Source organism: Pseudopipra pipra, chromosome 14 (assembly GCF_036250125.1).
Source record: "Pseudopipra pipra isolate bDixPip1 chromosome 14, bDixPip1.hap1, whole genome shotgun sequence".
Taxonomy (NCBI): domain Eukaryota; kingdom Metazoa; phylum Chordata; class Aves; order Passeriformes; family Pipridae; genus Pseudopipra; species Pseudopipra pipra.
Genome location: NC_087562.1, coordinates 11,966,090 through 12,254,447, shown reverse-complemented (window position 1 = coordinate 12,254,447; position 288,358 = coordinate 11,966,090). Strand labels below are relative to the sequence as shown.

The following is a 288,358-nucleotide window of genomic DNA, read 5'->3' as shown; positions in this document are numbered from 1 at the left end:
AGGGTGACTTGAGTTAAAAATCTTTCAGTTTTTAAATTTGGCGAACTTTTCCCTATGTTAAAGGGTGTTAGAACTGAAAAGTTTAATATTTATCAGTGCTACAGGAGAAATAAGTGACAGAGGAAACACCAAAGTTACTGAGAGCAAGCTTTGGAAGCACTAACAGGATAAAAAACAAAGACAGCAGTTGCTATTGTCATTTAAATTTTATTCTAACAATGCAGTTTAAAATTAAAAATAAACTGGATTGGACAAAGAAAAAGCATAATTTGTATACATCGTATGGTAGTTGGTTGATGTTTCTATGAATGCTCATAGAATTTGAATTGTCTCCTGCTACCACTACAAGTTCTAAATAGGAAACAATTCATGATGGCAGTAGCCATAAATGGGTTTTATTTGCATTTGTATTGTAATCAGAAAATATCAACATATTAAAGTGCCAAGGCTGAATATCAGAGTGGCAAAACTTCCTTTAGACTTTAAAGGTTCTAATATCATGAGAGACATTTTAGTTTGTACTTTGCTGATTGTATTGTATTTCATAACCTTGCTGTTGGGAGGATGATATGCTTTAGAGAGCACCTGTACCCAAGCACACTGTCGTGCCTCCAAGCTGAAAGGTGGGTTGAGGATTTCTGCAAGGGGGGAAAAAACCCAATCCCCAAAACTCGACAAACCAAAACTCATCCTAGTTATCATTGAGACTTTTTTCCCCTAAGTTAGAATGTACTGTTTCTCTTAAGTGATTTGTGACTCTTACCCTTTCATCAGAGGTGGTCATTCTGCTGGTGAATGTTATCAGAGCTCCAGTGAAAGAACTCTGAGATTTTCAGACTTGCCCAGTGACTGGAAACCACCACTGCGTGCTGACAATCTCTCTAGCCACAGCGAGATTTATTGCCTGTTCTTAAGTGTTCTTATTCTCTCTCTTGATCCCAGAATACTGACCTAGTTAAGTCTTGATCCTCAAGTCTTGAGTTATTCTGTATGTCTTGTCTAGTTTTTCCTATATTGATGCCAGCTGACAAGGATGCTTACCAGGAACAGCTGGAGTTCCCAATGCCACTGATAGGATACTGGTACTGCTCAGCCAAGCTCTGTCAGTGTTGGGACATACCTCTGAGAAGGTCACCCTCCTGACGTCAGATACGCTGCACAGTGTGGTCAGTGTTGCAGTGTCCATATTTGTGAAAAAGCTGATTCTTGGTAACAATTCAAAAAATTAAGTTGTCTGTTTTGCCCACATCAGGGGAAGGCTTTCTGTCTGTGGAAGCAGGTGAAAGATGTAGAGAAGGAAGGCATGAAACAGAGTGTTTGGGGCGTAGGGAAGGAATACTTTTATAAATGCTGTGATTAACCTCAGTTTAAATGAATGGAGAATACAGTGCTTTTGAAATCTCACTGTTTTGCTGAGTATTTCTATGGTAAGGTGGTATTGAGCTTATATGCTGAATTTGTCTTCCAAAGGCAAAGTATGGTCACAGTATTCTGTATATCTCCTTTTGCCTTGTTTGAAAAACCTCATGTGGAAGAATGACCATTCTTATCTTCCAGACAATCAAATGTTCCAGACAGCCATGCATAAGCTATCTTTGGTTCTTTTTAATTTACAATACTTAAAAACAATCCAAGTTATGGTTAATGACTTGGTCTCATCCTGAGAACAAATCTTGAAGTTCCCAATAGCTGAAATGGGGATTGTGGGCAATCTCCAGTGTTTCTTAGTAGCATTCATGTCTGTGGTAGAGAGAACTTTAGCAGAATCTGTAAAACTCTAGTGCCTTATGCCTCTTCTGTCAGTGTTAAGCTTGTAAAATTAAACACAGGCAAACATCTGTTGTTAATTTATTTGAATATTATGGTTATTCACTTAATAGCATTGCATGTATTTGCGATCTCTATGCAAATAAGTGTGTTTTCTATAAAACAAAAGCCCAACAAAACACCAACTCCCCTTCTCCCCCCAAAAATTGCAACCCCTCAAAAACCCCAAAAACCCCATCCTTAGAGAATTTATTATTGGTCCTATATTCATGGATCCTTTAGATATGACATTACAGGGAATCTGCAAACAGAATCAACGAGCACAATTTGTCTAGGCTGGTTTTCTTCCAGTTGTATTCCTATCATTTCATTATTTAAAAAACAGTTTATCTTCATTAGTTACCTGAAAAACTACTTAAAAATTGCCTTTGAGAATTTGGGAAAATCGTGATATGGTTCATACCTGCTTCCTTAGAGACCTGAAAGTTTAAAGATATGGCCAGCCTCCTGTGTTAAAGCCCCAAAGCTTTGCAACATTTCACTCAAGAGCCAAATTTATTGAGAACTTGCAACAGTACAGGCATACACACTGCACAGGGATTTAGCTGTGATGAGCCCCTGTTGCAGAAACTTCACTTGGCATTTAGATCTTGATAACTAGACATGAATGATAGTTTAGCAGCATAGTTATGTACTTTACAGTGTCAGTAGTAAATGGAGAGAAAGGAGAAATTGCAATTTCTTTGGGAAGTGTGAAGGACAGAAACTACTACACAGAAGAGAACAGGATTTCACTGATGGACCATAGTTATGAGCATATTGATCTATTGAACTTTGGATATCTGTACAACTTGTACTACAACTCGTCAACTACTATTTTCATACTTCTCTAGTTGTGTTTAGAGTTACAATACTGAAATAGCTGTGCTTGTTTCTATTTGCAATGCAAGCACAGTAGAAATTACTGATACAAGGAGCTGTTGGAAAGCACATCCCATCATTTTTGTTGAATATCGAATATGTGGGTTTGAAAACTATTTGAAGATCAAAACAGTTTCTTAAACTAAAACTAACATCATAATTTGCCTTATCACTCTCTAATTTCAACAGAAACATTTGCTACCTTTTTTTGACCTTTGATTAGCATCTCTTATTATGTAAATGAAGAAAGGTCATGTGAAAAGCTGACTCTGCTGTGCATTTACTTACTTGTGTCCTTTCCTAAAATGGACAGTTAAAACTAAATCAGTTTAGAATTTCTTTTGTGTAATGGCTATCCCTTTACTTAGTGCTTAAAGGTAAGAGGAGTTGAGTGATTTGTTCTTGTAAAATTTCTCTTTAAGTGGTACCTTGGTAGTTTTAAGGGAAATAAAACTGGCAGACGTTAGAACATCTTTTCTGATGTTTTAACAAACAGAGCTAGCAGGATCCTCATTATATAAACCAGAAGAGAATGGATGGAAAGCACACAGTATCCACATTAATGTTACTGTGGTACAAGCCAAGATTAATTCTTTTTTCTATTGGTAGAAACAAATTTTTGATGAATGAATGCCTGCAGCAGACACGTCAATAAAGGAAAAAGCTACATGAGCTTCTTTTGAGGAAAAACATGAAATGTAACCTCTCTGGAATTTCTCAGGCAATTCTTTCTAAAAGCTGTTTAGTACGCAGATAGATTATATGCCAGAAATGAAAATGAAGTACAAAATAAGGCCAATAATGGTGAACATCCTAAATGTAGAAAATAATATATAATGCATGATACTTTAAATCTCATTAAAAACAGAAGCATATGTAACTTCCTAGCAACCAAACCTCCAGAGTCTCCCTGGAAAGATGTTCTTTCTCTGAGGGCTCCCTTGTATAAGTGCTTTAATAAATGAAGCACATACGGAAAGTATATCAGTGTTCCCTGTGTGCACAATATTTCAGTGTTCTCAAAAGCCTCATATATGATTGTATAATTTCCTAATCTGATATAATCAACACAAAAACTCTATGTTAAATTAATGTTCAAGACCTAATTTTAGCCAACAAGAGCAGTGACAACTATGCATAAAGCTGGTTCTCCATCCTTAATTTCCCTTTTGCTCTGCACTAAAATCAGTGTCCCAATACGGCCTTAGAGAGCTCAATGCTGATTGAGATGCCATCTCCTGGCTGAGCTATAAACCCAAGCTGCAGACTTATTGTGGTTATTCAAAATGCTGTAGTGACTGTTTCCTGGCCCCAGTCCAACCCTGGTAATTATAGTTAGATTTTGTAATTTCTCGTTCCACTTTCATCTCAATAGGGTATTCTTCCTCGCCGCCTGTCCTACACTGCTGTGCAGTGTTAATGTGGGCTGTTAAACAGCTGCTGTGTTTCTCACTGCAAGTGGCTGCATTTCAGTGGTAGGTAAATGTCTATATCGTGCAGTGCCCGGAGAATTTGCAGGATAAAGGACGCTCACTGTTTTTATTTTACCACTTGGGGCCTAAGTTTTATTGGGGTCTTGCCTGGTAGGTATTTCTGCATGACATACGTTTGTGTTTCGAGGCCTAAGAACAACATGGCAAACCAAAGAAGAAATAAGTGCCTCGATTTTTAATGTCCTAAATGTCGAGAATTTTATTTAAGGCTATATGTACTAGTCTGTCATTTTTTTGAAAGTTGTATATGCCATCCATCAATAGAACATAAAATAAACCCCTGCACATAGATCCAATTTTTACTGTAAAATAATGGGTGTGTGGTCTGCACCCATTTTACACACTAGATTTGTAGATTACCTATCTGAAAAAGAAACCCACTTATTTGGAACAAGAGACAATGATTTTTTAATTATTATTATTTTTTTTAAGGCAAAGGCAAATGCTTTTTTAAATGTTCAAAAATAAAAGCCCCGAAGAAGAAAAATCTGAAGCTGAACAGATAACTTCTATGATATATTTTAAGTTTTATATAATAACCTCTGAGGACAATATCAGCGAAACAATTACAAATGCATTCATAGCATGGGGCATTTCTGCTGAACTGCTAATGGTTGTTTAAGTCATGATACAATATCTGTGGGATGGAGAAAATTCTCACGTTCATAAACATGTGAGATTTTACTGGCATTCTGTTTGCTCCCTTAGACATCACAGAGTGTCAGTGCTGCTGCATTGGATACTTCTGTTGACATCTTACCAGGCTCATGGGTCCTTTAAATATGATATGAGGGCAATGGGACTATTAAGATTTTGTCAGAACATGTTATTGTCTCTGCAGATACAGTAATAGCTCCTTGAAAACTATGTGCTTGGTGTGTGAAGATCTTTCTGAAGATAAATGACTTGGGTTTTTGTTATAATAGCAAAACCAACCTATATAACTAGAAACTGGCATTTAAATTGTCAGATCCAGGTTCTTGTAATTATAAACCTGAAATCTTGTTTTATCTGTTCTTGACAATAGGAACAGTTTAGTTGACAAATGCTTTTTTTTCTTTAAGGCAATTAATCCATACTAACAGCAAATATGTTGCATCATTCTTCACTTTGATATGTGTTAAAATGGCCAAAGTAGAAGCTCAGGAATGGAGCTTGTGTTGGGATGATGACTAATCCATATCATTGCAATCCATTCAGACCAGAGCATGATGTTCACTTTATTTTTAAACCTACTTGCTACAAGTAACTGGGTTTTTACAACGTAGTGTTCAGCTGGTTTTGTCTCATTAGCACAGACAATGAATTTTTGTTTCATCAGTTTCTATCCTTAGCCTATGTTTTGGCAGGTCTTTGTTGTAAGTGTGTGTCTTGCATATTTATCTCACTCTTTCAGCAAAGGCATTTAAAATTTTGGCTTGGCTTATGGATGTTTGCTCTTGGTGTTAGTGTAATGTCCATACATCTAATTGATAAGTTATAATGCATTTTTTTGTAGCTTTAACCAGTCATTTAAAATAAATAAGATCATAATGATCAGTTTCCATTTACCCATTTATTAAATAACAATGTTCACACTGAGCAGTTTGATTTTGTGTTACAATAAGGCAGTCTCTACATGATGACAGATGGTGTTTCATTTTGCCGACACTGTGCTAAAGTGCTGTGAGTTGTGATGTGTTTGATTTTATTAGAGATCAGATTTAACACATGCATTCTATATAACTGCAATAGCATTCCCATTTCTCATCTGTAGGAGAAAATGAAACTGTGATGAAATGTAATATACTCACCCTCAGGCAGAACTAGTGGGATTGGGAATTGCAACATAATAAATCTAATGGATATTGCACTACAGGACACTAGAAATTTACTGTTATTATGTTCAGGGAAGGAACTTGGTTTTGTAAAACTCGCTTTTATTTCACTGGCATCAGTGCAATTTCACATTATTTAACCATTATATCCCAACAGTTTGCTGCATTGAAAAAGTAACCTAAGCTCGGAGGAGCAGAGGAGTAAAAGAACTCAAAAGGGAAAATACCAATTCTGAACAACAAAATGACTGAAATTATTAAATGCAAATTTCTCCCTGACAAAATAGTTATAGTTAATAATGGGTTATTGTGATATGCATTCTAAAGGATATTTATAATTTATAAAAAGAGATTATTAAATATAAGTATTTAATATTTGTATGAATATTGCATATTCATACACATTAAAATGCCCAGTTTGTTTTATCAATACTTTTGTACTTGAACTCTATTCAAGTTTAACAAATATCCAGATAATATTTATTTTTATATGACCCTTGCTTATGTTTACACTTCTCCTGACTGAAATCTTTGATCTAATCTACCATGTCTATCAAAAAGGCTTTTCTAGAGCACAAAATGTTGTGTGTACGTAATCCACTTTAAGAAACCAGGGATCCTAATTAGAACTGCATCATGGTAATTCCATCAAGAAAAAGGAAGAGGTATTATAGTTTAATCATAAGCTAATAGGTTTGGCATGTTGTGAGTGTATTGACTAAGTCAGTTACTCACAGCCTCAAGCACTTTGGGAACATTCCTGGGTGTACCTGTTTGCTGACAGAACACTTTACATACCATTCTGAAACATGAGTATACAGGATATTCACTTTGCCTTTTATATGCTAGTTGGAAAGTATGTTTTCAGAAGCCTTTAAAAGCTTTAAATGTTTTTTTAAATGCTGCATTTACCCAGAGTGCTGCTCCAATGTTTTTTTTGGTTTTTTTTTTTTTTTTTTTTTTTTGTATTACAAGATGACACTGGTCCTGTTAATTAGAATTGGTCTAAGTGAACTGAATGAAAGTCATCACTTTTTTCCTAAGTTTTAACCTTAATTTCTTATGAAATGTAGTACTTGCATTCTACTTCTGGAAAAATAGAAAAGTCCTTTTAAATTTCAGATACCTGGTTGAAATACTAATCTTTGTCTTAAAAGAGTTCACCTGAAGGACTGCATTTAGCTCCCTGTTACTTGAGAATAAGTAGCAGAACACATCTGCTGTGGAAAATAAAGCCAAAGCTTTTGGGAGTAGCTGTTAATTTAGGATATCTCAATTCTTACATTAACTAGTGTTTAGATCTTTTATTAAGCTCACCTTTGGTTTGTTAGTGGTTAGTGGTGTTGCTCTAATCATATGAATTGAAGCTGTTAGTGACAACTGAATTTAGAGGGTCTGATAGCCTAGAGTTAGTAGTGGGGAACGTTGAGCAGCTCTTTTGTGGAAAAGGCAGTAAATCACATCAGGTTTAAAATAAATAAGTATCATACAGCGGAGTAGAAAGAACTAAAACACTGGGAAAGAGAAATGCTCTAGGAGTGCTTGAACTAACCTGAAAGTTGCAGTGCACACCAAGGCAGCTGTTCCCTCTTGGGTCACAAGGTGATACTGCTCCACATTAAGCCTGTGCTCTGTATGCACATATGGATTTACCAGAGGGTATCTAGTGGGAGATAGGTAGATATGCTCTCTGATTTCAGATGTCTTTATACAGCACAGACCAATCAACTTCTATGTTCTAGTAGAACAGCTTCTTTTCAGAAGTGGAGTTAATTTCTTCAAATGAAGAAAAATCACGTTTTAACCTCATCCAGAAGCCAAGCCCCATGCAAGCACTCGTTCACTCTTCCACCAGCAGGGTCAGGGAGAGAATGGAAGGGTAAAAGCTGGAAAACTCATGGATGGAGATAAAGATAGTTTAATACAAGCTGCACAAACAAGCAAAGCAAAACAAGGAATTAATGCACTGTTTCCCATGGATAGGCAGGTGTTCAGCCATCTCCAGGCACACACAGTGAGTACTCAAAAAGCTGAATGCCATCACTCCAAATGTGTCCCTCCTCCCTCCTTCTCTCCCCCACTTTATATACTAAGATGTCATATGGTCTGGAATATCTCTTTGGTCAGTTGGGGTCACCTGTCCCTGCTGTGTCTCCTCCCAACCTCCCATGCAGCCCCAGTGTCCTGTGGCAGAACGAAAAGCAGAAAAGGCCTTGGCTCTGTGTAAACACTGCTCAGTAATAAAAAAAAAAAAATCTCTATATTGCCATCACTGTGTTCAGCACAAATCCAAAACACAGCTCCATACCAGCCACTGTGAAGAAAATCAACTCTACCCCAGCCAAAATCAGAAAAGAAACAAGCAGAATGTGGTTCTTAAAGTACAGCTATGATGTAGCTACCAGCTATTGTCCCCAAGTTATGTGGGAGGCCAGAGAGAAGTCAGAGTGATCAACAATTGAAACTTGGTACCATAGGCTTAAAAATACATATAAAACCTCATATATTCATGTGTTTTATTAGTTTTTCTCATATGAGTCACAATATGAGTAAATATATTTTTTAGAAACCTGATGATGAGGTATATAAAGGGTATTTTATTTTTTCCCATTTTGTTTTTTATTCAACAGTGACATCACCTTGGTGACAGGGTGTTTTGTGTGCAGTGTTATCCCCATACTTGTTTATGGCTATAGTGTTGAAGATGCTTTTATTTCTTTAGGCTAATTGTTATGTCCTTTGCAACATGTTAGGCTTTTATTATTCTGACACTTTCCATTATTCCTTTTAAGGAAAAATACTCTAGCATAAAACAACTTTATAGTTTGACAATTAAAGATGAAAGATGTTTTCAGCTTTTAGTGCAGCTTAGCATTGCTATGAAAGTCTGCAGAAGTATTCTTGAAAAGATACATATATCCCTTATATAGATGTATGTTTATATATTTGTGTGTTTATATACGTAAAATATTATCCCAAGTGTAAACTACACTGGAAAATACCCCAAACATTTCTACTATTTGTAAATTATAAGTGCAGGTAATATACTCCTAAAGGGTGTCTATAGCACTATAGAGTTTTGTTAACATTGTACTTCTGCTACAAAGAAAAATAATGAAGAAATTGTTAAAAAGCTATGTGTGAAAAAGCATTGATATTCTATATGGAGTATTCCCTTCACTGCTGTCCTTTTTTTTAACCTTTTAAACCATAGTATGGCAATCTTTCTGTCAGTAGTGTTGCTTTGGTTATATGAGTGGAAACAGTGACAGTAAATCACAGATATATCTATGAATTAATCATTATTTCTAGAAAATACTCATTTTCTGTCAGGTGTATTGTAAACATAGTCTGTGATGCTCTTTGTTGAGAGGAGCTCAATTATAATGTTACTTTTTTTTTTTTTTGACCAGCAGTACATTAAGTGGTGGTCCCAGATTACTGACAGTTAAAATACTGTATTGTTAACTGCTGCTGAAATGAGGATGATCAAATTTTGGCAATGTGAACTACAGGAAGCAGGACCATGCTCACATCTTAAAATCATCCCCTTTTATAAGTGATAGTCTTGGTGCTTAAATTGATTTCAATATGAGAGTTAAAATATATGGGAAAAAATATTTTGTTCAGTCAGTTTCAAAATCCAATTGTAGCTCAAGTGACTTGTCTTTCAGAGCTTTTAGCTATTGCCAGGCAACTGGCAGTGCAGCTCTCCTGTAAATCCCTGGGGTAGACAGGCAAAGCTGGTACAGGTTCCTGTTTGCTTCTGTGCCTCTTTGTCCTGGTACCGAGTCTGATTTGTACCTATTCCTCTTCTAGACAGTGTTAAGTGGGGAGTCTCAGTCTCAGGAGGGCTGGAGTCTGAGAACTCCTGACGGTTTTATTTTGTTTGGGTTTTTTCCTTTTATGGTGGCAAGTCCACAACACAGAGAGCATCCTACCAGCTCCTGTTCTGTCACTCGTGGGACTCCACTTGCAGTTGGTTTCCGTGTTGGTGTTATCATGGCTAATGCAAGTCATGTTGTCAGCACAAAATCACAAATAGTTCAAGAACTTCTCTTTCACACCATGTGGGGAAAATCACACAACTGAAAAGTGAAACTATGCGGAGCTTGATGAGTTTCCTAGAGATGTGTAGCTCCAGCCTCCCTCCAAACCAGTGCATGATAACAGACTTCAAGGACAAAATCCCGTTGTGGCACTATTACAGCAGTGTGAATATTGGTCTTAAGGTTTAAGGACGTTTGTAAACGTGAAGGAATGTTTTTGGGTAGAGGCTGTGGTGCCCTTGGTCTTTAACTTCATAATAATTTTTTAATGCACTTGAATTTCTAATAGGAAAAGTGACTAATGATTTCTTTCAATTATGCTGAGTATTTACCTCCTTCCTCCCCACCCTCCCTTAGATCTGGAGGAAGTGAAATGTTATCAGATTAATAAGGTCTCTGGCTGTAAAAGAAGGATATGGCTTGAAGTGGCACTTGATTTCAGCAGGGCTTCTCATTTCAAACACCTGTTTCAGTGCCAGTCTTACTCATAACGGTATCTCCTTATTCTTTTTGACATTGGTTGGCTTTCATGACCTGAAATAAGCATATTTCTGAGGATGCTAGTTTAGATCCTCCATGTATTGCACTCTTTTTGGTTTCTTCAACTATGTTATAGAAAGTGAATTGTTTAAAAAAGGAGGAGGTATTCAGTGGAACATCAGCTTTTGAATCAAAGATCAATATATTATATCCAATGGTTATATTTTTATCTTCAATAACCTATGTTAAACTTTTTCTGTCAGTTCTTAGAAAAAAAAATAAAATCCAGCATATACTTCACTGCTGGAGCTTGTTCTTTAATTTAATTAAACTTTATTGTTGCATTTCCTGCCCTCCATCCTCTTTCTCATTCAATATACTTCCCATTATCCCTTTCATTGAAATTACTTCCTTCTTTTGTCAGAAACTCTCCCAACACTTCTTCAAAGGTGGAAAAAGAAAAGGTTTTTATCAGCGGTTTTAAAATGTTTTCTGTGTTGTATTCATTGTATTGAGAGTCACAGCAGTGACTGAAACCCAAAAAGCCCAGTAATGGTTATTATTGCCTATACAGAACTGAGACTTGACAGGGAATCTGGGCAATGCCCTCATAATACTGAGCACTGATACTTTATTCCTTTTGTATTTTGTACAGATCTCATCTCTAGCACTGCATACAAAAGAGAGTCTCTGAAAAGGTGTCCTATTTATGAAGAAATAGATAGCCTTTACTTGAGAGGATTTTTTTTTAGCTTTTAATTGCAGATAAAATAAAAGCACTGTAAATCGAATCTGATTTGCATGAAATTGCACTGGCGATTTCAAGGACATTTACCATGCTGATTCTTTACCAAGATATTCATGGAATAAAATGCAAGAGCCCTCCAGTGGCCAAAATAATGCCATAAAACTTGGTGGTGCTTAACCAAAGCCTGTCTAAGCTCTTGATAAGCTTGTGGTACTTAAGTGGGCTGTGTGCTGTGACCTAAGTTTATCATGCTGCTTCTCTTATCTTTCATTGTTATCCTTTGCTTCCTTATTTTGTTCATCTGCTCTTCTCATCTTTCACTTAGATTGATGTCTTTGGAAGAATAAACCTTATTTTCACTACATGTGTATTGCCCTTGCTTCAGTAGGACTTCAATTCCTGTATAGGGACTATTGATACTCCTGTAATATAAATGCCATAGTTATGTCGTAGCTTGTTTTAGTGATACTGGAGCTATGTTATATGGACCATGTTGTAATGTCAGCCTTTCTGTTCTTGAATTAGAAGAGTACTTCTTTAGGTGATGTTGCCTCTGGACAAACACAGCTGATCTGTTCAAAGTTGTCAGGTCAAGATATCTGAGTTTTGACTAATGAGTTCCTTAAGACCAGGAATGTGCATCTTTTAGAAAATACTGTTATAAATATTACCTATCTATTTCTTATCTTACTAATGGAGAATAAGACCTGATAGAAAAAAATGCCTTTAAAATTTCTTGAAAGGTTTTGATTGCAGAAATCAATTATTTGCAATGGGAATTCACAAAGTGACAAAATACAGCTCTGTTCACTGGTGTTTTAAGCTTCTGTTTTCCTCCTATGTTCACTTTGCTACTGTAGACTTTTGTATCAGTCAATCTTTGCCTGTTTTTTTATAACAACTGTTCACCCAAAACCTTGAATCTTATTCCTGTCAGATATGACCTTGCTTCCCTAATCCTCTGTTCTGTGTATATTATGGCACATATATAGTCACTCTGTATTACAGTGGAGACAGTATGTTAAAGTTCACATCAGTGTTAAAGTAGTATTCCTATAAAACACTTCTGATAGCTTTTATATATCAAGACAATTAAAAATGATGATTTGTGGCATTTCTGCCAACTTTTAACTTCTAATTTGGGCAAAAATGATTTTGTAAAGACTTCAAAAAAATCTAAATTATTTATTATAAATTTTCATCTCTAGCAGATAAATGTATAGAAAGTGAGAAATCCAATGCCAGTTTTTAACAACACTACTATGCTTCTAGAATGTACAAGAACAATGGCTAGTGATCAAGCTGCTTTTCACTTAGGTACCACTGTTTATTTTCTACTAATTCAGAAGTGTCTGTGTGGGTTCCAGAATCATGGATTTACAGCTTTGGAACAGAATGGAAATCCACGTTGTTTAGAATTGTGTCAGAGCCTAATACCAGATGTTCCAGAGTAAGACATAAATCCTAGAATGTATTTCTCAAAAGTCCTAATGGCTGCTTCTGTAACGTTAAGGTAAAATTTGCAGATCTTAAATGTGATAATCTATTGGCACAATACCATGTGACAATACTGCTTCCATTTTGCATTAGAATGCAAATTTGATTAAACTGGAATATCTTTTGGAGTTGGAAATTAAAGTCTTGGAGAATGTTAACAGCAGCATTATAGTTGACATGAATGTGGAAAGGAATGCAAAAGTGTTGCCCTTCATCTCAATTTCAACATGGAAGCTTCTGAAACTTTTTCTGCCATTCCTGTAATTATCTCTTTGGCTGGTTTTTATTTCCTATTCTACAGTAATCAGCTACAGTAATTATTTAAATGGTGAGAATTACTGTAGAATACTGTAGCATTCTATTTCAGCTTTGTAATTGTGAAATCCTGTAAGCTCCAAATGTTCCCTGTGATCAACGTGCCAGTCTTGTGTTCAGCATTTTCCACAACCTATTACATGCAATGGAAATATTGCAATTCTACTAGCAGAAAGTTGTGCCAGTTAATGTTTTGGGTTCCCTGCTCTCCCCCCAACATTATCTGAATGATAAAACCAATTTAAACTTAATTAAATGCAATGTTATACCTTATTATTCCACGGGACCCATGTGCTGACTAGGGATGTCTGGTTTAGGTTTCTTTGTGTTGTTATCTGTAGCCTTGTTTGTAAGTGTTTCATGATTTTGTCATCCCAAATGTGTTTTAAAATATTACTATTGTATTGCATTTAACTTTTGTGTCTGTGCATAAAGTCAGGAGAAAAGCAGGGAATTCCCCTGGCTCTCTAACTGCATTTGAATTTAATTTGCCCCTTTCATCTCCTCTTTGTCTTCTCTGTTTAAATTGCAGGCCTTTTGGAATGGATTCTCCTACATACTTCATTTGTAATGTGCCCAACTCCATTGTCAAATGACCCTTAGTCTTTTCAGTAATAAACAAGATTTATAATAACATGAGTTTAAAGATAATCTGGAGACACAAAAGCCCTAATTATGCAAGGGGGGGGGGGTGGTTGGGGATGGGCAGTTGGAAACCTTTTTTAAAAACATTTGATTTCTGTGCAAACCATTAGTTTCGTGTATTAATCTTCAATTGTATGCAAGTTTCTGGATTTGTTACTACACAGCAAGAAAGAAAAAGATGCACAAATAGTAACTGTGAATGTGTCATTTTTCTGATATCTCTTGGCAATGTCATATCAGTTCAACTGAAAAGACATCTAAAATCCTGAATAAAAGTAAATGCTTTTTATGGGGTAGATAAAAAGTTGAACTTTTTCTTCTTAGGACACAGAGGCTGAAGAAGTTGTTAAATAACCACTGGATCATTGGTAACACGAAAAACTAACCAACTTTTTTGTCTTATGAAAAGCTTACCAACAAAACACAGTGTTCTTGTTGTGTGGGTGACAATGCTCCATGATGTTTTCATCAAATCCACATCTTTTTATTGACTTTCTATTGTATCTTACAGTTTATGTAATTCAAAGACAGCTTTTAGGAACAGGTCTACCCTCTCCGTCTAAACGGATGCCTTTAGTAGTGTTTAAATTAATCACTCAAGCATTTTGGTGGGGGTTGGTTTTGTTTAAGGTCACATTTGAGTTTTACGGGTGTTAATTCAGAATTCATGAAACTAGTAATTTTCTACTGCTATTTCATAATACCCCACATTGTCTCCCTTTGCTTCAAATTTTTAATGTTAAGGTCAATTTTATTGATTCTTTGGATCTATTCTTCTGTTGAATTTTTACTAGGCACATACAGAAAGGGTAACTAATCTTAGTATCTTGTGTTCACAATTCTGTTTAGCATGAAATCGGTAACTGATATATTAATTATAATAATCTGTTAAATATACTTTACCTACATGTTAATTATAGCAGACCATTCTCATTTATTTTTCTGGGTAGGCTATTAATTCAACCCAGATGGTACTGCTTTTTCAGGCTGTAACACTCAGTGTTAACGGAATAAATCATGTTGCCAAGATACAGGAGCAAAAATGTTATCACATCTGAATAGGTTTTAAAATGATATAACCATGAAAGAAACTTGCCTTTTAATCAGGGAAGAAGCTTACTTGGAACAGGGTCAGTAACCCAGGCCTGCTTTGTGAGACAGGAAGAATTACTTGGAAGCACAGGAATTGCTACTGCGTTCCAGAATATCAACCATTTTGAGAAAATACCTGTTTTTCCTGCCTAAGTTAAGCAACGTGAAAGACATGGTGAAAAATAATTGTCTCATTTTACTCGGGAAAATATTAAGTGAGTATTGTTAAAAAACTTCACACTACTTAGTGGAAGGCATTAGAATGCCATGTTTACTGTTGGCAATCCCTGTTTAAATGGAAGGAATCTGCACTGCCTGCGAATAATACATGAAAATTATTTGCTCCTCACCTTCAATTAAAAAAGATATTGATATCAGTTCCTTCCTTTTCCACCTTTCCCCTGTTAGTGTGCTCAGTGTGCAGTTCTCTGCTGGCTACAAAGAGTAGGTGTTTTACTTTGACATGAAACATGTTTTAAGTGACACATTACTTCTCGAATACCTCATTTTTTTAAATTCAGGCTCCCCTCCTACACGTATCCATGCACACCTCCACCGTGTTTACTTGCACAGTATCTTGTGATTTGGATTTTTATTTTACTCTCATTAGACATATTCTTGAGACATAAGCTGGATCATACTTGGGTATTTCAAAGCCCACTATTTCATCTGAGTGAATCAAGGTAATCCTTTAGGAAATAAGATTAATGTCACCTTTAGCTTCTCTTTTACCTTGTAGAATAAACAGTTTTCGAATGATGGGCAGGGAGTTTTTCATTTAAATTAACCTAGGTAACCTAGTTAGGCTGAACACACACTCTAAGTGTAGTGAAACAGACTGTTCTCATTTTTTTACTGTTATAAAAAATATACTGAATAATACTTTTAAGTGTGTTATCTACTCATGTCCAGAAAGAAAGTGATGAACTTGAGAAACCTTCAAGCTTACACATTCAGACCTTCTTGATATCTGGGTGTATTTACCAAAACACTCTGTTAGCATGGTGGAATAAAATAAAATAACCTTTCAATCTTTTCAGAAATACTCCCTGAAAATGTTATTTTTTGTGGGGAGTTTATGTAGGGTGATTAAGTGCTGACAAATATTGTTTGAACCTTTCTAGGCAGTAGCAGTTCCCTCGTTCAGTAGCAGTTCCATGGTTCAGTAACACCTTTGGGACACGTTAGAGATCCTAATTTAACAGTCAAGAATAAGTAAGGCAAAGAAATACCTGAAGTATTGCTAATTTCTTGATCACTTCAAATAATGTGATTTCTGTACTTTGAAAGCGAAAAAGTGAACCTTGGCAGTGACTTGAGACACAGCTCTGTATGAATTATACCTCTTTATTACCAAGAAAGAAGGATCAATAGTTGTTTTATGTTCTCCAGCAGGAACCCTTACTTCAGAATCCATAATCAGCTACTATATTGCTTTACTTACCTATATTTTTTAGTATTAGAAATAGTACATTTTAAACTCAATCATAGATAACAACCATATAAAATGGGGCTGTTTGCTAATTGCTATTAAACATGCTGTTAATTGCTTTGCTTGTAGTAAGTCTAGGCTCTGATAGTTCATCTCTTGGAATTAATCTCTTTCACTAAGGACAGGTGAAAGGAGATACTTGAGTCCCAGTCTTAGGGATTTAAAGGAGGAGATAAAATAGTCCCAGATCCTTTTGTAGACTTGAGAGAACTGTAAGAGTAATTTCAATATCCTTTTTACCTCTCTAGTGAAATTATTAAAATGTGATATTCACTGAGTATGATTTGATCCTCTAACCACTATAAAACCATTGAAAGAAACAGTTGACAAGTTTCCCAGCTCCCAGATTTGTAGAGCTACACAAGGTACAGTCTTAAACCATAGCAGGAATTAGCATAATATACAGTCCTCTTGATACCCCCATTAAGCTTATTGGGCCAAATTTGACTTCTTATACAACAGTGGTAGGAAAGACCTATGGGCTAAAAATGTCCCACTGAGTGCAGTGCTAACCCTCAACTTGTGAGAAATGCACATGAAAACAGAATAAAAAACAACAACAAAGCCAAAGCATAACCTAAAACATGAATTAGAACTAGGAAATGTTGCTAAGCTAACTATCAATAAGAAGTGCAAAACCACTACATGGTTATGAGTAGCTTTTAGCTAGGGAATGTAAAATCTTAAATGGCACAGATAACGTCAGTCTGAATTACCGTTTTCACAATGACACAGATGTTAGGATAAGGAAGCATAAATGGAAATTAAAGAGAAACAAATTCAGAACAGATGTCAGGAAGCATTTTTTTCATGCCGAGAATCACAAACGTGTGGAATGGCCTACCAGGCAAGATTGTTAAGGCAAAAGCACAGGGGACATTCAAGAAGTGATCAGATGGCATCATAGGGGAATTGAGTAGTAAAAAAGGAAATGAGCATGCATAAGGCAAATGGTTTTAGTTTAATCCCAAACGATGTCCGTGTTCTTACGATATTAATGTTTGCATATTTACCTTAGATAAACACAGATTTCTTACATTAAAAAAATGCGCAAAATAGCCTATTTCTGTTCACAAAATCAAGACAAATTTGTCATCTTTTCTGTAATATCTGTAAACATCATGCATATAAAGAAACACATTTTTTTTCTGTACAATTTCTTTCTGTATTCCCTATTGATGATCTGTAGATTTTAGCCATGAGGTCATAGGGGAACTTCTGAATAATTTTAGATATATTTCTCAGGTCTGGCATGTTGTTGATGTTGTCACTTGTCTTTTTAGGGTACATGTTCCCCTGAGCTCCATTTTTGCACAATGGGCAGGTGGAAAAGAAGATGTACTTCATCTTATGGGAAGAAGCAGATGTGTAATGCTTCAAGTCCCAGTCCCACAACATTTATTCCTGTAACTTTGTGTTTTGCCTTCTCTGTTGATTTCAGTGGGGTTCTTCATGTCCATAGGTGCATGTACAGTTGTTTACAGGATAGGGCTCAAATTTTTTGTTTGTTTCTTGTAGGACAGGAAGGTATCAAAATAAGGAGTTGTACTTTCTGCTATGGACTTTATTTCAATGGAGAGAATTTTGAGCCTCAACTGTAGAAAGATACAAAAACTATAGACCCCAAAAGCCAGATGTAGCTTCTGAATGTGGGAATCAATATTTCGCATCATCTCTCTTTGCTGGGTTGAGTCCAATGGCAAATAAAGGAGATATGAAAATAGAATGCTACTCTGACCCATATTTATGGACCCTTTTTATTACCTTACTGAGCAATGAAAGTAGCTCTGGAAGTTCCTGTGATCACATTGTTTGCAGCTTAAAGCATCAGCAAAATAAGGGAAATGCTTACTTTTATTATTACTCTGTTCATTTTTCTATTCCTTCCCTGATGTTCTCACTATTACTCTCATCCAACTGACCTCAGAGCCACTGTGCTGGGAGAATTCTTGAGAAGAGGACTATATCGAACAATAATAGGAGTACTGGGCACCTCTAGGAGCTTGGAACTGAAAACCTATTAGGATTTGTTCCTTTTCTGCTCAATGCAAGCTTGGCTTAGAATTTTGTTTCTTGAATATAGGAGCTTGGCTCACGTGCATAATAATGTCATTGAAATTCAGTGTACGTGTGATGTGGTTTTATTTCCTCTCAACGGTGTTATTGCAATAGTCCTAAAAGACCAAACCTTAACCAAGTAAATGGTGATGAAAAGATAAAGGGAGTTATTTTGTAGATCTCAGAGAACCACATCCTCACTGTGTAAATTATCATGGCACTGTAGAAAACAATGACAACTGCAGGGAATAATATTCTTTTGCTGTCCTACTGACTGGGTGCTGGTTTACTCTCTGTTCTAACATCATTGGTTCTATTATCAGGATTTTAATTTTGTGGACATAGAAATGTAATGGAATTCACCTAGTGGATAATTCAGTGTGATTTCTACTTTATCTTAGCTTCTAGTATCATAAGTCCCTGGTTTTTAAAGAAAATTAATCAATTAAACATCAATTTATATACTGCTTGCCTTTAAGCTTCTCTTAGATAATATTTGATCAGTACATATCTAAACTCCTAATGTTTAAACAAATCATCACCTTGTCACTTGGGTGTAGACACAGAAAACTAAACAATACAGTGTTAACTTATCTGTTGCAGGATGAAAATGCTGGCTGGGCTTATCTTTCTTTAATGTGCTTTTGACATAAAACCGGTTCACGAAGTCACAGACTGAGAAATTCAATATCAGAATGAGTTTAGTGATTTACTAAAATCATGTGTAAATCTCAGAGTCATATCCTGCGTATAGATTAGGAAATCCAGAGGAAAGAGGAAAAGAGATGTAAGAAAATAAAGCAATAGAGCTGTGAGTTACTTGTGAAGATTTTGGAGTTTTAATCATAACCTCATGTTGATATTCCTATTTCCATCATACTTGGCAGCAAGTTGCTGTTTTAACTTTATATTTGTATTTCATTGTCAGCGTCTGAAACTGAATTACAATGATCCATTGCAACATTTCCTTAATTATGTTACTATCAGTTAATTAACACTTGTACAGTGCATACCAGGCACAGATTAGAAAGGGAATGAAGACATGTCCCATGCCAAGGAGAATAGGCTGTGATCTTACAAATGAAGAGACCTGATGGAGTTCAGCATCAGTTCCCTCTGACTTTCTGGGAGAACTCAACCTGCTTTCTCCAGCACGCTTTGAAAATCCAAACTATGGAGTGAAGGGATCACTCCTACAGCACTTCTCAGAATACTGAATATGACATGTACACTCCCTGGGTCAGAATCAAATTCTGTCCTGATTTTATGGAACTGAACCATAAGACTAGAAACAACAGAAAGGAGACAAACTTATTAACAGTACTGAAGGTAGGTATCAACATACACCAAATTCTTAAATGTTTTTGCTGAGTCATTTGGTGCCACAAAATTTTATGCGAGACCTTTATAATGTCTTACCCCATAATTTCTGTTAACTGTAGCACAAAACCCCCCACAGAAACCCTTATCTATTATTGATTCTTTATTTCCTTTCTAAAGGTAAGTCTCAAAAATGGCAATGTTAAAACCTATAAGATAACACCTTGTTTAAGATAAAAGAGGCTGTTATTGTTAGAGAATAGGAATAATGGGCTAAACTTCTCTGAGTGACACCTTGCCACAGCTGCATCCCAGGGTGATTTTGAAGGGCATTTGAGAAATGGTATATGTTACATACACCTGTCAGTAATGTCTAGCTGGTGTGTTAGATGCAACTTAATTTTTATTTGTTTGAAAGCACCTGCAATTCTAAACCATTCCTGTCTATTTACATGATTTTGAACACAAAAGGATGCATTCTTATATGAGTAGCAAGATATTTTAAATAATGAAATATAATTCCATCAACACTGTGTTCTCCTGTTATTTATTACTGTACTAAATTATCTACAACTGAAGACATCTAGTTTATAATGAGATATGTGATGATTTATTTTTGCAAAAAATATTAGCTTTATTATTTATTAATTCTAGCAGTATTCCTCCATGTATACTCCATAAATATTAACATATCTGATGTCTCATAAAGATACGATGAAAATAGCATTATGCCTGATGTATGGGGGAGATTTGACATCTCATTTTTATGTAGTTGGTCTTCTATTGCTTAAAGTACCAAGAAGCTAAATTAATTAAGAACTTGTATCAAAAAAATTAAAAACAGCTCTAGTGCAAGGATACTTGGAGATTTGCATTTGGACTAAAAACACTGTTTAGCCATAACATTATCACAAAAGTAGTAAAGTGGAAGACTATATTTTGTTCATTTGCAGAGGGCTAGGTAAATTGCAGAATCCCTTTTAAAATGCTGTATTGCTTAACAAATACCTATATGCAAATATTGAGAGCTATGTGAGGATATTGTGATATGTTCTCACAGGAGATCAATGGTTCTCTTAAGAAAAAAATATATATGCTAGATACTATTTTAAGTAACAACAAAACAGCACCACTACTGACATTTACTGCTTAAAAATAAGCTAGATACCTCATCATGATGCTGTATGAATACAGCTGTTGTCTGAAACCCACAAAGACCATCTGGAATTTGAGATTTATCAGAAGATTATTGTTCAAGGCTGGTTTATCTCAAAAACCCAAGTCTTTTACATTTGTGCTGACATATCCTTTTGTAGAGTCTGATGCAGAGAGATTTCCTTTAAGCTTGTTATGTATTTGGTCTGATTAAGAACACTGCAATCTCTTTTATTTTGATATATGCGATTAAATGCAGTACTGTCTTTGTAGGTATTTTAAAGCTAAATTTACATGTTGTTTCATTGTCATGTCTCCCAGGTTTTCTTTTCAGATAGAACATGTTTGTCACATGAACATTTGCAAATACACCATGTTAAATCTGAGATTATGAAGACTTAGAACAACTTCATGTTTATCTAAGTTTCCCCAGTTACAGGTAAGCTTGAAACACTCAAAGGGGCATTGTAGTGATTTGACAAATGCAAATTTAACACAGAATGAAACATGACAGAAATTATTGGTATTATAAGACGATCTTTCTTTTGTACCTTTGAACAGAAATCTTGTTTTTCCAAATAGCTTGATACAGGTGAGTAAGCTAAAGGTTCGTGTTCTGTGGGGAGGAGAAGGCAGAGTTCCTGGTTACAGCTGCTTGACTGTGTATGGGCAAAAAGTCCCAGCTGATAATTTAGTAATAAGAGAACAATAGAAAAAAAGAGTAGCCTCATGGCTGTAACTAAAGCACATTATTATAGGTATTCTATAAGGCATTTCATTTATTTAGTTAGTTTTCAAGGAAGTATAAACAGACCAGTAGTACTTTGAACTCTGCTTTTATAAATATGCATTTATAGTAGTTCCTGATGTGTCTGAAGCCAGTGTGAAATTGGTGGATTCAAGAAGGCTTACCTGAATTCCTTAGAAGTAAACGGAATGAACAAGTCTAAGTCACTTGCATTGCATTTATGGCTTCTCTTATCATATCTCTTCTCTTTTCATTAGAGAACAGGCTGTGATTTTGGCTCCTAGCCATATCTTTTGGCAGGACTGATAATGTAGAGATGGTGTGGCCATCACACACATCTTCATGTGTGCAGCATAGGAGGGGTCCCTGATATTTGTATGTTGAATTGGAAAAATTGTGCTGACTTGGCTTGCTACAATTGATATTAACTCAATAAAGCAGAATGTATTTGCATTTCAAAATGTTGTGGTGTCAGGATCCCACTGTTTCTATATCAGTATTGTTACCTATTGTTACCTATTGATACTTATACTAAAAAAATATTATATTATTGGTTTTTGTGACATGATACAAGGGAGACATGTTGCAGCTCTTTAAAACTGAGGAATGAAAAACAGATTACAGTTGCTATGTATTTATTAGTACAAAAGGGAAAAGAACCTAAGTAGGATACATACATACAGCGTACACAAACATATGCATAGTTCATACAAGACACTGAATCAAGTAACTGCTGCACACTTAAATGATGTTTTAAGGCATGAAGCTCAAGCTATGACACTGTAATCACTGAAGGAGTGCCACGGAGCCTTGAGATGCACTGGCTGGAATGGAACAGCTCATTACCAATATGAGGCAGAATCCATGCAAAGAAACCTGTGTGTTTCCTAGGTGCTGTTGAGATGACAATCAGAGTGCAGCATGTGTGTCTGGAATTCTAAATCATTTTCTGGATGCATTTATTCCATATCCTTGGTATAGAACACCCACAAGTAAATTCTAGGGCTCTCCAAAGGCTTGTATGTGTTTGCCACTGCTCACATATTTCTGAAATGTATTGTCAGTCATTCAACAAAGACTCAATGTGAAATAACTGCCAGTCCAGTAGTATTCCAGACTGTCACCTTCATTTTACTTCTTTCCTGGGAGGAAAAGCATTCTTGCATGTTTTTTTCTGGAGGCAGCAGACAACAAAACATGACTTTCTTGAAGGGCTGTGGATAAGGGTAAGGCCACTGCTGCAGAGACTCAAATCTAACCCTAAGCAGGGAGTTGAGACACTTCTTTTCTGAAGTGAAATTAAAAATCGAAAGTTACTTTGACCATGATGCAGCTGCCTACTGGTGTTTTAATTTGCTAGCATAACTTCATTTTGGTGCAACTTACACCAGCCTGAAAAGCTTTATGCAAAGATTCTTGGTTCTGTAATATTATTTGCTTTTGAGTCAAGGCAGAATTTTTTGTGGATACTTTGTCCAGTATACACGTGTTATATCAGTAAAAATAACTGAAGTGACAAAGCTGGTTTGTGTGACAGTCTGGCACAAAAGATAGACGAAAGCAGGGTGAGGATGAACTGCATTCTAGATGTGTTTTTCTCCAGCTCAGAATAAAGAAAGGATTTGTTTAATCCATTTTAAAACTGAGAAAATTAGGGCATAATATGAAACTGGAAGTACACTATATATTATAATAACAAGAGTAGAAGAATTCTAGTATGTGACTTAACTAATATATCTGTATGTATAGGCTTTGTATATTTTGAGAGATTCCTTTCTTTAATAGAAATTTTTTAAAGTCTTTGTTAAATATTGTGACCTTGGTTTATTATTCCTTGATTTCTGCATTGCATGCTGCTAGAACAATATACAAGTTGAATGATAACAGTAGTGGATCAGACTTTCTTGAGATTTTGCACAAGTACCCTTTATCAGTACTGTCTCCAAACTGAAGGTTAAACATGATGTCTTATTTTGAGAGTGATAAACAGAAAATGTACTCCCAGAATGGTATTAATATATGAAATGTATGAGTTACTTCAGAATACATTTTGTTTGCTCTTCAAATGGTGTTACAGCCTTGCAGTGTAAGTGTCTGGTTTAGGCTTTTTTTTTCTTATATAGTATTTTCTGAAGCGAGAAATAAAAGACCAGTGTAATTATTTGGGTCTCAGAGAATTGTGGCAGGAAATATAATTTAAATATCCAGTAGATATTTTTTAGCTGTGATACTGTTGAGCAAAAATAAGCTTGATTAATGTGCATTTATCTAGCCTTTTTATGAATTGTGTATCAAAGGATAAAGCACTTGCATTTTGTACAAAGTATGAGGCTGCAGCCATATCAATATCATTATAATTCCACTTCTGATCTTTCCTCTGAGTATCTCAACTTTCCTTGGTGGCTGGCATCAAACTTTTTAAAAAGAAATTATTAATATCCACATTTAAATTTGTGAGAAATTTTATCTGAAGTTCTATGTGTGTTATCTGACAGGAGAAACAGTCTGAAAAAAGCATGTTAGCTCTTTTTATGTTTGAAGTATAAGAGTAGAATAGGATAAAAAAAATAGAATATTCTGGGTGTATTTTGTGATCACTTACAATACAAATTAGAACAGACTTACTGGGTTCTATTTGGCAGAAAATGGTAACATTACCCAAGAAGGCAGATATCATGTCTAAATATGGGCAGGGATAAATGTAGCCAAAAACCCAGTCATGGATGCAGATGTCCCTGCTGAAGTTTTTGCACCTGGGCCATTTGGTTTCCAAACTGACCTCATGACTGGCCACAATGGCAGCCTTCTCTTCAAGAGCCAAAAATGGAAGAGGCTTAAGTGGGTCCATATGGCACACAACAATTGACAGCAAAGATGCATTGCCAACTTGGTATTGCAACTACAGTTTGTATTTCAATGTGCTGTGGAATTGGTTCACTATTCACAGAAGAGCAAGTACTGCCAGGAGCAGCTTAATCTATGAATTTATCTAATTATGTCCTAAAAGCCCCAGAGAACTGCAGTATGATTTCAGATGTTGTGAGATGAAGCCAAAGTCAATTTAATATGAACTGTGCAAATTCTCATTTGCATCCAAAATCAAGAATTTGAGCTTCCCTTATAGACATGGTGGCAAACAAATAGAAAGTTTTACTGTACTGCATCCTTTGTGTAGGAAACAGAATAAACCATCACTTGACTTCCAAGAGTTAAAGAAAGATGATAAAGTATTACAAATAAGCTATTGAACACTATTATCTATGACCTTGAACAACTTTTTGTTCTTTCTCCTTTCCACCTTGGACTTCATAATAGAATTTTTTTTAAAGGAATGATACACATCTCAAAAGAGTAAAAGACCTTTGATATAATTCCCATGAAGCTAGAAAATCAAATGATATTACTGTAAAATCCTTGTAATAGCCTAGGCAATAACTTGACTGTGTTTGAGTGCTCTAGCTCTGTTTGTTCTATAGTTGTTCATTATGTAGTTTTATTGGTTAGTTTTCCCTTTTATTGTCTGTTGATAGAGGGTACTTAACTATTTATGAGTCTCTCCAAGGGTGAAGCTTGCTGTTTCCTGGCTGGAATTACAAGGAGAGGAACATAATGCTACTGGATACTGTAGCACCTGTGTGTATTTTTTCCATTGTGATATCAATAAGATTTATGTGAGCCATTCTTTCCACCTGTAAACAGCCACATAGTTTGGGTAGGACATTGCCTTGTGACTATGCTTTTCTTGTTGACTCATGGAAGATATGAACCAAACATATATTTGCATTTGATAAGCCAAGTAAACACTTGTACCTAATTTTATACTTAAACCAAATCTCTTTAAGGTTTAAAAAAAAATAAAATCGAGGGATATCTTTAGTTGGTGTAACTCTGAACATACTGATTCTACTTAGTAGTGCTGTGGTAAGACAGTCTTCCATCAGAATTTATTTGGCTCAGAGTTGAGCCTAAAACTTGGCAGTAATTAAAAAATTTCTGATCATTTTAGCTGAGTAAGTAGTATTCATTCAGGGGTTATTTTTTTTTTCTAGTGTACAAAACTATTTTCGACCCATTTTTCCAGACTTTTTCACTACTATTTAGCTTTCACTACTATTTAGCTCTTTTTTCCCACCTGCCAGTGAGTGCCATAAGCTCACATTTAAATTTGTCATGTTTTCCTAATGCTATTTTATTATTCATCTTTATTCAGAAAAGTGTTACTTCTAAAAATCCACACTTCCAAACTTTGAGCACATATAGCCTTACATAGTCAACATTTTACAGAGCTGCTGTAAAGAACAGGTTTTGAAATAATCTTATTGCAAAGCCTGTGCAGTTATGCAGATGACATACTTATCAGGAATGGAAAACTTAGACTCACAGAATTTTTACAAGTTCAATAACATTCATCCTGCCATCAAATTCATTCATCCTGCCATCAAATTCTCTCTGAAATGATTCTATACCTACAATGCTCTCCTAAAGACTCTGTAAAATCTTTAGAAATAATAAAAAAGTAAATCTAATAGCCTACAAGCTATAGTACACAGAAGTAATCTCTGCAAAAATAGCAGTCAATCTACACACCCCAAACTGCTTTTAATATAAAACTGAGTCATCAGATATCAGTGCCTGTGCCACAAGCAAAGTGCTTACACCTATCTTATCAATGTTAAGGCTTTTATTCAGCAGGGCTATTCTCCTAAGAAAACAGAACATATTTTTGAAAGGCCAGCTAAATTCGTGTAAAGAATTGCTTCCATTCAGGAAGAAACTCCACAGATTATATAAGTCTCATTATAACATACCGTTTAGGAATCCAAATGGAAAAATCATTAAACAGTTAATGATTGTTTTATCTCTATAAAATTTATATTGTATAAAAATGTATATTAGTAAGACTTCACCTTGAAAGAAACTTCCCATAATATCCTCATCTAGCCTTTCACCAGGCACTCTTCTTCCAGTCATAATGAGAAATAAATTCCCTGCAGTGTAAGATTTACCAACTGAATGGTTCTAAAATGAGAGCCGAGTAAAATCATAAAGATAGTTGACATATTCCACTATGCCCCCAGTAAGTAGCCTCTGCCAGCACAAAACCATGAAAATCCCTGAAACACTATATACTTTGCCACTCTTTGAAATTCCCCAGTGATATTAAATAGTCACCACACATGAGAATGATCTAACACAGCTGATGAGATGTAGATAGAAGTACAGAATATCCACTTACTTGCTGGAAAAATTCCTGACAAACTAGTTACTTCTCTGATAACTTTATAACCTGTCCTTTCCTGCAGACCTCTGTCCAGTTAATACTCTCTATACCTCAAGTACCTCCCATATTTTTCTGTCAGCAATTTTTTAAACCAATAATTATCAAATTAAACCATAAGTATTTATTATTTACTCTTCTATAAACCTAAAATATTTTCTTCCCTGGGGCCTCTACCACTATGGAAACTTGAAAGATGTCCTTTTCTGTCTGTACTGCCAGGGCTGGAAAGAGATAATGTTGTCATACCTCAACCAGAGTCCTCTTATCTGACATGAGGATGCCATGTTGAAAAGTAGATTTAAATTGTGGAAAAGGAAGTAAAGCCCAAAACGGAATGTTTTGTACTCAGGGATGAATGATGGCGTATTCCTTGAAGACAATCCATTTGGTAGTGCACAGCCAGCACAGAAACCAGAGACAGCAGTTCTGTAGTATTGATTCATCAGGTAAAAGAGACCAAGAGCACAAAGTGTGGGCTACAAGAATTTGACCTTGTGTTATATTCCACTGAGGAGTGTGTCATATGTCTCCTCTGAAGAACAAATGTAAGAAAGTCATTTGACCTACAGCAGGGGCCCCATCATCAACTGAATCTCACAAACATTTATTGATCTTGTGAGAGCTACCCCTGCCTTGAATAAGGGTAGGGAGGTCCTATAGTGTTATCTTCCTTGGTTTGTGAGCTTGCAGAGAAGGGGTTTCTCTCTCTCTCTCTCTCTCTCTCTCTCTGTAGTTTCAGCACAATGTGACATGGACAATGTTTCTTTAGTTTGTGGTGGAGGAGTGTGAGTTTATCCATTTGTAAGCAGTGTAGGGAGGGTCAAAGTGTTTGCTTACGAGCACTGGGTGAGATGGGTACTAGGTGAGGGTGGTTTATACAGCTGGCACTGCTACCACAAGGATAGGATGATCTCAAGCAAGTACAGAATGGCTCTTTTAGAATCAGCACCACAGAGAACACAGTGGCCCTAGAAGCTGTTTTGTTGTAATTCTATATTATAACACTTTGCACAGCTGTTGCAATACTTCCTTAATAGGAAATAGAACTGAAAAGTAATTTGCTGGTTTTATTTATTATTGAAAACTCTTATGTGCAAAATTTGAAAGTCACTTGGATATGAAGCTGGTATAGCTGTGGCTTTTCTTTATAAGATTTTGATTATTGCAGTCTTGCAGATGACTCTTGTATGCTGCTTATGAATTCAACATCTGACTTGGACTTCTTGTGATCTTTTAGGAAAGGACATTAACCTTATTCAAAACAAACCAATTGTTTTATATTGTGTGCTGCTGTTACTGTAAAAGCCCTTGAGCATGGAGGAAAGGAGTATCTAAGTGATACTCACTGTTTTCTGCATTATTTTAAGGCTCATAAATATATGTAACAAAAATAGATATACTGGGTTAAATTACAAGCTATTGGACGGGCAACTTTAATCTTTCCTGTTCTCTAATTGCCATGATTCAGATGTGAGAATTTCATATCTTAGTAGAAAAATGCATATTTTCAATTGTTTCTGCATAGTTTTGTACAGCTTCAGTAGCTAATTTGGTTGTATATATGAAGTTTTTTCTGTTGTGTGTTGTTGAAACAAGATCAAGACTCTTAAAACATCTCAGACTACACTTCTGTGTACATGCAGACTGTGCCACTGAACACAACCAAAAGCATTAAAAAAATAAATCCAGTCTACCAGCCACTTTAATGTATTCATGAAGTAGAATTTGATGTGAAGAAAGGTAGTTGCAGAAGACAGAAAAATTTGTGTTAAGAATATATTTACTTAGTAGAAGAAAAAGATGATGTTTAGAAGCCATGTATTACAATTTTCCTCTCCTCTTAATGTGTCAAATATAAGGTTATTTTATGATGTTTTGTTTAGTAGCTTCAAAATATCAATTTGCCAGAACTTATTAACCTTGATATATGTCTAGTGTAGTAATAGACCATCATAATGCTATGAAAATTCTAATTGTGGTTGAAAAAAGCCAATATTAAGTGATCTCTTAATTCTAAATATGCTCAAATGACAGATCAGTGTCAATAAATGAGCAATATTTGTCAGATACTTGGAGGCATGTGCATGTAAACTTAAAGGAAATGTAGAGGCACTGTAGTAATACTATTTTAGCATGGCTAAACAGAGAACTTGTAGATGGTCACTTAAAAAAGACCACAAATGGCAGGCCTGGGCTGAAGATTTCTGACTGCTTATCACCCATGGCAGTGGCCTGCTGAGTCGTTAAAGCAGGTCCCAGGAGACTTCATATGGGGTTCCTCGTATTTTGTACTGGTTTTCCATTCCCCTGCATTACCCCCCTGTTTGGAGGAGTCTGATGAGGGTCCTGGACATTGCACAGGAAGAGAGAGTAGGTGCTGCCCAAATATGCTGAGCAAATTAAGACACTTGGGAGAGCTATCCCAGAGAATTGTGGCCAGACTCAAGTGTGAGATAATGTTGAAACCAAGGGAGACCCGTGAAAATTCCAGGTGGACCAGGAATGCTCTGTGGCACTGTCAAAGCTGAAATGGCAGTTCTGGAAGTTTTCAGGACAGGCTTGTACTTCAGCCCCTTAGAAGAATTCTTTGTTTTGGAAATATCTTTTGGTTGCCTGTGTTTGGAGAGAGTTTGTCTATTTATAAATTGGGAAAATGGTAGTACCCTTTTTGTTCCACAGCAGTGAGGGGTTATGTAGGTGATAATTAAAAAGTAACATCTATTGGAGATTGTAAAGGCAAGTCTTACCATAAAAGCAAGAAGCTACTGGAGGAAAGAAGTGGAATGCAAACAGTCTCACAGAGTGCTCTTAAAGCTACTGTAGCCTCAGTTCAGCTACTTCTGCCACTGGTTTATGGGCTTTGTCCATTGTGACAGTGGTGGTACCATTCTGACCTTTCCTTGGCCCATCTGGTATGCTTTTCAAATGGATGTTGCTGCTAACAATGCCCCAGTTCAAGCTCATGCTGGAGTGCAATTTAGTCATTGTTCACCAATGATTAATCAAGAAGAGATTTCATAATGAAGTCAGCATTAAAATGTATGGGCATGTGGCAAATCAGATTGAATGGCAATATCTCAGAATATATAGCATCATATTGTTAGGTTTCTTTTGTGGTTTTTGCTCTCCTGGGGACCTGAGTATAGACTGTGATATGCTGACAGCCCTGTTTATTTTACATTTTAAATGATTAGTGGAAGATTAAACTTTCATGCTAACTGAAAAATATAATGAAAATGCTAAATTCTGGGCTTCCTATCTAAATATTATTAGCTTTTACGTGAAGCATTTGGTTCTTTTGTTCTTGCTGACTCACAGTCCATAACCTTTCTTTTGATAATGCATTTTAATTCCCTGTTCAGTATCTCCAGACAAAAAGGCATTGTGATATAGTAGGGGAGGGAAGGAGAAAAAATAACCTAAAAAGATAAAATAATGGAGAAGAACTATTTTTAGGTGCTGTCATTAAATATAAACAGAATTAAAAATAGTCACTAGCTGATGAGGAAGTGGATTATATTAAGTGGCTGTGATTTTTGAATCACAGACGGTAAGTTATAGCTAAAACTGGTTTGTATTAGGTAAAAATGTGCCTGTATGTGTGTATGTTGTAGCTCGTACCTGGTGCTGTCCTGCAGTAAGGGCCCAGGTCAAGCCCACTTACCATGAATTGCCAGATAAACATAAATTCCAGGATGGAGAAAACAAACTAAACTTGTGGATATGTGGATTTTCTATGCATCCTTGCCTGCTTCCATTGCAAATATTTAAAGGCTCTCTCAGGCTGGTCTCACGAAAAATTCTGTAGCAGGACTATTTCTCGTGCAAATGGCGATGCAGAGTTTCCAAAATAATCGAGTCCTTGATAAACAACAGCAGCTGGTATTTCTAAGAGACTACCCATTTTTAACCTCTGAAAAGTAAATAACTCTTGTTCATATATACCTGATAATTCAGGCAAAGGATTCCTACAGATACCAAGGAAGGGGAAAGTGAAAAGAAGGACCGAAAGCAATGAGAAAAGGTGATGACACTATGGTGTGTTAAGGAGGGAAATATAGAACTGAATGCATAGTTAAATATTCTATATACTTCAGAGAATATTTGTGAAGGATTATTTATAATGCTTTATCATTTAACAAAAAGTTCTGAGATCTTTCCTTTCTGTTATCTTGAAGATGCAATTTATTTAATCATTCTCAGAAGTCAATTAAGGATAAAACCAGAAAGCAAGTAACATGGTTCATCTTGAATTTGAAACAATTAGAGTTCTGACTTCAAAAAATTAAAAAAGAATTGAAATCAAAAAGGTTCACCACAAAACCTCTTGTTGCCATCGTCATCTGACCACTGCTGGAAAATTATCCTGCAACAGAATATGTTAAGGAAAACGTGCAAGAGGTTTGCATTTGATGGAATACTTGTCTTTACAGCAAAACATTGTTATCTCTGTTGTTCCTTACAAGTAAAGTTCCTTACAAGAGATTGCAAATGCAAATTTATGAATAAATGGATCTACATTTGGGAAAAAAAGATAAATTATATTTATTCTTTCCTTTCTGTCGTAGACAAGATTGTTATTAATAGGCTGATGGGAGCATCTGATCCTTCTTTTAGTTGTCGAGTGGATGCATATCTCATTTCTAAAATAAACCCCAAACATTAGAAATAGCCTTTCCTTATATCATTTCAAGGAGTAAGTATGGTTCTGCCTTTAAAACAGTATGCATTTTGACATGCTTTTACTCAAGAAAGGCCAAGAGGTTTAAACCTATCAGGGGAGGTCCAAGAGACAATATATACTAAACTTTTGGGTCTCCATTAGGTTTTTTACATTATAGACATCTGCTGACTTTCACTAAAATATCCCTAAATTTACCACTGTAAGAGAACTGAAAACATTTTAATCATTAAAAAAAAAAATCCCTATGGTGTATTGATCCCAAATCCAGTGAAATCTGAATTTCAGTTAACAATATCTTATTCCAAGGAATTTTTTTCATTAGATCCCTCATGAAAGACTTGGCTATAGGGTATGAGATCCCCATCTTCTTTAGTATGCAACAAAACCCAGCATGTTTTATTCAACGAGTCAGATCAGTGAGTGTATTCAGACTATAAATTTGTACATTATGTACAGATAAAAAACATACAATGCCACGAAACTGGCAAAGAAATTTCCAGTTGATTTTTTTTTTTGTTTGGGTTTATAAAAATAACTGTGGTGCATCAATTATTCCCTATTGCCATGGATACAAGTGATACTTTATTATATAACTGTACAGCTGTGCTCAGTTCTAATATGGAAAACAGACTTTTTCATCTTCCTATTTCATAGTTACTGAGCTGAGATAATAACATCTCCTTTTATCTATGAAATCAATTTCTTTACCATTCTCTGAAGTATTATTGATTAGAATTTCATTAAGGCATTTATAACAAAATCTATAGTAAATGCTTCTGTTCTACTACAAGGATGCTATGGATGAAGGTCATTCTATTACATACTGCATATGCAACAAAGGGGTATACCAGAGGAGTGTTACTAAGGTTTAAAAGCCAAGCATTCAAAAACTACAGATTATTCAAATTCAGGCTATATTGTTTATAAATGCGTTATGATGCAATCTTCAGTCAGATAGGTATGTTTCCTATACATTATTATTTCGGATTGTTCTAACAAACAATAATTCTGACCAAAAAAAAAAAAGTTGTAATTCTGATATAACTTGACAAAATATAATTCTGATGGGTTTTCCTGCAGAAATTATCACTGTAGTGTGAAAACCTTTATGCACGTGATTAAATGTTTCCTTACAGCAGCCCTGGATGTAATCCCATTTTACAGCCAGGGATCTAAAACTTTAAAAGATCGTTGTTTCAAGACTGATACTTCTGTGGATTGTGAAATTAGAGCCGTCCATGACCTGATTTTTTTTTTTTTCTAATACTTGACCTTGTGTGGTATTTGAACAGTTCAGAGCCTTGCTCTGGCAGACCTGGCTCAGAGGGAGCTCCTGTTGGGAAGTGAGCCTCTGACACTGAGTAGCATGCAGTCAGCAATATCCTCTGGGAAATTTGGTTTAGAACCACCTTTCTATTCAGAGAGCAACAGATCTCTTTGGGCAGAAGCAGGACAGCATAGTTCTTACTGAGTTACCTCTCTATACCTTCAACACTTGCATCTTAGTCTCCATGGTTTTCAATGTCCCCATTACTTCTAATGTGTGACTGTTTAAAACTTTCAGACCTGATCTCTACCCCTCACATGTGTGACAGATTTCAGCTGAGGTAGGGTATGTACTGGCTATTATCCTTGGCCATCTTAGATATAAAATCCTGGTGGTACTGATAGAATTAGATTACTCAAGTAAACAGTATTTTATATTGTACTGATATTTTTTGCATTAGTTTTAGAAAAGTAGAAATAAATAGAAGTATTTTTAATACTTTTTGTGTTATAAGTTACTTTTTCATTTGTATAGGACATTCAGTAATAGTGCAGAGTAATAACACCAGTGAGAATGCAGAGATTCTTATATATCACTTATGGTTGATGTGGCAGAGGGGAGAAAATGTTTGGGGAGTAAGGCCAAAATGGCAAATAGAACTTGTGGAGCTCTGCCTGGCTGTAATTTTGGGGAAAAATACTGACTCAAAAAGACTTTTACATACTTATTCCCAACATCATTAATCTCAGGTTTAACATGTTTTTCTGTATCTCGTCTTATTACATAATCAGTGAAGAATGTGAAAGGGGGAAAGATTTTTCTAGTCACATAGAAGGATATTTTTCTAACATTAGAAAATGCAAAAAAAAAAAAAATCAGTCTTAATGGTCACATGTTGCTCATATGCCAAAACCATAAATGCTCCCTCATGTTACAGTGAATTTAAGTAATCACACATCTTCTCTATTTTAGAAAAATTGGAGAAACATATCGGTACCAGTTAAGGTGATGCTGTGATGCTCTGTATGTAAGTCTATATTTCCCTATTTTTGTTTGAGTAAGAGCAGATCACAGGAAACCATACGAATATGCAAATATATGCAGCTATTAATACTCATAGATAAATGTACTGTTAAATTGATTATCTCTGTATGGCTATAAGCCAGCTCTTTACATATACAGAGGTATGTAATAAATTTTGTCAGTTTGAATGGTTTATTGCCTTATATAGACACTTCCTCTTCTTGGATGGCACTGCCACAAATGATATAATAAAAGAAATTAAACTTGTGGTGACCTGGTTTAATAACTCCACTTATGCTTTCTCCCAAGCACTAGAGATTCTTTGGAAAGAGTGATGTCTGCTTATGCATGCACAAATATTCCTTCAGACATGAGCACATGAAGGTGTGTATACCTGCTTATGGCTACAGTGGCCCTATGGGACAACCCACTGAGGGCAGTAAAGGTGCTGCTCCGAATTCCACTTAGGTGAGAATCAGCTCCAGTCCAGAAAAGGAGGAATAGATCAGTGACATGAAGTATTTTAGAATAAACCGGGACCTTTCAGTCTTAAGAGTTGTTATTTCTCCTGCGAAATTCTATCAGCTGTTGAAAAGTTGTCCTGTACATGGCCTTGTAAAACTAGAGCTTAGAGCAGACTTTATGCAGAGGACATTGTAGGGAAAACTTTATCCTGAAGGAATATGGACCTTTTATAGGATGTTTTTCAGGATCTCCCTGAATATCAATTTATGACTTCATATATCATAAGAAATAATTAGAAATGCCCTATGGATTTATGTTAATGTGTCTGTGGTGCAACAGAGATCAGTTAGAGACTCTAACTGCAGAACCTTGTTTTCAGTTACTAGTCCTTTTTCCTGAACTTCCAGGCCTTGTAGGGACAAGGTACCTGGAGTGAGTATTATGTTTGTGCTGATGAGTGTTGTTACGGTCCCATCAGTTTTTATGGTGAGTCAGGAGACCTCTTCATTCCACTGTTAGAGGGGTTGAGCTGCATTGGGGAAATTCTCCTTTCCTTTTTTCTTCATGTAAATCTGTCTTGCCTGTTATGTACCTAAATTAGGACGTGGTTTTCGTTTTAAGTGCCTGGCTCCCTGAACTATAGCTTAGTAAAGGTAAACTTTAATGTTCCTGAGATCCTTTAAGATTCACGAATTCCTTACTGTGAAGGTCAGGGCTAATGACACTTAAGAACTGATTAACCTCAAGGCATTTGAAGGGACAAAAGCCGTGAGTAATTGTTCTTTGAATGCCCTGTTATTAGAAAGGACCACAAACAAAAGCAAGGGTTGAGTCGAAATCACGTTTTAAGGCACATGCACTAGACTGGGGAGTTGTTTTAAGCATATAACAATTTGCTGCAATTGGAAACCAGCATTATCACAGCAATTAGCCTTGGGCATAATCTTTTCTCTCCTATCTCCTGTTTAGATCATATATCAGCACCAGTAGTTCATGTTGTACTTGTAAGTAATGTATATCAAGTCTATTCTACTGTTCCGTTTTTCCATCATAATGCCTATTTGACACTCTATTTAAAATGCATTTCATTTTACACAAAACAATTATTCATCTATTAATTGTGCACTCATCTTTTCTGCAGTGCTCTCTTATCTGATTCTGTGGGATATGGTTCTATGTATTACTGACTTCCAATTCTGTTACATACTAAACAGAGCCATTAGGAATCCTGTTTATAATGGTGCCATTAAAAATGATGTGCTGTCAAGAATATCTTATAATGACAGTAGAGAATGTGTGTTTTCAGAGATATTTAATGACTATATGGTTTTAAACTGCAATGGAATATTTTTAATGGATTCCAATATAATAAATCAATCATATTTCTTGACTTAGTTCCAGTATATCCATGCTAACTCTGCTTTATGTAAAACTTCACAGTTAGCTCTGGAATATTTTTACCCTGTCTCAACCTTTGGCTATTGCTCAGGCTTAGATTTAATATAAGTATTTATCTGAAAGATGGTTTTCTGGATGATGTATGTTCTTTTCACTGGATTTGTTACATGATTAAATATGTACAATACAAAATACAAAAGTGTAATAGTAATTCTAAGTCAAAGACAACATCAGAAAACCTTCGAGCTCTTTAAAAGGAGAATTTTGCCAGTGGTCGTTAGGACTTCAGACGATTTCCAGCACAGCAGAAGTGCTGTGATTGCTTGGAACACAGAACAAGAGGGAATCTTACACCTTTGCTGCAACCAGCAAAGAAACTGTGACTCTACAAGATAGTCCGGGGTGGGTCTGTCATTGTGGAACTTAAAAGCAGTTAAGATATCCAAGACTGCTCTTCCATCCCAAAGATACTTCTGGAGGCTTTCTAACCTAAATAATTACTTTTGACATTTGCACAATGAGACAGAGTATTACAGAGGTTTTTTTCTCTCTCCTTCTTCTTGCAAACATTTATAGCTGAAAGACTGTGGCCATCAGGCGACTGGGTATGTGATAAAATACAATAATAATAATTACTGAAATGACTAGTGGAATACTTAGTTTCCTCTCACATTAGATTTATTTCTTTATACTGTCAATAATGTCTGTTCTTTGCCAGTCTGGCTGCAAACTTTCACCGGTGCTGGGATTCTGCTTCAATTTGGTGTAACATCTTGGGTCCTATGGATTTGGATTGTTTATTTTCCTATTTTCGTGGTAGTCTCCTGTATAATTTTCAATGTCCTGATGAGAAGAAAACAGGTTCTACAAGCACAAGACTATAACTTTAGAAATTTCCTTGTACCTTTCTTTTTTTAAAGGAAAACATGCATTTAGAGCTCTCCAGAAGTGAAGCTTTTTTATTTTCTGTACTGTTAGCACTATACATTTTCCAAGTATGTCAGATTAGGCTGTGATTTATATCAGAGAGCCTAACTGAAATAATTATTCTGTATTTTTAGTAGGACAATCCACTGAGAAGAAGAAAATTTGTTAAAATTTGCTGACAAGAGCAAGATTTGGCCATATGGCCAAAGAGGCAAGATAAGAATTAAGCAATGTGTACATATTCCCCATGTACACATGCTTTAATTCATCTTTTTTATTTTCACCTTTTTTTAAGGATACCAAGCCTCCATCTGAATTGAAGAATGATTTTTGGATCATCAACTTGTATTTTTACTTTACAGTAATTTACCATAATGAAAACCAACTTAAATCTTAAGAGAATTTGAGCAAATAATATTTAATTATTCTAGTTCACTTTTTAAAGTTTAATATACTTCCATTGGGAATTTAAAATGAAGTTGATAAAAGGAGATGTATCTCCTTGCTATTATGGCCCTTCTTTTTGTCCATAACTTCTGAAGCATGCTGTGTTCACCTACCTTGTCCTAGATAGACTTGTGGCCTTTTTCCTGGAGGTTACCATATTATAAAATAATTTTTCTCAAACTCTCGTTTGGAGTGAAGTGAGTTTATCAGAGATGTACTAGTCTAATTCATTTTTGTCTGAACCAGAGTTAGGGATGAATATGTAAATTAGTATTCTGAACCAGCTAAGAGGGTTAGGAACCTTTTAAATTGGAACAGTATGTGTGAACAGCTGCAGGTATTTATCACTTCATTGTCATGTGTTTTTTCCTCTTGCAGGATGAGACACAGGTTGTTGACTGGAGTATAAACTACACTGTTTCACTGTGGAAGTTGTGTTATGATTATACATGTCCCAGAAATGCACTGTAGTTAATAACAGTCATGCACTCCGACCCACATGATTTTTTCTTGCCTTGTTTAAAAAAAAAATCTAATTACAAAAACACATTAAATATCATGCAAAATAATAGATTAGAATCCAAATTAACATTAGGCTATTAGCCTAAAGCTACTAAAGCAGTAGCAAAAGGATTTTAATAGAGCTTTGACTGCCTTCATCATGGATCTTTTACATTAAATTTACATTAAACACATTATTAAGCAAAGTAATAATCCTGTGACATAATTCTAATTAATAATATGAAGTATTGTGCAATGAACTTGGAGAGAAAGTTCATTCTTTTTGTTTTGATTATCATTTAAGGAGACACCTCAGATGCTTATATTTGTGGCATTCTCTACTTAGCTACAACTATGACCCAGACTTGGAATGCACAGTTTTCATAGGTGTGTTAAGAAAAAGAACCCAAAGCGTTATAGAATCTTCCTATGTTTAAAATATTTCGTTAAGAATCTTACATTTCTCAGTTCTTTCAACTTTATTGTGTTCAGAATACCACCTTGTATCATGCCTCCTCGATACATTTTCAACAGTAGCAGGAGCCACCCACATGAAAGGTGAGATTTTCAAAGGAGCTCAGCACCTGATAGCTTCCCTAAATGAGCCTTGAGAAGGATTTTAACACAGAAGACAATGTGGGAGACCTTTTTTCCATACAACTTCTTATTCTAGGTACACACAATATCCATTTGTAAGTGGAGCATTCCTCATGATGGGAACAGTGGACTGGTTTTCAGTGTGTTAGGTTAGGACTGGAGATTTATATTCTTTACTAGTAATAAATGAATATTGAAAATTAACCTAGCTTTGTGCAATTGTAAGCAAAAGCCATCATGGTACAAGATTTCTTTTTCAAAAATTGTACATCTTAATGGATTTAAAAAGGTTAGGAAACACTGAGCTGCATAACAATAATATAGTAGCTTGGTGCCTCCTAATGAGATACATAAACAGCCTGCAAATGTTGCAGGAAACCCTCTGCTGAAAGGAGGGTTCATAAATTTCAACCCTGTGGGATTAAGATGACTCCCTGCAACTCAGATACAATCACCTAGAGACAGATTTATGGCTCAAAACACTTGTTTGATAGTAGATACCGAAGTCTTTGAAAGATAAAGCGTGGCTGAGACTGTCAGTGCTGCAGATGGATGTTAGGAAGCTGAGAACCCACTTCTGGGTTAGGGGCTCCTCAGGGGGATGACAGGACAAATCTCTAAGGAAACAGACCCCATCCAAACCCCCAAGATGGCTGGAATTCTGCCTATGCACAAAGCAAGCTTCAGGCTGAAGAACTTAGTGGGCAGAAATGTAGCATCTTTGAGATGTTAGCAGGTGAAGGGGTTAAACAAGGCTTTCTAGAATCCCTGTCTTAAATGCCTAAATTTTTATTTTACCTCTTGTCCAGGTCTGGGCCTGACACACTCAGATGAAATGGGTCACATATATATCCAGGATATGTATCACCAGAGGGCAGTGCTAAACTGGGAACTAAAATTTTATTTTGATGTGTAATTCATGTGTATGGAAAAAAGCTGCTTTTGTTCTGCTTCAAATATTAATTTTAAAAACATTTTATTGAAACTAGCATGTACCTGGTTTTAGGAGCAATGAGAAATATGATGCTTTTAATTGGTGCAAGAGAAAGAATAGTAAAACATTACTTGTTGGAGTTCAGAAAAGAGATTATGCTCTTAATTGCTCAGAACCTGAAACATATTTTGTTAGTACTTCTCCTTAAGGACATGGCGAGATTCAAAAATAAATTATTTGACAAGCTATTTGACATATTCTGTGCTTAATCTCCTAAGAACCCCTGGTTTTCTCTTTTAGGTGGTGGGAAAAGGCATGTTCTGCCCCAATCTGTGCTGCTCATGCTGGGAAATAAGAATCTTTCCTCAGAAGCTGTGGCCTGTGTCACGTACAGAGGCACAGCACACAAAGAGTTACTGCCATTTGCATAAAAATGCCGGTAAAGTGCAAACGCCGCTTCATTAATATGAATGAAGTTCACAGGATATTTACAAATTGCACAAAGCCCCCCATTTAAAAATATATATATTTGATGCAAGTCACACACCGTGTGTGTGTGAAGCAGTTTCTGATACTGGCATAACATGGCGTGACAATAAGTAAATAATAATGGTTGTGTTCATCTTCACCGACGCAGGAACTTGAAGGGGCACTGCCAGTAACAGATGCAGTGGTGGATATTAGTCGAAATGAACCCCAGTATAGTATATCATGGTAATAGGCTTTGTCAATATGAAGCATGCTGTAAAAGCAGAGACTTAAATCTGCATGAGGAAGTGGAAAAAGGGTCAGATTGAGAAGGATGTGTCTTGAGCAGTGATACGAGGCTGCTGCCTTTCCAGGGAGTGTACACAGGAAATAATGAGAATGTGAAACATTAGGGGTATTTTATTAATGAGAGGCTGGTTTCTCGTTAGTGTGTGATAATAATGAGAAACATGATGTGTCTGTGGAAATAGGAATCAAAACTATGGTCTAGTACACAGTAAAATCATATAAAATTGTATCAGGCATTAAGACTTCCTCATAATAGAGCATACACAAGTAAATGTAGAGAGCCTTATGCACAAAAAATGATTCTTATCTTTCTTTTGCACTTGTGAATCACGCACATGAGAGTGTATTTTGTCATGAGCTGAAGGAAATATAAAATCTTTCTCTGGATAGTATGCATTAATCATGAATTTTCATGTTATGAAAACCACAGTATCACAGCTAAGTTGGAAAATGAACTACATCGACTTCACTTAAAGCTTAAAGGCATTTATTTTAAAATACTGCAATCTAATTCAAGAACATAGTGCACTGGTATCATAGCTATTTGGCTTCACAGAAATGAGCTCATCTTTTCATGAAGAATTACATTCTTAACCAATCCCACAGATTAAAACAATATCATGAGGACTGGGCCATTTTTTACATTTAATTACTATCGTAAATGTGAATATCAAAATATAATTTTATAACTATTCAGATTGTTCACTTACACGATGTGAAGGATGAGAATTTGGAGAGTTGGGTGGTCTGTGTTTTATTTTAATAAGAGGCAAAGCTATATTTTTCTATGGATTAAGTCCAACACAGAAAGAACTGTCAGTGTGAAAACAATAGAATTTATCTCCACTGATGTAGCTTGACATATGAACAAGAGCCTGAATTGTTGCCATGGCAATAAATGTGTAGGACTTATGCATGCATTTTCTGCTATAGGATTTTGATTAATGGCATTGACTAAATAGTCTGAAGTAGAAGAAACACTGCAGCAGGCCTGAGAATAGAGATGGCCTGGAATGGGTATGCACACCCTACTGCACACTTTTACTGGTAAAATAAACTGTGGTTGAAATCGGAGTTGTCAAGTCTCCAGTAAAATATGAATCGAGGATTTAGCACTTACGCTTAGTGTGAGAATTCAAAATGAAGACAGTCTCTTGAAAAATGAACTGTTGGAACACTTTTCTATTTCCATATATGATATTTCTTCTTTTAGGATGAATGGTTTGAATTATACAAATAGTCCTTTTTCCAACTTTAGTGGCTGTGGGCTCAATACTGGTCTTGATTCTGAAGGCAATAAAGTATCTAGCTTTGATTCATTCATTAAGGTACTGAAACACTGGGAGAGGAGAGGGTCAGTGTCCTACTGAGCCAAGGTCTTCACTGGGTGTAGGGAGAAGTGATTTTCTGGTACTGGGGAAAGGTACAGAGCACCTCGTGGGAGGTGGTTTTATTAAGGGAATGGTCAGAACTTACCAGAAAGGCCCCTAAATAACACACCCTTTGAATTCAAGTAGATCTGATTGAAAACAATAAACCCACAGGTTTACCTGTGTTTCTGTGGCTATGTATACTTACTTATTGTGAATGAAATGGCAAGTCCTAACTAATGTTTTACAAGCTGCACTTGCACTAATTTTTCAGTGAATTCCAGAGCACATATGACTACTAATTGCACATGTATATGTGATTTAAAAAGGAATTAGGGAACTGTGCAAACAATTTCAAACAATTCTAAAATTAAAAAAGTGCAAACCATCTCATCTAGAATATGAAGATGCTCACCCTTTACATGATTTTAAATATATTTTATTCCCATATTTGTTCATTGTAAGAGCTATTTGTGTTTAATCAAGGATTCATCTTTTCTCCAGCTCATCATCTATTCCTAATCAACCCTGTCAAGGAATCAGACTGCTGAATTTGTGATGTTGCTATCATTTCTATGGTAATAGGATAGTTGATGAGCACAGTGTTATTGCCTCATTGTAGGATCAGGGAAAAGAAAGACTGGACTGTGTGAGAGGCAGTTAACAGGGACACTGCAGCTGGAGAAAACAGAAGCACAGGAAATGATGGCCAATTAAAGGTATTTTTGTGAAAGGATTCCCTTCCAATTTGCCTCAATTTCAAGTTTTCTCTTATTTCATAAGCTCGCTAATACCTTAAGAATGCTTCAGAAATACTAATTAATAAGTATGCTTCAATACTTTTGCCATTCTACATCATGCTAAGGTGTTTTGATTTGTGCTTCAGTAATTGCTCATTGCAAACTTTTAAGGGCAGAAGATGTTAATTACTTTAGAGTTTTGAAAACCTGAGTTTACGTGATCCTCGTGCTCCCAGTGTCTTACTGGCATCGTCTGCCTCACACTGGCATGTTTGTTTCCCCAGTGGGACATGGCAGTGTTAATAGAACATGTTTCTTGTTGTCCAACTTCTGAAAGAGTAGTGAGGGAGCCTCAGGTTTGATTTTCATGCTTGAAAACTTGGAAGCGGAGGGGGAAAAGTTTTAACGTGAGACCACCATATTGGTCCCTGGACCTCTCAGCTGAATAACACTGCTCTTTTTGGCTTCCATGCCATCTGCTACTGAGTAGTGCACATTACAAATATAACTTTATCTTTTCTGCCTTCTTTTCCACAACTCTTCAAAAGCAAGTAAGAAGGAGAGGCATGCAAAAACTACCCAGGATGCTTATTTTAAGAAAAACAATGTTTAATTTCATTGGCTTGTGCTTTCAGGACTGTTGGTACATTGTCTGGTCTGTTACTGTGTAACTCCTGTGTTTCTGACACCTTCCATGACTTTCAAAGCTTAATTTCATTTCATGACTCACAAGGTCCAGGTCTTCCATTCCTGTAACATGACAGATATTTTTGCTTCCTCTGCCCAAGGTGTCTTTCAGGTGTGCTGTTCAGTGTAGGAGGACTATCCCTGGAAAAAAAAGGATTCCAACCAAGCTGGTATGTCAAATAGCTATGGGAATACAAAGCCACACAGCTGGTGCTGATATTCCTACTGAAGACCTACCCAGGAAAGATTCTGAAGACACTGTTTTACTTTCATCTGATCATAAGTTGGGACAGTCTCAGGTGAGGAAACTCATTCAAATCTATTTGAACTCACGTAAAAAGCAAAACTCAAAATAGCTTTTCTGTAGTCATTCATAGCTTATGAATGGATTTCATAAGCTATGAAGGGATTCTTCATGGTGCTTACTAGCACCTGAATGTGAATAATGGATCATGTACAGAAAAACCTTAAAATAATTTTCTCATTCATCTTCCTTGGACTTTCAAAGGGGAACTCTAATACAACTGCCACTGCAGGCCAAAGGGGACCGTCTGTCGAGACTGGGGATATCATCACACAGTCATGTGTTTGACAGGATATCACCTTAATAAGAAGGCTGTCAGAGACCTTCCAGCTCTCAAGCAAGAAGAGAGACGAGGCCAATTATCCCAATTCAGCCTAAAAAAATAATGGACTTGAATGGAATTCCAAAGCCTGCTAATGGACCCTGGAAGTGAAGGAGAAGCTGAGGAGTTAGTGAACCATTGTCATTGTACATTGGCCTTTGCATACGCTGGCCAGCAATAAGTACCATGATAAACTCTCTGGTTCTCAAATGGATATCCTCTCCATATTGCATAGATTATCTCAATTTTTCTGACCTCTGTTGCCAGATGAGAGGCAGGGGTAGGAATTCAAATGACAAAGGCAAAAAGGTAAACGTTATGAGGTTAAGTAAGGAATCTTTTCTCCAGTGGCTACATGAAGTCACATTATAATTTTATCCAGTTTTAAATCTGACTTTGGGTAGTTTTAGAGATAATCTAGTTATCTCAGAGTATGGAGCCACTCTTTTCTTGGTGATGCCAGCCAGTAGGACAAGAAGCAATGGGCACAAACAGGAGGTTCCACTTGAATACAAGGCAGAACTTCTTTATTGTACGGGTGACTGTGCACTGGCACAGATTGCCCAGAGAGGGTGTGGAGTCTCTCTCACTGGAGAGATTCAGGAACTGTCTGGACACAGCCCTGTGCCACGTGCTCTGGGGTGACCCTGCTTGAGCAGGGAGGTTGGACTGGATGACCCACTGTGGTCCCTCCCAACCTCTGACCCATCCTGTGATTCTGTGAAATGTCCCAACCCTGGCATGATGTTTTTTTAGGATGGGCTATGGAACTGAAAGCATACGTGGAGCATCCTGTCATATAGGATGGGAATGTACTTTCTTGAAATCTTTGCAGCTGGTTGCTTCTCCCTTTAAGCTTCTTAACTGTGGGGTCCTCAAAAATCAGTCCTGTATTTGGTCCTTTTCAGTATCTACTCGACTGCGAATTCTCTGTATTAAGGGTGACCCTTACCAAAAAAGAACAGCTGGAAGAGCTCAGTTGTGCATGAGAGCAAACTAGCTCAGTCCATAGTTGGTCTTAGATTCTTCCCTAACACTAAACTCCTGCAAGCAGAGGGTCAAGAGACATTTTCTGTAATCACTGGTTAATCAAATTCCACTTTATCCTGGAATATGAAAATCTTGCCTAGGTTTATAATACCTTTGTCACCTTTCAGCTGAATTGCAGGCATATAGGTGGAATCTCCAGTGCTATGTTTCTTTAACAGATGATCTTTCTGGAGTCAGGATTAAGACAGGCATTGGGAAGAGAATGCATTTTCTCAATAGCTTGTCTGGACTATGCTATGAACTCTCTCAAAGCAAAAAAAAACTAGTCCAAACCTCCTCCTGCCAAGTCAGAGCACAAGGTGGGTTTTTATTGATGTTAGTTTCAATAAATAACAGAGAGCACAAAACAAAGATTCACCAACACATTATTTTTTGCAATAAGTTTGTGTTTTCATGTATCACTACGGAGGGTCCTTTGAGATAAGAACAGAAAAATCTACAGAAACAAATGAGTTTTCTTGAAAAGCACATTTTGGTACTTGCCTATTATACTTCAACTTGGTTCTTTCAAAATATTTTGTGCTGTGATTCAAGGTCTTAGGTGGTATCTTAGATAAAAATCCAGAATAAAGGTCTTGAAAGTCTGACATGTCCATGCTGTTTCAGACAATTTTTATTATACTATTTACAAGATAAATCTTTGTTCACCATCACAACTAATAATTTTTACTGTTATCATATGTAAAGTCCCATATGAAAGACAGATATCCATTGCCTCAGAACCACCTAAAATTCATAGCAGTGAGGTCCATATCTCTCTAAAGCCTAAATACAGAATAAGGAGTTAGGTGTCAGATCAAACAAATCACTCACTGGAAAAATCAATATCCTAAATTTTTGGTCAAATTGGATTTAGATAAACCACATGCATAATAATAGACAAACACTTCTAGGATTCAACTGTTTGGAACTCTTGTATAGGTTTATATGAATACGTAGCTTTGTGGTTAGACAGAGAAACAGAAAAATCATTAAAAAAAATTAAAGAGTAAAATGGAGAATATCTAAAAAAATCTGGCAATTTATCCTTTGGTGCTAATTTTCTGTTTGTACAATCAAGGAAACAGGATGAAAAAATAGAAACATGATATTCACTAGTGCATAGGATTATTCTTCCTTTTTTTTTTATCAGGTTGCTGATAATCTGTGAATTTTCCTGGGAGAGAGCTTCCTGTGAAAGTATTTCTCTTCTGAAGCCAAGAAAATATATCCTGGAAAATTACCCTGTTTATCTTTACTGATGATGTCTGCCTAGTGAAAATGTTTTTAATTGCCCTTGCCTTCCAGGGAAGCAGTTCTTATCATATCACATTATCATGTAATCTTCCAGGGCCTATAATGTGACATATGGATTTATTAGTGGGTAACATCTGAAGTGACACAGTTTTAACTGTACACAGAGCCAGTCAAGATGCTTGCAACCTTTAGGATCAACATAGATGATCGGTTTGAGAACTAATGATTCTTGTTTTGAAAATGTACATAGCTATCCTCAGCAACATTCACACTTTGGTGTGGTCTTTTATCCCTCAAAATCAAGTGAAATGATAAACTACATATAGTAATCACATATAGTGTAAATTTTATACCACAGTGGGTTTTAATGATGGGTTTTACTCTTTAAGGAAGTACCTTTGATCCAGTCTCACCAAACAAAGGATTCTGCCTTAAAAAAAAAAAAAAAAAAAGAAAAAAAGAAAAAAAAGCTGTTTCATTTTATATTGGAAAAATACAATGTGACATCTGGAGAATAAATTGTTCAGTCAGCCAGAAATACGCCTTGTAAAAATTGCTTAGGTTTCTGTAACAAGATTATTTACTGCGACTGTTCACCTATAATACAGCACACTTCTGAAATGGACCTTTTATGAAACACATCAAGCACTGTGGAAATGTATTCAGTGCATTAATCTACAACACTACACACTTTACAACACTTTTAGAACAGATTTTGAAACTCAGATCATCTAATGAGACAGAAAGTTTTTTCTTTATATTCATTCCAGTCACGTTTTATGCTAAGCCCTCAGGGTATTTAACATAATGCAATAGGTTTTCTTAGAAAATACAGACAAACAAAATGTATTACTTTTCAGATGACTAGAGAGTTCGGACTGTTCTCTGTGCATATTTCCACTGCCTGTACATAATGCAAATACCATGTCTATCTTTTGCTCTAGAGTTTTATAAATATTTAAGCACCTCAAAATATGTCAGTTTCTAATCATAGTTTTGTGTAATTAATAGTAACAACTTGATTATGATCACACTGAAGCCAAAGAAAGGGCCTGGTTCCAAGAGTGTGGAATTGATTTGCAATGGCTCTAAGTGTCTCAAGCCAAGCAACAGCAAAAAATGGAAGCAATAAAACAGATGCATTTATGCCTTGTTTTAGGCCATAGATATGTAAGGAGCTGTTTGTTTTCTGTAAAAAGGTGGTTTCTTGGTCTGAATAAAATCATAAGTAGAAATAGTATGAAAGTTGATTTAGGAAACATAGAAATGTAACAATGAAAAATTAAATTTTATTAGTGATATCTGCCTGTAAGATAGGTTACAATCAAGTTGCAGGAATGTAGGAGGGATTTCTTGACATACAGTTCAAAAATTACTGCATTCAAATTGTGAGGTAGATACTGAGTCAGTCAGCAGCAGAATAAATGATAGTCACAAAAGTGGGATTCTTTCAGTTTCTAAACACAGAAGGCAATCTTTAATTGCTATCTTGCCTTAAAGTATGAAGAGTATTCTCTTGACTGGTAATAACATTACATAAATCACATGTTGGAATGCTTGATTCAGACATTGGCGCTGTCATACTTTGGCAAGTCAGATTGTCCCAAAACAACATTTTATTTTCTCAAGAAGTCCATTATAAAAATGAGAATCAAGATGATAAAATTCCTGAACTGTCAATTTTCATTAAATATGTAGGCAGTAAGAGAAACCAGTTGGAGTATAAGAATCCACTGTAAAAGCAAAAGGTAGATAAAAATACACTTATTTTTCAGTTTTGCTGTTGTTTCAGCAACATGGTTTATAGGAGGGTCTCGGCACAGGTAAGCTATAGGTTTACCTTCAGATTTTGTGTAGGAATTCAAGCCTGCTCACATTTCCTGCAAGTTCAAGTTGCTTATTGTGAATAGCAGTCAAAAATACCCATAATTTTTACAGCACTGGATATTAACCTGTAAATTACAACTGTGGATCACAGTTACTTCCAGTGCTTTATATCAATATTCTGTATTTTCTTTGTCACAAAGTGATGGTACCATATGGAGAAAGCTAAAATTCACTGACTGGAGGAAATGACAAGTTCTTGAATTTTTAGTTTGTGCCACCAACTCAGTAATTAGCCTGAGAACTTGAATTTCACCTTGGTAGTCTAATATTATATTATCTTCATTATGGATTTTACAGTATTTTGCATATATAAACTACTGTGTTAGTAGGTTTTTTTTACCCATATTAAAATCAAACTTTATTAAGAAACAGAGGTAATTTATGGCAGCTTGTGGTAATTGAGAGATGATATTATCAGCTAGAAATTGTTACCTGTCGTCTTGCTTTTAAAGACATTTCTTAATGTTTCTTCTGTCTTGCCACTTAAAATTAAATCATTCCAAGATTGTGAAGTATTTTTCTTCAGAAGCCTTCTGATGTTGTCATTTTTGTCAGACTTCAGATGTTCAATTTTTGCAGTGCTCCTGATTTCCTGCAGATACTCTTCTCAGAATGATTCGTGTCATTTTCTAGAAGCAGTGTCTACTGTCTGTTTACTTCTTTGGTCACTGGGATACCCATGCCTTAGAATCATACTGTTTCCTGGAATAACCTCTTTCTTTGTACTTAAAAATGTCATAATTTATCTCAAGTGATGTTACAACACTCTTATTTTCCACCTTTCTATTGCTTGATTGCTTTCACAGTCCACTCCATTTTGCAATATCAGTGGTTTATTTATCTTCTATGTCTTTTCTTAACTTTTATTATGTTTTTGTTTTGTGTCCTTAATTTTCCAAATAAACAATAACTTTGAGTTTATTGTTAGCAGAGATATATATGGAGAACTTAAGCTTATGCTAACATGTACTGCAGGCAATTATGAAAGGAAATGAATATTATGTGCTATGTGATTAATATCCCAACAGACTAAATAATAACGAAAAAGTAAAAGATATAAAACAAAGTAATTGCTTTTCTCAATACCTGCTTTCATTGTGAAGTACCAAATAGATAACTGAATCAATCAGAGAGAATAGTGCCACCTCTTCCTGTTGAAATTCTATTATATCCCTTAACTTTCTAGATAAATTTTCCCTGAGGACTATTGTGTTCTTCAACTTCTATGCCCCAGTGATTAGTGCTGTTGCTTGGGGCAACTCTGCGAATTGTGTGAATAAATTGAGAAACATCTTGGGTATAGGAGCTAAAATAACGTCATAATAATGTTATTGTTATTTAAATTTCCCCCCATTCAGAATTTGATCTTTCCATCAATAACTGGAATTCCAACTCCCTTACGAAACACCTGACAAGAGATGCACTTTATCTTGTCTCTGATCCTCTATGTTGAAGGAAAAAAGACCCCAACTATCAAAAAGATATCAGGTATTCCTACATGGTGGGAGAGGGAAATAGGTGAGGCCTTGACCTTTCACTGATCCACATATTTTTCTTCTGCTTTTCAGACTCCAGTAAATCAGGTGTTTAAATGTATAATCAGCAAACTAATTATGAAATACAGCAGTAGTAGGCAGAGAGAAAACAGAGAGGTAAGTAGGGCTCCACATATTACTGATATTTTGTTGTGCAGTTGAATTAAAACTAAACCCGCTGCTGAATATGTTCATATTTCACAATAAGAAATAGAAATCAAGGGAAAGTTAAGAAAACTTCTTGTGTTATGAAAACTGGCAAGGCTTTTTTTTTCTGAAAGTACCAATGGAAAACCTATTTCCCTGTACATATTCTACAGATGGAGTGCAGCAAGACGAATTTTCTTGTGGATTCATGGTTATAGTTTTAGACAGCCTTTAAAACTTCCGGAGATTTTTCCTGTTCAGTTATGATCCTGCACTGAAGTGATAATATTATTCTTTCTGTGCTCAGTAATCCTTGGTCAGCTACTTCGGCTTACAATGTCATTAATTCTTTTCAAGCCAAGTCCCAATATTAAAATAAAAATCTACAGTAAAAGAACATGAAATAAACAAGCTTCTGCTCTGTAAAACTTCATATAAAATACGTACAGTAAACTAGTACTATCATAGTATCTATATTATTAAGTATACTGTAAATCCCAACATAGCAAAATAAAAAGACTAGAGAAATGGAAAAATTCAAGAAGAATACTTGGAATAGGAAAATATGTATATTCTGGTATTAAAATTACTATTGGTATGTAACAGCCATTCCTCAACTGCTATGCATAGAAGTTGCAGAAAACCAGCCCCTAGTTCTGGAGGATTTTGGTCTTTGGCTGCAGTAGCAGCGTTAAATGCTTAAATACTCCAGAGCCACTGAGAGTTTCACCACCCCACCCTGCCCTATTCAGTAGATTCTTAAATCATTGTGGTTGCAGATGTCAAGGAAGGAGGCAGGTTGTGCTAATCTCGTGTTCCTGTGCTGTAACACCACTGTTTAATACAGCCCTTTGGCTCTTTCCTCTGTAAAGCACAAGTGGGCTATTCCTAATTCCCCCAGTGTTCGGAAGGGAAGAGGACACTGCCCTGAGAGAAGCACTTTGTGTGTTTTCTTCTGTTACAGACTCCAGCTGACACCTTTCCTTCTCTGCATGGGTGGACACGGGAGGGTCATGTCACCCTTGTAATATTAGATATATCCTTCCCTCAGCCACATCTTCCTTTCCCACCTCATTCTGTGAACTGGTGAGTGGGGTCTCATGTTTTTTGGGAAGGCAAGGGAGGGGTTGCGAACAGCAAAAAGGAGTCTCTTTAACTGACCAAAAGATTGCTGTGCTCTGGCTTCCTGAGTTGTGTGGCAGATCCACAAAACATCTCATGGAGACTCAGATGTACCAACTCAGATGTACTGGGGTAAATAATAATAGGAAAGGCATTAGACTTGGATTAATGGAAAATGGAGGCTTTGGCTTGGAATAATGAATCTATTTGGACTAGACTAGTTCTGAGGAATGTGGGGTGGAAATCTGTATTAGCAGGATATGCACTTGTCCAGTAAGTGGGATAATACACTGATTATTAAAGAATGTAACTGGTGAAATGAAATCATGCTTGCACTGATGAAAGAAGGAAAAGTATGTATTTTTTTAAAAAAAAATCTTTTTCCAAGTAGTAGCGTATCCATTCAATTATATAGTAGTTCAGCTACATCATTGTGAAGAGATGAGTTTTTCCATCAGATTCAAAACCCCAAAGGACTCAGAGAAAACTATGGGTTGAAAAACTGTCAGATGTGTATATTTTTCCCTGCTAAGTTTTTCATGTCCTTAAAAAATGAGAGTAAACTCTCGGAAAATGGTTTCCATGTATAAAATGATCTTAAATATGTTTTTCAAAATGACCTTTTTGACTGGCTATTCAAACACTTGCAATTATTCTGTTAGTGTGTGAAAAACCATTTTGCTTAAATAGAAGAAACCTTCAGCTTTCTCATTACATTTTTGCAGCTAGTAAGGAAGCTGTAAACCTGGTTAAAAGTTATACTTTTCTATGATATAATTGGGAAAATTTCTTTAGTTTTCACAGTTTATGGTTAGAATCACAGTTATGACTACATAAGACTTATTAACCTGATGTGTGTGAGTATTAGGTTACTTATTTCTGACAAATGAAAACCAATCCAATATATTAAAGAAAAAAATACAACATCCAAAAATTAATACTACAGGTTGTTTTATAGTCTTAAAAAAAAAAAAATTCCAGTCAGGAATTCTGCCTATGTCTACATATAAAAAGTGGCCTAACTTTACAAATAATATATTTCACATAACAGTTAAATAAAATTTTTTCCTACTTACAGCAAGGTATGCTGGCAGGAATAAAAGTTAGAATTGATGCTCCCAGTCTGCAAGTAGTTCCAATTTTCATTTTTTCAAAGTATTTGTAAAGATCTTTATCTTACTTCAGAATTTCATTAAATTTGTCCTCTTTCAGCATAGCCTTTGTGCCTCTGTCTCTTGCACATATTCAACAGGTTGATCTGAAATCACACAACTCTTTCTTCTACTCTCTGTCCCCCCTGTTTGAGACAGTTGTAATGAATTCAGTTGTTCTGCTCTAGACATTTTGGTACATATAACCTACAGAATAATTTTATAGCTACAGTATTATTTTATAGCTCAAATAATGTTCTCTGGAAACAAAAATCACTAATCATTTATTGATTGACTAGTACTGAAATACTATAGATCTCTGGCACAATGTAAATTAGTATTTTATTTCTGATGCCACATTGCAAAATATTAGCATTCAGATTAAAAACAACTGCAGTCTGCCAAGAAAAGCAAGATTTAGGGCCAAAGCAATTGGATTTTGAAATACATTTATGCTTATTTTTTAAAGCATTTCAATTTTGGGAAAATGAAATTGAGGGTAAGCTTTTTGCCTGGTACTGTGAACGTCAGGGGTTTACCCAAGGGGATAAAAACCAAGCCATGAAGTTAATTTAGCTTCAGTACTAGACAAAAATCTCTTGGCTCACATAAGCAGTGCTAAAGGTTGAGAACAGCTGCAGATCTCTTAAAATCATGCTTTTTCTGCAAAATCAGTTTTTTGTATTTCTATATGCATCATCTATTTATAAATATTTCTATGGCTATGTAGCTTCCTCCTTATAAATGGGTTATTTTAGTAAACGTTTGATCCACATTGAATTTATTCAGTTTATTTCAAGGTCAGGATTAAATTTAAAAAGAAAAATGTCTAGAGAGAGAGAGTTTTTTTCTTAGATGTTATTTCAAAAGGTGATCTTTCATAGGAATAGTGAAGTGGTTTGAAATATTATCTGTACATAACTCAAAATATTGAAAATACTTTTTATTAAGTAGTTTAGGTTTTGCTTTGAAAGGAAAGCTAACTTTCTTATCAGTTTTTTTTTAATGAAAGCTAAGAGCTGATGAAAACCAGTTCCTTCAACATGCATTTTTGCAAACACTGCTGAGCAAAACCTACATTTTTTTTATGGAATTAAAATAATATTGTTAAAAGCAGAAAAATAAGTATAGAGAACAAAAAATTGCAAGCTGCTTAGTCTGTTTCTCTTACTCAAAATGAACAAAATAGATGTTGGTTGTTTAGAAAAGAATTTTCAAACAGAGATAATTGTTATTGCTGAGTAGAACTTTGAAACATCTGTTGGAAGGTGCTGCCATTATTTGAAAATGCTGTCGTGTATGGATTTTCCAGAAACTAAATTTTTGACCAAGGAGTATAGTTTAAAACTGCACATAATATTTACTTGTACACACTATACTAATTGAATTATCAGTATAAGCTTTTCTAATCACTAAGAAACGCCACTTCTCAAAAATGTCTTGTCTATATATAAATTCATGTGCAAGCTCAGGATGGTTTTGCTTTTCAGTACAGAGCTCCTGTACACATTCTGGCCCATACCTCAAATGCATTTTGAGGAAGTAAAATTTGTATATAAAATTCTGTATACCACCTTGATGTCACATTGCAGGAGGCAATTTGTCTTCTGAAAATTTCCAAGTGTGACTTATGCTGAAAGCTGCCAGCATCACATAAACTGTAGTTAGTGTGAAAATGAAAGAGCAGTATGTTCTGATCTGCTGACCTTCATAGTTTTTGGTTTTTTTTTTGGTAGACTTTTTTTTCTTACTTTTGTTATACCAAATGAATTTTATTTTTTTTTTTTTTGGTCTATTTAGATAGTTCAGGCAGAGGCTGCTAGTTTGTGATTCAAGTTTACAGTTCACCTTACTGATTGATGCCAGGACTGTGGAGTGTGTGGTAGCAGCCCAGCACGAGTGTTCCCAGGTAATCAGTCCTAACAGACAAATAGTACAGCAGTATTAATGGCTATAACCTCACTGATGCAACTGGAGAAATGGTGTCTTAATCTTTGTAAAAACATCATAAGTAATCAGTTGCTCATAGTTTTATTAGAACAATTGTAACAACATATGTGTTCTTCATGCCTATAGTACCTTTTCACCCCTTCTTGTACTGAGTGTATCCTTCACCACGGTGTGTTAGTGCACAGAATAATACCAAGGCTTTTCTTCACCAATTTCTATTAGCATGCTATTTATATCAATAAGTTAATATATCAGATATTTTTTCCAGTGTCAACTAAAGTGGAGGCTTCAGTGTTCCAATTTTAAGACATCACTCATGAGAAGAACTACCATATAATGCTAGATATCACAGTATTACATACTATAGCCTGTGTGATAATAAGGCTTGATGTTGTCACCTGCTTGGCTTCTCCTATGTGTAGAGATATCCTAACACCTGCCTTTTCACAACTGGATGATTTGCTTCTCATCATGTCACGATAATACATTTTCACTGCTCATATATATAATTATCTTGCCTAGTATTTGACGTTCTCAGTGTGAAATATCAAGTAGAAATACTCATATTATCTAGTGTTATCAACAAAAAATTTTTCTTGAAATTCTTGCTTTATTTTCGAGTTCTATTTTGGTGATCATTTATAGCCACCAACATAATACTGCACTCCTTCCCCCTTACACAGACACATACATGTATGCACTCACATATTTTTCCCTTTTAGTTGGTAGAGGGCGTAATTTTGACTCTGAAAATTCTGTTTAGAAATAAACTACAGAGTTCTGGTCTATTAAGAGCCATACTATTAACACTGAGTGAATTAAAAAATCATTCAAGCATTTATTTTAAGAGGGTGTTTAATTAACTGATCTTACATTATTAGTTCTCAAAACAGATAGAGTATGAGTATTCATGATACAGAATTATTGTATTCTGCCTTCTCTTTGGCAGTTAATTAATAATTTTGAGATAAAAGGTCAATTTAAGGATAAAAAGTATTTTTCAAAGGATTTTTTTTTTTTAGAAATGCAGTATAAATATTTTTTCCTGCAAATTTTCATAGACCATGTTTAGTTCAAAATCACAGATGTTTTTTGTCCTCAGGCACCCTACTTTTCCACCCTAGCATTTCAGTTGTCCCTGAACTACTACTGTAGTCCCTGAACAACTATTGTATCTACAATAGATACAGAGTGACAGATAGTTTTAAAATTCTGTGGGAAGGGATGGATATTTAAAATATTCTAGCAGTACCATGAATGATCCCCAAGAAAAAAAAAATGTAGAAAAGATGTTTTCCAGACTCTGCCCCTTTCTCCTAAAATCCACAAAGAGCATCACTTCTAGAATGGAAAATGAGTATTTACTTTGGAAAATTGCTTGCTTTTTGAATAAGTCATGTTGCACGGGGTAGAATGGAATAACATACATCATAAATTAATGCTGTTAAAATGAATACTTGATATGAACCCTGGGAAATGTTCTTTGCCATCAGTGTTTGAGAAAAGTAGGAGCTGTGCAGAAGCCAAACCAATTTGCATTGCTTGAAAACATGTAGGTTTCCCACTACTGATGAATTAGCAAACACTTTGGATCAGCTCCATCTTGTAGTGTTGTTAGCGTTTACCTAAAAAGCAATAGTGCAGGAAGGTACAGTATGTGATTTGGAAGTAAATCAATACTGAAGTTCAATGAAGAATTGTAAATTAGAAGAGCAAAAAGAAATGAAATTCTGTGGACCTAAACACCTGACATATATCATACCATTGAGCATAGGCCAACAAAGGTTGTCTGTACACTTGTGAGGAGATATTTCTTTTGATTTTTAAAAGTTCTGTATTCCTGCTAGGTCAATTACAAGCATCTCTCCAGTTTGGGATCTGTCCTTGCAATTGTCAACTTTTCCCCTTTTTCTTCTTCTCCTCATTCCATTCCATTTAATTCTTGTGGTGTCCTCTTGCCATCGCGCCCATAAATGGCTCAGTTATTCTCAGTAACTGAAATACTCTGATTTAAACATGTTCTGTGATGAATGGCTCAAGTAGCTACTTACTGCCTTTCCTATATGAATTAATGGGGGTTTTTTTCCACCTAAAAATGCTCTTTAGGTTAACCACTCTAAATTGTGCATGTTGTTTGGTTAGAATGGCCAAACATCATTCTTGAGCACCGCTGCCACTGAAAAAGAGACATGCAATGACCTTTCTGGGCCCCGTGACTTCAGCATTTAGGAAAGAAATGTAACAGACCTTTGGTCTTTATGAGTAGGATCACATTTTTCCAGATTTTTAACAAACCAATCACTGTACTTTCTAGTATGACAACTGCCATATTGGACTGTTTCATGATCAGCATTTAAAAATGATCTAATGACAGTAAAAGTAGCTGGTAAAGATGGAGGAAGCAAAAAAAAAAATTCATGCAAAATTCTTCCATATGGAATCTCTTCTCAGCTGTGGCTGTAAACCTTAAAGAGGACTAACTGGGAAGCCCCTTAATTTGCTCCCTGAGTTATCCCCTTCCCTTCAACTCCCTGCCCCCAAACTTGTCTTTATCCATTGGGCAATGTAAACTTATACCTTCAGCTTTATAGCCATGGAGAGTGATGTTTGAAACATGAGTACCTGGGAATTACTGCACTGAAGGAGAGCTCTAGTTTTGCTGTCCAACATTCTGACTAATAGGGGTCATTTGTGAACTGCTCACTAAGTTTGTCTTAATATCTGAAACATGGAGTTTTAAATCACTTCAAATAATTCTTTGTCAGCATTAAGTAAAATTCTTTGTTTCAACCACTGTGTATCTCAAGAATTTATCTATGTGAAATCCAATCCCTCTGTGAATCTTGTTTAATTTATGGCCTCAGCAAAATGCCATGGCAATGAGTCCCAAAATCTAATTATGTGTTGTGTGAGAAAAATTATTTTCCCTTTATCAGTTCCTAATTTGCCCCATTTCAATTTAATAACTAACTCATTTTGTTGTATTATGGAAGAGAAGAAGAAAAGCTCCCAGTTGACCTTCTTTATAGCTTTCATTACTTCTTAATACACTTTTTTGTCATGCCTGTTCCTATTTGTCTTCTTTACAAGAAAATAAACAAAATAAGTTTAAAAGCCAATTTATCTAAGAGGGTTTTTTCCCCTTCCATCATATTTGTCTGTTTCTGTGAACCCCATTTCTTGAATATCCCTTATGACTGCAGAAAATCTATACAAGTTTTAATCCTCATTATTTCATTCTATTCCTTTTATAGTAAAACTTTTTTTTCCTTTTATGAGCTCCTGCTACAGACCATTCTTCAAGTCCTTATAATATTGGTTAGGTGCCTTTCCTGGATTATATCAGCTCAGAACTTGCTAAGATGAATGACTAATTTGCATTGCCTCCACAATGTACATTAGTTTTAATTTATCAATATTGAATTTTTTCTGCAGTGGCTTTGACCTAGATTATTAAGCTGTTTGGGAGATACTTACAGATACCTCAGGACTTGACAAACCTGAATGACTTCATTGTCTAAATTTGACCTCCTTGTTTATTTGTAGTTCAGTAACTACACCAAACACCAGATTTTGTCGTCCTTGGGCACCACTGGTGTTTGGTCAAAATAAGAACACAAGCAGATTAGGAGCTTGAAAGAATTGGGAAAAAAAATTAAATTCCCATTCTTTCTTAACTGTTTGATTGAAGCACAGAATGAATATATTTTGTGGTATTTGGACATATTTTGTGGTATTTGGACATATTCATATCCACAGGGACTAGGAAAATGGACTCACTCTGGCATTATACTGACAAGATCCAACATGGACTTTCCAATCTGGTTTGTTTAACTTAGAGGGGGCTCAAGGTTTGTAAGGAAGCATCCACTGCCACGATCCCTTGCATCAGGATTTCTTTGAAATGACCTTAGAGTGGACTTTTTCTCTGACTACATGTAATGTAAATGAGCCATTATAACTTAATGATTTACTGCACATTCCACCACATTTTTTTATTTCTTACCCCCAGCACAATGGCACACAAATTTTATTTAAAAGCCTTAGGAAACAGAACTGGAAATTTTGTGTTGAGCTTTGTGTGTGTCCTGATTAAAGGTCCTTTATGAGTTCAAAATCCTTTGCCATTGTTCCTGTGCTGTCCATTTGAAGTGCCAGGGAAAGGATGCCAGGGTGTCTTCATCATCATGAAGGTAGAAATTTGCTATAGCTCAGCAAGAAGGCACTGAACTGCTTACAAGTAGTCCAAGAGCCCTTTCCTTGTTCATATTTCATGTGACATAGATTACCTTCTCGACTACTTATGTTTCCTAACTCTAAATGCTGTGCTGTTTGTCTGATGTGCATCTTAGTCAGGATTCAGCATAATTCTTATGAATTGATTTAACAATCTTTGTCATGTGGTTATTGAACTTAAGAGGTCTAAATCTATCTGTCACTGAGCTGCACTGTTCCTAATCACATAGAGCTGCTTTTTCTTCACCTTCCTCGGCTCTCTAGTGTCACTGGTGCATTTTTGGCACTAAATCTGCCCCTGCTGCTCCCTCGACAGCCTCATTAACTTTATCCTGAGGTGTGGAGTTTTGTCAGTAGCCTTTTCTGAACCCAATCTCATCAGTAGATCAATTGTAATTGTGCTCTGAAATGGTGCTTGTTGCGATTATTAAAACTAGAGTATTTATCTATTTGGTTTTAGGGACTTGGGTGCAAGTAGTACTTGTTCCTCCTGCTTTACAACCTCCTGACATAGGCAGTTATTTTTAGGTGAGTAACTTAGGTTGTGAGCATCTGATGTATAAGAACTGCTTACAGAGCAGGAGTGTGTCGTTACAGACTGTGTACCTGCAGTATATGGGAGTGCTCCCATGAATTCCTCATTTTATTCTTCACTGACACTGTATCTGCTTAGTTTCAAGGGCATTGCAGAGTGGCAGTGGGGGTGGGATGTAGAAGGCAGCTTGCTGCTGACAACTCTGGCATACACATTCTTTGTAACATACATAATTTGGATACCAGACTGAATTTTCAATGGTAATTAACAGGTTGAGTAACCTCAGCAGTTGTTTATAAAGTACCTGCAGAAGTTGTTCTCTAGAGGGTGGGCATTTTAGTATTGAGCAATTTATACTCTGGCAGATTCACTCTGTGAACAGTGCTTTACCTAGATCCAAATTCACATTGAATTAAAATTGGGTTAGGTACAAGCAGGTTCCCCATAAAAGCATTAGTATTATTATGAAAGAATGTTCTGTGATAAATTTGGAACAAAATGAGAACACTAAAAATAACAGGTTTTATACTTCACATAAGCATTTTTCTGTGGAAAAAATATTGGTAAAAATATTTTTAATTAATAGTCCTCTGCCCCAGAAAACTGAACCTATTGCAGAAGAGGAAAGCACAGAATGCATGTTTTGAATACATATATTAGATCCTATGAGCTTTAAAATATGCCTTGTTGCTAAGGGCATTATGTGAGCATTTGTACATATAAATCACATAAAATCACTACTGCAATAATTATTCATCCTGTTTTCTTGAAGTTGGTTTGGTAGAAGGAGTGACACATAATGTGTCTGCACACAGAATGGTTGGAGAGTTGTTGGTATCTTTAGGCCACATAGTGAAAGACAGTCTTAGTCAGTTTGTGAAATCTTGTGTCTTTAAATGATGATCACAATCACCTTCCAACATAAAGACCCAGGACTAATGAACGATACACAATAAGCCACAGTCTCAGAGGCATCCTGTTCAAACAAGCTAAATAGGTGCAAGGACCATAGGGTTTGGGGCATGTTTCAGCCTTGGAGGAGAACTCTGTGTGTTCTAGAATAATTTAATGCAACATAATTGTAATTTACTTCTCTGACTGGCGTGGCTGTCTGGAACACTGTGCAGGCAGAGGGAAAGTCTCCCTTCAGTGAAACCCCGGAATTGTAACAGTGGCTTGGTTCCGATTTGAAGCTAAAGAGCTAAAGCAGCTGGGCAATTTTAACATGAGAGAAACCAGCTAGGTGCAACTGTATTCGGCAATGCTAATAATAACCTTTAATAGATTTCAACTAACAATTGGTATCATTTAGATATGGTGCTGCTGCTGCAGAGGTAAGAAGAGCTGGCCAAGTAACACAGGCACCGTGATGTGTTTCAAAAGCACTTCCATCAAACCATCTAGATTCAAGCAGATATCACTATTGATTATCACTTATTCTACTGTGACTCCTAAAGAACATAGCAAAATGGCCCAATATATACCAAAAAGGATCATAGATTTTCCCCTTTGGGTTTTTTTGACTGGGAATGGAATGCGCTTCGGTGTATTTGTATGGAAACATGTACAAAGGAAAGGAAATGGAGCAGGCTGGATTTGTTCTCAGGGGAAAAAGCTTAGGATGCGAAGCCTAATAATTCATCTTAAAATATCTAAAGGTATAATAAAGAGGGTTTGAAAAAGTCAGAGGTATTAAAACTTTAGAGCTTTCATATGCATGTATTCAGCAGTACAGAGGTAATAATGTGAGTATACTATGAGTCTTTAAATCCCGTGGCATTTACTGGAGAAAATACTACACAAGATTAAACCCCTGAAATTTAGATTTTTGGTTTGATCTGTTGTGTTGCAATATCATACAGTGGTGCTACGCTGACAGAGACGTGTTCTTTCTGTACAGGTAAGCAAGTATCATGTGCTATCTGTATTAAAAAATTTTGTGCTGTGTGAGGTTGTTGAAGTTGTACTGGTATGGAATACTAAGCACTTAGAGCAGTTATTTGTTTTTTGTTGTTCTTGGGAATCAAAGGGAACATTTTCTTGTCCTACATTAGGTGTGTCTAGGGATATAACTGTCAGAAGTATTACAAATCCCCATGTGGTATGAAAACAGATAGATTACAGTCACATCCATGTTTATCCTTTGGTTACTGATAGGGGGGGAAAAGCGCTACAGTTAAGAGAATATTTAGTGATGAATTCATAGTATGAATGGATACTTTAATGTAATTTTATTGGCATACACTGGGCTGCCAGGGAAGGAGGTAGTGTCTGTCTGCTCAGAAATATGTGTTCTCAGTTCTCAGGATAACTCCTATCTCCTCAGTCTATTGTTATTTTTATATTTTTATATTTTATTACTGTGCTTTAGTGCTTGATGAAGCACATACTCTATGGGAGACCAAAGACTGTGGTTTCATACTGAAGTACAACATGGCAGTATTTGATGTGATCTTTTTTCCTTGTGATTCAAGCCTGTTTAAAGAAGATGTGTAATACTGCCAAGCTTGGTTTGACTGGTATCTCTCATGAATATTTATCATGCCACTGATTTGGTTTCTTCTATTGTATTCCACATAATATTGCTGCTGACCAGATTAGTGATGGCAATGGTGGGGTTGGGAGGACAAAAGTAAACAAAGACCACATTCTAGCCAAAACAAGATTTCAGACCAGATCTTAAAAATTGCTTGTTCTGGTTTTTATTTTGGGAAATCTGGGAGGCCTGAAGTGATAGCTGTGAAATGCAAACATAACAGTGCAGTATTCTAAAAGTCCATATATCCACAAGCAATGTAGAAGAGAGGAATGAGAAGCAGTTACTTCTGGCAAGATAAGAACTATGCTGCTACTCTATAATACTGATCAAGTGGCAAGTTTAACAGAAATCAAAGGAAGTGCTCAGTTGTTTTATGCTGAACGATCCACTTGCAGAATTCATTAAGGTATTTTGGCAAATAAAACTATAAATGGATTCATAAAGATGTAACGCAATTTTGTGGACTTAATTCCAGCTGTTATTAAATACAGTGGTCCACATGAAAACTTAATCTCAGAAAGCTTTTCTTGAGAGGTACGTGTTGGAGAGGATACTTCCATACAGCCCCTGGTTCTTGGTCTTCAGTTATCTCCTCTTGGTCATGCCACCATAGCCAGAAACAATATCATAGTTTGCAGCTGTAAAGATACCATGATGGGGTTTTACATGGCTCTCTTATTATGGGAAGTTACAAATGTGATAATCCTTCTGCAGTTATCGAATTCCATACTTGCAGGTCCCTGTCTATTGTTTCAGAGTGTTTTACCCACACAGGTATTGTGAAGATGCAATGTATGCATTATCTCCCTCAAACATAGGTGCAGAAGATTATAAACTGCCATTCTGATGTTCCTGACTGGGAAACTTGCCCTCCAATACACACATTTGGTACTCGTACATTATCTTTTGGCTTCCTATCCCCATGCCCATCTGTTCGGATGGCATTGTGCCTGCTCACAAGATGGTGTGCCAGCTTCACTAGACAATGATGCCAATCAAATAAGAGTTGCTGCGAGTGCTTTCTTTTCTAAAAGTATCCCCTCTCAAGTGAAAGCAATGCTATAATGGTGCCACTTGTCTCCTTTTTCCTGTTTACACCTGCTGACACTTATCCTCCAAGTTAGTGGTGGAACAGTAAAGGAGAGGAAGAGATGCAATGTGGGGCAACTCCGGATAGTCAGAAAACACAAGCAGAATCAAAAGAACAACTTCAGAAAGACATTTTAAACATAGGGCACACTGACCATGTTGACCAGGATGCAGATCCAAAAGAAGTCAGAAGTGTTTAACTGGAAAGATGTGTTTGAGAGTAAGTGTTCTTCTGGGGGGGGAAAAAAAGTTTTGTATATGTATTACTTGTGTGTTTTTGTGTGTGTACAACTTTGAAACCACAACCTATAAAGCTGAAAGGTCTAAGTGAAGATAAACCTCTTTATTCTGTTGTCTGTAGTGAAGGGTACCTGTTCAACTCAGAAGAAACTAGGAACTATACCTAAGCAAAATCTGACATAAAAGTCAAATTGTTTGACAGTTTGTTATAAGAAGTATAACCAGCTATGACTGGAAAGAACTGCTTTCTTTCTTTCCATCTTTTATATAAGCAAAAATGAGTTCAGTATTTTACATCCGAACATCTAATGCCACTTTCTACATTTCCTGCTTTCTTTTTTGAAAGGGTATAAACTTTGAGAGCACCAGGTTAGGCACAATGTAGAACATTTTGATACAGTCTGCAAAGCCCTCAGAGGTGTTACTATCCAGAAATTCATCCGAGAACAAAACACTAAAGAAAGATCTGAGGTTACAAATGTTTTGGGTGTTGGTGCCATTTAAAAATGTTTGTGGACTACAGCTGAGTGTGTCTTAGGGTAATTTAGAAACCCCTGATCAAATCATGACCCTTTCTAAGTATATCATCTAATTGTTGCTTTCAGAATGCTTGTTCAGTTGATATTTTCCCCATCCCTAAATGGAGTTGTAGCACCTTGTTTTTAAATTGTGAAGTCAAGAGTTAATTATTGAATTTGCATAGCATATGGTAGAGAAACCGTGAAGCAGTTCCTGAGGTGCACAAACCTTGCATTATTAATCCACAGAATTACTGGGGAAAAATTAATTTTAAACAGAAATAAAAAATGGCTCTCAGTTCTTACTTATGATGATCATCTTGATACTTGAAAGCCCCTTAATAGCCCATTAGCAACTCATTATAGTGATCTTTCTGCTAAGGTGACCATCTCCTATAATGACAGATGTGATTAAACAGAATACAGCTTCATAGCTCTCAGATTGGTTAGCAGTCAATGCAGAATGCAGGCATTCAAATGGCAGAAAGACAAGAAACTTGGATTATTGTTTCCAAGAACAAGCTGGGCAGAAAGAGCATAAAAGCTGACAAAGGATAACTAACTTTCCCTTACTGATGTAAAGTGCAGCCCAGAGAAAAATGTATTTTCAAATTCTCAAATGTATGAGGAAAGCACTGCAACAGAAGAATGGTGATTATTACCAATAAACAGTAACTGAAGAGATCAGTTTATGCATGGGGTTCTTGAAACTTTTCAAATTATTTTCCTAATTTTCTTTTCTAGTAAAATATTGCTGCAAAACAAAATAGGAGTGGTATTTACATGGAAAAAGAGTGTTTGAACTCTTACAGTTGACACAGACAGTAAGAAAGGTTGAAGATTAAACAGTCACAGAAGACGAAGTGAGCTGCCTAGAGTGTTGAGAGAATTAAATATCAGATCCAAAAATGCAATCTGGCTTCTGAGATCCCGGCATATGTCCTATCTGGGTCAAACTATTACCTTTTGAGGGCAATAGCTTGGATAATGTCTAATTAGCTAATATTTTGAAGTGATTGGACATGGGTAAGCAGTGATGGGACCTAACACCTACACAAAGATAAAAAGGTAATAGTCCATGAACTTTTACTGGCTCTGCAAAGAGAATTACAAAGTTTTACGTTCCTAGCGGAAATTGATCTAGGAGAGCACCTGATATTATATAAACACACTGTCCATGGCTAAGGATATTTTACAGTGTAAGAGTCCTCTTTAGTCATAGAAAATGCATAAATCTCTATTATATGAAAAACCTGAACAATAAAAGTCAATCATTGACCCAGAAAAGCTCAAATAAAGGTTTACTTATAATTTACATCCAAACAACTTCCATCAACCATTTTCTGAAGGAGAGAGATGTGAATGGCTCATTGGAAAATGTAATCTCAAGTAACCCTTGACCTTCCACTCTCTCACTCAGGCTGCTGCTACCTGCAGCTGTTTGTTTAATGCAAAAGCATCTCCATTCTTTTACAGAAGAGTTGAATCCATTGCATACCAGCATTACTGGGACATGGGATTAGCACACTGTAAACAAGGCTTGTCTTATCATAACTCCTAGCAAGAGACTGCTATATAGAACTGTAAATTGTCATGAAGCTGTCTCCTTAATCCTTTCTGCATTCATTTTTATTAGATTTCTTACTGCTTCCTTCAATCATGTTTGCAGATTATTAAAAGTAAGAGTTTGGGAATACACAGTCTTTTGAGCTGTCAACTCTGACACTGCTGCATAGACAGAATACATATAAATAAAACCCCTCCTAACGTTTGCTTTAGTACATTCTGTTATAGTATTGTGTGTAATTGTGCTGTTAGCTGCAAGTCCCCAGGTGAGATTGGAAGTGATTTTTGTCTCCCTTATCATAGCTTGATGACTTTTATAATACTAAAGGAACACTCGTTTATTAGCATGTCAGGCTGGGAAAACTATCAGGTTGATATTGAAATCACTTTCGTTTGTTAAATTCTTATCTTCATTTCCATTTTAACACTTCAAATTTTCAGACTTTGTCAGCAATAAAGCACCTACAGCAATAAAAACAAAGTAATGGAAAGAACAAGGGAATTATGTTCGAGGCAGGGGAGGAACGGGAGGCTCGTTCACTCCATGCAGAGATAAGGGAGACCCACACGGGACACTGTGCTATAATCGGAGTTCTTCTGTAACTGTGGAGCAGCTTTGAGAAGTCATGAATTTAATTAAGAATGGAAGCAGACAGAGCACACCTGTATCTCTGGTGCAGGCTTCTCTCTCAAGTTCAGCACAGTCACTTCAGCACGCTGCTCATTTTGTATCTGTTTGCCAGAGCTGTCCATGACCTTACAGGAAATCTCCCTGCCTTAGCCGGGAACACCCCTCATAAAATAGTAACCCTTTCTCATTTCAATTTTTTTGCTGTTTATGACATGAATTCCTCCCTAGAATATTTGATTCTTTGATCAGATGGCCCAAGTGCCTTCAAAGTGCTCATTTCCCAAAGTTAAAAAGGTTGCTTTTGTTGACCACAAGTTTTTTTCTTTTCTAGAAAGGAACAGCACCTGCAGCCTTCCCTTACTGAAACCTGGATAAAGAAGTATTTCTTCTTACTTGCTGAGTTTTTATGGGTTTCCCAGTCCTGACTCACAGCTGTCCTTCCTTTAAGGGTAGAAGACCATCACCATAAGCACCTTCTCCTGCTTTGACTCCTCTGGCAAGTGTTACAGGCTGTATTTCTTCTGAGCTCCATCAGGGGACTTATATAAACCTCCCTACATTGCAAGCAGTAAGCTGCTAGGAATCATATTTCAAAACAAAATCTAATTAATCACAAAAGTGAGTAAAAGTGAATAATTAAATGGAGATGAAAGGCATAATTCACATAAATGCCTAATTATTGTCAGATTATTACAATTTTCAAAATCTCTTATGTGTCTTAATTCACTTGTGAAAGTGGGAATACAGCTCCTCTATCACTTAAACAGTTTTGGAGATGTTATATACCAGTTCTTGTTGCTTCTATTGAATCTATTTTATGTGTTCATGTTGAATGGTTTATATTACACAGCTGTCTGTAATAGAGCAGACTAGCTGTGCTGGATAATTAAATGTTAGGCCGATGTTAAACTGGACCAACTGAAATGCTTGTCATTGCTTGAGAAGGGAGAAGAGAAGCTTTTACTGTGCTTTGCAGATGTATGCTTTATGATAAATGATATTCACATGATTTACATTAATTTATGAGGGACCAAATGTGTCTAGTGATGTTAGGATAATTAGAGGGAAATATTTTATGGTTTGCAATGAGAAGAGCTCTGTTTTCCTTTAGGAGTGAGGCCTGGATACAAGAAGATAAATGACTCTGGTACCTGAATGCATCTGATCAGATTCATTATACGTGGCTTTGCACATCTTCGAATTCTGACTGAGTCTGCGAAATGGAAAGGGCAACATCACGTGTTTGGGTGCACTCAAACAAGGAAACCTTTTGAAATATGCATTTTTGTCTGCTTTGGAGGGGTTATACAGTGACAAAGCTAGAGCTGGTTAATTTTACTCAAAGGGGCATTTCTCCAGTGGCGTGTTACCTTCATTTTCACTTGTGCTGGGTGAAGGTTTTGAGATCCAAAATTGCATTGTTGCCTGATCGCCCTGCAAGGGCATAATTACAGGAAGTTAGGACAAAGGGTAGACTAAATCAGGCATATTTTCCTAGAAAGTAGGAAAGCCCAGTCAGCATTCACCCAGGGGATTGGAGGCTGGTGCCATATTAGATAGAAGAGGCCAAGGGATGAGGCAGAAACTGGAGTGGGACGTGCTCATGACCCAAACAGTCCATAGTTCTGGGAAACTTTACAGGGTTTCAAGTGAGAGAGCAGATTCTGGAGCAAAGCAGGTCTTTGGAAGAGAGCAAGCACAAATTTTTGCCACCCTGTTTCTCCCCACACTAGTGCTGCACAGGCCTTACCCTATTTAGGCTCTATGCCCATGTCTTCTCAGTGACACCACACAAAGTGCATTCAGGAAACTAATCTTGACAGAAGCTGCTTTTTGAAGTTCATGTAATAATTGGACCATTTGCCAGCTTCCCTAAAGGTTTCTGTTTGCTGTTGCACTCATGTACCCAGGGCGGGATATACTATGGACAGTTTAATTTAGCATTAATTCTGCAGTTGAGCAAAGAGGAATTAAAGCAATAAGGCAAAGAGACTAGTAGTTAGGCTTAATCAGAACAGAAGTTCTGTGTATAGATTTTAAGAAGGGAAAAGCCATGGTCTTCAAGGTGGAAGTGGATGGAATGAAAGGACTCAGTGGCAAAACAAATCTCCATGGGAAAGTCTGGCTCCATCTGATAAGCAGTATTGTTAACCCCAGATATTCCGAAGTCTCAGTGCCAGTTTAAAAAGAAAAAAATAACACCACCCCCACCCCCTTCTTAATGAAGTTATAAACGTTGTTTACCCTTTATTTTCTTTTAATTTATAAGTACAGCTTAGGGAATGTTCCTATCACGTTTTTCCATCTTTTTTCCCCACAGAAAATGAAGTGTAGAAGTACATTCTCTCTTTCTAAAGTAAGAAAATCAGTGTGTTCAGTGAGTAGAGCGTTCTTGTTTCTTATGTTATATTTTTGAATCTGCCATGGCCCTGCAGGGTGATTTGGATTAGCAGTTTTCCTGTACTTACATGTTTAACAAAGTAGGTTTAAGAGCTGTGGGTGTGAGGTACCAGAGACCAATCATGTCATAGGGCTATCCATATCCAGAAGGTTTTCTTCTGTGCCAAATTCCTGGTAGGTAAATTTCCTGTTCTCTCATGTACATCAAGGAAACACAAGAAAAACTGGGTAGTTTTTACTCTCCTAATCCTTGGCATCATTCCTCAGACAGTCCGTATATTTACTAGTACAATACATTGTTTCACATTTAACTGTTTTATGTTAATATCATCATTATCTTGGCTTTCAGTAGAAGTTTATGTGAGTGCTCAACTTATTTGGAAACATTTTTTTTTATTTGTTTTCTCTTCTAAAGTAACTATTTTGGCAAAAGAAGTCCATATTTTGTATTTCCTGGTCAGTTTTTTTTACTCTACCCTGGAATATAAACGTTCCCTCCCAGTATATTTGTGTTTTCCTTTCCGTAACCTGGGAAGAAATTTGGAACTGTATCCATTCCTCCAAGTATTTTCTTAAGTTTTTTTCTCAGAGTTGGTCTTTTTCTTAGTTTGCCTTAAATGCGACAACACTTTTCTTAAGAGAGATTTTCAAAGAATACCAGCTATGACTCAGTAATATTAACTTTATTTTCCATTCCTCACTCTTTTGAAACAGTGGAGCTTAGTTTTTTGTGCTTGAACTTGAGTTTTTTTAGATTACAAGGAACATATTAAATGTTTTGTGCCTGATTCTTTAAATTGTTGGTGAGGGGAGGGCTTTGCTTCTAAAAAGCTTTTGTCTCACTCTAAGTGAAATTGCTTATAGCAATTTTAAATGTGAACTACAAACTAACAGAGTTTCTCCTTAGCAACTGCTGTCTCTTCCAGTGTACAAGCTGTATTCTGAGATTTGAATATGTAAAATGACTAGGTCAGGCTGCCATGAGGATATAAAAATTATTGGATGAAGTAAAATTTTGCCTGAAATTAAATTTGCAGAAAATCGAATATCTGTTGTTTAGTTCCAAGCAGATGTTGAAAAGGTTTTCCTGGAAGCCGTCCTTCTTGATAGTATGTCTTTTGATCTGAAGCCAAATAAGAAATCTGGATGTTAGTCTGGATCTGGAAATTTTCTTTAAATAAACATATTAGTTAAGTATGTAAATCTGCTTATCATCACTTAAGGAACGTTGCCAGAGTAAGAAACATCTGGAGCTCAATATCAGCTAACTTATTAATTCACAGTTTTAGTATGTTTCATCCGGAGTATTGAAGGATTCTGTTATCTCAATTGCTTAAGTCAGCTTTATCTAAAAGGCAATTAGTTGTAAGTTCTGTTGTTTACATTGAGACTCATATGAAGCCCATGGAGTATAGCTTTATAGGCCCAGTCACTTACTTTCCAGAGCTGTTCAGAAGCAGGCCGATACACACTGTGGTACAAGTAAATCAGAGCTAAAATAATCATGGCTTTGAAACACCAGTGCTTGCTTTCACAGGAGACAGATTCTGGAAGTAATTGCTACTGTTTAGCATTATGAACTACATGGTCTGGTTTCTTTATGTGAACTCATCACTATCTAATTCCAAGAAATGGTTATTTGACCTGTTCTTGATAAGAACATAAGTACAGATATCAATACAGCTCTCTGCCATAAACCTTCCTCAGTTTTATGACCAAATTTCCTCTTAAGCTCAAAAAGGGTTCTCAACTTTTAAATCTGTAGCAAACCATTTGTATTTTTTTAGCATTTTCAAAACTGATGGATGCTGGATGTTTTATAGTGTAGTGCTGGCAGAGATGACAGGTTTTATTAACCCATGACATGTACCTTGCAGTTATTGAAGTGAGAATGGCCAATGGCTGAGCCTTTATATGTGAAAAGCCTAGTAAATTAAGGAAAGACAGTGTTGAAGGAAATACAATTTATTGGTGATGAGAAATTAGTATAATTTCTACACAAACCCCCTCATACTGACATTATGAGTCAAAGCTGTAAAACTGCACAAGCAAGCATGGAATTTGCAATTCCAATAATCATTATGGAATCTGCCCAGTTTACATACTGTGTTTGGCCATGAAGTTAAGGTTACTCAAAAAAAAAGTGCACATAATTCTGAAACTCAGGTAGCAAGACTTATTTTAAGGCTATAAATATCCCTTTGTTTCTTTTTTTCTTTTTTCAGTGCAATTTGATGATAGTAGTATTATTGAAGTAAAATTTTGCAGACCTGCTGAAATTCAGAAAATACACAAGCTCCAATTAACATCCCGAATAGATCCAGTCCATACTAGGAATTTGGTAACAGTCTAAGGTAGTTCAGGTTTGTGTACCTTAAAATTAAAGACAGTCTTAGCTGCATGCTCCTGCAAGAGGATATTTATGTTTTGCTTTTACTCCATAGTAGTCAGGCCCAAACCAAAGCATTCTGTGAATTAATTTTTCTCAAATTCAGTTCACTGCAGTCACAGTCCCTTAACTGTGGATCAAAAGTGTTGGTCTTGTGTCCTTGAGCAGATTATGTAACAATTTATGATTGCACACCGCTTGATGTGGCATCTGCTGATGAATTTAAATGCAGCCTTGCACACAGACCGTAATGATCAGTATTATTATTTTTAATAACTTGTTTAGATGTAAGGGCTTTGGAGCAAGGATTGCTTTTCTGTTGTTTGTACTTGTCATTGTGGAAGGAAATACTCATTCAGAGTTCAATTGCCTTGGTGCTGCCATAAAATGAAAACTACATAACAATATTCGTAATAATTTGGAAATATAAGGCAGATGGGGCCTTTAGTTTATAAAGATGATTTTCTCTCTTGTTCTTGCTGCTGCTCTGACTATAAAAAGTTACATTAGGGGAAAAAGAGCTCACCAGTTTTTGATAGATAAAAGGAAAAACTGAAATATCTTACTGTGAATCCATGAAAGTATTGTGATATTAACTGAACAAAAAAAGCTCATGTTATGAGCCTCTGTTACTGTTTAAATTATTACGTTTCAGTGTTTTAATAGGTGGAAGTTGCTTCACAATGTACCTACTGTGTCAGTTAAACTGTTCCAAATATTTTTCCTTACTCAAATCAATTAAGAATATAGTATATCATTGTTTGCATACTTATAAATACAATTAGAGTCTCCCTCTAGAGAGTGTATTCATTACAAGTGACAATTTTTGGAGGGCAAAAAATTACTAGCACAGTGTTAAAAAAGTGTTTCCTACACGAAACATTGAAAGCATAGTAATTTTTATTTTATCCATTAATTGTATTTGGCATTACTCAGCATGTCATGTATCTACTTTGTGTCCTTATAATAAGTTATATTTCTATATAATAGATTATAATTTTCTACCAGTCAAGACAAAAAGAAAAACATGGGGAGTACAATAATATATATAAACAAAAATTAAAATAATGTTTCCACTCACTTATTTTTTAAAGGAATCTCGATGTTGGAGTGATAGAAACCTATCTTGTATTATTTTTAAATCTATTTCACGTACTTGTCAGCATTGGAAAGAGCAAAGAAATCCTTATATGCCTTTCTTATATACAGGCAAAATATATTTAACAGGGAGCATTACTGCTATTTTCTGTTGTGATTTCATTTAATTGATGTTATTTCCCCTGTGTACAGATGACAGGTACTGGGTTGGGTCCATAATGCATCTGTTATTGTGAATCCATTACCTGGGTGAGACAGAGTAGAATGCACAAGTTGAAACCTGTCTGTTGAATTGGATCACACCCATGTGTAGGCTCACTTGTGTCCCTCTTAGCTTGGACCCTCTCTTTCTCTCGTGTTCCCTTTCTTTAAAAAAGTGAAGAAGCTTACCCAAATCGTAGGGGAAAGCTCCTAAATATAATGTAAAGAAACATTTGAAAAGGAAGAAATACGTGATACAGTTAATAGCTTTTCATCTACTTTAGTGAAAGACAAGAACTGACGGGTGTTCTTGCCTTTTTTGTTCTTCTGGAAGAAGCATAATAGGAGAAAGTGAGTCATTAGTGTGTTACAGCAAAAATGCAGTTCAGTATTTTGCTTTATTTGTGAAACAGACTTACTGAAATGTGTACTCTTATGGAAATTCCTTTTCATTGGCAGTGAAAGGTCTAAGAATATTTTCCAGCCCCTAAATGATCGATTGTGTGTGTGTGTAAATGATCACCAATGTAGCTTTTAGGCTGAAAAGTTTTGACATAGGTGTGTTCAAACGACTTCCACGGAGCACTCAAAAGACACATAATCTTTAATGTCATTGGGTGTTACAGATTGTTATTTGCTTAATGAAAATAAAAACAAAGAACACAGAATTCCATCACATTCATACGTCTCAAGCTGTTGAAAAGGAAGATATTAACTGGAATTCAGAAAGAATTTTCTTGAGTTCTTATGGTGATTATAGGCCCTCTTACTCTGATGTATCACTCAGCAGGTGTCAGCACTGAAAATGTGGGCCTAAAATTTTCACGTTGAGTTTTCTCTGTGATATTATTATTTTCTAAGAACAACAAATAGTGTTTTTTGATGAACCCAAGGAAGAAATTTGTTGTGACTGTAGAACATGTTGCTGGAGAGGAACATTGTGTAGTAGCAGATAGCCAATGAATCATACTTTTCAAAAAAAACCCAGCATATAAAAAAGATCAAGGTTTATTATGCTTCACTTACTATCAAAGAAAAAGGTAATGGTAGATGCAATGTTAGCGAATTCATATTGCACTATTCACTTTTTCACAGCAGATGAATAACTGTCATTGATGGACTGGTCAGACAGCCTAAAACAAAATAACATTTATCTTTCACAGATCAAGGATCCACCTGCTTTCTTTTTCAAGAAAAAACATGAAAGCTGGAATCGAGTTTTCTTGGAAGCAATGCACCTTCATTGTCAGTAACAGGCAAATGAGTAGTGGAGTGACAGAAGGTAAGCTCAATTTTCATATTTAATATTTTATTGCTAAAAGGCATGGAATTTTTCTGAGTAATTCATACTTTTAAGAGCATGACTGAGCAAGACCCAGTGTTGAGCACCAAGTGAGGAGGCCAAATGATTTTTCAAAATTTACTATGTGGAACAAAATCATTTAACTGCTCAGGATATCTCAGAGTGTGTGCCATGGACCCAGCAACATGGAGAGTAACCATGAGGTCCTCCTTCTACCGTCTTTTTCTTGCTGCTTGCTATTTTTCTTTGCTGTACCTAATGACTCCTTCTGTTTTTGTTGAGGGCCATTCCTCAGTATGGTTGAAATATTCTTGAAAATCACGGGTTATCTTTGTACATTAGAGGAGAAGAGCCCATCAACATCGGTCAAAAAGATCTTTTGTCCACATGCCTTCCCCTCCATCCCCGTAACCCCACCAGACTGTACCTTTTAAGTACAGGAGGAATGCTGTAGCAAAATGTTAGTGCAAGGATTGTTTTTGTAGACTTTGGTTGTCTTTCAATCTCTCAATATTTTTGACATAAAAAACACTGTGCCTACATAACGTGCTACTTTTGTGCATTTGGAGGGAAAGGTAATTCCTAATAACTAAATCTGAGAGCTAGGTCCCTACTTTGGTTTTATTATAAAGCTTGAAAAAAATATCTCTGAGTTCCTACTGTGCAGACTAACACATCTCCTTATTCACATCACCGTGTTTCTTTTATAATGCTAAATATAAATAGAGGATGGAGAACTGAATAAAGTGATAGCTCCAATGGGTACTCACTATATTTAAAATAGGAAGAGGCAATAACTTAAAACTGTGTGAAACAAGAGGAAGATAAAGTCAGTGGGTTTATAAATACAATTTTATCCAAAAATTTCTAGTTCAAACAAGTACTTACAGAAAAAACCCCCCACCCTTTATATAAATATCTCTTATTCTTCAAAAAAAATTAGGGTGCTTCAAAAAATTACGGGGAAAGGTTTTGTTTGATGCCACATTATCTAAAGTGCATGGCCTTTGCAATAAAGAAATCCAGTATATAAAACAACTTTTTCAATGAGAACTGAATCAGGAGTGAGCTAATTGTGTTTAATTTGTGAACTATTAAATTTGTGATGACGCTGTTTAAACACTATGGTTCTCTAATGTACTTTTCTGATATAATTCTTTCTTTGTGGTAGGACCATGTCCTTTCAATGTATGATGTCCTAGCTCTGATAAAAAGGAGTTGAGAGTGATGACAAATGCAGAAACATCTGGGAAATGAGAACAGCAAAGCTGAGTGTCAGATAGCAATCAATGGATCACTTACAGCAATTATGCTTAGGAAATGAATTAGTTCGTATGATGTAATTTGCACATGATCAGGCTGGTGAAGGGACTCAACACTGCTTCCCTCAGGCTGTTAGGGAGATGTCTGTGCAGATTCTGTCCCAGAAATGCCACACATCCAGGAGAAGCTGTCAGCTCCCTGAGATGCCGCCCACTTCAGATGAGACAGAAGAGGGCATATGCCCTGTGGCAGTGCCATCCATTAGGACAATCTGTGTAAGCTACACTGTAAAGAAATGAGCGAACTGGAACAGAATGAAACATGAATTGTAAAGCACGGAGAAGTTCTCCTTCCAGTCAGTTTAAGCTTCCTGGCTCAGTCCAATCTCAACACTTCCCCAGTGACACATAACTTACTCTGTTTTGCCAGGTCTGTCCTTTTCCATTTGTCCAAGTTTACTTTTTTTGTCCCTTCAACTTAGCCCATTTTCTTTCTCTAAATTTTCTAGTTCAATTAGTGGAGTGATTTTGCACCTTTCCTTTTCACATCATGTCAACTAATCACTTGCCTATATTCCTCTTGCCTCAGTTGGGCTTATGTTTCTCCTATGCAACAATTCAGCTTTATGCTCCCCCTCATCTTAGCACTCCTCCCATTGTTATTTATTAATGGATTGCACAACTCTCCACCAAGAACCTTGACATATCTTAAAGACTTTCAATAATTAAGCCCCACAATGAGCCTATAAAGGATGCAATTATATTATCTATTTACCAGATGGCTAACCAGGAACAGACAGAAGTTAGCTAAATTGCCCTGGGTTAAAAGTTGGGGAAAGGCAGCACTGGGAATAGAATCCAGTGTTAGTTGTGTTTCTTTGCCAAAAGCTTGTAGTAGTACAAAGTGTATATACCAGCTGTTGGAGAATCACTTTGCTGGCCCAGAATTGTCCTGCCCTAGCTAAGAGCTTAAGATCTATTATTGAGCGGGTTTTCAAACTCAGTCCTTGCCCTTTTCTTTCCTAAGGGGACAACAGAAACATCTGAACTTGTAAACTTAAAATAAAAGTCTGCTGATGTTTCCATGTCTCTTCTGTAGTAGTTCTGTAACTCAGTGAGGTCTATGCATAGCTGGATTTTTTTTTTTTTTTTTTTATATCATGGTAAGTGTAGTAACAGCAAAACTCTTTCAAGAAGAGAAAGTCATTGTCTGTCTGTCTGTCAATGTATCTGTCCATCATAGTGTGAGCCAGTCAGACAGCCTGTCCATAGCATCAAAAAGCCATGCTAGATTTGTTATCTGTGTGACCAACCATCTGGACTACATACTGAATTCTCTGTCACCATTAAACAGATGAATCACACTTTGTAAATAGTGACTTCCAGGTTTTTTTGCTAGAGCTGCTTGCTTGGTGAGGCTGGCAAATTCTTAAGCAGTCCCTCTAAGTTTAGGTCTTGAGGTCCATGTTCCTCCTATTATCATGTGTATCATCGCCTTTGATAAGTAGAATATTGAACGGAATAAACTTGTAGACTGTTGCAGATGCAGGAAACATTGACATGGTGCTCTAACTATTTTCATGAAACATTTTAGAATCATTTTAAGTCTCTGGCTGGGGGCAGTGTTACAGTGCAGACTCATAGTCATTTCAAGATCACCTAATATACTGATCTTGATATCTCATTTAGAGTAGACATGCTTAATTTTCATGCTTGGAATTAATCTATGAAGCATGATTCTTATGACAGATAAAAGTACTAATTCTCTTCTGCAAAAGCTGCCTGCTAAAGAGTGATCACTTCTATAAGGTGGATCCCATCGCCTGTGGAGGGAGAGCTGGTGTGCAAAATTTTGTAATTAAGTTGTAAACATGAAGAAATGCCTTTTGGCCATTTTGCCTTGAACTACCTATGGACTCCTGGAAGATTTCCAGTATGAACTTTGAGGGCAGCAGTCTCCAAGCACATGGTATTCTCAGCACATTTCCAAATCTTCAGGAATGAGAGTATTCCAGTGCCCAAGGTGGTGCCTTGCAGTAAGACTCATTGCACTCCTTATATAAACTCAATGGAATTGTAGATCTTTAGGGGCCATTTGAGATTTTGTCATGAGGAAGATTAAATGCTGAAATCTAGATTGCCTTTCTACTTTGTGGAAGAAAAAAAAGCCCATCCATATGAAATTGTGCTCATTACTGAGGAAAATAAATTCTTGTCTGTCAAGCAAATGGCCAGGTTTTAGAAGTGGTTAGACTTGCACATCAATTACTAGGGAAAAACAACACCTGTGTACACTAATTATTTTTTTAATGGAAAGTTTTCAGATATAGGGTCAAAGTCTCCTCTTGCATCAATTGTATGCCACAGAAATGTCACTCTTGTCAGTGGAATAACTACTGATTTACGCTGGTAGGTGTTAGAGTAAATCAGGTGAATGGTATATTATGGTGCACAACAGGAATGTTGTCATAATAAACGACGTTTAAATTTTAAATATATACTTTATATATTCTAAATGATCAATGTACCTTTAAATACTGTTTGAGTTAAATTAAGTGCAGTTTTGTTTCGTCTTTGTCTGATGTTTGTTGACTTTTACTCTCCTTATTACTGTCAAAAACATTTTGAAGCTATAAATAAGAGCATGGATTAAATATATTCTTTGTGACAAGCAACGTGCAGTGTATTCACTTCTTTCTTCTAGAAGATAGATTATCCTTTTCATTATTTTGATTCTGCACTCTTCCATTATTCTGAAGATCAGTAGAAGTACACTGAGACCCAGTTATGGAAAAATGATGTGTTGTGTGTATATATATATATATTTTGCTTGTGACAGATATATGCTTGCACCTGAAAATATCCATAGTCAAACAAACTAGAATTTTAAGGAAGTTGCAGAATGAGAGCTGTTGTTTTTATTTACTAGAGGGGTTCCATATGATGCTGTCGTACAAGGGCTCGTGTTGTGAGATTGCATATGATTCATAGGTTAAATCAATTAGGCTGAAAGTATTCCCTCTGGCCAAAGAGTTAGATGTACAAAGGATCAAAACTCGAGAGGTCATCAGGCATGGTTTGTAGCTCCCTGTGCCCAGGTGCTTGAGGAGTAGTGTCCTAATTCCCACCACTGCCAAGCATTCTGCAATGTCTGATGTGCTGGTAGGTATGTTTGTGATTATACAGATGTGGTCAAATTTCTTACAGGTGTAAGATGACTTGAGTGAAACTGTGTTTGCACTAAAGGAAAATTTCACCAATGGTGTGCAATGTCCCCACTGCACAGGGAGACTGATGTTTTTTGAAAATCTGACCTTGTCGCTCCCTGCGGTGTGCAGTTCAGTAGGAATTCACTTAAATAAAACCAAGATTCACACAGGAGGAATCATCAAGGGCAGTTAGACATACAGTTTAGGTGCAGACAGAAGACATTGTTATATGTTTTCAAGTTGTACATTTTTACCAAATACCACATTAAGCCAGTGATCTGCAGGCAGGAGAAAGACATAAAGTGTTTTTCCCTGTGTAACTGTCCTAGGGCTCACAAAGCCCAGTGACTGTGAAGTCTAGTCTCATCTCAGGCAATTCTATTTTATATTTGTCTTCATTATTGAGCACGCTTCATATTCTCTTCCTCGGCTCACTGCAGCTTCATTGCTTCATTTTATGTATCAGGAAGCCGGACAAAGCTCAAGTGGCAGCAGAATTTAGACCTTTATTAAGTCAGATAGAAATCATCTCACTCAGTAATCTGGAAAGATGGTGAGAAGTCATGGGTTTGGCAGGATGGTCTTTTTTAATTACTGTGGATTTCTGATCTACATTTCTCTGTAGTTTAGCATATTGTTGTGAACTTGCAATGTGAGTGTCAAACTCCCCTCTAGTGGTTGCTGTACACAGAGAATAAACATTGATTTAGCTTGATGACAATTTAACTCTGAACTGAAAAAGATGACAATTCATGTGAGATTGTGATGGTTGTACATAGCAAAATTTATTTATTTGTCTTTCTTCCTCTTTTAATGATTTAGTTACTTCACATGTTGAAATACTGTAATTAAAACATGATTCATTGTCAAAGCAAACAGACAAACAAACACAAACAAAAAGAATTATGGCATTATACCGTGCAAAATGCGAATGTGCCACCTATTGGTGACGGCTCTGCACTTCTTGATCACTCTCCAACAGGTCAGCGGCAATGTCACCACGAACAATGTCATTTGTCCCACAGGACACAATAGAGCTACACACAGCTCTGTGCTTCCTTGTATTAATGCAGTGCTGGTGCTGCAATAATATAAAAGCAAGAATTGAGCAATAAGTGTGAAATAAAGAACTGAGTGTTAAAAATGTGCAAAGAATGGAGTGACTCATTAAGTGTCATTATGATTAAAGAGTTCCATTTCTTGCTAACAGAGTTCTCAGCAGCAGATTGTGAAACCAGAAATACACTCCACAAGGCAGAAGTTTTTTGCTATGTGTGAAGAGGAAAGATATGGTGAACTTGTATGTTTCTCAGCCATCTGAGCTGTAAATTTGCACCTCTACAATCCTTTCAGAGAATCTGTTAATAACTTTTTGGAAGCTATTCTGCTTGAATCTTTTAAGGCAGAAAGATTGGACCCTGCCTGCACAGGGTCCAAGCATGGGAAGGAAAAAGCCTCGGGACATCTGACACTGGAAACTCTGTTGTTAAAGTTTTCTTTCCCAGTTTTCAAAAGCAGCCTTCATTCATCCTTTATGCATATTCAGAATTATATTTCTGTTGATTATATGTTTTACAAAGGTACCTCTGCTTTTCTGCAAGTGCCAGTAATTACACCTGCACATGCAGAAGTGGAGACTATATTTTAAATCTGTAGTTTTTCTAATTTAATTTGTCTTATGGTTTATATAGCAGTTACCAAGTTTCCTACTCTCCAGGATAGTATTCAGTCACTATTTATGGTACAGAATTTAGTAAAAAAGAAAAATAATTTAATGTTACTAGTTTCCTCAGCTAAAAAGGAGCAAAAGGGCTATTAAGTAAAAATTTTTGAAATGTGATTTTGCTCATAATCTTGCTGCTTCCTCCTTGCTTAGCTTTGGTGCTGGTTTGGGGTTTTTTTTTGGTATTCATCTTTTTTTATTTTGTCCTTTTTTTTTGGTTGGTTAGTTTGGTTTTTTTTTTTTTTTTGTGAGTGGCTCAGCTTAGTGAAAGGACAGAGTCAACCCTGACTGGCTGCAATAAGCTAAGCACTGGTGTGTGACATTAAATGTACACACTAGAATGTAAGATGTCAATGAAAACAAAACCAGTTCTGGAGAGATAAGGTAATAATGATAGCTAGCATACAGCAAGCACAATTAAAGCACACCACAGTATAATATTTGACTAATCATCTAAAAATATTGGTTTCCCTTAAACTTGAGACTTTTCAGAATGACAAAACAACCCAGCAGCATAGATAAATCTTGGAATAAAGAATCAAAAAAGCACATTTGAAAATACAGGGTATGTTGTTACACCCATAAAGATTGTAAAGCAATAGCTGTGTCAGGTCCTCTTAAAAATAATATGCTTTCATCTTATGTCTTAATGTAAGACCGTCTTTTACAGCAGATGTTCTGGGAGTGCTCCCTCCCTTATGCAATGGCACAAGCATACCAATGCTCCTAGAGAGGTTTACCTTTCAGAACTGACAAGTGTTAAAAGAAAAGGGGGGTGCGAACAGGTTTATAATCTACATCACAGATATGTGGGAAAGGGTTTTAAAATATACTGTGTCAGGAAGAGGAGAAAAATCAGACACATTAAATAAAATCTATATAAATAGTAACAGTGAAGTCATACAATGATCTTTAGCAAAATAAGCCCCACTAAAGCAGGCCACGAGCAGTGAGAGCCTGCTATTTCTTATGGGATGCAGTGATAAAGAAATTACATACTTATTTGAGAGGAACATAAATAAAGATTAATAGGTTAATGAGTTATTTTCCTTTCATTACTATACTATTGTACTTTATTATAATTGCTTTGCACTCATTTAATTAAATTTGAACTAGGGCCAACACAAGATAATTTGTTTTCCCTGTACTAAACAATGAGTATGCAGATTGGAAGTACTGAAGCAGTAATCAGCCCTCTGTTTGCAACACTTTTCTACTCTGAGTAGACATTATAATTGATAATTTGATTGTTGCAGCACTCCGTGCAATATATTTTAAAGCAACATTAACATAATGGAAATTATGTTGTGTGCCTAATCCGAGCTTTTCACTGTGTAAGTATACGAATCCCATTCTGTTATGAATTAGGGCACTATCCACCAAACGTGCATACAACCTTTACATGCCTCATTTTGGAACAGAGCTATCTGCTTCTAGTCTCCATTCATTGTCTTCCCTTTCAAGTTATGTTACTTAAGTTGTACACAAAAAGAGCTAAAATAGCTAAGCTAAGCATTTCAGTGAAACCTGATTTGTTCTGACACAAATCTGCCATTAAAATTGAAGAGGTTTTGTATAGTTCCTTTACAATTTTTGCATTATTTCTAAGGAAGGTGTTTATCCAGCCCATTAGAATTTATCTTTCCATTGTCTCTTTCAAGCTTCTGAGAATCCTAGTAACAAAACCATGATGTGACTCAGGTGTCAAGGTAGGACTTTTCAATGCCTGTAATATAAACAAAAGTTAATTCAGTCTCTTTTTAAAAATTTCTATATATACTGGACTTAAGAAACAGAGTGTGTATTTTTTCCTCATGCTCTATAAGAATGAGTAGATAGGCTGAGGTTCTGTTTGATCTCTTCTGTATCCCAACCACATGCCCACCATGCAGGTTTAATATGTTGCTTCCTTTTGCCCCCAGTCCCTGCTGAGGAATTGGCCTCTGCATGTCCTGCCCGGATGAAGCCCTGAGGATGGTGGGACAGTCCTGAGCAGTTGTGTGCAACCTCAGCAGTTTCCAAGGTTACCTTGTCTTTCAAGTTTGGGCCACGAGAAGAAGTGGAAAACCAAAGTGAAGAGAGTGATGGCTTATAAAACTCTGCCAACTTTAACTTTATTTGTTTTCTGACAAAATAAGAGTGGCTTTGCTTGCGTAAATATTTGAGTCACCTCATTTAATATTTGCCTATTTACTTTATGGCCTGAAGTGTCCCTGTACTAGAAAGGGGAGTTGTGGGTTTGCAAAATAAGTTCAGCCTGTTTGAGAAAAGTGTTGCAGAGGAGAGTGTTTCACTTACTGTTTTTTAGAACTGAGCTTTCAAAGTCCCCTAAGATATTTTTTAAGCAAGGAATCCTACTGAAGAATAATCATGATTTATTATTTTAGAGAAGTCATGATGAGGTGAAATGTGCCTGTTGTTCTGGTTGGAGAGCAGTGCTAGTGAGTGTGGAGTGGTCCAGGTTGCCTGCACAGGCTTCTTTTGTTCTGCTCCATGTTTCCAGAGGAAGTGTTTGAAGGAGACAGGAAGCCTGACTGACAGGCTTGACTTAATTTTTTTTTTTTTTTTTTTTTTGGTTCTCATGTGTCATTCCTTTTTCTTTTGCTGACAATTGTTTAACATCATTATAAAGCCTATTATGGTAGGAGAGATGCCACTAAAATACTCCTTAAGCTGGGAGAAAATTAGAAGCAGTACAGGAGAAATGAATGGTGTTACATGTATTTAAAAAGGTGTCAGAGAGTGCTGCCTGCATTGCCACCCAGATCTAAAAATCATTGATCATCTGAGAGGTTCTCTCTGTCCATCACCATGGTCTGAGGCTACATGCTCCACTTAGATTCTTTTGGAACTTCTGCAGTTTTCCAGCCATGTAATAGATACTCGTGGAATCCTGCCTTGGATAGTTTTCCTTTTCCATACTGAGTTTTCACTAATCTTGGTCCTGCATATCTATTTAAAGTCTAGAAATAACGAGGTGGACTTCGTGTCAGTAAAAGGAGTTGGAGGTATCTGGCAGTGGTGTGTTGGGAAGGAGCTGGAAAGCCTAACTTACAGAAACTTCTGTAAGTTAAGGTGGAGGAGAGCTCCTCTCATCTTCATTCCAAGCCTGTAGGCAGGTTTCGTTCCCACAGACGGTAGCACAAAGCATAGGAGCCTTTTGTAACTTATCTACTGTGAGGCCTAACCAAAGTCTCCTGAGTCTTAATAAAGGTTGCAGTCATCCCCAGTGTGGTTCAGTTTTGCAATAAAGGTTGGTGCATTTCAATAACTTTTGAGTTTTCCAGAGACAGGCTTTGCCTGAGAAAGGAGACATGGGATCCATGAAAGACAGAGCATCCTTTCGTGTTCGTATCAAGGAGGGGTGGGATTTTTCCACACCCCCTTAGAATCTGTTATGGTGGATTATGCCTTTAGAAAAACTAATTTATAATGTCTCAAGTAGAAAGTGGATCATAAGTGCTCTCTCTTTTTGTACAAAGCCACTGCTGTCAGACCACAAGGCAAATCCAGGGGGGTTTCTGTTTTCCATTTACCTTACTTTTCAATTGATTGGTCAGTGGTGTGTATCCTTTTTCAGTTTCTTTATTCCCTCTCTTTCAGACTTGGAATATTGTTGCCTGAAATCCTGAGGGTAACATTATAGATTTCTTTTCATTTCACACAGAGACCTTTAAACACACACCATACCTGAATTGCCCCTCCATCTGGCTTTAACTCACTCTGGGTGTGTAAGCCAAATCACAGACTGAATGCTATAATATTGCTTCTTTGCACAATTTAAAAAGGTGAACAATCCTTTTCATAGGTGTGCATAATAAATATAGCATGACTAGAGATGTAAGAATGGTAGAATATCTTGATATGAGGTGTTATAACCAAGCAAGGTTTATAATGAAATCAAAAAGTACATGAAGAAAGAAAAGCTCTGAAAAGCATGAGGGGATCATGGAAAGGTATGGATGGAAAATATAATAGGAGATTTTCAAAGCAGAAATGTTGTAGCTAGAGAATTATACCTGCCATCCAGTGTGGATATTTATTTGGGATAAATAAAATAGCAGTTGAGACTGTTGAAATGCATATATCAGTCATCTGAAAGATAAAGCTGGTGGGAAAGATTGAAAGATTACGGAACAAAGGGGAAAGTGTAAGTAAAAGGAAAAAAATAAAAGAAGTTTGTACAAAGGCTAAGATGAATAAGAGATTTTTGGAATATACTAGAAATGAGGTCACTGGAGAATGCAGTAGAGTTTGAGACATTGCAAAGGTAACCTACCTTCGGTTGAGAAAAATATATTTTTCAGATGTTAAATGTTTTGACTCAGTTTTCTCAATGAAGATAAGGATAATACAAAGAAGAGACGCAGAAACAGGAAAAGAATAAGGAATTAATATAGGCTCTGAATACTGATAAAATCCAGGGCTTTAACAATCAACTCAGATTTCTGTGAGAAGTTGAAACACTCAGGAGGAGACATGAAGTTGGTGACCATAGTCCTAGACTGTTAGTTCTTGGCAGATTTTAAGTCATGACAGATGTTTGGGATAGTCTGTGGTTACAGGAGGATAGTTTTGCATGTAGCAGTTTCCTTTATTCTTGTGTATTATGTGCCTTTTTTTCTAGTTTGCTGTAGAGGGGAGGGCACGAAAATGGGACCAAGTTGAGGCTGATGTGCAGAAGCAGGGATGAGAGGCCACATCCTCATTCTATTTGAGTTAGGGTATTTAATGGTAAATTTAACAAGTAGAGCAGAAGAGAAGAAAGAATCTGCCAAAGCAACGTCTCACAGTGCTTTGCTAGTGCTTGTGTCCTTCATGTCATACATAATCTAGCCCAAACTGTTCTATTATACAGTAAGAAAAACTAGACATATGGAATTTCTGTACAGGCAATTTTGGGTTGTATATACTCTTAAATAATATGTATTCTATATGTACCTATAGTTTCAGATGCTAGGTATGCTAGGTATATGTAAATCCTCCCTAGAAGGAGAAAACAAAGATATACAATGACATCTTTTGATAGGAGAAGGGGTAATTTTCAGAAGCTGACATAAAAATTTGAGAAAACACATTGAAACAGTATTTTAGGAGAACAGAGAAGTAAAGAATGTATAACATGCTTTAAATAAATAAAAAGAAAAAGAATAGGAGCAAAGTATGAAATTATGTGAAATGCAAATATAGAGGCTTCATGTAGTCTGATATTGGTAAGAGATGACAGCATCATGGTAATGCTCAAAAGACCAGTCTCTGGTTTTAGTTTTTGGGTTTTTTTAAGTTATTGTACAATCAGAAAAGGTTCAAAACTGATGCTAGTACAGTACAAGGGCAGAGAGACCTTAGTTATTTGTTAAAGTTAGAGAAAGCAGGTTTGTAGAAGAGAAGAGATTAAGAGGTCATCTCATTGAGTCAGAGATAATTCCGAAGGGAATAGGCAGGATAAATGCTACCAGGTTAGTTGAACTCTTCTGAGATGCAAGAACAAAGGAGTATGAACTAAGAGAAATCAATGGCAGCTATATTTATTTGGAATTTCTTACACAAATTGGGAGCAATTGCATATATAAGATATTTCACTAAGGACAGCAAGATGAAGAAATAATTGAAACAATAATTTAAAGGGTTAGTGTATCTAAGGTTTTAAAAGTGTAGACATTTAACATTAGCATTTGCAGTGAGTTGTTTTCTTTGCAAATAATTATACATAATCTTTTTGCAAGGCAGCTCTATTGGAATAAAAGTAGGCAGAAAAACTTTGAAATAGAAATTCTAATTTTGAGGTGGTTATAACTCTGGTTATTGGGAATTTTCCTGCGGTGATTCTCCAGCAGCACAAGTAAGTTGTGTGCGGAAAGAGGAAGTAAAAATTACTTCATTAAATATATTTTCATGTCTACCATTTACCCTGTTTGAAATCATGTATGGCAGAAGCAATTGTGTCATCAGAGGAATTATTTGATTTTTGTGTTTTGGGTTTTTTTAAATTAATTTAAGTTTACATATGTGTAGAGGAATACACAAATGCACACCACACACATACATAAATATATATACAAATGGTATCACAAGCCATAAATTTGCCTGCTGTACATCTGAAGAAAAATTGTGAGAGCACTTCAGGGACGGGTGCTTCCCAAGAGCCTCCCTGTTTAACCAGGAGCTCCCCTTATGCCTCAGCCATGGTTCTCCTCTGTGACACAGCACTTAATGGGAAAGTGTTAACTGAAATGTGAGGTAGGAGGGATGTGAGAGTTTTTTTGCCAGAGACAAATAAACTCCTGTTCAAATGGCAGAAGGGAGAATTCTGTCGGTACACAGACTAACACATGCTGTGTTTCTTGTTATACTTAGGAGTCACTCAAAAGCTCAGATGAGGCTGTAGCATCCCACCTGGAAATGGGAACCTTTCTGCCAGGGTGGTGATGGATCTTCAGATTCGCTCTGTGAGAGAGAAAATCTAATTTCTAGTAGCTGAAGCTCAGGTATGATGCAAGACCACTTCTATTCACCCAGAGATGACCGCCTCTATAGAAACTGTCAGCAGAGGTCCCTATGGTCTGCTGAAACCTGGATCTTCCATTTTATTTCAAGGATATGAAGATGGGCATAAATGTAAGTTAATAGTAAATGATGAAGCACACTGAAGAGTGGAGAGAGTGGTGTATGATTGTGGAGATGATTGAATATTGAATTGCTGTATATTGAAGCAGTTAGGAACATTGATTACTGTGGATTTTAAATATTAGTGGGGGAATATCTACTATTCAGGACATTTAGGATGTGTGCTTGAGAAATTTAAATATATGTGCATAACCCTAAAAAACACCTACAGACTCAGAATCATTCCCAAAACTTGTCTAGATTGTGTTTTGCTTCATTAAGCTCATAGAAAAGATAGGATTTTCCCTTCCTGTTCTCAGGCAAACTGGGTTCCAAATTGGTTCAAATCCTGGTAATCCGGCCTGAAGAATGAAATATTCCTGAAAAGAGGGGGTATGCTGTCTGAAGTGCAGATCTGTGCCAGGGCTGCCGCTCTTACAGGCACATCCACGCTGGCTTTAAATTAGGTTGCTCAGGCAGTGATGTAGCCGCAGCAGCAGAGCCGCACAGGGCACGCTGTTTACCCAGTTTTTCAGCCATGGAACAACATTCACATCAGTGAATGCAGTGGAGACATACCCAGAATAAGAATGTGATTTATTCTTTCAATGTGAGAAGCAGCTATATGTTCAACAAAGGCTTTCCTTAGACTAATGGCCAAAGTAGGCCCCAGTGCAGCTCCTCTATAGACCGAGAAGAAAGGATTGTTTGTTGAGGCTCAACTGTCCCCAAAAACCAGTCTGCTGAGTGGATTCCGTCATGTATGAGTTCTCTGCTCACTTCATTGTCACGGGTGTTTCCGCAAGCCTGCCATGCACGGCATAACTGGGGAATTTACTACAGCAGTTGCTGATGGAGCAAATAATTCAAAGTCCTGTCACAGCTTGGAAAGAACAGATGACTACTATAAACCAGTTCAATATATCTAAGATATTGTTTACCGATGGAATACAGGACAATGTGGTTTTTCTATAGATCCTCTCATTCTCAAGGAATGGCAAAGCATTTAGTGAAGGAATGAGTTAGAGTTGTGGTTGTTCAGTCCAGAGCAATGGCTGGTTTAGCCTTTCAATGCAAAATCATTATGTGCTCAGCAGTAGCTCACAGAGCCATGGCCAGTAAGAGCTGTCGTGCTGAGACAGGGACACTGGCCCTGACACTCTCTTTGTCCCCTCAAACTGTTTGTAGTATTGCTTACTCTCTCCTCAGATGGGTACCAGAGGAAGAAAGAAGGAAACTTTTGTTAATTCTTAGGCTTTCCCCAATACCAGTGACAATAACTTTGACCATGTGGTGCCTCTAATTGTGAATTGCCAGGGCTGCAGTTGGTTGAGCCCTGGTTTGCGTGTAGGAACTCTGTTCTCCACAACTATTTTCTTGGTCAGTGTGTGCCTCCTGTATTCTTGTGAAACAAATATGTACTCTTGAGCTTCAGTGTGGGTAGCTACTCTTCCTGAATAGTGAAAAAAGCCAAGGAGGAAAAGTACACCATTTACTTTCCAGGGAGACTTGACTGCAGCTGATTTTCAGAGCCAGTTATGCATGTACTTCATGTACACTAATGCTCCTCAAAATTGCTGGTTTTAAACCCAGTTTATAATATCACTCATTTTGGATGTTACTCATATCAAGACTTTTGAAATACTGTTTTAATTCACATATCTCTAGCACTGATTCTTGAATGTAATGCTGCTGTGTTCTTTGCCTTTCTTAGTATTCAGTTTAGGTTGTCATTATGGAAAAGTAAGGCCACTCTTCCCAGCAGTGAGGTTTGTGATGCAGAGCAAATGGCTGTGCTTTCACAACCAGCTTGCATGTTTGAACTGCACTTTAGCATGGTTTTGGTGCTTGCACAATTTGCAGTAAACTTGACTGGAAGTGTAAGGTGGAAGTCATTGCTCTAAAATAAAGGTGATCAGCTGAAGAAGGCAATGTAAGTCTGGGAAACTTGCAGAAGAAGGAGAAAAAATGCATGTATTTAGTTGTCTTAGGTGAAGCTTGGTTTTAAAACACATGCTGAAGCAGAGACCAGTCAAAAAGGGACTAAAATTGCTGAGCCAGAAGATCACACTGCTCATGTTGCATAGATTATTTTTCTGTGTTCTGCTGCCTCTAAATAGCCCATGGAAGTTTTCCATTAGTGGTGGAAATCTAGAAATTAGTTGGACTAGCATTACTCATCATCTATTTGCAAATAATATCAAGGTGGTTTTGAAATACAGCTTTTAAACTTTGAGAAACATATGGCCTGAAAACAAGGGAAATGGCTTTTGTCCTGTGCTGTTGTCATCAGGGACACTCAAATCGCTCTCCTTAGTCTGCAGCAGACAGTATAGTTTTTATAATACTCTGGGAACCCAAACCACAGTGTGGTTAAACAAAGCCTAGCAAAGCTTGCTGAGCAGATGCACAGCCTTGGATGTTGCAGGCAGTGTGGCTCCTCTCTGCACTGCACATCCTGACTTTAGCTCGGTGGCAAATGAGGCAGAACCCCATGAGCAGTGTATCCCTGTTTGGGCACTTTGGCTTTATAGCAACAGCATGCTGCAGGTAGGGAAATGCTGGGTTTCTGATGGAGGTGGCTGGAGGCAGAGTTTCATTCCAGAATGCCCTGCAGGTTCTCTCAGTGTGCAGCTCTCAGCATGGGCTGGTGCCTTGATGAGATTACGACTTGGGTTTTGTCACATGCTTGATACACCGTGCAGGCACTGTCAGTGTGCAAGTGGCAGGATACAAAGTGCCATGGCATCATGAGCAGAAATGGCTGGAATTTGGTGGCAAAATGCAAAAAAGCTGGGAAGACCTGAGGAAGATTCCTCAAGGGCCAGGAAAGGGTTTATGGAAGTCACTAGCTACCTACAGTAACTGCCTTGGAGCTGCTGGAGTCCCAGAGTGCTTTCCTTCAGTGTCGTTTTTCTGGTAATTATTTAAATACAAATAATAAGAAAAACAAGTAAAATTGTCTATTCCAATTTTTCTAATATTTCCACTCACTGATTCTTCAGGCAGCTCACAGGTGTCTCAGAGCTTTGTCTTGAATAAATACATAACAATAGAATATTTGCAATACTATTTTCCTCATTTAAGATATCATATACTGAGGTTGTAATAAAGCAAATGTGGGGGAGCAAGCAGACTTTTCCTGAGAGTCCCGAATTTGCTTTGGCTAACAGGATAGGCTTTTTAAGCTGAATTACCACAAATCCTTCAATGAGTGAGTTTTAGGACAAATATTAAATGTGAATTTTAAGTTACTTGTTGAAGAATATTCATCTAGAATTTATTCGGAATGGATGAAAATGAGATTTTGCAGAAGATGATCAATTATTTCCACTTATCCCTCACAAAGAAGATGAACTACACACACTGAAGTCACTAAGAGCTGACAAAAGAAACCCAGTCTAGGCATTTCACAGTAGATATTCACATAAATACTCACAATTTATAGAACAGTAAGTTTCATACTCAGAGCATGGGACATGCTAATGGATCCTCAGCTTTGTTCTCCTAGTTCCAGCCCTTGCACATCATGCAGTGGTGCCTCAGCACAGGTCCACAGCCCGTCTCCAGCCTGGATATTTAGTGGCCGACACGTGGAGCCCCAGAGCAGGACAGAGATTGTGACTTCATGCTCCACAAATGCAGAATTTCTTTTGGTTAGACTCAGCTCTCAGAACCTGTTTGTCATGCAGGTTTTCTCAGATTTGGCTTGTCATACAGGGCCTCACAGATCAGTGTTTAGACATGTGAGTGCTCTGGTTTCAATCCGTGTGGACAAATGCAGATTGATTGAGAAGACAATACCCTGAAGGCCTCTGATTCAACTTCAGCATATCCCTACCTTCAGCCATGTGGAGTATTTAGTTTTTAATGATGCACGCATTTGGACAAAAACACAAGCTGTTTATGAGACTTCATGAGCAAAAGGAGAGGCTGTGTTGGTCAGCCCTTTTTTTCTGCTGGAAATTATTAATTCAGGTCACCCTTTTACTGTAAAAGTATGGAAGCAGGAGTGAGTCAAACTTAAGGGGGGTAGAGTTGCTCCATTGCATACAGAATGTGGAAAAAGGGTGAGAGGGTGGGGAGAAGAGCTGCTGCACCATCATGATCCTGATCCCCAACACACTGCAGAGATGGATCCCAGACCTTGTGGGGTCACCCCGTGGGCCCTGCAGGTAGAGCTGCCCCATCCCCTCATCCCCACTCAATGTGCTCTTGGTGGGAGAGAAACTTGCAGAGCTGAGGCTGTGACTGCTGTGAAGCAAGGGCGCTGCAGTACCTCAGCAGCTGGATGGACCTTATTAAAAGTGAGAAAAAAAAAAAAAAAAGCCCACAAAAACAAGTTTTGGAAAAATCCTTGCCGAACAATACCTGTTGTGGGAACTGCTTTCAGCGAGATGCAAACGCGTTATCCTTTCATTTCTGCAACGGTTCTGAGCTGCTTCATTAATAACAGACTTGTTTGGGAGAGTGACAAGATGGGAACCAGCACTGTAATTACACACTGCTCTTTTTGTGAAGACTGCCATGAAAACAACGGTGTGTTCTCATTTTCTCCAAAGGCAAGCAGGGAAACAAATTTCTAACACCTTGCCCTATGTTACAGCTGGATGCTGTTCCAGAATGACATGAATCAATTAAAAGTGAAAATGTAACCCATAGAAACATTATTCAGCAGGCTTCATACAAAAGAAGGCATTTCTAGTTGCCTAATTAAAGGATAGTGAAAAAAACTGTATATTTTTGGTAATAGTTGTGGAAGTACATTGCTTTTTTCTCAGAAGTCAGATAATCATAGCACAAACAATTAATAAAAGAAAAATGTTTCCTTTTCCTGGAGTTGGCTAATTAAAAACTTTCTCCCTCATCAATTCAATGAACATTGAAGGAGACATCTCATGGCTTTTTAGTACCTGGAATGCCATATTTATTTTTCAGTTGAAAAACTGTATTATAGTGAACTGCCATACACACAGCTTACCTGGACTCTTTAAATAAAATAGTGATAATCCTTATCACTGCTCTCTTGACTTTGTTTCAACATTCTTTTTAATGCAAATTTCCTAATCTAACTTGTAAAACATTTAGTATTTAGAATATACTCCTTTAAGATCCATCAAAAGAGGCAAAGCTGCATAACAATGCCTGGTGCTGGAGCATTGTGAGCCTGCTACAAAGGAATGAGGTGATTCTTTCTTTCAGGTCAGAAGGTCAGGCTTCACTGCATTAATTTTGCTGAGTCTCTTTGTTATTTATAACAAACAAGGTCATTTATTTTCATTTCCTTGTTTCTAATTGCATGCATCTCCTTTGGAGTATGAACTCGGTAAACAGGTGGCTGAAATGCTGGGGAAAATGCTTGAAGCTGTTCCAGAAAAAGGGCATGTCCCACACTGGTAAAGCAATTTGATGAGTTAGAGACTTAGTCATAGCAGGATGTGCACCTGCTTGAAAGCAAACACACTTCTCTTTGGCACACACAGATACATGCAAATTAAAAGAGATTATTTCACTCTGAATGGTGGGTTGATATTTGATCAAATTTAACATTGTATATTTTAAATAAAGCCTTGGTGTATATTAGTGAAATACCATCTCTTTTCAGCTGCTTTTGATTTTTTTTTTTTCGACTTCTCTTTGAGTATTACCAATGAATGATATTTCTTCACTAGCTGAGCCTACAAAAAGAGTATGTCTCTGGAGGAGAACTTTATCAGGGAATCTTTATGATGAGAACTACCTCCATGCACTGGAAAAAAAAAAGGATAATGAAAAGCTAGGATGTTTGACTGACAAGGAATAAACCAGACCTTAAATTTTTTATTCAGAAACGAATTCCCACAAATTAAAGGGCATTTACTGGAGGGATAGCAGTATGTCTTTTTAATCCTGTAAGACCCATGTTTCCAGGCAGTCCAAACAGAACTCCTAAATATATTCATGGGCTGCTTTTGCATAGGTAGTTATTGAATTTGCATTTCAAAATACAGGCCCTGTATGGCTAAATCTGTGGCTGCTTTGTCCTGAAAGATGAGATACACCATGGGCTACCTTGATTTCAGGGGTAGTTCAGAATATAGCAGGAAGCAGTAATTGTCTGGCATGACTGAGCTCCTCTTGTTGGTTGAGAATGGGTCCAGGGCTGAATCCATAAGGGAAACAGAGGGAGCTTTTTTAGCAAGGTCTCCTACTTCCCCAGAGAATGGGAGGCACCACACCCTGTGTCCATAGGCTCTGCATGAGCTTTGGAGCTTAAGAAACTGTCTCTGAGCAAGGGGGAAATGTGGGAGGAAAGCTGGAGAGATGAACATGCCATTCCAGGGGACAGTTGTTTTGTCTGTTTTCTAAGATTGGTCATCGAGGGGTTGTTTGGAGGAGGCTCTGCAAGGGGCAAGTATCCTCCTGCTTAAATTGTTGTTTTCTGCAGATTATTTCCTAAGAGTGGGGCAGGAGAGGCAATTTGATTGTAAGGATTATGCTACAGCTTTCATTGTTTAGGATGCATACTGTAGCCTTTCTATGAGACGATTACTGTCCTGGGCTTCTCTTTCCATGCATATGAAAATACACTTTGTAATTTCAGGGAGAAAATATCTTTAAATGGTATGTTGGAGGAAAGAAAATATTTTTTATTTCTAAAAATGATAAAAATCCAAACCCTTTCTTTAGCAAAATATTTGTTTCTTGAATGTAATTATAAATGTCATTGTACATTCTTCCTGACTTCAATGCTTATCTTGAGGAGTTCAGTGAAAATAAATTGTTTTCATGAAAGCAGAGAAGCCATTTGATAAACACTCTGTCTCAGAAAATTGTTCCTGAAGCAGAGGTCGTTCTCTCACTTTAAAAGAAAGAGAATATGTTTTAGAAAACAAGCCAGGCAGCAGAAAAAAGCATTTTTTGTTTCAGAGAATTCATTTTAAAAAGCAATGTGTAAATCACATGGAAAATTCTGCATTGATTATTTTGACTGCTGTAGAACCCTGGAATAAATGAAGTTGAAATAGACTTATATCAAAGAACATTGCATTTAGTAGCAAGTCAGAGTGTTATTTTACTACTGATTTTTTTTTTTTTAGATTTGGTTTTGTGATCAGATGTTTTATTAAATATTAGCCATTCATGGAAATGAGGACTGATTCTTTAAGAACAGCTTGGCACATACTGTTCATGAGCTTGAGGAAATTGTCTAGAGAACTGGAATCTGTCTTCAGCTTTTCAATGTTGAAAATGTGGCCCATTGAGGCATCAGAAGAAAAAAAAAAGCTCATAACAACATAAGTCCTGAATGAAAGTATAGCAGTTTGTTTGGAGAAGTTATTGCAGTACTAATTACGCTTTCAGAAATCTGTTTCTTAATTTTTAATCTGATAAGTTTATGTATGTGTCTATTACTAAGTCCCAAACTTGATTGTACAACTCCTTATAAAATAGTGCTTCAATTTTTTTAATCCTCAGCTAGAATTATGCTGCTATTAATACCAGTGTTATTAATATGCTCTCAGAAGACTACATCATTAATTAGGAGACCTAAAGGATAACTAATGGGTCCTTTGGAAGACTATTCCCAGTTATTGCATGGATCTGATCTATCCAAATAAAGCTGTATGCCTACAGCCTTATCAAATTTTGTTTATATCTTTGTATGCTCTAGAACTGATCACTATTTTATGTAATAACAAGTGCTAGTAGAAGGTGTGACATTAATATCATGGTAACTCACTGTAACATTTGAAAGGGACATGATGATAGCAGCATTTTTAAATAATGACTTCTGTTTTTAAGACATGACTGTCAAACTATAGCTTTTTACCTTATATCTTGGCAGTGTCTCATCAAGTCCTTCATTGGCTTCCAAGAGATGACCATGAGCCCATCCCTTCCACAGCCACCAACAAAGGATGTGCACTGTGGTCACTGAGAGTGTACACAACCCCCTTCCCAGCTCCCAGGGACAGCCAGGGCACTGCTCCACTTCTCCCCAGGGTACCACAGAGCTCTCAAGGGTGAGTGTGTGCTTTATAGTGCAATTTGTGCACCTTAATACATCAGAGGTCATAGAGCTGTATGTGTATGTTTCAGTACCTACTAGAACATTGGAGGAAATTAAAACAGAAAAACATGTATGAGTGGGTCTGTTGCAGACACAAGGGTTAAATGTAACCCTTCTCACCTGGAAAAACTCTTCACCATATCTCATTAAGACTTTTCAGATATGTTTCATTAAAATAATTCGTTCAGTAATTAGACTTGGTTCTACTGTAAAATGCAAGTTTCTGCCGGACAAATTCCTCTAAACACAGAAATTAAAAGAATTTGGATTGCTCGTGGTGAGCAAATTTTTCTTTCTGTAGACATTGTCTTTCTAATTTCCCTTTAAAAACTTGGTGCAAGTAGCTTTTTTCCGCCCCTCTTATAATAATTCCAGCAGTTTAAATTCAACAAATATATGAATGTGAAGAGAGAGGAGAAGAAAAACAGAAACATACCACACAGCCCTATATTTACAGATGATATAAATTTTATGTGTATATATATATATACACACACACACATATACAGTGCCATCTCTAACCAAGTTTTCCTGTTTTGCTTTAAAATGGCATCCGTGGAAGAAAGGAACACGCTGCAACAATTTCTTAGTTTCAGTTAATTTTATTCTTTAATGCTAATCTGGAAACGACACTGTTCCAGTCATTGTTCTCCTAAAGTCAATTCTTATATTACTGGACAGTTCCTTTTCTGTTTTCAGTACTGCAGTCAGTTTGTTTTTCAACATGGTCTTTATCTCACAATAACTGTGTACTAGTATGTGAGGATACTATAACACTGCAGTCAATAGCAACAGGATATTCACTCTGCCAAAAAGTAATCCTATATTGTCCATTACACACGGGTTATTTTGGAAGATTGTGGAATACTTTCTTTAAAGCAGCAGAAACCTTTTTGCTGTAACATAGTTCAACAGTATTAGTGGTTGTCTCTGCTCTCTAAACAACTCAAACACCTGTTTTTCTGCTAGAATATCATTAGAAATATTTTATGTGATTTGAGGTGGTAAAATACTTCAGGTAAGGTAAGAGACTTCAGCACTCCACAGGAACATCAAAGCAGGCCCATGTAAATGTCTGAAAAGTTTAACAATTTTACTTTTTTCCCAGTTTCACAAAATGCATTTCCTGACTTGGGCCTGAAAGAAATAGAATTTTCACAAACTAAAACCTTGCAGTTGTGATGGGTTTTTTTCCCTGCAACAATACATACTTGTATTTTGAAATAGTGATTTGTATTTATAAGGAATGGCTATAAGAATAGTTTTAAAAAAATCCTTTGATCTGTAGTTCTCTAGCTGTAGCAACTGAGACAAAGAGAAGGTAAATGATCATCTGGCAGACAAGCACTAAACTCCAGCTCCCCTGATTATTCAGCTTCTCCGATCTGCTGGCTGAAAAGTCTTCCTTTACTGCAGGAAACGTAGTCAGTGACTAATAAGTGTTTATTGATCTCTGCTTGAGATACTTGCTGAGAAATGTAGATATCAATGAATATTTGATCTGATTTAATGTTAAGAACAAAAGTTTCTTCCTTATGGCCTCATTTATATAGGGTATTCATGCCTGCCTGATCACTTATAGATGCCAGTTGACTCTACAATCCGATGAGAAGTGGACTTCAGTAAGACAAACTCTAAAGAATTAATATGCTACTAATTGTACTTTTTCTTAGCCAAAAGTTACCAGTGTAGTTGTTGCTTTGAAGGGTAAGTCAAAATATCATTGATTCCCAGCAGCTGTACTTGATAAGTAGAATATAGGTCTAATTCAAACCCATTGCAATCAATTAAAGGGACTCTCTATTGATTCAAGGAGCCTTTAGATTCTTTTCTAAACCAGGCCTGGTTGGTGCTGTCTTTATTTTCTCCTTCTGTATTCAACTCCTTTTGTTTTGTGCCCTTCCATCCTGCACATGTCCTCTGGGGTGAAGGGCTAAGACACTTTTCCTTAACAGGTGACACCAGGGATGCTGTTTCTCCATCTCCTCTTGTTCCTCCCAGTTCTTACAGAAGCCAACAGACATGGTGTAGGAGACTGGAGGAAAGGGTGAGCCCCATGGGAAATATGGAAGCACAGGGGCATCTGGGGAAGGCCTCAGAGGACCAGAGCAGATCCAAGGACAGTGACAGGGATGCTGAGGCTGAGCTCCCTGCCTGGGATTGGGAAGCAGCTGAGAGCAAGTTGGATCCTAAGGTGATGACTTTCTACTTCTCTCTCTCCCCTTTTCTTTCTTTCTTCTCCTACCTTCTTCTTCGCAAAATATCTTGTAAGGCAGACCAAGGAATTCTACCTAGTGCCTTGTTGTGTATGGATAAGTTAAAAGTTTGCTGAGTTAAGGTCTGCAAAGTGCCTTACTTACTTTGTCTGAATGTTTTCAAATTTGCCAAGTACCTTATTCTATTTGAATGTTCTGAAGATTGCAAGTAAAAGTTGTTATTGAACCTCCTGAGAATTTGGTTGTTACTCCCACTCGTTGCCCAGGGTAAATCCAACCACCTTCCCCTAAACCTGCTGAACGGGCTGGGGCAACACACATGGACCCTGCACTGTGGATATAAATTTCAGGTCTTCTTAATGCTGAGTTTGCACTGTAAAACTGGAACAAAGAATTCCAGTCCAGCCTTGGCTTGTTCCACCCCTTCTCCCTCATTTTCCTGCCCCCTTCCACACTTGCTGTCTTTGCCAGTGGGAGGGAACTGTGTGGCCAGAGACGGGGGTTGCTGAGGTGCAGGGCTGGTGGAAGACTTGGCTGGCTATCTCAGCATTTGGGTGTTAGGGACCTGCTGTGTTTGCTCTTATCTCTAAGGTTCCTTCCTGACCCTGTGATTTGTTAGAGTAAATCTTCCAGTGCCTTTGACTTCTGTATAGTGACAACAAAAAAAAAAGTTACTGAGCCTCTGATAACTATTTCCATGTTACGGATTGGCAGACTGACATAAGGTTTGCAAAGTAGTTTGCAGAGGCTTTAAAGGGTACCAGTTTGTCCTGGTACAAAAAAAAAAAAAGACTCATCAGGCTTTTGTGGGAATCAGTCAGGACTGGAACATTTCTATTTACCTGTGCAAGTTGAAAGGTTTCTGGGCAGCAGTGAGAATTTGTGCAGGCACACTTTCAAGTTTGTATATGACTGATTCACTCAATACAATTTCTGTTCTTACATCAGAAAAGCAGTTTGAGTGTTCTTAATGGCTTTTAAAATTGAATTGTGATGATGAGTCAGAAGAAAGTATAGCTGAAGATGGAACAGAGTCACTGTTTGTGTGTTGCTGACTGAATCATAATTGCTGGCACCAGTAGGCATACATTCAAACCTTTATGGAACAAGGCTTTTCAAAAAGTTTCTTCGAAATCAAGGCTACCCAGGACCAGGGAAATTACTGGAGTACTCCACTTACTGTAGGTTTCCACTTGCTTTCATTAAACCAGCAGAAAAGAAGGGAATATTTACTCAAAATAGCAAATACTTCATACTTCCAACTACTCTGAAAGAAAAAAAAATTAAAAGTAGAATTCCAAAGCCAGAGTTTTACTGAAGGAACTTAAAGAGAGAGAAGAGTTTGTTGGACCCCTTTCAAGCATCATGTACAGAAAGTTATAAATGCTTTGGCTCGTATTCCATCTCTAATGTACTCCTGAGACAAATATATTGTAACTAACAAACAGGTATGATGTCATGTGTATGGATTAAAAGTCTAGCAGAGGTTACTATATTAGAGAGGCACTGAGAAAGGAAAATACACACTTGCCTAATTCTCTAGTTTGTAAAATTTTCTCTAGTATCATATCACATAAAATCACATTTTATTTAAAAAGAAAAACAAATTAGCATATATATCCCAGTTTCTCTTCAGTTTTTCTTTAGATCATTTTAGATCACTTATTAATTTCACTGTGGTCTCCCTAAAAGACTGCAAAGGACTTACTTTGGGTACTAGGCAGAGGTAACAAAGCAAGATTATAATCAGGGACTGGATTTTTATTGTTGTTGGAAATATAAAATTTCCATGTTTTAGTTTCAAAAATGTATAAACAGTATTTCAAGACTTTTCATTAACTTCTGTTTTGGGGATAAGTGTTTTGCTGAACTTGAGCATAATTACTTTTTTCAACTCTCACTTTTTCCATTTCAATTTTACATTAACTTTCTGAGCCAGTGATGTCAAAATGGAATATTTAGAGGTATTACTCTTATTTTCAGAAGCAACTGTGTTGGAAACTGTATATCCCATGAGAATTCTTAAACTTATCATTATTTACATCACTCCTGAACTTAACCCTCCTAACCCAGCGGCAGCAGCCGCCTGCCCACGGAGCACCTGGTGTGCCTCCCACCGGCCACCTCTGCTCCACAGGCTCCCATTTCTGGCCCCAGAGCAGAGGGACAGAACAGATGAGTTGGGCTGGTCAGCTGGGGCTGCCCTACCAGGAAGGAGCTGTGCAGCACCCAAAGTAGGCCATGTGCTGCCCATATATCACATAGGTCTGTAGCCTTTCAGTGGCTGCTCAGTATGGCAATGGACCCAAATCCTAAACTTGGAATCATTTGCTGTTCGTTCCTTACTGAAGCAGTTTCCCTCTGGATTCAGTGGGAATGTGCTTTTGGTTTTTATTAAAAGTGTAGAGACCTAGAGATAGGTAGTCTGGAAACAGCTGTATTCATATAGCAGAGCACCCCAGAACTTGATGCCAATGATCTGTTTCTCTACCTGAGAATCTGCTTATTCCAACATGTATGCTTGGGTCTATGGAAATGTTTGTCACCCAAGGAATAAAACAAAGCAGGTGTTACTTTATTAACCTCAGTTGAAATGTGTTTGCTGTGCCTGTACGCTACCACTTTTCTGTCGCTGTGTTGAAGAAATGCTCTAATGCAATGTTGCATTCTGAAACAGCTCCAGTGTCTTTTTCTGAACAATTTGCTTCTCTCAGGAGCATAAATAATTTTTGCCACAGGTATGGGGTGTGCTTGTGCGAACACTCTGCGCTGTACGTTCCTTAACCATTTTCCTTCTAGCAACAGAGTACATCTTGCAGGGTTTTTTTCCCCCTTTGGTTAAAAATGATTGACACAATGAATATGAAATTGGATTAGCTATTTGACAGAATATGCCTATTATCTTTGCTATTGAGGTATTTGCCCATTTTCTGTCCAGTTTTCTAGAGAGTTAAATTCTGAATATTCCATGTAAGTACAAATGTGTGCCTGTGTTTAATTCTGCTCTCAGTACATACTGGAGATCTTCACTTCAAAGTGTGATACATCAGAATCAATATCCAGAATAAAGGTGATCTGGTATGTCCTGTGCTACCAGGAACTACTTGTGCAACCATAAATATTGAACATAAGATTTCTAGGAATGGAGTTGGGAAGATGTTCCCTTTTTACATGTTGTAGCTATTGACTGTTTTACAGTTTGCTCCAAGGTCTCTAGACTGTGCAGAATCACACCTAAAGAGGAAGTGTGGGGCACTAAGCTCTTGAGACAGGCATCAGTCAGAAGTGGGACTGAGCATCGGACCAGGACGTCTGTCCTTGGCAGCCACGGAGAGATGCAGAGACCTTCCAAGAGGGTCTTGCTGCTGTTGTAGAGTTAAACCTTGTATACTTGTGTTGTCATTGCTATTTTGCAACCAAATGGAGTAAATTCAGTCTGGGGTGCACTTTTAGTTGTATTATAACTGCCCAGGAATCTGTTCTAGACCCAAAAGGTGATGCTCTCCCCGTCACAGAAGCCTTGAGTGAAGGGCATATTTTCATCCTTCTTCCTCGCACCGTGTCTGCAGGGCACAAGTAATGAGGTTAAGTGGCCTTTGTACTGCTTTAGTGTTTCCTCCAAAAGTTCTGGAGCAGGATTTCGGGTCAGGAAAGATCCATGCAAAGGAGCAGATAGGGCAGGGCAGTGCCTATGACTGGCTAAACAAATTTGGGTTATTAGCAGATTGCTTTGACTCACCACCCAGAGACTTTGCGAGTTCGGGGAGGTTTCTGTGAGGCAGGCTACTGTGGTTTAAAGTCCTGCTCTTGACAGTACGCTAGAAAAATCTCCTTTCTTCTGCCACCAACCTGACGCAGCAAGGCAGCGGTGTCAATCGATAAAGTGCATTACCAAAAAAAAAAAAAAAAAAAGGCAGAAAACTGGTGGAAGCGGTGAAAGTTACTCACCTGGAACCTTCGAGGAGCGAGGACAGCCATGGGAAAGGCAGCTGCCGCTCCCGTCCCCGCTCCGGCCCCGCACCGGGCGGGGGGGGCGGCGGGCGGGCGGCGGGAGGGGCGCGGCGGGGCGGGGAGGGGCGCGGGCCCGGCCGCTCCTCCCGGGGAGCGCTGCCAGCGCGGCGCCGGTCGCTCGGCACTTCGCCCCGCAGCCCGGCCCGGCCAGCGCAGCCCCTGTTGCACCAAGTCCGGGGTAGCCGCCCCCCTCCCCGGCAGCCCGGGGCGGCCCCGCCGTGTCCCGCTCCCCCGGCCCCGCGGCGGGGACGGTCCCCCCCGCCTTTGTCGGGCGGGCAGCGGCGGCCGGTCCGTCCGTCCGTCCGTCCGTCCGCGCCGGGCGCGTGGCTCCTTTGTGTACAGCAGCTGCTCCTGAATGCGGAGGCAAAGCCCGTGGCTTGGCACTGAGCTTTTAAAAAACAACAGCCCTCCCTCCCTCCCTCCTTCCCGCTCCCCTGCCCTCCCTCCTTCCTTCCCCTCCCCTCCTCCCTCCGAGGTGGACGGGCACCCACCTGGGGTCCGCCGCCCACCTCTCCTCTCATCCTTCTCTCTTCTCCTCCTTGTTTACCTGCACTTTTCCGCCGCCTCTTTCCCCCGCTGTCCCCGCCGCCCCCCGGCCCTCGCTCGTCCCCGCTCTCGGGCGGGCTCGGCGCCCCGCAGCTCCGCTCCCTCGGCGGTTTGCCAGTGCCCCTGCCCCGGGGAAGGCACTTGAAGGTGGATCTATTAAACCTCCCGGCGATCTCTCCAAGTGCACTTCTTGGACCAAATCTCCAGCATGGATGTAAGATTTTACCCGGCTACGGCGGGCAGCGCGCTCCCCGGAGACCCCTCCAACCTGGACTTTGCCCAGTGTTTGGGTTACTACAACTACAACAAGGTGATTATTCCCGCGGGTGTTAATTCTTAGTACTGCTGCCCGGGCCGATTCCCCGGGAGCCGGAGTGCGTGCTCCGTCGGGGGGGGGAGGCTCGGGGCTGGGGGATGCCCGGAGCCCGGGCTGGGTGCCGCTCTCCGCGGGCCCGGGGGACACCCGGGCACGGAAAGTTGCGGTCGGCGGGGCCGAAGCTCGGGGCCGAGCGCCTCCTCCTGCCGCGGCCCCGGCGGGGCTCGCCCCCCGGGACCCGCCCTCGGGCCGGTGCTCGGGCAGTTCCGATGGGTGCGGACCGCAGGCAGAGCCGGGAGGAGCTCGGGGAGCCGATCCTGCTCCCCGTGGCCCGGGAACAAAGGGTCCGGAGCGCGCAGCGTTCGCGGTGGGGTTGGGACTTGCCGAACTTTCCCCGGCGCGTCGGGCACAGCCCGGTGGGGCTCGGGCGGCCCTGCGAGCAGGGAAAGGAGCCTTCATCTGCTCTGTTCTTTCGGCTCATTCCGGCTCCGTTACGGCCAGCTTCTAACTAGAGGATTATACAAACGGGAGTATTATCTAAAAGTACATCAGCTGCTGGCACGGGAAGGTAACTAACGCTCTGGTTTGGCGAGGGTTGTCAGAGAAGTTGCAGTACCCCTTCTGTCTATTCGCACCTTCTCTGCGGCATGTGCAGCGTTTGGAGTGAACGTTACAGTCAGAAGCAATAGTCATTTCCCAGTGTCTACGTTCGTTTACAGAAATATGTTTTAATAATACGGGGATGATTTGTTTCACAAATTACTGAAATCTGCGAAAGGCAAAGTTAAGAATGACACTGTGACTCATGCTATTTTGAAAAAGACTTAGCTGTTTGCACTGTGATGTGTCAATAGCACATTGAGCTATTAGCACTGGGCCCTCACACATGCACATAAAGATCCCTTTCACACTGTGTTTTTCCTGGTGCTATGTTTGTCCAACCTCTGGGGCCTTTTGTGAGGCACTGCGTGAGATGCTGGGGAAGAGAAGGGTGCTGGGCGAAGTCTAAGCTGATGTTAAACCCTGGGTTTTTTTTAAAGAATCCTTTCCAAACGAATAAAGTTTGCCGAAATACAAAGATCACTTTCAGAGAGAGAAGTAATGTGGGTTCAAACAGTAGCTGGAGACAACTTTCTCCTAGAGAGATTGCTTGTGAGTAGGTGTTGCGGGTGGACTGTTCTGTCGCCCGTGTCCATCCCGGCGGGTGGATGCTGAAGTTTTGGCAGGGGTTCGGTGGCCGCCCCTTGTCCATCCCCGCCGTGAGTGGCGATGCACGGCCCGGCCTCGCGCATGCGCCCTGCGCGGGGCTCCGGGAGCGCGGCTTTGTTAGTCCGGGATCGGGGAAGGGACGGGAGCGTGAATTAAAGATGAAATGTCAGCCCCAACTCTGAGCGCTGCTAAGGACTCCGAGAGATCTCAAATGCATTGTAAATGCCCGCTGTTGTCTGATACGCCGGCTAATTTTGGGAACTTGCAGCACTTACCGGCAAGCAGCGTGTTTACTGTAAATTTCACTTGTTCAGTGACTTTCTTGGTTTGCGTTTTTTTCAGGTGCAGGTTACTGTATGCCTTCTTTTTTATGTATTTCTTACGTCCAAAATTTTTAATATCTTCTGAAAACCAGTAGTTTATTGTGGCCTTGAACTTGCTGCAAGTGCACAGTTATATATAACCTTTTGACTGTATTTCCCTTCGTCGTACGATGAGGACAGAGCATGCATTCAGGAAAAGTCAAGAGTAACTAACTTTTGACCTGCACAGAAACACATCTCAGTTGCTGTACTCCTGAACATAATTTTGGCAAGTATCTTGCAGGCCAGGCTTCCAGTCTGCAGCAGAAAATATTTCAGTTAACAGAGGGCAGCTCATGATGCTTGTGTCTTATAATAGATATCTTTGTATGCAAAAGGCCTAATCCTGAGCAGACTGACAACACACGAAATTGTGTTGCTATTGCTGTGAGCTCTTCACTGGCTCAGCTGGGAAAACAACAACATGGTACACAGGTGTTCCAAGGACAGAGAAGGAGTTCATGAATGAGTTCCTAGAAAGGATGGTCTTAACTCTGTTAATCCAATCTGATTTTCTGCCTTGTTTATAATCTGTAACCAAAGGAATCATTGTAAGTTTTGGGTTTTTTTAATTACTGTGATAAGAAGAGTATATTAATTTTGAAATCTTGCCTCCCTGTCTTGCTTTTCTTGTATTCTGTCCTTTTCCCTGTGTTCCTAAGGAAAATAAATGATTGCTGTGTTAGGCACTGAGATGACCAGAAGGCACAGAAAAAAAAGAGCTGAAATATTTACTCTGCTGAAGTAAATGGGAGAACTGTTATTGATTTCACTAGGGACAGTATTTCACCTCAAGTCTTTCTGAAACTCATTTGAGTATCCTGCCCACTCATCCGTGCCTGCTTCATTGTTAGGAGCTGAATCCATATTCTCCTTGTGACAGTGACATTGCCAGTGACAACTGCCGGGAAGCACTGTGATGGCAAGAGTAAACACTATGTGCTTGTGTATAGGTGCAAAAGCAGAATTATTTATGTGAAAATATTCTCAGGATCATTAAGACATGGAGTTGATGGCATATGGCTTACGTGTGGAAGATTTTATCTTGTATCATGGTGTCTAAAAATATCAAACATAAAGCCTTTTAGTGCAAATGGATTGTGAGACAATGCTGCCTTCCACCTGCATGCTTTAAACAGAATTTACCAGGACTGTACGGGTTTTTTTCCTTCAGTAGGTACAGCACCAGCAGGAATGTGGCAGACTGACCTGTGAATCCCCAGGCAGGACTTGGGATCTCAGGGTGCCCAGTAAGCAAGGGTCAGTGGTGGGAGAGGAACTGCAGCCTGAGTCCTGGGCTTGGAACAGGCCCAGGAGCTGTCCTGGCCCCGACCTGCAGGTAACCTTCGGTTGTATTCCATCCCCACTGTTGCTTAAGAGCAGTGTTGTGCTTTTGAAATCAGTTGTCAGTACTGGATAAGGAGACCTAAGGATAAGGGATCTCACTTTGTGTTTTTTTGGGGAGGAGCATTACTTTTGAGTATATGACAAGCAACTGAAAACAGGGTGATGTACATAAGTATCCCTGCTATCGTTTGTACTACAGCAGTTTCTAGAAGATTCATTGGCATTATTTTTGTTGAGATGGTTTGCAGCATGGTGTACATGTGTAGAGGGCAAAAGAGGAAATAAAGACACAGAAGTGCAGTGATTTGTCCAAGGTTACACAGTCGGTCACTGACATAATCAGGGCCACAACCAAGGTATTCTGAGATTCAGTCCAGTGGTTTATGCTGAATCTCATTTACTCTAATAGGATTACTTACATGTTTAAAGTAAAGCATGTGCTTAAGTGCTTTGCTGGATCAGGGCCATATTTGATAAGTTTTCAGTCCTGGTGTGAGAGTGCACAACTTGACCCTGCATGTGTCTGGCCGGTGGTGGTTCGGGATCACAGTGATCCACCTCTGCTTCGTGGAATTGCACAAGTGAAATCATGGGCTGCTTGTTTCTAGAAGAATCCTGCTGCGGTATGCTAAAAAAAAATCACCAAAAAGCAGCTATAAAAATTTCAGAAAGTTGAAAGAGACCAGCTGTTGTAAAACATTCTGCTTCTGTTTTGAGCCCTTTTATGGTTCTGCAGATGGAGAATGATTTTGGACATTCACTACAGTTGAGTAGCTTTTTCTAAACAAACTTTTTCACTTATTGAGTAAATTACATGTCTTGTACTAAAAATATTTAGGGAACTACTATTCATCCTAGCACATACATTTTTTTTTGTTAAAGGAACTGTAATTCTTATAATGCAGTTCAAAAAAAGGGAAAAGAAAACTCCAAAACCTAAACACATACAGCTCAGTGCTTGAGTTATCATTATATTAAATTCCAGAATCCTTACTTCATTATTTAACTGTCTACATTTTATAATGTTTATCTCTCCTGCACAGATTGTCCTTGAAGGATACAAATTTCAAACATACATACCTTAATTTAGGCACTTGCATACGTATGAGAATGTCAGAGCTTGATGTTTTTGGCTGAAATATTTTTCATTTTACAAAGGAAGCTTGGGAAGTTTATCTTGTTCTTCCAGAGGTAAAGCAAAGACAGCAGTAGTTTAGTGGTATGCTAAACTGGGGCTCTAAGTCATTCCTATTAGTGTGTGTTGTTAGGAAAAAATGGATTACAGTTATGCAAACGATTGAAAATCACTCTTGCAAATTTAGTGTGCCTATATATGCATAGGTTTTCCTCTCCTATAGCAGATGGTGAGAGACAATGGGTTCATGTATGCTGTTAAGATAGAAAGCTCCATGCTCACTCATCATCTGCCCTGCAAATATGCTCATTTACATCTGGGCTCTGCTCTGGTGCAGATGGGGTGGTCTCTGGTGACTGGAGGCTGTTGTGTGCTGTGGTCATACATGTACCTACAGCCTGACCCTGACAAAGGTGGCCTCAGGTGATGGGAGAGTGTAGAAAGCACCAAGGAGCTCCCCTAAAGTAGAGATGCATAGCAGAGACACAAGTATAGGTCTTGCTGGAGACAGTTTAGGTGAGGGATTTGGAAATTCCTGCTGCAGTATCAACTCAGTAAATGGCATTTTATCTTCAGTATTTTCTACTGATCTTCAGCACAGTAGTGTGCTGAACTGCTGTTTTCCCAGAGCAGCTGCCCCCTGCCTCAAGTATCTCAAAACCTCAGGACTATGCAGGCAACTACTGCTAGGGAGCAAAATAGATCCCAAAATATTTGGCTGTCTAATCCAGAACTAAAAGTGTTGGATATATGATTCCTAGTCCTTGGAAGAGGAAGTGCAATGATCATATGAGTATGTCCACCAGAATGCAAATTATAGTTTCTATCATCACCCCACCTTGCATTAGACTGTTTTTCAGGAGCAGTCACCCCAGAGGTTTTATGATGTAGCTGAAGAGCAGGCTGTGAAAGGAAACCCCTGTATGCCAAAGACAGCAACTGTGCAAGAACCTGTGCTGCTCCGAATGAGCACCTGTGATGATACTGATTGGATTGTGCAGTGTAAAATTTTGTGCAGCTCCTCTACAGAATGTACCATTTGTTATCAAGACATAGGGAGTTGCTTGTATATGGAATATACTTAGTAGAAGTGGATGTTTAAAATATTTTTTAGATATTTTCTTTACAATGGGCTTTAGTAAGATGATTGTAATAATGTACAGTAATATACGAAGAGTTTAATGCTTAGAGATATTTGGAGTACTTAAGGTATGTGTGGAAATGACTAGTGTGTGTGTTTTTTAAAATAATGATATTTTTTAGCAATTACAACTCTGATGTGTGCATGCCATGGCCATGGATGTTTGGCTCTGGAGTGAGGAAATATTGACTAAATCCACTGGGTTGTCAAGAGCCTCATTCCTGCAATATCACCTGCATCAAATGTTGTGTTTCACGCAGAGGTATCGAATCCAGCCGAACCTGATAAGGAATTATCAGGATTTTCTAATAAAATCTAAAATAGAAACATGGGAAATAACAGCTTCTGTTCTTTGGCAGATACTCGAGATGAGGGTGGCTTGCATCGGCTGTCAGTTGTGTGACTCATTTGTTGCAGTTTTGTGCAGTGTCTGACAAAGCAAGGCCAGTCAATCTGTGACCTGTGGTTTGCGCTGCAGCTTTTATTAAATTTACAGTTAATACATGCCTATGTATTTGTTGAATTCTGACACTCCCTAAAAAACCTAAGTAATGCTGCTGAATGATGATAATCTAATTTAAGAGGAGCAGAATTTGTACAGCACTAATCCTACCTTTTTATCTGTAATCACATTTCCACCGCCGTAAAATTGAGTACTGTTATACAGACCTAATGGCAGGGTTGAATTTTCAAATGCTTCAAACTCTTATCTGATCGTCATCTTCTGTACTGGTACCTGTCTGTGATGTATTTATAGAGTGCCAGTCACCATAGTATCTTTGCGATGATTGCTACCAAAATTGAGAACTCTGAGGTGAAAATCTAATCAGGACTTTAGATAACAATGTCACACAAGAGCCTTCTGGTCTTTGCCTCTGTGCTCTGTTCAGATGAAGACTTTGATGGGATCATGCTTGCTGCCACGTATTCATTATTTATTTTTTGTAACAAGATTTCTATTTCATATTTTTTCCACTGCATGTTAGCACATGTCAAAACAGTCCAAATTCTGTTTATACCTGAAACAATATATTGAAAAACGCAGGCATTACAGGGCTGCTTAACTACCAAAACCAAAAAGGGAGACTATTACACAGCTGTTTCTGCTCAGGTACCTTGAATAGCTGAACAGATGTTTTCATGAACTTCTTCAGACACTTCATAGTAATGGGCAGATTAGCTGAAAATACTGTTTTCATCACATTAAAAATAACTGAGTCTTATGATTGGAGTGCTGGAAGTATGATTGACCAGTGCTACCGACTGAACTCTGTTGGAGAAAGGTGTGCTACTAAAGCTAGACAATATTAATTTATAATTGAAAATGAGAAAAGTTTTAAAGAGTTCATCTAGTTTTCAGTTTGTATAGTTCATTTGCCAGCTCTTGGTGTCAGTGTTCGCTGTTTACTCCTGCATGACCGGTTTGCCCAGCAGCTCATGTTTTGTTGAAAAGCAAGAGGGAAAAGAAAAGCAGTCCATTCTCAAAAATTGCAAGTTGAAAGTATCCTTTAATGTCCCTTTAAGCTTTTTTTAGAAAAAAATCATCAATAGACATCTACTATTTTTTCTTTTTTATTTTTTTTCCCTGGACCCTTGTATTTCAGCCTCGTTTATGCTCATAGGAGACTCTTTCAGTGTGGGCATCTTTCATTTACTTACATGGGCATTAGATCAGGCCTGCCCTTGGCATTTCATGGCAGAAATTGTTATCAATGCCATGTTTTATTTTTGCTTTCATAGCCCTTCTTACTGTCTGGGTCACTGCAGCCATGTATTATCATTCCTGGCCAAAGACTTGTGAGGGCTAAAACTAATATGAAAGAGAGTGGATTGTGACATAGTGAAGTTAAAAATAAAGTGTGTGTTGGGATGAAATGCCAGGATTTGGGCTGACAACCTCTGAAATAAGGGACCAGAGGTCTTAGCTGCTGGCTGACGTGAGAGCTGCAGAGGCACAGCATGGGTATCTCCTGGCTTTCCTCATCTGCTTTACCAAGTACATACTGATGGTTCTGTAAAATTGTTATGTTAACACAGAATATTTCTTGGACAGACACATTTACGTTTGGATTTTCTTTCTTTACATTGAATATTCTGAAGAGTTCTGATCAGCTGGGCAACCTAACAAAAGGCTGAAAAGGCATAACATTACTAGTATGGTAGCTTTTGTGGAAAATGTAGTCTATATGCATATGGTTTTGGTCACTTGAGGCAAGGTGTCTTCATCTCTCCTTTTGCTTTCCTTATGAAATTTTTTCAAGAGAAACTCTGCTGTGTTTGACACTTCAAATGGATATAGTTTATCCTGTAATTCTGTAAGCAGTTAATATGAGAAAAATTATCTAGATAGAGACCTAAAGTCTAAATAGCTTTATACATCCAAAGTAATAAAGTAGGGTTTTTTTGGTTTGTTTTGTGGTGTGGTTTTATTGTTGTTTATTGGTTGGGTTTTGTTTTTTGTTTTTTGTTTTTGTTTTTGTTTTTGTTTTTTTGCAAGGAATCCATGCATGGAAACAACCTGAGCTTTATGAATCATCCTTTCTATTCCCAATGGGACAACTTCTGTATTCAAAGTCACTGAATTATATAAAGGTTTGTAGGTTCAGGACATATTCAAGCACCTCAATATTGATTAACTGTCTAATTTTGATATGAAAAATGGTGTTAAAACCACACAGGAATCAATTGCTGAATGTTGAAGTAGCTTATTTCCAGAGCAGATCATATTCATTTGCTGTTCTTTTTATGCTACTGTCTTTATAGTTGTATGGCTTATACAAATAGTTGACTTTTGAATGGTTTAGGATACTGTAGTTCAGTATTACTTTCTTATTAATAAAAGTGCTTTTGTTAAACTGTACTTTTATCAGTATACTGTTTACCTGATAGGGGATTAGCAGTCCTCTATTTGCTTTCTTTAAATAAAGAAGAATTTTATTAGGCCTGGAAAAATAATCATCTTATTTGCTCTAGTAGGTTAATGCTGTTACTTTTGTGGGTTCTTGGTAAGCGTGTGGATGAAATGATGATGATGTAAATATGGGGATACCATGCTATTTATCTGTTGCAGGAAAAAACTTGGTAGTTATGATTTCCTGCCACAGCCCAACATGATTCTCCTGTTGTTTTGCTTGATACAGTTTGAAATACATTAACCTTAGATTTTAAAAAAGCCTACTCTATACATGTGGCAAAGTAAACAGAATTTTACAATGCATTCTTTGCTCTTTTTACACAGCAGAATTGTAAGTAAAAACAAGACTGATTTCAGGACTGTACACTGGACATACCAGAGGTGTAAACACATTGTCAGGTGCAAACACAAGAGCTTAGAATAGATTTGCACTACAAAGCAATCACTAGAGTAAATAATATGTTTATGCCTATGTGACTTTCTGTTTGTGTTTTATGAGGGTGTCCAGTAACTGTATTTCTAATGATAAAATGAAGTAATTTGTATCAATTTATTTTGCTCTGCCAAATAATTAGCAAGTTCAAGATATTATTAAATGAAAGAATTTAACAGATGCTTCTGCTGTCCTGTCCTTCTGACATTTTTAAAACCTACTTAAAGCTATCTCCATGCTCCTGTGGTGGTGCAGCTGAGACCCAAGGAGTGCATGTGGAGTGGTAAATCAGATATTATGTCACACAAGGCAGCCTGGCTTCCTAAATGGTAGCTTGCACCACTGCTTCCATGATAGAGATCTACCTGTTGTTATGACATAGCAGAAGTGCTGGTAAGGAAGGCCGCCTTTGTTTCGTTCTCATACCTTCATCTAAGCCTTTTTTAACACAATAGTGCTGTGCTGGGGTCTTGGATGATGCTTGTAAGGTGCACTGGATGTTGTACGGCTTCTTGCAACTGTTGTTGCAAGGATTTGACAAGCCATCCGTGTGTGCGTTCTCAGTTCTGATGGTTGTCCTACCGTGGTCTTTTTCAAGTGCTCTTTGAATCAGCCATCACTGTACATCAGTGGCTTCAGTGCAGTGGTTCAGTGCCCCATGCTCTCCCAACCATTATGCCTTAGGGAGATGATGACTTGCTTCTGAGATTTTCCCTTTGTGGAATGAGCTTTGTGGGTGCCTTTGCTATGAGAGGACCCTCGGACCGTGCTCTGTGTCAGCACGTTCCTTGGGTGGTTTCCTCCTCTCCCCTCGGCTCTGCTGCCTGCTCTGGCTTGGCCTTGCTGGCTGATAGCACATGCCAAAAACCTGACATTCTTGGAGCCACCCACAACTGGAACAGAATTTCATGGTCTGTGCAGTTCTGAGTGAATGAGGTGAAAGACAGGCAGTGTAATCTAGGGCTAAATATGACTCAGAGCGATTAATCAAAGATCACATGAAAGGAAAACATAGTTCTGTTCATTAAACACCTACTCAAGTAGGCAAACAAACAGCACTTCAGTGTTGTGCATGCACAGATGTGTGGTATGTCCAGTGTACAGTTTAGAGATCAATCTTGCTCTTCTACCTGTAATTCTTTTCTAAAAAACAGCTATAGAATGGTAGTATAAGCTTCCGTGTTTGTTTTGCCTCAATCTGCAACTATAGGCTTAAGTAGCAAACTGTTTTTTCTAAATTTAGTTGGCAAACAACTTGTGATAGGATAGCAGCCTTTTTCTGTCTTCTGTGCTAGAATGTGTTTGAGTAGGGATGGTGAAGATTGGCTTTGACTTCTATCAGCACAAATATATTGCTGGCGATAACATATCATACGAGTGTGCTGCCTATCTCCCTGTATTGTTGTCTCTAGCAAATAGCAATTTTTCAAGGAAGGTCTCAGAACTTGCCCTTCTGTTAATAGTCTGGTGGAGAGTTTACATACCAGAAAAGAATCCTGATTCTTCAGTTGATAGCATATTAAAGGAGTTTTTTTTGAGCTTTGTGTTGGTTTTTGTAAAGAAAATTGGCAGCTATCACTTGTAATATGTGTAACTAATAAATGTGAAATCGAAAACGTGACTCTTGGACAGTCACACATTTTTAAAGCACAAACAATGTGTATTGGTCTGCACCAGTTCTAACAAGCTTCCACTGCTTGGAAAACGTGGGGAAGAGGCACTTTGCTCCTGTACAGAATACAAACATTAGGATACATACATCTTGTTTGGAGATCATGGGGCTCCTTACTATTGCTTGTAACTTTTGGATTGCTGATTAACTGAGTTCCATTATAGCGCACCTGCATCATATTCCATGTTATTTGTGTGTTTATGCAGAGTTATTTCTAAATAAAAGTTTTTAAGGTTATTCCATCACAAGGCATAAGTGAGAGACAGTGATGATAAAGAACTTGATTCGTATTATGACTAACTGCAGGTGAACATTGTTGTTATGCCTCATTCTCAGTGTTTCTGTGACTCAAAAAGGACTCCATTAAAATACCATGACATCAATAGAGTATTTTAAATGCATATGAAAGGATAAAGTCTAGAAATCATAAGACTATAAATATATATCCATGTTATTTTAGACTAAATAAAACATTTAGATCTTCTGAATTTCATTTATTCTCTGCATGGGTGAGACCTGATATCAAGGATACATCTTGCTTTCTGCCCCCCCAGATGTAACATTTTTTCTTTTAAAATAAGTGTGAAAATTAAAAAAGGAACCATTCCTTTGGAGGAAAATTGTGTTAATGAACTCAGATTGAAACTTTGCAGCTACAGTGAGTACAAGCAATGCACTGCAAATCTGGCACAGAATGTTGACAGTGAAAATTATTAATCTCCTACTTCCTTTTTACTTGTTTACTTTCTTTTTTTTTTACAGGTTTTTTCCATTTTTTCTTATTTTGTTGACTCTTAAGAGTCTTCTTCATGGTCCACATTTCTGTGGTAGGAAGCAGTCATTGTGCTGTCTGCTGCCAAAGGAAATGGCCATTTGTTGATTTAAAAGAAGAATAGAGAAAGGGCTCTCCTCACCTTGAGGAGAAAGAGGGAATGGTGGCTAGAGAACACTGCTAAACATTTACAGTTTGAGGATCAAGGATTTTCAGTCTGTCTGAGTTCCTAAACTTCTTGTAGTTCTGGGTGGTGTTTGCCTTGTTTTGTGTTTTGGGGTTTTTTTGGCTGAGGGGTGGGTGGGTCAGCAGGGGGAGAAGACGGTGAAAATACGTGTTACTCCCATTTAAAAATTTCCTTTACATTTTGAAGAACTGATCTTTGATTCTCATTTGATCAAAAGAAAGAGAGAGGTTTGTCTTCCTCATTCTGTTCGGTTATGGCACCAAGCAAAGGAGCTCCAACCTACAGCCCTTTTGTTTTCTGAAACTCTAGTTGTCAAGGATCTTTGAATAAGAAGTAACAGGGTTTTAGATGATGAATCTCACTATGTATGCTAGAGCAAGACCAGTTGCTTATTGATCCCAACTACTGAAGTTTTCCCTGTGAAGCTGATTTATGTTTATCTCAAAAAACCCGAGTCAATGAGAGAAACAAACTGAACTCCATGTAAGAACTGATTTAAAACATACTCCTACTTTTTCTTTCTCATCCTTACTTTGTGAAAATCTTCTGTGGATTCAAAAGGAAAGGGTGCAATCCTGCTCTTGCATGTAGGTGTATATGCTCTTTGAAGAAGAGAGTTGTGTCTGCTTTTGAATTGAGCTTCATAAACTTGCTGAGAAAATTCAGCTCAGAGGATTTATTTTGAAATAGTAGTTTCTTGGGTACTGAACCATTCATTTCCTAAAAGGATAAAGCCACCTGCTGACAAAACAAAAAGGAATAGGTGCTACTGATGATGCTCTTACCTGGGGCCAGGCTGTAACGTTGGTAAGTGTTAATGCTGTCTGCTGGAAAACTCCAGATCTGTCGGGCCTCTTATCATTACCAGAAGCAACACATTTGCCTCACTGGAAATCATAAACACAGTCTACAATTGGTTTTGTCTGCACTTCTACTAAATAAATGAATGATTATTATGTTTTCTCCGGCTTAGATACCAAACAAAAATGAAGGAAAATACTACATTCAGCTGAGAAGGTGTAGATAATCTTCATCTCTGAAGTGTGAAAGAACTGACACATAAAATTGCAGGTCTGTCAGCAAAGGATTGCTTTTTTGGTTGTGGGGTTTTGTTTTTTTTTTTATAAGTACCTTGGAGTTGGAGAATTTATTTTTCTTAAGAAAAGAAGACATAAGAGACTTAAAAGTATTTAGACCCTAATGGCAATACTGGAAACAGCAGGTGGAGAAAGAAAACAGTGTTGTTCCAAATGTGGCTGTACAAACACTGGCTATGAGCTTAGAATGGGAATGAGAGGAAAGGCTTTCTTTTCCAGGGGACTGAGGTGCTGAGGCAGCTTTCCCATAGTGGTGGGGACAAAGGAGCAGTCGTCACTTTTAAGGCTCACAGTTGATACCAAATGTCATATACTGTGGGTGGAATGAAACAGGGGTCATGGGGTTGCTTATACTTTTAATCTTGTTTAATGTTGTTCTTTTAGGCTTCATCTTTACATTCCTAAACATGTGATATTGAAGTTGTGTTATGTATTCTGGGAGTCTTACAGAGTGAGTCTTTGTGAGACTCTGGACAAAGCAACCACAGATATGATAGTTACTTACAGGCTCAATAACAATTTTGGAGTTTTGCATAACAGCTAGCAAAGAAAATTTATGTGTGAAGTCTAATTTTGTGTTGGAAAACTATTAGAAATGAGATTTATAGATGGTGGATAGTTATCTAGAATCTTGTAGTGAATGTGAAGCGATTACTTAGTTTTTCCTTCACAAGTGGTGTGTGTTTCCTTGGTGGAGGTGGAGAGGGAGGGAAAGGCCTTTAAGTGTTTGAAAGAGGTGATGAAACAATCCACATCTGGAACTTTTAACAGTGTCTAGAAGAGAGAATTGTTGGATGGTTTGTCTTGATGTGGGTGTTTTGTGAGTGCACATCAGGTAATCATCTGCTTCATCACCTCCGTGCTGTGCTAACTGGTATCTACCTCAATTCCCAAGTTTCTAAAAATATCCTGTTCTTGCTGATCTCAATAAAAGCTTCATTTTCAAAAAGTGCTTGGAGCATGGAGCTAAGCAGGCCTTCAGAGAGATACACGAAATGCTTGCAAATGTTTATAGCCCATCTTAGCACCTGTATGTGTTCTTCAGCAATGCAAGTCTGTTTCTCTTCTCTAAAGGTCATAAAAAATTGGAAATTATGATAGTGGATAACTATTTTGCCTTTAATCCATGAAGACAGAGAATGTAGTCTTGTGTGGGTAAGAAGTTCCATTTGCCAGTACTGTTGTAAATATTCCAGCAGTCATTCAGTTGAACTGGTTTTGAGTTTCAGACTCAAGAAATCTTTAGATTAATCTCAGAAGGTCCAGAAAAAAAAATAATTAAAAAGTGGCAAATATCAGCTAGTTCTGAGGTTTTAAGAATTGGATGGTTGTTTCTGAACACTGGTAGGCTAATTTTTAATCTGATTATTTACCTTTGCTACGCGATTTTCTGAGAATTACTGAGCTCTGAAACGTACTGTGAAGATTTGCTGCTTGGTTATAAGGCAGTTTAAGTGCAAAAATCTTATTGTCAGATTTCATTGCTGCTATTTCTTAATATGTCTTGGGACAGATATGCTAATTTTGTGCCATTAAAATGTGATTAAAAACCAGTATGCAATTTTTTCAAGAAAATTCTAGCTTGGTCTTTTTTTGAAGTTGAAAGTTAAACTTTGAAACAGGTGACTGTAGCTGATGTGAAAGTTTTCTTCAAAGCCTCAGTTTTCCAAAGTAATGATTGGTCCTACTTCAGCTGCTGAATACTAACGGTGGGATTTTATTTGTTTATGCTTGTGCATCAAAATGGACAATGAAGTATTTTATCTGGATGAAAAAAAAGAAAGTGAAAAAAGTACTATTTTTCATGTTAAGTGGACTTTAAAAAAGGGACTGAGAAATGTATGAGGCTTTTTTAGCATCACAGACCCCTGAAGCTCAATGACAATGCATTTATCCTTGGCCTAATGTATCAAATACTTCTTATGGCATACTGGTTTGAGAGATATGGGCTGGGGTCTAACTGGCAGGGAAGCACATCTGTTGGAAAGGACCAGCAGGTCCTGATGGATTGAAACATAAAAAGGGCCAGCAAGATGGTCAGTACCTGGCACACTTGCCCTGTGATCAGGGGCTCGGGGAGCAGGACTTGGCCAGCCTGGAGAAGGGAAAACTTCAGGGCACTTGAGAGCAGCCCCGGTACCTGCGAGGAGATGGAGCCAGGCTCTTCACAAGGGTTTGTGGTGGGATTGAAGGTAACAGGCACAAGCTGGAATGAGAGTTTCAAACTGGAAGTAGGAAAAAAAAAATTACTTTGAGGATAATGGAGTATTGGTACAGGTTGCCCCAAAGGGTTGTCTCTACCCTTGATGGCTTGTAAGGCCTGACTGAAGAAAAACCCCAGGCAACTAGTTCCTCAGTTTGGTGTGGCCTGTGCTTTGAGCAGAGTTTGGATTAGAGATCTCCCGGTGTCCCTTCCAACCTGAATGATGCTATGGTTGCACAATGTGAATAGGTAGCAAAGATTAATTTGATCCTTCCTGCACTGTTTTAGAAAAACATAGTTCTAGAAGAGTGGCATTGCTTCAGCCTTTGCCTGGCAAGTCCCTGCAGTGGGAGAGTCAAGCCCTTGTTTCACATTCAGGATACCCATCTTGACTCTGCTGAGGAAGAGTTTGCTTTCCAGTGTGAGTGAGCTGGTCACTGTGGCCTGGCAAGACCATATCATTTTAATGCAGCCAGCTGGGTCCCTCTTCCTTTGTAGTTGCATATGAACATATGACATCCTGAAAGAAACAATTTTTGTTTAGTTCCATGTAATCTTATTTTAAGGGACTGCCAGATAGAGCCCATCAGTTTGGTTTGGCAGTTGTAACAGTGTAGAAGGTAAGTGTGTAAAGACTGTTTCTTTCAGACTCCAATTTGGAATATTTGTCACTGGTACCTGTTAACTTTGCAAATAAGTGACTGGGCTGTTGCTTTTGTAATTAAGTTTTAAAGTTTCTTCTTTCCTTCTTCAGAATTACAGTCACATGATAGTTCAGTTTTTATTCTCTATGCTGCTTTTTAGAGAAGTTAATCCAGAGGAAGGTATTCACACATCATAATTTCCTAGAAACCCTGTTACTTTTGACACATAGAAAAACAGATCCCAGTAGTGTAGCATAAATTTGGAGATGTGAAGTAGTTTTCCCAGAAAATAAAACTTTATTTTGCACAGCATTCGTGGAAGAAGGTTTTTGAGGGATGGTTTTAACTTTAGTAGACACTAATTGCTGCATTCTACATTTCTTCTTCCTCTCTAGTTTGATGCCAATTGCTAGTTGCATGGAGGCTAAAGTGCCCATGTGTGAGAGGAATGGGGAATGTGGTGAACTTTCAAATCACAGAGTGAATATTTTGATATTTTTCAAAATCCTAGTTCCAGCCTAAATCTCTGTGGTATGTAGTGGTACCCAAAGTGTTTGTGTGTGGTAGGATGTTTTGGGTTCTACATTTAAGATACTAGGAAAGTTTCTGATTTTTCAAGGGATGGATATTATAGTTATGCAAATGAACTGCTTTAAAACGTCTCATGCCCGTGCCCAAACCCCTCCCTCAATCACCATCTGTACTGGAATAAATTAAGCATTGACTGTTTAGTGCAATTTGAGAATAAGAAAGTGTGAGAATCATCATGATAGTGATTCAGATCATTACTACAAGAGAGCAGCCTAATCAAATTGCTTTGTTGGGCAGGAGAGGACAGGACCTAAACACTGAAATTGAAAAGGACTCATGATAATCTTCCAAAACCCAGGATTTCACTGTCATTAAGATCTGCTCCAAACATTGAAAGGAGTAGTAGATTGAAAGTAAAGTATCACCACCTTTATATCTTAGTACCTTTCAAAGAAGCTTTTTTCTTCTTATTAAAGTATTTTATAATCACAGTAATTTATTAATCAGAAGTAATTAGCTTTTCCAGCTTTAGAGTCATTAGTCACAGAAGTCACATATCCTAGAGAATATGGACCAGGAGTTCTTACATATGGGGAAAACGTGGTGCTGCCTTTATGGAAATGGAGCTTTCCCTGTGTTCTTTTGTATTAGTTAATAGAAACTCTCCTTGAAAGGAAAAGGATACTCATCAAAGAATGTTTTATGAAACAGAAAAACAGAACTCATAAACCCTGTTGGATTCCAAGAGTTATTACATTTTACATCATATACAGTTTATTTTTCCAGATGCCAAGTTCAAAATAATGTATTTTTAATACTACTTGTAGGATTCTACAGATTCATAATAGCACGTGACGTGTTAATGTCCTCTGTAACATCCTACTGGTCATATCCAACTGTGATAAACAGTTGTATATGCTATAAAAGTGACATCTATTATATAAACAAAGATAATGCAAAAGGATACAAACAATCCCTTAAATTTGTAAAGACTGTTGCAGATCTTGAATGTTAATTTAAAGAAAAAAGTACATGTTAATGCTAAGTTTATGCTTTCAGTTAATAGTCCTTTATTCCTTCAGGAAAAAAATCAAGCAGCTATACTTTAAATGAATTTAATGAACTGCAAAGACTGACATTTTCACTATAAAAGTCACACTTCATTTAATGAAGTAGTTAAATATTGATGCTATATTAAAATACAGGCTGAATAAAATTGGCAATATGGTTTTTAAAATAAGAATTTAAGCTGTGTTTTTTCTTGTTATATTGAAAATTTCATGAACTGAGAGAAGGGAAATACAACAGAATATCTCCATAATAAACAGAAGGCACTTTGTTGAAATAACATTAAGGTTGAAAGACAGAAACCTGTAAAAGCAAGAAAATCAAGTCACCGTACTCTCAACTCAGTGTCTTTGTGCTTAAACACTGAATCTTTAAATAGATGGATCCAGGATTTTTACCATTGATGTGCAGTATTTTCTAAAATTCTTGAAAACAAAGACAGATTGTAACCCTGTGCTACAGGTGGTACATAAAAGGCCTAGACATGTGTTTACCCAGGATGAATAGTTATACCGTGATATTGTTTGATCTTAATTCAAAGTACTTGTGTTTTAAGTGCTAAGATTTTGATGGCAATATCCTGGCAAAGCTCTGTTGCCTGTGTTGTGGTTTCCACGCGTTTCCGTCGGCGTAGTTTGAATTTTCAATTTAATTTTTATACCTGTACTTTCACCACAATGCCATAATATTGACAGTGGATACAGGAATATTGCTGACAAATGTGGCCATGGTTGTTCCCGGCTCCAACACCTCTATGACGGTAAAGGGAAAAGAAAACAAGAATGAATGTTACCACAGATGCAAGTGGGACCAATGATTGAGTGATGATACGATTGTCTTCACTTTGATGGATTGAATTATGTTGTACTGTACTTCATAAAGCTGTACCAATTCTGACATCAGGCTTCTGTGTATAGTAAAACACTGAGGATGACATCTTTGGCTCATTGAAGTCAATGGCAAAACTCACATTAATTTCAGCCGTCTGTAATTTCATTCTCGGTAGCTGACTTATAAAACAATGGCAAATTGATTTAGTACATTTTTTTTTCCCCTTGGGAAAGATCTCTGCTCCATGTAAAATGATTTGTCTTTTGACTTTCATGCTCTTACTTTGAAAATATGAATTTTAATTCAGGATAAATACAGTCTGATTTTTCCCCTATACCTATGGTCCCGTAAGCATCAAAGATGGTGAAAAAAAGTGGAGCTATTTTGAAAGTGGCAGGTTGCATTTATCGTTATATACACAATTGCTAATTGAAACTGCTAAGGAAGGCAGCTTTCCTGTGGAAGACTAGCAAATTCTTTCTGTGACTAGCAGCTGTCAGGTGTGGTCTCTACATGTGTTGTTGGAAACCTTGTTTAGGTGTTTGGGTTTTTTCCATTTATGTGCAAACATCTCCAAAACAACAACAAAGAAAACATTGGAATCTGAAGAACTAATTATATAAACATATTTATATTTGGAATACATGCAGCATTTGTGTTTATGATAGTGATCTTCAAAATTTGTCGTAAGATGCCAGATCAGCATCTAATTGTATAGTTATTTCTCCTGGTATTTTGCTGCAGCAAGCACTGAAACACCAATTACTGAATAGAATATAAAATGTTGTAGGGTATTATATAAAATCACTGAATTTTACCTAGAATTAATAGAGCATTGAGAATTTCTTCCTCTTCTAGACATCATTTCAGAAAAGAGAAGGAAATGGATGTCAAATATATGTTTATTCTCTTCATTGTCCTAAACTGGTTCAGGTTCTGCCATACCCGTGGCTCTTGGTGCCTGATCTGCTTCCTGCTTAAGGCAGCAGTCCCAAGGAATGGCAAAGGATGAGTCACAACCCAACGAGGAACACATGGTGACATTTTTAGGAATCTGTGTCCTTATGCTGGTAAATCTTTAATGGAAGAATTGTGAAACACCTTGAGAGAAGGTGTTTCTATACTGCAGATATTCAGTAGTTACGTATTAGAATCATAGTAGTAAAACTGTGGCAGTGCTGCTGTCTTTAACAGTAGTATGGGGAAAATGTTTTATTAAACACTAATTTCACTAGTTATTTAAGAAGTAGCTGGCTTTGCACACATTAATCTCTTTTTCTTTTTAATTCAAGGTTGATGGTCTAGGTCTTACACATTGTATTTATGAATAGGGCACTCAATAACTATGCAAAATATCTATTTCTCTCATGGGAATCTGTGCTTTGATATATTCTGATCCTTATTAAATTTAAACAGGATCAAATTTATACAGCTTTGGCAGAGATTTATTAAAATACACTGAGTGGACAGCTTGTGGGAGTGCAGTGTGCTGTAATAACATATGCCTCTTACCAGAGAATAGTAATTATTGAGAATCAAATAAATCTGTAGGAGGTTAAGTATATATGGAAAAGATATCAATTGTAGTTTTCTAGAACCAGACAGAAGTACTGTCTGAAGATTTGTTGCTGTATAAAGAAATGAGCCACCCTTATAAAACCCTAAATATTTAAAATGTCATTTACCAACAAAGCTAATGTTCATCCAGTCTTCAAAAAATGTTAATGACATTTGCTCAGTAGCATTAAATTCATTATTTAGTGCTCTTCATCTGCATAAGCAGCTATTCACATTTATACCAAGATTTATTAAATGTAATTGAAAACTGTTTGTTACAAATTTCTGTGAATTTATTTTCTTAATCAGAATCATCGTGTCCTTGGAAACAAAAGTCCAGAATAATGGTTGTAGATTTAACAAAAAAAAAAAAATATTAATGTTAAAAATATATCATGTCTATCATTCATCCAAAGTTCAGCACTGATCTGTTTCAGCTTAGATTTAAATTATTGTATGTGATAATTTCACTAGCCTAAGAACTGAAAAAGCAGTAACCTCTGGCATAGCCTTGATTTTGATGAAGCTCCTGTTATTTTGTGATACAATGCTTTGGAATTTCAAAGCTTGAGACTTGTAAAAATGGTGATTTTTTTTTTTTTTCACTAAATATGGAAAAAAGCCAAACCAACCGTCGGTGGGTGGGTGTGAGGGGAACAAAATATATCCAAGCCTTCAGTGCTCCTAGCAGAAAGATTCCTGGTTACAGGTTAAGACAGGAGACTCTGGTAGAATGCATTCAAGTTTGTGAGTCATGGGGAGGTTGTCCAGTGCTTTCGGAAACACAGCAGAGACAGGGGGTTCAGAGTCTTCTGTGCTTTGGATCTTCTAAGCTAATTTTCTTGGGAAGGCCACAAAAGAGGTTTCTTCAAATACCACCCAGGTTCCTTCAGTTACGTATAGATTTTGCTACCTTATTTTCCATCAGACTTCTCTACCGATGAATTCAGTCTAAAATAGATTTGGTTTTGAAGCAGTAGTTGAAAATCTGTAGTTTTTGTGCTGGAGTAATTTGTAATAAGCCATTATCATGATTTTTACAGTTCAGGGGTGTTTGAAATTAGCAGTATCCAAATAATTCTGTATGTGTATGGGTGTGATGCAGCACTAAAGCAACCTTCTGACTCTGGGCTTTGCTAGAGATGGTTTAATCAAATAAAACTTCATTTAGACTATTCTACTTCCATTTCTCCCTGTGGCATGAAAGGAATGGAGTAATTTCAGCAGGAAATGTATTTCTCTGGGCCTATTGTGTTAAGACAGTGACTTTTCTAAAGAAAATGCATTTAGATAGAGATTATATTTGATTTAAAACTACTACCATCAGAATTCCTCTGCATTTTATTATGAACATCTAGTGAAAGCTGTCTAGTTTCTTCGTAAGAAATTTAAAAGATATTAATTTTGGTAAAAGTTTTGTAAGTCTTTATGCTTGAACAGTTGCATCCTTTTTAAAAAAAAAAATCACTGATTCACACTGATGTGCATGTGATAGAAATCTAGTTCACTCCTTATCAAACTCATGGTGGTTCTTTTATTAGTCCTTTGTCCTGTTCTTCTTTCCTCCTATGGTTCCAAACATAGCTCAAGATTTTCCTAAAAAAACCCTGATGAAACCTGATTACTTCAAGCAAGCAAGTGTATTCTCATAAAATAACATATGTTCTCTTTCTATCCTTTATTATAAGAGAAGAAACATCATGTATTTGTTAAAATAAAAGTCAGGGCATTTGAGTTCCAGTCGCATTTCAGTTGTTACAGGGCTGTGTGACCTTGGGCAAGCCGTTTGTTGTGCCTGTCCCTCGCTGACTTGTTCCATGAAAGCAGAGATGATAATAAGTAGGGACCTCCTGGTAGTGCTCTGGAACTCAAGTCATGGTTGTTGTGTTGGGCACCAGAGACCTGCCCAGGCACTACTGCAGGCATTTCTGCACTTTCATGGATATTATGACTGTGTCTAGCCTATGTTGTTATATAAGAGATACATATGTATATATAATGTATATCAGCAGGTTTGAGTGGCATCCCGTAGAATTATACTTCAAAATGAGCCATCTTTTGACACTACTGAAATTTTTGTTTCCACTTGTGATTATAGTAGAATAAAGGGGTAAAAAGTAGGAGTGAATTCTGTATGTTAAATCCGCAGGTGTTTTGACTCAGAATATTTATTTCTGTGGGTGTCAGGATTATTTTTTTTAAAAGTAGGTATGCTGTAACAATATACACATGGATTTTAATTTATATGGGGTTAATAAAACTGATTATGCTAAAAAGGGGAATTGTAAAGTCAAATTGTAAAGTAAAGACTAGAATAGCAGCCTGCTTAGAATATTATGCAGATAGCAATTCTGTATGGTGGAGAACTGGCCAAGTGTCCTAAAATTTTACATTTAAGTCTGTATGGAGTCAAGTCATTGTGGGACAGAACTGGGAATCAAATGTGCTGCAGCTGTAAGAAAACGTTCATCTTGTCTGTTAAATATTTATAGGTCAAGCTTTTCATTTTCAAAGCCAATTAGAGAAAACACAATGTTTTGCAACTTATTCCTGTTGTGTTTTCTTTGAAATATACTAATTTCCTTTGGTGCAGTATAGATGAAGGAGCCCTTTGCTTACAAACAGACGTAAGACAGTTTCTAGCTTAAGCACAGGAAATTTATTGATATAAAAGGTAACTTTATTTATTGATGGAGAGTAGCCACATTACGCTGGTTTGTATTTACTTTTATTTAATCTGATATATTATAAAAAAATTAAATATTCCAGGTTTTTAAAGTATTTTAGAAGGGCAATCATCTTTTGAAATGATTTCCTCTTTTAGTGTCTCAGATCAAACATACTGCGATGAGATATTAGGCTATGAATTTATTCATTCATCACAGTAAATCAGGTTGGCAGAGTGACATATGAAAGATCATCATCTGTATTAGTATCTCCAGGGTCAAACAATCATGTTGCATCTTGCTTTGAATTGTTGCTACTGGCTATAGCTTTACTACAGGCCCTGACAGAAAGGAGGATTCTTAATTGTATTGAGGGGATTATTAAGTATTTTAAAAAATGAACTTTTTTGTATTTTTAACTAAAATTTCTCTTGACTGCGATAGTTGGATGTTTTGTATAATGCAACAATAAAGTTTGTTTGCAGATGTAAAACAATTTATGTAATAATTACATTGAGTGTTTTGTGCACATTCTATGAAGACAGTGTAAGCTAAAGGCAATAGCCTTGTACTATTTGAAGACAGCTAAATAATTGTTCTGAAATGTCAGTGGCTGTGACATTCTAAAAACACTGACTTTCTCTTGAGTGATGTCTATTTCATCTCAGATTCACAATGATTAATTAATAATGCTGAGATAGGGAAAGTTTTAATTTGAAGATAACATATGAGGTACAAGATACTAATTGCTCCAAAGATAACATGCTAATTAGAAGGTTCATGCACAGTTGTCTAGGGTTAACTGTACATTGAAATACTTGGAATAGAAACCTAATTATATTATTATATTTTGAGTGCTGTGTTTTCTGCAAAGGTAGCGTTTGTGCTTTCTGATTTGCTTTTCCTGGGGAAGAATTATTTGTGCAATGTTCCTTTTGCAGTGAAGGTAGTTCAAAAAGGAAACAGGCATTGTAAGCCAAGGATTTAGAGCAGAATAAATAGTTCTGTGTTGAGTATTAGTTCCAAATGCAGTTGCGAAGATTGTCTCGAAATAAATAAAGTTGGTTTTGAAGAGAAACAAAACACAAAGCTCTCACATCTTAAAAAGGGAGTTGTTTCTACCTGTTAGATGCTTCATATTTAGGTGGAGGAATGATGCACAGTGTATGCAAGGTAATCGATAAAAGTGTTAAATATCAGTGCCGAGAGTTTATGTGGTGATCTGGAGTCTGTCCCTGGGCCAACCTCTGTCTCGTTGTCTTAGCAAAAAAACGAAAGGAGAAAAATACAACTCCTGTGGCTGTCCTATGATTTATTCTGTTGCAGTGCAATTTTCCAGCACAGCAGTTCCTACCGTTCCTTCCTCTGTCCTCAGCAACCTTTTGAAAGTTTCAGTGTCACCTTATCCAGCTCACAGGAGTGAAGCAAAAGCTTCTGGCCCTGGAGAGCATTTGCTTTCATCTGCAGGAAGGCTGCATGTCAGCACTGGCTCCAGGCACCATGAGATTGGTCTGCCACTTGTGCCATGAGTAGTGTAAATAGATATTGTATGTAATGCAAGTGTCGTGGTTTAAGATACAAAGGTTATCTCCCACTGAACATGCATGACTTTGTATTGTTCTCCATGCAGGGCTATGCAGTGGGGATAGACCTTTATGTTCTTCCTGGATTAAAACCAAACCAGCAAATTCACACCAGAATAAAACTAAATTAAGTGGTAGTGAAGTGGGTTCTGAATTCTTACCTGCATGAAGTAATGACTCTGGACATTGACTGTGATCTCACACCAGTGTTAGCGTTCGTTCTTTGTTGGCTCGAAGGGAGCAGCCGTTCTTAGGCTCTATAAACCACTTATTCACTAACTGAAAGTGCGGAGTAGTATCTCTTATATTTTAAATCATCAAGGTGAATAATGGAAAAAGTCTCTGTGCAAGAGAATTAAGCAAATATTTAAAGAACATAAATCTTCAGTCTTGGCTTTCTCCAGGGCTACTGTAGGCAGCAGCATCAGTTGCTGCTCTGTGCAGATATATTTGAGTCGCACACAAATACTGCATGTACAGCTAAAATAGCTTCATATCCCTAATATTGTGCATTGTACAGTCATGCTTGTACTAAGGAAAAAAAAGAAGTCTTATTTGAGTCAGCCAGATCAGTTACCAGAATAAAATACATCAGTAACTTCTTATGAGTGCTGATTCTGTAGTGCCAAGAACCAATTCACCAAATAATTTTTCTGCCATTTAGAAACCTGAATTGTTGAGAAGTTTATATCCTACTGTGTCAGACTGAGGTCTAGAGAGAAAGCATCTAAATCCAAAAGTATGGGCTTTAAAATTCTCTGCTTCAGTGTTCTTTTCCCCAAAGTCCATAAGAACCTGTAATCTTTCTCAAAAGTCTTTATATCTAGAAAAAAATCTTGTGTTTCTACAGTTAGCCAGCAATGCCACCATTTTGCAGAAGGCCTGGTAAAGGGAAGACCACAGCTGATAAGACCTAGATCAAAGGCAAGAATCAAAGGACAGTGTTTTGCAGATCTAGCCCTAAGCCAGCAGAAGGGGACTTCATGTTTTAAATGTGGCACTGGTACACTTAAGGAGGAAACAAATGCCAGTGTATCTCCAAAGACAGGCATATCTGAACTCAGCCTGTAAGCATGTGTCTTTCTATTGTTGTTTTTGGATGTCTAACAAACCTTACAGAAGAGAAGTCAAAGCAAATATGAAGTATTATTTTATAACCAGCAATTTGCTGTAAATAGAGGCTGTAGAAATATTACCACTTCTTTTTTTCCGCCTTTACCAACTGGGTAACATACAACCTGGTAGTTAAATTTTGGAGCCCAATTTACCCTTATCCTTATAGATTTAAGTGCTTTTGGCTTATTTGCTTGACCTTTGGAACAACAGTCCTTCAAGTTTTCCTGCTTAGATTTTAGTGTTACCTCAAATCTATACGCCGTGATGTTAGAAATGTTATTGTTTTCGTTAGACGCTCCGGGCCAAGAGTTACAGAGAAGTTCAGTAAGTTGATCAAGGTCATGCAGACTCAGGTGGCAGAATTAGGAATTGTAAATATATTTCCTTGGCTGTAATTCCACCCTTCCTTTCCTAGTAAGTGTTTTTTAGCCAGATGTAGAAACCTATAGGTAACTCCACTGAGACAGTAAAACATGTATCAGTGGCTTCCAGGGAAGAAATTAAAAAGCTGCTTTGGATTGTAATCAGTAAAAGTCCCCAGCTGGTTACAGTTCCCTGGGCTTGGGAGACTGCACTGTAGAATTAAAACTATTTCCCCTGCCCTTGGCACAGGTTGGGTTTTGCTGGGTTACCCCATTTATGTCGCTGAGGCCTCTCTAACTCTTCAGGGAATCATGTTCAAGAAATAAATAAAAGAATTTGCCTTCCAAGAGTAGTGATTCCAAATCAGTCCTAACAGATGTGAGAATACTTCTTGTGCCAGAAAAATTAAAAATGCACAGGAATATGTTCCTGTTGGTTATTGCTTAGGGATGGAGAAGCTGTCATATATGATTTTAACTTAAATGGCACATACCTATTTTTAAGAAAAAGCTCAAAGTGAGCATACATAGACATACAGATTCAAATTAGTGAAGTTACGTGGGGTTTTTCATAGGGTATTTGTACTTTTAGTGAAGTGCATTTAATTGGAGTGGACGTTGTTTAAGTGCTCTTTTCTTTTTCTCTTCTGCTTTCTAGAACAGACCTTAACATCCAATAAGGTGCAAATTAATTTCCTCCAAAATAAAGATAGCTGAACAACCAACTATTTGCTGAAGCAGTAAAAGACATATTATCCTATGCAAATCAAACTTATGCTTACGTTTTTTTCTTATGTAGACTTCAAAATTCACTAAGCCCTGTAAAAAAAGGTAATGTTTATGAATGTTTTCCTGAAAAAATACTGAACTGTGTTCTGCTTCACATTGCATTAAATTATTCTCTTGGCATTCAAAATACTGCTTTTTTCCAAAGCAGCTTATTTGTAGCATCTGAATTTTTTAAAATAAAGAATCCATGTTTCATAGTCAATGACATCTCGGGCCTTTTCAGCCTGGGGATATCTGGGTAACAAAAGCTTGATATGGTTGGTTCTTCGGATCACCAAATGCCAGAATTCTCCATTATTCATAGTTGATTTTTTTTTTAACAGCGTGGTTCCATGTAAGGAAGATGCTCTTCTGTAGACAGTCCTTACTGTCTTCTCTACAGAAATGAATTTGATGATATTTGAAATAGAATGCTGAAAGAGCTTACTTGAGTGGAATGGGCTGAATTGTCCTGTCCCATTGAGCAAGTGATGGTTAACACATTGCACGATGGTGTAACAAATTTCAGGCTTTGAAAATAGAGCCTTTAGGGCAGTTTACTTGACTATGGTAACAGCAGAATTTAGGGCAGTTATCTAAAAGCTCAGTCTTTCAGTATTTCACAGAGGTTATTGTTTTGGAGTCATTATTCCAGAGATCATTATTTTGTTGTAGCAGAGGTTCACATCAGAAGATTTGGAGTATGATTTTTCAAGGAGTTACTGTCTTGGTAAGTCGTAAACAGATGTTTTGGTTCAAAGCTGGCAAGTGTGCTGCATGAGGATACCATTCAAATTCCATGTTAACAGAATATTCAAGGGACAAAGGACCTTTTCTAGCAGCTTTTGATCAGCTCCCTCTAAAGGAAAGGGCTGTTACGAGTATTACTGCAAACAGTGTGTCAGTGGCACTGTCCTGGGAATGATCATCAGCAACTTGTAGCACAGCATGTCATGTCAGAAGTGTTACAGCCAGTGTAGAAGGTGTTTGGTAGGAAAAAATCTATCTGAGAGCAGTTTAAACAAGCTGTAACAAGAGCTAAGGCAGATTAAGCTACTACAATAAATGAGGAAGAGATGCTCAATGAAATTGTATCCTGAGGACAACATGTGTCAGATGCAAATCTATTACTGCCTCTAAAGAGAAGCAGTGTGGGTTTTTTTAATTTTGTTTAAGTGTAATAAACAGTTGGTGTAACTAACTGGTTTGGTGATTCAGGGCTGATTATTGGGGAGGAAAAAAAAAGAAACTTGAATTTTTAAGTATCATAGTTAGAACTCAGCTGTGTAGACCATAGGAGGGATATATCATCACTGTTATTCTCAAGGAGTGCAGCAATGCCTGCCTGCAAGTACTTGAAATAGTGGACAAACAATTGTCAAAATCTGGGTTTCTCTAAGCCATACCTGTGAATGAGACTGATGCAGACCATCTGAACTCGCTCTTCCTCATAGGCCAGGTTGTTCCAAGCATACCAAACATAACTTGGAGAGAATTCTTTCCTTAGCAGGAACTGGAAACATGCTAGGTATAGCTCTCATGAAAGTCAATGACTTTCTAGGCATGATGCTACGAAGTGCTTAAATTCTGAATGTGTCCATTGAAGTCTTTCCTTGCAAGCTTTTTTTATTGATGCACATTTCGTAACTGAATGAGTTCAGTATCACAATGCAGTATCATGGTATTTGTTAAAAGAATCAACGTGTAAAAGGCCTATTTTAAAGAAGGGAAGGCTGTAGCTGTGCATACATAATGATTTGAAAGTCCAAGACTACATCATATGTGCAGTTTGTTCTGACAGCAGAAGTTAGTATTCACTAGGTGATTAGTTGGCCTTCTACCTTGAATATGTTACTTATTCTTTTTAATGTTATAGTTACTATTAAATGCTTTCCTAATGAGTATTTCTGATGTCCTGCTAGCATAGCAAGCAGCTCTATAGTCCACTTCAGGTATAAATGAGTTTTCTGTGTTTTTTCTCCTTGATGTCAGCTTATGTATTGTAATGATAAAGAGGAAGAGAAAAGCCATGACTGCTTAAGTTTTCTTCTTCTTCATACTCAGCAGTGCTTTAAACATTTTACAAAAGGGACGAGAAAACTTATTACTTATTCCTTTTTTTCTACTTGTTTTTTTTTCTACTGGAATAGCTGTGTTGGGAGGGGACTTCAAGGACCTTAATTTTCATGTCTCCTTCAACAGTAAGAATTTCTCTCTTTGAATTTTGTGGAACTATTGTAAGTTCACTCCTTGTATAAAATTTCAGATTTTTGCCATTGTTATAACCTCTGCTAATGAAAATGTCCATTAAAGTGTCACAAATATTTTAAATGCATATTCATGCTGTGCTTGAAATCTGGCACATCATTTTCTTAACTAAGCCATTAGCATTGATATATACTGTTACTTTGCAAATCTTCACTTCAGCAATTTGTACATGTCAAATTTAACCACTGCACAATACCTAGGAATAAATAAAACCATCTGAGTTTAGTGCTGTCTATACACACAGCTCTCAGAATCTCTTCTGATGCTTGATAACAATCATGCTGCTAGATATGTTTTTCAGTGTATAATGCAGAACACAGGTCACCTATTCTAATCATGGCTTCTCAGAACACAAATCCATTAACCTGTAGTGATAACCCTGCTGCAAAGACTCAACACAAACAATGCTGCACTAAGAATGATAGAGTTCATGACTGAACTGCATTTGAAAGGGCATTCTGAATAAACTTAAGAAAGTAGCATAGAAAAAAGTTAATGAAATTTAAGATGAGTTGCCCATGGTCAAGGCATAACTGCTTCCTGAAGTTTCTTCTCAGAGAAAGACTAATTCCAACTAGGATATTGTGCTAATGTATGCACAGCCTAACTCAATGTAGAATACTTTCACTTTTTTCTGAAGATGTTTAGCAAATACTTTTACGTGTTGCTTCAGTGTCACTCAGTCTTGAAGAATTGAAGAGCCACTTCATCACCAAGAGCCAGGGAATAATTCTGGCATGACAGATGATGGTGTTGGTAAAGCTGACATTATCATAACACATCGTCATCGGTTTTGATGAAACATTCCCCAGCACACATCAGCTTGCTGAGGTGAAAATCTGCTTCACTTCTTATATCTGTTGTTTGCCTGGTTTTTTTTTCCCTTCCAACTCTAACATATCGAGGTTCTCCCTAAATATATGTATGGCATCTTGGAAGCAGATTAGTTGGTTGCTTTTTTCCCTTTATCAGGTCTTCAGAGACCTAAGGATAGTTTCTCTGACACACCTTTTTAGACTTTCATGTAACATTGTATCTCTTGCTGTACCTGGGATCACCTTTGGAGCTGTGTTGAGATCTCTCTCACTTTTGTTTTTATCAAAAGTTCTTTGAAAACTGCTTCAGGTCTCTCTTTTTCATTGTTTAGTGTTTTGATTTTTCTAGCTCCCCACCCTGGCAAAGTGATTGTTTTGATTTTGTTAGCATTAGGCTTCATTCAGGAACTGATGACGGTAAAATATTGAAAAGTCACTGCCATCTTTAAACAGAGACTCCATTTAGAGTAGTTTGTTTCATTATTAACTTGATATTAATCTTTTGGAAGAAGTCACCTCAGACAAAGAGAATTGGCAGACTTATGGATGATTTTGAGAACCATTGGATCTACAAGCTCACATTTCCAAATTGTTTTATGTTGAGAATCAACTCTGTGCAGCAGTCATAAACTGTCCCACACGTGAAAACCCCTTGTGAAGATCTCTGTCCTCACAGAAACATTCATTTATTCTCGAGAATGATCTGTCATTCAAAGAAAGTGACCAAGGCCAGTTAAGGAAATGTGACAAACTTTAAGCTTGGAATCAATGCAGAGTGCCTGAAATCTTTAGCATCTCAGACAAGCAAATAAGATAGAATCCATCCCATTTTTTTCCTTCCAAAGAGAAGCTCAGTGTATATTGATAAAGGTATTTGCACCCACGGATGATAATGCAGATAATACCAACACATTGTAATAGTGGCTCAGGTGAAACCTAATGCCACCAAAGGCTTTCTCGTGGATTGTCTGGTCTCTTGTACAAACCTGGTGAAAAAGTGGCCAGGGATTATTGTGCAATTTTTCTAACGCTGATGTAAGAACATGTAATGATGATCAAAAAGAAGCTCAGATCAGCATTCCATCTTACAGACAAGCATTCCTTATGTTATGCAGGGGAGCACACCACCTTACCAGCAGTTAGTTACTACTGAAGCCTAGCCATGACCATGACCTGTAATGCATTCCCTGGTCAAGAAATTAAATGTACCTACCATAAATACACCTATGTGAGGTCTGTTTTTTTAAATTGTACATCTGTTCATAATTTTTCTTGTCCTCACTTTTGGGAATGCTTTCAGATTTTCAGCGTAATTTCTGATGCTTGCAGAACCCTTTAAAATTATAACAGAGAATAAGATGTTCTGTGTTTTTTGCTTGAAGTCAGGTACACTTTGAATGCTTTTAAATAGAAAAGTTTGAGTGCTGTAAATCCAGCTTAGCATGACTGAAGTACTTGACCATGAAAGGACTCTATTCGATTTGTGGAAAAGTCATCTCTGTTCATTTTTGGTGATCACAGTGAAATCCATCTTACCTCTGTATTGTGTGTACCTATTTTCTGTTTGATTCTGCCGTCTTTACTTCCATTCAGCAATGTTTTCCTGGAAGAGTAAGTCCCTGGTGTGCTTAGCAGCTGCATGGAACCACTCATGTAAGACCTGATCAACGTGAAAAAGGGTTGAAGAACTTCCTGGCTAAAAGAAATCTATGTGGGTGTATTTTAATTGCTACATTACCATGACAGTCTACAATATTTATAATTCTAAAGACTTCTTTGAAAAAGGGAAGATAAGCGGCTTGTGTGCAATAGAAAAAGAGTCAATACATCAGATGCTTGTCAGATAAACATTGTAGAGCTACCCTGACAAAGGTATTGCGATTGCATGAATGTCTGAGACAGTTTTAATGTCAAAATCTTAATGCTTTTTGGTGCTTTTACCTTTTCTGATTTCCCTGAGTGATCATAAAGTTATGAAGTCTTTCTAGGAAGTCTCTAAGAATCCTGTTAGGGGCTTTTTATTACATGGCAAATTCATATTGAATTGGTATTCATTTTCACCATTACAGAATAATCAAATCAGTGCTGTCATTATTATACTGTTGAAAAAGAAAATAATGGGGATGTTATGTAACACTGCTAATGTGATGAAGCACTCCTATTACGTTGGGTTAGGAATGCTGTGGCTGCTGGTTCCAGCCTCAAACAGCGACTGGGGGAGGAAACGGAGGGCGTTCCGTTTGTGGCAGGAGGTTCCGTACGTCCTCGCTTCAATGTGTAATTGTCTTCTGATGGCCAAAAAGGGGATGGCTTTGCCCACTTGTGCTTTCTGCCAGTCTGTGCTGTTAGTTCTGCTGTTAGGGCTGTGTGGACACTACTGTTCCTACTGTCACACATCCGGGGCTGCGAGCTCCTGTTTTCATCGTGATGAGCATCAGACGGTTCTCTCTCCAGAACTCCTGTATTCTTTTGTGATCATCCAAGTTTTTTTCCAAAAAGGGAATAAAGCTTTTAGAGTACGTTGTTAGAAAGTACGAGCAGCCCCCGAAAGGTTCAAATTTGACAGGGATGCTGGGAGGCAGGTCAAGTGACTGCCTAATGAAGATGAATGGAGAAAATTGCTGGTACAAGAATCACGTGGTGGGCGCTTAGCCCAGGTTGCTGAAAGTGTGATGGAATCTCACGGCTTCATTTATCAGTGTCATATTTGGGCTAAAAGTGAGCAGTATTGTTCTCATTTCTTCCAGATGGATAGGTCAACTTTAATATTTATTGCTCTTGTAGAACATTTGTTTGATGTATTTCCATTAGGTAGGCAATAATAGAAAAGCAGTGGAGAGAAACATAAAACAGCTCCCTTCCTCTTCAGTTGAAATATGGCATACTCTTATGTGTAAATATTTCTAAGACTGTCACTGATTTTTTAAAATTCTTTATTTATTTGATGACATGATCATATGTATCAAGGAGTTTTATAAAAAATAATTGAAAAGCACAAGGAGGAAATATAAAATATTTGACTTTTGGTGTGTGATTTTTAATCTTTTAATTTTTCATGAGCTTATAATGCTTTTCGAGAGTGGCTTTTGCTTAAGAATGTCAACTTTGTGTAGAGAGAGAGGAGACAATAACGATGTATTTGCAGGACTGTTATAAGTCTGGAAGTGTTCTAACAAAATCGACTTAAAATATTGGATTTCTGAAATGGAATATAAAAATGTTTATTTCTGTCACCTTCTTTTACTTAATATCTGTTCTCACTAATTACTTTCTCTATGATGGGCAAAGACCACTTAATCTGAGTTAGTGTAAAATTTAAAATAAATAAGGGATTTAACCATTACAAAATGGTGGCTTGTAGCTAGTAGTTGTACCCCCTGGTTACTGTTTATTAAGTGATTTTTTTCCCCATTATAAGGAATCAGGTTCAAGGCGTTTGACGTATATTATTTTATACTGTGGAAGGAAACTTATCTGTTTGTGAAGCAGGTGTTGTGTTAAGTGCAGTGCAAACATCCTAGCCATATGTTTCTATAATTTAAATTAATTTGGTACAGTCATACTGTTAATCTTTAGTGACTTGTTGATTGGCATTTTGCAGACATATTTCTGGAAGGCACCCAATACCATTTTCTGTAGCCTTTCTGGCAGTAGCAGAGAGTAACATTTCCACAAATTGGAATCTTGTACAGCTCTGGGAAGGGAGCCAAGATTTAAATTAGACAATAACCTCTGCTCTGTATATAGCTTCTATTCTTCAGCTGTAGGGAAAGTGATTTGTTTAATACAGTCAGCTCTGTAGCATATAATAGACTGATATATGAGTCACTCCTTGGCAATGTGTGTTTCTTAAATTTATATAGATTGAACAACTAGTTGGTAATGTACTTAGTTACAGTTGTGCAAACAATAACTATTAGCAGAGCTGAACACACTTAGAAAAAATTGCATTTGGTTGGTGTTTGCTGAGGGTTCTGCAGAACTGTTGGATTTTAGAACAGTCCTTCGTGTGCAGAGGATACAATTTCATTATTATGAGTATTCTTTGAGCTTTGGAAAATCAATAATAAAACTAATAATAAATCTTTTATGTCAGAGTTTAATGCTTTCTATGCTTCGTATATGGACATGTGTACACAATGTTCCTTAAAAATTAAACTTAGCATCAGTCTGTGTTGTAGCTACATAATCAGGTTGCAGCTCTTTTTGTTTTGCCCTTGTATATTTTTTTCTCTCTCCATGTTAAAATCGGTTGCTGTCAATTGATACCTGTGAATGCAAAGGATTCTTTTCTTTCCAAACAGCAAGAATCTTTTCTTAAAAGGAGAGCTCTTTACACCATTCGGTTCATGTTTATTTAAAAGCTTAAAATCTTTAGAGCAAATCTCACTTTTTGTCCAACAGAAAATTGATTTTGCTAACAAAAATGGTGTGGGTCTGAAAGAGAATATTCAGAAATATGCAAATAAGTAGAGATAGAAATCTGTTTGAGCAGCTGAACAAAGCAATCAAATTTTCTTCATTGAAAGTTTATTTAGCTTCACTGTGAACATTTTCGAACAAAATTATAAACTACTGCTAGTGAAATACTTCTTTTTATAGGGAAAAGGGGCATTCTTTTTAAGCAGAACTATTTTTAATACTTTACATTTTTCTGCCAGGTCTTATATTTACAAAATAAAGCACATTGTAAATATTGAACAATACACAGATATATTTCCTAACAGTTTATAGTACGCTGCATATTCTGGGTGTGTTCCAGGCAGTAGTTAGTATAAATGATATGCCAATCAAAATTATTTTTGCAACTATAACCTGTTATAATGCAGTCTCATATCTGAAACATCAACTTGATATAAGCCAGATCTCTTTTCTTAAGCTTTAACTCTTACATGTATAATTTCCCTTGTCCTGAACTAATTCTGCTTCTGTCCTGTAAGCTTCTTGGTAGTGCAAAGCATAATTTATCAAGAGGGTAGGTAAATCTTAATAATCAGTGCTTCCATTAGGTCATGTACATTTTCTTTTGTTAGTCAGAGGTGAATTGTGTACAGAATCTATAATGTACTTCAGTTAGTAAATAAGTTTTGCACATGTCCAACATTTCTTTTTCAGACCTTGTTTCTAGTGATTCAGCTTCTGTGTAAAAGATGACTCTTTTGAAAAAGTCTCCTGTAGGCAGCAGGAGATGAATACTGAAAGTTTGACCATTTCTGTTGGTAAATAAAGTGTGGTTTCACAGTGTGCCAGGTTTGTCACTATTCCTAGCTTAAGGAGTTCCTTCATCTACTGTTATCCCTGCCCCAGGTGAAAAAGAAACTTTAATTGCATTTACGTCCTCAAATTCGGTTTCGTTTTTTGCAGTGGGACCTCAAAAAGAGTTGTATCAGTATAAGCAAAAGGATACTGAGTTGTAGAGTGATTAATTAAATAAGCGAGTGGAGGTTTGAAGCTTGATGCACACTGAAGTCTTCTCTGGAAGTTGAGGTCACTTAGCATCATGTCTGCAGGTGGCTGTGCTGACATCATGACTTTGAGTCACTGGAATTGCCTTTGGTTTGGTCCCACTGCTGCTGATATAACCATTTTATGGGTTACATGGCAAATAATCTTTTTCTGGAAGCAGGGGATGCTGTAAATCTCATTTGTTGTTGTTGATCATTCTAATTGTTGATGACTCTGTTTAGATGAACTAGTAGCTTCTGGTGTGAGGGGAGTGTGTGAAATTGCCACTTAAAGATTCTGTTAATAAAGAAATCCATTAATGAGGTTGAAGTGCTGTGATATTCACAAACTGAATACCCTTCCCTATCTTTGAAGCAAACAGAGATTACTGAGCCTGAAGCATGGGTTGTGCTTCTGAGGGGATGAAGAGACTGGAAAGGGGCCTGACTTTCCCCAAACTTAGGTTTATGAAGGAAAACATAGGAGGAGTGAATACTGTAGAAAGAGAATTTACAATTTAGAATGATGAAGCAAGCAACCTTTTGAGTTTTCCTGTGGTTTTGTTCTGGCTGTGAACAGACAAAGCAATTTTCACTTGCTCACTAGAAGTGGACATAGGATTTGCAGTTCTGAACTTTTACCCAACTTTGATATCACAAAACCATAATATATTTGTGTCATAAAACTTGGCTAAAGTTGTTATGTGATCTGAAATATAATAAAGTGATGGAACAGTTTTAGGAAACAAACCCCTGAATATACAGGATTTTGTGAGAATGCACTGACTGCACATCTTACTTCTGCTGCCCGAAGATTTCTGATCTCTGGGAAATTTTCCATTCTAAAAGTGGGATGGAATGGTAAGGTTCAGGATATAAAAATGAGAGAACTCCCTGTAGTTTGCAGCTAGTTGTAACAGGCATCTGCCTGCTAGAAACACGTGGTTATGGTACAAAGTATTATTTGGTTCCATCAGAGTGGTTTCTGTATCAAAAGTACTGTCTCGGAGACACCCAAAGAAATATTTCTGTAGAGCTCAGCTCATTATCATGGTATCAGCTGATAAGGAAAACTCCCATTTGACCTTCAGTTATGAACCTGGCTTGTAATTGCCGGGTATTCCTGGGAATGTCTTGCACAGTTTCTAAATATTCTTACAAAGAAAGTTCATGAAGAGATTACAGCTTTTATACATCTACTGATTATGATTACAGTTCATACCTCCACTTTGAATTCAAACTAAAGCTACATCTGATTATTATAAATTCAACTAAGTATTCAACTTCTTGCATGTCCTTGGTATGAATAGAAAGAGACTGAATTATGTCAGTCCACTAAAGTAGGAGAATATATTCAGAGTGTGAGTTGTGAGCTGTGGAACAGCTTGGCAGCAGAAATGCCACTAGGATCTGCTGTCTCTCATACTTCGAGAAAAGAAACTCAAGAATTTGCATGTATCAAAGCTTGTGCTTGCTTACATCGAGATATGCAGAGTACCACTTGAGCGTTCAAGTGAGCTTTTATTACCATTTTTTGTCATATTAAAAAACATATTGTTTTTTCTGTGCCATCTGAAAATTATGGGAAGAAATTACTGGTGTGCTTTTTAATATACACTTAATTCTAACGCTAATTAGTCATTAGTATTTTGAAACATCAATGCTGACAGTCACCTGAGGACTTTTGAGAGGTCTGGCTTTATGATGATGCCAGGCATTTCCAACCCTGCATGTGTGAGATACTTAATATGGGATCTCCATATTTTAACATTAGGATTTTTTCTAATATGAAGGTTTGAGTGAAACTTTATTAATTTCATTCGTCGTAAATGGAATTTGCCGTGTACCCTTTGCGTGTCCTCAACTCTCGGCAGAACCTCAGGGGCTGCAATCAATATCAGAAGTAATTTCTGTGCCCACTTACAAGAAGAAATACAGTGACCCAATTAAGTGAAGAAAATGCTAGACTGTAGTAACGGATGAAAATGCAATTAAAGTAGGTTACTCACCTACAAAATAAAGTTTCTGCTGCCCAAAACGTTGCCTTTAGGTTGAAATAAAACAGTGGGAAGCTAAAGATAGATAAATTAAGCCTGATTAGTCTCTGTGGCATAAATTAGGAATACAAGCTAGCATGAGGGATTATTCTACTCTTAAATTTAATTCTCCTGTACTGTTATTGCAGAGCATTGCATCCAATTCCATCTTGCATGTTTAAATAAAGTCAGTTGTTGCTGATGACTCTCCAGAGGCCTCCCTGCTGTGGGACTTGTAATCCATCCCCAGCTAAAAATAGTGGAGGAATTCTCCAGGTTTCAGGTTGATGTAAGATAAAGAAAGAGGAGGAAGTGATGTGTTAAGTGCCTGTTCATAATGCATCTGTGATCTATATTATATTGCTTTGGTCAAGGGTAACCATCACTGACTAGTGCTGGGGTTGGGCTATTTCTGGGTGGGTTTTCTCATTTTCTTGTTTATGTGTAATAAGGGTGATTATATCCTACAGGCTGTCTTTGCAATAGATAGCTTCCTTTGCACTGCATTGCATAAAATGAAGTAGAGCTAATGGAGACTTTAAAAAAATGCTGTTTATCTATTGGATTATGATTAGTGCTTCTGAAGTGCAAAGTATTTAATTTCATAAAAAATAGCAGTAACTCATGGTATCAACATGGCTGAGAGTTGAGATATTTAAGATTTTATGCATGTACTGATTTTAGCCTGCAAGTATCCTGACTGATCCTCCATTATGATTATTATAAAATGTCTACAACATCTGCTTCACCCTTTCTCTATCAATTTTATATTTAAAACTTGATATAATTTGCTAGTGTAGTAGAGCTGAATCACAGTCCAGAATGGAATTTACAATTTTCGCTGAAGTGAGTGAAATTTGATATAAGATTGTAAGAAAAGCTACTTACAGCCCAATTGCAGTATAATCACATCACTTTAAATTCGTGTGCGAAAATGTTACAGTAATCTAGAATATAGTGATATAAAACTATTTCTTGGGATTCTAAGTATAAAATGCTGTCATTATGTTAAGAAATGCTTATATTCAATGCTTAGATGGTTTATATAAAATAAATGAGGGGGGGTAGACATGATTAACAGCTTGATTGTATGAATTTAATGCCTTGAAGAGGAAAGTGAAGAACAAGTGTTCATAGGGCAAAACCCCTGCTCCCCCCCCCAAACAACCATATTAAAATATCCCTTGCAGCAGTTAAACTGCTGGGGGTAAAGGGATACTCAGAGGTGTAGAGAGGGAGTTGAAGAAGGGCTGTTAATGCTGACCCTGCTGTGTTTGGGCAGGAGTGCATTGTGGTGCCCAGAATCAGGCCCATAGATCTGGTTTGGGTCTTTCTTGATAATTATTTTGCAGTACCACATGTGCACGTTGGGGCCATTCTGAGAGGCTGTTGATCTTCTTCTGTTTTGTAAATATCGTGGAGAATAGAGGCATTTCCACCTTCTCACAGTGCCTGCCTAGGAAAGGGAGCAATTGTGCTTTATCCTTGCTTCAGTTCTTTAGAGCTGTTGTGGGAAAAAAAGCATAATTTAACCACCATCTGTCCTCAGATGTCACTGGAAATGAAATCTTATGTATAATTTCAGCTGTTTCGTGAAATGTAACTCATAAAATACATACATCAAATGGGTGAAGTGGAACTGAATGTTTGAGAAGACCTTTCTCATGTGGAATCCAAATTTCTACAAAGTTGTAGAAAAATACATATAAGCAAGAGACTTAGCCATATCAGTAAGTTCTTTTTGCATTTTAGCAGTATTTTCCTTCCATGACAATTATGTTTAATCTGGTTTATTGTAGCGACAAGTATGTGCTCATGAGAGTGATTGTGAAAATAACTTCGTCGTTCATCACAAACTCCTCTAGGTTAGAAAGCAAAGAAAGAAAATATGTTCTTTAAATATTTATATATTTTCAAACAAATACTTAAACTACAGTGGCCTCTTCTTGGCTTTGTTACTGAATGTCTTAACATTTGGTCTCTTCCCATATTTTAAGCTTCAGGCAACAACAGGGTGTAATGATAGGGAATGTACTTCAGAACTCTGTGAAGTAACATCTGTAGATCTGTTCGAGTCTTTTTCATGTGAATCTCAGTGGGTTGAGCTAAGTTTGATATTTGTATTAACCTTGTACAGAGGAAAAGCAACCTTAGTATATGTAGGAGGATGCAGAGATTATACACAGAATCCGTGTTCGAGTGTCCACTTTACTACCTTTGAAGGCCCAGCTCCATAGACTGTGGACAGACATTCTTGTCTACAGAGTCAGAATGGTAAATTGAAACTCTCTGAACATCTGACAGCAAAATTGTTGGTATGTTTGTCTTGGAGAGCACTTTCACGATTCAGACTAATTTTATAACACCTTAATCTTGTATAAATATTAGGACCAGGACTGCCCTTTGGACCACCTTTTAATATTTATGCATTTAAATATGGAATAAGTAGCATTAAAAATCTGGCATATATTGAATTGCCTTGACTGTCAGTCAACAGATTAATAATACTGTGCATATTCATACAAAATTACTTCTTGCATATAAAAACATTTATAGAATGTGTCCTTCTTAAGAGATCTGAAAATGTCTAACATGAGACCATTAAATATTCCTTTCATTACTGTTCCTAAGACTTGCTCAATATCGTACTTTGCAAAATACCATTCAGTTACAGCTTTTGGCTGTGGAATTCACTGAAGGAGTTCATATTAAAGAGTTTGGCTGGAATCACAGAGATTAAGTCAGTGCTTTTTATTGTTATTGTCAAAGTTTTTATTTGCTGGCTGAAAGCTTTTAAAGTAACTTCAAATGTTTCCATTCTAATTACTTTCCTAAAACTTTTAAATCTGTACTATCTGCAGTATGTCTGATGGATATTTGAGGCTGTATGAATAAAATATGTCTATTTTTCTTTAGGATCTTGCTCAACTGTTTTATCCCACTGCGAATTTTTTTGGCTCTCAGCAAAGAGCTACAGAATGTGTGTGTACTTATATATACACACATAGCCACACTTATATAAGGATATAGATAACAATTAGTGCAGCAGATGTTTGAGACTCAAAAATCGGAATCTAAATGGTCCCCTGAATTAAAGGCTTTAAGATTTTAAATATCAAAAGACTGTCACGTGTATGATTGTACAGATACTTATGTACAGATTCAATAATTAATGAACCACTAATGAGATTATTCATTCGCCTAAAATTCAGCATTGAGGATGTGACTGCAAAGCTGGGTACTTTATATTTTAGTGTTTTGTGCGCTTGTCTATTGGCTTGTTGCTCATCAGCAAAGTGGTCGTAAGCAAATTCAGCTTTCTGGCATGAAATCCCCTATAGGAACTCCTTTTGTTTTCAGCAGGGCCTGAGTTTCCTCCAGGTTATTGCAGGATCCTGATGTGTGATAGAGAATCTTGATGGGGCAGAAACAGAAGTAACTGTCACATAGTAAGTTTTGGTGGCCGAAGTTGCCAAGGGTGACACTTTCTGGGTAGGTTTTTACAGGTCCATGAAGAGCTGTCCTAGAAAATTTGCAGAATTTAGCAGGAAATAAACCCACTTCCAGAAAATATGAACTACTGAAAATAAGAAAACGCTGTAATCTGTCTCAGAAAGCTGATTGCTATTGTACTATTCCGTAATAATAACTAATCATAAATTTTTTCTAAGAATATGAACGGAAAGGGTCAAGTATAAACGTGGCACAAGTTACCTAGCAGTTCAGTACTTCATGAAGTTCTTCCAAAATGTTATCTTTTGCTGACAAAAGCATTGTCTCTGTGCATGTATCTGTACCCTTGTGCACACACACATAGCAGTTTGCTCTTAGATGTAACTGGGATATATTATCAGCTTACTGCCATGTGGTCAGAGGCTGACCCAAATGGACAGACAGCCTTTTGCCTGCATCTGGTCCGACTCTCCATTTTCTTTATGCTCAGTGACTCAATCCATAACCTCCTATAGCTGCCTGTGTCTGTGGTCAATAATACTTCTTGTGTTGGGCAACACATAATGTTTCTTCTAAAACATGAGCATTCTGCCAGGGGAGTACTGAAATTTCTGCGGGTCATGACGCAGTGTCAAAATCAAGGCTACCATTTTACATTCATTCTGAGATGAAATTGTGCATTTACAACATTTAAAAAAATGCTTCATTCACTTACATAAATCCCTATCAGCTTTAGTGGTATTGCATCTGTGTACCAGCAACTAAAATCTGCCTCATGGTTTCTAGTAGCAGAATGAAAATAGAATACCTGTATTTTTTAAAATAGTATAGATACTGCCTACTCCTTCTGAAGTATTGAAGCTGCTATGAAGGACTTGCTCTTCCAGAAAAGAACACTCTGCTCCTGCTATGAACACATCATGCTTACAGAGAAAGCCTCTACACAGATTAGCTGGATATCCATCTAGAACAGGAATTATTGCAGATTTTTTGACTTTTTTTTTTTAATGTTCATTGAGAAAATAAATTGTGTTTCCTGATGAGAAAACCCCAGTATTTAATTTAATGCATCTAGTGAAGACACTGCTGTTCATAGATGGTGATAGTTAATACTACTTAAAAAAAAACTCCCCTGTCCCAGCCCTCGTCCCACTTCATCTACTTCTGTTGCCAGAATAATTTTAGTGTATATTGTTTTGTTTGGAATAATCAGGCTGAAGTAGCATTAGTCCAGCTTCTCATCTTTTAATTACAGACAGTTTATTGTCTATGCTGTCCCACTTTCTGCATGGTTCCCCACCAGCCAGCTAGACTTAGCAATCTCCATTAATTTAATTTGGCATTTCATTCAATCAGACAGGCTGTGAACATGATGAATTTTTTTTTTTAAATAACACAATGCTCATTCTTAATTGATGTCCTTATCAGACATTGTATTTGCCAGAGCTGTAATTATTGGTCAGGCAGCAAAATCAAATCTGCCCAAATGCTGTGAAGATGTTCTCCGGTGAAATTATTGAGATATAGTACTTAGACCTGCAAAGTAATTTAGTTTTGGTCTGTAATTACATCTTTTGGGATTGTTATCTTCCTTTTTACTCATAAGGATAGTGTGACCTCAGAGGAATTACTTTGCCAAATATGAAGATAAAACTGAGATCCTTGCCATCATATATGTTTGTGCAAGTAGATATTACTCTATATAAAACCGTGAGGGTGCTCACACCATAAAAGAATGATTTTATTAATGGCCATACTTTAAAAAATATGGCTTCTAATTTTACTGCAGAAATACGGGAAGTGTGATCAGTTGAGGGTGCCATTTTCCATAAGCAGTAAATTAGAATCAGAAATTATAGAATTTGGATGTGTAACTGTCTAAAATACGTACACAAGTGGATATGTAGTGCTGTGACAGACTAGAGCTTGTTCTGCAAGCAATGAGAATTTTGACTGGAAATACTATCCTGAGAAAATTTAAATGCATATTTTGACTAAATATTAACTAATAATTAAGAAAGAACTATTAGTGTCATGATAATTAAGCCAGAAGTCTGTTTTTCAATAAGGGTTGGGATAATTAATTAAAAAAATTAATTAAAAAAACAGGGGAGGAAGTGGATTCTGTAATAACCATTAATTTTTTTATTTATTCTCAGATACATAATATGTAGTCTTTGAGTATAGAATTGCAGTAATTCCTTTTAAGCAAAATTTAAGTTGATGGATTAGTTATGAGAAGATGATAAAATGTGTTTCATTCCTGTTCTGGATATATTTTGTTTGAGTTTCTCATTTGTGACATTTATTCACATTCCATGGTTTTGCTGGTATTCTGTTCTGGAATAATAACCCTTCCAGTGGGTTATTCTTCCTTGAGGTTGCACTATGAAACAGCAATATTATAAAATGAATTATTTAGAATATCTAATGAATTTGCCTGCTGAATTAAATTTTCTTTTTGAGCATAAAAATACTAGTATTTTTGCTCCATTGAGATGCTCAGATAGAAGTCTGGGCTCCTTTATGTCTGGTTTTAAGTTATTTATGTATTTCTGTATTTGGCCTCTTGAGGAAATGAATAGTTGTGCGTGAGTTCTAATGTTTTTCGGATTAGAGCTGCACCACAATTGAGTTGATTTAAAAACAGAAATGCAGAAAGTTGATAAAAAATACTAATGACTGAATGTTTTAAGTAAAATCATTTCTCTAATAAAATCAGTAGCAAAATTCCCATTAACTTTTATAGGTTCAAAATGTTATTCTGTGTCCGTAACACCTTCAAAATTAGTTATTTGCCTTACTTTTGAAGATTTTTTTTTTTTTTACTATTGTGGAGTTTTTTGGCATAAATTTCTCTTTTAATTTTTTTTTTTGTTTCTTGCTGTGATGAGTCAATCACAGTTGCCAAAGAAGAGCCACAAGAGCGTCCACAATTTAACATTTGAGATTTTTGGAAGATCTTTTTAGTAGGAATTCAGGCTCAGTGAACATTTAATCACTGATTCTTATCCCAAACTGCCAAGGTTTTCTGTGACGTTCATCATATCAGACTTCTGCCTTAAAACAACTGCTCATTAGTCTCAGCTTTCATAACCAACCAGTTTTTAAGCTCTGGTGAGTACAAAGGGGAGCTTGAAAACCCAAGTAGTGTTGTGCTGTGCAGATTCCAAGTGGTTTATCCCTTGATTTACAAACAGATATCCTAACATCTGGTCCCAGAGGTTTGGTCAATGAAAACATGCAGTTTGTAGCAGTGATACAGTTTTTATATCCCCAGTGCTGGGTAGGAGTTGATTGGGTCTTCATTAGGGCAAATGCTGGGGAAGGACTTAGAGGGCATGAATTTTCCCTTAGCATTGCAAATATACACCCTTGCTAGAAAAGCTGAATAAGGCTGGGTGTTGGGCTTCAGGTTTGGTAGTCAAAGCTGAGAGAAGAGCTTCAACCAGCTATTTTAGAAAGAATCAGATTTCTGGAAGTGCTTTATACAAGGTGTTACAAAGCAGCATCCAGTCTCTCTCATTACAGTCCCCATGTCTGTTCATACAGATTCCAGCAGGGCCCAGATCCAAGTGCCCTTACAACATGCAGGAGTAGAGTCCTGAATTGTCAAAGTTTTAATGCAATGATTTGCATGAAGTTGTGATTCAAAACCAGTTCAGAAGAGGTCTTTTTTGTTTGTTTGTTTGTTTTTGTTTGATGAAATGGGCATATGTGTGTGGTTTCCATTGGTTTGAGGTGGCAGCCAGTTGGGGGACTCAATGTGTTCATCAACACTGAAGATGGAGTTTGAGCTTCTGAAATCAAAGGAAATAAGTCATAGTTTGTAATGCAATGGTGTGTATTGCCAAAGCAAGCTGAAAACATTTTATTCTTTCATAGTCACAGAGCGAGGGTGCTCTGAGATCTTTAGATGAAAAAATTTATACTAAACCTTGCTAACTACTCTGGCTAAGTAATTAACAAAGCATCCCAACACCAGCACAAAACAAAAAGATAGCTGGACTAAATGCTGCATCTTACTTTTCTTCTATCCCAGGGAAACCCAAGAGGTGGGAGCCTTCACAAGTCTACCTGGGCAGGCCAAATTGCTTTAATTTGAATCCCTGCTGACAATTATACCAATGCTCTGAGATGTTTATGAGAGTTCTGAGCAGGGGATCCTTTTGAAAATAAATGGAGAAAAATGTTGACTGCAACAAGAGTCATTTCACAAAAAATTATTTTACTAAAATAGACAAGAACCCCTTGTTCTATTTAGAATGATTTATAACTGTTCCCAGCTGATCACAAAGTGTTTCTAAATTAAAAGCCATTAATTATAGCCTTATATAGATACAAAGATATGCAAGAAGTGCTTTGTAATTCCAGCTCTGCACTTCAGGTGAGAGCTTTTTAAATTACTTGGACCATTGGAGCCACCTGCTTGACTAAATGCTGAGGGCCCTGTGTTTCAGTACTCATCAGTGCATTGCAGTGTTAACATTGTTACTGATTTTTCTCATTTCTCCAGGGCAAATACTAATTAATGGATACAATTCACAGCTGATTAGCTGTAGTTTCTTCAGTAATTACATTCTCAGACTAACTGTTCAGAAGAGGATTTCTAACCCAGTTCTTATTTCACTCTAAGCTTAATTTGTTTTTTGAATTGTTTAAGTCCTTAAGATAATAACCATTTTATTTTCTTTTGTTGTTATAGGTACCATTAGATAATAAGGAAGTTTAATCTTAGAAATACTCACTGATAATTGTTGTGTGCCTTCAATGGATTTCCAATTCAGAGACAAAAAATAAATGTAAAGAATATTAGTTGTTATCCATACTAACAAAAGCTGAAATATTCCAGTTTCTGACATCAGTGCCTAAGTCATACACAATAGGGTCTTAAATATTATAGCCCAAGAACAGAATGACTTGAAGGATATGTACCTGTAACTTTTAGCTTTGACATTCCTTGTTACATAATTTGCTTCTAGTCTTAATAAAATGGAAAATTAAGTTGTCACTCTCTCTTTGTTTTACTTTAATAAAACAGAAAGGAATAAAACCACGTGGCAATCAGAACAGCAGTAGCTGTGGTGTGAGCAATATACATAGACCAAAACAATGTAGAATTTTACTTCTCAAGGTAAAAAATCAGCTGCATTTCTGTTGTGAGGCCCTGGAGCCCCCAAGAGCCCCTATATTAAAACAGGATGGGGGTTTTCCACACTTATTTATGTTAGAGTTGTACTTGCCTAGTGCACCTTTGCACTTGGGTGTCCTTTGAAAACTTGATTTTTTTATTTTTTTTTTGTTCCTGTAGAAAGAACAGCTCTATTTGAGCCATTTGAGTTTTTTATGTAAATCTTTCTTAGTTTGTCACTAACTGACATGAAAAATTCTCTCCTGTCGATCGCACTGTTGAGCTGAAGTACTGTGTCTTTGTGCAACAAATCCACACACACATCCCTATGTGCCAAAACAGTCATTTGAATGTGCAATTTTACTTGAATTTTTTAATCTCTGAACATGGGTGACATCTGGGCTTTTAAAAATGGATGACATTACTTGAGTATCTGCATAGCTGGGGATAACAGAGTTTTAATAGCTATGAGGCAGCCTACATATTGTGTTAAGGCCTCTGTTGCTGAACATGTGTTATAGGTTGAAAGATTCAGTATGATAAGTACACAAATGGAATTTGTTACTTCAGAATGAGGGATCCCATCTTGTATTGCTTCCCCCTGCGTGCGATTGTCTTCTAATTTTGTTGGTGTCAGCTGTTGTCGATCTGACAATTCAGCAGGTACACAAGGCTCCAATTCTTTGTGTCCAACTTTTCTTTTTTTTTTTTTTTGATCTCCTTTCACTTTTTGTCTTAATTTCAGAAATGGCTGTTGGAGTTTTTAGGGAAAACTCCAGTGAGTGGTCCCTCCAGTGAGGAATTGGAGAGTCAGGGTCTGAAACATTTCTCTACTAAAAACGATCAGAACCAAGTGCAGCTGTAGCAAATTGAGCTGAAGCAAAGTGGTTTTTCTTTCAGGAGAGGTTCAGCTGCTCTGAAAGCACAGCAGAGTTTCTTGCTTGGAAAGAACAATCTGTGCAAGTGCATGGTTACCCATCCTCATACACTGGTTGCGAGCTTATTCTGCTGTTAGGAGTGTTTGCTGTTGTGGGGTTGAGGAGAGGGCAGGTCCACCAAGATCTGGCAAGATAAAACAAAGCCTTCCTGAAAAAAATTGCCTTATAAAACTCAAAAATGGAAGTTAAGTGAAGAATGCTTAGCGTGGCTTTAGCAGCAGTGATGTGGTAGGGACAGCACAGGGGCTTTTCCCTCAGCCCTCTTACCTTGCAGTGTGCTCTGTGCCTGGTAATAACAATGTGCACATGTGAAAGTCTCTTTTGCTGGTAGCTGCAATGCAGGCCTGGTGTCTGTTCCTTGAAGCAAAGACTCTGGATACCTGCCTGGCTCCAGGAACACGTGCAGAATTAGTTACCAGCCTTACATGCCTTTGGAAGTGCTGTTGAAGGGCATAAGGCATGGTATTATGCTGATAATCTCTCTTTTCTGTACTTAGTCTGAAAAAGTCTTTTCTTCTGTGCTTAGAAGAAAAAGTACTTGAACAAATGTTCATACTTGAGAATTTGGAAGAAATGACTCCATGGCATCCGATAAAATCCCTTCTGATCACTGGCATGTGAGCAGACTTGCACCTCAGTGACAGCAAGTGGGTACTGGGCCACTCCACCCTAGGCAGATCTCGGGGTCTCAATTGTTCTGATTTCCAAAATCTTCAGGTGTTAATGTTCACTGGGGGCATGGGAGCTCAACTGGAATGAAGAATAAACAAAGGGGGATTGTTTGGCTTTTTAATTTCGTGGAAATAATGGGATTTTAGGAACCACATTGTGGATTCTCATTCTTCCCCTTACTGGCCTTCAGCTCTTTAAAACCAGGTCTACTTGGAATAGTAATATGCCAACCACCTCTGACTGCAGCAATCCTCCAGATCAGGATCATCGAGAGCGATATTGTAATCTGTGTCACGAAAGGTGTAGTTGAGTAGAAGTGACTTTTCTGGAGAACAGTCTTTTTCTAATGGACTTGTGATTTCCAAAGTCACCTCTAGGTCTGTGGGGTGGCTTTGCTGCATGGACAAAAAAAGTTGAAGAGATATGTATTTTCCATGTACAGACTGGGGCATGCAGAGTATGTAATAATAATAGTAAAAAGAATAAAGCTGAATCCAATCTAGTTCTGACTTCAAAGAACATCTGCAAAATTACATCTTATCTGTTTGCTGTTTTGTTTTTGTTGTGTTTTTTTCTCCTCCAACTCTTTATATGCCAGTAATGGGGTAAAGAAAAGTTTATCGTGGCATACATTAAATCCAAATATTTATTTTTCTTTCAGTTTGGAAACAATAACAACTACATGAACATGGCTGAGGCAAATAATGCATTTCTTGCTGCAAATGAGGTAGATGTTTTTATTTTTTATCTATGCTCATATTCTGCTGTTTGCTGTGATAATTTAACAGACTTTGAATGGATGAAGAGTGAAGTGCTGAATTTCTGCGTGTTTTATGGAGCACAAAATAAAGACTTTAATGAGAAAGAAAATAACCTGACAGCTCTCCATTACTAGTCAATTTAGCTGTCCATAAGGCTGTTACTTACATAGCATGTCAATAGAAACAAATCTGCTTTATGTATGGAAAAAAATTATGAACAGAAGGAAACAAATAAAAAGCACAGTAGGTGTACACTTGGAAAGCAAGCTTAGTAATAGTCATTACTAGCTAATGTTCTAATTTTTGTTATAGATACAAATGTTTTAATTTGGGTTCTTAATACTCATACAAGTTAGAAAACCAAAGCCAGCTTTGTTGCCTGAAGTGCATGTGCTACATGAAGGAAACTTCTGACCAAGATCCAGAACAAACCTGGAGGCTGGGCTGGCAGAGGCTGGCTGTGTTTGGAGGGGATGTATTTGATCACTGCCTTTGAGAATGGAAGCAGGAGAAAGGTATGGCAGCTACAGGCTCCATGTATTTGTTATGGTCACCTTACAGTCAGTTACTAGACCATCAACATGCCAGTGCTGACCCCAGCTCCAGACCAAAACAGCTCATGGCAAAAAACCCAACAGCTCTGACTCCAAAGGGAAGGACAGAAAATGCAAGATGCACTGTGTACTGTGTGCATGGCAATATGGACAACAAGAACTACTGATGTAGGGGGCACGCCATAAATGATCCTCCCAACACAAGGAAAGGTCAGAAAACTGGGCAGCCCCGATTTTACATGTTGTAAGTCAGGATTCAGTCGCAGGTATTCCTGTGCACTTCTAAAAACAGTGATCTCAGAGAAAATGAGCAGAAAGGTGTAACAATAAATATGAAGGTTAGAATTAAGAGTAGGATTTTATGAATCATTTATACAATGGTCACCATCTCTTTTTACCCAGCAAGACTGCTTAGATAAGGGAATATTGTTTGGCACTAGCTCCAGTGTTATTTGTGATAATGAACACAAACCCCATCTGTAATGACAACATGATGTTTCTTTCTGTAGAATTTCTTTCCTACATTTGAATCAAACATTGATGAAAGCTCTGCTGCCAGCAGCTGTTCAGAGACAATTTAATTCCAGCTGTGATAATTCACCGTGTCAGACATTGGCTGTTATATGTTGATACAACAGTTCTCCAGATTTGCATTTTTATCAAAAGGAACAAATGTTTTGAACATTTCAGTACAGATGGCATTTAACCATGCAAACAGTTCTGTTTTTTTTTAAAAAAATATGTAAGATATAAATATTTGAAAAGTTAATAACTTCAAAAAATGTGATTGGTAAGATAAATCTCACAAATGTTATACCATCTTCTGGTCATAACAGCACCTTTCTGCAGTCCCAAATTGCACACTATTCAGGCTCTTTTTACAGACTGAATAGCCCAGTGATTTGGATTTAAGACTGTTTTGCTAAGAGGCTTGCTTTCTTCTTAGATTACATCTATTTTATCCTCACTCTTAGGTCCATTATATTTTTAAAATATGTATATATATATATACGCATATTTGGACAAGTTATAGAGTTAAAATTAAATTCACATTTAAAAATGTTAAGGTATTCATCAATTTACTCTCCCATTTGTAGTAAGCTATAAGTACTAAGATGAATGCTACTTTTCTAAGTAAAATATTGTAATATTATCTAGCTGTATTCTATATTTATACAGCTGTCATAGATTTATTCTGTTAGATGGGAAAAAAAAGATCCAGTCCTTATAATTACTAGTATCTCATAGATATGTCAAGTAAAGAGAGGTTCAAATGTAATATAATAATACTGATTTCACTGAACCCTTTTGCTTGAACAAGGAATAAAAATATGATTAAGTGTTACTGTTCACATTAAAGCATCAACCTAACTTTGCAATTACCACATTACAATGTATTTAATTATAGTGGTTTTACATTACATGAATGTAGCTTTCTCAGTATTATTTTGGGCCTGAGCACTGCTGAGCTAGGAAGCCCATTTTATTCCTGTAAATAATGCCTTAAGAGTGTAATCCTAGAGCACATTCAGGCTTAGAAGCCACACATTTGCTTTGTGTTTTCTGTCTCTATGTCATGATTACTACGACTCATTTTAAAGCACCTTAAATATTTATTGAAATAATATTTCAAGTGTTAATTACAGTGGTAATGAAAACAGCCAAATGCCACATATCAAGAATGAGTGTTTATCCGTATTGTTAATGTGATATGTTAGATTTCATTAAGCAGTAATGGGGTAGCAAATGAGTCACAAATTACAGTTGCATCTGTTACTAGACCACATTAGTGCCAAAATAACTGCAAATGCAGCCATAGGGTTATGTTCATTAGCCAACCACTTCTCCTGGCCAATCCATCCTTTGTGTTTGTCCATGGGAAGAAAAATTCACACCTTTTGTAATATAGCAGCGGGGAAGTCAAACATCTCCCTAATCCAGGCCCAGCCTTCACATCCAGAATTAAGTTACAGCCTTGCAGTTGGAGTGAAATGGGCAGAGTCTCAGCAGACTCTGATGGTGCTGCAGACTGCAGCAATCTGGGACCTCATCATTTCTGGTGTGAGACCAATAATGACAGCTGACAGGTTCTATATGCAAGCAAAGGTTTTTCTTGTGTTTCAGTTTCCATCTTCTCTCAAGCGGTTATTAATTTATATCATCATTAACAGTTTGAAGGATGACAATTTGCAGCAGTTAATGAGATCTTTCACTGAACTTATCATTTTTAAATTAACTGGCATTAAGTCACTCTTTCAGACAATGTAATTAATACATAAAACAATTCTTCCCCCCCCAACTTGAATCGTGAACTAATGCAAACAAACAAATCCCAGAGCAGCCTTGCATGTCCAGAACAAGACAAGAGTGCCTATTTTAGGATTGCCAACTGCCCAATTTCATCAAGACAGTCCTGATTTCGGTACATTTAAAATGGCCTAATTTCAAGCACTGAATTTCTATTATTAAGTAGCAGTGGACCTGAAATAATATATGAAAGTTCATTTAACTCTCAAAAAATTTGAATAAGCGTAGCTCATTTGTTTCCCAAATAAAAGTCAGCAATGTTGAAGCCAGATACAGACTCTACTTGAATAAAGATTATCTTTGACAGACACATGCACACGTACAAACATGCACAAACCCTGAAGATAACTGGCAGTAAATGTTTTGCTCAAGGCATCTTAACAGGTGTTTAGTTCATAACAAACCTACTGTTCAAACAAAGCTGGCTTGCTTCAGAAAGCACTGGAAGCTGCTGTAATCACCCTCACGCTTTTATACTTTTCTCCTCCAAATTACAACCCGTGTTTAAAAGGGTTTATTGTATTTTGGGAATGGAAAAGAAATGAAGACCAGAATGATAATATTTCATGTTTGTTAGTGGGTGAAAGGAGACAAAAGATATGAAATGGTCAGTGCTGAATTCTGTGTGTGCTACAAAATTGTCAGTGTTTTATGAAGCATGAGAGTAATGTAAGCTGTTTGTGCTATTTTACTAACATATCAATAAAGTGGCAGTTTGTTATACAGCCAAATCCAGTGTAGCTGATATTTGGACTAACAACAGACAGATGTTGCTAATTAAATACACATTAAAAAACTGTTAATACTGATACTGCATTAAAACCATATGATAATGAGACTTAAATCTTTAATTGGAATGATCCACAAACCCCTTCAGCATATTAAACTTAAAAGTTTTGTTGCTTATAAAGTTTGCATTTGAGAACAAACCAAGATTTGGACTGTGGGTGTGGAGGTTATTGCTGAGCTCAGTGTGCCCTAACGTGGTTTGCCTTGTCCTGTCCTTTTCTAGCAGACGTTCCATACGCCGAGCCTTGGGGACGAGGAGTTTGAAATCCCACCCATTACCCCCCCGCCTGAGTCAGACCCTGCACTGGGGATGGCAGATATACTGCTGCCCTTTCAGGGCCTTGGTGACCAGCTGCCTGCACAAGGAAATGAATTTACACCTCAGTTCCCCCCCCAGAGCTTGGATCTTCCCTCTATTACAATATCCCGAAATCTCGTGGAGCAAGACGGTGTCATCCACAGCAATGGATTGCATATGGTAGGTGTGGTTCTTTGTGTGTTCCCGTTGCCTAATGTTGTCTGTCAAATGTAGATTCGTGTCATCTCTCGGTTTTCATTGACCTCTCAGAAGATGTGTATGATTTCTGGGGAGCCTGACCAAGCCTTTGCCAGCACTCTGTATCATGTGCAGGCGTGTTGTGTATGAACGATGACACGTGTTGTCAGTGGTACACGGCAAACAATGATATACTATTACTCAGTTCCCTAAGGCAGTTGGCAAATGGTTAAGGGTTTAATATTGGTGGATTCAGCAAGATAAACGTAGTTGTTAATATGCAGTGCAGTACTATACTGTGAGTGAACAGATCTCCTGTGAAGAAGCAATCAGGGTTTATAAACACAGAATTTTCATTTTGGGCACCATTGACACCCCATGTGCATCCTAAGTGCTCCTAAAATTCAAAAATGGGCTATACAGTTGACACTGGCATCAAGAATTGAAAGGCCATTGGGTTGGCCAGGGTGAACTGCAGCATGTAGAATGAGTTGCTTGTCTGTATTTGAAGTGTAGGACCCACATCTGAGCACCAACATTAAATCTTGAAAGTGCAGTACTGAGAGTAGCTCAGAACAAGATTGGGACACAGATCCAGCCAGCAGGAAAAAAACATGTATTTCCCTATATTCTATCCACTAAATCTTTATAAATGAAAATTGATTTTTATTTTGTTTTTAACTCAGAAATGATAGGGATGTATTACCCTGATCATACTCAGAAATACAGGGCCATAAAAAGACTGTTCTGTCCAGTGCTCTTGTTGGCCATAGAAGCTGGGGCAGGGTGGTATTCTGTTCCTGGGCTGTTTCTGGGCCCTCCAGAATGGGGAGGGATGATCTGGGTGTGAAGGGCTGAGTGACAGTGACTGTTAGGCTTATTCCAGTGTTAATCAGAGCAGTCAAAACCAGGAATGTATGAAGTTTCCTCCAGAACCTACACACACTGTAGGGCTATGATCTCCATGACAGGGTACACGGAGCAGTTTCCACTTTCTTGCTGTGTTTCCCTTTCAGCTTTGGGGGATCTCCCATCATGGGTTTCTGAGGGCTTTGTGCAGTAGCATTCACACTCCCAGTGATGAGATACAGCTGTGAGCCAGTTTATCCTACTCAGCATTTTAGACTCAGTGGTTACAATTAGAATTAGCTTCTGTATTGCATCTTGAAGAGTGAGTGAATGTTTAGCTTGAACAGATATTTTACATCAACCATATTTTTTTCTGATTAGCTATTTTACATAGGACCTTTTGCTAAACTTGGTGTAGTGAAAACACATTATTTACAGCTGGACTGTAATAAAGGTCGTGTTGTTATGTTGTGATTTCATGTAAATCTTCTTTTTTATTTTTCTGGCAAGTGAAAATTAGTTAAAGATTTACAAACCAACACGCAGCAAATATTTCTCTGTAATTCTACAGGCTGATGACTTCATTGCAAATTTTAATATTTCTTTGGAGGTCATGCAGGGTAGCTAGCACTAATGCAGAGTAAAGCACAAACTGCCCACTCCTGAGGAGGTACAGAATTCCATCGTTCCGTGGATCCAAAACAGGGTCTCCCTAAAACAGGCCTTGAAGGACATGGTACTTGTTTTAGATCCCATTTTGCATGGGATTCTGTTTGCACTGGACATGTAGGGTGACTGCTGATGATTGGATTAACAAAACCTGAGAGTCAGGAATGTTGTGCCTGAAAACGAAAGTAATGGAGCGTGTGTACCCTGAAGACAATGAAAGTTGCTCAGAAATGTATAATAAATATTGTGGGCTGGATCGGTGTTGTGTTACGTGTACGAGTATCCTCTCAATGTTACCAGGTGGTTTGTAACCTGACCCAGTTTTGCCCTGTTGATTTTGCATCCTTTCACTGAATGTGATTCTTCCATGAGTAAATGATGTCACCTTAACAGTTCCAACCAGAGGAGGCCTCCTGGTTAGATATCTCCTTGCTCACCTCTTCTTGCACCGAATGGGAGGCTTTACATCTTTGCCTTTTTCCTCAACTGTGCAATGTAGAAATTAATGGCATAGTTTACACTGACTCCGTTGGTAAGGATTTGTTCCCATATAGGTTGAGGAGCTCTGCCTTCTTACCCCAGTAGTCCAGTGGTATATTTTAGGGTGATTGCCAGTTCAAAGCTGTGGATTGGGAACGTGTGTGCAGTTTTGCTGCAGAGAATTGATGAGAAATTGCGTGATTTGATATGGAGTAGCCACATAGGGAGGTTTATGTGTCAGACACTTCCCCACGACTGCTTGATTTGTTTCATACTGTGAAATGGAGTGGCCCCTGCCATTGTATTCTAGTTAGTAGTCTTTTCGTAGTCTGCTCATAAATGCTGGGTAGTTTCATGAAGTTTAAACATATTAACAGAGGGTCCTTGCCTAGGTTTCCCCTGAACTCACATAGCTCTCGTTAGTACTCAAATTTTCCAGCAATTAATCTGTATTTAAAAAATAAAAAACGAAAACATGATATCATATTTTCTGTGAAAAATATGCAGTTTATTAAAATGCTAAATATTTATTAATAATATTAGAATTCATCTTTAAATTAGACATTTCGTGAATTACCTTGCCTTGGAGCTATAAAAACTTTATAGCAGCAATAAAAAAATGTAAAGGAGGCATTTTGACTATGAAATTTCATTTCATGGTCAATTGAATTTACTATATCTGAAAGAACTAAAGATGGGGTTGTAAAATAATTATGATGTTCGTATACACTTACAGAACAATGTTCTTATCCAGCGATACCGGGATAGTCTTATTTAAGTGCTGTATTAATAGTGTATTGCTAATCACTAAAGCTTCTTGAGCTGAATACAAACTTAAATTATTTTAATAGTAACTGTGTTGAGTTTATTGCATATCTTGTGAAGCGTTAGAGAGCTTTACTGTAAGCAATATTTAATTTAGGTAAATGTAGTCTTACCCTGTTGCGAAGCCTGGTAGAAGAATTTCACCTTGAAGAAATGTCACGAGATTTTAAATCAGAAACGTTGAAAAAATAAAATGGGCTCGGACAGAATTATGATTAATACTGTGTGTCTTTGGCTTTTTTCTATGTACTACCTGACATGTTCACCTATAAACTTGAATACAGAATCGCCAGAGGCATGGTTAAAAATAGGTTATGTCAAGGTTTTCCTATGTCTCCCTTAGGGTATGGAGTTGGCTAGCTACCTCATAATGCCTCTGCAAGTATCTCACATATTTCCCACAGGAAGACCAAAAAAAGGAAAAGAAAAGAAAAAAAAGTCATTCTTTTTTTAACATATTCTTTGTGTATTATTATATTGAAAATATCATTCATGGGGCAAGAAAAATATTTATTCTCAGCATAAATGTGACCTAGCAATTACTGAAGATTTTATTGGTGAGTTAACCATTGTTTCTACTATTAAGGTATACATATTATGGAAAGAATGACAATTTGTCACAATGCTGATTAACTTCATTATTATTGGCAACAAACACAATACAGTTATCTTTACAGCATTTTTTAACGTTTAAAAACAGGGAACAGCAACAAAAAGAGGAGATAAAACGGAGGCATTTTGATTAATTTTAATATTTTAATAATATGCAAATAAAATCTAATGCTCAAAAAGGAGTCACTGAAAAATGCAGTGTTGATGTACATTTGACTTCAAAGAATGCATGGATTTACATGATGCAAATATTATCCCTATAAATACTTGAATATAAATAAGCAGAAATCAACAGCTATATCCTCATTAAAAATCAACCCCCAATATTTTATATTAATGCTCTCTTTTCTGTTGAGCTGCCCATAGAAAAATTATTTTAATCTGGAAACTGTGGCAATTCTATAAAACTACAAGTTGTGCTCCTGAGAGTTCCTTTTTTTAACACCTCTCTCTAATCTGCCCAGCCTGCTGAGTAGCATTGACATCAGTAGTACATCAATTTCAGAAAGTGGATTATTTTTACTAGACAGCTATTGTGACATATTGGGTCAGTCATAAATGAAAGATATTCATGCAAGCATGCAATACTTGTAATGAAGTCTCACTCTGACCTTCTGTATGATTGATTCTGTAATTTAGTTTTCTCAGGCAGTGCCTGAAATGAAATGAAATCATGTTGAACAAGTTTTGAATACCCACAGTGCACCAGGAGAAGAAAAATCTGCAGCCCCAGAGGCTTGAGGGAGAGCAGCTGAACGATTTATCTCCATGCTATTATAGCCTTTGCCAGCATTCAACATTTCTTTTTTTTTTTTTTTTTCTTATTTGGCTTAAGTACTTAATTCTGCAGGTAGCTGTAAATGGGAAAATAAAATGCTGTTCAGATTTAAAATGACAGGACAGGAGTATGTGCAGGGGACTGATAAAATATCTTGAATAGAACTGACCTTTCATGTAGCTGAAAGTTACTGGGGGATTCATCCTCATAATTACCATATAGATTATTTTTATTTCTTTCCTGCAATGAAACATTTCAGAGAGCAGTAGTGCTGATTGAATGAAAATTGAACTTGTTAACATTCTTTTCAGCTTAGCCTGTTGTACATAACAGAAGGTTAGCTTTGATGAATTTCAAAATTCTCTTTCTGATATCTAAGAAACAGACAGTAAAATAATTGTCTCTTTTCAGTCTGATTTTTTTCTTTTATTCAAAAACGTACAGATGTTACAAAACCAGACTGATAGTTTTATATATATTGCTTCCTACATTACTTATGCTGCTAGAGAAAATATGTTTCCTATTTGATGAATATTTGAGCCTGTTTATATTTTATAATTGTTGCAGTGCTGCCAGTTGCAGTCAGGATTCTGCACAGATAAGGCTAATTCATAGTGGAATATGCTCATCTTTAATTACATTACTCCTTAGGAGTGGCACTGTGCTCAAATCAAAGACATGATGGTAACTATTGCTTTTATTTAAAGAAGAGACTTTTTAAGAGACTTTTTAAATAAACATCTCAGCAATGTGACTTCAAAGAGATGAGTTGTAAATTTGAGCTTATTAAAGGCTGCATACAAAATAAATATTATTGTTTCAGAAAAGTGGTATCTTTTACTTACAGCTCTAAGTATTTTTAGTAGTTTATATTCCCAATTTACTAATTAACTTTAATAGATTAACAGGAGATTGCAAGACTAAAAGCTAAAAGGGTTGCTTTAAAATTGGCAAAAGATAGTTATTTGACTACTCACCTGACTGGGTGTCTCTCATTTATATGTTTTATTTTCCTTTACAAAGAAACTTATTTTTACATCTCTCTTTTAATACCCAGTCAGTAGTCTCCTATCTAGAGAGAATGGAGTAGGTTTCCATTAATAAAATGTTATAACAACATTGTTTAATGTGTTGTAGATGAACCAGTTATTTCATGGGTCATTAATGTGTTTAACGCCTGGAATGGTCTATTAAAACAAGCCCTTGTTATTGTTATGAACATGTTTATTTTCATCTTTGATAAAAAATACAGAACAAATTTCAGAAGTTTATAGTCATTAATTTATAGGAGGAGCAACTAGTCTTACTAAAAAAAAGAGGTTCTCTTAGTGTTTTCTTATTTCTATTTTTTCTTTGATTGCTGTGGTGGATTGCTAAGTTCAGGCTTTAAATCAGCAGTGTTAGTCTGGTTTGTATTGGCCTTTCCAGCATAAATGGCAGCTGTTATCACTGCTAGTTTTAATAACTTGTGGTACCAGGAAAAATGCATCTCAAGTAACACTCAATTAAAGGATGGTCTGGTGGCTCAGATCAGTGACATTTGGGCATATACAGAACAAGCTGGACACTCTAAAATGAGACTTTTAGGACTCGGGAGCTCCAACTGAGCTGAGCTGTGACATAGGTTGGAGCTTTGCTTTTGAACTTCGAGTCTTTACAGAGTAGGCTTGGGGTTTTTTTGTTTGGTTTGGTTTGGTTTGGTGTGTAATAAGCTGTTTTATTTTACACTTGATGATGTAGTTGTGCATTTTGTAGTTACCTTTCAGAGCATGTGTGTGCCCAGCTGAAGGGGCCTTGGGGGCAGGTGGACGATGGCTGAGAGCCCTGGAGGCAGCAGTGGCTTTGGCACAGGGGCTCCATGTTCTGACTTTGACCCGACATGAAGATGGTGTTAGCCTGATCATGTACTAAATAACAGTGTGAAGATTTTCATACCCATTGTAATACTCAGTGTGGATAATATATTTACTTTTCTGAAAGATGTGCTCTTCCCTCCTTGCTTATTGGTACAGACATGATCGGCCATCTGTGAATGAGCTGCTGTGGTTGGAAAGGGAAATGTATTCTGCTGTTCTTAGAAGTAGGCAACTCATAGTAACTGCTAGAAAGGACCTGTCCATAGCAAAGTGGCAGCAGTTACCAAAGACACCTGTCTGAATAGCAGGCACTGCTGCAACTAAAAATAAAATAATAAAAAAATGAAGCAGGTAGGTTATTGCCTATATAGATACATGAGAGACATCTGCATGAAAGAAGAAAAGCAGTGTAACATTGGCAGAACAGTCTGGGGAAAAAGACTGTAACTATTTTATATTAAGAAGTACCTAAATCAAGACCCATCAGCTCCAGAAAATATTGTGAGGTGCCGTATGAATATGGAGAAATGGGAAAAGCTGAATTGGAGCGGAAGCTGAGTCTCTGATATTCCTGAGAACTGAGCTCAGAAGGACCTTGGATGTATATGACTGTGGACACCAGCTGTGCATTAAGCCAGGACCACGGCTTTGAGTTATTCCTCCTGAGTTTAAACTCTCAAATCAGGTGCTGCTTTCTTAAGCCAGACAAATGAGGCAAATGCTGGAACTGGTCTGAATATGTTGTACCTGTCCAAAGGCTTTGTTGGGTCCAGCCACTCCTGCTCTTGTGAAATTTGAAAACTTCCTTTGAAATTCCTGCCATTCTCTGCTGTTACCACCCATGTTTCCCCTTGGACAGCTTACCCAATACTCAGCTTCCACTTCAAGTTCTCAACTGATGAAGAAATGCAAAGTCTCTTTAGAGTTTTAAATTATTCTTTGTTGTCAGGTATCCGGAAGAAAAACATACCTGAGTCTGGTAATACAAAACATAATGAGACCTACTTTTCTGATATGCTTTAGAAACAAACAACAAGCAAAGAAAATGCATAGAAAAGAAAAATCCCCCAAAACACAAAGTACCCCTGAACATAACTACCAACACTTGCAGCAATTTTTAAACATACAAATGCCATGTAGCCCCCAAGTCTGTCCCCCTGCAATTCCTTGCACAATTCTTGTTACCTTTGATAATCTTTGTTAGTTGTCATGCTCCCTTGCAGTCTCTCCCCATGTTACTGCATAATAAGGACCTTTGAAGTCTGCCTTTGATTTGGGAGCTGAAGCACCTGAAGTTGCAGAGGTTGTAACAAAACTGCTAACAGCGTTTATCTGACATTCTGGGGCTTAATTTCAACTATCCAGGATTTGTTTGCAATGTGTCTTCACTGTTTGCATACATCAGACCTAAGCTTGTACTGCTAATTTGGAGAGAAGCTCCTCATGCCAAGAGACTCATCAGATCAGAGCCCAGATCTGTGATCTGAGTCACACATGTATTGTGATCATGCTGTTGGGTACCTTGTCCAAAAGGAGTGTGATTCAATATGCTTTAAAGTATGGTAGATGTTTGGGAAGAAAAGAGTGGAGAATCTGTTCTTAAATGCTTCTATAAAATGGTGCAAAGATTAAACTATAAAGTAATCAATTAGGTTGGCAGCAGCCACTGTGGATGGGTGGAGGGCTATCACCAGCCTGTCCTGTGGTTGTCTGCAAGAACAGAAGGACTCGGTAGCAACTGAGGCGGCCAAAAAGTGTCACCTCTTCAACCTGTTTTGGGGATCGAGTGAGGAATCTGTGGGGTCACAGAAAAGTAAAAGGGTGGGAACAGAGTTCCCAAAGAGAAAACACTCCATGCTAGGGTGGTGGGGCATCTCCAGTAAGAGCTGTAAGCATTTCAGAGAAAAGTCTTTGCCCGTTAGTTTGGCAGCTGTGTGATTTTGGCCTGGCTGTGAGCTTTCAGTATTTCTTCACCCCGTAATGCAGCGTTTTATTAGAGATTCACAGCTAACATGCTGTGAACGAGCTGGTTCCAGCAGAGGCTGCAGCCTCATGTTGCAGAGGTAGTGAACCCTGGGACCTGGAGCTGTATTGGTCCAGCAGGTGCCTGGACTGGTTGGCGCCGTCCCTGGGCACCTTCCAGTTTGGAATCACATCTCTGAGATGGTGTTGCACTGCCTGGTGGCAGTGTGCTCCTACTGCTTAATCCCTGGACGTGCTTCCATAGAAGAAGCTATTTTCACTTGTGGTTTGATAGTCTCACATCACACCTACTACCTCCATAAGTGGTGTAAGGAAAGGGTTAATGAAATATGCCTTAAACAAGCCCTCAGTGGTGAAAATTGTTACAGAAAACACCAGTGCCTGTACACAAAGCACAAAGGGACAAAATTTCAGTTCTAGCCTTGTCAGGCAGGAAAAAACTGATACTTTTCACTGCAACGCTATTGTGGCCCATTATGGAACAAGTGAATACCTGGGCAAGGGCAAGAAGTGGGGTCACAAATAGGATGCTTGATTTTGGGGGTATTTGTCTCGTACAACCCACAGAACAGACCTCCAACAACCATCAAATTAAGACCTGAGCATACACGATGGCAAAACCACGTCTTATTCTCCTCTCTCATGCTAACGAGGGAGTGAAAGTCACTCCCACCTTTGCTTCCCATGCAAATAAGGGACTGTACAAAGTGACTCAGAGAGTGAAGAGGGTGGCACCCACCACCAAGTGCCCTGGGCACTGAAGGACCAACTGGACAGCAGTAACTTCTATGCCTTCTACTTGCACTATCTCTCTCCTTGTTCCTCTCTCTCTTTACCCTATACAATTAATTTTGCAAAATAAAGTTGGCATCTGGTCTCATTTGCACCTTAATTTGGGCAGAGGACTTTATTTAATATCTGTGGAATCTGAGCAGGCATCAGGCTGTCTGCTCGGAAGGGAGGACTGTGCTGCACAGGGGAGGATGAGGAACACTGGCCATTCAAGGGGGCCCTGCAAGCCTGGTTGCAGACCAGACCACAAAGAAAAGGAAGGGACAGTAAATCAGAAAGATTCCAACAAAACATGTTAAATTAACCTGGAGATTGCAGCTGTATGAGGGCATTCCATCACATAAGAAGGAAATTAATAACTAGAGACACCTGAGGGTGCCAGAACAAAAGATAGTTCCTCAGTTTTGAGGAACCAGTCAGTGGCCACTCGATGTTTGTTGGTTTTGGTTTTTGGTTTGTTTTTTTTCCTCTTCGTATCCCTTCTGAGGCTTATGTGTGAACAGAAGAGAGTAGTACAACTGAGGGAGCCCAGAGACCAAGAAGATGCATATTCTTCATGTTCTTCAGGCAGCAGAATGTGTGTGAGCGTCCTGTCACCAACCCATCTCTTAGATCTGGAGACATTTGGGTTTTTTTTAGGAATCAACATGTACTGTTTGTTGTAGACTGTATTTGGGAATCAAATAAGGTAAGGTTTACTTTTCTGCAGAGACATGAAGTAGAACATTGGAGTTTTCTCATTGCCAGGAAAAGAAGCTGCTGCTTATAGGATCTTCTGATAACTACATTTTGACAGATCTATTAGTGATGGCGATATCTGTGGAGGGGAGAGGAAGGACAGTTCTTCAGTGGTGGCAGTATCAAGTGCAACTGTTTTGTATTAAGTAAGGATTTAATCTCTGACGGAGAAAAGCATCCTGTTAGTTTGATTTGTTTTGATTGGCAGTGAATTCCAATCCTGTAAAAATTTAGATTAATGGATTCTTTTATCTGTAGTTTACTTGTGGAGAAAAAGAGTATTGAGGATTTCTTCTAGAGATATGCTGACTTGCCTAAAAGTAAAGGGAGTAATTTACAGTCAGGGACAACAGAGGATTTCACTCTTTACGTTGCAGTGCATTCACTTCAACTTAAATATATCCTTTAAAATATTACATCAGCTTATGTTATATTGACAGTGATGAATTCCTCAGGCAATAGAATATATAATGGCTTAAGTCAACTTCTGAAACCAGGGCACAGTGAGCATAACCATAAATGTTGGGTTTTGCTTAGTTATTGCTTAGTTATTTTGGTTGGCAGATTTCTCACTTCCCTTAAACTAGCTCATGCAGTGTAGGGTCAGATCCCAGCCCTACTTCCTCCTGTAGGCACTTCCATGGGCTCAGTCCTGATACAGCTAGAATCTTCCTGGAGGTGTTGACTATTTAAATGATGGAAGGCTGTAGACATTGATTTTAGTCAAGACTTCAGTATTGCTCAAAATATTCTAAAAAGTAATTTCCTAGTTATATTTTTAATTATCTTGTTGAATGTTCCCAGAGATTAAAATTATATCAGGGTAGAAATTCAGGATAAAACTATAGTATGGAAATGATTCTTAAAATACAGAGTAGTTAAGTGGAAATTAGGGCATCTCTCAATGTAATGGCTGGATACATTTATCTGTCAAAATAAATACTAACTGTTTACAAAGTTTACTAAGTACTGGATGCTTAATGAGTTGCTAACAGAAGAATGAACTTATCTTTTATTACCGTAATTTTTTCCCATGGTACTCAAGGGTATGTTGAAAAACACCTTTGATAATACTGTATCAAGTGCAGGAGTTCACACATTCCTTTTCTTAACTCTCTTTGCTCTGTTGTTTGCTTTCCAGTGTCTGTTGATGAATGGATATTTTATCAATTTTAAATTAGTTATTTTTTTACAAATCAAAGTAAAACAAGCTATATATTTGTCATATGCCATGAAACGTGTCCTCTTGACTAAATATGACTTCTCTGGCATGATGGTCTAAATAGATTAGAACAGTTGAAAGTAGGATAGTTTGATGTACAGATATCCTTAAGGTTCCTTTGATGAGGCCTTCTTTGCACCAAATGCTGAATGTCTTTATAATGTCTTTATAATAAAGCATATTTTGCTTTTTTTCTAATCCATGTATATAATTAGAATCATAGAATTGTAGAATGATTAGGGTTGGACGGAATCTTAAAGCTCATCTAATTCCAGCTCTCCCTGCCATGGGCAGGAAACCTTCCTCTAGACCAGGCTCCATCCAGACTGGTCTTGAGCTCTTCTGGGCAACCAGTTCCAGTGCCTCACCACCCTCACATTAAATAATTTCTTCCAAATATCTAATCCAACCCTACTCACTTTCATTTAGGAGTCATTAACCCCTTGCCCTGTAGCTGAAGAGGCCAGAGAGGTGACTCAATAAAATGTCTCTATACCTTAATTTTTTTGTAGTACTCATAGGATGACAACAGAAAGGTCTGAGTCAAAGTCATTCCAGTCTGCAGAGAATTACACAAGTTATTTCTCTTTGGTTTTTGTTTTCACACATTATATCCTTGTTTGATTGTCATGCTGAGTAAACCAGTGGTTGAGCTTTGCCTGACTTGTGTTAAGATCACCAGGTTTTGTGTAACTTCAATCTAAGACTGTAAAGCAGATCAGGCTTAATCAAAACTTGATACTGTCTGCTTGAGAAGTTCATGAATTTTTGTCAGAACTAATCTGTCATTTTTGCTTAACGTTACCAAAAATCCTGAATGCTCATAATACTGGCATATCACTTTTACTTCTGGTTAAGTTTATGTAAAAGAGCTTGTGATATTCTCTAAAATTCTCTCAGGATTCTCAGTGGATTATTTTTGGAGACATGAGTTTTTCAATTTCATATAGTAACATAATTAAGATGTCATGTGGATGCTTCAGTGCACTTGCATTTCCATGCATGCTTCTGATACGGGATGATTTTTGTTGTTAAATGTTTCTTTGATAAACATTTCGAGCATGATGAAATGCCACTGATCCTTTCGGTTTGTTATTGGTGTTTGGTACTATCAGGGCAAAAATAAGAGTTAAGATAATTGATGGAAATTTTGAGGTTTTGATTATAGGTCCCTCTTTAGAAAATTTTTGTTTGCTCAGGAGCTATATAAAAATATATCCACTAGCTTCTTGCTGCCTTCTTGCTACTTGCCAAACCACTGTACAAACAGAAAAAATGGTTTATACTTCCTTGTCTGAAAGCTCTTTCATAGGTACCATAGGTTGTTGAGGCCCACGACACTGTATTCCCAAGTAAAATGAAATTCCCATTCCTTTCTTTTTTTTTTTAAAGTGCAGGAAATACAATGTTAGTTGTTTTCATATGCACATATAATGTAAATTATAAGGGATTGGAAATTTTATGAAACATTTTCTTTTATATAATATGTCTTATCAGTTTGGTGCTAAATAGAGTTTAAAAGTATTGTTGTTGCCACTTCTAGCTTTTACTGAAGTTTTTAAGATTAAAAAAAATGGCTCAAGAAATTAGGAAAAAATGCAGAAAAGAAAAACTGAAATTAAATAAGTGGATGTAAAAACCACAGAAGCATCAAATAGTATCAGAAAAAGGGACAGTTAAGAATTCATGGGCTTGTGTATAAAATTAGATTCTGGGTCAGTGCAAGTCAAGAGAATTTAGTCTCAATAAAATCATAGATGCAACCAAAATGACAAGACGTGGAGTAAATGGTTTGTAACCCATGTCATCACATTTTGTTACCTCGGTGTAGAGGCCAGAAAGGCCTGTATTGTGTAGCAGTAGAAGGAGAACAAAAGCCAGCCTTTTAGGGTAGAACACCTCCAAGGAAGTACTGTCTGCACAATAATGAAGAAAGTTAATTTTTATGAGAGAAGGTTATTCTGATGATCTTCAGCTTTGCTGAAAAAACCATCAGAATTACTGCCATAAACTCATGTCTGTAAAATAAAATGATCGGAGTAATGGGCAGAGAGTGATATCGTTTTACAAAAGACTTTGAATAACTTCCAGATGCCACTGCCAATACAAGTCACAGCCAAAATGACCCTGTAGTTAACGGTAGTAAATTTTCACAGAAAGGTGCCCTGAAGCAAATGTGTATTTCAGCCAATAAGTCTGATGTTTTGATCTTTCTGTATCGAGTACTCTACTTTTGGCACACAGACTCATCTCTAAGGAACTACAGTCCTTCACTGAAAATATTAAAAGAATTCAAGAAGTAGGAAAAGCAGTGTGGTGTGGTATGGCATGGATTATGAACCAAGCTGGCAATGGCTTGGAAAGCATGGGGAAAATGAGGGGTGAGCCCTAGTGCTTAGGATCAGGATCATGAGTTTGTGAGGTTAACTTTATCTGTACTGGATCCAGGTGCAACAGTACATGTACTTTTATGCTAAAGAAGGATTTTTTTTTTTTTCTTTATAGGCTTCAGCAGAAAGACACATGAATGTCAAATTCAGAATTAATATGATTTATTGCTCTAGGGAAGCAGTGTGCTGCAGCACTTGTATGTAAAGATGGATGAGGCGGGGTGTGCACCTTCTCTAACACGTGTATGGCTTCCTTGTATGTCCCAGGCAAGGAAAGGCTTCCAGGAGCACAGAGCCACTGCCTCTGTTGAGGGCAGAATTGTAAAAAGTAAGAGGAAAGTCACTGGAGTTAAACTTACCTCCATGCTGACACAGATTTTTGAAAACTGGTTTGGGCTTATCCATACTTAATAAGAGAGCACCAGGAAGGTCAGGCTCTGTTGTGGAAGTCCGGTGGGCTGTACTCTGGGCTCCCACAATTGCTGTTTTGTTCTGTGTCATTTCATTAAGGAGCATTGCACCTGCTACTAATTGCAGTGTAGGTTATTAATAATGAAAGAGTTTTCAAAATCTAATTTATTTCTCATGTTTCTGGCTGTTCAAACAATGACTGTGGATTAATCAGGTTGCTGAATCAATTTGTGAGCTATTTATTCTCTTATTAACTTTGAAAAAAAAAAATCTTCTTTTCTGTTTAAATGTTCCTTCATTGTGTATTGATCTGTGTGTGGTTAAAAAAAAAAAAGAGTTTTTTATAGGAAGATTCCAGCTGACTTTACCTTCAGGGTCTTGCTTCTTTTTCTTTACAAATGTGGTAAATGCTGCACAGATGTAGGACACACAGTTTGTGCCCTCAAGAAACAGTAGAAACCAAACCATGCAAGCACTTGTGTTTCTGACACACAGAGTACAAGAAAAATAAAGTCGGTGGTTTGTACATCACGTGCTGCTTCCTCACGTGTTTGATTGTTTGATTAAAAGTAAAAATGTGTGGTTTCATGTGGTACTTGCAAACGAGGATCTTTAGGAGTGTTTAGGGTTACTGGGCCGGTTCTCCAGCATGCTGCAGTGTCTGCACTCCAGTGTCTGCACACTGGTTCTGTGTTCAAAACAGCTTAAAAATCCCACTCAGACAGGATTTTTTTATACCTGCTACTATTGTTACTTGTAAGAGCTAAGAATTATTGAATGTCAGTAAAGAAAGATGCTTTTCTCTCTATGTGTATCCCCTCACCCAGTCCTGGTTTTGTTTACTTTCTGCATTTGACAGCAGTTTGTGTCTCCTCAGTTGCAATGTTTTCCCTGAATCGTCAGTCAGCCTGTTTCCCTGTTGCCTATGTGGGTACTTCTGACTGCATCAAGAGAAGAAATGTTTTAAAAATAGGGAAGTTCTTGTTCCACAAACAAACAAAAACTATAAAAACCCCAACACTCACAAGTGGGGGAAAAGGGAATTCTGGGGCAATTGTCGTAACTGTTGCTGCATTTAATTCATTAAAAACAAAGGAAGCAAACTGCATGTTGACAATGTTGGTTTATAAGGCCATGAAAATAACTTTACTCAATACTGCTGTATGGTGACTGCTAATGACTAAATAACATTTTAATCTCTTTTAGGATCAGAGTCACACACAAGTTTCCCAGTACCGCCAGGATCACTCTCTGATTATGAGATCTATTGTCCATATGACTGATTCTGCTCATTCCGGAGTTATGCCTCCGTCTCAGCTCACCACCATTAACCAGTCTCAGCTCAGTGCACAGCTGGGGCTAAATTTAGGAGGCACTAATTTGCCACACACTTCTCCCTCCCCTCCTGCAAGTAAATCAGCCACTCCTTCCCCATCCAGCTCTATCAATGAAGAAGATGCAGATGAATCAAATAGAGTAAGTTATTCCATGTGCTGTAGTGAGCAAGCTTCACACTTCTGTGTGCTGTATTTTCATGGACGTGGTGGTATCAGCTCAGCTGCAATGCACTCATATAAAGTACAAATGTTACAGTGTAGTGGAATATGATTAACTTGCTGGTTAGCTTCTTTACTTAAGAAGTTTTCATACTTCATAATAATAAACCTAAGAATAGGCTTATACACACACACATATATATATTTGGTCTAATTCGCTTCAGGTTTTCAGATCTGGTGAATCTCTTCACTCATCAACTTTGGACAGTTTTGTCATTTTGGTATTCTCTGGAGTCATGTAAAACATAGATGCTTTTAGACAGAAATAAAAAAAGCATTCTTCTAACTGAAAGTTTAATTAACTTACACTTTGCTTTAAATAAATCTGTTATAAAGGGAAAATTTTATCAACAAATGAAGTACAAATGTTGTTATATCAGTTACTGTAACCCTGAGTGTGCTGCTGGTGAGCTCCTTGTCCCAGAGGGAAGAGGGGGCTGTTGATGGAGTGCCTGGCCATAGCATGGAGCCTCCAGCACCAGGGTGTGGGGGGGACACAGCCAGTGCTCACTGCAGGTGCATAGAAACTGCCAAGTTGCTGCTGCATTTTGCCTGAAAGGTGGGTTTTTTAATCCCTGACCCGTGTCTAAGTTGATAGTCTAAGTCTTGGAATTGGGAAATGCCTCCAAGCTCTTGTCTTTGGAGTCTCTGCTGCTGAAATTACATCTTAATGGAAAAACATAGATGGCCTATTCAAAATTTACTATGAATTAAGCAGTAATTTTTTAATACAAATTAGCATTGGGGTGTACTTTTTCAGGTCAAGCTCATAGGATTTGACTCTCTGAGCCATACTTAAAATGAATAGTAAATATTCATGCATTTAGTTCCAGTAGATCCAATGAGATTAAGCTGGGACTAAGAACTATTTGGTAGGAGAATGGCTTGCACAACAGGACTCTTGCAAATTGCATACATAGTAGCTTTCTCCATATATTATTAAGGCTGACTGTCAATAATTTTTTGTAATTAATGTGACTTAATGCATATATTGACTGTTATTGTTATTACTGTTTCTTAGGCTACTGGAGAAAAAAGAGCTGCCCCAGATTCTGGCAAAAAGCCCAAGACTCCAAAGAAGAAGAAAAAGAAAGACCCCAATGAGCCACAAAAGCCAGTGTCAGCATATGCCCTTTTCTTCAGGGATACACAAGCTGCAATTAAAGGGCAGAACCCGAATGCTACATTTGGAGATGTTTCAAAAATAGTGGCATCTATGTGGGACAGTTTAGGAGAAGAACAAAAACAGGTAAAAAATTGTTTCGGGGTTGTCTCACAAGAAGGAATATTGTAATCCTTGTAAAAAAGTCCTCTTAACCTCTACTCTGAGTAGACCATGCTATTTGCTGATGTAGACTACTGCCTCTGTAGGGCTACCCTGTAAGACCCAGTAGGTAGTGTTAAGTGACTGTATTTGTCTTTAAATTTTAGATAGCAGTTTGTAAAAGAGCTCAGGTGATAGTGTCCTAGACTCCTCTTAAGACCATCTCTTGATGATTCCTATTTCAAAGCTCTTGTTTGCTATTAATAAGTTAGAAAAGAAGAAGGTACAGCATATTTACCATTTTCCTTTGATCTGCCTTACGAATTTGTTACAAAGCGTGTTGATTTCCAACCTTTGAAGGCAATCCTCTGTGTCTCATTACAATGTTTGTGTGTGAAATGCTATCTCCAACTCAAACTTGGTACAGAGTGATGAATTTTGTACTTCCTTGAGGGTTTTTCTTCTTATACACATGTAACTTCTGCACACAGATTGAAGGAGGTTAAAAAAGATATCCTTTGTTTGCCTGTTGCTATTCCATTCAGCTCCCAGTAACAGTTAATAAAAGCTTCAGTGGAAGAGTAGCTTCCCATATAAGATACCTTTTGGCAAGAGATGAATGGTACTTGTTTCTGAAATACATTTGGAAACTTTTGGTATGATGTAGCAGGTAATAAGGAACGTCATTTAAAGGTGGACTTTAAATTTATTGATGATTGAAAATAAAGATTTATTCGTTTTTGCCTAACTGTTCTTGTTTAACTCAGTATGATTCTCTCATGCTGGGCATGGGGCAAGTCCAAGCTCTTTGAACCCCCTTTTCTAAACATATACAGATGTTTTTACATGTAGGTCAGATATTTGTTTGGGAAAAAAAATACATAGGCATTGTATACTACTGCTGATACATTTTGGCATCTGAAATACTCAGTGTTCTAATATCCCTGTTACTTAGTGTCCTTGAAATACCATTTTCTGGGGAGGTTAAGTGTGCATAGCTAGTCTTGTAAAACAGTTGATTGCTCAGACTGATATCAGACAGCAGCTTTTTGTTATTCGTGATAATTGACATAAATTGTAGTGCAAGTCCCGGAAGTAGAGCTGAAATCTTGTAGCCACTTGCAAGAATATTTAGAACTTTCAAGGAAGGAAAAGCACATCTAACAGTAGAGTGTTTCCAGAGGTTTTGGTCTGTGTTTTTTGTTTCTTTGCAAGTGATTTTGAGAGGATTCTGGCAAAAACATCTTAATAGTTGAAGTTGGTGAAATTGTGGTCTCTTTTTAATAGGTATATAAAAGAAAAACTGAAGCTGCCAAAAAAGAGTACCTAAAGGCACTTGCTGCCTATAGAGCAAGCCTTGTTTCTAAGGTAAGCCTAATAATGCCTTCCGTGTAATGCAAGTGAGCTTTTGGCAATGGTGTTTAAAAATTTGGCGGCGAGGGGGGGAGATGTTGTGCAAAACGAAAGTAGCATCCTAGAATTCCTGTCATACAGCTCTACAAGATGTTGTGCTGCTGCTTGAACCCTGCTTAATCTCTCCAAAAATAATTTCGTCTTTCTACGTGCATATTAACAATTACCGAAAAAGACCTTTGTCAATGTACATCCTCCTTGAGCTATGGAGGCAAAGTAATGCACTTCAAAAATTCGGTCATGAAAGATCTACTGACCTCCTTACGTTAATGTTTGCAAGCTATTTGCAGAGGTTTGTTTTTCCTCAAGTGCTGCTTCTCAAAAGACAGGCTTGCTTTGCGTGGAGCTGGAGAGCAGTTGTTGTGTGGCAAAGCTTAAACATTTCTTGCAGGTGAGGGGTAAAAAATGCGTGGTGGCTCTGAATTTGGAGAGTACTTACAAACAGACTGGCAGTGAGCCACATGGAGTATTTTAGTGGATCCTGAGTTAAAATAAAACTTGTGAAGAAAACAAAGCTCTGCTGTCTTATTTGAGAATTTACCTTTCTAGCTGACAGCACTATCTGGGTTGTAGATCTGTTGCATCTGAATATTGTAAATGAAAAGATGCTTATAGACATCTAAAATACGGGTAAAACATTGGTGGTTATTTCTCTAATAATATTTCATGAAGATCAATTACCAAAACATATTCAGTCACAAGAAAACAACAGAGGCTGATGATGTCTAACTCCTGAGAATATTTATTTGAATGTACAACTGCAGAGCATTAGTAAATCATACAGAAAGTTGCTGTGTATTTTAATTAATGAATAAAAATACAACAGCAGAAATTATACACGCGTGTTTTTGAAAGCTGAAAGATTTCTTCTGCTTGTGTTAAGAAACTGTGTTTTTCTCTTCCTTCTGGGACTTAGATAATATTCTAAAAGCATTTGCTATCACAATGCGAAGTTCAATGGCAATAGGAATTCTAAATATCTTTGAGGGATTTTATTTTCCCAGTCCTAAGTTCCCTTTTCAAAACCATCAGAAATATTTGCTCCCCAAAACTCTGGGACCTGGTCTGCCAAGTAACTTGTGGGAAGACTGCAGGTGGAAATACACCTAAATTCCTGTATTTATCTCATCTCTAACTTAAAACATCCTTGCTGTAGCTTTTTCATTTGAGATGATTGCTTAGAGTAGGGATGCAGCACAATTTGTCACATTCTAAGGTAAATGTCTAAAACATTTCAGTTAAATTCTTGATAGTTGTAAACTACCGTGATAACTGGTGGGGGGGGTATGCTGCTGTCTCCCAAAGAACAGGTTTTGAGGGGTTTTTTTAAAACACCTAAATATAGAAAGTGTTGTGCCATTTCTAAATTTCAGCAACAAAATGTATCTGTGACTTCCTGGTGTTGAAAGGGCACAAGTTAGTTTTTTGTCCAAGTAAGAACTGAAGGCACCATATAGGGAGACAGATAAAGAGGTGATGTAATGAATCGGTGGATCAGTGATCATTTTCAGACTGTATATTGATCTTTTCTGATAGAAAACAAAACAGGATGAAGTCTCTCAGAGAAGCTGTCACTTTTATTTCCATGTAAACAGTAACAGTGTTTTTTTCTGTTGAAAAGACAATTATTTTCTTTTCCAAACACAGGCTGCTGCAGAATCTGCTGAGGCCCAGACAATTCGTTCTGTTCAGCAAACGCTGGCATCCACAAATTTGTCTTCCTCCCTTATTCTGAATACTTCTCTTTCTCAACACGCGACGGTATCGGTGTCTCCTCAAACTCTTCAACAGCCCCTTCCTAGAGCAATTGCTCCAAAACCCTTGACCATGAGACTGCCAATGAACCAGATTGTAGCTTCTGTTACCGTTGCACCAAACATGCCAACAAACATTGCAGCTCCCCTGATGAGCTCTATGGGAACAAACATGGTGGCAACGCCGTCCTCATCTCAAGTCAGTCCCTCGATGCAAAGCCAGCAGCAACATTTACAGCAGCTCCAGCAGCAACAGATGCAGCACATGCAGCAGCAGCAACTACATCAGCATCAAATGCATCAGCAAATACAACAGCAAATGCAGCAGCAGCATTTTCAGCACCACATGCAGCAACATTTGCAGCAGCAGCAGCATCTTCAGCAGCAGATTAATCAACAGCAAATGCAACAGCAGCTGCAGCACATACAGCTTCAGCAAATGCAGCAGCAGCAAATGCAGCATATGCAACACCAGTCGCAGCCTTCTCCTCAGCAGCACTCTCCCGGAGCCTCGCAGATCACTTCTCCCATCCCGGCCATTGGGAGCCCTCAGCCAGCACCTCAGCAGCACCAGTCACAAATACAATCTCAGACACAGACTCAAGTATTATCGCAGGTCAGTATTTTCTGAAGATAAATGGTCTTGCAACATGGCTTTGTGTTGATGGAGGGGGTAGGGGTAAACCATATTTGGCTGAAAACTGTAAATTGTTGATGGTAGTTATGCAGGGATGCATAACAGATCAAATGATCCTCTAAAGTGTCTATTAGATAGGCAATAAAGAACTACAATGTAGCTGTGTATCATCTTTTAGCTGACTATAAATCATTTTGTTTAAAAAAGAAAAGCTGTTTTTCATGTGATGCCTTTTTAATTTATTTAAGCTTTACCTACAATATGTGAATCAACTGGCCTAATAAATACCTGGACCTTATGACTGCAAAATGGCCTTTCAGAGTTATATGCTATAACCCTTGTTTCTCTAAAAGTGAATAATGCACTTCAAGGCAGTATGAACTCATGAAGCCCTTAAAGCACAGTTGTAACTACCTGTAAAATGATGATTGGATTTCATACAATCGTACTTGTATGACATGAGTTAGTTGATGGCATTTTTTGTCATGAAAAAATAGAGTAAATCACAGATTTTTGCCAAAGCTCTTAATTTTTTTCTCTTCTAAATGTCTTCAGAACAACAGATGCAAGTAAGTGGACTTAAATGTTTGACCCAACCTTTCACTTCATTTCTCCAAATAAACCTGCCATAGTTTGTAAGAAAATATATATTGACATTTACCCTCTTATGTTAATTGAATTACAGAACAAATGTGAATATTATATTCTGTGTCGAAGTGATGAGTTTCAGATTTAATACACTGTATTTTTAAAAGGGAAATGCACTTAAATAAAACTGTTATTTCAGAAAGCTAAGACAAGAAATGCAAGAGTTATTAATACGCTGTAAAACCAGTAGAATATTTAAATGAAACTCCACAACCGAATAATCAATGTAAATATTTTCTTTAAAAGTTGTAAGTTTTCATATCATGTGTTGTAAAGTTTTCATAAATGAGGCTTTAATGTAAACACTGGTAACATGATTTATTAATTGCTACATTGCTTATTGTGTTTTTATGCTGTTTTATACTTTTTTATGAGTTATGATAGCAGCAATTAAGTTGTTTGTATTTTGCTTATCTAAAATAAATGCTTTTATCTTGCTATAGAATAAACACATTTCAGTAAAACTGATGAACCGTAAGTCTTTGATAGAAAAACCAGAAATATTTCCTTCTGCAAACATTTTCTTGGACCTTTTTTTAACTGCTTTGGGTTTTTATCAGACATGCTGAGTAAACAGGTACCGATCAGAGCAGAGCGAGCGATCGGCTCTTGTACCCATCAGGATGCACCGATGAAGAGTCCCAGGCACCTTCTCTGGGGTATCTGCAACTTCAGGAGGAGGAAGCAGGTGGTAGAGTCACAAAGCAGTCATGGTGCCTTCCTTATGTGGATCTGCAGGAGCAGGGCAGTGGACCTGTCTCTCAGCAATAGTGTTCAGAGATGCAAATCAGCACAAACTGTGGTTTTCTCTGAGAGTTTCAGATGTGAACGCAGCTACTGCTGTGGGCTTCCCTCTGTAAACCTCCAGCTCTTGACTCAGGCAGGTCCTGAGTTCTCTAACTTTTGTTTTCTCATAGAAGTAGAACATGATGGAGGTGGGGATGGAGAGGGCAGGTGTTTTGTATGAAGGGTTTGGAGACAGTCACATCCAGTGTGTTATTAGTGCTGTTCGTATATTTTTGCTCTGGACAGAAAAGAGATTCTTTGTTTTCTTCTTTCCCTTCTTTGCCTGCAGTATCTGTGCTGTGAGTGCAGTCTGACCACTATCCCCAGTTGTCTGGCATGATTAATTACAGCATCTGTCCTGTCAGAAGCTATAATGAAGAGGTCTTGATAAAAATTGCAAATTACCATTGGCAACAATCTTAAACTGCTTATGATAAAATGAAAATTAAAAACAGCAAGTGTCAAACCTGAGCAGAATCCTAATCCTGTTTGAGGTATGGCTACCATGCTCAGACCACAACCCAAAAATAATGGAATACAGATCCCCAAAAAGTTGCACACAGACTTGAGGGAAGAGGTACTATACCATGTGAGTTTACTCATAAAGAATTCATCTTTCAATATTTCATTATCCTCAGGTACTCTGTTTATTATGTACAAATATTGAACAGCAAGAGATTCTAATTATAAATGTATAGATTTCTTGGAGCAGAAAAAAATCATGTATAAATTGAAGCTTTTCATAATAGGTGTTAGTTGACAGCTACCCATGCTCCTAATAGCCTTAGCATGATATCTAATAATGTCTGGGATGGAGGGTGTTTATTCCAAGAGCAAGGAAGCCTATCTGCATCAGAAATGGCACAACAGAGGCTGGTTGGGAGAGATTTTGTGTGTGTCAGTTTTAACCAATGTTACATAACAAAGGGAACCATTTTATAGTCATTTTTGAAACCTTTAGACAAATGTCTTCAGAAATAATTGCTAAACTGCATGTGACAGTAATTGTGTATTAGTTCTGTAATTGTCATTTTGAAGACCTATGAAGTATCGTTGGAAAAATGTCACTAGTGATAAGAGTTAATTACAACTGAAGTCTGTTTTCAACTATTTGCAGCGAGAAGCAGGTGTTATTACACTCATTAAATGGTTTCATAAATCCTGGGTTTTATCACATTTGATTAAGAGCTGCTGAACTACTGATGTTCAATTCCAGGAAAAATAGTTTTAATTACTGCAGCTAAAAAAAATAAATATTAATAATCAAGCAGGTCTTTACGTTTTAAATATCAAAATTCGAATCTTGAAAAACTGGAGCATCCCCCTGCTTGCTACAAAATTATATTTTACATTACCCACAATAGCATATTGCAGAACATCTTGTGTTTCAAACTGTTCAAGTTTGTGTTCATGTTCCCTAAGTCTAAGTGAATAACTGTGCTATCATAGGTCATAAATAAAACTGTTAGTTTAAATCGCTTGATATGCAACTTATACAGGAAAAATGCAATAATCCGTATGATTTCAGTGTCGTGCATGGTTTAAAGAATGTTTTCCTTCATAGCATTTACAAGCACTTAACTACTCCCTTCTTTTCCCAAGGTTTCAGATGCTTTATCACCCCGGTTAACCACATTCTACTTTCACATTAACCCAGGTTGACACATGATGAAAGAACATAAGGAGGTTTAATTTTTAGCTGACACAGGGTCATTAGTTTCTAACTTGGAGAAAAAAGCCTTTAAATACCTCTGTGCAACATAATCTCAATTTTATATTATCACCTGACCATTGTGGTTTGCAGGACAGATGGATTAAATATCTCAAGTTTAACCACAAGTCTTGCACTGACTCTTTTCAATGGGGATTCCTATTTGAATGGCTCCTTTTCCATTTCTCACTTCATGGAGTATTTTGCAGCACTGGACTGCATTCTAACCTTTCCCTCCCCCCTTTGTTTGGCTTTTGTTTTGCAACAGCTGTTATTATCGTTTTTGGTCAGCTGTGATTGCTGGAGGCAAAATAGGACCAGATGGTGTTTTGCTATGCATGAATGGCGAGTTAGAGGAGTTTAGATTGAATAGGCCAAGTTTGAATGGTGTCTATGCACCACCTGCCCTCTTCAGCAGCAGCACACACATCATAGGAGCATGATCTGTCTCAGACCTACTAGAATTGGATGGGAATGGAGAGCGCCTCGTTGGATTTTCTCCATATTTATTGATCTTCCATGCACTAACAGCATAATGCAGTACACAGTCAATTTGAGTTAATTGGATATGACACAGCATGTACATGTAATCTATCACCAGAGTCTCCTGGTACACTTTAGGTTTTGCTGCCACAAGAACATGCAGTATTAGCCTGCATTAATAGGCTAAGTGGATGGAAGTAAAACAGGATCATTGTAGGGTTTGATTTAACAAAATATACTGTAGGTTTAAAATTATACCCTTGAAACTGCCAGAGATGCAGTTAACTATGAACATTTCCGATTTGGTGGACTGGACTGAATATTTTGGCACAGAACAAAATATATGTAATTCCCATACATTTCTGCAAAGTTTACCAGTGAAATTGAAATGAACATAGGGAGCAGCATAAATAGGGATGGGCTGGTGCTGTTCAGAAGAGTAGCAAGGAGCTGCTTTGGTATCCTAAAACTTGTAAAAAAGGTAGAATTTAAATGTTACATAATCTGTTGTATGCTGCGTTAAGGTTGACTGAAAGACATGGACTATAGAAGAGTTGTGCCTGGACATTACAGAATAAAATACATATGTTATGAATAATGAATAAAATATATGGCAATAATATATAATACATAAATTACTTGAATTGTCACAGCAGTTGGATGTCTCAAAGCCTACTTAATATGTAACTGAGGGTTGCGCTCATGCTCTAAGTTGGCAGGAGCTGCTCACTCAGCGTCTTTGTCTGTGGTGTCAGGTAGCCGAGTGAGCTACTTTATTATGAAAATTGCATCCAACTGAAAAAATGCTAAATATTTTCAAGTGCCTGTGGGAAAAGCTAGGTTTGTATTAAAGGATTTGGTTCTTAAAGTCACCAAGAAGTTAATGCTTCTCAGGTGCATCGGAGGGAGAGAATTTTCGATTATAATACAAAAATCTTTCAAAAGTGAATGTATTGCTTTGAACAAGCTGCTCTGACACTTCAATAGGCTATGTTGGAGATTTATAATACATTCTGTTTACCTCAGTTAAAAGCCAGAAGTGGTATTTTCAATAGCGGGTTTTGTCCAAGTTTCTGCAGCATTAACATCTTCAGCCCACATACAAACCAAACTAGTGGAGAATTTTCTTGTAAGGTTTGAAATTAAATTTATTTGAATCTTCTAGGTAAAAAAAATTGAACAGATAATTATATTTGATGTGGTGTAGTTATATGGACACTTCCTACAGATATCTTTTTTTCCCTTTCCTCTCTGGGAATATCTTTATGATGCAGTTCCTTTGGTCTATTATTTTCTCCAAACTGGAGTTACTATTATTTTAGCTCTGCTGCTCTAATTGTAACAGAAAGGCTTTGATCCAGCAAATCACTTTAAATGAGTGGATAATTCATGTATATAAGTAGTAATTTCATTAAAGTGACTACTTATATGCTCCATTATACAGTTGCTCAAGTACTTTCATAGATCAGGGGTCTAATTGCAAAATATTGTATTTGTTTTCCAAACAGTTCCAAGTATTGATAATAAGAATAATCAGAACCTAAAAGTAATACAGTCTATCTTACATTTTTGGCGCTTTCTTTTATTAAATTCTATTCTGAACAGGTCACAGGTTTCATTTTCAAGTACAGATATCTAACAGTGCTGGTTCAATGACTGTGAATCATCATAAATGTGTAAAGAATAAACCTGATGGTGAATTGTATTTGCAGTCATTTAAATGGGCTGCTTCTGTGCACAGGTCTGAAAACCTCTACCTGGATCAGCAGTCACAGCTCTTGACTGAGCAGATGCCTTAACCAAATATTTGTATTTACAAAACAGAGAGGTAAATGCAGGCAAACAAAGCACCAGGATACCTGCTGGCAATATTTTTGAAGCCTAAAGGGTGTAGTTTATTGCAGGCTAGTTTATTTTAATGCTGTATCCCACAGTGTACTGATAACAAATGTATACATTGCATTAGTATGAAGTACATAAACAATGTACTTCCCTTGTGTTATGATTTTCTCACTGGTGGTTACAGATGGTTAATTTTGGAATTGGTTTTGATGTTCCACAAATCATGAGAATTGGCCGTTATATTTAAAAAACACTAAGTAGCTGTACCATTTCTTACTTTCTTTCCTTTTTAATTTTGGAAGTGCAGAACATTGTGTCTGAAAATTGGAGCTCTCTTTGGAAAATTCTGCTCTATCGGCTGTTGATCAGGGGATTCTCACTCCTGCTCCAGTGTGTGTGTGTGTATATGAGTTTAAACTGATAGTAGTGAGCAGTCCATGTGTGCATTCCAGCCTCATGTGAAGGTGCCATGCCCTGTGTGCCCATAGCACAGGGTGCTGAGCATTTCGCTGTTGACTTTGTGGCACGGGACCAAACAGCTGTGTAGCTGCACTGTGCTATCAATCAAATCATATTCCCTGTTCCTCCCACCTTCTCACTTTTCCTGTTCTCCCTTTCCACGTTTCTCTCTGCTTTGCTAAGCACAGGAGCAAACAGGGCTCACTTGCCCCATGCCAACTCTTGCACCCTGCTCCTGCCTTTCCACCTGTGGAAAGCTTGTCCTGAAGAGCTTCTCCTCTTTCAGACCCCCTTCATGTTCCTCCTGTTCCTGTGGATCAGAAGGAAATTAATAGATCATGCACATACACAACACATATGTGTTTTAATACAGAGATGTCCAGATGTGTGCACTTAATTGTATGTGGCAAATATCTAAAATATACTCAAGTCTAAGGCAGGCATTTGAGGATTTTTGGGTTAACATGCCTAGGTGCTTTGCAGCATGGAGTGCCAAAGGATTTGGTTACTGCTCAGCATGCCTTGGCACTGACAGAATATAGATGGAACTAGTAATAATTTTCATCCTTGTGTAAACAGACTTTCTACCTTATAGCATTGTGGCAGACAAATCTGTAAGTCTTCTGGTCATTTACAGCAGATAACGTATTATGGCAGATCTTGAACTCGTGGTGAAATACATGTAATTCCAAGTGTCAGTTTAGATACTTGTGTCTGTATAAGGGCCGAGCAGTCTTTCTTTTTTCCTTCCTTTTTTCCTTTAACCCAATGCAAATGAATTCCTTATCCTTCACTTCAGAAAATGGACAGAGCTTGTTAGCAGACTTGGACAAATTAAACCTCTTTGAACAAAAATTATAATAAAAATGTAATATTCTCCCATGCACTTCTGTTGATGTTTGCTAAATCTATACTTGGCTGTAAACTGAAGGTGGAGTTCTGATTATTTCTTTCCATTTTCAAAGCCGCTGATCAGCAAAAAAAGAGTTGATGCCTGATTCTGCATCTCTGCCCGTTCAGCTGCACAGCAGGCAGCTCCCCACTGGGAATCGGTGCCAGTCCCAGCACTGCAGGGCACAGCAGGACATGGATTTGTGGCTGCAGAACAGGTTCCATGTTTATGTCATTTCACCTCACTTCAGTGTTAAAAGTCACTGTAAGATATAACTGATCATTCCAAAGGGAGCTGATCAGCCCGTTGTGGATCACTGCATCTTCTGGCCAGTGGTTGTGTAACTGCAGCCACTTAGAGGGGCAGGAGATCACCCCTATGCCAGTAGGCCAAATTCTCTGCATAAGCCACACCATTGGACCTATTATAAATTAAAACCAACTTTGCAGTGTACTCAAGGCTAAATAAGAGGCCATGAAGCCAGTAGAAATAATCCTACTGATTTCAGGAGACTTTGGCCAGGGCTTAGCTGAAAATGGACACAGAAAATGCAGCCATTATGAGCAAGCTTGTAATTTTTTTCCAATGACGTAGGAATATTTCTTGCAGAAAGAGAATTCGAAGGAGAGGGAGGAACAGCAGTTTTCCTTCTGAATTGAGAAAATGAAAACTGTTGGGTGTGTGTTGCTATCACAGTGAAGTGTTTCTCTCCAGGCTCAATGTTTCAGAATGTAAACAACTTCCACTGAAATCTGCAAAGTGCCTGTGCAGAACATCTGGGAAAATATTTGTGATTTAAATGCATTAAGGAAAATGATAATGTTATTTGACTTTGGTTAATCAATAACAGAGGAGAAATATAATGCTTTAGTTTGATTAACCTTCTGCCAACACAAAGTCAATGAAATCAGAAATACTTTGTTCTTTTTTTTTAAATGTGCATAAATCATAGTGGGGTTTCATTTCGGGGAATGTGGGGGTTTTTCCCTATCATTATCTGTATATTTTATCTGCAGTTTCTTGCTTTAGAACAATGTATTTGTCCACTGTAGACAAAATATGCACTTTGTTCAATTCCTTACTTGAGGTCAAATTCTCTTGAGGAGAACAAGTGTGGGTTGTGTAGCTGTCAAAAGAGGGTTTAATGCTTGACCCTAAGAAGCATTCAAAGCCCAGATCTCTCTTTTTTTATTGCTTTTCATTTTCATTGTTTGTACTTCATACTTAAGAAGGGGCCTCTGCAGCGGGGAAAGCTCCTGCTTTGGTATTCACAACTAGCAGCCTTCTACTGAAACACCTCAAAAGCTTTTCACAGCAAGAATTTGGAAACCACTGCTCTGTGTCAACTGCTGGTGCATAATCACAGCCGCACACGGAGGGGCCGGGGCAGGATGTGGTGATACACGTGCTGGATGGAGCCCAGGGAGGATGGGATGGAGGTGGAGCCAGGGATTTGGGGCATATGCATAAATGTTCTGGCAATAAACAGAAAGTACAGGAGATCTGTAAGCTTGGATGCAATAAAGCAAGAGTGTGAATCCAAAAGTGAGTTACTGAATTAATGTAGTTTACAGGAAGGTACAGACAATGCTCACTGGATGCTCACTGAAAAGTTGATGTTATACTTTTATATATCTGTGCTCCAACAGAAGCTGTCTTACATTCTCTACAGATGGTGTTTATATAGTGTACACAAACTCAGAATTAGAAATAGCCATAAAAAAGGCCGGAGATTTTGTGTAATTATGCACAATTACAATCGTGTAATTGGAAAGTGTAAGTATTATATTACATTTTATTTTATAGAACTACAGTGCCATTGTACTTGTGAAAGCTGCTGCCAGAATGAGGTTCCTTATTTGTAAAAAATGCAAAATACTTGCAGTGTTCCTAACTGAGCAGGAGTTTTGGTTAACATACAAATGTGATAAAAGTGATTTCAAATCCTTTCCATCTGGCTTGGCAAGACTGTTGGCCTTATCTTTTTTATCTCAGGTAGTAACTCACAGTTCTCCAGGGCCATTCCAAGGGAGCCAGGAGCACAAGAGGACCAAACAAACAGATGGACTGAGATACCAGAAACCTGAGCAGCAGAGGAAGGTCACCTCTTTGGAAAGTTACACAATCCTTGTGGGAGCCTGTCTGTGGCGGGGCCACGGCTCCCATGTAGGGTAATTTCAGGTGCTGCCAGGTGGGAGGTGGGCACTGCACAAGCCCTCATCCCTGCTGCTAAAGGCATGAAGCAGAACTAAAGAAAAGGAGATGACTAGATGATTGGTCATCTACATGAATTGGGACAGACTACATATACTATGTGTTCTAGGATAATTTGCACCCTTAAGAAACCCTAACAAGGAGCTGCCCTACTCAGAACAGAGACTTCAAACAGGCGTTCATATGGGGAAGCATGGTTTTGATTAGACAGATCTCCAGTCAACATCTGGGAGCCAAGGAAATGCAAGGGTACACGAGCACTTTGTATCAGAATCATCTGGTTCAGCAAACCAAAAGCATTTCACAGGGTACTGTCTCAATAGTGAACACAGGAAAATCAAAATTGATGAAGTCAAGAAGCCACACAATGAAGAAATAAATTAACTTTCAGGTTATTTGAGAGTACTGGAAAAAAAAACAAAACCAAAACCAGTGAAACAAAAAATCCCAACCCCCAAAAAACAGAGACAAAGAACACTCTCAAAATTATAACTGTATGAGCTTTCATGTGCAGCAAAAATTCCTCCAGAATTGTATTTGTTGCTCCTAATATTCAACTGGGAATAACATGACAGGCTTGCAGTGTCCCTGCAGGGCACAGTGCACGTGCAGGCACTATCCAAGCCTTGTTCTTGAGGGCAAATGTTACTTTCAGTTTGTTACCAGTGGTTCAGTACTCTCATTTTTATGCAGACTCGAGGCCACATCATTAGTCTCTGATGCTTGTTCTCAACAGCAAGGCAGTGCCAGCCAGGCAATGTTGATGGTAAAGTGACTTTCAAGATCATCATAGAAAACCCCTGAGACATGAGGACCTTCGCTGTGAAATGGGGCTGTGGGCTCGTGAGGCCCTGCTGTGGGTCAAGGGCATTTTGACTGTTGGCTGGGTCAGATGTGAGGAAATCAGAATTATGGATCCCTCATCCCTGGAAGCATTTCAAGGCCAGGTTGGATGGGGCTTTGACCAATGTGGTCTAGTGGAAGATGTTCCTGCCCATGGCAGGGGGGTTGGAACTAGATGGGATATCTTTTAAGGTCCCTTCCAACCCAAAACCATTCTATGATTCTATGATTCTTTTGCCTTCAAACACCTTCACTAGAGGATCCTGAGCTACAGCCAATGCTAATTTACGGAAATAATTATTTTAATGCACATGCAGAAAATGTTACGTGTCCCCTGTAAGATTAAAAGCCTAGGGAGAAGATAGGGACGGGAGAGAGATGATTTCCATGTAATCCTGTATGTTTGATTATTTGATGTCTTTCTGCTCCTGATGCAAAGCTGTTTAAATTGCAGCATCTTGGGTCCAGAATAGAGTTACAAAATCCCTGCTGTTCTTGAGTTGGTAGGTACTGTAACATGGCACTGATCTACCTCGTAGGCCTCAGCCTCTGTACACCACTGAAAAATGATTGGTAACAAGGCACTAAGGAGAAAGGTGGGGCTGGGGTAATGGGTTAGAAATGCCTACAAAAAGACAGCAGTTCCAGGGGTTCACTGCCATCCTCCCTGTTCATGTGGTTTGGTGGGTGAGAAGTGCAGCATTACTACATGGATGTTCAACTGGCTGATTTTGTGATGGATGTTGGGGCTGGGATTGGAATTGGGATTGGGTGTGAGCACGAGCCCCTGTGGGCTGGCCTGGTTGTATTTCAGCCCTTACTGTGCACTGCAAAAGCATGTCTTCAGGCCTGTCGACATTCAGGTGATACCGATTCAGCACATGTTAAGATGTAAAAATTTGCTTAAATTTCATAAATTTTAATTACAAAAAAATTATAAACACCAATAAAAGCCCAGGTCAAATCAAACCATTCTAAGTGTCCCATAGGTATCAATGGCCTCTGTCAACCCTTGAACCTGGAGATAAGCTAATGGTACCTGTGGCCTGCCAAGAGACCATTTCTGATTACCAGCGTCCTGACACTTTACCTTGTTCCCCTTGGATTCAATGGCTCTTAAGCACATGCTCAGAGTTAAGCTCCTTATGAGGTATGTTCCTGAGTATGAAACGTAATTAGGATTTAAGAACAGTAGAAGAGCCTGTAACTACTCATAATCCATCTCTTCTTTCTCCAGACCTTGAAAATAGAAATAATGAGAATTCCCAGATGATTGATGTTTTATATTAGCTTTTGGTTCTGTTAAGGATTTCACTCTATAAAAGTGAAGTGAGAAAAAAAGTTTGTTACATAGGTTTTTGTTAAAACTGAAGCAGCAGGTTTAATAGGTGACTTCATGAAAAGCTGAACCAGGTCACTATTTTTCTTGGAGATTAATTAATGTCTGGGTTGTTTAAATGCTGATAACTGCACCTGTTTCTTTAAAACATCCTCCTGGGTTTCCTGTGTGGAAAAGCAGAGGGTGAGTGGCTGGTCGTCTGCAGCTCAAGGCAAATGTTGCTGCTACTGAGATTTGCTGGTCAGGTACTGTAAGAAACTGAGTCCTTGGAATAGAGTAGACAGATGATTGCTCTGTAAATTAAACAGCACTTGAATAAAGACTCATTAACCCATTACAGTATCATATATAGAATTTCCAGCCTATACTTTTAGTGTAGCGCCACTGGGATTTTAGCCACCACCTCTCGAAATCCATTGTAAAGCTCACAGTAGCTGTGGTGCTACTGGACCAAATTGACAGAGCAGCTTTGGTACTTTTATAACGTAAAAGAATTATTATAGCTCAGAGCTGTGCTTATATGCTTGCTGGCAGAGAGGTGAAGGCCGTTTGACTCAGAGCCCAACACAGTCCTGTTTGGCTTTGCAGCCCCGTGGGACTGATTGTGAGCAATGCTGAGGTTGGGAAAAATTTGGGAATGAAAAAATTTGATGTTGAAAGAGTTGATACTGTTTCCCCTTATAGTATGATTTGAGTCATGTATTTGTGAGTGCAGTGTCTTGCTTTCCACTCGTAGGCAATTAAGCAGGTAGTAATTACAAAAAAAAGTGCTGCCTCCACTATCCCAATATTTGGTGGCAAAGCAAAATCAGTATTGCTGGGGTTTCTGTCTTTACATAAGAGTGGGATTAGATTATCTTCCCTACTCCTGTCCCACTTTTGGTATATATACAGCTTTTTTAAGCAATACAGACTTGCTTTAAAAAAACCAACCCAGCAGCATAAACCAAAACCAACTGTGTTCAGTGAAGCGTTTTGTACATCATAGCTGCTACTTACCATTCTTATTCATCTGGCGTTTGCAGAGAAAGCCTGTCTTGATATCTTGAAGGCACTTTTAATGAGTACACATCATGAATTTTCCAACTGCTTTTAGATTGAAAATGATTTCCTTTCTATTTGTCACACAATCATGTTATTTTACATTTTAAAAGGTTCTTGCACACCTCCCTGGCACCTGGATTGTAAGTGATTATTGGCTATTGTAGTTTGAAAATGAAAGTTTGTAGAATTCAGTTCAATCCTGTTCAACTAAATAAAAAGTTAACTTCTGCTTTAAATAAATAAAACTGCCACATAGCTACTGCACTCTACAAAGCAGCTAAATACCTCCTTTGACATATTCATGCAAAAGGTTAAATCCTGCACTCTTTTTCTGTACAGCACCTGTACCAGCCATCCCATTGCTCCTGCAGAATAGATACTCAACCTGTTGGACTCCTCCTGACAGGATGCTAAAAGTTTATGAGGGTTCAAAGGGTGGACTGGTCAAAGTCATCAAAGAAAATCCATTCAGTCTTCTTCAACAAAAAGATACCATTTCTGCTTTGGGAAACCCCCTTTGTAAAATCTGTGGGAGACTGGAAGGCAATCTGGGAAAACAGCTTGTTGTGGATGCCTTGTGCTTACCTTCATACCAGAGCAGCTGGAGAATGGGCTGGGCAAACCTTCACAACCTCTATATTTTAATTGTTGTGTTAAAAGGACTAATTTTAAGACCACTGCAAAGGTTACTCTGACTTTGGGAAGTTTCAGAATGGGGAAAGGAAAGCTGGGTTTCATGAACAAACTCTATAGGCAAAATCCATGACAGTGGGAGCCGAAGTGGGAAAATTTACTACATCGAGTTAAGGTAATGTCTTCCAAGTCTTAAGCTTAATTGCCAAGCACTGAGCAGTAACTACTGATTTTCTTTCTTTATCAAACTGTAGGTACATTAGCAGTATTTCCTTATTTTATTGTTCAAATACTACTAAAGTTGAGTACACTCAGCATTGACCAGTCCCTGCTCTGCCGAACTGGCCAAGTAACTCAGTTGCAATGGGAACAGATGGAGGCTTCTGCCTGTAAGACCATGGCTCCTATTTGATCACCATTGGGTGACTTTGCTAACTTCACAGTTTGGTATGAGAAAATAATGCATATCTTGGTCTTAGCCTTGTAAAACTTCATTTAAAAATATTGGAGTGAAGAGAAATAATGAACTGTCTCTACCCACATTAAATAGATAATTAAGAATATGAATACTAGGAAGGCCAATCTAAAGAGTTACTGATTGATTTGCTGCAAGTTGCTGTGAATTAGGTCTGCATGGAAGAAAACAGGATTACAATTTAAAGATTGTAATTCAATCTTAGAAATTTGTACCATTTCCCATTCTCATTACATTTGCAGGAATTAAGCACTTCTGTCACACAATTTAGCATTTACTAGGATAAAAGGGATTTATTGTTTCTGTTGTTACTTACTTTGACGATCATACAGTCAATGCCAGAGAGCAGCCAAAACCATTGTTATTTTTAATATAGGCCGGTGACATGCTTTACTGTCTGGGCAGACATGGCACAGAGTGGGAAGGACTGTGTCCCATGGATGGCCTGAAATGAAAATCTTGCCTTCATGGTTTAACAAACTTCAGCTATAAATCTGCTGGCAAGCAGCATGCTTCCCACCATGACCCCTGGAGAGCGAACATCCTTCCGGCATCACGGGGGCAACATAGTTAAAGGTGCTGTTTCTCTGTGATGTGGTTGCCTACACTTTGAGCACTTTTCAAGTGTTCCCACTCTGAATCCAGTGGGTCTGGTTTGTGGTCAGACTATTAATAGTGGCCTTTGAGTGGATTCCTTGAAATGGGAGGCTCGGCAGACTCCTGGCAGTTCTCCGGGCTTAAGCAATTTAATGCTGGTGCCCAGTGAGTAGGATCTGGCATGCAGTCTGCTCAGTGTTCATATTTAAGGACAAATTTGCAGACAGCGAGCAGAAAAATTACTTGATTTTTAGGTAGCTATGACACATGGCTGTTCAGTTTTTGTGTGAGGTCTTTACAGAGAGATCTCAGTCTTGTTTTCTAAAACTCACCAGCAGAGAATATGATGGCAGTTCTTATTAGGAAACAAACACAGCTCTATTTATGCAGAAAAGTGTTCTGTTTGTTAGTGATCTTATGTAGGTAATAGCTAGAAGTAGTGATGGTAATTCATTGCTTGGAACACATTTACCCAAAATACTTGTATTTATTTTTAGAGAAGATGACATATACTGACTTGTTCAATACAGATATAAAGAAATATCTCTTGTGTTTTACAGAACAACTGTCTTTATCCTCTCTTTTCCTTTGTCCCCTGAGCTTTAGAGTATGACTATTTAATTAAAAAGATTGAATGAGAGACCAAGTTTAATTTTTTCTAAACAATAAACTCCAACATATTCAACAATGTCTCATGCCTTCCTGGCACTTTGACGTACGCCTGCAGCAGAGTCTATTGAATTTGGTATGTGACTAAAATCTAACAAAGAACACTGTCTACTGAACTTTAAATCTGCTTGGTTAAATCATTCAATGTGCTGTACAAGTTGTACAGCTGAAACTGAAAATAAGCAGAGCCCTTACAAAACACAGCCAAGAAGCAGCTTAGCTAAAATTCTCAAGATACGACTTAGGAGCTTTGGAGTATTTTTTTACAGTAAAAAAAAAAACAAACCACTGAAAAGGTGGGTTCATATGAATTAATCTTATTTTTTTCTCTTTTTACTTACTACTACTCCATTAGTACTTAAATTAAAACTGTGAGAAATGTGTTTGGTGGGATCCTTACAACCAATTGCCACAGTGATTGTTATTTGGGTAAATACATTACTGCAGTAAGAACTCTGTCTGACTGGGCTGCAGAATTGGCTTAGCATTGACAACCATACAGTTAGACAATAAATCCTTCTTCTGTAGGATGTAAAAAAAAGCCCTCTGAAAAATAGAAGTGCTTTTTTGCATCTCCAGTACATCTGTTTGTCAGACAGTACTCTGCAGGGGAGACACTTCCATCTATTGGCACACTGTAAATAATAAATAAAAATAACAATAAGGCAGTACATTATCACATTTAAATAATAAATAAACAAAATAGAAGGCAACGCTCACTGGCCATTGAGAGATCTATAAAGACTACATTTCATGCTAGATAGGTTGTAGAGAAATGAGCAAAAGAAGATGAGAATACCCTCAAAAATCTGGTGAAATACTGTTTGTTATAAATCCTAGGCTAAGGATTCAGCTTTGGTCAAATTCTGTTGAAAGCAGTGATTGGAAATAAAAAGTGGGGATATTTATGAGCTGTTTAATACAATAATCTGAAGCCATGTTAAATTTAAATGACCTGTTCCACATGGAGATTGCACCCTGAATTATATCAGGGCAGTTATAATGAAAATAGCAGGTGTCCTATTGCTTTTTGGTCAATTACCGTACTTAATGAATGAAGCATTTTTTTTATTACAGTTTAATTACCCAAGATTGTTCAGCTCACTTGCAACATCTGTTTTTTTGCAAGAGCCTACATTTTAAACCCAATTTTTTTAAAAAGTAGGTCATCTAGAGCTCAAAGAGCTTGATCCAGGACTGCGCATATGAACTTGTGTGGGAGATGAGCCCCAGCATCAGGGACTGGGGCTCCTCTTGCCTTTCAGATTGGAGCCATTGCATCCACGTCAGGGCAGACGTCTTCCCACCTTCTCACTTTTTGCTGGAGCTGTGTGTCTCAGTACCGTGTTTCTCAGCACCAGTAACCATGACCATCAGCAGCAGAACAGTGGGATTAATATAAATACAGCCTCTGGTTTCAGGCTGTGACCTGCACACGTGTGAAGTCAGTTGCCTTAGCCACTGAAGAAAGAGTTCCTCTTGTACACTTTCCCTGGATGCCTGTCCTGACTGCTCCTTCTGTTGCTGTACCCCAGCCAAAATGCTCAAGTGGTACTATTCGCCTGGACATTCCCAGCCTGGTGGGATCTAGCCCAAACAGAAGGGACCCAGCTCTTACAAATGGGATGTCTGGATACCACAGGAGTGCTTCACTGCACTGTGTAGCCTTGGCATATTCATTGCAAAATATCCTTATGGCTCAGTGGACAGTAAATACCTGTGGTACTGAGATGCACTCCTGCTAGAAGACATCAACTCAACAAATGAATTATTGAGTAAAACTCTATGGTCAGACTAAGTAATCACAGTGATCCCTTCCGGCCTTAAAATCTATTATCTAAATTCTCATTTACCCTAAGGCCATTTTACCCCCCTCTAGCAATATAAATGGACCTTAAGGATTGAATATTTATATTCCCTTTGAGGTATCTTTATGTTGCCAGAGATGCCTCAGTAACCTTTGTGTGAATGAGAATGAGGAGCTCCAAGTCCCTGAATTGCCATGTTGAAGGTTGGCTCAGGGGCTGGGGTTTTGCTCATTTCTGTGGTTTTCCTTGTCAGATCAATACATGTAGACTGTTTGGGAGTCTTTGACTTAATATTTTATTAACATTGATTCATGTAACTTTGTTTATGCCTTTTGTGCTGAGGATTGACTAAATAATGACATAACCAATTGACCCACCTGCCTTTGGCACAGTGCTCATATCAAGATGTGTGTGTTTCCCAGATGTGCTGTGAAATCATACCAACTTGTGGAGAAGTGAAAAGAAACCAAAGAGTAAATCTAAAATGGTCTGGGCTGTAAGCTTTGAAATGAGTCCTAATGGCCTCAGCTTTCTCTGATTGTTGGTGAATCCCAGCTGGCGCGAATCTGGGGGGCACCAGGAGCCCAGTGTGAAAGTAGAATAGCTTGATCTGAGGGCTACCTATTAGTTTTATTGTGGCTGTACTTCGAAATTTGGGGGTTCTGCATTAAAAGCTGGAGTAGGATGGTCCTAATGTGCAACACGTGTGTGCACACTCTAGTAGCAGCTTCATCTTTCTTGTTGTCTAAACATGATCTAATAATAAACAAAAAATCATGGTGGGTGCTTGGATGAGATTAACATCTGCTCACTAATCTGTTTCTAAACTGCATAGTGGCTCTTCCACATCAGCTTTTCACTTGGATGAAAAGATAGAAAAAAATAAAGAGAGGGAAAAAAAGTCAAAAGAGAAATTCAGATGCTTCAGATTCCTGCTGGATAAACGCTGGCATTTGGTGGTTCCTGGAGCGCAGCACTGTACAGAGCCCTTCACACAGCTAACGTTGGCCCAAATGCCTGCCACAGAGAGGGCTCTTTTTGTTTCACTGGGCATTGAATGCAGCAATACAAGCCATGACACATGGTAGGAGAAAAGCAGACACCCGAGGACAGATTCCTCTATTGCATAATTCCACAGCTGAGCAATGTGCCAGGGAATGCAGAATTGTGACCAAGACTTTTCCAGCTTTCCTTCTCTTTGTCTTATGGCCCAGTTGAAAATTGTGACAGCTGGAAGTGAGGAAAGAAATGGAGCTTTATTGCTTTCCAGAGGAGTCAGATGGCCTTCAGCAACTACTGTAAGAAGTAAGAAGTGGTCCTCTTTAATGAATCTGCTGCAAATCTGTGGACTTGATCTGTACATCTATTGCGATTGTTTTTCTAGTCCCAAAGTGCTCCTGGGCATCTCCCAATGGTAAATGCCTCCAAGATCTTCCCTCTTGCAAATTCACAAGTACAGCTACTTTTGTAAGTGTCCAAGCCATTGCTATGCCTCCTCTGGGCAAGGAATAGCAGAGTGAGACAAGCTGAGCTTAAAACTGAAAAAAATGTGCCCTTCATTTTCAACCCCAAAGTAACCAGCAGGGAATAACTCCTGCTGCTGTTGGTCTTGGCTTTTTTTTTTTTTTTTTTAATTTTTATTTTAAAATATGGGAACTGTCAGTAGCTCTGTCCTAGGGTATATCCCCCTATACTCCCTCTGCCTACACCTGGCGGCAGGTGGTTGCAGCATGGTCTGCCCATCCCAGTTTGGAGAGAGGTGTGGGGTCAAAGTAGGGTGCAGGGCTCAGCAGACCGGGAATATTGATCCTGGCAGCACCCAGCCCTGTTGCACAAGTGCTTTAATGAGGCAACAGTATCCCTAGAGTTTATTGCTTTGGATTACACCATGTCACCTTCTGTCACACTGCGTGAAGCCCTAAACTGGGCCGACATGGTGTAACTCAGGGGACCTTGATGTGGAATGACATTACATGATGCAGTGTGTGAGAAAATCAGGGTTTTCCACATCCGGTACTCGCTCCCCATTTCTGCAGTGGCTGTGCAGTTCAGCTTTCAGCAGGTGGTCAGCAGGGTAGGTGTTTGGAAGAACTGGGATATTTTCATTAAGCAATTTCAAATCTCATTAGCAAATTTTCATAAAGTGATAATGCAGTGGCAATATTAGCCTTATTAATGCAATATGAAAGTCACTCTCATGATAGGGAAAAGTGATAATAAAAGCCTTTCATTTTATACAGTCTACCAGCATGTGCATCTGTATGCTCTTAATGAAATGGTGCAGAATTTTAATCTTCCAGAATCAGTTCAAAGCTTTGGAATACAGTGAATTAATATCAGTGGAAAGTTTTAAAGTTCATTTTACCTTCATAACAACTGCCATCTCTTACTAAAAAAAAGACTTTTTTGGCTTAAAAAATGCCATAAAACTAAACAAAACCCCAAAAACTTTTCATTTGAGCCTGACAAGCAGAAGGGATTTGTGTTGTTGTACGATACCAGATAAAAGCATCATCTAAACTGTGTTTCAGTTGCCAGGACGACTAACCACTGCCACACACTCAGCTCTGCAGACTGCAGGGGAAATCAAATGGCATGGAATGGATCAGCTCAACCACCAGCCTCAGTGGCAGAATAAAATAGTAGGGCCATGCTGATTTCTGGATGATGCTCATGTGGACCAAGTCCACATGATGGCCAATACCTGATGTGAAGAGAAAAAAATAAGGCCACTGCCTATTTCTAATTTAATCTTCAGATGTTAAAGCTTTTTTTAAGGAGCTCTTCCTCAGTCTCTTTGCTCATGCTATGAAATCTGTTTTGTAGATTAAACCATCTAAAGCCCATCTGAAATCAGAAACCATGCCTCACTGTGTGACTGATTGCAGGGGCAGAGGGAATAGGTGCAGGGAGGCACTTGCCCTTCTCCTATCTCCCAGCTGGTCCCATCCTGGTGGGTCACAGAGTTGCACCAGCCCTATCAGCAAATAGGTGAACCCCCTCTGCCACAGTGTGCTTGTCCCCAGTACAGATGTCATGCCATAAACCCAGGCTCCCATACAGGCAGACCCTTTGAGGACAGTAAAGAAACTTTATTTAATTCCACACTCAGTCCTTGTCCTCTCCATGCAGAGAGGATCAGCTGGTGTCAAGGCACAATGCTGGGTCTGAGGTGGGGTCAGTAATTAATTCCAGCAGTGGATACTGCTACAGACGAGGGCTAGTTTATGCACAACGAATTTAATTAGCTCCTGGTTTCTATTTACTATTTCATCAATTAGTATGAGCACATAGTGGTTTGTAAAACGATCAATAGGGTGGGGTTTTAATTACTTAGAGAACATTATTTACATTATTTATCCCGTGGTCAGTCAGGTGGCTTATGTTTATAAAAGGGGCTTGGAAGCTACGGGGCTGCTGCAGCTCTGGTGAGGCTGGTTAACCACTCCTTCTGTAAGGAATGCTGCTCACGTGAGTAAGTGCTCTGCAGTTTTGTCAAGAGATGTAGATAAGTGCTGTCTAGAAGTAATCAGTTTCTTTAGTTTCATACTGCATAAAGACTTTCTAACTTTAAAGACTCTTTTCATGAATGGGAAAATATGAAATCAATTCCATTTATCTGAATGAATCTTTCAGCAAGCTCAGGGTTTAGCGTGGGGGCACTGCAGGCAAAATGTAACAAATGCAGCAGCATAAAAATGATTAAAGCATGATGAGCAAGGTTATAGAGATAAAAGTAAGTGAAAGAGTTGGAAAAGTAAAAACAAGAAATCTGTGAGATACTAAAGGGTTTGCCTATTTTTCATGTTTACTTTTTCAGTGTTCATAATTTTTTGGTCCATCATCAATCACTGTCAATTTGAAAAAGTGCTATACTTAAGGTCATTTATTCAGGGCTATTGGAGGCTAAAATTATGCAGTTTCAGTCAAATATACATGAATAAAGACTGTCATTTCTGATTAATGACATGTGACTTCAGTGTCTTACAGAATCATCTTGCCATCCAAGCTTTACAAAAAGGTTATTATGTAAGGCCTCTTCCATAATATATCTACTTTTCTTCTAAGAACACTGCAGAAGCCATTTTGCTCACATTAAAATCAGTACTGATATCCCTTACGCCAGTGGTAACTGCTCCACAGATTTGGAGCTTGCCAGAATAAGTAAATTTTGCACTGCTAAGGATGATTACCAAGCTTGTGGTTTTTGGTGCTGTTTCAGAGTTTGCTTTTTATTTTAACTTTAAGAGAAAGCCTAGTCTTTTATTGGAAAAAAAATATCTGTAGAAAACAATAATCTTATGCAATGGTTCAAAAAAACACCACATATGGCATTTCAGCATTAATTACTGTTTTTCATGATTCCCCATTTCCCTTATCTCCCGATGAATAATGCAACCCTTGTGTGCAGTTGCTCTGAGGAAGGAGAATGGGTGAGAGTTTAGAAACTTAAGGGGAATGCCAAAAAATGAGAGAAAAGGGGAAAGGATGGGAGAGGCACCCATGCCAGGGGCTGCAAGAACTTCCCCACAGCCAGTCTGTGCCTGTTAGTGCTCACAGGGAAAATCTCACGGCTGCCTCTGAAGCAGCACAGGGAGGCACAGACCGCATTCTGCCATATGTTCTGTTACAGCCTCTCAGCTACTTCTCACTCCTGTAAGTGGACTCCTATAGCAACCATCACACAGGCTGGCTCCTCTCAGAGCTGTTTTTTCACTCCAGGACAAATCATCCCTTTTGCAGTATAGCTCTGCTTTGAGGGAAAAGAGAGGGAGTTTTTCTGGTGTTTTGCCTCCCATTGCTTGTAGCAGGGGCAGAGTTTAAGGTCATGCCAGAGGCCTTGGAGTCTCTAGGTACCCAGAGAAGATGATGCAGGTAAACCTATGTGCTGCCATGTTGCTGTGAGGGCCCCTCTCTTCTACTCTTCGTGGTACCAACAGAAACACTGATGGTTGCAGCTCTCCAAATTCCCATTTCTGTAGCAGGTGTGATAGTGGTAGGGCTGCAGCTGTATTTATCAGCCATCATAACCTTTTTTCCTGATACTTTTGCTGATAAAAGTGCTTCTCCATCAAAATATTTAAGGGTTTTCTCTGGAGTCTAGTTCTCACATAGGAACCTGGAATTTTTTTTCCTCTCTCCTGAGTGCCATTAGCAAGGCACACTTCTTCACTTGGGTAGCCATAAAACAGAGAGAAGCGCGATAAGGACGAGTACCAGAGGAACTGGGGCTCCTGCTGAGAGCCCAGTTGCCCATAGAGCTGAGCAGGCAGTTGTGCAGCTCACACCCCTTAAAATCATCTTTTACCTCCCCTGATTAGAAAAAAACATGCAGTGAGCAAATGTACCTGCCAAATATTCTTCCCTGGCCCTTCTTCTCTCTGTATACCTACATGTATGACTTGATGCCAACAAATTAGATGATCTCATGTGCTATGTATTTGGGCTTGCATTTTCTAGGAGGAAAATTTTCTGGTCTTGTCTTAAGCCTTTGTAGCAAAGCTCAGCTTTGCTGGTAGGAGGCAGGTTGTGCAGGAGGCTCCCAGGTCTGTTGCTGCCGCAAGCCTCGGACTCCACATTGCTACTACTGTTTGCTAAATGTGGTGAGCCCTGTGGTACTGCTCTGTGTGTCTCTGCACACAGTAATAAAAAGTGACTTGGGATAATCCAGTAGAAAGGCCTAACAGCCAGGTAAATCGATATTTATCATATCATGTCAGAACAGAGCTATTGGTCCAGACTCTCCCCTTGAAACCTCCTAGTTTTACTGCTTATTGCTTTTTACTATGGCTTATAAAACTAGAATCTGTAATTCATATGAACTCCATACAATGAGTGAGAGGAATGACAATATTAGGTATAAAAACTATGAGGACAATTATTTTTAAACAAATTAATTATTTCTCTAGTGCGTAATTTTTTATATTTCTCAAAAATATTAAGGAAGAATTTTGTGTTGCTGTGTAGGTGCACAACACGTTACACTTCTACCTTTCTATTTTGTTTGTTCCATTTACTTTAGCTTTCTTTGAAATGTCCATTGACCTAAATGGAAACACATTTTTCAGAATAATCGTTGAGATAGACAGAATTCTACTTGGGAAGTGTATTTCCAGCCCCATGAGGTGCCAGTGTTGGTGAATCTGCCATGAGCTGAATACTGCTCCACGGGAAGTGAGAGATTCCTGGCCCATGACAAGACAGCTTTGGTGTGGGATGAGTCCAGGAGGCTCTGGTAGCAATCTCTTAGTTCCTCTTTTGTTTCTAGATGCTGATTTTGTAAAAGTCTTCTTTTGTTTTGCTTTCTGCACTGTTTGAGTAGTTGCTGAGGTGCCATTCTTCAGTTCCCCCTCCCAACCAATTGAAAGTTCAAGTATTGTCCCTGCATGCTGCAAATTTTGATTGTTCCCCAAATAGTCAGACTGGGTTCAAAGGAAACTTGCCTAAAATGAACCACTACTTGTCTAAAAGAAAAAATGTTATTTTGTTCCATTTCTTATGTATTTATCATTTACAGTGTTGTCAGTAGAGAAAGACCCATGTGTTTGGGTAGTAGTGTTACATACTGTTTAGTGGTTAAGAGCTACAGACATATTAAATGAGCTAATTAATGATCTCTCACCTTCTGCTAAGTGATGTGTTATGCCAATGTGACTACCCAGGTCCTGAGTGGCTGCAGAACATCACATCACAAAGTGTTTTTCTGCTGGGACATAGTAATGTCTCCAGGGGTGGGCATGTGTTTTGAGGTAGTTACTACACAGTATACCTCTGAAGACTTTGGATGCTGTCACCACTTAAATTTGACTGTGTTTCTTGTGAATTAGCCTACATGATGTACATAGAATCAAAATTTGTTAATATATGTGTATGTGTGTTAAGGTCAGTGAAATATGCACGCACACACACACACTTGTAACGTCTGTTATATGTGTTAGTGTTAAATTAACAGAAGTATTAATAGATAAATTTACCTATTGCAAAAAAAGGTAGTGCTCAAAATGTGAAGGTCTTGCTAGGAAAATAAAGTACATTAAGGCAGATAAGATGAAGAAATAAAAACAAGATCACAAGCGAAAGGAAAAAGATTTTGAGTGATCAATAGGCAACAACAGTAAGAATAGTAAGAGGAATGTGCAAAACTACCTATTTGCACTGCATAGTGTAACATTTTCCTATTTTATGCTGTTTTTACTCTGCAAATCAAATGGTATCTAGAATCATGGCATGATATAGTTGATTCAACTCTCATCCATTTTGTTTAAAGGCTACAACACAGGGCATCTGTAACATAGGACTGTACATATTTCTTGTGGTTCTGATACTATTAAAGCTACTTAAGTGTCATGACGTGTTTATTTATGAGATCATCAAAGCCACTTAATAACTTTCTCCTGGTTACTTGTTTACATCTGTGTAATACAGAGCCAGATTGTGCAGCCCACAACCACGTCGGTGAGCACTTACTCATGCAAGTTGTGCCACTGACATAAGGGTTTCACAATCTGGCCCATAATGTATCAAAGTACACGAGGCCAAGAGCTTATCACTTGCAATCATGTAAATCTGGCTTTAATCCATTTAAGCTCCAAGTTAGGTACCTAGATATAAATCAGTGAAATTTCGTTGGCTTCAGTATTTGACTCAGTGGAGCTGCTCTGATTTACACTGAGAAGATCAGGCCCATTAGATTTGCAATTTAGAAATGCATTTGCTCCACTGCATGTATAAACGTTACCAGAGCTGAAATTAACATCACCACAAAGAAAGATTATTTTCAACACCGGCTATTTAAAATATCTCTTTGCACAATATAAGCAAAGAGAATTATGTCGGAGTTAGAAGCAAGAAGGTTTAAGAGTCGCATATGTCTTAACCTTTACACTGGCTATGAGTACATCAGTTCCTACAAGATGAACTGCATTATAAAGTAAATAGATCTGCTTTAAAGAAAGGTCAGGACACATGTTCTGCTAAAATCTAATTTCAGTCTATTGCCCTATAACCTACTGCTCTCTGGAATACAACAGATATAATAGTAAAGAGCCTGCATTTAATTATCTGTGATATAAAGCCTCCTTATCCTCCTGAGAATATTCACTGGGATAATAGAAGGTATTCTCAAAATTCTGTATTTACTTCTGTATAGTGAGTGCACTCTGTCTTAACTGTCTTTCTTGCTTTCTGGAAATGTTATTTTAGCACCTCTTATACCTTTAATCCAATGTTATATTACTTTTATGTCCTGGAAGACTAGATTGTTTTACAGACCCAAGCAAACCATATTGCAGTGCCGTTAGCTAGTTATAGGTTCCTGCAAGTGCAATAAGAGGAAGCTTTGCTCATCCTCCTTATGCACTAACTGTTTGCAGCTGCCTGTTTTCAAGATGAATTACATTAGGATTCAACAGCTTAATAATAACATTAATTTTGCCTGGTAAAAGCCAGAAGAACTTTAAAGTGAAGGGTACTTGCCACAACCTCAGTGTTAGCCTGCCAGAGAAACACCTACAGATAATGTGTAGACTTAAATAAAAGAATAATTAAGGTGGGCTTAGTCATGTTATAACTGATGTGCCATGCAGTCCTAAATCAATGTGTCATTTGGAAAGGAAATAGATGGTAAGTTGGCTTTTATTGGTGATTGTTCAAGCACCGGCCTGAAATATTTAAACAAATTTCATGAAACAAAAGAGAAAAACAGCTGTCTGGGGTTCAGATCTAAACGAGGACATTTTTGTCTCATGATTTGTTTCCTTATCTCATTGTTTATCTCATTGCAAACAGGCATGTAAAAACTATATTCTGAACCAGTATCAGCTGCCTAATTACTGAATAAATTAGAGTAGCTCCACCAAGATCCAAAAGCTGAGGATCAGGCCTGAACTGGCCAGAGTGATTCTTCTCACTCACCCTGGAAGAACTGTCCTGAAGGATGCTTTAAAAGTAAATAATCCCTAACTATTACCATTTTAGTAGGGTTTAAGGGATTGCCAGTTTGATTTTTGAAGATGGGTAAGGATCTGTAGTTTGACTCCAGAAAGCAACTGAGCTGACCATGTTCATACCGTATGCTTCTACCTTTGTTCCTCTCATCATCATCAGTTCCACTGTCTGAGGATGGTTGTTTAATATGTAGGTGAATTGAAACTTATTATATTTATAAATATACTTTCCTTGAGTATTTTCTGTGCAAGACAGTGATAATCATTTAAGGTAATATTCTGTCATCATTTGGAACTCATCATTCTCAGTGCAGACCAGGATTTCAGCAAAAAGGAAGAAAATTATGGAAAAGGAAAAAAAGCAAAGGAAGAAGAAGAAACAGGATGGCTGCTAAAGATGTCTCAGGCAAATGAATAACCTGAATTTCTACATCTCTGAGTAGCTTGGGAGTTGGATTGGAAATGCCTATGAAATTGTTACACAAAAAGATGTGACATTATCATTTCTTGTGAAATGTCTTACTGTGTCATTGTCTTGTTGGAACATGCTGCTTTACTAGAGTTTATGGCAAAAGCTCCTTGTAAGAAGCACATCACTTTTGGTATCATTACACAGTGGATGTTACACCCATGAAGGTCCTCCCTGCTCCCAGTCCCCCAGTAGCTGCAGCACATGGAAGGTCTTGCAAGCACCAGATGATAAAATGTTTTGCAATAGGCTGTGACAGACACTGCAGGGTGATGAGCTTGTAGCACTCTTTGAATCTTTCAAGGGGAAAAAAAAAACTAATTAAAAGAAAAAAAATCACAAAATAAATACTACTTATATAAGTAAATACCTATATCAACTGGTTGTAAATAGTGTTTGGTCTTGCTGCTTATGAGCTTCCTGACCACGTATCTCCAAAAGGCCTTCAGAGCTGGTGAAAAGCCACAGCACAAAATGAGTTACTGGGTCACTGATATCTGCAGATTTATTTTTTTATTTTTCCTCCTGTGCCTCTTTCAGGGATCCCTGTGGGTGCTGCTTTCAGCCTGGGATTGCTCCAGCACGACCCCTTTGTGGAAGAAAAGGACTGCAATGACTCACCTGGGGTGGGGGCAGAAGAGGGGCTCTGAGTGACCTCCCGTGTGGACACGGGGTTGTTGTGTTTGGTGAGTCCACAGAAGTGTTGCAATCTGATGCTCTTTGAAAGTATAAAAGATGTGAAGCCATGTGACTGCTGGTGAAGCTGGTTTAATCATACCCAAAGGAGAACAATAAATTCCACCTAGAAGCAAGAAAAATGCCTCTAATTCTCCTTTAGGGAGCATCTATATAACTAACTTTCCTATTCCAGTGCAGTGAGACCTAGCAGTCTCTGCAGAGACTCCTGGTTTTACTGTTTCAAATTTTCTTAGAAACCTTAATACTTCCACACAGGAGAGTTCCTTCTGGGGCATTAAAATACAGATCCCTAGGATCTGTCTTCCATTTCTTGCAAAATTAATGGTAATTACCAAGAATGATTAGCAGGTTCAGTGCTTATTAGTCTTACTTTTTAAAAATCTGAAACAAATATTTTTTCTTCCACTGTAACTGATCATTTTAATTTCCCTTCTTTGTCTGTAATAAAAATTGACGTTAAAGGATGCCTGAGGCAGTGTAATGAGAAAATGAAATTAGTTTTTCAGTTGGCTGGTCAAAAGCATTTTATACATGATAATAAACAGTTTATTTTACTCTTTTGCTTATGACATAATAAATGATAAAAATATTTTCTTGAAATAGAGATTTCCTGCTTTGATACAGAGAGCTCAAGCAGGGATTTTTTCCATTCATGGGGTCATATAACACATCTAGGGAGTGTCTGCCTACTTGTTCTGCTTAACTTTTTTTTTTTTTGACTGTACACAACTGTACATCTCCACACTGAGCATGGCCAAAAACTTAGGTCTTCAAGAAGGAAGAAAAAAGCCTTTTCTCAGAAGTGCAGGGTCAATTAGTCTGTGTAACCCAGGAGTAAATCTATGTCAAGGCATTTCTGAGGAGTCACTCAGAATTTTATTTAGTGTTCTTAAAGCCATGCCAAACCCTGTATTTAAACCAAATCATGCTATTGCATTTGCAAAGAATTGAGCACAGAGGGAGCCTGAGCAAGAGCAGCTGGGCAGTCCTACTGCCCTTGATGGGCGCCTTTCTTCCCTTCTCTCTTTAAACTTGAGGAGAGTGGGAAATCGAAGTGTTAATGGTTTGCATAAATTCTTCATTGCCAAACTATCCACTTTTTTCTGATGTCATATTGAGAATGTTTGCAGATGCAGGGAAAAAAAGGCTCAGTTGTTGTTCAGGGTTCAGTGAAAGCCTGTGACTACTTTGAGAGTTGTCCCATTTCAGCTGCCTACCCTTGCATTCATCTTGTGTGTGAACTGTAAAAGCCTTTTCTTCACAGAAGCTCTTTCTGAAGTGAACATATGAGACTCCTTGGACTGTTTAGATTGGTTTAGATTGATTATAGTGGCTTCTTCAAAGCAAGAAATCAAAATAGGTGAGTGGTGAGATGAAAACATAACATATTGATAAATGTGGTTACATATATGAAATGGGCAAGAAAAAGAGAGAAAAGCTGAGTTTCTCGCATATGATTCTTACAGTTCTTGACAGCTCGAACTCCCACATGCTTGAATAGTTCAATACTGGATTAGTGTGATGTCTGCTTGGCGGATCCTGTGGGGCATAGGCTCAGCAAGAAACACATCATTCAGGATTTTGGGGACATCTCGTAAACTGTCCAACTCTACAGGCAACCCCACTCCAATCAAAGTCAAACTTGAAGATGGAACAAGAGGGGAGGGGGAAAAGATGCTTTCTTATTTATGCTTCCTTAATTTGTGTTCTAAACAGTGATTAGTCCATTTCTGTAGAATAGTGACAAAGAGGGATTTTTTTGGTAAAAGAATATGAACTTTATTGAGCAAGCTAGACCATGCCTTATTAGCAAGAAGGAAAAGCAGAATGGACGTGTAAGCACTGAACTGAAAGCCTGATTAGTTTGGGTTTTTTGGTTGTTTTGTTGTTTGTTTTTTTTTACTGAAGCCTATGGCATGACTGCCATTAGGTTTAATAAAGCCAGGGCTCTACCTGTTAACGTGAGGGTCTTATCTTTTTTCTCACTAAAGTACATGCACAACTTTTTTGTAAGTGGCAGGTGATTGTGTTGAATTGCATCCTTTTGGTGGGAAAAAAAAATCCACTGTTAAAAACATAATTGAAACCTTTGGAATCTTAAAAACTGCACCAGTAATATTAATATTCCAGTTAACATGTTAGTAGCACAACTTTTATTATGTGCCAAGCTAGTTTTCACTAGAATAATACAGATTTGACAACAAAGAACCTGTTTGCATATTCCTACTCATATACCTTATCCCTTTGACATTACTAGGAGTCTTCATGAAAGTGAAGATTGGACTTTTGCTAAAACTAACCTAGGTTAAGACATGCTGCCTCTGTATGATGAGTGAAAATTTTAAGATAAAATGTGGGTATGGGCTTGTATTAGAAACAGAGCTCATGAATCCAGCACAGACCCAAATACTAATGCAATAGGTAGAAAATGAATATCAAGATTTAAAATAAAGAATGGTTTAAGTTTATGTTGGAAAAAGTCAAGTGGTCACCTGCTCCAGTTCCCAATGGGAAGCCCATTATGACAAGTGTGGAGGTTTTTTTACTGGTATTTTGAATTTGTCCTCAAAAACCTCAGTGTGGTTTAGGTCTCGCTAAAGTAATATCTGCCTCTGCTTAGCATTTGATATCAAAGTTTCGTTGTAGATATTATTCCACAAATAGTATAATTAATTCAAGTGTTTGTCATAAGTTTGATAACAAATTGAGTTAAGAATTTCACCTGGCTGCCCCTTCATGTGATGTACAGAAGAGGCCGTGGTACATTCCACATATCTCTGACTTTCAATAATTTTCCACAAAGCCCAGGGATGAGCAGACTCACCTCCCTTTTATTTTAAAATTCAATTACAGGAAATAGAGATGTAGGAGATAAAAAAATCAAACTTGTTTTGGAGAGGAAACAACCACTTTTTGGCTCTGAATGTTGCTTCTCCCTTTCCGGCTCAGCCCACACTCATGTACGGTGCCCATATGGATGAGGTTTATGGGAATATAGGCTCTTCTAACATATCAAAATATTTACCTTGTGCGTCTCAGTACAACATCATTAATTTTACTAAGCTCCCATTCTCAGTAAGTGCCAGCTGTCTTTGGGTTTCCAAGGCACTCAGCTCTGATAAGTGAGCTCTTGTGTTAGCACTGCGACGGTCAAAGGTCCGTGTCAGGTCAGGACCTCTGCTCTGTGGGAGAGATAAACTGATTTAAAACTACCAGAGGAAACAAGTAAAAGGGAAAAATGGAATATATAAAGCTTATGAAATGTCATGAGATGTGTTGCAGCCTTTTGGACAATGCTGAATGCAGTTAACCTGGAGGAAAAAAAGGGGAGATAAAGGATCACCTGCTACTAGAAAAAGATCTGGTGCTAAGCATGAGCAGGACATAATGAGATCTTTTTAGCTGTATCAGCAATGGTGCTTCGATTCCTAGTAAGAAACTAGAAAGGTTTAATTAGGAACAATTTTTTTCTTCTCTATAGATTCAGCTTATGGGCTTTATTTAGTACAATATAAAATGCAGAGAAATAAACCCATCATATCTAATTTGAGTTCACAGTATAACATTTGTTAATATTTGTCTTTTTTTTTGGTTAAGCGGGTAAATCACATAGCTATTAAATATGCAAGATATAAATCACAGTCAATGAAATTATAGCTAAGGTACTGTGACAGACCTGATTAAATTGGTGTGTTAGTAAGATTATATCCACAACATCGTGGAACAACATCTCAGACAAGTGCTGTGAAATTGAAAAAGAAGTCTTCTGGAGTCTCAGCCACACAAACGCGCCTCCCGTGTTTTGGATACAACCCCCAAAGCTTCAGACAGTCTGGTTTGAGCAAATTCTGCAAGTTATCCCACCTACCTACAAAGGCCATCAACATCTTCTTGTATTTATTTGTATCAGCTGCCACCACAGGAAAACAGCAGGAGACCAGTAGAAGGCACTTAGGTGCAGTTATTCCCCCTTTCCTCTTCAGAAGGTTGTGCCCCTGGGGACCACTGGAGACAGGGAAAAGGCAACAGCCTTTGAAACTGGTGCTTGATGCATTTCAGAGCAGGTTTTAGCCCTGGATATTCTGGGGTTCAGAAGTACGAGCACTGCTTTATCCCTTCTCTGTTTTCACAAATATGAAGTACTTACCATTGAAGTAAATGTAACTTTTAAAATCAAATTCCGTGGTTAAGAGTCAATGGAAAAAATCATGCTGGAAACAGGATTTTTTCCAACTGTCAAATCTGGTGTAATACTAAACATGTCACAGCAGAATTAGTATTAGCTCTTCTCAAATGCTTTTCCTAAGGTTTCTTGATGTTATAAAGAGAAGGGAAAGGTGAACTAGTTAAGAAAATGCAACTGAATTGGTGATCAATTTAGTTTCAAATCAGAAAATTTATTGTATATGTCTCAGTAATAAACGTCTATCACCTTTTTCAGTTTTGCAGTTTAAGACATCTGTTAACAGCAGGAAGTGTTATAATGCTGTGTACTAAGTAATTTTTTGCACAGTTTCCATCCACCCCAAAAAAAAGGATCAAAATAAGATCTTTCTTTTTTCTTGTCTTCTCCTAATAACATTTTGCGTATTCGACCAGTAGGAGACTGATTCTGTGAAATGTAAACTAAATAAAATCCAAAGAAAGCTCATATGTTTGAAATTGGAACTAGACTCAGTGAAATCAGTAGTTAATCAATCTTCAAACATTTTCTGAGGTATTTTAAGATGGTGTCATAAACTTGGCAGAATTTGTTTTTGAACAAACACAAAAAATTTTGATTTGGTCTTTTTCTCTTCTGTAGGTAATTTTCCCAGGAACAGAACTGCTGGGAAATAAAGCCAGAGAATTGCATAACTCACCATTCCTAACACAGATACAAGAGTCTCACAGTTGCAGCCTCTCCCCAGGTACACCACGCATGGATGGCTCTTGTTTCTGCTCTGCCAGCCTTTCCAGCATATACAAAGTAAAATTGCATTATCTTGGCACTTCCTATTTTAATTTCTGCATGGCTAGATTGCTTTTCTCCTCCATTTTTGTTAAGAAGGGCTGGAATGGTGCAGAGTTTTGTCTAAGCTTTGCCAGGAGATGTTTCTTGCCTATCAAGAAAATTGGGCAAAAGCCGGATCAGACAAGTGTGCACATTTGCCATCTTGCTCTGCTCTTGCAGTGCCGACTCCTTTGTCAGGGATAATAACATCAGGGAGATGACCTTGTGAGGTAAACCACACATTTATTCAGTCTCCAAGCTCTGCTAACATGTTGGTTGAAGTATGATCTCTGTCAAGCCCAGAGATGTAATTACCCTGAGAGTTAATGCTAATTGGTTTATTGAGTTTAATTGGATATCATTAAAAATACTGTCGTCCTATGCAGGAACTAAGACAATATTCTTCTAAATGATGAATAATGATTCTTCATCGTTCATATATAACCTTGATTTTACACCATTATTTCACAACAAGTTTTGGATGAGTAAGGTCCACCACTGAGGACATTTTATTTTTAGTTCTGCCTACTGCTCTTAACCTTTTCCAAACTTTTGGATGAAGAACTTGATAAAATGTTTGATGATATCTCTAAGGTTAATTACAATTTCAGCTATGTCCAGAGACATGCTGTAAATGATTTAAAGAATAATAAAACTATAGAGGTCAAAAGAGCTGATAAAGGAGGTTTCAGTCATCATAATGAATAATGAATTGGAATAATTAGACAGTTTTAGTGATGATTATCAGAAATTAACATGTGATCTCACTAAAGAGTTTCAACTGCTCTTAGACCGGATTAGCGATAAGCTGTTGGAAAAGGGGCGGTTTATAATTAACAAGGTTATTTTTTGTCATTGCTAGGACTGTAACTCAGTATGGTATATATTTATTAAAGACAGAGAAATTTAGATGGTCTTGGATAAAGACTGAAGTAGAGTTTTGGCTTTGGGCGCAGAAAGTAGAAAAATGACAACATTTGGGCCCATTTGTAATTAAGACACCAATCAAAACAGCATAATTCGCCTTTTTGGGGGGTCACAGTAAAAAAAAAAAATTAATTTCTTGAAACAACAGGAGAATCTTGGCCATATGGTCAGTTAGCTATATTATGGCTGGGGAACTGAAAATTTGGGAACCGTCCACAAAGTCCAATTCTTTTTTGCCCCATAGAAATATTTCAATGCACCCCTCCCTCGCCCCTCCTGCCTCCTCTTCGGTTCTGCTGCTCCAAATTAAAAAGGGTTGGACCGATCTGGACTTTCTTCTATTTGTTTCATTTCAGATGTGATAGCTCTTGACCAGAGTCCTAAAAACCCCTGTTCTACCAATAATGTGCATCTGGTTGTGATGGGGAGGACACCTGCAGCTTCTCTTTGAATATTGGCTAAATCCCAACACAATTAATGCTGATTCAAGTCATCTTCAACACTTTTGCAGGTAAAATTTTGCAGAATTGGGTCCAAATGGGGTAACATGTGGAAAATGGGGTATATTGAGGTTCCCAGTTTCTCAGAATATATGATGTTGTGCCATATTAAATATAAGGATCACAGAATGCAAAGCCTTTATAAAACTTAATTTAAACTTTCTATTTAGTATTAAAAATGTGTTAGTATTTCATTCCACTCTAAGGCCTGTTTAGCTGGTTCCCTTTAGTGCCTCTGGCTTGTGGTTACTAAGGCAACTCTATCTTTGGAGACAGGAATACAATAAAAATATTTGTGTTATTTACTTTAACTTAAAGATATTTCTTATTCAAAGATTATTTTTATTTTAAAGACAGCTAATTCATTTTCATGACAAAAATTATGTTATAAAACTTTAATTATATCAAATATGATAAATTTTGATGATTTTTAAAAATATTCAGACTGGAGTCAGCATTAAACAAATTTTCTCCCAGATAATGTGGGACGAAGAGAACCCATATAAGCATAAGCCAGTGTTTAATAGCAGAATTCAACATGAAATTTAAAAGCATTTGTATGGGAATGTCTTCATCTCTTAGCCACTTCACCAGTCACACATAAACCTCCATCTTATGACAAATGCTGGTATAATGGCCTGTTATCAGGGAATTGGGATCAGAGCTGGACAGAGCCCACACTGACCACCCCTCACCCCTGGTGGCCATTTGCAGGTGGACCCCATAGAGTTGCTGTTGAAGTCAGCTGAGTCCTGTTTTGACTTTAGCTGAGTTTGGCTGCCTGGAGGTTTAAAAGATGTTCATTGTAAAGCAGCAGTAAGAATTTCACTGCTAAGCTTGTTTTCCTATTTTCTGTCTGGAAGTTGGAAGGATTTGAAACTCATCCAGGGATTTGAAACTTCAGCAGTTTCTCTTGCTCTGAAATACTTCAACCAGGCAAAGAAAATTTTCAGGCTGCATTATGACCTTAATTCCTCCATATAGCCCATTATCTGCTCATTATTGAGCTATAATAAACATGGAGTCCTTCAAGGACTTTTTTTTTTGCTCCCCAAATCACTTTAAGAATGAATGCCAGCAGTGTTGAATCAAGGGCATAATGTCAAATGGAATAGTTTCAGTGTAAGCAGAGTTTTCTTTGCATTATGGTTGGCACCCTGGTTAGATGGGTGCAATTAAAAAAAAAAAAAAAGCAAGGTGGAGTTTATATCTGAAAGTAAGCTTAAAGGGTGTTTCCCATCAGTCATTAACTCTGGTTATTTTCTATGTATCTTATAGCAAAACTAACCATAACAGTATTGTATGATTTCCTGGATAATATGTAGTATGATAAATTAGATTACACAAGTTAAGTGGCAATTTATGACCAGCAGCAGCAAAGAAGTTATATAAATAAACCAAAGTTAATTAAAATATTAGAAAATATAAATAATCCAAGGTTGGTGAACATTGTTTCATTTTAAATTAATAAATATGCAAAGGTAATGTTTATAATTAAAGCTATAATTTATCTTCATGCTCTGCCTGTTTAATAACAGTGGTAACATAATGTTACATGCAGAAATGTAGTAATAGATTTGTTTAGCACTGACATTATAAACAAATGTCTCAGTCTATTTATTCTAAGTTATGATACAGATTCTTTTCACATGCATCTGATGGCCTTTAAACCATTTAAAATGAACTACATTAATGTAATCTAATCTTGATACTGAACATAACATTTCAGTTTGAATTATCCAGAATCCATGATCCATTTTATTACTCACAAAGCACTTTATACACTTATGATAATGGCAAACCTTGCTCTGTTATTTAAATCCCATTTCAGATGGGATTTTTTTATTATTATTTTATTTTTTAAAACATTTTTGGTAGTAAAATACAAATAAAGAAAAGTCAATGCTCAGTAAGCCCTTTAACAAAGCAAACAATTCAGCTTTTTATGACATTAGCAAATAATAAAGAAAAGATCTGACATTTACACTTGATGAAATTTTATGCTATAACAGAGATGAAGAAAATGGAATGGAAATCACACATGATAAAACCTGTCCATGAAATTCAGATGGGTCTTAAAAATAACTACTGCTAAATATTTTGGGAACTCTCTTATTTTATTGAGGTCCATATTATTTTACTGGAAAAAATCTCTCCTTAAAAGTCACTTCAACACACGCAAATACTCTGCTTAGTTGGAGGTATTCTGGTAAAATAACAATGAGGGATTTCAGGGGTTTTATTCCTGTAATGAAGAAGGCAAGGTAACATGGTATAGAAATAGTCAAATAGAGGTTTCTAGGAATTAGAATTGATTTGATGTAGTAGTCACGAGAATTGGATTTTCCTGAAAACTTCTGGTAAATATTCTTGGAATTTGCATTTAATCAACTTAATTTTGAATTCAAAGTATCTTATATTTATAGTTGGTCTAGATTTTTAACTTATGGCTGTATTTTCTGTTGTTAGAATGTGCATATTAACTTATTACAGTGAAATTTATTTGTAGTTAATTCACCCTTTTCCATAGACACGATTTCTTTGTGCATTAAAGTAGCACACACAAGACCTAAACGTGACATGAGCAGCTACTACCTCCTCCCTTTAAATAATAAACTAAATTGATTAAATACTAGGTTTATTTTATTAGACTCTGAAAGCAGAGTTCAGGCTGACTTTCCTCTTCTACTTTGTGAGCATCATGATGACACAGAGCTGCAGAGTCAGATATCCAGTCCATACTCAAAGCAGTGCCCTGTGGATTAAAGGAAAATGACTGCAATAGCCCAATATTATGAATCCACTTACCTGATAAACTCACCAGTCTAAAATAAAAAAAAAAAAGACAGTACAACATATTCAGTGTCTGAATAATAAAAGATAACAGAAAAGAACATTCTGGATTTTATGTGCTTGCTTTACTTCTGATGCACCACAACAATAAGCTCCACAGCAACTGTGTTTGCATAAGGCCATTATTAATACATTGCCATTTTATGAAAGTATTTTTAGAATTATGTCATTCAGTCCTGTGGGAAAGTTTATCTTTTTGAAAACTTCACCTTCAATGTCATACCCTGCAGAAGTTAATCCTTAATAGAAGTGATGCCAGAATATTTCTTTTCTCTTTGTATCTGCATGCCAGCAAGGGATTTCAATGGAGACATAAAAGACTGAAATACAGCTGATGTTATAGGGGGAAAAAAGAATCTCCTCATCACAGAGCTAAATTTACTCTGAAACTGTTTCCCTATAGTACAAAAATAACAAATGAGCCAAAAATCCAGTGAGGCAAGGAATGTACAGAATTTACATATGTAATGAATAAGCAAATGGGTTATAAACAGGTAAATGTGATGGTGGTTTAAAAAATGGTGTACAAGAAAGTAATGGAGGCAGACATGTCAGAAATTGTGTGATTTCCATTGTGGCTCTCTGAGTTGTGTTAGACAACTTGTTTATCTGATGACCATCAAAAAAAATCTTTAAAATAAGGCATGTATTTTGTGTGACTTTTAATTGTTATGATTGGGACAGAGCAGTAGTATATTTAGACCACTATTTTTTAGATGTTTCATTGTGACAAGAGGAAGGCCTCATAAAAGGTTACTTTAAATACAGTATTTAAGGACAAAAAAGAACATTTTTACAAGGAGTTAAACAGCAGGTTTCATCTGTATCATTCACTTTAAATGATCCTTTGTAATAGAAGACAAAACAAGAAAGGTACCCTCAGAAGTGGTGCCACAGTATTTTCATGTTGATTGCAGTAAGTGCTGAGAGTAGAGTACATTTTCGGTAAAATCAATGTCTTTGAGGGGGGAAAAAAAAATAAAAAAGCAGAAAAAGCAGCACAAAGGCTTTGGGATTTTTCCTCTAAGTGCCTCTCCAGGAACAAAGCTGTGCCCAGCAAGGGCAGGAGCAGCGGCCAGGAGGAAGGAGGTGGACAATAGAAGGTCTATCGTGGGGTGAAAGGGGTATCGCAACAGGAAGAGCATCGGGAGGGGACATTTTCATTAATTCTACCGTGTGTTTGCTGTCTTAAATCTTCTTGTGTGTTCACTCATCCTTGATCCCACTCTGTGATATTGTTGCAAATTTATAGTAAACATCTCTTTTCAGGATAGTGAAAGAAGAGAGAAGCCTTAACTGTAAAAGAAACAAAATAAAATTAAAAAACAAACATCTCTCTCCCCCTCCCCCCCAAAAAAAGGAAAAAAAAACGCACTACAGAAAACAAACAAACAAAAGAATCCAAAACAAAGGGAGGAAAGAAAGTTTGGTTCAACAGCACTGGGAGTCACAAACCCAGGTACAATATCACCAAATTACTCTGATGCTCTTTCACAAGAGAAATCTCTTTCCCTTTTTTCTTCAGCAAAACCTTTCCTCAGAATAATTATTAAGGCAGGCCTAGGGAACTGTGTTCATTTCAGAGCTTTCATTTTTAGAAAGACTGTTTAATATTTATATAAAGCTCATGTTAAGTTTATGCACCTGTCAAAATACTAAATTATATGATAGTGATTGCAAAATGAGCTATTTATCAGACAGATGTCTCTACCAAACCTGGCATACACAGATCCGGAGGGGCAGGTTCCCCCCTGCCACAGGGAACTGGTGCTTAATTTTCGTCAGGGAGGGACGTGTTTAACCCTGCTGGCTCTGAGAGCTGCAAGGGCTGAAGGAGTTCTGCCCAAGAATGCCCTGTCCACCACAGGAGACTAATAACTTTCTCTTGAGTAAAGGCTTGTGAAGCACAAGGAACAATTCTGATGTACAGCTTACCTTCATGTTTCCTACAGCGTTCTTCAAAAGTTGCCTCGTTTTTGGTATCAGGTGGCTGCTTTCTCCAGCTGTGGCCTTAGGAGTGACAAAATAATGTGAGGATACGTTTTAAGTGGAAGAGAGATGTTCTCATGAAATAACTCTATAATCAACAGGGTTGTAGAATAATGCTTAGAGGGGTTAAAGCCTCTCCTCAGCCAGCTGTAAATTGGGACTGAAATGTGCTGTTTGTCCCTGCCGGGAACAGGTCAGAGTGTCAGGAGTCTGAGTGAAGGGGCAGAGCTTGAGTGAAAGGTCATAGCAGGAGAGGATGGAGATGTGACAAGCCGAGTAACACAGGGCATTAGTAACACCATAACCCATAGAAAGTTTAGGCAGCTTGCTATAACTTTCTCCAGATGTCTCTGAACTTGTGCCTTGCATTTGGTGGAGTTTGCAGGATATCCATTTGCCTTGGGGCCACCTCGGCTGCGCCACTGAGAGGTGGACAAAGCAGTGTCTTATTTTCACCTTTAATGAACAGTTCCTGTGCATCAGAGACCCTTGCATGTACAAACCTGGATATATGTAAAAAAACAAGTATGGTGGTCCTGGACTTTAGAGGCTTGGATCTGGCATCAAGAAAACATAGCATTAGTTTCCTCTGGCATAGTTCCCTCCTGCAAGGCTGATCTCACAGTATCTCAAAAAAAAAATACAATATCTCTATGTCCAAACTAGTCTTGTGCTGCTTTTTTAAAAAAGGGTATTTATTTATGAAGAATAAGCTACACGAGCTTCACTCTGCTTTGGAGAGAAATTCTTTGTAAATATGACTAAGTCTCTCTAATCCTTGTTATAATAAACTCCACTGATCTGAGCAGGTGTATATCACAGTTGCTGCTTTTTAGCGGCACAGCACTTCCTGCATGATCCATGAAGCAAAATTTCTCACACTGGGAGAAGAACAAGAAAAAGGAGAAGGTAAAATAACTGAATTCCTCCCTCAAATGCAAATCCATACCAGTTTGCTACTAATCTCCCTTGAATGACTGTGTGCTCAGAAATCAAGAGGAAACCAGCAGCCACTATCTGACTGAAAATCACCCCCTGTATTATCCAAAAAGCTTGGCAAATACCTGGTAAATGTATACTTGGAAGCATGCAGTTGTTTTTAATAAGTCCTCAAATTCAAAAGCCATTAGGGAATTTTGCACAAATTATTGAAATATATTAGCATCATAGAAAAAATATACTGCATGTCACTTGTGTATGCTGCATATGCGTACTTATTCCAGTTACTTAATGCATATGTTAAATACACTGGGGAGAGAAATAGTTTTTTACTCAGTTTCCATTTGTTTTTATTCTGTATGATGGATTATGAATTACCAGGCTGCTGATATACCTATAGAAAAATACAATGCAGTAGATGTCTAATTATGACCTGAAGTGAAAATGAATTATAACTCCGCTTGATACTTCTTATAATTTGCTGCATTATAAATAAGCGTGATTTATTATTGTTTCACCTACTGCTCTGCTAGTGATGGATCATAATAGGAGATCATCATAACTTTGAAATCGGAACAGAGCTGTTTTTTCTTCCATATAATTCAATTTTAACTCCACTACTGAGGTTGTTGAGTATCACAATCCATCTACTTTACATTACATTTTATTAGAAAGAAGATATGTTAATCTATCTGGTAGCTGTTCATTACTAACATCTGTTTACTAGGCTTCTCTATTAAACTGTCCAACATACCTTTTGATAGTCTCATTATATTTCCAACATGACCCACATGGCACCAAAAAAAATGGATGATCAAGGACCAGGATTGAAAAGGAGGGTTTCCCCTTCAATATGTGCTGTATATTTAAAGCAAAATTACTGCACCATTATTGTAAAGTTTCAGATCAATATGGTCTTAGTGCCATAGTGTTCAGTGCTTCCACAAGACCCTTCTTGTATGCATTTGGTTCTTGGTAGTGCTTTATATTCAGCTATTCCACGTTACTGCCCTGTTAAAACAGTTGGGCAGGGTCTCATCCAGTCCTTTAGCAGTGGTACAGCCTGGGTGAGGACCTGCCCCTCCCCACTGTGTGAGGGTTTGCACATGTTCACCTCTGCAGAGGTAAGCCTCTTATGGCCATAAATGTGGTAGGGACATGAAGCCTGACATAATGTTGACCTATGCAAGTTTATATGTAACAGGCTCACAACATCTTTCCCTCGAAGTCTCTGGGTCTCTTCTCCCTCTTGCTGCCACCAGATTCCCCTCACACTGCTGTCATCGTGCCCCACCTTCTTTTCCATGCTTCAGCAACTGCACTCCCCTTCCTGCTCAGGGCCCTGTGGCAGATGCTACATAGCAAGAGGTCTCAGTGGCAGCTAACAAAACTTTATATATGAAATGAAGCCCACTCCCTAGGGAGAAAACAGCCTTCTCCAGCATCACCGTTGGCAAGAGAAGGAGCTGACGGATGTTTTGGTGGAACAGATCAGTCACCAGCAGCTACTGCTGTGTTTGCTGTGAGAACCCTCGCTGCTGATAACGATGGACTCTACAAATACAAGGCTGTGTCTTTTAAAAATCTGTTTTATTTTAATCATCTTATTCATTTAGTCCATGGCTCTGTCCAAAAACCCGCAGCCGCTTCTGCAGCTTCCTTTGAAGAGGATTGTGCCAGAGCAATTCTCCAGAAAACAGCTGGAAGTCTAAGGCAGCCTGGCTGCCAGGAACATGGAGCTGGTCACTTCAGCTCTACTGACCCTGCACAGAGCCCTGGAACTGTCATGGACAGACATGTAGTGCCTCTGGTTGTGGGATAGGAACTGGAAAAGTATGAAGCAGCTCTGCAGAAAGAGGTGTGACTGTGTCTGCAGGACAACAGAGGTGGTGCTTCATCATCTTTGCTGAGGTATTAAACCTCAGCTGATGTCAGAGGCTTGGGAAAAGGGAGAGAGATCCAGACAGCCCGTGGTGAAGGAGCGTTCATTTCTTAGACGTGTTTGTGCACCCTGGCCTAAAATAGATGGTGGAAATACTACTGAAAACTGTCCTAGATGGCTTAATCTTTATTTTTAAAGGCTATGAAGGATTCATTGAACATTAGATAACTTAGTTCAGTAGTTAATTGCTATCTTAGTTTTAAAAAAATAAGATGTTTAGGCTATCTCTGGCTTAATAATTAAGAATTTGAGAGCTGCCTTCTTTCTCTATCCTGTGTCCATGAGCAGACAACCTGAGCTCACTTGTTTGAAAGGATTTATGTGAGCACACTGCAGTTCATAAAATATTTTGAAATTACTTTCTGGCTGTTTACATTTCAAACCTGGAGATTTTCTGCCTGGACATAACATCACCGACAATTTTCCTGACACCCTATGTGGAATAGTTACTTTTTAAATTTGGGCAAATGAATATTTATGATGTAAAGTACATTTTCTCTTATTATTCTGCTACATCAGTTCAAAATATTTTTTATGACTGTGTCTACCATTAACTTGTAAATGTATGGAAAACAGGCACAAACAGAGTAATTGTGTGGTTGCACTTGCTAAGCTCCTTTTGTAAGGGAGAGTTTCTGTCACCTAACAGCTATTGGAGACTCTGAGAGGAGTTAGATGGTGTCAGGGACAAGCCACCGAGGTCCACTGCAAAGCTGCAGCGAGAACTGACACCTGACAAAAGGAGGTGAGAATGGACTGGGACAGGGTGTCCTACCTCCATCACAAGGTGACTCCTTCTAATTGCACCTGAATAAAATAGTAGGGCAAAAGAAAGTAGTTTGCATCATGGTTGTCCTGTTTATGTGCTGCCTAGATAATGAGGTGTCAGTCTCCGGAGCCAACTTTAGCGTATTCCACAACTGCTAATTTCATTAAATGGCCATGAGAAGGAAGGACATTAACCAGTCCATGCAGTTTCACTTTTTCTTTCCCATTATTAATTTACTTAGATGACTTATCCTTTGTATAAGAAGGGAAATGTATATCGAATTGTATATCTTGTTCTTGTTTATTGAAGAAGAAGTATATTTAATCTTCTGAAAACTTTTGCAAAGGCCAAACTTTAATGGACCTCAGAAATCCGGGAATAAATGAATAAGTAAAAAGGAGAGGAAAAAAACCCCTAGAAGCGCAAATGAAATGTGTGTGTATATACAGTCTTAAAGCTCCTGCTTTACAACTGAATAAATAACTCCTTGAGCAATAATTTATTTTCATGCTGTTAATTAGAAGCATAATTAATTTTTGTAGATTATAAATAATGGTGCGCAAAATGTCATTCCCAGCAGATCAAACAGAAATAATATAAACATTCTTAAAAAAACAAGAATTGCTTGCAATGAAACTAATGAAACTTGTACTAATGAAAACTATAAATTTGTGTCTGAAGTTAGTAATTTATTGGTAAAATGCAAGGGTTCATTAGTCATTCTGCTTTCTCTTATACTTGGCACATATGGAAGGAAAATCTCTGTGTTTATCACTGCTTCAAATAAACAGTAGCATAAGTAGATTATTCCCAACAGAAAGATTTTTCCCACACCCTAATCTCAGAGCAATCATTCACTGATCTAAATGAGCAGTTACTTAAACCGCTAAGAAGGGATGCTAATTAGCCAAGGAAAACTAGGCAAGGGTATTTAATTTAAAAAAAAAACCACAACAAATACAACAAAAAACCAACAACTTTTTTCCCCCTGCTCTCTTATTTCTAATGAGTTATTTACTTCTGGTTTGATTGGACACTGTCCTCATGAAAATATCATACATAGAGATGTCTTCTGAGGAGGAAAAGTTCTTACAAACCTCCCTACTCCAAAGCTTTGGTTTTGTAGCCTCCACTCAGCTGTGGTTACACCTTTCCTTTCCCAGATAATTTAGATATGTATTGGGGTAAAAATGGGAATGAATGTGAGCCCGCTTTGCTCTCTGCTAGCAGGGAGGGTGGATCTGGCTCTGTCTGGACTTTAAACACTTTAAAACATGTTCTAGTTTTTCTGTAGAAGTCTCATTCCTCCAGGTCCAAACAGCTCCCAACAAGCTACATGCCTTATAAAGAAATATCTTTTAGTCTCTGATGCCAAACTTCCTGCAGCCTACAGAACTCTGCTAGACTTGTAGATAAGTTTGATTCTCTGGACAAAGAAAACAAAAGCTGCTATGAAGTTAGATTGTTAAGATTTATTAGATCTTCTCTTATGAGTTCTCTTGGCATCCTTGAGCAATGTCTTAAAGGGGTGCCCAGAAAAGATGCCCTGTTTGTTCAGAATCAGATCCTGGCAGCCTCCTCTGATGGCCCAGTCAGCAATGGGGAGAATTAAGTGGCACTCAGGAGATACGAGGAAGAAAGTTTGTCCCTCAGCCACCAGAATTCTTGTTCCTACTGTCTGTCCTGGGCACAGACCTGTCCCTCCTCCACACCTCCAGCAGTGCTTAGGAGAGAACTGTTAGGGTTATGGTCACTGTTGGCACGGGGTTGGTGTGGTTGTGTTAATTTATTAATCCTGGGTCAAGCACATCTGGTTGTAAGTCAAATGGCTACAGAATGGATGATTTTCATTAGATTTCTGGCATTTCTTATAAGCCATAAGGGTGGATTTCTGTGCTTGAGGCATCTCTCCATCACAACAGCTTTGCAGTGCTAACTGTTCTCTGGCCATGGAGTCACACTGATGCACCCAAGAGATGTGAGTCTTATTTTCTGCTAACTGTTGTCTTCAGTGCTGTGAGGCTCTGCTGGTACTCGTCACGTGAAAAGGTACAATAATCAACACAATATTGGGGTAACACAACATTTTCATGGATTAGAAATTTGGTTTTCAACTTTTGGTTCCATTTTACTCTGCCCTCTGACTTGCCAGTGTAGAGGGATGTAAGGAAGTGTCTTTTGGAAAGTACGTGGACATGTCAATAGGCAACTAATGGCTGCAGGCAAGCTTTCAGGTTTTAAATTTATGTATTTATTCCATTAAAAATGAAATGATTCTACAGAGGGGAGGGGCACAATGCAACAACAGTGCTATTACTGAATGGATGGAACATATTGGATATGGATGAAATTCTGGAACTGTCTTACATGCCATCTCATTCATTCATCACTGCTTCCAATTCCAGCAGACAAACAATGCTTTACAGAGCTGACTTCATCTAAGATATAGCTTATTTCCTCTTGATAAATTCCCTTTATATTCTCTTTTTTTCCCTCCTCTCTTTTTTTCAAGCACAAGAATCTAAATCTCTCAAACACTATCCTGCAAAAATCCTTCCACCTCAATTGTTGCTTTAATTATCCAAGTAGAATTTTAATGTGTTTAAATATATTTTCAGGAGGGTTGGCAAAGACAAGGTTCTAACAGATCTAGGTGTTAGAGATTTTGCTGATATTTCTAGAAGGCTGCAAAAACTGTGTGAGAATGGTAGAAGCACAGCTGAATACTGTTGAGCCCAGGAAAATACATTGAGTATATTCCTGCATACAGAGATTAAAAACTGAGCCCATGTAGAGTGTGTAGATTGGTCTTTGTTTTGTCTGTGAGCTGTGATTCACCAGTTTGGCATTCTGTTGAGTAGCTAGGCATCATTGTGGACCTTTGATGTATTCTCCATTAAAATGCATGTGCTGTACTTCTGGAGGATTGATGAGAGGTGGAAAAATTGAAGACATAGTAGAAAGAAAACAGAGTAAGAAAGAATTCTCATAGGCTACATAGGCACAATTCATGTCAACATGTGAATAAATACTTCATGTACCTATGGCTAGACAAAAAACACTGAAAGACTTCAGTGCTCTGCTGCATTTTGTCTACAAAATTAGTACCATAAAAGATAGTTCTAAACAAGAATGAGACACATTCTGAACTGATACTTCTGTGTCCAAAGCATTTGGACATTTGTGATTATGAGTTCTGCTCTTAACTCTGCCACAGGCTTATTTTAAGATTTTAAAAGAATCTTGCAAAAAACTGCCCCTGTTTCTCCTTCTGTATTGGTACAATGAGAATAAAATATGAATCTGATTAGGATGTTGTTAATTATAATTTGTGAAATGCTTTGAGGTCCTCCAAAAAAAGTACTAAAGACATGAAAAGAAGTATTATCTTATAAAGATTTAACAAATAAATAGCCATTGGGCCTAAATAGTCTGACACTAAGGATAAACTGGTTTATGACAGATACTTTCACCTGTTTAGTATAACTGCTATGAAAACAAGAAAAAAAAAGAGCTTGAAGTTGAGAAAGCACATGAATGTTTGTAGTTTAGTATGAGTATTATTTTAAATCCTGACCTCCAGATGAGATCTTCTACTGGATAGATGCATGGTTTTATATAGTAATATACAGAAATAATTGAGAAAGAGAAAATTCAGAACTATGTGACTGAAAGCATGAAAAGCTCCCAAAGCCTTTCATGTTATCATCTCTAAATAGTGCTTTAGTCTTTTGTTCCTCTTATGATAGATGATGCTTCAGCATTGCAAAGACAGAGAAACTCCTACTCTAAGCTGTAGGGGAAAAAGTTAACAGAAATTATATAGAAGTTCACTTACTCACAAAATCTTTTAATAAAGCTACTTCCTACCAATAGTTTTTTTTCTGTTATTGATGATGTATTACTCATGTATGACCACTTTCATAGTTAAATTTAATTAGGTGTGTTCTATGGCAAAAAAAAGTGTTAAATTTCTTCTTTGAGGAAAATAATTAAGTTTGGAAAAATATCACAAAATAGCACCACGATGAAGTTTTTATTAAAAGGCTAGACATTGACTTTTTAATAGAGATTTATATATCATCTCTGATTGTCTTTAATCTGAATTACTGTTATTTTTTACTACTTTCCGCCTGACTCCACAACTTTTATTTTCACCTGTTCCAGAACAGTGAATCCAAACTCTTATACAAGAACTTAATATTACAGAGTCTGGACTTTTATTATCAAGAAAGAAAGAAATAACCCATGTGAAAATGCTGTCCTCTTCCTCCAGCATCACCTTTTCTAAATGAAAACTAAATGGAAAGATTTTTGAGGGTTTTTTTGTTGTTGTTGTTTTTGGGGTTTTGTTGTTTGTTTGTTTGTTTGTTTTAACTAACAGGAATATGAGGGGTAATTCTGGAATGGGTAATTGATATGCTGTACTACGAAGCTACTCAGCTTACACAGCTGCTCAGAGAAGCAGGACTGTCCCTTTTCCTTCACTACTGGTACAATCACAGCGCTGCCACAGCATCAGCTGCTCATTTTTGCAGCGCTCTGTGGATAATCTGGACCGAAAAGCAGAAGCAAATAAAAACAGGTCTATTTTGAGATGTGCACTTCCCTAAGGTGCTCCTGTAAGACATCTAGTTTCATACCATAAGCCCTCTCTAGCCCAGCCATTAAATTATCATATAATTAAAGCCTTTCTCTGCTAATTATTAGGTCATTAAATGCATTCTGCATCTTGCAAACCTAAGGAAGGGGCTATGGGAAGCACTAGAGGCAATAGCTCAGAGAACCTTAAGAATCCTTTAGCAGTTGCACTGTATGTATCCACTCTTATGCAAACACTGTGGGGCCACTTTTATTAAACAGTGTTGGAGAATATTCTGCATTTGTTACATTTCACTGGGGTAACCACCGAGGCTGCCCTGCTCTTGCAGTAGGAATTCTATCACGTTGGTTCAAATGTGGGTTGTTAACAATTCTATTTTATGTGCATTTTGCATTGATTTTACAGGCTTTCTGCTGCTCCTGTTAGATACTTTTGAGTTCTGTGGGGTTTTTCCAGTCTAGTCTAGAGCATCTGAAATGCATACTCATAGGATGAAATAAGGGAGGGGGTGCTGCTAAGTGCTCTCAGCTGTTGTGGGTGGGTTGTGTGGCCTAATCTTGCAGGACCACAAAATGAAAGTCTTTTGAAATAGGGAACTCAGCTGCAGTCTATTCCCTGGTGGCAAACTGGTATGTTCATGTTAGTGGTTTTCACCTTTTGACCATGATGTCTAAAAATTAGAGAGAAATAGAAGAGAAGGGAATTTAACAGGCTCATATTGGAGAAATGCTTTACAAGAATGATGAGCTTGTTTGATTTGTACATAATAAGCACCAGGTGCCACACCATATGTGTTAGCTGTGTTACTCACCATCCTGAGTTTCAGGAAAATTGTTGTGCCTGGCCTCTTATTTCCCTAAATCAATTTATACTAAACTTCAGATGGGTGACAAAACCTTCTAAACGTTTCAGATCCACTCATTACCACTGCCCAGGAGAAGGAAATGTGGACACAGCTAATGATGCATTCAAAACTAAATACCTAGTACTTGTGGAGCTCTTTAAATCTCCAGATGTATATTTTATTTGGTTTAAAGGCATTATATAAATGATATAATCTACTATATGAATATCAAATTATGTTTGTGGAAATATTGGTATTTTATATATTTTAGAACATCTTGCTTGGCATCTAAATGCAAAACAACTTCATTTTTACTGAGATGGCATGGTCATGAATAGGAGATATCCAGCAATAGAATAGATAATGACCCACATGTAACAGTTGCCTTTAGATATACAGCCATGTTTGCAGAGATTATGGGAAGGCTTCATGCGCTTCAGTGCAATTTACTAAATACAATGTGGGATGAAATTGCTGTAGTTGGAGCACAGGACAGCTTTAGAAATGAGTAGCTTGGGGGAGGAAAGCCTTATGTACTCACCTGAAACAAAAAAAGCATTAGTAAATTTAGATGACTGTTCTCTTGAAATAATTTACAAAATAGCAATACCTTTGACAGTGGTTTCCAGTTAATTGCTTTACAATAAGAGAGCACTTGTTTTTTCAGGAACAACTCCCCTATGAACCTTTCCTAATGAAGTCTTGCAGATTTCTGTCCAATTTCTTAACATGTTCCGTGTCAGAAACTTTATTTCTCCTCAAGTCTTCTCCATGGCAGTACCTCAGAGTCTTTTCCACGTTCCAGCCCTGTCTTATGATGAAGTTGTTTAATTTAGTGTTTTGTAATCTCTCCCCAAGAGCTAATAAGCAAAGAGGGGCAAAAGACAGCACATATCCCTGATAGTCCAGGGATAAGCCTGTCCTCAGCATGAGCAGCCAGCAGTAACGCCGTGAGAATGTACAGGGACAAAGTCCTCTGAGCATCTCCTTAATGGGGACAGTATCTGACTTTGGCTTTTGTGAAATCTTTAGCAACAATCTCTCTGATAATACTGCCTGTCTGTCGAGGGGAACTGGCCAGGAGATTCAAAGGAACAGACAGAGGCACAAGCACAAAAGACTCATTTCTTCAGGAAAGCAGGCTAAAAATAATTTGGCCTTTAGATATCTGCAATATGTTACAAAGGCATGGTATGTTACCACACAGTTCCCTTTTCTCTATCCACGGAAAAATCTGTGTATGTATATGCACATTTATTTATTTATAAAGTATGGTGAAGTATTCAAGGGTCTCTCTGTAATGTTATCCAAAGCATCATTGCATGCTGAATTTAAAATAAAATGAGTGCAACTTAACTGTGAAAAGCCTGTATTAGTTTATGAAATATCTGCTGAAATGGAAGAACACATCTTCCAGGGGAAGTTGTGAACACTTAATGGAGAGAGCTAATAGGATTGGCCCAGCATAGTTGCAACTAATAGTGTGCAGTGGGATTTTCAAAAGCACTAAGGGAAAAAACACTTTAATAGAACTCCTATACTTAATCTTCTCATTGTTGCTAAGCTTCCATGATATGAACTTCTAACTCATGTTAGGAAATATTCTCCTTCCTAGACTTGTGTATTCAGGTTATGAAATTGGCAATTCAGTTTTGTAAAGCATTGTTGTTTTTCATGACACCTTCCATATGTTGTACTGCTCTATAAACCATCATAAGCCCACCTTAGGTAGACATACAGATATATGAAAATCAAACCAGAGTAATTCTTCACTGCATTGAAAAATCAAGGTATTTATGCAGCCTTAGTGTAGTAGGTGGTATAATTTGGATGAACAGGAAAAGCAGTGTGTTTTGGCATTTCTGTGAGAGCGGCCCCATGTGAGATGTGCCCGTGGTGGCAGTTCTGTACAGTGCTCGTGATTGCTGGGAGAGCAGCAGGGTCCTGAGCCTACGTAAGCGCTCTGTTTCATGACAATTTAGCTAGTTTCCATGGAGATAATTATGTTGTCACAAACTAAGGGTAAAGATTTCAAGTGCAAGATAAATAGGAGGAGCACATGGACTTCCAGGCAATAAAGATGTTCTTCTTTCTCTCTGTAGTAACAAAAGGCAACTGTAATCACAGCAGTGAGAGAGTGAGCTGTCTTTGCGATAAACACTGTTAGCATTCAGTATATCAACACCCTGTATTTCATACTATGCCTCTCAATACCTTTTTCTTTATGATCATGCTTTCAGTGGATAATAGTTTTCACCAGTTACACTAGAACGGGGCCAACCCTTTAACTGGAATAAATCAGCCCAGCTGGACTGGAGTCAATGAAACTGTGCTAAATTAAAGCTGAATTAAGCTGTGCTGAATTAAACCATTTGGGAATTTGACTTCACATTGTTCACCTCCCCTGCCAAGTGATCAGGTCAATAATATAAACAACAGAAGACAGATATCTGATGGATTTTTCTGTAAGTAGATGTTCCCTTCAACCCTCCAGGTTATTCAAGACAGTAGTTTGGTTAAGCTCCTGGTTTATCTGTTGCCCAACCAGTTCCTTGCTGAGGGTGCTGGGAACTCCCGTGTTTTAATCTCCATTCTGGTTAATTAGCAAGGCAGCACTTGGTTTTTCTTTTTCTTATTCCTTTTTTCCCCACTGCCTTCAGCCATAGGTTTATATAAGTTAATGACATGCTTAAAGAGATGGACCTGTCATGTTTTGCAAGACTATTTATATTGCTGGTCTGTGAAAGTCTTGACTGAAATTGCTCTCAATTTTTTTTTTATCTGCATTGAGTATTGGAAAAGAGTTTAGATAAAGCAGGCATCTATGTATACTAGAAAATAAACTGCAGGTGAGTCAGAGCATGTTTGTCATCTCTAGAACCACATCCATATGTTACAGATTTGTTAGCTATTGGTTGTGCTGTAAACTTGTTGGCCTTGTAAACCACATTTAACATCAAAATAACAAGGAATATCCCATTTGAATGGGCAATATGCTCAGTTTTTTAAATTTAGAAGCTACTCAACACCATTACATGCAAAATACTTGCTATGTGTTGTTGATTGGGGTTCTAAATGTTAACAGTACAATTGGGTCTCCTGAGCACAGGCACCCAGTGTCAGCCTGCCCTAGGGCTGTCAGAACTGATACTGGGTTTAGGAAGACCTTCATCTGCTGAGTGTTCAGGAAAGATAGCAGAGAAGATTGTAATGTAAAGATGCTCTTCTCAGTGGGTGATTATTTGTACACATATGACTTATATTTTACTCATAATATATATTTTTTATATAACACTTACTTATGCATTAAATACATTAATTATAAGTAAATATTAGAAGGTATGATGGTATCTTTCAGTAAGGAGAGATATATGCATTGCATACATAGCAGACTGTATACTTAGATTATTAATATATGTTGAAACTCTGCCTTTTATTTATTAATCCAATGGTACTGCCTCAGTCGTGTTCTTTGTTTGGCACTGACAAAAGCTTTTGTAACTTTAAACATCTGAGAGTTCTAGTTTTACTTCTGTGGTTTCATGTTACTTGAGTGAGAAGGATGCCCTGGGCAGTGCTGCTCTGGGAGCCTGGTCTGGGGGAGCTGTGTCAATGTTGTCTTTCTCCTTCAGATCAGAAGTCCTCCCCCATTTGTGTTATTCTCTCCTTCTGCCACCTGCTTTTAATCTGTGAGTGAGGCTTATTGCTCTTGTTGATCTCATCTGCTTATTTTGTCTTATTATCTTCTAAAGTGTATGGTAATTAGAATTAGAGAATAGTGACTCAACAATAAGCAGAAAATTCCTTCACATTCCGTTTTTTTTACTCAGTTGTTTTCTTATACCCTCTTTTCACTGTGGATATCTCTTCAGGTTTTTTGTTTGTTTGTTTGTTTTATTTCTTCAATATTATGTCTTGATTTTAGCCTTTGGGCTGGGATCTTGTAGTTTCCATTTCTACAGTGATTTTTATTTTTTTTCCCCAAAAGAATACATATATAAGAAACTTTTCAGTTTTCTTTACAAAGTACACTAAAACAGTGACTCAGAACCAAGCACTGAGCTGTCTGAATTATACTTGTCAACCAGTGCAACAGTGGAATGTCATACCATTCAAAGCAATTCAAGCTTTCTGTCCAGAAGTTAGTTATGCTATAAAACTGAATTTGGGAATATTCAAGAACATAAGAACTGTGTGAATTTTTGAATAGTATGTTTCTAAAAATATTGGGGTTTTTTCTGTGGTGAGATTTTAGGATACACATTTCCAAAGTTACCAACTAATCTAGCAGGGGAAGGGTGTTATTGAAACCTGGTCTTCCACAAACCACAGGTACTGAACATTAAGGCTTCCCCCTGCAGAAACCCACAGTATCTTATCATTTTGAATTTCCAGTGGGGTTTTCAGTGTTTGCCATGCGAGAAAAGAACAAAGGTCTCAGCTGGATTTCTTTGTGGTTGAATTTGAACTTGAAGTCAGGCATATCCCATAGAGACACTTGCTCACGTTAGGGTTACATGCATTGCTCGATCTGTTAATGAACCAGGATGGCAGCCCTGATGGGGCAGGTTCAAGTCATTGTTTATATGATGAAGCACTAGAATATGAATAACAGATGCTCTCATTTTCTGCTTGCAGAACATGTGATTATATCACAGAGTAGCACAACTCAAGGGCAGCCAGAAATGCCTTGGTAAAGAACACAGAAAGACTCTGGAAGTTGCATGGAGGCCCATTAGCAGAGCTGAGGGGAAACCTGTGGTACATCAGCTCTTGCTCAGACTTTGTATTTAAAAACATTATTTTTAGTACATTTCTTCTGCAAGGAGTACATAAAACAGATATTGCATGCAAAATCTGTGTATCCTAAAATAAACAGATTTCTCAGATTACAAGAATCTGAGATTTTTATTCATGTATACCACAAAAGGCAAGAGCCCAGGAGTGCTAAGCATCAGGACAAAGATGGTGGACAGAGATGCACCCCTGCTCCTTCCTCAAAGTAAAACCAGAAGCAATTGTAGAAACCATAGTTTGTTCTTTGAAAAACACAAAAGACTGATTTGGTCATTCAATTCTGCGCCTTAGTGACTGTTTGGTATTTAAAGATGTGGTTTCTTGTCCAAGTTTTGATGCTAATACTACAGCATCAGGTAAAATTCTTCGATGGTGGTCACTGATGTGTCTGCCACAGTTAGGTAAGGATATCTGTCAGTCCTCCAGATTATTTTATGCTACTGAACAACACTGTGAGATGTAATAATTGATTTATTCAATGATCTCTGGCTTGCATTTATGCTGTCTACCAAAGGACTCCTAGGTCCTAACACTTGTATTGAGAGAATTTCAAAGGGTTCATGGGGGATGGCAATAACTCAGATGATATCAAAAGACTATTTTCAGTGCCTGGGAGTCTGGGATAGTTGCAAAGTGCTTCAGTGTCCTCAGAGGTCAAATTAACCACAGTGTGTTGTATAGCTGCTGTTAGTTTGGTTGCAAATCAAATGCTGTTCCTTTGGTAGTGCTTCAGAATGGAACATTTTGTGAGAGTGTTCCTTGAAGCTTTCCAGTAAAGACAATGATTTAAAAAATAAATCTTTGTGATAGGGTTTAACCTTTCATGGCAAGAATGTGTTAATGGCAGTTCTTCCCTTTAACAACTTATTATGGAAAGATAGGCTTAGAAACTGTTCTCTGCCTTTGCCACAGCTATTTTATTCATGAATAAAAATAAAAATTCTGTGGACTATGGTAAATTTGGAGTGGGATTGTGGAGGAGAAGAGCAGCTTTAATGTCATACTTGAATCATTAGGATTATAGTTTCCCTTGCCCATTATTTTTCTTAAAACAAGCAAAATAGTGTCAAACTGAGACTAAATAGGCAGCAATGTCAAGGCTTGTCACTCTTAGCAGCTCTAGCAGGGTTAGGCTTTCAGCTCCTGGTCCTGTTTTCACCCAGCACTCTGCTTTCTCCATCCACACTGCTTTCATTGGAGACAAAAGGGCATTTTTTTCCTTTTTTAATTTTGGATGCTGAGGAATTGTGCCAGGTTGAGCTGGCAAAGAGCTAAGTGCCACAGCAGGGAGGAAGATTCATAAATGATGAAGACACAATCTCTTAAACTCCCTAGCTCACAGGTGTTTTGTTATTAATGAAGCTGAAAAAGATGCTCCAAATTATGTCTCCTCCTTGACATGAGAGCTCTGGCAGCTCTTTGTGACTGAAAGCTCCTGCTCTTGCAGGTGTGCGGGATAAACTTGCAAGCCAGAATGGGGAAACAAGAAAGAAAAACATTCACATACCCAGGGGACCCTGGGGATGGGAGAGAAAGAAAAAGAGAAAACCTCAGTCAGTGCATTGTGAAATGTATTCTGGCAATATATGGGAAAAGAGATAACTACAAACTTCATCTCCATGCATCTTATTTATCCCTCCAGCCCACAGACACCTGGCAGCAAAGAGAATTGTAATCTGGTCTGTAACCCTACACTGACATCCTTTCTAAATTCCTAACCAGAGCAACCTAAAGGCTAAAAAGGATTTTTAAAGTTTTGCAAGCTCTTTTCCAAAAACCAACAGTGATGACATCAAATCTTTGGAACAAAAGGGAAAGGTTTATTTTTTCCAATTCTTCATCTTTTGTCCCCTATGTGTTAAGACCTGACTTATGGAAAATAATAATATTATGCTGGGTTTTATTGCCTTGTTATGGAAGAATGAAATTCATTTTTGCCTTTTATTGGCACCACCTGTTTCTTTTCTGGCAAGTATCTAAGACAGCATCAAATGGTAGTATCATACATATAAGTGGGCTGGTCCTGAGGTGTTCAGGCTCTACAGATCATCAGATGTTCAAGAATTCTGTTTTTCCTTCTTTTGCATAGTCTGAACAATAACACAGAAAGATACCCATCCTGCCCCCAAAAACCATTGAGAGGTTTAGCAAACAGACATTAGAGATAATGAAATATTTAGATAATGTTTTTGGGAGGAGTATCACTAGATTTGGCTTGCATTCACCTTTCTGAATCACTGGTGAGCGGAGCCCTCCCCTCTTCAACCCTGGAATGTGGTGCACAGCCGGATGGTCAGGGTGACCCTGTGGGTCAGCCATGCAGGAGGATGTGCTACAGTTTTGAAGCTAATTAGAATTTCATTACTGACTTCATTTCCAGACACCACCTTACTTTTAGATACTTGTTTTGGGTATGTGGATTGAGTCATTATCTGCTAGTACCTACTTTAGGCTGTAAAGGGAGCTTAAAGACTGAAATTCAGCAATTTATTTCCCACTTAGTGTTATGTACAAAAGCAATTCCAGACACTGATAGAGCAAAGGAATACAGCCTCATTTTACCATTTATTTCAGTCAAATAAAGAAAAATTCAAAAGTCCACTATTTCCTAAAGGCTTTTATAGAAATCCTGTATTTGCGGAGGTTTTGGGAATTTAGTTTGATGTGAAAGTTGAGCCTAAAGAGATCCTCAGTGATGATTAAAAGGCCTAAAATTAGAAGCAGATGATAAATAAAGGTAATAGGAACTTAACCTCAGAATCCATTCTATAGTTAAATGGTATTCACAGTGTTTTCTTTGGTTTGTGAGTCAGTGTCAGGTGTCGACAATTCATAGTAATCAGAGTTCTAATGCAAAGTTTAGGTTGAACAGAGCTACACCTGAGCATAAAAGAACACAGAGGCTGATGTATCCTGATGCTGAACAGCTGAGAAGTTTACTTGGCCCTAATGTAATGATTGATTTATTTTTTGGCTGGTTAGATGTGGAAAACAATATTGTTTTAATAAATTCCTACTAAACTGGTTCGTGGGTTTCTATGAAATTTGCCAGTGGTGACAGTTTGTGCAGTACACGCATTTAGTAGGTTTTCAGTAAACAGGGTCCAAATATTGTGCAAATGCTCCATTTTGTGAGAACTCAATTAGTTTCTATGGAGACAATTATGTTGTCATGAGTGTTGTGACTTCAAGTGTGAGATAAATAAGAAGAGCATGGGAACTTCTAATCAGCAAAAAATGATCTATTTTTGCTTTGTAATGACAAAAAAGCAACAGCAACCCACAGGAATGAAATTAAAGTCAATTCTTTCTTTAATGTTGGCAGAGAGTAACATTTTAATATTCTGAACTCATCCTGTGACTGTGTACAACTGTCTCCTCGCATTACTTCTCATGGTTCTTCTGCTAAAAATTAGCATCACTTTTTAAACTGCTTATCCAGTGGTAGTGGAAAACAAAACCAGTAAAGCACCTATCAGGGCTGATATTTCTTCAAGGACCATGTGGCAGATCAGATGACAGATGCACCAGCATTCCCCATCTAATGCTTCGCTTGTGTGATGTTGCTGGATTAGAACTATTTACTGGCATTTTAAATCTCTCTTACTTATGCATTAGAAAATGAAATATAGCCTGTAAGCTGGATGACATACTTAGCTCTTACAAATGCTTGCTGTTCACCCAGTGTATGTTTTAAAACTATGAGAGAAAAAAAAAGTGAAGGTTTGGTACTTATCATTGCTGTAGTTCCAAACAGCTTTCCCTTACACTGAGCAATACTTTGTTCCAGGGGAACGGTGAGGGGATTGTAGCCTCAGGGCATGACACAGCCTACACCTTTATTTCATATAGACCAGAGTCATAAGATTCTTTTCTTGTATCATTATTAGATAGCTGTTGACATGCTAAGGCCTGTTTTGTCAAAGATGCGTGAAAGGGTCATTCACCCCAGGCAGGGAGGATGTCTCCTCTCTCTTTAAGTACAGCTGTGGAGTTTGGGGATGCTATTCAAGGAACATACACAAAGCATGAATAAGATATGAGGCTGGTAATTAGAGGGAACTATTTTTGTTTTGAGTAATGAAACAGGGAAGAGGGAAATATACATAGGGGACAAATTTTATAGATTTACTATAGATCATCATATACCTGCATATGAGTGTGCATGTTAACAGATATTCACACAGTTTGCATCTTACTTTGCAGTGTAAATAAGAAACTATAGTAAATTTAGAATATTTTCTCTTTTGGTACAGACATGCACATTATATATTTATATCGAGGCTCCTTCTTTCTCTTTTATTTTGTAATTCAGTAGCACTGTCTTGGCAACACAAATGGCTGGTTTTCTTTGTTCAGCATTGACAAGAGCTTTTCCAACTTAAAAAATCTGACACAGTTCCAGCTTTTTTTTTTTTTCCCCTTTTCTTTCTTTTTTTTTTCCAGGGTTTCATGTTACTTGAATGAGAAGGATATATACTGGTTGAACCTTCTGTGTTCAGCTGTTAAACTGACAGCTTTTTCTTCTGCCATGAGAAGGCTTTCAGTAATTTGGATGTGGTGCCTTTTTCCTGTCACTGCCAAGAACAATGCTTCTGTTCAGGCTGACATCAGAGGTATAGAATTGCTCTGTGTTTGACCTCTGATAGCTGTGCATAATAGATCTGTGCATCACAAATACTCCACAAATAGTCTATTTGGGTGCATAGCTCAAGTCAAAACAGCAGTATATATTACAAGGATGTGTAAGTCAGAGGGGAGAGAGTTTAGGGGGGAAAAAGTCATTGCTAGACTTGCCATTCTGTATCAGTGTTTACAAAGGAGCTATCTTCCTCATGCAAATGGGATATACCCCATCCGTGCTCCTGCCTCCGATCTACTTCAGGCTGTTCACAATAGCATTGAGCAGACAGGTTTCTCAGAAGTTTAGTTTAATTCACTTACAGATGCAAGAGGCGTTTGTAAGGCAATTTAGGTTACACTTTCCATTACTGTTTGCTGAAATTGAAGTATGAAATTTCTTGTATGGTTTGGTGATAGTCAGTATGCAGTGTAAATAAGGCAAGATGGCACTAGCCAGTAGGTTGCAAAAAGAAATGAGAATTATTTGGAAGTGAGGGACAGGCTGTTTTGATTTACATGCTAGTGTTGGGATTTTTTAAAAAATAAATCCCTTTTAATAAAGGTGTCGTATTCTTCAGACTCCTCTGAAAGTCTCTCTTAGACTCAGTAATTCTCTAATTAGAATTTTATGAGTGTTGTCTTTTCCTTCTTTTAGTCACAGCAGAACTGAGAAGCCTTTCTAATATACTGAAATATCCTAGTGTCTATACATGTTTTGATCAGGAACAGCATTTCTTAAATGCTTGACAGAGTAAAGTTGCCTGAAGTCTATGGTTTTGATGCGTCTTTTTCACTGCTCTGAAATAAGCAGGTAAGTAAAAAAAAAAAGAAATCACCCTCCTCCTTACCCCCCCCTTTACACGGGGAGAACAAGATGCCAAGGAAATTGCTTAAGCCACTAAGGTCACTAGGAAATTTTGCAAGGGAGCTACTGTATCCCTGAGCAGTGTCCAAAGCAAAAGTCAATGTGGTTTATGGTTTTAAGGTACTTCTGCAAAAAGCACAAGAACTGGAAATTGAAATTGCTATGGCAAATGTGTTTTGATGTGTCTGTACATAAGTAAATGCTCGATGTGCAATGAGCTCATTCAGTTTATCATCAGACTGATGCCCCTGTCTTCAGTGGTACAGTTGGCTGAGCTGGGTTGGCACAGTCAAGTTGAAACTTGGGGAATAGGCTGTACTTTCTGAAAACACACATCAGAGAGTGCATGTGACCACAACCACCTCTAAGGGTGGCAGTAGGTGTTATATGAAGGCTGTTTCACTCTATCCCAAATATAATTAAAGGAAAGGAGAAGATCTCTTTAAGGGAAATCCCAGAAGGCTTATGTCAAGGCATCCTTCAAAACAAAGCTATTTATTATTTTCATTTGAATAATAGTTGCATACTATACACATTCTTCTTTTCCTGCTATTTTTTAAATAAGCTCTTTTTAATATTAGCCCCCACTACTGACCAAGGCTTAAATTGCTCCACATTGCAGCTTTGCATAATTATTCTATTTACTTTGCAAGGTTTTACTTAGTCTTGTGATTTTTTTCTGACTCTATACATGTGAGATGGGATTGTTCCTAGGATTATAAATTTTTAAATGTAGTCACTAGTAGAAATAGATTATTAATATTTATTAAAACTACCCCTTTTTTCCATAAGGCCTTCAAATACCTTTAAAACATAAGTGGTATCTTTATTAGCAGTGTTCCATAGAAAATTGAATACAATTGAGAGGCAAGGCATACGTAGGGGTAAGTAAAACACTACTGTGGTCCATTGTTGGTTCAGTAAATCCATTTATCTAGATTTACATCAGAAACAGGTTTGGCCCAGTAGCTCCACTGAAAATTCAGCAACTTCAGAATTTTTTGAGCAATTGGAAGGAACTCCTAATGCAAATGTTCTTAGCAGGAGAAAAATGTATTTAAATATCCAAAGAAAATTAGAAATTGAAATTAAATGCTCTATGTCTTGATCATACCCCTTGGTATAATATAAGAAACAATAACCCAAAGATGTAACAGGGAAGTGCCTGACTAACCTGTCTGGTAATCTGAGAATTTAATTTGGCCCCACCATTTACAGAACCTAGTCCCATTATTGACAAAAGCTGCTGTACTATAATGAAATAAAGAAACGCTCTTTTTTCCTTTTTTTTTTATGATATGGACAGGGTTTTTTTCTGGAAAAATGGAGAGGCAAAGGAAAGTTCATATCATTTGAAACACTTGCAGCTTAAGTATAACATTTTTTTCATTTTTCATAATGCAAATTTGTTTGATATATACATTAGAAACAATTTATTAGTTGCTTACTGAATATTTTAAATACTTCACAAACTGACAAGCAATTCAGAACATTTTGTGCTAATGGTAAGAAATGGTCAGTGATGCTGTTTAGACACATACATAGGCCTTGAATCCTGTTTAACAGATTTGCAGAATATCAAGCATCAGGTTTCTAACACTGAGAGTTTCAAAACTTACATTTGTATTTTGGGCAAACAATTTACAAATAGCTGTTTTCATCTTTAAAAACTTAAGTATATTATGCTAGTCATCCATCCATGGAGACAAGATAGATACATAGACAGGATATCTATTTACCCTGAAATTATCAATACCTAATGCTGGAGTTCTTAAGTAGATGGTAGATGGTACAACGTCATGCTGTTCCACTGAGGTTTGGAATTTGAAGGTATTCCAAGTTACCAGGTCTAGGGCCAGAAGCAGTTCAGAAAGCAGGTGAGAGAAATGTCTTCCTCGTTGCCTAAGTATAGACCCAGCTAGTGTCATTTTCTCTTTCCACTCTGTACATACTTCATCTGGTTGACTGAAAGAGTATTAATTCCTGGAAATCTCTAAAAGCCTTCACTACTACAGAACTTTAGAAAATACAATATTGTGGCTGACTTTCTTTTGTTTTCCCATCCTCTGCTAAAATAGGCATCTCCTAAGGAGACATGTCATGGAGTCCTGCTTTTAAAGCAGCTTCTGGTACAGACCAAGACAGGTTATTGGATTGCATTCACATTGGAACTATTAAAGAATGATCTGTGTTCTTCAGAGCTGGCTAAGATCGCTGTCCATGACCATCAAACACAGCATTTTAGAAACTACTGTAAAACAGGAAATTATTTGAAAATCACAGTCTGTACGTAGCAATAGTTTGTCAATTTAATTTTATTCACATAACTTGATCCCAACTTGGCTGACAGCTTTTTAAGGAATGGGCCTTGGTTTAACTGTGGATTGTTGCAATAGTCAGTGTATGGGAAGTCAATGTAAAGCAGCTGCCATCTCCACACACTGAACTCGGGTCACATCAGACTGTGAGAAGAGTCCCAGACCTGTCTCTGTTTTCCTTGAAGACACATTGCTGGGTCTTGATTGCCAATAAACACACCTTAAGCCTACAATATGACAGCTAGAAATTCATCTGGGCCTTGCATCCAAAGACTACAAGATATTGATTAGCAAAGATAATTGCTAAGGAATAGCAATCATGTAAAAAGGCATTTACAATGCCACAAGCAAATTTATTATCACACTTGCTCCAACACTGCCCAGCTCAAAACTGAGCACTAAGAATACTGCAAAGCCATAAGCACATGAATTGTAAGAAGGCAGGTATATGAAGAACAGCTTTTCCTCCCTACTGCTCTGTTTTATTCTTTGCAAACTAATGAAAGATAAAATCAGACAAGCTGTGTAAAAATAATGCTCCCTATTTTAACCATGGCTCTGGCAGCATAGGAGGAGGAAAAGGTAGGTAACTTAGAAATACTGAATAGCTTTGTAAAGGCAGGTTAATCAAGAGCTACTGTGAGAAGAAGTAAGGTAATGCTTTCTTTCTATGACTGTCTCACACAAGAGCTACACATAGACAAAACTGTAGTGCAGATTTTTTGGGATAAGAGCAGTGGTTATTGGTCAGTATGGAGCTGGTCCAGCTCTCAAAATGTAGGTTAAATCCACAATAGACCAACAATGTCCATGTCTTTATGTAAAGATGAGAGAAAAAAGGCATTATTTCTACCTTTGTTAGCATAAAAATGATGGCTCTTTTCTCTGCTTTTTCTAGAAAAAGATGGATGCTTTGAAGTCTGAATCCTGCCTTTTCATTTGTAACTGAAGACAGAATTTCAGTTTGGTTTCTTTGGAAATGGACACTATAAAAGGACTCCCATCATGTTGGTGTCTACCATTTACTTCTCATCACCTTGCAACTGGAGCGAATTGGAGTGAATTATTCATGTTAGGTGGATATATTTAAGTAAAGATCAAAGCCTACTGGTTTTCTTTCACCAAATCTTGTTTAAGATAGTCTAACCAATCCATTATGTACAAACTTATGAATATTATATGCATACTTACATACCGCATTTATGGGCTATTCTGTAAGCAAGCTGCTTTATCAGAAGTTGACTACATGGTGTGGTAGTTGCTTTTGCTTTTAGCTCAGTAAAATAAATTCCTTCTCTCCAGAGCTTTTTCGAAGTAGAAACCCAAGATAATATTTTTTCTTTTGTGATAGATTTTTCTTTGAATTAATTTTACTGTAGGGAAAACAGATTTCTTTTAGAAGCATTTTATGAAGATGCCCAACCCAGACCCCCTTCTGCCAGCTGGGGCAGGCAAAAGCCCAGGTTAAGTTCTAAGGGTTTTCCTAAGCAGTGCTCTTTTTGTTTCATTTCTGTTTGTTTAGATGTTCTTCTACTAATGGATGTATGCAATCCCAATTAATTATTATCTGGAGCCATCTCCAAAGGCCATGTACTGTTTGTGTGGATGTGTATGAAAGAGAAATTTGCCAACTCACTGCTTTCAAAATAATATAGGAGGTTGGTACTCAAACTGAAATGACTTGGTGGAAAATCCAACCAAAGAAATATTCAAAACTTTAAGTAGGTAAAATCTTGATTTTCAAAAGAGCTGAACTCTCATGTAAAGTTGCCATATTTGTCAGAAAGTGACCTCTTGATACCAAGTACTTGAAAATCAAGCCATCAAGCTTTTGAACAATTAGAGTTCAATTAGAGTGCAAATAATCAAGTGAAATGTGTCTAGAAGAATAAAGTTTTTCTGAAATAAATATTTTGTTATTCTTTTAAATAAAGCAATACAGGAACATGATGTAGTTTGCAGAAAGCAAGCTACTGAACTAGCAACTCCAAGCTCTTCCATTAGTATTGCTTTACATTATATTAATTACTGAAATATCCTAGTATTTTACACCTTTGATCATACAGTTATATCAGACAATATAAACTAGAAAATTATATGTAAAGTCTACATGAAGAAAAACTTTATACTTCTGCTTAATGTGATTTTATATTCCTTCCCCCCCCCCATTTTTGTAACTAGAAATTTTACTTAAAATAACATGGAAAAAAATAATTTTTACTTGATTCTTTTTCTAAGGGCTACACATTATTAATGTCTTATGGAACTTTCGCTATATTTTTTCAATACAAGACCTAATAGCTCATGATAATCTATGCTGTCAATGATGTCTTGTTTATCTGTGAATCTTTTAGCAAGATGGGTTTGCTCAGTCAGTATATCTGATGAACATGAATAAATCAATGGTTGTCACTTTGATACTTGTTCACATGTATTTATCAAAAGAAACTGATTTAACTTTTAATATTTTTCTGATGATCTATAAGAAAGCAAATAATTATTTTCAGTCTCCTCAGAGACATCTGGTAAAAAGTACCCTCATGTTCATAAGGGATCTGGAGCATTACTAGTCCTCTCGCCTTGAGAACTATTGATTATTACATTGTAGAAAAATATATAGTAAGATTTAGAGTCCCAAAGGCACTTAGGCCCTTAAATCCCATTGATTTCAATTGGAATTAAATTTCTCCATGAGTTCAGAGAATTAGGTTTTATTGGAAATTTTTTTTAATATAATTTCACTCGTCAAATTATCTTTGATTAGAAGACAAAGAAGAAGTAACAGCAAAAGCCTTTGAGTCTCCTTCAGATGAGTTAATTCTGTAGGCAGCATCAATGCTGTGGAAATATAGTGGGAGAGGTGTGGTTTTGGTCTTAATCTCTTATTTGGGTATGGTGAGAGCCTCAGAAGTTTCACCATTACTACAAGTATTTTTGGAATATGCTGCTGCATTTTCCCATGGCACACGCTCTTCCTGTGTCCTTCCTCAAGAGGTTTCCAAGCAGTCCCTGGAGATTAATATAACAAATGGTTACCACTGTGGATCTGATCTTTCTTTAGGTATGAAAACAGGTGTGATGTGTTTGGCTGGGGTTGAACTTGCACAGTTTATTGTACTTAAACAACAGAGAACATTGATGCTGGTAATTAGAATCAGTTTAAACTTTTTGATTGAGCAATACTTAGTTTGACTAACTTTCTTTTCCTTGGGAATGCATTAGTTATTTTAGACTGCAAAAGTATCAGTTCATAGAGAAATTAGAGTTGGAGAACTTTGATAATTCATTGGATTGTTGAGGTTAATACAGAAGAGCTGCAGTTCTCTGAATATAATTTGATTTTTATTAACATGCTAGAACGTGAAATAGATAACAGTGTGCAGTGAGAACACCTAGCTACACCACTTCCTGAAAAATCTGTTTGTTGAAAACTAATTTATCCATCTGGTTAGTCTGACACTTGTAATCTCTATTTAGTTGTAATTGACCACACAGAACAAAATGTCCAGGGGATAGGCCTCACGTTGTCTGAGTGATGTGAACTTTGTCTATTCCAAACATTATGCATGAACATGATGGCTCTGCAGACTGACCACCTTAATGACACTTGTGCCTTTAGAACAAGCATTCACTGAATGGAAGAGAAGGGAAAATAGAAGGATGTGTGAGGAAAAATGGTGAGATGGAAAAATTTTGTAAGAACTAGGAGAGAGCATTGTTGCAGCAACAAGGCAAATGGTCTTCTAGAAAAAAACACTTCCTATAGGAAAAAAAATGTAAAGCTCCAAATACATATTACCAAATGCAAATGCTTTAAATTATTTTGTTCATTTAGTTGAGAATTTTGAATTTGTTCTGTAATGTGATAGATGAAAGCCAAAAAAAAAGTGAAATCTTCTTGACCTCAGTTTCCCTCTCTTTTTTTATGTACTGCTTGGGAAAGGATAAGTGGTCCTGGGATATGACTGGTAGCTTTAAGGAAGCCCTGCCTAGCAGCAACTGTTTTACTCCAAACATTTCTAATCCCTTGTGGAGAAAGCAATAAAGTTCTGTGCTTCAGGTCACGTACCTGAGTACTGGCAGTTCTTTTCAATATCTTAGATTAAATGAACTGTGAAATATTTGTTTTATTAGAAGAGCTTTAGTTTACTTGTGAGTTGTTTTCTAAATCATTTCTGTCCAAAGTAGCTTTGGAAATCAAGTAGTGTGTATTGAACACAGTGTTTAGAAACATTTTTAACAGTCTGTTGCACAATGCTTCATTGTTCTGATTGTTAAAACATTCATAGAGAGCTGTTCTCTCTTTGGATGCATACATAAATCTCAGGAAGACTAATGGGAAATTGTGCACATGCAAGGAGAGCAGAACTCCTCTAGCACTGCTGGTAAAGGTGTACATAAGACACAGGATTTCTTGATCAAAAGTAGGCAAGGGGAGTAAAGGTTTCTGCTTAAGGGGCTGGAGTAGGATTCACAAGGCCCACATAAATGTTTGGTTCTGCTACACGTTTTTGTATGTCCCCAGCATGCAAATCCCACAGGGTGTTTATGGTGGGCGTGTAGGTACCAACACAAACTCTGTTCATGCTCATCTCCTGCTTTGGGTGAGAGCAGGGACACAGGGAGTCTAGGAAGCTGCTCAGGTTTGGACTTGAGATAGCAAATCCACCACAAGAAGCGTCAGCTTGGACCTTGGAGCTTCACATCACGTTTCGTCTCTATTGCAGACAAATCCACAAAGATATTTGCATGTAGGAACTGTATGAATATCTTGCTACCATAATGTTTTTTTCTGCAGTAGAGTTTTGCATATATGCATTCACATCTGGAAGCACACTTCATTTTATTTCTGGCATCTGGAAATGCAACAATCTATTTCTGCTCTATAGTGAATTCTTGGATGCTTTTCAGATAAGATCACCCTGAGCAGTATTCTTATACCTGCAGGGAACAAACGCCTAGGCTTTGCCAGAATTTCAGCCATTGATGAGAAATTCTGTAATGGATGAGCTGTGAACTGGGGGTTCACAGACAACAAGTAGACCCTCCCTCTAAAAAAATGAATTTTGGATTAGTGTTGGGTACTTTTTTTCTGTTATTGATCTCTAGGTTTGCATATGGGATCCTAGGAGAAGGGTTTTAGTTATACCCAGCCTTCTACCTTCACCTTATCTGACTTGTTAGTAGACTTGAGAAACTTATCTAATATTTAGTGGGTGCTAGGTCTAAAAACAGAATGTAGATTTGAGCAAAGGCTGAAATAAAATTTATAGTGCAGCCAAAGCAATTAGAGAAGCCAACAGAGACTGTATCTGTCCTCTTAATCAAGAAGGATTACCTGTCTATCCTTTGTCTATCACTTTCTAAGAAATGTCAGAAGAAGAATACACTAAAATAGTCACCTCTCTTCACCTCCCAGAAAAACTGCAGTAGGTAAAAAAACTGAAACGGGTGGGGATTGGCCAAATAATTGTCATTGTCACAATTCGACCGTGAAGCCTGTAATAAATGGGTTTAAAGAACATGGTCTGTGAAAGGATCAGAATGGAGTGAATGGAAAAATATTCAGAAATATGGTATTCAGAACATTTCATGTATTCATAAATTATTCACCCCCACAGAATTGCAGGTGCCTCGGGATCTTTCCATGTAATGTCAGATCCTGAGCTGGCACAAGCTGGCACTGCTGCATCTGTTTCCATGGAGTGACTCCAGTTTACAAGGATGTGGTTATTATGTTATTATTTTTAATTTTTTTTCCTTATTCCTTTTCTAGTCCTAAACATTCAAATACATGTAACTCTACAGAGGAAGCTATGCTGAGTCTGGAGATGAACCTTGGGGCAATATGATAGTGCAGTATCTTTAAGCTTTACTTTCACTCTTTCCAAGATAACATCAGTTCTTTTTTGTATGTGTTGATAGTGTTGCTGCTGACAGTTACCTGCATGTGCTTCCTCTCTTTCCAGCTCTGTTTGGTGTGTGTATGTTAAACAGTCAAGTTCCATTATCCACAAATCTTCCCTTGTTATCAAGTTAATTTATGGATGAATGTAGTTAGCTTTGTATTTTTTTTTCAAAACTGAGAATAAACAGAATTGGTTTTCCTTATTTAAAATCCCATTATAGCAGCTGCACTATAAAGTGGTTTTTTTTCTGCTGTTAAATATTTTATCTTGACCACAGCTTGCATATCAGCAAACTTGTAGCAGTATGTTGACTGTTATCTTTTGTGTACCAAAGCACTAGATAGGTTGGAATAATTAAATAACATGGCTTCTCCATTATCCTTGGAGGGCTGATACTCTTTTCTTCTAAGATAAAAGGTAAACATAAATTATAACAAATCAAACTGTAGGATGATAAATATTGTTGTAAGCCAGGATAATAATGTAACAAAAATAAGATGAAATCCACCCTTTCCCTCTAGTATTCATCTCCTATATTTATTTTTGCTGATAGAGCTATGGAAAAGGAAGGCTCTGAGACAGTGTATTTGCAAGGCCATTACACATTCCTGAACGACACAGTCATGACTATTCTGAGCCTTATTTGTTCAAGGTTTTATAAATATAGATTGGTGTATGGGTTTGGGTGGGAAAAGTATCAAATCTAGGACAGATACATAACTCAAGTCAGCATCATTTCAATTTTTTTTTCTTGAGATCCAGTAGCCTTTTTTTTTTTCTTTCTGTAAGATTTCCAAGCTGGTTTCTGCAGAAAGAGTTGTGACCATGTGTTGTCCGTGTATTCCCCACATCTTTGTCAATATGAGGGACAGTTATGGTGCCTGTAGTTCCTCAAGTGAAATGAGGGCATTCCCAGGTGCAACTGACATTAAGATTTCATAGGATCAGAACACAAACTATTCTTCATGATATATTTGTATCTTATATTTTTTCCATGGCATAGATGTTTACCAAGGTTTCATTGACTTCTGGTCATTAATCAAGCGAACTACTCAGATGAAACCCATTTTTAATTTGAGAAAAGCCTGAACATTAATTTAATAGAATAATGGGTAGAGATACAGATAAGAAATAGTTTTAGATGCAAAAGGTGAAGTTGTAGTAACAGATGGGAAGTCTTGAGGGAGTTAGGACTAGGATAGAAAAGTCTTTATGGCACAGATTCAGGGGGAAAAAAAGAATAAACTGAGCATAAGAAAAGGGTGTTGAGGATCAGAGGATAAAATTATAATTCAATCTGCTGATTTTTGCTGCAGAACTACAAGAAAATAATAATTAATAAGACATATTGCTACAGCTTAATTAAAAAAAGTGACAAAAGCATAGAAAATTCCCAAAAATAAAAATCTTGACAATTCATTCAAGAAAATATGCTTTTAAATGTCATGTATACCATTTTTTCCCCATTTTATGTTGCTAATTTGAGGAATCTAAATTAAAAGGAATCTTCATTTACCAAAAGTTCCTTTTCCCTTCATTACCCATTGGTGAAATTGTCACTAGCACAAAATCTTCCACCCCACTCCTATGACTGGCTACAGATAAACTCCTCTGAAAACAGGCAGACAATTTCATAGTTTTCAGGAAAAAATGATGGCTTACATTCCCTACAGATGAGCCCAAGTATTTGTAAAAAGTCAGTTTTCTATAGAGCATAAAAATTGAATTGCTGTGAATTAATTTTATTGTATTTTGTTATGGTTGTATTTATTTTGCTATTCTCTAAAGGTGCCTTTACCCATTTTTGTTTACATATAACTATTAGAGTTTGCGCTCGGAAGTATATAATTTGCATAATCATAAAATAAAGAATGCACATAAAGATGTGAAGTAAACCAGTAAACATTTTCATCCATGAAATGTTATTGCTTGACCTGATGTAAATTAAGACCAACTGCTATTTGAATAGTAATTATTTGTTGTTTCGGAATGCTGTTACTGAAAATAAATGAGGAATTTTTTTGACATACTATGTGTTGCAATAGTAGTCTTTTGTTCAGTTTAGTGTAACTCTTTGGATTTTATAGAACTGTATCTGTCATTTAATTGTAGCAGAGATGAACAATAGTTACTTGTATTCATTTCGGCAGATATAAACAAGTAAACAGAGTGGCCAGCACGTATTTTCAAGTGCTGCAGTCACAGGGAAAACTTAATGAAACATTTAGTTGTTCAACAGAGTAGCAATGCTTAGAGGTTGACCTTGAAGTTTTTGAAATGTGAATTGATCCACTGGAACAAGTACAAAGCCAGCTTTGGTGCTAAATGTAAATTGTTAAAAATGGTGCTGCATAACATCTGCCTTGTAGTACGCCTTAATCAGCACTGTGAAAAATGAAAGTTTAACGATCTACCATAGTGGCTTCTAAGTGAAGGATAAACAAAGGATGAAAGAGTTTCCTTGCATGGTTTGTAACTGATGGCATGAAAAATGTCAAGAACCATCTGCCTCAAACTTATCCAAACTGTCATCAAGTATTCTAATCCAGTCAAAGGAGATACAACTAGAACAACCTATGTAACTTGCTGAAGGCTTATCAAAAGAGTTGTAAATAAGGAAAAAAAAAAAAAAAAAGGAAAAAGAAAAAAGGGGAAAAAAAACCCCCTATCAACTGCATAAGCACAGATTTCTGCCAGCTTGCCTGTGGCTTTGAAATTCAATCCCATTTCTCTAGTCTGACAAACTGTACTAAATGGTAAAATGGATTTTTATTGCTTTCAGCCATTTTCATTCCAGCTGCTATCACTAGGTAAGTACTGGGTTTTCTAATATGAGAATTATATTTTTGTATTCGCTTTTTTCTTTTGTGTGTGTATATTGACTGCAATATGCACAAAAACCCTATTTTTGCAGAGCTAGGGTATAAATGGGGACATTTACACATCTGAGCTTAAAAAGCTGCTACTCCTTCTAACTCAGCACACAAAAGAATCCCAAATATAGCTATGGCACTGCAGAAAGTTACATTCAAGTGAACAGACATGTTTTTTTGCATTGGCTTTCACAGCAGATAGGAAAGCATGATTTTCCCAAGAAAAGAAATACACACATTTAATGCTTATCTTCCTTAACTACAATAAGAAATAATCAAATGACCCCACATTTGCTAGTTTGATTTTCAGTAAGTTATACAATTTTCAGTAAGTTAGGCCATTCTGTATTTTAGGCATAGATTTACCTATTTGAATCGTCCCTTGACAACTAAAGAGTACAAATCTCATTGAAAATAATGAAAAGTCAATGGATTACCTGAAGCTCCATGTCTCATCTACTGGCACATGACACTGCACTTGCCCAGAGCATCCTGTGCCTAAGGGATTTCAAGGGTTGGGAGTTAAATTCCAAGGCTTACTCTTGCACTCTGTTTTCCTATGGAGTCCCCTTGGTTTTGACTGGTTTTCAAAATTGGGCAGTTGGAGGCATTTTGTTTTTACTAGTATTGTGAAATTGGGGCTCAATCCTGGCTAAAGCCTGTATGACCCCTTTGTTAAAACTCCCTCCAAAGGCGTTTGTTGAGAATTGGATCTTCGGAGGGGTTGGAAAATGACTTAGGTAAGCAAAGGTAATCAAAAGGAAAACATGAAAACAAAAGCAAGGGGCACAGAAGGAAAAGTGAAAGGATAATGAATTTCAAATGCACTTAGTATTTTTACTCATATTTAAGTATCACTTTTTTGTAATATGTAGCGTAACGTAAACTATCTTAGAGCTGAAAACCATGATTTTTGGGCATGGAGTAGGAAAGATGCAGTTTCATCAGGTTCCAGTTAAGGTTCTATACTGGCAGTCTGTATTGATGTATTTAATTTTCACTCAAAATTCAGAAGTCTTAGAATGCATACAAACATCCATATATTGTTCTGCTCGAAGTTGTAATTTTTATTTGCTACCAAGCTATGATATCTTCTAATAGCTGTGTAGATTTTAAAGGTAAAAGAAATCTTTCTCTTAAATGTATCCATAGTTTCCATTGGCTCTTCGGTGAATTTATACAATTGATGTTGATACATTTGTCATGGAATATTCTAGTGTACAGGTGGAAACAGATGATACAGTATTACTTTTTTTTTTGGTGACAAAATGGTATGCAATGCATTGGAAGATTAGTTATCCATAGCAGTTATATGAAATGCAAATGTCATAACACAGATTACATTTCCATAAAACCAAAATAACACTTCAATGTATGTGATTTAGTTTTACTGTGCACATTTTTATTTAGCAGAACTGACACATTGCTTCATATTTGCATCATTTTTTTTGCCTTTCACATTGAACAAAAAGGTGAAGAACTACTTCAATGTACAGTAACCATTTCAGTTCTGGCAGTCTCTCAAAAGGCATTTCCAGTTTAATAAAAACAACCTCCCACTTTTTTATCTCTAGTGCTAAAAGCGAAAGGGGATACATAGGCCTAATAGTGAATCTTCTCCTTGCAGTTCCACTATGGAAATCTTGCCCTTCTGAAACAGGAGGAAGGGAGAAGAAACAGGGAAGGATGTGGTAAAGAGATAATCTTTTTTTTTTTAGCATCATCTATTCTTTATGATCGATCTGAATCAATTAATTAGGTTTACTGTGTATTTATAAAGATAACCTGTTTCTTGTCCAATTTTTGGGACTGGCTTACTTTAGCCAGAGCAATTCTTAGCCCATTTAAGTTTCAAGCATAAAGGAAATAACTGGGAAAAGCAGGTTTTATAGGTAGTAAGACATTCATCAGTCTGAATGTCATTCCTTCTTTATATTGTTTAGTCAGTTGGCATTTGCTTATTAAAACAGTTGATGTTAAATGGGACCACTCATCCTCTGGAGAGCTCTGGTAGTTTACTTATTTGATATTGCCTTTTTTGTTGTTGTTGTTCATTAGTTATCACTATCTGCTTACATTTGTGGATAATGAACTCATTTAGCTAGGATGTCAACAAAAATCACTAAACAAAGAGTTACAACAAGCTAAGTGTAACATGACAAAGGCAGAAGAAGCTGTTCCAGGAATGAGAACATTCACCATTTAGTAGGCAGAGCTCTCATCATGCTGCAGACCTCATCATACTGGTTTTAGGATGTCTCTTTAGAAGGTGTAGCTGTGAAGATCACTAATATGCCATTGCTATGTTCATGTTCATCTGTAAGCTAAGCAACTACCATAAATTATTATTTAATTTCTCTCTATATTTGGTGCAGAGGTATAAATACCTCTGGGGTTTAGCATCTGTCCTCAGACATCCCTGGAGGGGGATGCATTTCCACTGATGGGGTGGGGGAAATAACTAACTTCACACAGATAAAATGGGAAGAGAGAAGTCCCATGCTCTGTGTGCTCTCTCAAAGAGCTGGCAATCATTTCCTGTGTGGGTTGGGGGGTGTGTGGTGGTGTGGTTTTTTCCCCCTTTCTTTTAAATTTCTACACCTGCATAACTTCATCCTGTTAGTATTCATATCCAGAACACTTGGCATGCACTGGCATTTAAAACTAAATTACTGTTAACAGTTTGTAACACATCAGTAGTAGCATGAAGTGCTACTTTGTGAGATAACAATGGATGCTGTAAATGGAACTTGATTTTTCACAATATCTGACTGTGGCATGAGAAAAGTGGAATCTAAATGATCATGATACAATAAAGCATCTGTGGACTAGCTGAGACATTAAATTAGCATTTTTTGATAAAGAATAGTGTGGTGCATAGCCTGTAAACTGTGCTAATAGCTCTATCTTTGTAATTCATAAAGCATATACAACACATGCAGGTGGTTTCTTTTTTTTGTATGGGTAGAATTGTTTGAGTCTTGTACCCAGGTATGTATCCCGTGAATTCCCGGCTTTCTCATGAACCAATTTCTAGTTTACTGTTACTTTTTAATTGCTCTCACTGATTGATCCTATTTATTGTGTTTTGCTATAAACAGCATGTGATTTAAAGAAAAAAAAAGGCCCTGATTTCATTGCATATTATTGTTGCTGTTATTTTGCACAGATGTTAAACAAAAAGTCTCATGTCATTACTATTCATCTCTTTATGGCAATTTCAATTCCAGTACTCAACAGTATGGCAGTGATGGCAATGTGCTTGCACTATAGTTAACTACTAGGTGTGTGTTTGTGCTTTTGGTGTGGGTCAAGCAGCCTGGAGCAAGTATAGAAACTAAAACTTTCCAAACATTGATGTTCAGTTGGCTGGCCCCTAAATAGAAGCTTATTCCAAAAAGCTAAAAATGGCAGGAGGAAAAAAACTTCTCTGTGCTCTGTTTGCTGTAAGAGACCCTCAGAGGTGTGCTGGTCATGCAGTCATTTCCAGTGAGATACATGTGAATTTTAATAGAACCAGACAGGTCTCTTCAACCGGGGCTTTCAGGCAAACTATATAAAAACATGGGATTGAAATCAGCAAAAAGCTGGATACTGGTGCTCAGAACACCTGGAAGTATGTTAATGCACTCCTATGTAAAAGGACTTAATGGAGAGAATGGAAAATGTCCAGCTACAAACGGGATAAACCTCTGCATGCTGAGTGCTCAGCTCAGCCTGGGCGACTGAAAATGGGATAAATCCAGGCAGGAACCAGGATAGACATTACCTGGCTTTCCAAAGAGAGGCCCTGGCACACTGGCATTTGGGCTGCGAATGCCACGCTGTGCACACCTCACCCTGAGAGAAAAAGAGGATTTTTATTTAAAGTCCCCTGTGGGACTGCTCTAATTTTGTGTTATTCCCTGATATTTTGTCATGGGGCAGACTCAGAGGCTGCTGGACTCAGGCTGAGAGTGGACGAGCGTGAGGCCACAGGGACCCCCATGAAATGGAGCTCCTGCCAGCTGGTGGGAGCTGCTTGCTGCAGTGTGGGGAGGCTCTGGCAGGCGTGGGGGACACAGGGCAGCAGGGGAGCCCCACTGCAGGGACAGTGTCCTTACTGCCAGTGCAGGGAAGGCATCAAGTCCATGACCTGGCTCCCCGTTGGTGTCTGTGACTGCAGGGAGGATGGGGCGTCCTCCTGGACCTTCCCTCAGCCCAGTGAGATCCTGCCTGATCGCCTGCTGTGGCCCCACAGCCTCAGCCTTGCTTGGAGGTTTTAGGGTGTAATTTGTCTCTGGATGATGAGCACAAGTGCTCCTCTCAAAACCAGGATGGTGGCACCAGGCTCTACAGAGCCAACACCTGGCCATGGGTCACAAGTGATGCTTACCCCTTTGCTCTTGTTTGTTCTGTATCAGTGGTTGCCAGGGATGTAAACGGGAGAGTCACTGAGCTGGTGCTGGTGCCAATGTGCAGGGATGGTTGGTGCCCTCCACTCTCCAGATGGAGCCAGGCTCCTTATCTGAGGACAGACAGGAGAGGTTTCCCAGGCCCTGCTCAGCCTAGGAAAGCAAGCCCTGAATGCCAAGGAGCACAAGCATGTGGGGAAAGAGTTATCACAGCAGCAAGGGAGAAATAAAGTACACGAATTAGGGATTTTTAAGTAAATGTCTGTTTCTTCAGTTTTATGTAAAATGGATTTCTGGCAGTAGTTGCAGAGGGCAAGGAAGAAAACCATGAATATTGATTTCTCTCTTAGGAGAAAAGGGTCATTTGTTAAATGTAACCTAACATTTGATTGCAGGGGAATAGGTTAATTTCAAAGAATGACTTTCCACATTTTGTATATTGAACATATTCAAAGAAAGAAGAAAGTGATTGACCACATTTCATTAAATCTTTCTTCCAGCCCCCAATACCTGTGCTTAATTGACAAGGATTTGGACTAAAATAAGCAATAAAAGGTTAAAAAGCTTTTTTGTTGTGTCTTAGATATCATTGCTTTACTGCAGCTCTAAAGATCCAGTTAAATGTGGATGTGGAAATTGGTTTTTTTTGCATTGGGTAGAGAAAAAGTTGTTACTACTGTGAGGAGCATCTACCATAGTGTAATTTTTGTTTTCCATGTAATTAGGGCTTGATGGCAACATTTAGTCATATCATAGAAGGAAATGAGGAATATGGTTCCATATTCGTTCTTAGCTGACTCGTCTTGCAGCACACATTTCACCTCCTACAAGCTCAGTCCCTTGCTTGTTCAAAACCCCTACAGTGAGATGTTCATAGCAGATTTTGGGCTTTATGTTACAGACTAGAGATGATTCAGCACATTGGAGCCGTTTGATCAGCTGATCCTGGAATAACGATCTATTGGAATAAGGCCTTGGAAAAAAATTTGGCTGTCTGATCTTTGCCAATTTCAGGAGTTTAAATCATGTGGCATTTATGATCAAACACTAAAATGGAGGTGATTAGTGCATGGAACCACCAGCTGAAGAATTAACCACAGCTGCATCAGATCTGCTTTGCTCCCTGGTCTCCTCTCCCCTTTCAAGTGTAGGCTATTAAGGGCAGAGGCTGGAATGATGACTGAGCTGTTAGCGCTCATTGCTGCAGTCTTCCAGGTGATGAGAGGCTCCTGCAGTTTGGGTGGGGCTTGTTTGTTTCATTGGGGGTGTTTGTTGGGTTTTTTTGCAGCTCATTAAGGAGGTAGTGCTTTCCCATCATTCTGCGGTCTCCCGGAGAGGTTGTAGTGCAGTCTCACTGTCAGAGTCGTATCAGGACCTTGCAAGCCTGGCATCAATGAATTTATACTTTTTGAAGAACGGATCCATGTACAAGAGTTTGCTGTACAAGTTGTTGCAGTTCCTCACAGGACAGTTTCTTGCTCTTCAAACTCGTGGGTGCATCAACAGAGATGTGGAGAGAAGACACAGGTAACTTTTAGAACCTCTTGAATTTTGCTACTCAAGCCTGTATGTGAAATATTATAAACAAATATTAATTGCTATATATTTAAATTGTGGTTATAAATGTAATTTTTTTCCTTTTTTGCATTCTGTTTTTACTTAATGAGTTATGCTATCTAAAAATTACCATGACTTGATCTGCAGTAGGCTTTGTGAACTTTAACATGTTTTGACTGAAATGATGCACATCTAGACGCTATAGATATTTTTAATAGCTCTTTGAAGAAAAAAAACAAAACAGTTCAAACATTGTTAAGTGTAATATAACTAAGTGAAGTTTGAAATGTTTAATGTCAGGAGAGTTTTTGGAGGGTTTTTTTGTTCTTTGAGGATTTGGAGGTTTTTAAAATCCACTTAGAGTCCTGGTTGTCTTGTACTCTGAGGTGTTTGGGGAGAGCTTTATAATTTTTCAGGAAATCTCATGCAACAGCTCTGCTGCAATGATGGAAGCTGCATCTAGGAGTGAATTAATAAGCACTTTCGGTGACCTTTTTATCCACATGACTATAAGTACATCATCTTCGGCTTCAAGTTCACCTTTTATTTTCTCTTCAGCCAGAAGTTGAAGGAAAGATGATGTTCTTTCTGGCTTGTGTTTACACCAGTGGTATCTCTGTTTTCTTGAAGTTACCAATAGGATTTCTAACATATTTGAAGTCTTTGATGCAGGAAACTGGCAAAGTTCTCAAGTTTGTTCTAAATGGTGATGCAGACATTCAATAGGTCTGTGAATTTTTTGTTTCAGAAATTAATGACGACTTAATAATTTGATGTTCACACCCTCAGTCGTTACCTACCTGAATTTAATATAGACTGTTGAGATTCCTAAAATTCATTGACTGTAAAAAAACCCAGAAAATGCACAGGGGGCAGTGGGACAGACATCAGGGTGATGAGTACACAGGAACCCCCCCCCTTTGTCCTCCCCCAAACTCCAAACCCCAGCAAACTCAACCAGAAAAACCCCACAACTCTGACTTTTTTTTTTTTTTTTTTTTTTTTTTTTTTTTTTTTTTTTTGTGAAACTTGAGATTTAGTATCTGGCACTAATTCTTGCTCTGTGGGATATTACACCTGGCCTGAAATAATTTGTGAGCATATGTTCCTGACGAGCTCAATGTGCTGGGATGTAGGACTCCCTCGTAGTTCACTTCATGGTCTCCATACAGAGGTCTTTCTTTAGCAGAGCCACTTTCCCATTAAAAACCTTCAATCAGACCTCCTTCTTTTCCAAATGTCGTCATCTGCACAAAGGATTCTTAATGACCCAGGATTATTCAGAACTTCTTTGTAGCCATAGGAACAGAGCCCCTACAAGACCAAAAAAAAAATCATGAGCCTGTACTACTTGTGATGATGGAGACCTTGAAGGAGGCTGTAGATGTGTCTGACAGTCGTGTGTACACAGCTGAATTTGTCCCCTTCTATTCAGCTGGATACCCGATGTTTGGGGGTTGGAGTTTTTTGAGGTTATTTTAGCCACTTCTTGCTTTTTGGGAATTACCCAAACTTTTAAATGTGTTTTGAGGGGTGATATGCTTAACTTCTGAGCCTCTCTACTATATTCCTGAATTCTTTATCTTTGAGTTTAAGGTTTTTTATTTCTTGCTATGACAGTATAAATGTCAGCGCTGTTGACTGGTGTGAATAATGCTATTAATGCTGTTAATCAGTAAAACTGTTTCTCAAAGGAATTTTCAGGTTTGTCTATTTGTTCATGACTTTAGATAAATAATTGTTCAGTGGCATGACAAATTTGGCAGAAGGTGCAGCAGTAAAGTGTTGAGTGGAGTGCTTTTGTAATGTGTGACAAAGCTGGTGTGTGATCAGTCTGTCCTCTGATATTTCATTATCAAGCTAACATGATGCTGTTTGTAGTTCTGAAGGTATTCACTTTTAAATGATATTTATTTCTGTGACATGTGGTATTTGGAATAAAAGTTGATTTTGGGGTTTTTTTTTCCCTTTATTGTTTTTGGTAAAATTTAAGGTTACTTCATCAGGTCAAGTGCATTTGCTAGAGGGAAAAAAAACCCTTACACTAACTTAGAGTATGGGATTTGGACAATAGCAGGGGAGGCTGACAGCCAGGCTCCAAAGTGGCAGAAGTTTTTGTACATCACATGTCAAAATATGTCAAATTTGAATTGCTATGTTAGGAATACTGTAATGCTAAGGAGGTTCCAGGTGTAGGCTAATAAGATTGTGAAGTCAGTAAGATGCCAGGATAACCTGTGGTGTATTTTTGACATGCAATAGAAGATATACTTCACTCCTAATCTCTCCAAGTATTTAATTTGAAGTTAAAAGCAGGTTACTTCTGGATTTTTTTTATCTTGCTCTACTTCATTAATTAAACCACAAGTAATTTCTTCAACATTTCTTTACTTCTGTTGTTTCAATGGAAGTTAACAAGTGGAATTATTGCACCTGCTGATGGTTAACACAGAAAAGACTCTTCTCTTGCTGATGCAATCTTTGAAATTGTGCTAGTGCTCTGCTAATTTTCTATAACTTATTGAATCACACCGGTCAAAAAATTAACCATAATGTATTATGGTTCATAAAACTCAAGCCAAATCAGTCCAGAGCAGTGTCCAATCTTTCCCCACATGGTGTTTCTCATATTGGTTCTTCACTTCAGGTAATATCATGAAGAGAGGATTGGATTCTTCCTCTTAAATGCACTTATCCATCATACCTGCCAAAGGACCACTCACTCAGGGGTGATGGAGAACTGATTTTGCCATGGAGTTCTGAATCTCTAAGAAGAATAAAAGCCTAGAGGAATTAAAACTTTAGTGTTTTCCATTTAGATATTTCTTTTCGCTTTCTTAAAAGATGCAAGAATGATTTTCCCCTGCCTCCTTCATTGGGGATGGATATGAATAGCAGTCTTTCATCTAAGAGCCCTGTTCTTAGAGGAAAGAAAATCCTGACCACTTCTAAGGAACTCAATTTAATCCACAGGAGACAAGAATTTCTTGTTTGAAAGCACAAGCTTCAGGTTTTGTCTGACTACCAGAAGATCATAACCATGGATCACTGTTTTTTTAAATCACACTTGAGTTCTTGCACTAGTGCAAACTAGATATCAATTAGTATCAAGCTAGAAATATGTCACTTTCCATGCACCCTTTTACATTGTTACAAAAGGTGCTTGAAAAAGTAAGACAAAGTCTGTATTTAAGTTAATTGGCACTTGTGAGTTATAGGAAAAGAGTAAAAAGGAAGGAGCTGAGATTATCACCGAACATGTTTTGGGGAGAGGTGGCATTTGATCTAAAAATGTCATGTTTAACTGAGAATGTGTCTTTCACTATGAAGTTATACTGCTCCCTGTAATGCTTTTCTTTCTAGGCTGGATTATGCTGAATTTCAATTCAGTATGCATAATAAAAAATTTGGCAGACTTTCTGTCTGCTTTCAGGAAGCTTTGTGTGCTTAATACTTAATCTATTGGATACTATTTCTAGTTTTGCACTTGCTTTTCTTTCTAATTTAGAAAGAAATGATCTTACCAGTTTACAAGCCTTACTTTCTCCTAAGTTTATAAACATAATGATTTCTCTCACAGAATGGACCTTGAGTTTTGAGAAATGTATTACATGGCTTGCAAAATTGCATGTAGTATTCTTATGACTACATGGCAAATTTTACTCTGTCATTGTTCCTTTCTTATTTTTCTGTGTGTTTGTTGTCTAAGTCTGTTCTTATCCAGGTTGTAGCTGTCAGCTCAGTTCTTTGGGGGAACATGATGTACCTCAATAAAGTAGGCCTTGGTGAGCTGGTTCAAATAGACAGAAGCCCAGTGGGGTGGCCTTACCTCTTTTTTTTTTTTTTTTGTAACAAGCACAAGATCATATTCTGCCAAGCACATTTTTTTCTTATAATTTATGAAACCCTAGTTCATTGTCTCTTTTTTTAAAAAAAAAATTTTTAGCTGAAAAGTGTCTCAACTTATCATGAAAGCATAAAATGCTTAAAATGATAAAGAAAGGCTGTGTAACACAGTACACTGATCCAACTAGAAATTCTCTAGGAATTGAGAATTGCTGACTAGAAATGTCAAATTTTAATGCTTATCTGAGAAGAGCTGTAGTTACAGATCTTTCGTGGTTCACCCTCCCTTGCTTTTAGAGGTACTGTAATTACTAAGGTTCAAGAAGGCCATGATGTGCTGAAACTGAACTTGATTTTAAAACATCTGAAATGAATGAAAGGGAGATTGGAATTCAACTCAGTGCATTCCTTGATCTGTTTAACATATCACTCATATTTTACCAACCAGTGGCTTGTCTGTTTTGTCACAGAGAGTTTTTCCTTTGTCGTGAGTGCAGAAATAATGATACTTGAGTTGTACGTGCTTCGTACAGTCCTTCAAAGGAAGGCAGAGGGGAGGGTGCTCAAAAGATCTTAAAATAGTTCCATATCAAAAGTTTGAATTTAAAAAAAAAAAGTTGCATCAGTTTATACTCCTCATTGCTCTTCAGATGAGTGACTGATAGTGGGCTCTCTTCTCCTTCTGTGAAAAAAGCACATGAGATTCGAGTTGTTTGTGTGCTTTGTAGTGTCAATACATTTATACAGTATTTGTGACAATAGAATCTTATGTTCTTTTATTGCTAGAAAAATGACAGAAAATGAATAGATGATACAAGGCTTCATTCCCATATTGTATGGTTTCCGAAGTCTTAATATTTTTTATGGAAGTTAATGAATGTTTGAAAAGCTGTCTTTATAATGGCATGTTTAAGATCTTACCTTACAAAAATTGTGCAATACCGGGATTTTGTTTGTTTCTTAACAAGGATGGTAGTGGGGTTTTTTTTGATTTTTTTTTTTTTTTTTTTGTTGGCATGTAACATTGACTAAAATATAACTAGTTTTCTGAATATTCAGTATTTTCAGAGAATTTATAATAGGCAGGATAATGTGTAGGTATACACACATTAGTAAGGCTTGCAAAGTGTATTTTAACTTGGGGGAATTTAAAGATCAGGAAAGTTCTGAAGCTTTTGGGTTTTCTGCTTATTTGTACAGTCCTTGGAACATTCATCATGTTAGCTTATCAGATACTGGGTTTTCTTTCAACTGAAATAGAGAAGTGTGCATGATGTGCCCTTGGCACAGTACTATAAACTAGCTTCCACCATGTCTGTTGGCAAAGGTGAAATGCACTGTTGTGGTTTTGTGAAGTCAGTTTTGACTCACAGCTTCTGAGGCTCCTATCAACTAGGGTGCAATAGGTATCCTGGAATCTCAGTATCCATTTAGGTAAGTGCCATGTCAATCTCTCTGCGTCTGTATTAACTGCTCTGCATTACACATATATATCTGGGATATGTGTCTTGAGCTAAGGAAGCTTGAAAGATAGAAAGAAAAATTGGAAGGCATCTTCATCTGCTCAAATGTTGTTCTCAGATTCTTTTTAACACTTTGGGCTGCATGTTGATCTCTTCTGTGAAGGCACACATTTCTACATAACATGAAAAATGCATTTGCTGCTTGGGTACACTGGTGACAGCAGTTTTCTAAGAGCTACAGTGATGTTTGAACAGATCTTGTGCTGATTCCTGGAACATTCTATGAATATAACAGGGAACCAAACTCCAGTGGCAGAACAAAGGTCCAGACTCTTTGGGTTTATTAAATAAAAAAAATGTGTTATACATTTATTTAGCCATAGCATCTGAACTAAATTGAACTGTGGTGCTTTATATTTTGGTCTCCATCTGACTCAGTAGAATAAGACTCTATTGCTTTTCTCCAGTGAATTTTTGCTGTTGTTATTTCTTCCAGAAAAAGCCAGTTAGGTGACAATAGTTGATACCAAGCACTGATACTAAATGAATTTAGTGGTGTTCCCCTTGCTTGGTCCTAGCATAAGTGAGTGAAGAATGAGAATGATGGATTTGGTTTTGTTTTGTTTTATTTTTTTTTTTTTGGTGGTGACCCCATTAAGCTCTCGAAAGCTACACAGATCTCTAAAGGTGTGCAGATTTTACCAACCTTCCTCCCAACCTTCATGGCCAAGTGGTGCAGAGATCACAGAAGTCCACCAGAGAGATCTGCAAAAAGTGAAAATTTACATGTGCAGTTTGGTGTAGAGGTTTTCTTTAAAACCCAAAAGATTTGGCACTGACTACTGGAAAGGAGCCAGCTCAGCCAAATACGAAGACATTATTCAATCTGGGGTGTAAAATGCTTCAAGTGAAAAACCCTGTGAGATTTCTGAGGAAGTAAATGTCCTTCCAGGCTACCTTTTAGTGTGTCCCACACCCTGTTATAAGGGAGTCTTCAACTGCATGGCATCAAGTGTCTCAGCAAATCAAGAACAAACAGCTGACTACAGAATGCAGAGTCCTCTCTCCAGGACAGGCTTTGTCAGTATCTGAAGCAGGAGCCTCAAGAGATCAGGTTGAGTAAAAGTGTAAAATAACCAGAGCAGGACAGGGTACTGAGAGGAAGGATGCTTCTGGTTGAGAACCAGCCACTTCAGGCAATGTAGTTCTGTTTCCAGTTCTATCATATAATGTTTTTCTTATTGTCCAGAGTGCACACCAAAGAGCTGGTAAAGGCTATTTTTGGAGTTGAATACTGATACTTCTTGATTATGAGGCAAATGTAAATGTCACTGTGAGGTGCTCACAGGGTTAAAGGGCATATGGGTATGTGAACTAGTCCTTGCTTTGAAATCCTGAGTTAAGAGGGCTTTAATCTTCATTCCTAGTAGTCCAGTGGCTCATCCTGTAGACTGAAAGTCAAAAGGGTAGAGGAAAAAATAACTTGCACCAAAGAGGACTAGAACATTTTTTCCGAAGGATATAAACAAGAGTCCTGGAGAAATGACAAACTACATTTGTCTACTGAACCATATTGGTCTAGTGAGTAAGGAAAATGCCTTGTGGAATTATTTGAAGAAAATTTAATGTGCCCTGAAAAGGGGGGTGGAAATGGAAAGGGGCTTCATCAGTGTCTTTGTGCTGATGTCCTGTAGAGCTTATATCATCCCAAGAACTGCACTTGTTTTACTGAGGAGCTCTCTCTTAGCAGTATCTTTTCATGGGTTTTTTTGGTCATCTTTTCCAGCAAGAGGCTGACTTGAAAGAAAGATTTTGAGACATAATAGAATCCTGTAACACTTAAATATCTACCATTCACAGATTTTGGAGTCTTTAATGATATCAAATAAGCCACTCCTGTTAAACAGCTAAATGTCACTGTCTCTACATTGTGAATGGATAAATTAAGACTGAGAAAGGTTAAGGCACCTATCAAACATTGTTCAAAAAGTCTGTGTCCAAGTCTTACATTCCTGATTCTGCTTTCTACTCAAAAAATTCATTTCTCTGATGTTCAATTAAAAATAATAAAGGAAATGTATACTCAATAGCATCAGGCCTTTGTTATCTGTTTGTTTTTCTGTATGTGTTTTTATAATGCTTCTGGATGATGGAAAATTCTATTCCAATATCTTCACATGTCTAAAGATGAAGCAGTCATCTCTTCATAACCTGTCCCATCTACCATGTTTTTCTGATGCAAGGGAGACGTGAATACAGAGGTCAGGTTCTGTTTCTGAATCATTGTCGCTTATTCTGAGTGTGTTGCTGCTTTGCTTCTCTCTGCCCACCACCCGCCTTCAATTCCCACAGTTGTGTGTTTGTGTGTGCTGTTTTTTAACACCTAAGTGGAGATATAAAATGACTCAATCTACAATGACACATTTAGATTTCAGATGCTTTACTGGCCAATATGCTCATAATTTAGCTGTCTTTGTAGAGTGTACTTTTTTATTACTGGTGAGAGTGGTTTCAGGCTTGCTATGAGGAGGTGTGGTAAAATCCAGTTAGATTTATCATAGCCTCATTCCCTATAGACATCTAAAAAAGCTACAATATTTCAGAACTTACTTTATCTTCTGAAATGATTCCTTATGTTTATTGTAAGGCACACAGAATGATAATATCAGTTTAAGCTATCACACCTCCAAGTTCACATCCTTGACCTTTTTAAAGGGGCTATTTGTAAACAGACCAGATGATCTCAGAATGGTCATTTCTGATACCATTAGGTATTTGCCACTGTCGAGCTCTGATGATCCTGTATTACAATGAAATGTAAAATTATTAAATATTTGTATTCATAATATTGATAAATGAAGATTTTTCTTAAGGATGTGCTTGTGCACAGAATTTACAGAGAGGCACATAATAATGTAAATAGCTGAGTTCAGAGCATGTGGTTAAAGTCTTGAGGTTACAAACTTATGAAGAGAGCTGCTAAATCTGTATCAGACCTGAAAACCTGAAATCTTCTGAATCATGTGCTTATCCTTAATCATGCTTCTTGATTAAAGAAAAAGGGTTTGTGACGTCTACTGTGACAAATGTGTTCTGAACTATGTGTCAGAATTCAAGGTAGTCAACTCGTGTGTGGCTTTATTTGGTGGAAAATGTTATTAACACTTATATTTGACTGTTGTACTTATATTTGGTTACTGTTTTCTGTTCAATATCTAATTGCTGTAGTAACAAGGCATTAAATCATAATAGCATAAAGCAGCATTACATACAATTGTAGCTTTTTGGCAGGGGGTGGGGGAAAGGGAAAACAAGGATGAGTAAATAATACGTTAATCTGAGTAAATGGATCTTTCCCTGGTGATCTTTTTTGCTGGATTGCTGAACAGAGAGCACTGCTTTGATGGAAACAGCTGCCAGATATAGCTTTGCACCATAAGCAGGACAATGCTTGAGCTTCTTGAGCAGCAGCAAACAAATGTTTCAGTGTGGATCTCTGTTTGTTACAAAGACTTAGATCACTCTGCTATCTGGTTCCCAGGTTGCTAGGACACAAGAAGAGTGTTTTCATTCATTTGTCTGCAGGAAAATAAATAGGAAGAGAGCAGATACTTTAGAAGGCAGGTTAGTACTGCCTTGATCCACTCCCAAGCTGTGTACATGTGCCCTGGGGCTAGCTCCAGGTGCAGGCCTATGGAGAAAGTCCCCAGGTGACATATGTTAAAAACAAAAAAAAAGGTCGTTATGGGATTTGTTTGTTAGGGGAAACCTGGCTGGAGTATCTGATCCAGGTACAGGCATAAAGGAACATCACAATTTGCTGCAGGAGCTGCAGTGGATTGTAGACCTTGTTAAAAGATGGTGAAAGGTCTGTTGTCACCTTTGCATGCTTTACATGCTTCATCCAGTAAACAGTGCTGTCTTATCCTATCCTGAGTGAGAGTTAATATTCATTCAGGTTTATCTGTCAGACAACATGAAAGCAATCAGATGGTAGAAACCAGGCTTAATAGAGAAGGTGTAATATCACTGGCAAAACATTTTGCAGTCTCTAACTTTATCCACTGCTTTTCAACATGCTTGACAAACCTGTGTAGATATCAAGGTGGAAGGGTCCTTAGGTAATAAAACCAAGCCTAGCAGTGCCTTTTGGGTACCCTTGAGGATAGGAGAAAGCTCCCATTTCCTATCAGAACTCAGAGCAGTGAATTTAGCACCATTAGTGGCTTATAGTCTCTTGGAAGCCGAGTGGTATTAGTAACAGCTGACTCAAGGTTTTGGCATTTTTTTATTTTTTCTTTTCCCAGAAGTGGCTAAAAAACTAATTAAATCAGAGTGGATGTTTTATCACCTCATCTTCATATTTTTTCATACATATCAATATACACTCAATTTGGTATTGGATTCCAGAGAGAGATACAGGAAATCTCTGAAACCAAATCTGTTTACAGTTTGATACTGGCATTTTTCCATTAAAAAAGAAATAGGGTTTAAAAAGAAAAATATGCTTCTTGGGGAGCAAGCCAAGTCTTCAGAAATGTAGATATAATTTCTTGCTTTTGCCAAGAGCTACTTCTGTCCTTGTAGAAGCTGGTCAGTCTCTGTGTCTCATTTAGCAAAGTGGGAATCACAGCACATCCCTATTTCCTAGTGCCTGTGGTAGAGCATACCTAGGAAAGAGTGTGAGGCAACATTTGGACAATGGAAGTTGTGCTGGGGTGCTTTGATGGGATGGTAATTACTGCATCCATCTCAAGAAGGGGCTAAAAGTCATTTAGGGGGGCTGACAGGTTACCACAGAAATGTACTTTCCATAGCTTTAGGAAATTTGTTTTAGGTTTTACACAAACTTGTTCTAGCTTTATTGTGCTGTTTGTTACTGTCCAGGGCTACCACTTTTAAAGAAAAATAATTAATGCCCTCCTCCCCCCCCCCCCCCCCCCCCCGAGCCCCCACCACTTCTAATGGACAACTTGATATGGTTCCAACTAAGTTGCAATCCAGGTACACAAATGTTTCAGGTTTTCTTGCTTTCTAACCAGCCTAGAGGACATGAATAGGAGAGACACCAAATGCATTCCCAGCTGTAAGAAAAATGGTCAAGGTTGTAAGGAATGTTTCCTAGCAAAATTCTGAATTATTTCCTTTGAATTTCAAAGTGCAACTCTTCTGCCTCAGCTGAGGAAGTTCCCCAGCACTCAACTTCAGTAGAAACAGATCTAGTGTTGAAACAACACAGAAAGCTTATTTGGGTTTAGGAGGCCTATATATTCAGACTTGGACAAAAGAAAATGTAAAAGTACTTAAATAGCAATCCTCTCTTCAGTAGTAATTTTTTTCTTCCTTCCTCTCCGACCCTGTTTGGCTTGGCCTTCCCATGGGAATTCCTGTATATGTCTTTTAGCTAGCCATCTACCTCATATGGACTTAGAGCATATTGAAGATGTGGTTCTGTGGGGTCTGGAGTGTTTCCATGTGGTTTAAATAAGGAATACATTTGAGAAAATACAATCTGCTTGAGGACATGCTGGAAGCAGAAAAAGAGGCTAATTTTGTTTAGTTAATTATTCACTGATAATTATTTACTCAGCTCCACAAATTGATGGAAACTTGTAATCATGTTGCTATGGCATCTGATGTCATTTATAAATGCTGAGTGAAGCAGCTCTATTTAATTGTAAAACTGGACACAGCTCTCGAACAAATGAAATCTGTCAAACTGAATTTTGTGAGGGAAATCTTACCACCAGAGTTTGCAATTTAAACATGGAGCTGTAAATAAATTCTTCTCCGTGAACCTGAAAACAGTTGCGCAGTTTTCTGACTCAAGCCTGCATATTATTATCTTGTTAGAGTAAGCAACATCTGAATAACAAATTCTGTTATCAGAAACTGCTGAAGGCCTTTCTGAACTCTTCCTTCGCTGTAAAACTATAGCTATTTTCTGTCACAGTCTTAGTCTTGCAAAACAGCCTTCCAGAGAAGACCACTGTGCAAGGCTTTGATGCAAGGACTTTCTAAATCTAATTTCCTGAGCAGTTTAGGAAGCAGTTGATGATCCTCCAAGCATTAAATTGTAAATATTATCAGTCCTACAACATTTAAATGTTTAATCCACAAGCTGCAAATAAAGCTTTAATTTCTAAATGTAAGTGGACCTTCATTATTAATTCATTTGCTATATGTTTAATTTGAGATAAGTGAATATAGCATTAAGTTCAGCTATGTATTTCTATATTCAGTCCTTTGTAATCTGGCCATGTATAATGCATCGTTATTTTAACTGCCCTACCAGCAAATTATTCTGCATGTACTTATTTTCTAAGTTCTTTAACATTTTTCTATATTGTGTGATTTCAATTGTTTCTGATCCTTTCTTGGTAAATAGTTGAGGAGTAAGCACATTTTCAAGAGCTGTAGGGAGGCTAAGATGCCAGTTGCATTTTAACGATATGGTGCTTTATCATTCTTACTGTAGCCAATTCTCTTTTAAATCATTGCAGTTTCTGCTTTAGCCTCCAGCTATAGAATTCTTTTCAAACGACAGTGAACTTGGCAGATTGCCAAGAGAAAAATAAAGGTGTTTTGGTCCACCAAAGTATTTTGAGTGGTTCTTAGTGATACAGTTTTCTTCTCTACATCTGCAAAACATTTTTTTTCTGAAGTGAATTTTCATGTGAAAAGCCTCCTTAATAATCACCAGTATTGTTTGTTTCAATGCAGTTATTTAACTGCACCCCTGGGTGCTTACAAAATAAACAAGAGAGTCTTCTAAAGAGTTTTAAAAGTGGCAGGTGCTTAGTCTATGCCCTATTCACTTAGTTTGCAATGACATTTTTGTGTTAATCTATAGACAAACAAGAGACAGGTGACACACAGCATCAAGTACAATGTGCTAAGTCGACAAACTTTGGTCTAGATTAGATGTTTGTGCTTCATATGCCCACAGTGGCAACGTGGATTTATACTGTTTGTATTTAAGTTGTCCTCCTCAGCATCGCTAATATCACAAACTTAAATGCTTATAAATTGCCAGGGAATGAAGTATTTTGGGGGTTAGAGACTTCAAAGAATCTCCTCCCACAAAAAAAACCCCCAACAAAACACCAAAACAACAACCTAATCAAAACCAAACCCACAAGAAAAAACCACTCAGCCAAAAAAAATTGCTAATTCCTGAAAGCACAAAGTAGTTTTCGTTTTTAACATTGTTGAAGTATAAACCAGATTGTTAAATGTAGTTCAAATAGAAAAATGGTATTTTTTGAGACTCTGGCTATGAATACAGTTCATTCATTATAAAATACCATGTCCATGGCATTCTCAGGCTTAACAGTATTGTAACTGTAAAGGGGTGTAGATATTACTAGATGTTATATTATAAAATATGGCCAACAGAGTAATACTAACTGAATTTAGCAGCAAATGGAAGCAGGATATTCATCATTCCTCCCCTGTTTTACAGCCTAATTTGTTGAGATACCAGATGAGCAACTGACTCAAAGCTTTTTAATGATCTTGTTTGTAAGGAGGAGCTCTATTTAAAGAGGATGAGATTGGAGGACTGAGGGGAAAATGAGACAGGAGGACAGAAGGCTGACCCCTTTTTTTTTACTAAGGCAGTTATTAGCCTTCTCTCCAAGGGGAGATGGTAAAGAAGAGCAGCAAATGTACGTGTAGGACGTTTTGGTGGCTGTGTGCACCTATCATGCTATTTAAAAGTCACCAATCCAGGCAGATCTCTTACTTTAAGGCCTGTATTCTCTGTAACAGGTAGTTGTAGGAGACTTGCTGTTCCATATTCACATTCCTCTTTTCACTTGCATTTGTATACTACTTGTCCCTGCCATCGGTAGAAACAGAATAGCCTACTGCATTACCAGTGTCACTGCTTTTGCATGTGAGGCCATGTATGGAGTTGCTTTCCCTCCCAGAATAAGAGGGGAGCTGCAGTGTGCACACACAGCTGTGCAGCTTTTGTAGTGCCTTGCATTCCTCCTTATCATTCTCAGTGGGCGGTGTAGTTAACGACAGAAAGGAACGGGCAGGGGGCTTGTTGCTGCAATAGAAGAGAATGGCAGAGCTTTTTCCTCCTGGTTCATCCAAGCCCAACAAACGGGGCTGTTTTTGGGAACCAAAAACCGGTTCTGTGTAGATAGCTTGTGCAACTTGGCGCACGGCATGAGCATAAAGTGTCATCAGTTCACATGGGATATTGTCCTTCGGTCAAGGACAGTTGTTCTTAGATTTATGCATGTGTTCTCAACTATCCATTGCATGTTTATCTATTAACGCTTTTTCTATCTGAGTGAAGAAGTTCAGATGAAAAGTAAAAATGAAATTCGTGAAAAAAAGGAAAATAAGACTGGAAAAGAATCAATTTTACTAACGTTTAAATTAGTAGTTGTTGCACGTGGCGGGTTTTTTGGTGCTTGGTGTTTTTATTTGGCCTGGACTTTGGGAAATGAAGACTAAAATTTTACTATATTTAACCAAAACCCAGCCTAGGCTTTGATGCAGCTATTGATGCAATTCTCGATCAGCAGGTATTATCACCGATATATCTTGGTAGTAATTATCACCAATACTTCTTGAATTATGTTTTTTTTTTTTTTTGTGATGGAGGAGCATAACTTAAATCCCTGCTTTCCTTAAGAGCACTGATAAAATCATATTCCTTAAATGGAATGAGAGAGGCTGCTTTTGAAGATCAGTGATAATCTAGACAATAGAGAGGCAGTACATCTAATTTTCTGGACTTCAGTAAAGCATTTGATAAGCTATCACTTGGGAAATGGTTAGTTAACCTGTGGAGGATTGGGATTAGTAGAAGAAATGGATGATGAGCAAGGAAGGGACAACAGCATGGAATTTTTGTGTCAGGGAGTCACTAGTGGAGTATGCCAAGGTGTTTGTTTAAAACTGACCTGTTTGGTACTTTTGTTAGTGATTTTTTACGTGGGGGGAAAAAGAAGATTTGTAGATGAGGTGTATTTGAGAAAACATCATTAGCATCAAAAGTTTAAGCAGATAGAATAAGATGATGATGAACTGCAGCAGAAAGACTGAGAACTGAACAGCTCAAGTGTCTTTCAAGCTGTTGTGTATGAAGGACTCCTGTTCTGCAAGTGACAGCAATAGAGAAAGACCGTGTGTGTTACCTGACTGCAGGGTGATCCAAAATACAGAACTCAGGCAGTGAAACATTTAGCTGGACTGAGCAAAATGTTGATATTGTACAAGGTATTATATTGGTTATTTCACTTACTTATGGGTCAGCTATTTGAACAGGAGAGTAGAAGTAGCAGTGCAATCAATTCCATGAATGGAGACTCACATCACACCTACAGAGCTCAGCACCCTGTACAGGCAGAGACACCCATGCTGGCTCTGGACATAACCAAACCAGCATGGAAATTGCCTTCTGTGCACCCAGCACAAGTGTGGAGGTAAGAACCCTATTAAGTTCTTAGCTGAGAGCCAAGTAGAAGCAAAGCAGATTAATGACAGAACCTGCGAGCTAGAATATAAATCTCTTGCAAATCTAAGTCAGCTGTTTTAGTTCTATTTTTTCCTCCAAGTTTTGTGTCATCTTCTGTTTATGACAGTGAGGCTACTGGTGTCACTTATGTGCAAAAGCAATTAAAATAATTTCTGCTGTTCTGACAATTGACGTTAATTCCTGTTTGCTCTGTTTTACAAATGAGATGCATTATTATCTGTAGCACTGACCATCCTTCCAGTATTCTATCATGTAAATAGTTTGTATAAATAATTAAAAGCTGGGGTTCACAGTGCTGTCTGCAACAATGGGCTTGTTTTTTGCAACTTGATAGGAAAGATTTGATTTACATCTGCTCTGGGTATTTTATTCCCTATCTTATTAAAGCTAACAACTTAGATATACCATAGTTTTTTATGGGGAACCTTGCCAAACATTTTCAGATGAAGAGAAATTTTCTCCAATTAAGAGATAGTATCAGTGGAATAGAGCGTTGTCACAGGATAATGGTCTCCTGCTGCTTTGTTAAATGCCAAGGTAAACCTGAGGCATTTATCAGAAATTAATGTCAAAGCAAAGTCGAGAGGTTTATCTTGAAAGCTGGAAACACCGTGCCTGTGAAAATGTTCTGTTAGAAAATAGTCCATGTTTCCATGTGCATCCTTCCTCCCCCCAATTACACTTGGAAGGGAGCAAATTTTCTTTCTGGCACCAAATGCTGCCCCCAAAACGAGGTACCAGCTTCCTTTTAGATGCATAAATATGCTGCTGAATCTCTAATTTTAAGCTGAAGATGAGTAGTTTCGTCGACTGCTTTGTATGTTTGAGCTTTACCTTTGTGTCCCACTACACAAGCTGATCTAGGGCTTTAACTTTGTCAGGCTTCACACAGCCCTGATTCAAAGAACGTTGAAAAGGGGAGTTTGAATGTAAAAACAAAGCAAATACATAAATCTTCTGGGCTTGCTCTGTTATAAGGATAGTGCCTGAAGGAAGGGGTGGGGCAGGGGAAAAGAAGGGATGGCAGATAAAAATATCACTCAATCACTTGGAAAGATGCAACAAACTGTTTTATGGCACAGAAATAGGCTGTAGTGCTATTCCCGTTTGTTCCTCACAGACACTGAGCAAAGTTTGTCAACTTGTGAACAGAAGAACCTGTTTATCTGTAAGATCTAAGGCAAATCTTGTTAGAGGAGTAAATCCCTTTAAGTGTTCTTGCTCTTCAGTTGCAGTGCAACACTTCTGCTAGTGTCACAAGGTGTTTGCTGCCTTTTAAACCCTAAATTAACCATGTCAAATCAGCTTTAATAGCTACTTAGTCATGTATTTGATTAGTCCAGAAATATGCATGAATTTTAATAATTGTTCTCAAATTTTCCCCTTTAATAAAATATAAAATATTCATATTTTGAAGCTTTAATTTCTTTCCTTCCTTCTTTCTTCTCCATTTTTATTTTTTTCATAGCAGGGATTGCTCTTTTGTCCTCCCCCTTACCTTCCAATGGTGTATGAAAAATGCAATGATGAGGATTTTTTAATTTGACATTTAATGTTAATCGTACTGTAAACAAAATGGGAAACCTCTTGAAATGAATGCTTGAAATCTACATATAATCTAGAGATTAGAAGACAATACATGTTCATCTTTGGATCAATAGAATTTTTTCCTTAATATTTAAAAATATATTATTGTGGAAACTATCTTTAGCAAGGATTAGATTACTTTGTGTTATTTGCAGACCATATTTATTTGCAGTATTACTGGAAATATGAAGATGAAAACCACTATACATAGAAGTGAAGTGGAGTTGATTGCTTTTTATTGTTCTAGTCTTGGAGATTGGAAAAATATACACTTGCTGACAAGTCTAAGAAGAAATCAGTTCAGTCTTTAAAACTACTTTTTGTTTGCCAGACTTATTCAGGGTAGATATTTTTCATTTTGGAATGTTCTGCATCTCTTTAAAGATTAAGATGACCCTGGGCTTCACTCAGAATATGAATGCTCCCAAAACATTGGGAGTGGTCCATGTACTGAAGGTTTGTCCCAATTGGAAACAAAACTAACAGAGAAAACAAGAAAAGCCAACCCAACAACAAAAAATATAACAAACAAAAGAAACCCCAAACACACACACGTGCACAAACACACATAGACAGGTTTTTAGTCCCTCCTGGCAGCATATTCTGCATTTTAGATAACGGTTCATATTTTTTGGCCTTGTTAGTTACTAATCCAGTTTGCTAAGAAGCTGAAAAGAGACAAGTAAGGAGGAACAAGTGTGCTATTTTCCCCCCCCTTCTCTTTCAGAGTAGACAGATTCATTTCAGAGCTGTTCTCAGAAGACAAAATATTGTTTTGTACTGCAGCATACAGTGTTTCATCAGTCACGCTGCATTATGTCACATTAGTTTTTTCTATGAATTAATTTTAGTTTCTGAGATTTACCGAGGTATGAGAAAGCCATTCCATGGAAGTGCCAGTGGCAGGCAATCCTGGGCCACCAAACAGGGAGGAGCATTTGCATTTAAGGCTCGGAGTGTTTGGAAGGAAATGCAGAGGTAAAATGATGCAGCCCTAAAAAAATCCACATTTCATATTAAAATCTCGTGTTTAGGAAAGATGTGCACAATCCTGTGATGTTCCTGGGTGCAGGAGGCTTCCCAGCCTGGGGGTGAGTTCTGCTCCCAGTGTTGTTCCCAACATCACTGGTCTAGTGTGCATGTGGTGAGGCAGGAACAGGAGTCCTGTGGTTTGACTGTGCCATGTGGAGCACATGTAATTCCAGGTGGCTGGCTAAGGAGAGCTAAAGACCATGGAGCAGCCTTCCCTGGGAGGCTGTCTGTAAATAACCAGTTCTTGGTCTGTTTTCTCAAAAGTGATGTGTATTAGTAGTCATTGAAACAAATAAATTTTCAAATGTCATTTGTCTTGTGTTAAGCAATGAGGTGTCCCCAGAACCTCAGAATATTTTGGTTTTTTTGCGAAAACATAGTAGATCTCTATTATGTTTTAGAAAAATGAAATGTTTCTATTTGATAAGTTTCAATGAATATTGGTAAATAAAAAAGAAAACTTAAACCTAAATTAAACAATCAGTGGAGTTTAGAAAAAAAAATCAGGATGGGATAGAAGGAAATGAAAGTGACTGGCCTTTTTTCCTGCTTTTACTCCTAAGAGTAGAGTGGAGTAAATGGTGGAAATTTTAAACCTCTCTGGGTACTTATGAAACAGAAATATTAAGATGAGAAGCCACCCTCTTGTCATTTTATTCCCTAGTTTCGTGCATTCTGAAATTATATATTATGTAGGTGAAGAACTGTTGGGCAGACCTGAATCCCAACAAACTGTGCACTTTAAGAATACACTTTATGTGCGAGAGTTGTGCTGGGTACTGTGCACCTGAACCTGTCTGGCTGAAACTGGGGAGAGTTTTGCTATTGATTTCTACTTGGCCATGATCTGTGATCTTGGGTCCAGTTGGTTTGAGTTGGAATATCTAATCCAACAGGTTTCAAGAAAAAAATTTATGAAAACGGATTTTGTATTTTTAAAAAAGTGAATAGCTTTTCAGATTACTTGTCCAAATCAGAAATAACTGTCTAACCAGTGTTTAGGAGCTCAATTTAGTATGGATGTAGTAGTGTGAACAGTATGTCATTCACGATCTACTAGAAGTAAGAATAGTATGGCTGTAAAAATATACTATGAAATAGTTACACTGTCAAATCTCCAATTATAAAGACATATAAGAGGGAAGAGAGTTGTAACCCATTACACTGCTGCACATCCCCAAAGGGTGATATCACAGTAAGGCTGAATACTGACTACTTACAGTAATTTCTAGTGACTTCAATGGTTCATGGCAAAGAGATGAATATCAGAAGCCCCCATAATAGACTTTCTTGCCTAGGTTTCTGTTTATAATGAAATTCTGTTCAGATTAGTGAAAAACATTACAGTCAAAGAAGAAAGGGAGCGAAAACTAAATAGAATTGCCACAGGATTTATTTTTGCTGTAACTTGTAGGTGATGATTAAAAATGTGTATTGATTTGCAATTTACCCAGATACTTGAAACAGATAAAAGCAGAAACTACTACTTTGGTTTAACAGCTTTATTAGAGCTGAGGCTGAGCAGAGTTATGTGGGGTCACTTTTTGCCTGGGGTTGCCTATCGGTTTTCAGAAGAAGAAAAGAATTGGAATGAAGCATTGACAGATCCCATCTGGGCTCCCCGAGACAGCTGGTTTCAATACAGGCTGTCTAATGCTAGAATTGTGCCTTCGGTTGCTTTTGTTGGCATATCACAATAGTTTGATGTTTTGAGATAACACCTACAGAATGGACTGAGTCCACAGTGTGTTAGTAGCAACATTTCTCAGGAACTACAGAAATATTGAATATCTTTGTGCTGATTCAGCTGTACAGATGGGGGGGTGTGTTATATAAACAGCCATAATAAGTTCTCTGAATACACAAATTAAACAAGATGAAATCAGGACTAATTCTAAGGTTTTCTTTGGGTTCATTTATGTCTTTGAATAGCAGTAGGAGATCAATATTTTTTAATTTTAGCATTTAAATAATGCATATGGATACTTCGTTCAGCTATGCTGTGTGGGTCATACACTTATAAATAGCAGATTTTGAAATCCTTAAGTGTCAAATGGCAGCAGAAACACCTAGACAAAGATATTGGAATCTAGTAAGATGTTTTTCCTGTGACTGTTTTACTAGAAATCACATATTTTCATTTAATTTGGCTTTTGGTTTTGTGTGAAGTGGCATTCATGATATGATATTGTATTTACTATTTTATTAATTGTTATAGCTATTAAAAAAAAATATCAAACTTTCCCTGCCTGAAAGAATAGTGCCTGATCTATGGGGCACAGAAAGTGAATAAAACACTCTACCAAGCAACAGTAAATGTATTGGGGTTAGGACTCATTTTGGGAGAACTGATACTGGAGCCTAATGTGGGGAGAGAATAGTGGAGTGGAAATGGCCATATTCCCTCAAGAAACTACAATGCAGCAATTAAAAAAAAATACTGTGAGATTTCTGATGTACATGCAAATGCACACGTCGGTATTGGTCCCTAAATCCTCTTCAGCTGAAATCTTACTTTGCAAAAATTAAGTTGCCTTCTGCCAGGAAAAAATTACTGTTTGTCATTTATTGCAAAAGACTGCCTTGTTTTGGGTGATCAGTTCACTACATTTGCAATATAGAAACAACATATTTCCATTAATGCAGATGTTCACTTTCATCTCCATAAGACTCCTGAAGCACACAATTCTAAACTTAGAAGTGCTTGCTGCTCCCTTCTGCCCCCACTTCTTCAATTTCTTTTTTAAATGATGTAGTTAGATAGCTAAGATTGATTCTATAATCAAACCCAGCCCATAAGATGACACTCACTTGGTGAACAGATAGCTTATCCACCTCCTATCCTAATGTTCAATGTACAGCAGAGAACAGGAATTCTTTCAGTCTCCTCTTTGCTCCCCCATTTTTGAAAAGGTGGTTATTCTCAGTATTATTCAGGGAATACAAATTATTCACAGAAAAGTATCTTATTGCCCTTTTCTTCAAGAAAGAACAGGGTAAGAACAGGAGAGGTTAGGACATTTTTGTCTTTGGAAAGGGATTTCACTGAAGAGTTAATAAACTTTGATTTGAAGAACTTCTGTAATTTTACTTTTATGCCTTTTTTTTCATTATTATTTAAATGGTGTTAAAATGAACTTCTAGAGCTGAGAGTAGACAGGCTAGAAAGGAGGAGGGAGGGATGTCAGATAAAATATGTGCAACATACATTCTTTTACATTTGTGGCACAGTGTTTTATTCTGGGCATTTTATGGTATGTTCCAGAGCCTGTTGGAATGGAAAACGATGCCACATGTAACTAACTCCCATGTCTTTGTGTTAAACCACCCTTCCTTTCCCAGGTCTCCAAGCAACAGTATCTTAAAGATGAAATATTCATTTCTGAAACCTAATTTAATTTCAGAGTTGCCCGAGCTGCAGAGCTTATCAGTTCATGGAATCCACAAAACTGGATGAATTAACTACTCTTTTCCTTAGATGGAAGGTTATTTTTAATTTTTTTTCAGGATCTTGTTAAAATGCATCTTCTGATTTTTAACCTTGGTTTGTCTGGTTATGATTTACTTATTTGTGATACAGGGGATAAGAAGAAAAACTAGAGGTGATATTCTTCCCATCAATAAATGCAAGACATTGTTGCTTTTTAATAGCTGTTAGCAACCCTGAACAGTGCAGAGCTGTAAATAAATGAAGATTAAAGATGTTTTGTATTTCCCTTGGTTTGGTTCAAATGGGTTTTTTTAAATGTAGTTTGCCCAGAACCTTAGATAATCTAACAGATCACTAGTGGCATATTTTAACTGGTCAAGTCAGTTAACAAATGAAACTAGGCATAAAACATTATGGAAATAATGAATGAGTGCACGAGCTCAGAAAGGCTGAGCTTTGTCAATGCCACTGTAAAATGAGCCAAAGTGAGCTCACCAAGAGCACCTGAGGATGCCTCCTTTACTCCTTCTTTGGAAGCTTCCAAGCTTCCACTGCCTGGCAGCTGGATGTCTGTGCTTCTGATGTTTACATAATTTTGCAAATTAGATACTTGTGAAAATTCTCATAATTAATCTGCAGGCATTGTTGTCTCCTCTTCCTTTTATACTTAATAAGTAGTAATGGTTGGAGAATGGAATACCTGAATACATTTTGGAGGCCTCTGGCTGAAGCCAGGATTAATCATTAGCACATCTGAGTTGTAAACATTAGGCATTTATCCATTCTTAAAGACTGCCATTGTTCCTTGTAACTATTGGGTCTTCCTGAAAACACAGAACAGCAGGGCTGGGGATGCAAAACCCAGGCAGCCCCTCCTGCCCATCTGACCTTGTGCCACTTCTAGTCTGGCCTCAAGCTCCCTGGGCAAGCAGGTGTAGAGGTGCCAGGGTCTCTCTGGGGGTAACTCCTCTGGAGTCACTGTGTGTGGAATGTGGGTCCCCCCACTGGGATGTCTGCTGCTGACAGGTCTCATGAAGGAGATCCAGTAAAGTCTGTTACTGGTAATCTCCATGAGAAAAGTTGAAAGTCTGATGGTGGACATGAAATGAGTGCAATTCCTCTGTTGTTCTGCTCCACAGTATGGCTTCCTCTGAGGTCATTTGCATTTACAGTAACCATATGGCTAGAACTATTTTCTCCAAGGAAGGAATACTCTGGAGGGTTGCATTATTGTATCTTAGGTGTGTTAGGGAGCAGGTGTATGCAGACAGGACTTGTGCATCACCAACTTCAGCTCAGATACAAATAACATCTGCTGCTGCATGTGATATGATAAAGACCAGAATTAATGAATAAAACCTGAGTCTTTTACCTGATGAAAAAGATTTACTGAGCTGCAATTGGGCACCCTCATGTTCCAAAGAAATGGAAATGATTAGTTAATCATCTCTATCCTTCTGTATAAAGCCAAGTGTTGAGTTTGGGAGATTTTTTTGGTGTGATTTTAGTTGTTTTGTTGTGGTTTTGTTTTGGTGTTTTGTTTTTTTTTTTTTTCCCCCCAAGCTAGAATAAAAATGTTGCTAAGGTGAGAATCTGTAGACACTTTAAAATATTTTCACAGGAATGGTATCAGGAGTTCTCAGAATTAATTTGCATTTCAGGGCAAATCTTCAGTGTTTACTATGGTTCATAAATGTCAATGGCACAATCAGGTTTTTCAGCAGGAGAAATTACAAGCCTTAATTCAAGCATACCTCATCACTTACTAGCTGTGCTTCCTTTGCAGACAACTAGGTGGAACAAACTGGCGTGTGCAAGACAGGAGTAAGCAGAAAGTGCTGTAAAGATACATATTTTCTCCAAGGTTTATATAAAACTCCTGTGGTGTCTACATTGTTTCTTTTAATAATATAAAGATGCTTTGTCTGCTTATGCGTTTTTTGGTAAATATCAGCAAATGAATACATTTTCCAAGGCCGTGGTGATTTACAACTAGGTAGAAATCATATCGTAAAATAGTTTTTGCAAGCTAAAATATTTCTTTTATATACTGAGGAAAAGACAGAGATAGTGAGTGTCGATGAAGGGTAGCTATCAGGGCTTCTGCTGGGGTAAAAGGAGAACTTTGACACCCTTGGCAGGGCAGGCCAAATTATCACCCTTTTGTTTTTTAGAATTGTATTTAGTTCTAATGTTTCTTGCCATTACTTGTGATGTGGTTTTACAAAGTTGTAGCTCTGGAACTTTAAGGATTCAGAGCTCTTCAAAAAGTACAATTAAAATGCAATGAGGATCTATTTGGAATAAAAGCTTTCTCACTGCATTGTAGGACATCTAGAGAGACACAGTGATCTTATTGTGGTGGGGAGACAGAAGACTCTGCCTGGATTAAGGCAGACTTCAGTCCAGAGAGCCACCATCAACCTCTTGTGGAGAGATACAATTGCTGCTGTTTGGGGAAAGATAAAATCAGTCTTGGTGCCGTTGCTTGTCAGTACACAATGCCCAAGACAGACTTGAAGAGGAGGAAGTATGGTAAAGTTAACCAAATTGAGTCCATGAGAAGCCCAAATAATGAAATTGTGGAATCAGCTTTTTTATATCTTGTGCATTTCTATGTGCATATGTTATTCTGGTGTGATGCAGTTTACTTTAATAGGCGGTAAAAGAGACCTCTGGATCAAAAAACCACTCAAATGCTGGGTAATTTATATTTTGTAAAACAGATTGGCCAGTGGGTGTTCCCTCTTCCTTTAAATGGTATGATTTGTGGGAGAAAGTGATTTGGAACGACTCTTGTTTCTATTAGCATACTCCTGATTATTGGAGGTGTGTGCCAGTGCAGTGCAGAAACCATAATTCTAGATTTCTCCTCCCTGCTGCAGACACGTCTCAATAATCAAGCAGCCCCATCTAGATCCTCATAACATGTAGTGAAGACTGAGAAAGCTTAGGTGATGCATATTCTACTTTTTGAGAAAAATACACAGCACAGAAAAAGTATATGCCCTGCAGAATAAATTTTTCCTTGTATATAGGATCTGAATAAAGCAGGAATTGAAGGACAAAAGTAATTACTGCTATAGCCACTTCCCTTCTTACTGGCTCACCTTCGACTTATCAAGGTGTTTGCTGATCCTATGTTAACAGACCGTTGCTAGGAAGGGGAAATATTTTGAAACATTTTCTCATTCACAGTAATAATGAAAAGTAACATTTGATTCCCTGGGCACTTTTTCAACTCAGGCTCTGAAACTGAACCTAATTACCAATGTTGCATTACAAAGTGGAGCCTTTTCTACTCAGGGAACAGAACAGACATTAATGAGACCTTCTATTTATTTATTTTTAAAAAGATTTTCTGCACATTAAGTTTAGTTTATTCAACGTGCCACTCCTCCTCTTAAAGTAGCAGACAAAAATATCCCCACCTCTACACCTTGTCTTTGCCTTTTAGTTCATGTGCTCGATTTACTTTTTTTCCAGAGAGAAAATAAAACATTTTAATTTGACTTCACTGTCATATGGTTAGTTACCAACCTGAGATTTCAGTGAAATGTCCTTTGTTGAAGATTTAGAAAAACAATCAGTGTGCAGCAAATATTGATATGACTCTTAATGGCAATTTAGCTGATTAATATCCTTTCATGCTGCAAAGCAGCATGAAACACAGCGTTTTAATGAACGCCAACAACAAAGAGTGTACCAGGTGTGTTACTAAGAAACAATCTCTAGTGTGATTTAATTAATCAAAGCATTGCATGGAGCAATTATGAGCAACCTTGTGTAAGTGGCAGTAGTACACGATCCTTGATTTAGAATTGCCTTTAAAGAAAGACATCATGGCTTAATAACTGTGTTTTATCAGTCACAGAGCAAATCTCTGAATCAGGCATTTGTTTTTTGGTGGTGGTGTTTCTGCTTTTTTTGTTTGTTTGTTTTGTTGAAAGTGGAAGGAGAAAGAAAACACTAAGGATTTCAAATGTTTGTGACTAGCTGGACGGAAAATCACTGGTCTGTTGAATATATTATTGAATCATATTCTTTCAGTGTTTTTCACCATCCACTTTTTCTGAATCTGTGGAATTAATTTTTGAATAATTTTTCTGAGGGGCTAAAGATGCTCCTACTGAGGAGGGGACATTGTTGCCCAGGCTCAGGTGACAGCTAGACATGTGTATGTGACACTGAAGCCAAATGACCTGAGCTGTGCTCTGCCAGGTTCACAGAGCTGCTTTGTGCAGGCATTTTGGTGGAGAGGAAGGGGGTTCAGCTCAGTCACATGATGTAGAAGCAGGAATGAAACACTTCCAGAACAAGCATCTGCCCATTCCATTCAAAGCCAATCAAAAATCACAGTAGTCCACAGTGCTTAGCTGGAAACCTGAGGATTTTTCATTAAGCATGTGATTGGAATGGAAACCTATTTGGAGAATTAGGAAGCTTTCCCCTCTGTTCACTGGAGGAAAAAATATTGTGACTGACATACCCTCCTGATAGAAATTGGGAAGTTTTATCTCCTGCCCTCTGGATCTCTTAGTTAAATTACAGATGAAATATGTTATCATAGTGTAGCTAATTCCTCTGCTATAAATGCTTATCTTCATACATCGAAGTAGTAAAAAATTGAGGTTGTTTGGATATTTCTTTTCATTCTTAAATATCTGCAGAATCTTGGTGTGCAAAAAAACAGTACATGAAAGCCTTTCTGTTCATATCAGGGCTACGTCCCAGGACTTACATGGTACTATCTGCAACCATATGTATGCACAGGGAAAAAATATGTGTGCATTTTTGAACAGAGTCTAAAACGTAAGTTTAATTTTTCTTTAAATGAAGACCCTTCCTGGGCCTTCAACTGTCCCTACTAGGCAGAGCTGAGGCTCTTACCTGAACTGCTTAATGCTGTTTTCTGAAAGAAGTGTCTTAAGGACATACAACAAATTCTTTTAAAGTTTGCTCTTGGTCCTTATTTACCTTCCTTCTAAGTTGCATGGATACCTTTGTACAGCCCACTTGGATATTTTTTCTGGTATAATAGGAAGGAGGCTTTCAGTTTCCTAGCAAAACCTGGAAAGAGAAGTTGAGCTCAGGATGATTATTTTGGGGTTGGGGTTTTTTTGTGAATAAAATTTCTTTAGCTGTAAGGCTGTACTTATCACTAACATTATTTATTTCTTTAATGTTATGTTCCTGACTGTATTTCATTTTAAAGACACTTGACATTTAAAGGATATGCATAAAAGAATTAAGATATCCAGAATATAAAGTCAAACTTTGCTTTATGTATTGCCTTTTGAGCATCAAGTCTCTTACATACTACTTGTGCTGGGGAAAAATGACAGAGAATGGAGAATGTTTTTGGTTACATTTATATGGTTCTGACTTAAGTTCCCCTAAAAGAAACAGAGCTTGAAGTTTAGCCTGAAAGTCAACCTATTATGCTCTTTTATTTTAACACATAAAACTTGCAGGTTTTAAGATCAATCATGCAGAGGCCCAGAGGAATACTGCAGCAATAAAATATCTCCCTTGGCTGTTAATTTCCTTGTTAAGGCAGGCCTTTAACTATGTACATTGCAAATCAGACCACTGTAATACCTCTAAAGTGGAACTTCATCACATGTTGAAATTTAATGTTAAACACAAGCTTAAATCCTTCCTTTTCTAGCAGTGTCCTTAAAGAAGTTCTGAAATGATGGATGAGGCTCACTTGACTCCAAGAGCTGGAACTTTAAAGCAAACAGTTTGAACATCTTGTGAACATGATAAAAATCCTTAAAGATCCTCACTGTGTAGAAAGAGCTCCAAGATTTCATTTCCCCTCCCACATCCACCATTCATTACCTTTAGGGAGGAGAGTTTGTCCTCCTTTCTGTGGATGTTCTTTAAACTTAGTGCTGTCAGAGGCAGCAGTTACTGCTTCTGACTTTGCTGACTGCTTTTGGCTTCCTCTTTACCCTGTTCCTTTTGCTGAGCTGGAAGCCCACATGGGCTTAAAACTGGTGTTGTCAGCAAAATATGCCAGCCTAAACTCTCATGGTTTCATACTCTAAGGAAAACAAAAGTGAGCTCATAGAACAGGGGAGTTCTTAGAGAACATTTCCTTCTAACAGGCATGCATAGAACTCCATGTGTAAGGTTACCTGAATTTTGTCTCTTAGATTCTGGGGCAGAGGGACTAAATGTGCTTGGAAAAAAGGTACATCTGAAAGATGGACATAAATTGAGTTGTGCCTCAAAGAGGGAGGAACAGTTCTTCATTTTTATTGTTGTTATATAATGCTGATGGTGCTCTGACTACGTGTGAATGTGGTGAACCTGAAGTAGGTGTTTGAGACCCTTGTTTCTTCTTCCCATTTCGAAGCTGTCTGTCAGAGCTCTGAACTGTCTGATAAGCCTACTTTAAAAAAAAATCAAAACAGCAACAGGGGAAAAAAAGGACAAAACTCCCATCCAATTTAATATTAAAACCCTCAGTAAATTCTCTGCTTTGGTGTTTTGGAACTATGATTTGCCTATAGGCTTGATGATTATAGGCAACACAAAGTGCAATTTCTCCAATATCACACCCCTGCCAAATGTGACTCATTCCCTAGTCCCACAGTCCTGCAGGGAACTAAACTGTGCCAGACCTTTTCACAGCTTATCTCTCTCTCTGTGCTGGATCAGCTGTGCTGGCTGACAAGTTCTATCATTATCAAATCTAGGAATTCATGAGTCATGATGAAAGAATTGTGAAATTAACTTTCAAATCACATATAAACATGTATGTATGCACATGCATACAAACCCTCACAGGGACACAAATTATACAATACAAAATTCCACGTATAAATATTATTGTATTCCTTTTAATTTGACCTCTTATTTCAGCCTTTAAGCTTTACATTTCACAGTGTTGTCCTTATATGCTTGAAAGCTAGAAGCAGTTGTTTTGTCGTAATCAAAAAAACCCACTCTTTTATTTCACTGAAGAGCTCTGAAAACTGTTTTTTGAAAGAAGAGGAAAAAGGTAAACAACTGCAATTTTGTTTTGGTGGATCAGAGTCAAAGTTGAAGTACAAACATATTTTCTATCTGTCAGAAGCAGTTTTCTTCTTCTAGTCTATGGCATGACTGGACTCCTTGAAGTAGTAGACCCTGCTTAAGCATTCACACCAAGGTATATATGTAATATCCTGCATTTCTGTGCTGTACTTGTAAGGTAGGAACATACATAGGAATACAGCTTGGCTTGGGCTAAAATGTGGTTATATGACAGACTGGCCTTTTAAGTGTATAAAGGCCTGTTTTTGATTTAGATTGCAGGAAATTCTGTTTAAAGCAATACCGCTTCAGAATATTTGCTCAGGTTGAGCATGTTGCAGAAAACATGGTGCCAAAGAGCCCAATGGCAAAAACCAGCCTGGAGCTGTTGAAGTGTTTGCAATGTGTGTGTGCCTTAGAGACCCCTATTCAACCACCTGAAAATTGGACTGCTAAAGCTGACTCTGCACCTTGCCTGATGTCTTGAAGCCTGTGGAACATGTGCCATTTCACTGTTTCCTAAAAAAAACAGGCCTTGCTTCGGATACCTGAGTGAGAGCAAGATGAAGTTCACAGGCTCTCAAAGGCTTAAGGCAGAGCCAGGAGCAGGATCAAAGTCTCTTTGTTTTTGTGTTAAAAAAACCCAAAACAACAAAAGAAAACTTCCCCAACTTTCTCCCTGATGTGCTTCAAGAGGAGAGAATGTAAAGTGGGAGAGTGGCTGGAGGCTGAACTTCGGCTAACTGGGCAAGAGGAATCTGCAATGAACAAATTCTTTCTTTTTTTTTTTTTTTTTTTGATGGTACTGCTTGATCCACGTGGGTCTTGGGCCTTCCATTGTCTGCACCTGCTGCCTTTTGAGCTGAATTCACTGTGTAAACCAGAGCTTACATGATTAATGCAGTTGCCCCTAAGTTTTAAAGGCAAACATGTAAGTTAAATCCTTCTGTACTGGCCCTCCCTGCAAACGTGTGTGTCATCTGAGCAGTTCTACACTGAGTGTGCTGAAGTTCTGTACATAGAACTTGTGCATGATGTAGAAAAGCTGAAGTGTTGCAGATACTTAGCATACAACTGTGTGCATTGCAGCACCTTTCTCTGGGTTCTGAAGTCTTACATTTGATAATTTGATAAGCATATGAAATTTAATAAAGTCTAATTAACACTGCGTAATAAAATGTACGATAAATGCTGTTTATGTTTCTCTCATTGATAAACAGGACATTTAATGTCATAATGTCTGAACAGTGAGCTGCATGAGTACTAAATGTTGCTTTTAATTAAACAATAAAGAACGTAACAACCTTTATTGTATTGTTGTAAATTTTGACGTGGTACAACCATTTGATTCTTTAAAAATTAATTGCCTAGGAGTGTGTTTAAGTAATATTGATTATGCTGGTGCTTTGTGTTGATCTGTGATACTTAACCCAGCATTTAAAATATCTTTTTTCCATTTTACATTTGTGATGCAAGAATAAAAGCAAAGTACAAAACAAATAGGCACTTGAATTCTAATAGCAATAAGCAATAAATGTCAGGCATCTGGAAATTATGGTTGCAATTTCATCAGAGTACACTTTGTTCTTCTATTATGCCTGCATGAATTTTGCTACAGGCAAAATCTATTACAGATAACAGTTAAGAACCTTTCTAATCTACACCGATAGTCATGGAAAAATGCTAGAAAACGAAATGTTGGAAAATGTAATATTGCCAAGTAAAACTGACACTCATAGAAAATAATGTGATCAAATTTAGAACTGCAGAGATAATTTCTTTAAGATCATGTTGAAATTTCTGGGATGTTTGGTCCTGCTGAAGGGCGTGTAACTAACAACATGCAGTGTATCATTAAATGTGCTTGTGTACTGTATATAGATAGATATTTATCTCTATACTGCAGGCTAGTTAATTTGCTGGTTTAATGATTGTTACCTGAAATAGCAGTTCCCAAGTTAGGACTATACATTAGCAGCTGGTACTTTTCCATTGCTAATGATTATATTTGAGTAGCAGCAATTTCTGTCCCAGGTCATCTCTATTGCCTCGAAAGTATTCACGTCATACTTTTTATCATGCATTATGATGTTTTACAACTCTTTAATTGACTCTGTAAAGATTTATGGCCGATCAATTTAGAATTCTGTCAAGTTCCACAAGTAGATTGTTTATTTTACATAGCATTTTGGTGCCAAAGTGCTGTGTTCTAGACAGCTTAAATTCATCCTGAGTTACACTTGAGTAAGAATGATGTTACAGAGATGCTTAATATTTTGTACTTATACTTTTGCTCTGGGATATAATATAGAATTGAAAGGATTACTTAATTTGTGCTCTTTAAATAAGCTCTACCAAATTAAAAGCAGGTATATTGGTTTGCATTCATCTCTACCTTTTTGATAAGAAAACCTAAATTTTTCTTTCAGTGTAAACATGACTCTTTTCAACACATGCTAAGGAATATGTCTTATACAATAATAAAATGTGCAAATATATGATTTGCATCTGCAGTTTGCTTTCTTCAATAATTAAGCATTCTTTTCAATAATCATTACAAAGTAGATAAGCATAAAACTTGGTTCTTGTTCATGTAGTAAACACCACAATAATGGAAGTGTTGAAACTTGAAATTGTACCGTAGTTGCAGTTGGGTTTTTTTACAGTCATGACATATTATAATAAGTTTAGTGAATGAATCACATCCTGCTTTGAAAATGTAGCTTCTGTCCTAATAAGTCAAATAGTTGTAAGGGAAAGTCTTTGTACACAAAATGTTTAGGGGATATAAGGGAGGAAGGGTTTTAAGGAATGAGAATTGATTTTACCTTTTGATGTGTAACTCAATGAAACTGGAGAACTGAATCTCTAAAATTCTTGTCCTACTTCTTTTATTTAGGAAAAAAAAAGGAGCTTTAAAAGCATAGATGCAAGATACCCTCTTTACTAGCAGAAGGAAAAAATTTTCATTGTGAAATGAAATAAATAAGACACTTCTTTCTCTCAGTGGTGTGGTATCTGGACATCCTTTGGGGATTTTTGTGAAATGTGGAAAGGAATCTTTGAATATGAAATAGTTCATGACTTAAAACAGAATCTGTTTCCAGTTTTTCATGTTGTGGAAATGGGAAAATCTTTTATAATGCTTTCTCCATGTAGTTTCTTTTTGGGAAACGGTAATTCTCTTTGGCAGTGAGTGTTTTGTAGTGCCCTTTGTAAATGAGTAGAAGATCTTTTATATTTTTAATTTCTTTGTCTTTAATAGGTTTGAACTCAAGTGATTGAGAGCAAATGCTAGCTTGGACTATTGTATTTAGAAATGTTTTTGTTGAACAGAGATAAAATTTGGCTTCAGAAAGGGGAACCAAATCAATCAAAGATGCTGCGAGCAACATGGTTGACTTGGTTCAGGAGAAATGTAAGCTCTTGTGTTGATTCCAGCAGAGAGATGTAGATTTTCTGGGTGGTGAAGAAGAGCCTATGCCAATTGTCCATGTAACTTGGCTGAAGAGGAGACTATCTTCTCTCTCAAGTACATGGATTATGTACAGAAGTTGATGACTCTGTCTATAAAATTCAGGAATTAAGCTGGCTGTGGCAGACTTAAGAATCTTTTCCGTTTCTTTCCTGCTCCCTTGCCCCATTTTTTGTGATGAACACTCCAGTAGTATGACCATGGTAATGTTGGGAGCTATGCTTACAAAGGTTTCAGCAGCCTGTATCTATCCTCCCCAATTACCTGAGCTAAACAGAAACTAAACAATCCTGAAGGTGAAAATGAACCTTTATATTAATTATAATCTCTTACCATACTTGTGATGTCTTCTCATGGGTGTTCTTGTTCTGAAATGTATGATCAATCCAACTGAAAAAATAGAAAACCACTTTCATATTCATATCAGAATGAAGAAAGCATATTAATGCTTTCAATGCCACAAGGGTTGCAAACCCTAGGGCTAGAATTTGTCTTGATTGTGCATATCTTTGAATTTTTAAAGAAAAGAAGACAGATTCTGACTTAAATGAGACTACATTTGTGAGTAGGGTTCATATTTCAGTAGTTGCTGTAAGATCACAATCAGACTCTAGTCTTTGGCATTATTTTTACAAGGAGACAGAGCATGCAGGCATAGGAACAAACAGAACCCTTTTTAAAGATGTGTGCTGTCTTAAGCACTAAGTTAGTATTCAGTTTGCAGCTCGTAATATATAGTAACTTTTATATTCAGATCAAATTCTTATTTGAATAGAATTTATTCCAAATGGCACACGAAGATCATCTCCCTGTATACTTAGTGGAATGTCATTTTGAATGCAAATGGTTTATCTGAATAAATCTGTTCATAATTTTGCTGATTATGGGCAGAAGTCATGTATTTTTGTGTAAATTTTTGGTCCTGTAAGCCTTCTATCTCTGTTTGTTGAATTTTATATTTGGGTAATTTAAAAGAAAATGTAGTTACTATATTAAAATGTACAAAGCATCTCAAAATCTACTTATTAATCAGCCTGAGAATTTTAATTCAATTATCTCGTATATGTCAAGAGTATTTGAAACAATAGTAGTTTATTCATTTTAAAGCCCTTTAATTCTAATAATCTTCAGCATAAGCTTAATTTAGCATCACAGAATTCCCTCCAGATCTATTCCTCGTATCATTATGACTCACCTTGAACTCTGTGACCCTTATTAGTGTCCTACAGTTGCCTTTAGATATTACTGATTCCTTGGTTCTTCACCGGTTTTGCTCCTTAGCGAAGTTTAAACAGGATGCAAATATTTCTCTCCTCTCCCACAAAATTCCTACCAGCCCTAGTTATATTTCTTGCATTATGTGAAATGCAAGAATTATCAAAGAAGCTGTGACATGCTCCTTGAGGCTTCTTGTTGGTTTTCTCTACTAAAAACCCCCCAACCTTCCTCTGATTGTCTCTGGAGGTTCGGGTGACTGTGCACCCACACCAATCTCAACTGCAGAGACAATGTCCTCATGACTTTGTGCTGTGCTGCTCTGGGTCTCCATTGATTCATTCTTCTTCATCATAAATTTAAAACTCTGTCAGCTTCCTAAAGCTGCTCTTTGAACCTGTTTCTTAAAACTATTTTGCTAAAGCTTTTTTCCCCTACTCACTTGTCCTGACTCTTCAATTTTGTCAAAAATAGCAAATGTTTGTGTGCATGTCCCACACTATATGTTCCTTTATGCTGTCTTTTTCTACTTTCTCTAAAAGGACTCATGAACCCACTGCTGCTCAAGACTTCACCTAACAAATTGTTTATGAGGAAGTAACATTCTTGTCTTGACACACTAAAGATATAATACTTTTAAAAGATGGGTCAAGCTTAAGTTGTGTCCATTTGAATTGCCTTTACTTTGGCTTTCTGCCCTTTGTACATTGGTTGTTTTTTGTGGTCCTCGAGAAAACAGGTCTCGCTGAGCTTGGCATCTGGACCAACTTGGTAAAGATTTTCTCTGGAAGACTCTGAGCAAGGGAAATTAATTGTAAGAAAAACTTCATCCTTTCTTATTAATAAGTTTCACACACCTTATAACAAAAATCAAGACACGTCCATATCCCAGTTTGGGTCAGGACACTAAGAGTTTTGGGCACTTCTGGCTCTCAGATACATTGTTTTGCTCCTCACCTCCTAAATCCTCCCCCCAAAATCCTTCTGAAACATTTCAGTACTTCTAGTTTACATAGCCTAACTTTGTGCCTAGAGGCTTAAACTGTGAGCTTAAATATTTAGTTACGTTACATAAATCCAGCCTGCAAAACGTGTGCTTTATTTTTATGAAACAAAAGCTGAAAATATAACATGAGCTGCAGATATTTATGATTACCATAAAAGACTGATTTGAGAATGAACATAAATATTTGCCTTTTATAGGACATAGATTCTGGGGAGGATGCTGTCTGGTAGGTTTACCTGTACTTTATGTTGACTGCACTATCAGAAAATGCTGGTCACTTCTGTAATCTGATGTGGTCTTTATCAGTTGCAAATCTCACAGCCTGTGTGATACAGGTGAGAAAGAGCAGCTGCATGAAAAGCAAAGTGCAGAGCAGGAATTTGATGAGTGTAGAGAGAGTGTGGGGCAACATGGACCTCTGTCAATTTGGAGACTCACGCAATTGAGTTCCAGGCTTTCTGTAGATCTTTAAAAAGAATATATCATTTTACCTGTCTGTGCCTCTGTAAAATCAGAATGGTGATTCCTTTGTGAAGCTCTATGTAAGACCAAGGGAACGTTATAAATTATTATTTAAGTAAGCTCTGCTACTCTCACAGCACAGATATCATGTAAGACTAGGAGATCAGATTTTCTTCCATTAAAAGCCCAATTTAATACAACCATATCAACTAAGTCATTCTGCATCATTTCTTCTGTATCCTTTCAGATCAGCCTATTTTTTCCTTTCTTTTTTTCCTCCATTCTGTCACCTCTTCCCCTCTCCCTATCCCCCAAATCTCTTGGAAGGAAAAAAAATTCATGGACTAACTTGTGGAGTGTAGCCACCCTGATTTTCATTTATAGCCATGGAAAAAAGGAACTTAACATTTACTATTAATTTCCTAGCTATTTAATTCTATTTTTTTAATTAGATTTTTCTTGTGCAGTGGCAAAGATTTAGTGTATTTAGAAAGGTTTGTAATCAGTCAGTACACCACAGGTAGAAGAATAAAGTTTTAGATGGAGAACTTGCTCAGTGATATATTTTTCTCTTGTGTTGTATGGATTGAAGATCATCTGCAGTGGAAGCTGTGACCTACTTAACACAAATGAGATTGCTTAATGGCTACTGATTGGTTGTCAGAGAGTTTTCTTTAAATATACATATCCATCATCAGCCACTTTGTGATAATAAATGTCTCCTGTGTTATCCCATTTGTCTGTTTGTATCACAAAGTAATGTGTCATACTATAAAATGCAAATGTGTTCATGGAGATAAGTTTGCTTTATCCTGATGTTGAGTAGTGTAGCTACATTACATGACATACAAGGTGTCAACTAATTAAGTATTAACATATCTCTTATGTAATTGAATTTCAGAAGTAATTTCTTTGAAGTGAATAGTTGTCTAAAGTGCTACACAAGAGCTACCAAAAATGCCAGTGCACAAGAAATCATGCAGAGATATTCTGTGGGAGGGATTTGTATTCAGAGACTTGATAAGATGACCATGGCAGTGCACAGATAACGTGAGGGACAGCCAGTGTCTTGTGGTATTTTTGTCATCTTTGTTCTCATTCTGGTTATGTACCTTGTTCCTCAAATGTAAGTTTTTTTGCTTTAGTAGAAAAGGAAGATATTTCTAAAACTGTTAAAATGTAAGAGTACATAATCTGAAACTTCTGAGGTTTTTTGCCCACCAAATCATTATGAAACAGGTGGCTATTTATTTCTAATATACAAAATTGTTGTTGCATATTGCATACTTACAACTGGAGTTCTCAAGAACATCTAGCTGATAGCTTCATAAATTGCATAAATAGCTTTATTTCGGTTGTGCACTGCTGGGGAAAATGGGGGAAAAGGAGACTCAAAATATATAACCAATTATATTTGAAATAGATCCTTTAAAGGTGTTTTGTTTTACCTTTTTTTTTTTTTCAAATTAATTATTGGAATCCTAAAGCAGTAAAATTAGTCTACCTTAATCAAATTCAGCAGGAATAAAGACAGTTCAGCAAGAGATGTTTTGAGAGTATGACATTTTGTTGTTGACGCCCATGAATACTGGACAAATTATCTGGTAGTTTAGAGTCATGGTTTATTTTTCAGAACTATCAAGCCCTTGGCTAAATTACCAAAGTGCTTCCACTCTAATGAAACGTGGTCTTTCAGTTTAAAACACTTCTGGTCTTTTTCAGAAACCTCATTGAAATGAAGAGGTCTGGACACTTCCCCCTTACAGCTCTGGCTTGAGCTCTCATCACGATTAATCAGTGTTTATACACCACACTTCAAAACTGCAGTCAGGATATTTCTGCTATTCTGTGAATGCAGTAATTGCCTCCCCAAACTGCAAACTTGTGGGCGGGGAAAAACTGGTAATCATTTGTATTTTCTCTGAGTCGTGGAAATGTTTTTGGGGTAGAGATGGAAACAATAAAGGACTGTTTTAGTCCTGTTACAAATATACTTCTCTACACCCACAAGGGCTGAGCCCAACTGGCTAATTACTTCTGTCTATATTTGACTTCATGGAATGTTTGTGTTTTTAGTGTGAATTAGTTCCCAAATTCATAGCACTGAAAAGTCCTCTGTTTGAAGGCTAGTAAATACTAATTATGAAGATATGCCTCCCTAGCCAATTAAAATGTACAGGTGCAATAACTTTGCTATCAACAGCTTTGGTATTTATCTAGAAAGTTTTATATCAAGAAATATTTTGAAATAGCATTGGGAAATGAGTCCATTAGAAAAATGTTCTTACTGCTTGATGCTACAAAGGTAATTTAGGAGTTTTGGATTTACTACTGACTGGTTGTGTTGATATGAATTAACCCCTGCTATTCAAGTGACCAGAGAAAGAGTCACTCTGAATGAAGAGGAAACAGGAGGAAAAAAACATATTAACCTCTGTTTAATTATCTATAAGGAATCTGATTACAAGAGAGGGCTATCCTTGCAGATAGTTAGATTTATGTAGTTATTGTGTAGGGAGCAATTTTGCTTCTCTAGCCTGGCTATCCTTTGCCCAAAGCAATAGCTCTTTACCCTGATGCCAGCTGGAATGCAATGAAGCACTTTAATGACAGTGACAACAAAGCAAGCAGTTTTATTTAGAAAAAGGAACATAATAAACTGGGTGAAGGATTTGGAGGGAACTACATAGTGCTCCCTAGATTCTGATAAACCTTTTCCTGGAAACACACAAGTATTGGCTATTAAAAAGGGTAAAGCTAAGGCTAAACCCAGAATCAAGATGGCTCTGGGAATCTGTGTTAGTTAAGCTGACAGTATCTGCTATTACTAATAAGAACTATTTAGGGTTAGGTCTCAGTTTTTTCCAGCCATGCTGCACAGTTCTGCCTGTTTCCAGCATGAAGTCTGAGAACTTTGCCATCTCTTCTCCTTACATAGCTCGTTACTTTTCTTTATTCAGGTTTCAGGAAGATCTTTAAAGGCTTATTTTACAGGTGCAGTTTTTTCAAGGTAGGCCATGATTTGTCCTTGCACAAAGCTGTGAGTTAAGATACAGTATCCTAAAAGAAGGTTTTGGATTTCTCTTCAAGCAATGGGATACACAAAAGCATGATCTCTTGGAAGTAGCTTATAGGTGATCTTCTCTAGGTGGGTTTTTGGGGGGTTTTTATTTTTTTTTCCTTGCCAAAGCTCCTGGTTACCCATTAATAAAAAAACCCAAACCAAACAAAAAAACCAAAAACCCAAACAACCCTAAGTCAAATGAGTGACAGAGGTCTGGCTAGGTCAAGTTTGATGCGAGTGTAGTGGGAACAGGTTGGTGAAGTAAGGAGTTTAAAAGACCTCTTCCTCCTGCTAATGGTCTTTGAGCTTCCACTGAGTCTGAGGTCTGTGTCAGTGTTTTCCCACACATTCTGCTTTCCCTCATTCTGTGATCTCACTCTTTGCACTCAAAAATTTTGGCTTATCAAACTGGAGTCATGCCCTAATTTTTGACAGTGGTGTGACTGTTTCTTCTGAGCCAGATATATTTATTTTCATCTTTCTACTGTTCCTCCCAACAGTAACTTCATAGTCAGGTGAATCGATGGTGTTTTGCTATTGTCACCAGCCACCTTCAATTTTTTTTAAACAAAGACTGTTCATAAGAAGAAAATGATCCACATTCTGTCTTGCTGAATTACTCACTGCTGCAGGTGTAGGACTTGCATAACAGAACTCTTTGTCCTGCCTGACCTTGGAGTGTGTATGCTGATACCTTATGGGGTCTAAATCTGTGTGGGCATGTTGCTGGTGACCTCAGGCAAGCCAGGCTGGAACCTGGCTGCTGAATGCACCTCTGAATGTGGTGGCAGTGTCTTAAACTCATATGAGAACCAAAAGCACACATATGAGTCAACTTCAGGAAAATTGTCATGTCACTTAACTGTTAAAACGAAAAAAAAACAAAGAGAAGCTGTTTTTTTCTACTTCTGGTCACTTCATCTACTTGGTGAGGTTAAGCTTATAATTCTAGGCTACTTTTCCTCCTGTGTGCAAGGGGGAAGATGTTCAGTCCATAAAAATTTGTTTCCCACCTCCTCCTAGTTAATTGTAGACCTACGCAGCTGCCTACAGCAGCTACTCCACACACAAGTGTGTTACTTCCTTCACTAGACTGGAAAAGGTGACTTGCTCTAGTCATCAGAATTTACACATTAGTTTTTGCCTAAGATGTGCCAGGAGCACAAGCCAATTCTTTTCCTCACTGTATATGAGTGTCTTTATACAATAGGTGCCTTAACAGAAGGGCAGCTCTCATAATATTTCCTTCCAAGGAAAAAAGAATGGATGTTGTAATAAACACTGTGCATAAAAGAAAGATAAAGGAGGAGAAAAAAAAAATCTCCAAACCCAAATCCAGCTTGTATCTTTAGCTCAGTTGGCACTTGGTGAGTATTGGACCATCTACAACATCGTATTAAATGATTTGATGTGATTAATTGCAGTGGTATTTGTAATACCTCCAGTTGCTTTCACAGAGCTGCTACTAAAGAAATCTTTCAGTTGACAGTGAAGTGATTGGTTAATGGCAGACATGGAGAATAATTGACAACTCAGCCAAAACATCTGGGGATGAAATATATTTTGTCAAAGAGCTAAAACCCTTGTGTTGAGAAAATGCATTTTTTCCCTCTGATCCATTCTGTCAACAAAATACTTTTCATCAGAAACATCAAAGCCGTTTCATCTGCAAATTTCATTTTTTTGAATCCCTTAATCTAGTCTGTTGACAAAAATTTCTGTCAACTGACTCAAACTATTGTATTAACAAATTTCTTTTTGTCAATCATGATTTATTCTTTTGGCAAATGCATTCTCTAATACTCTGCTTCATTTTGTGGTGAGAATACATAAGTCAGACTCCATCTTAATTTTTTTAGGAAATGAAAGTTGAAAGTAAAAGTAGTGTCACAACTGCTTATCTGCTGAATCTATCCACTGATTAAGCTTATTTAAAATATATCCAGTTGAATTAAAGTTTCTGCTGAAGTTGCAAAAGTTGAAGTAAGGAAGTTGTAGGTGCAATAAAGTCACATTTCTCACTTAATGTTTTCTTTGCAGAATCTGTGTGCTAATCACAGCTTTCAGGCTTACAATACAAAGATGATCTCTAATGAGCTGTGCTTTAACTGGTTTCTAGATGCTGATGAACTGGAGGCTTATTGTAACCTCACTGCTTATAATGAACTACTGAAATAGAACAAAATATTGCAGCCTCCCCTAATGTACTCTATGCTAATTTAGCATTAACCAATATAGTATATAAATAAATTACTAGCAAGTTCATTCCTTAAACAAAGCATATATCTGTTTAAAAGCAGAATCAGATGGTGATAAGGAAAGGATAAGTAAAAGCTTTGAGTGTAAAATGCCACTAATCTACAATAAAAAAAATTAGTCTTACAACTGCTCCTTGTACAAATGGAAAAGAACCAAGTCACTAGAATTTGATTAGGAAATCACTGTCCATCTGTTATCTTGTCTTATATATTTCCTGTGCATCATTGCTCTGTATTTGATATATCTTTTGACTTGTTTGATTTTGACCATTTTGAGGTATTAATTTTTCAATAAATTCCTTAATTTCCAGATCAAATATGATGAAAGTCTTTGGGAATTTAAGGGAAAGATATAAGGAGGCTAAATGCTAGGTAATTTTTGTGTACAGTGTCTAACTCCATATCTACCACATGATGAACCAGATTGTTAAATATAACTGTGCTATTGGTATCTTATTGAAAGTCTCAGTGTATGGTCCTGAGGGAACCCTTCAGAAATGGAGTCTCCTCCCAGTAAAAAAGGAATAATCAGGTGTCTTACAAATTTTTCCTGTAATGGTTAATTTTCCTGAGTTATGGGAAGAATTAAGTGGGCACTTGGCACATGTGGCTGACAGAAGTGTCTTGTGAGTAGTGAAGGTGTGACTAAGGATATAATTTTTCACTGCTAATGGTTAGAACAGTGGAAATTGAAACTGGAAGAGAAATGAATCACCACAAAAAACAACAGAGTGATACCAGCCCTTTGTGATTATGTTTGAATTTCCTCTCTTGTGTGTGGGGAGAAGACACATAGCTCCGACTCTTCCTGCTTGTTGTGCTCAGTCTGTCAGTGTTGTGCACCACCCCCAGTCTCCCCTCCAGAAGGAACAATCACAGAACTACAAAAAAATTATAAAGAAATATTAGTACAAATATTGAGATAGAATAGGGATTTTCTAGGCTAGGATAAACTGGTACACTTGCATCCGGGCCCTACTTGAACAAATATAACAAACAGCTCATTGTCTGTAAAGGAATTTTTTGCTGACTGCCCACAATGCCTTTACCTGTGCCCTTGGAAATTTTCACTGAGGCCACTGAGATACTACTGTTTAGCCATGGATTTTGGTCTGACATAATCTGATCATCTTCTCTCCCAGTCCCATGTTTAAAAATCACACACCAAAACCAAGTTGCCTTTTGGACAAACATTAGGTTGGTAATTTCTGCCTTCCTGCAGCAGAATGTTCAGGGGTGGTTCTTGAAAGATGAATGCAGACTGTGTTTTTAAACAAGGACTTGCCATAAGATCTGAAGTAGCCTTTTTCTGCTAAGATCCGTCACCGGGACATGCATAGGCCAGCTGGCCATTCCAAAATCAGACATCCCCAAAGTAGGCATTAGGTTGACATTTTTTATTTAATTTTCACAAGCGTAAATTGAAATATCTTCTAAAATGGGTCAATCACAGTTTTCCTTGAAAATAACCATTACTGTGGGGGGACTCTTTCTAGTCTCAACTCAGGCTATTATTTTTGTTAAGGAGTAGCCTGTGTTTAGTATTATTTCTGCTGATTCAAATATTTTTCACTGTTGTGCAGTTTTGGAGGGACTTCAAGTCTTGCAATAGGGTGTTGTGTTTTTTTTTTTTTTCCCTTGCTGTGTGCTTCCTGTATTCTGGATATTTTTTTTTCCCATGGATTTAATTTCACACTTTAATATGAATTTAATCTCTGAAGTTTCTGCCCTTTATCTACAAAGGAGTTCCAAAGCAGTCACTTTCTGTAAAGGCTGCACTATGCAATCAAGTTGACAGGTCATCATTTATTAGCATCTTTCATTAGAATGTTAGGAATTTGGCATGGCATTCTATTGAAAATAATGTATGATTGATTGATTGACACCAATCAACATTTGTTTCTTCATCCACTCTTGCACTAAATACTGAGAATAATGAGTTGAGTGTAATATCAGCAATTCCTAGAAAAACACGGAACAACCAGTCAAGGGAGAGTTTTGCTCAGCGTTATTTCAGCTGCTTTAAAAAGGCAGTCCTAAGTTCTTGAGGAATGAGACTTGTTAAGGCTGAATTTTGCTTCCAGAAATGTTAGCCCTTGTCATATTACAAAAGCTACCAATGAAAAAGGCAATTATTTCTCTCCTGTGTAACAAGTCAGAGAAAGACAATGCAACAGTGTAATAAAAAAACTTGCTGTTTGAATAAGGGAAATGCTCTTATATGGCCACTTATCTCTTTAGAGCTAATTAAAATAGAAGGTGGTTCTAATTTTGAGTTTAAACATGACAACTGTATATTGACAATCATAGCTTCAAGACAAATACTGGTTTTGAACTATGTGTAAACACTGTATATATATGAATCATTTAGCACTAAAGAAGTTTTCTTCCCTTTTCTTAACCTAGGAAACCTGCATGGATCACAGCTGCGCTAATCACAGAGGAAAGTGCTAAGAAGAGCAATTGGACATGGGAGAAAAGTGCGGTTCCCCGAGGAGAAATCTTGATTCTGGAAAAAAACCCTTTACTCCAGGGAGTGCACTTGTCTCCAGTGGAGGTCATACCCTGTTGGAGTTGTTTTAGCCAAGATCAACAACAGGTCTGTGTGCATAAAGAGAAGGAAAGTGGGAGGAGTTAGGGCTATTCAGTTGGCTTTACAGGCACCTGCTTAACTTTAAGTGTGGTAGTAACCTCAGAAGAGAACTATAGAGGAGCATTTACTTTTTCCCTTATGGGGCCAAGTTAATTAGTAGGAATGAAAAGAACATATCTGTTCTATGGAGTTTTCCAGTGGTTGTTCAGTGGAGGTCAGCTATACTGGGAGCTGATTACAATTTAATGCATTAGTACAAAGGAAGGACAATGCTGTGTAGAAAAGATTTTTTGCATTGAAAGTAAAAGAGCAAAACTTGATTTTTTACTGCTTTCTCCAAAGGTCAAAAATGTTTTACTCTTTTGCTTAATGAAAGCAATAATCATCCATGTTCTCTTCAGCCTTTAAAAGCCCTGTTCCCTCACCTCCCCTTTTACTTTCCCATTGACGTGAAATGGGAGAGGCAAATGTGAACAAGGTGTACAATGAGTATGTTGCTGAAGGAGAAAGTTTGTGCTGTAGCACATCTTATTAGTTTACTGAGGTCCAAACCTCTCATAGAGGTTGG

The 288,358-nt window shown here is 37.6% G+C and overlaps 1 protein-coding gene across 3 annotated transcripts; it reads left to right on the top strand.

The window, feature by feature from the left end:
- The first annotated feature begins 48,837 nt into the window (after positions 1 to 48,837).
- TOX3 (TOX high mobility group box family member 3) lies at positions 48,838 to 172,689 on the top strand. Of its 3 annotated transcripts, XM_064671160.1 has the most exons (13): positions 48,838 to 48,982; positions 49,063 to 49,146; positions 50,141 to 50,262; positions 72,005 to 72,123; positions 84,696 to 84,956; positions 92,773 to 92,950; positions 94,999 to 95,191; positions 147,103 to 147,168; positions 151,079 to 151,330; positions 166,160 to 166,429; positions 167,531 to 167,758; positions 169,061 to 169,141; positions 170,834 to 172,689. In XM_064671160.1, the coding sequence occupies exons 5-13, from the start codon at positions 84,860 to 84,862 to the stop codon at positions 171,569 to 171,571; spliced, it is 2,103 nt and encodes a 700-aa protein (XP_064527230.1). In that variant the 5' UTR covers positions 48,838 to 48,982; positions 49,063 to 49,146; positions 50,141 to 50,262; positions 72,005 to 72,123; positions 84,696 to 84,859; the 3' UTR covers positions 171,572 to 172,689. The 3 variants fall into 3 exon arrangements, with proteins under 3 accessions (XP_064527230.1, XP_064527232.1, XP_064527231.1); XM_064671162.1 differs by lacking the exons at positions 48,838 to 48,982; positions 49,063 to 49,146; positions 50,141 to 50,262; ... (2 more) ...; positions 92,773 to 92,950; positions 94,999 to 95,191 and adding an exon at positions 99,349 to 100,080; XM_064671161.1 differs by lacking the exons at positions 48,838 to 48,982; positions 49,063 to 49,146; positions 50,141 to 50,262; ... (2 more) ...; positions 92,773 to 92,950; positions 94,999 to 95,191 and adding an exon at positions 99,350 to 100,080 and having other exon boundaries at positions 151,076 to 151,330.
- The last annotated feature ends 115,669 nt before the right edge of the window (positions 172,690 to 288,358 follow it).

Coding starts and splice junctions, on each gene's coding strand:
- TOX3 (XM_064671160.1), top strand. CDS start 84,860: ATGACCGCCTCTATAGAAACTGTCAGCAGAGGTCCCTATGGTCTGCTG. Junction 166,430..167,530: donor ATGCAGATGAATCAAATAGA/GTAAGTTATTCC, acceptor ACTGTTTCTTAG/GCTACTGGAGAAAAAAGAGC. Junction 169,142..170,833: donor GAGCAAGCCTTGTTTCTAAG/GTAAGCCTAATA, acceptor TTCCAAACACAG/GCTGCTGCAGAATCTGCTGA.